Source organism: Lissotriton helveticus, chromosome 5_1, assembly GCF_964261635.1.
Source record: "Lissotriton helveticus chromosome 5_1, aLisHel1.1, whole genome shotgun sequence".
Taxonomy (NCBI): Eukaryota; Metazoa; Chordata; class Amphibia; order Caudata; family Salamandridae; genus Lissotriton; species Lissotriton helveticus.
This window is the reverse complement of record NC_136065.1, coordinates 1,859,267,695-1,859,556,052: the sequence shown is the minus strand read 5'-3', so window position 1 is coordinate 1,859,556,052 and position 288,358 is coordinate 1,859,267,695. Positions and strand designations below refer to the sequence as shown.

Genomic DNA, 288,358 nt, shown 5'->3' with positions numbered 1-288,358 from the left:
CCTTACGTATGATATTCCGAAGGTAGGGATCTGCAGGAAGATCAAGAAGTTCCTTACTTGCACTACACCCTATAGTGTTTATTGCCTTACCTGTCCTTGCGGCCTACGTTATGTAGGCAGCACGGTTCAACCCATGAAAATAAGGATACTAGAACACATGTGAGCTATTGCAAAGGTTGATGAGGCGTACCCTGTGGCACGCCACTTTGATAATGTTCATCACCGTAATAGGGATCTTTTAAGTTATTTTGGCTTGGATCATGTCCCGAATAACCCTAGAGGGGGGACAGATTGACACGACTCCGTAGATTGGTGTCGAGATACATTATCGATCTGCAAACCAAGGTGCCGATGGGACTCAATATGCATGAAGAATTAGCAGTACATCTGGGGGAATGAGTTCTGTCAGCAGGTTTTTTCTAGATACTGTGTATATCTGTGTTTTTTTAGATACTGTGTATATCTGCGTTTAGGTATATTTGTATATTTACTTGGATGTGGAATTATCCTTCCTGACTGATTATTTCATTATTTTGTGATTTTTTATGGATTCTGGGCTTTCCTGATTCCCTGTACTGTCTTCTTCCTTCTAGATTCCGACCCCTTTCCGCCTTCCGTAAAAGATGATAATACGTAGACATTTTGGATGAAATGATTTATGACTTTTCATGGACCGCTTTATAGACTGCCGTTTTTGCCAGGGTTTATAATTTTGCCCATTGAGGGCACCGTTTTAAATGGAAAGTTGAGGAACGAGGTTGATTTTTCCAGTCTGCCCATCCAAGGGCTGTATTGGTTTAATCATTTGCCAGTTATATACTGTTGGAATGATCAATGTATGCGATTTGAATGAAATTGGGCATATTATGATGATTTAAATAACAATAATAACAGTATATGCATTGTTTTTGGGCTCTTTAAGATGGCGTTCATGCTCCTCGACCAACCTGCAAGGGTTATCGTCCTTTGTTTATTTTGATGTACCCTGTTTTAAATGGTGGTCTTTGTGATGCTTCGGTAAACATAGAAGAAGGTTACGACTGAAACGCGTCTGTTTGTTTTTTTATTGCTGTGTTAGTTTCTCAATAAACTGCCACAAACGGCCCCCGTGAGTGCTTTTTTCCTGTGGATGGAAATCTACTTATGGATATTGGAGCGGTAATATATATATATATATATGTATATATGAGTAGTGGCGCACACATCGGCAGATCGAACCGGTAAATTAATCCACAACAAAGCCAAAGTATTGTGTACTCTCAGGAAAACAGGACCCAGGAGTCAAAGTGTTCAAGCAAAGCATTTATTAACATGATGAGTTTCGACTACAAAAGCTGCCTTGGTCATGTGTAATGTGCACACTAAAAGACTGGCTTATAAAACATTACATGGTACGTCAATCAACATGAGAGGTCCAAAGTCAGGTGACGCGGTGTCACCGTAGTTACCATATTTTAGTGGTCAAAAAGTAACAGATTAATGCATAGAATCTTTCAACAGTGAACCCAATGTACAAATGGTAGTGACACCCAGGGTAAGGTTGACAATCTGCATGCATGGGATGCGGTAAACACTCTCATTCACTGACAAAATGTCATGATGCAACATAATGACACAGAATATAAAAAATATACAATATACTTTGTAAATGATTGAATCAAATGAATCAATCCATGCTTTGGTAGGTAGCTGGCAAGTGCCACAAATCCGAACAGAAAAAAACGTTTACGGGGCATGCAGTGTGCGAGTGACAACACTGCATGAAGGCACTGATAACAAACTCAAGTAGATGAAGTATAAAACAGTGCGTCATGGCGTGACCAAGGCTGCTTTTGTAGTCGAAACGCGTCGTGTTAATAAACGCTTTGCTTGAACACTTTGAGTCCTGGATCCTGTTTTCCTGAGATCGCACAATACCATGGCTTTGTTGAGGATATATATATTTTGTGACGCTACAATAAGATCCAGGTTGGGAATTTGTGTTGAATATACGAAAAGAAGTAGAATGAATTAGCTGATAAATCCTGAAAAAATTTAAATCTCTTTAAAGTATTTTTGGCTTAATTAATTTTTGGACACTTTAATACAAACCAAGCTGGCATCTTGTGTATAGAAGAAATGCACTGGTCGATAAAGCTTGATGATATTATTTTGAAGTACAATGAATGAACTTGTAACACCCAAACACGATTTAAATAAAAATTTAGAATGAACATGTTAAAAGACGGCGCCTGTGTTGAATATATTGTTTATGGCGAAGTCTGCTTTCTATGCTAATGAGTTTTGTGACGGAAACACTGTTGGCAAGAAAGTTTAAATGGCATTTAATTTTGTGTGCACTTCGTACACAGTTGGAAGAAGGCGCGAAAGCCGAAACGCGTCCTGTGTTTGTTTAAATTTGATGGACGAATAAATAACTGAGAAAAGTACCCTGCGAGTGCGACCCATTCCTTCCTCTCACCGTGGATTGAAGTTTTGAGGTGGATATATTATGCGGAACCACCGCCGCGTTTCGGGACTGCACCCACCCACGAGTGCTCAGAAGCGACTTCTTTGGTGGAACTTGGAGCTTTAACCCTCGTCGCAGAGCACCGCTACAAATGCAATCATCTGGAGGGATTCCGGAAGAACAACTGGCTGGGTGAGTTGGCGAACGCGCCCGCCGTCTGCAGCGTAATCTGTAAAATTAATACGGCTTTGAAAATTACTGTATCTATATGCATATACTGTAGCTGGAGTGTGGCAGGGGCAAGATCATTATTTACTCTCAGAAGTGCACACGTTATAAGCGAGAAAATGTTTTCGGACGCATCCCGAAACGAGGAAGCAGCAGACGTTTTCAAATGCACACCAATGCAGCGAGTGGACCGGGATCGAGGCAACGGCATACAGAGCTCATTGTGCATGCAATTCAACCAATTAGAGCGACTGATGGAGCGAGAGATCCGCAAGTGGTGGGAAGCCACCTCATTTCAAAACTACCTTGAGGTAAAGCGCATTCCCCACGGGTTGAAAATCTACACAATACCATCGCATGAGAACCCGGACCCGGCTTTGTTAGAGGAATGGTCGGAGTATACGACGGAAGCCTCAGTTGGAATGTTGAAAATACTAATAAAGTTTGCTTGGAGCGATCTTGAAAAATGCTTAAATGAGATTGAGGAAATTGAAGCAATGATTGCACTTAACCAGGATAGCTCGACAAAGGAAGATCTGCGAGAAAAAATGAAAGCACGCCTCATTGCCTAAGAAGAAAAAATCAAATTGCGTAAACATACCAAATTCAATCGAGACGCTAGAGATTACGAACAGTGAAGGAAACTGACCTTCGCCCAGAAGTTTGGTGCCCCGCGACGAGTATTGAGAAGTGCAGCCCCTCAGAACGTGGAAGCAAGAGAAACAACCGAATCCACTGTGAGCACCGATGTGGAACTCTTGGGTGAAGAATTCACAGGCACTGCTGCTCATAGTCTGGCTGCGAAGGGCCGTTTTTTCGAGGAGTTCCAGCTGATGAGGAACTCTCGGCAACAAGGAGGGAGACGAAAATCCCCGGAAGAAAAACACCAGGACATCACAGAAAGAAGCGAAGGGGCGGCCGCTACAAACCAACAGCAAGGAAAAGCGGCCAGACACGCAGCAAGAGAGGATTCAAGAGGTAGAGCCGTCTCATGACCTGACCATCGTCAATCTGACTTGAAAGAGATTGACTAAAGATTAAGAAACAGTACTGAAAAAAGGACTGACTTTTTGTCCCACTAAGAGACTGGAATATACACAAACCCGGATAGAACTTTTCCTCTTTACCAGCAAATTAAAACTAAAGAAATTTTTCAAAATGAGAGGATTGCAACAACAAGGCATTGTAGCAATGACTGCACGCTCTCAAGAAAATCAGCAGACAATGGAAACAACCCCCTTAACGGGGGAGGATTTACAGACATTACAAATCCTTTAGTCAGGAACCCTGCAGTTCACAAGATGTACCCTTAAATATATCAGAAGCAAGGGCTTCGGAATAGAACAAAAATCGGTGCAAACAGAATTTAAGCCTAAGTCAACTTACATTCCGATGACCCCTTACGATACAATCGATGTATTTGAGGATTCAGTTCAGAAAGACTTGTTAGCAATGAGGTTTGCACCACCATCTAATTTATCGATGAACTTAACCAAAGTACAACGACAAGCTTTACAACAGCTAAAGAGTGATCCTGACCTGATATGCAAATCCTCTGATAAGGGAGGAACTTTGTTTTGATGTCCCATGAATTTTACACTAGAGAGGCACTTCGGCAGTTATGTGATACTGAATGTTACCTAAAAATAACGAAGGAGGAATATATCATGAGTATCCATAAGTATCATAAACGTATCCAGAAATGGCGGATAAAAATATGTTTAATTACAATGAGTTTAAATTCCTCACATGTCCATATCCATTAACAGCGACGTTTTACCACCTGCCGAAGATTCATAAAGACGCCACTAGACCACCAGGGCGCCCCATAGCTTCCTCCATTGAATGCTTAACCGAGGCAATGTCTCAATTCGTTGATCACTTCTTGTCAGATTTTGTGTGGATGCTGCCCTCCTTTATATGTGACACTACTCACTTCATCAGGAGCATCATGGACACCCCATGGGAGGAAGATATGGTGATGATAGTGTTAGATGTGACCAGTCTCTACACTGCAATCGAACATACTGAGGGCCTACAAGCCATACGTTATTTTCTGAAGGGGAGGTCATTGCAGCTAACTGAACACAATGAAATGCTAATTGAATTCACCAGTTTCTGTTTGACCAACAATACCTTCCTTTTTGAAAAACAGCATTATTGTCAAATACAGGGTACCGCAATGGGCACCTGCTTCGCCCCCAGCTATGCAAATTTATTCGTGGGCTGGTGGGAGAAGCAGGTGGCCTAGGCGGAAAAATACAGTAAATGGGTCAGATGTATTATATCGTGGCATAGATATATTGACGATTTGTTTATTTTATGGACAGGTCCACAGAGAGATGCTGAAGAGTACATTAGCAAATTGAACAAGAACTCCCTAAATTTACACTTTAGTGGGCAATTGAGTAAAAAAGAAGTTTCTTTTCTAGACCTTAAAGTTTATGTTCGTGATGATAAGATTTGAACATCTTTATTTAGGAAAGAGACAGCTGGTAATTCCATACTAGAAGCCTCAAGTAGCCACCAGAAAAATCTTAAGGATAGTATACCATATGGGGAGCTTCTACGTATGAAGAGAAACTGTACCAACATAGATGACTTTCATGTTGCCGCACACAAAGCGATAGATAGATTTAAAGCACGTGGCTACTGTCAGGATTTACTGCTTAAAACTTTGACTAAGGTTGAGAAAATACGGAGACACTGCCTACTAAAGGACAGGGAGAAGCCTATTATGAGAGAGGATGACAGGTCGATTTATCACTACTTTTTCTAATGAGGCAGGGATTATGAGAAGAATTTTGTGTCATAATTGGCATATTTTGAAGACTGGCCAAGTAATAGGCAGGATACTTCCTGACTATCCACAGATAACATTTAGGCGAAGCAAGTCACTAAAAGATGTACTGGTCAGGAGCCTTTATGAACCAATTCCATTTGTTCCTAGGATCAGTAAAGTCACAGGGTTTTTTCCATGCTCTAAATGCATTGCTTGTAAAAATAGTTCCAGAGTTCTCTCCTATAAAATACCTGGGATGAAGGGTGTTAAATTGATAAACAAGCTTTTAACCTGCAACACCTCGTTTTGTGTGTATTGCCTTGTATGTCCATGTGCTAAACAGTATATACGCAGCACTATACATCCAACAAAACTGAGAATCCTGGAACACGCCAGAGCAATTGAGAATAAGGACTTTTCGTACCCCGTGGCCAGGCACTTTGCCCAACACCACAACAGTGATAGGAACCTTCTCAAATGTTATTGTATAGACCATACCCCTGCCAGTGACCGCGGCGGAAACCACGAATTGAAACTTAGAAGACTTGAGTCTAGGTTTATTATAGACATGCAAACAGTGATCCCAGATGGCTTAAAAACCGAGGAAGAGCTTTCAATTCACTTAGGCTAAAAAAAAGTCTTGAGGTGCGGTGATATTATATTTAACAATACCTGGTTAAACAATGAAATATTTGCATAAGAACACGCTCGCTACTTAATAAGAATCATTATTTTTTTCATTTATTATCAATTATGCTAATAGGCACTCGCAAAAGAGGTCCACTGAAACTTTTTACATTTTTCAATTAATTTTTCTGTTTTGGGGAATGAATTTCGGAAGTGCATTAGAGTAAGCCCATTCAGGGCTCAATTTTGTGATGCTACAATAAGATCCAGGTTGGGAATTTGTGTTGAATAAACGAAAAGAAGTAGAATGAATTAGCTGAAAAATCCTGAAATAATGTAAATCTCTTTAAAGTATAAACCCATTGAGGACTTAATTAATTTTTGGACACTTTAATATAAACCAAGCTGGCATTAGATTTTGTAGTAAGCTGGGGGGTCCAACTACTCCTGTCATCGAATAAGACTCCCAAATAAGTAAATACCTTTACTCTGCTAATGACCTCGGTACCACAGTAAAAAGTCTTAACATTGTTTCTTGAACTCCCCATAGACATTATGTGGGATTTCCCGGTATTGATCAACAAGTCAAGACTATTCATAAAATTACCGAAGGATTCAAGCAGTCTCTGTAGTCCAATTGGGGTTCTTGCCAGTAAAACCGCATCGTCGGCGTAGAGGAGCACCGGAATTGGCATTTCCCCCATGCGCGGAATATCCTGCGTGACTGCCGTCAGGTCCGTCTCCAACGAGTTCACATACAACGTGAACGACATTGGGGCTAAGATGCAGCCTTGGCGCACCCCCCCTACTGGACTTAAAACTTGCTGTGCATTTCCCCTCTGTTGTCAACCTGATAGAAGCATTCAAATCCCTATGCAGTTCTGCCAAAAAATACACCAGCGAACGATCGAGGCCCATCTTAAGCAGCATGGTCCACAGCCTAGATCTATTAACTAGATCAAAGGCTGTGCACAGGTCCATAAAACCCAAGAAGATAGAGCCCCTTTTAGCCCTCGTGTATTTGGCTATAATTAGATTAAGGTTGAGACATTGGTCCTCTGTACTTTTCCCCGCCCTAAAACCATATTGGACATCAGTCAATATGTTATTCTCCGAGGCCCAGGATGTTATTCTGGCCAAGACCACCTTCCCTAGGATTTTAATAGAGGAGTCTAACAGTGAAATAGGCCTATAACATCTCGGGTCTCCCCTCTGCCCTTTTTTGAACACAGGGATTATAATCGATCTGGACCAGGATTTGGGAAACCCTACGGTTGCAGAGGCATTAAAGACTTTAGTCAAAATTTCAGCCCAGTACTCCGGATTGGCCTTGTACATGTCAGAGGGAACCCCATCCGGACCTGGTGCCTTGTGCCCAGCCGTACTCTCAATTGCTTTAACCACTTCGGCTGTCTCAAACCTTACTGGGGCCACAATGGGAACAGGGGCTACCAGGGTTTCCAGCTCCAAATGACTACCATATATCTTCTCAAAATGACTAAACCAGTCTGTTTCAGAGATGTTTAATTCTAAGACTGAGTTTTGGTCTTTAGAGAACAGTGGAGTATTGATAATTGACCAGAACTTGGCGCTGTCTTTTAAGGTAGCTTTGTCCATGAGCTCGACCCAGGCTTCGTGTTTTAACTCCCTTTTTCGCTCCTGTATAACCTTCGCATACTCTCTTCTAAGCTGGGATACCAGGACTTTATTTCTCGGGCGCACATTAAGGGCCTTTTTTAGAATATTATGGGCTTTACTGCATTTATGGTCAAACCATCCCATTGCCGGTCTATTTGTTGCTACTCGACAGTTCAATGTAAGTTCCTGGGACACTTTAGAGCAAATGGCCTCGTACGATGTTATTACTACCTCCCCCTTGGAGAGAGGATTTACACAGGTATTTAGTTCCTGTGCAGCCTTAGATGTTATAGTTAGGAAGAAGTCAGCGGGGACGATTTTACCCCATTTGAGCCTTCTCCCCTGGTCTTTAGCTTTGACCGACACAACCGCCTGAGGCGGGGCAGAAATGTTTAGTAGCGAAAGCCCATCAAGTAACTCCATCACCACAGGGTTATGGTCACTTAAAGGCATCTGTATAGCATTATAAAAAATTACATACTTTAAAAGTCCTAATGATAAAAAGATATAATCAATGATCGTTTGACAGTCCCTACCAGTGTAAGTAGCAACCCGGGTATTGCTATCGAAAAACTCAGCTTCAAACAAATCATTACTGGACAGTAGATTTTCAAGAGCCACCCCCTTCTGGCTGTGTTCAAAATGCTGGTGGGATATACTATCCGGACCATCTAGATCAGTTAGATCACAGTTTAAACAAAGATGTACATTAAAATCACCCATCAAAACTAGATGACAAAAAGTGGTTTTCTTTTCTTTATAAGAAGTTAAAAAATCATTTAGCCATAGTAAATGCTCATCTGTAGAGTCCCCTTGCTTTGAATTATAACAGTTCACTAGGATTATTCCAATGTTATTAACCAAGGTTACCTCCACGATGAGAAAATTATGTGAAACACAGTCAACCTTTACAATTTTACCCCTGACGTTCACCGAGACCAGCAACACAAGTCCACCTCTACTTCTTCCAGCCGTCGAACTCAAAGCAGGGACAAAAAAAGAAGTAAAGCCATCCACCCAAAAATCACAATGCTCATCCCAGGTCTCCTGTAGGGCAACAATATCATATTGTTTAATAACATTAAGCCAGTTGGGGTCTTCTCTCTTAGAACGCAACCCAGCGATGTTCCAGCTTAGCAGCTTGACTTTGTCCCCCAATACACGGTTTACTTTTACGGGGATAGCACTACCCCTCCTAAGTGAAGATACAGGAGCCAAGGGGGTCGGATCACCAGTTGCCTCACTACCCAGACCTGCCCAGGCCTCCCGTCAATCACAGAAATCCAGGCTGGATAAAGCATCAAAACTATTATGAGTTGCAATATTTAGACCGAGATTTAAGCCCCACCTATTATTCAAGTTATTGTCCCTTTCTAGACCAGGGGTTTTAGGGTAAGTAACATTTTCTTGTTCACCATAAAAATTTTTTAGGGTGAGTGGGACAATAGTACCGCTTCTACGTTGGGGCGGGAGTAAGTTTTCAAGGACATTAGGCAAAACTGCCGGGTTTGAGAAAGTCACTGCCACACAGTCCCCTTTAAACTTTTTGGGTCGGTTCCCTATCCACGAGACCCTTTTCGCTGACTTAATCTCTCTCGCCAGTTGCTGTCAACCTCCTGGGGCTAACTTCATGTTACATGTTAACCAATGTAAAGCCTTACTCGACAAGGATGCGGGTGGCTCTGCCAGGCCGCGTTCTAAAAGTGGAACATTAGCCAGCACCAGTACCACCGGCGAGGCTTCAACAATAAATTGAAGAGGGTCTGTTACTTGATTTTGATCAGGGGGAATATTAACTGTTAACAAGGCGTCATCCTTGTCAGCTAACTGATTAACAATATCTATCGGGGCTCGAGCAGGGGGGTTGGTTATTGTCGGTACACCCCCTACACCTCCCACTCCCATTGTATTCTCCCCTGAATGGACTGATCTGTTTGCGACAAGAGTGGTTATATTTTCCACCTCCCCCACGACCTTAGATTGTAAGCCCTCCAGTTTTTTAATCTCGGCATTCAGTTTGTCGATTTTTGCCACCAGAGGTTTAATTATAACTTTAATCTTGCTTTCGAACACCTCTACAATCTTATTGAGCAGTTCCTCGTCCATAGAGTACTTTATATTATCCTCGGCATGGTCAGTATTTTTAGCCTTTGATGTGCCGGGAGTGGTAGCCCTTTTCCTCCTTACCCCGGACCGCAACCCTCCTCGCTTTGGCTGTTTTTTCGCACAGGTTCGTACCGGCCGAGACACCTGATCTGGGGAAGAAAGTTCCTCTTCAGTAACTCGCGTCTGAAACCCATGGTCAGACTCAATGTCACTCTCGGGATCAGTTACGAGAAGTATATCGGGAACAACCACAGAATTTGTTTCAAGATCCTTATTAACAGATTCATAAAAGGAAATAAGTGGAGCATCTGTGCCTATTGCCTGTGGTAAAGTGTCTGCCAAGGAAGGTGGTGAAGATGGTCTTAAGCGTTCGAGATCGGGAGATTGACTCAGACCCAGAGATTCTCTCCTTTAATCATTTATCTTCTTAACTGTTTGTACCAGATAGTTATCAATGGTATTAGAAGTAGCAACAACAGCGACAGCTTTCTTCGGCATCCTGAGATTTTACCCAGTAACCCTTTTTAACCATGTAATTATATCTCACAGGATAAGGCAATACTCAACAAGTAAAAGTCTTACTAGTGGGTGAGGTCTTGACGTCCCAGCGGCAGAGTGACTGGTCCTGTCCGATCGCGTCCAGTCGCGGACTGTCGCAGACTGTCCCGCCCTTGTCCCGGGCTTAGCCCGGGCGCTCCCGCGCGTGACTAGTGGGGCGAGAGGCACTCCTCCCTCTTAAGGGACGCTCCGCTGATGACACGTTGGTCGCGCCACACCCGCCGGGGCAGCTGGGAAATGTAGTCCCTGCGGCGGTGGTGGCTTGCTGCGACTTCGGAGGCCGTTCCCCTCATGGCGGCGTTCAGACTCCTGCGGCGGCAATCACTGGGAGCTTTAATGAGCCGTTCCCCTCACGGCAGCACCCGCGGGCAAAACAGGTAGGTTTGACAAGCGTTCTCAGCGCTCGCTCGGCGCTCCTCCCTCTTAAGGGACGCTCCGCTGATGACACGTTGGTCGCGCCACACCCGCCGGGGCAGCTGGGAAGTGTAGTCCCTGCGGCGGTGGTGGCTTGCTGCGACTTCGGAGGCCGTTCCCCTCACGGCGGCGTTCAGACTCCTGCGGCGGCAATCACTGGGAGCTTTAATGAGCCGTTCCCCTCACGGCAGCACCCGCGGGCAAAACAGGTAGGTTTGACAGCGTTCTCCAGTCACACATGAAAACACTCTCACACCCACTCTGACACCCATAAACAAACTCACACACACTCTGATAGCCATACAGAGACTCTCACTTACCAATACAAACATTCTCACACCCACTCATACTCTCACAACCTATTACACACACACAGACCCTTTCACACTCACTCACATACCCATACAGCTCCTCCCATACCCATTTACACACCCATACAGACTCTCACATCCCCTCACACACCCATACCAACACTCTCATACTGACACACACACAGATACTCTTACAGCCAGACCCATACAGACACACATTCACAGATACCCATAGAGAGATATTCACACCCATTCACATACCCCTACAGATACTCTCACACCTACTTACACACCCAGACAGATACTCTCACCTCCACTCACACACAGATAGACACTTAAATCCACACACATACCCATACAGGTACTCTCACACCCACTAAGACACCCATGCAGGCAATCTCACACATATTATCACACCCATAGAGACCCTCTCACACCCATACACTCGCATGCCCGGTCACAAGCACAGATACTCTCAAACCCACTCATACAGATACTTTCACACTGAGTCACACACTCATACACTCTTATACCCACTCACATACCCATACAGACTCACAAACCCACTCACATGTCCATGCAGACACCCTCACATCCATTCACATAGCCATTCAGACATTCACACCCACTCACATACACATACAGACACTTTCACACCCACTCTCAATTACACCCATACAGACACTCTCACATCCACTATCAATTATACCCATACAGACACAGTCAAACTCACTCACATACCCATACAGACACTTACACCCATTCACACACCCATACAGATCTTCTCACACCCACTCATTCACCTATACACTCTCACACTTACTCACCTATACACCTTTACCCACATGCTTTCTGAGTTCCATACAGACACTCATGATACCCTCTCACACACCCAGAAAGACAATCTCACTCCCATTCACATAGCCATAGAGACAGTCTCACACCCACCCAGGCAGCCATACAGACACTCTGTAAATGTAAATGTGAATGTGTCCAGTATTTGTAAAGCTCAAACAATTAACTAAGGGTGTCAAGGTGCTTGGGGCCGTCGGGAAGATTAAGCGAGCTATTGCCCAGAGTCACATGGTGCTGGGCTGAACTGCCACCGGCACCAGGGATCGAACCATAAGCCCCTAAGTCCCGGAGTCAGCTGCCCTGGCCGCTACGCTACACCTCTTCACTCTGACAGTCAGTCACAGACACTGCAACAACCAGTTACACACCCAGACACTCGCACACTCAATCTGATGCCCATACACACACTCTTACACCCACTGTGACACCCAGACAAACATTCTCACACTCACTCGCACACAGAGACAGACACTCTCACAGCCAGTCACACACAGTCACAGACCCATGCAGCCCCTCACACCCCCCTCACTGATCCATTAGGCCACTCACACACCCACTCACAGACCCTACAACTGCTCATACACTCCTCACTGACTTATACAGCCACTCACACACCCATTTTTAAGGGTTAGAGGTTACAGTTCGGAAATTAAATTAAAAAACCTTAGAAATTCACACAAAAACAAAGGTTACAGGGACGTTCAAGTTAGGAAAAAGAATGGAAACAAAACGTAGAAATTCACTGAAAAAACAAAGTTTACATGGATGTTATAATCAGGCCTAGATTCCAAATGTGCAAAACATAGAACTTCATCAGTTATAGTTACCTGAGCTAACTATAACTTATGCCCCCACAATGCACTGTTTATGACCTCACATATTACATCACTCATGACATAGACAGTGACATCACTCATGACATCACTGATTACATCATCTGCAGAACCGCTCGCCCATCAACTTACACACCCACAAAACCACTCATATACCCACACATACAACCACACACAGACCCATTCACAGATGCATACACGTACACACACAACTACACAGCCATTCACACACCCACTCATACAGGTACTCTCACAACCACTCACTCACCAATACGAATACTCATACAACCAGTCACTCACCCATACAGCCACTCCCACAGCTACACACTCAGCCATAGAGCTACTTCCAAAACCACTTATTCACCTATATAGCCACTCACTCACCCATACCACCACTTACACGCCCATACAAACATTACATTCCCATATCAATACAAGCACTCACAGATCAGATAATTTGCCCATACAGCCATTCAAGCAGACACTCACTTTCCAAAACAGCCACTCACATACCAACTCACTTAAACCCCCAATCAAATAGCTACTCACTCACCCATACAGCTACTTACACACACAGTCATTTACTCATACAGCCATTCAGACACCCACTCACTCACCCACACAGCTACTCACACACTCACTTATACATCCAGGCAGATACTCAGACACACAGTCACTCACATAACATATGTTAGAAGTAGTATCAATTATTAGTAGTACACCTAGTATACTAATTTAACTTTTGTAATAGCTTAGTGTATATGTTTAGAACTCAAACTCTTAGAAAACACTTACACTCACTGAGTGGTCACTGACCATGTAATATGTGAGGATATAAGCAGCGCATTGCGGGCGGAAGGTATAGCTCAGGTAACTATAACTGCTAAATATAAATGGTTTTGTGTGTGTAAAATCTGAACCTAACTATAATGTGTATATATATATATATATATATATATATATATATATATATATATATATATATACTCACACACACACACACACACACATATACTACTTACGGCAGTCGTGGAAAGTTTGAGAAATGAAAAGACCTACATCCAGATAAAGTTGGAAAACACAGAGAAAGAAACAGCTAAAACCCTTGCTTTAACCACAAGGGGTGTGGTTACGAAAAGCCAATTTTTTAAGATCTTAAGGGAAGAGTTATTATTTGGGGGTAAGGGAGGTTCATCAACATGAAAATAAACCTCAGACTAAAGTACTTTGATGAGGAAGACCGATAAAGAATTAATGTTTGTGTCCATGGTATTTAGGGTAGACATCTATTATATTATGTCATTTAGAGCTTCTCTAAATGTGTCGCTGTTATTTTGTGCATGCTTCTTAAAGAGTATCACGTGGTGACAGATATTTGTGATGTAGAAGGAATAATCTTAATATATACTGCTGTGCAATCAAACCATTTTAGCCCTAGCGGGCTTAGGATAAGAATACAGGCTTTATAAGCAAAACATTCTAAACAAGAAAATATGCCAACTCCACATAATTTAATATAGGTATAACTCTAGTATTAATTGCAATGATAAGAATTCATAAACTTGACATTCTCAAAAGTCATTTATTTTAGAAAGCAATCTTGTTGTATTTATAGGGTTTCCATTCAGATATTTACAAAAGGTTATAAAAAACCGTAAATTCATATCAAAAGGAAAAAAGTTTCAAACTTGCTTCATTGATGCAACGATTTTGAGAACATGATATACGCCAAATAGTTGCATTACAGGACACACACATTCTAAGAAATCTTATCCATACTAATATCTGTCTGACTTCATTCACTCAAACTTCCTTCATACTAGACACCATTAAAAACCTAACATTGTGTCCAGCTCGATAGTGACCTAAAATGGAAGGTGCATTGCCCAATAATTTATTCCAAATGGGTTGATTGTCCAGACAACAACAAAAATATGGTTAACACATTTTTATATGAGCACTTTTAACACATTTGTACTTGTCATTATAATCAATAATCATTCATCCTGGTTACAATCCAGTTTGTAGTTACGTCGACCAGAGTTTCAGTGGGACTCCAAAATATGGACCACCTTCTTCAGGGCGCTCAGGCAGAGGGCAATGCTAAGGCAAACACCGTATAGGCAGAGGAGGAGTGGCCTGTCCAAAGGTAAAAAGAATGTCTATAAACATAAAAAATAAACATACAGATTACAAAAAAGGATCACATACGCTAAGAGTAAGTATACCGACAAGGGTCATGGGGATATTTTGTACCAGAAAGGTATATGCAGTAAGGCATGCAAGGGTGAGAGAGAGAAAGCATCCATCAACAATAGAAGGGAAAGGCCCAGTGTTGTTTATGATATAAAAGCAAAAAATACATCTACGGTATACTGTAACCAACATGAATACAGAGCTGAATACATTACTGCTAAATTTTGGAGAGTAATAACCCCCCTAAAATGATTTTCTCCCTTCTCAGAAAGATGCAACACTCTAATGTGAAAACGGATCCCCCTGTCTCCTCCAACGCTCAAGTGCAACAAACTTGCTGATTTCTTTGTGCGCAAGGTGGAGACTATTTATAACAACCTTCCAACTGTCAGTTTCCATTTAGTTAGAGTCAACTCTGATCAAATAGCCATGGTTGAGGACAGGTTTGTCACTCCTGAACTAACGTTGTGCACTTTCCCTCCACTTACGCTCTCTGTGACGGAATCACGCTATCGTAATATTAAATCTGGCTCCCCAGTCGATCCTTTGAGACCAGACCAACTTCGTCTGGTCTATAAGTCAGATCTACCAGCAGTCAGGGAACTGATTAGTTTATCTCTGTCCTCTGCATCATTGCCCGTAACATGGTACATACAAAAGTTATTCCTCTTCTTAAGAAACCATCTCTAGAGCCCTCGGACCCGGGTAATTTTCGTCCGAGCTCCCAACTTCCTTTTTTAGCTAAAGCTACTGAATCCTATGTAAATACTGTCTTGGCTGAATTTGTAGAGCAGAACAAAATCCTTGACCGCTCACAGAACGGCTTTCGCCCCCGCCACAGCACTGAGTCGGCACTGCTGGCTGTGATTGAGGATATCCGTGGAAGCCTAGATGTTGGGAACTCGGCGGGCTTGATTCTGTTGGATTTAAGTGCCGTTTTTGACACTGTTTCCCATGACATCCTTTTAGGTAGGCTGCACAATATCGGGGTTAGGGGGCTGGCCTTGACCTGGTTCCGTTCTTTTTTGGAAAACAGAACTTTTCAAGTTGTTGTACCACCCCACCACTCGCAGGTGCATGCCATTAAGCATGGGGTCCCACAGGGTTCGATATTGAGCCCTGCACTGTTTAACATCTATGTTCAACCCCTAGCAATGATTGCTAAAAGTAGAGGGTTGTCATTGGTATCTTATGCCGATGACACCCAGTTAGTCATTGCCTTTTCAAAAAACTGTAAAAACAACCTTTTTAAATTTAAAGATGATCTGCCAGCAATCTCAGACTGAACGACAGCCAATTGCTTACCACTTAATGCTGCCAAGTTGGAAATTCTTGTGCTGGGGAGAGATGGTGCTCTCTGGTCAGAACAGTGGTGGCCGGATAAACTCAAATGAGCGCCACTGCCTAAAGAGGCGGTTAAGAATCTGGGCTTCTGGATAGATAGGGATCTTTCTTTTGATACCCAATCTAAAGTTCTTGCAGGGGTCTGGTTTGGAGTCCTGAGGGGGTTGAAACCCCTGCTTGGATATTTTGAACCAAAAATTCGCCAAACTATTCTCCAGGCCACAACCTTATCCAGGTTGGACTATGGCAACTCCCTTTATCTGGGCGCCAATAAATCGTGCATTGTACGCCCCCAACGAATACAGAATGCCGCGGCCCGGGCTCTGCTGGCACTGCCCAAGTTCTGCTCGGTATCTAATATTTTACCAAAGCTGCATTGGCAGCCTATAGCCAAAATAATTCAGTTTAAATCCCTGTGTGTAGCCCACAAAATTCTGACACAACAAGGCCCTCTGATCTTAATGGACCTGTTAGTCCAGTACATCCCAAATCGCTCCCTTCGCTCTGCCAACTCGGGATTGGCCTGTACCCCCGTATCCTAAGAGCCAGAGCTGGAGGGCGTTCTTTTAAGGTCCAGGCGGCCCACCTTTGGAATTCCTTCCCGATCTCTATCAGAGGACTCCAGAATCATATGATCTGTCGAAAGGCTTCCAAGACCTGGCTCTTCTCGGTGTAATTGGTCTGTGTTGGTTGGAGCAGTCCTTAGTACCTGTCCTTTGGGAAGCGCTGGGATGCCCCGTTGCTGGGGTAGCTATTCGTTGTATACATCCGTAAATAAAATAAATAAATAAATATGTTTTTGGTCTAGCCTGCAGTCATTGACATTGGAAAGATGAGAAACTGCTTCTGAAATGTCCTTTCTTTAATTAAATAGGTTTCTGCTTTGAGGAATAGTTGTATATTTCTGAGGGGATCTGAAAAAGATGGCTACTCCTTTGCTCCTAACTAAGGGCCTTTCAGAGTGTAGCATGGAGAAGGTTGCTTCTCTGAGAAATAATACATTTTAGTTATGTTGTGAAAGTCACAAATTTCAATATAATAAAGTTGCACTGATCGGCCATTAGCGTGATGACCACTGAGGGAAGGTGTTCCTGGTGGTGTCTAAATTACACCAGTAAGGGCAAGAAAAGTCACGATTTGATAATGTTGAACTTCCCATGAGAGGGTGAAACAGAATATGCGTCACATGCTCAGCCTGAATACATATGTAGAGTGTTACCTACAGTGGTGGCAGTCATTTTAGCTATAGACATGAAAGTTTATTCACTGAATTAACCATTGAAAAATATATTTTGTTATTTAAAAAATGTGTAAGTGAAAGCTAATATGCCATAGGCCCAGCTAACATCTAATTAATGTCGAGAGGTTGGTGGAACCTTGAAGTGAAAATGTAAATCTATGCTCATGTGTGTGGAGAGAAACGTTGCACTAAAGGAATTAGTTTATCATACAGATGACTATTTGGGTAGGCAGTGAGCACAAAAACAGAGGGAAGTGGCATTCATACAGATATTTGTGTATTCCCTATCACTGTAGTGAAGAAAGGTGTCAAAGTTCCTACATGTATATGCCCATGTTGTAAGTATTATGTTGTTGCATACACATTCTACTCAAACCTTTTGAAAATAAACTATATTTCAAATGTACTAAATTGCTGACAGTGTAACCTGAAACATACATGACCTTTAAAGATAATTCTTCATCTTGGTCTTTGACTCTCAGCCCCACTCCTATTTATCGCAGCGGTTTTTAGGGAAAGGGCAAGTACGGTCTGGTAACATATCAGACTTTCATCTCATGACCTATATAATTACACCATTGTGCTCTTTAATGACTCAACAAGGGCAATGATTTGTTGAAGACAAAAGAAATACATAAGGGATCTCACGCCTATCTCACATTACTCCTATGTATGTCAATATGAGGTTGGTTACTCGGAATTGAGTGAAAGACACTAATCCTGACACTAGCTAACAATGGCAGGGTCATGCTCCAGAGGCGCTTACTGTGTCTTATGGCTTAAGCTAACACTACAAGCATGTATTTGTTGCCTGAAGCACAAGTTACTACTTGTGTAACAATATATCTGTAAGAGACATTAGTTAGTGATATATTCCTTATCTTAGAATATCCCCAGGCGTCAGACTGGATCCGGAAAGTTTTGCTTAGCAGTACCTCTGCGCGTCAGTAGGTGGCCTCCTGCGGCTCCACGTCCGACACTGGCGGCGTCAGCGCCGAGATGATGGCACGGAGGGTACTTAGGTGCCACCCATGCGTGCTGACGTCAGTTCTGTACACGACTACCGCGCCTGGAACGCAGAGCCATGCAAGATACTGACCATTGGCGCATAAAACTAGGGCCCTGAAAGGGATGACCTTAACTCTGGTAATCAGTTTGCAGAACGGGGAGGATGGGTGGGGCGGTAAGGAATCTATCACTAACTAATGTCTCTTACAGATATATTGTTACACAAGTAGTACCATGTGCATCTGAAAGAGACACGTTAGTGACAGATTCCTTACCTTATAATAGATACTCCAGCAATACCAACCCCGGTGGTGGGTCTGCAAACAAGATTACACCAGAAAGTCATGGAGCACAGAACGGCTAAAGAGTCTGTCTCTCCGGACCTGACTGTCAAGGCAGTAGTGCTTGGTAAACGTGTGCAGTGAGGCCCACGTAGCTGCTTGACAAATGTCCTGCAAGGGAACGCCGCGTCCCAAGGCAGTGGTGAGTGCTGCAGCACTGGTAGAATGGGCACGCAGCCCCACAGGAGGCTCCTTCTTGGCCAAGGAGTAACATGCTTTGATGCACCCACCGGGAGATGATCCATTAGTGCACGACCTGACCTTTTTTGGGGCCCACGTAGCCAACAAAGAGCTGATTAACCACCCGAACTGGTGGGTACGCTGCAGATAGAACGCGAGCGCACGTTTTGGGTCCAGAGGGTGGAACCTCTCTTCTTCTCTGGAAGGATACGGAGGCGGAAAGAAGGTGGGCAAAGTGATGGACTACCCAATGTGGAAGGGCATGACAACCTTTGGCAAGAAAGAAGGACGGATCCTCAGAACCAACTTGTCCGGATGAATAGAAAGGAAAGGAGGTTCAGAAGAAAGAGCCTGGAGCTCACTCACTCTTCTGGCAGAGGTGATAGCAACCAGGAAAGTAGTCTTCAACGTGAGAAGACACAAAGGACAGTTATGAAGGGGCTTGAAGGGAGCGCACATCAGAAAAGTCCCACTGAGGCATTATAAAGGGCACGGGTGGAAACGTATGCGTAATCTCTTTAAGGGAACGGTTAACAACCAGGGACTTGAAAAGAGAAGGCTGATCTGGAAGACGTAGAAAAGGCAGAGATGGCTAAAAGATAACCTTTAATAGTGCCCAGAGCAGAGCCCTCAGAAAGAGGGGCAGAAAGGAGATCCACAGCCTTTGCTGTGCACCATGCCACAAACCTGTTCCACCTGCAGGCGTGTGCCGTTTTGTTGGAGGGACGCCTGGCTGCCAGAATGACATCACAGACTTCAGGTTGAAGATCGAAAGGTGTCAACTGTCGCCGCTCAATCTCCACGCATGGAGATGGAGGCTGGACAGGTTTGGGTGGAGGACCGTCCCCTGCTGCTGCGACAGAAGATCCTCCCGAAGAGGCAGGTGGATCGGGGGATCGACGCTCATACTGAGTAGCGCGGGATACCATACCCTTCAAGCACAGTCCGGAGCCACAAGAATGACTTGGGACCGGTCGCGCCTGATATTCTTCAACACTCTGGGCAGAGGTGGTATAGGCGGAAAAGCGTACAACAGACCGCAACTCCACTCGCGACGAAAAGTGTCGCTGAGCGAATGCCGCCTTGGAAATTCCAACGCGCAGAACTGATGACATCGCGCATTCTCTTCGGTGGCAAATAGATCTAACCAAGGCTCTCCCCATCGGTGAAAGAGACATTGCACCACCTCCGAGTTCAGACGCCATTCGTGATCCATCAAGCACTGGCGGCTGAGTTTGTCCACCCTGGCGTTCAGTGAACCTGCCACATGTTGAACCACCAAGGTAATGCCTTGATGTTCCAGCCATGCCCAGAGGCGCAGAGCCTCCTGGCATAGGGTCCAAGACCCCACCCGCCCTGTTTGTTGCAATACCACATGGCGGTGGTGTTGTCCATGAACACCTGCACTACACTTCCCCCGGACAAAGGGAAGGAATGCCTTCAGTTCAAGTCGGATCGCCCGCAGCACCAGAAGGTTGATATGGAGCTGGGACACTGCCGGAGACCAGAGGCCTCTGATCTCCGCCTCGCCCAAGTGACCTCCCCATCCCAGGAGGCACGCATCCGTCACCACTGTGTGCTCTGGTTGGGGAAGGGGAGGGATCTGCCACTGACCCAATCGCGATTCGTGAGCCACCTCTGGAACTGTCGTGCAGAGCCCTCCGAGGTCTGAAGATGGTCGGACAGGTTACCCTGATGTTGCGCCCACTGGAACGTCAGGTCCCACTGCAGAGCCCACATATGCCATCTGGCATGTTGCACTAGCAAGATGCAGGAGGCCATCAGGCCCAAGAGCCGAAGGGTATCCTGACCGCAACCCAGGAGAGAGGCTGAGAGATTGGAATCATAGTCTGAATATCCCTGACTCGCTGCTCGGGAGGATAAACCCGAAACAACGTCGAGTCCAGAAAAGCTCAGATGAAAGGGAGCTTCTGGGAGGGACTCAGGTGCGACTTCGGCACGTTGATGGAGAACCCCAGCAAGTGCAGGAGGTCGGCCGTAGTCTGAAGGTGGTTGACGACTACCTGGGGCAAGCCCGCCTTCAACAACCAGTCTAGGGAAAGATAAGGTAGGGAAAGACCGACACCACCGATACCACAGACCTGCGCAGATGAGCTGCGACCACCGCCATCACCTTCGAGAACACCTGAGCTGCACTGGTAAGGCCGAAGGGGAGCAGGGCAAACTTAAAATGCTCCTGGCCCACCATGAACTGTAGGTAACGCCGGTGGGTCGGCAGGACGGGGATGTGAAAATAAGTGTCCTGCAACTCCAACGCTACAATCCAGTCTCCAGGGTCGAGGGCAGCCAAGACCTGAGCCAGAGTCAACATCATGAACTTCTCCTTCCGGAGGAAGAGATTGACGTCCTGGAGGTCCAAGATGGGGCACAGGCCCCCCTTGCCCTTCGTGGGGACCAGAAAGTAGTGGGAATAACAACCACTCCCCACTTCCAGGCCGGGAACGCACCCGATGGCCTTTGTAGTGACTCAATATAACGTGAGTACAGGAAATGGAGAGTAGATGTAGGTTAGAACAAGTATTTAATCCAGAGAGAGAATAGTTACATGCAGTTCCAGTAAAGGTACATCAAGAATGTTCTATGATTCACTGGTTACTGTTGCCCAGTACCCAAACATTCTAATTACATAGACAACATTCCAATTAAAGGAATATGCCATCACTACACATCCTCTTTCTTACAAAAATTAAAAACATAAAAAGAATTAATAAAAAAAACATGAATTACCTTAACAATCTGTAAAGAATTCTTAACATTGTGGATTCAACAATTTACGCACTACATTTTTTTTTAGATTAAAATTCTCTTCTTCCAATGTAAATAGAACCCAACATGTGAGAGCGGAATATGTACTCACTCTCACCCATCCCCCTTTTCCAAAATGTTAAATGAAGTGAAGAGAAATTTTTTTTTTTTTACTAAAATCATCAACAAATAAGTCATAAACATTTGAAATTACACCTCTATGTTTCAAACACAATTAACTTGAACATCACTATCTTCAGACTCAGAAACAGATGAGTCATCATCATCTTGAACATAAGTAACCTTTTTCTTAGAAAACTTCTTATTTTTCCGGTTGCAAACCCTAGAAAAGTGACCCACCAATCCGCACTCTATACATTTTGCATGTTTAGCGGGGCACCTCTCATAAGTAGCGGCATGTGAATAACTTCCACACCTATAACATACCACGTCACTAAATTTCTTTCTTTCACCACTTTCATTGAATTTCTTCCTTTCACTATATTCCCTTTCCCTCCTATCACGCAAATCACTATTTCCTCCCTCTAACTTATCCTTATACCATGCTTTCTTCTCAACTACCTTGGCAACTACTTCCTTCTCTACCTTGTTATCCTGCGATAAAGTGACTTTTGCACATCGGTCAGACAATTCTGCTTTTTTAACTAAAGCCACTATATCTTTAAGACATTTGTCTCCTTCCACCCACAATTTATCCTGTAATACTTTATTCTTAGTATACATCACCACTTGGTCGCGTATAAAGTCATCATGTAACAGCAAATTCACATTTCCTTGCTAACTTTTTTAAGGCCGAAACAAATTCCTCAACTGTTTTGTTTTTTCCTTGCTTCCCGTGAAAAAATGCATGTCTTGTCACTGCAATTGATACCGAGGGAGAAAAATGATCATCCAAATCCATCAAAGCACATTCAAAAACATTAGAGTTACCCTCTACTCTTTTATGAGAGTGCATGTCTTGAAAAATACGTAAACCCTCCGGACCTAGCGAATATAACAACATCCTCTTCTTCCTTTCCGGTGAGAACGTACCGTTTACGTCCTCTAAATTTGCTATATAGTTCAAAAAATATGCTTTCCAATCTAACCAAGAAATCAACGGTTCTCCAGGAATTGCTAGAAATTCTTTGGGGGAATTGATTTGTAAATTTGAAGTCAAACGTACACCTGACGAACCCTCGTCCCCTGTACCTGAATTCCCGGCTTCCAAAGACATCCTCAAATCAAATACTAAACTAACTATTATGTGAAAGCTAAGTTAGTAAATCAAACCAGCAATATAACTACTTCTTGAATGAGATGTCGGTAAATAAACTAAATCCTTTTGAAATTAAAATACCTCATGAAATTAAGACAATAAAATAACTTCAAGGTAAATAAATAGCACTTCAATGACCCCCTAAACCTCATGAAATCTCTGCTGCATGTACATCCCCTCCCTTTCTTATTAGTGCAATTCCTTTTGTTGTAATTGGTGTTCCTTTGTTACTTTGTAAATACTGATAAGTTAATATCAACACATCTCTATGGACATCAACTTTGAACATAACATTACATCAGCAGCACGAGAGAAAATTGCAACCTGAATGCTGTGCGCACCAGCGGCGAGCACCTTCCCGCTTTAATGTCGTGTGTGACAGTGCGAAGTACCTCATCAAGAATTAGCGCTTCTGTCACCACTGAAGAAATTTGCCCAAATAATGCTCGAAATGGGCTCTATTTCGTGAAATACGATCCTCGTGAAATGCTGTTAAGGAAATGCGAAATAGTCTTGATAAGATGGCCACCGCCGTCAAAAATGCTCAATGTTCGACGTGCGTGTTGATGTCACCAGTCACCTGTGAAGACGTTGCCACAGAGCTCCGATACAACCCTTCCAAAGATGGCCACTGCTGTGCGCGATGACGTCCCTTTTTCAAACGTGAAGACGTCTTCTTCCGCAAAGCTTCCGACGATCCAAACAGTAGAAGGAGGTGTTCTAAAGTGGAATCCCGGTGCAGCGTGGCTCGAGGATGATAACGATATCAGTATTTCAAAGGTAAATACCATATACTGAAACGATTTAAATTGAAAACATTTTCAACGCTGGTAAAGTCTAGACACTCACTTGTAACCGGTGTTGCCTCAAGGTAACTCGTGACTTTTCGTGCTTCTGTTACTTGAAGACTGGTTCCTTGAGGAAGTTAAAAATGAAAGCCAGCAGCGTGAAAGTTTCCAAGTAGCGCCAAAACCACATCCAAGTTAGGTTTTTTTTTCCATGTCGCCATCCATGTCGCCAAATATTGTAGTGACTCAATATAACGTGAGTACAAGAAATGGAGAGTAGATGTAGGTTAGAACAAGTATTTAATCCAGAGAGAGAATAGTTACATGCAGTTCCAGTAAAGGTACATCAAGAATGTTCTATGATTCACTGGTTACTGTTGCCCAGTACCCAAACATTCTAATTACATAGACAACATTCCAATTAAAGGAATATGCCATCACTACAGCCTCGTTGGCCAGGAGGGCCGGGACCTCCTGTTGTAGAATAGCCAAATGATCCCCCGACAAGCGGTGGCACCGAGGTGGCATGGCTGGAGGGGAGGACTGAAAGGGAAGGGAGTAACCCTGGGAGATTATCTGCAGCACCCATTTGTCCGATGTAACTTCTCGCCAGTGGTGGAGGTGGTGGCGCACCCTGCCACCACCGGCATGTGATGCCCCCTGAAGCTCGGATTAGGAAGGCTTAGAGGTGGAAGCAGCGGGGGTAGAGGTAGACTGACCCGCAAGCTGGTTCCCAGACCCACCCCTGCGGAAGCCACAGCCGTGGTGAGGCTGGTTCTGCACAGGCTTGCTGGAGGAGCGCGCCTGGGAGCCTCTGCCCTGGGCACGAAAAGAACGAAAGCCAGGAGTGGCAGGGGTCTTTGAAGAAAGGCCCAAGGTCTTGGCTGTGGCCCGTGAGTCCTTAAAGCGCTCCAACGCACTGTCGGCCTTATCGCCAAAGACTCAGAAGCCATCAAAGGGCATGTCCATGAGTGAGCCCTGAACATCAGGTGAGAACCCAGTTGAACACAACCAGGCATGGTGCCGCAAAGCCACAGTCGTGGAAATTGCCCTGCCCAACCAATTAGCGGTGTGCAAACCACACCTGATGGCAAACTTAGCAGCATCCTTCCCTTCAGCAATTGCTTGGAAAAGGACAGCCTGGACCTCCTCAGAACACTGAGTCAAGACCTGAGCCACGGAATCCCACACTGCGTGGGAGTAATGGCCCAACAAACAGGCGGTGTTAACCAACCGCAGCCCCAAGCTGGCCCGAGGAGAACAACCTCTTGCCAAATTGTTCCAGCCTTTTAGAGTCCTTATCCGGCGTAGCCGTGGAAAAGGCACTCTGCGACGTTGAGGCATGAATGACCAGGCTCTCAGGCTTAGGGTGAGTGGTCAGGAAGGCGAGATCACCCGGTGACGCCTGGTGACGTTTTTATCCACCGACGCCCTCGTGGCCGGCCTCAACCAAGTGCCCATAAGGACTTCAGTAAGGGCCTCATTGAAAGGAAGCAGCGGCTACGACGACATAGACGCAGTCTGGAGCACCTCTATGAGGAGGTTGGTTTTGAGGGCCACTGTAGGGAGGTCAAGTTTAAGAGCCTCCACAGCCCGATGCAGCACCATGGTGTAGGAAGCACCTTCCTCCATAGTAGGCTGAGGAGAGACAAACTCCGGGTCAGAAGAAACGTCAAGTTCTCCCGCGTCTTCCAGGTCATCCACCCAATCTTGCATGGAGTCACACTGCCAGGCAAGGAGGGTCCTCGGACTTGTCCCATTCGTCGCCTGCCTCCGGCGTGAGGGGGGCCGGTCACGGCGGCAGAGCCAGCACCAGAGAAGGGACAAACGGCATTGGGAATGGCGCCAAAAACTGCGCCGGCCGGGGCCGGGCCAGAGCCACCTCCCAATTCGGGTCCAAGGCCAGGATAAAATGGTCCGAGAACTGGAGCAGGGGTGGGATAAATGGCATCCAGTGCGGCGCCGGGGGTCGAGGCAAGGGCGGCGCTGGGGCCTGAGCCGGCAGCACTGCACCTCATGTCGCCGGAGCGGGAAGCGCAGGATCCTGTGGCGCCGGAGCCGGTGGCGGAGGCGCCGGACTAGCAGGATCTGGAATAGGTCCGCGGGGCCCAAAGGCGCTCCGGCCAGAGCCCGGAGCCTAAAATGGCAGTCCATGGCAGCAAGAAACTGGCCGCAGGACACCCCGGCTCCGGAGGAGCCACAGAGGCGGAGCCCCTGTCACCGTCATCCGCCTACGGGGAGCGACGGGGGGACGTTGGTGAGCGAACACGCTTCTTCGACTTCATGGCGTCGCTTACAGGAATCCGAGGGCAAAGACTTGGAGCCCGAAGAGCGATGGCTCCGGTCCCGGGAGCGGTCTCGGGAAAGACCCCTAGAACCGGAGCGGCAGTGAGAGAATGCTGGACCTTCATCAACTTCTGCCGCAGCCCCCGCAAGGCCTTCTGGGCCATGGCACTACAGTCTCAGCAGGCCCGGGAGTCGTGGTCGGTCTCCAGGCAGTAGAGGCACACATCGTGGGGTTCCGCCACAGACATTTTACGGCGGCACAACCCGCAAGACTTGAAGCTGGGCATCCCTACGTGCACCAGGAGAAAAAAGTGGGGGAGACAAAAGTCTCAAAGAGTAGTCAAAAAGTGACTAAGGTACGTGCTCAATACAGATCTGCACTTGCTGGCGCGGAACAAGAAAGAACTGACGTCAGTGAACATGGGTGGCTCCTAAGTACCCTCCTTGATGTCATCTCAGCATGGACGATGCCAGTGATGGACGCGGAGCCACAGGACGCCACCTACTGACGCGCAGGGGTACTGTTAATCAAAACTTTCCGAATCCAGTCTAACGCCTGGGAATATTCTAAGGTAAGGAATCTATCACTAACGTGTCTCTTTCAGATGTAGCAGGCATGTCCAGAGATCTGATGATGTCCATCCAACATATTCAAAGTCGCTCCTACTACTGGTAATGGTATTGCAGGTTTTGTCTGGCCTCCAGATGTAATACACCTTTATGGCCGAAAGTCATATTTTTACACCCATAGATGTACTCCTTCATACAGGTCCAAATGTATGACTTTTGGAAATTCATAAACATTCCCAATAGTTTGTCTGGAAAGCTGAGCCTGTTTAAGCTTTCCATGCATACTACTGAGAGTGTTGTATGACATCTGGAATTTTCTCTAATGCAGAGTTACGTATAGGGTATAACTCCATATTGAGGGAAAAGCAGCTGGATGTGAAAATGCACATTTTGTTTTCTTTGCCATTTTTTCCTCCATGTCGAAAACATTTTTTGTTCCAGTGAAGAAACCTCTTGTTCTCATCCCCATGACATTTGGGTGTTTCATTCCTATTGCCTACCTGGGAGGGGAATTAATGCCATCCCTTCACTGGAGTAAAGCTCTGACCATTCCCAGGATGCTAAGGGGGTTGAAGAGGAGTTTGCTCACAAACTCTCAAGGCAAACCACATTTTGAACCTCCCACTCCTCGTCACCTGTATAGGATCATCCTTTCCAACTATGTTCCTGTTTCCTACTTTTCTGAGCAATCTACTAAAATACCAACAAGGATCTTCACCTGATCAGCTGCCAATGTCTGTGCCTTTTCTTGCAACCATCTCACATGTTTATATATGCTATCTGCCGTTGCCTCTTCAACCTATAACCAAGTGTGTCTTCCCTGTTTCATTCCATACTTACTACTTATGCCTACTACCCCTCCAGGACTCTCCAGCCATCTCTGTCCTGGGTTTGTCCTTCAATCTGACTGCAGGGGTAACCCACCTCCTTGCACTCTACCTCCAGGCCTCAGGCCAGGTATTTCTTGGCCTTCCTCTTTTCATCATTTCTTCATGAGCTGGGCGTTGGAAAGTCTGCTGCCAAAGGTCATTGTTGCCGATGATGGTTGACCAGCGGATTTGAGTATTTTCCTCAGACAGGAGTTGATGCAGGTCTGGACTCTTTTGGTGGTGGTTACTGTTGTCCTCCAGGTTTTTGCTCCATACAGATGGACTGGTTTTACATTGGTGTTAAAAAGCTTGATCTTGGTTTGCAGGGTTAAGTCCTTGGAGCTTCAGATCTTCTTCAGCTGAATGAAGGTAGCCCTAGCTTTTCTGATTCTTGCGTTGACGTTGTTGTCTGTGCCGCCCTGCTTATCTAGAACATTGCCCAAGTAGGTGAAGCCTCAAACTCTTCCACTGCATTGCCTGCAGGAGTGACTGTGGGTGTGTTGGCTGTGTTAGCCTTCAGGATCTTGGTTTTTCCACTGTGGATGTTGCAGCCACTTTGTGCTGATGTGGCTGCCACATTGTCAGTCTTCTCTTGCATCTGCAGATTGGTACCGGAGAGTAAAGCCACGTGGTCTGCAAAGACCAGGTCATCGAGGTGCGTCCAGGGTGTCCACTGGATCCCATTTCTCCTACTTCCTGTGGATGTCTTCATGATCCAGTCTATGGCCAGTAGGAAGAGAAAAGCAGGAGCAAACAACCTGGCGGACTTCGGTCCTAACTTAGAAGGCTTCTGAGAGTTTTCCTCCATGGACTATCTTGAAGGTCATTCCCTCATAAAAGTTCCTGATGATTCTTTTTAGTCTTTCTGGCATCTGCAGTGGTGGAAGAGTTTCCAAAGGGGCTCGCTGTCCACACTGTTGAATGTCTTCTCATAGTCAATGAAGTTGCCAGAAAGGGGAGTTCTATTCCAATGCTGATGCGCAATTTTACAATCAGGTCTGCAGGATCTATCTTTGGGGAAGCCAGCTTGCTGATCTCACAACTGAGTGTTGTTTTGTTCCTTCATTCTGTTCAGGATAACTTTATTGGGCACTTTGCCTGGGTTGCTCAGGTCACCTTCCTTGGGGATCTTGATGAGATATCGCTCCTTTCAGTCTGATAGCACCTTTTCCTCTTCCCAGATCCTTCCAAACATGGGGTAGAGCATGTTTACTGATAAACATCTGTAGATATGCATCAGTTTTAATGTCTGCCTTCAGTGTCTCTGCAGGAATGTTGTCAGGTCTTGCTGCCTTCCCATTCTACATATGTTTGATGTCTTGCTGTATTTCTTCCTTGGTTGGTCTGCTGCAATCGATTGGCCAGTCCTTCTCAGCTGGCTGTATGTCTGGTGGAGCCTGAGGGAACAGGCTGGTTCAGCAGTTCTTCAAAATGCTCCACCCATCTTCGTTGCTGGCTCTTGTTACCCATGATTGTCTCCCCAGGTTGTCTTTAACAGGTCTTTATGACTTGCTAGATCTGCCAGAGAGTTTCCATGTTATGTCGTAGAGCTGTTTCAGGTTTCCACGCATTGATGCTTCCTGATCTTCTGTGGCAAGACCATTGGTGAATCTTTGCTAGTCTACTCTTAAGCTTCTCTTTGCTTTCTTCTTGGTTTTGGTTTATTCGCCTTAAGCTTTCGCTTTTTCTACTCTTGTTCAGCTGGTGTTGACAGCAGCTTTCTTTTCCTTTCTCTCTTGGATTTTGTGGATGGTCTGCATGGATATCAACTAATTATGCTGGAGTTTCTTGGGACCCAGTACCTCCTGGCAGGTTAATGTCACTGTTCCTTTGACCTTCTCTCACTGACTTTCTACTGTAGTTCTTGCAGGGCTTGAAACTTGTTACGGAGGGTGACTAAGTATTCACTCCATTTCTATGCACCTCTGAAGAGGATGGTGTCATCTTGTTGATTTGTCAGTTCCATCTATGCTCTCTTCAGCCTGGCCACAACAAGGTGATGGTCTGACTCCACATCCACTCCTCCCATCACTCTCATATCCTGCAGGGACCTCCAGAACTTCTTGGCAATGCAAACATGGTCCATCTGATTCTCTGTTGAATGGTCTGGTGACACCCATGTTGCCTTCTGTGTTCTTTTATGTTTGATTACACTACTGCCTATCACTCAAATGTTCAGGGCACAGAGGTCTGTGAGTTTTTCTACATTCTCATTCATGTCGCCAAGCCATGGTTGCCCATGACTTCTTCGTACCTAGTGTTGTCACTTCCAATCTTGACATTGAGGTCCCCCATCAGAATGGTGATGTCTCTCTCAATGCATTTCTCCATGATGGACTAGAGTCTGCCGTAAAACAGTTCTTTTTTCTCTTCTTTGCTGTTATTTGTAGGTGCATAGCTTTAGCTAACATTCATGTTGATCCTCCTTATCTTTGTACGTAAGGTTGCTATGATGAGGCTGGGACCATCCAATTAGAGCTCTAATTGCTGCTGGTGTTAGCATCACTCTACACACTCCCTGAGTGTGTAGAGTGTTCTCGTCCTCGTGTCCAAAATACAGCAGTATTTTTCCTAGAACCAGTATTTTCTGGTTGAATTGTGTCCATCTGGTCTCTCTGATGCCAAGCTGGGCAAGGTTGTATTTTTACATCTCATGCCACTTAGGCTGTTTTGCCTGTTTTGTACATGGTCCTCAAGTTCCATATTCCGATGGTAATGGTCTAGGTCAAATGCAGGTAGTTGGGCTTTGTGATTGTTGTATTCTTCATTGTATTCTATTTGGTGATGTAATTACATGTTCTTCCTAGCAACTGCATCTTAGCAACTGCTGTTGTGACTACGTGAATCCGGTCGTTGGAGTCACGGAGACTGAGGCAGTGGTGCACCGGATGACAGCTGTTAGGGGTTGCTGCAGTATATACTTAAAACCATTTCAACTAAATTGAATGACTAAAATGGCGACGAGGATAAGATTACATTTGAAAAGAAAAAAAAAAAAAAAAAGTGAATATTTTCTTTTGACAAGGAGAAGTTATTGAGCAGCTGGATGAACACAGAAGACCCTCAACAAGATACTTTGAAGTATTGTCGCACTCAAGGTCTACTGTTTGACGTGTCCCTGTGAAGACAGTCTGAATTTTCCTACTAGTTGAATACAGACGAAGACAAGGGAATCACCTACCAAATGAACTCGAGTGACACATCAGAGGATATTAAAAACTATTAAAGTACTCCCATCAACCAGTGATTTTGTGAGTATATTTGTATTTGGGAGAGTGAACGAGACAAAGGAACTCACTACATGGGAGAGACTTTAGGAGTGCGGCCGTGTTGTTTACACGAAGTTTCATATGCAGGTGCGATTTCAAATTACGCCGGAAATTTGACATTATGAGTATGGAAAAGGCACTTACGTTTTAACGTTTAATTGAAGTGCATCTGCGTGCGGATATTCAAACCATCACAAGTGAGAGCACGCTAGCATTTTTTCACTCCTGCATTGTGTTCGATGTTTTGGAACTGGTGTGTTCGTCGTTACCAGGATCCTGAGTGCGGTGGTTACGTGACCTGCGTCCGATTTGGGGTCACGTCGTGCGTGCCGCCATTTTGAATACAAAAATAAATAAATAAATAAAGCTTGTTGAAGCATTAAATGTTCTTCATATCTGTTGTGGAGAATTCAATAGTGGCGGAACGTCTACGGTGAGCTTTCTATTTTTCCTTGATGAATCATTATGGAAGATCCTACTAAAATCTGCCAGTGAGTTAATTTACGCTGTGATGGACATTTGGAAATTGTTTTTGCTATCCTGCCAACATTTTAACAGTGGTGATAATTTTTTTACTTTCAATTATATTTAATTGTCTTATGGTATTTCATTTTGTGAACTATGTCTAATCAAACCAATAGTCCTACTCCCCGTTCTTACAAGAACCTGTAGCCCCTTGTATGACTTGGGAAGATTGGAAAGAGTCATATATCGCTTATTTGGAAGCAGTTGGTGCAGAAGTTTATGTTACAAGCAGAAAATTTGCGATTTTAAAACACCATCTAGGTGTAGAAGGCAGAAATGTTTTAAAAATCCTTCCAAAACCTTTACCAACAGTAAGGAGCGGTGGGAATAATAATTCTAATTCTGAAGATGAAGATGTGTACGAAGTTGCCATGGTTATGTTAGAAGAGAACTATGGAAAAAAACTTAGCATTGTTGTAGAAAGACATACTTTTTTCCACGGAATCAATTGCATGGTGAAAAAATAGAGCAATATGTTGCAGCGTTAAGATTAGCTACCACGTGTAAATTTAAGGATTTACGAGACGAAATAATTAGAGATCAGTTCATTAACGCCACTAACAACAAAAAAATTCAAGAAAAATTATTAGATTTGATGGATCGAACTTTAGATAAAGCTATTCAAATAGCTAAACGCATTGAATACACTACACAATATGTAAAGGAATTACCTGGTACTGGAACTTCTCAATGTGAATAAAATTCATCTAAAGTTTGTGAAGTAAGCACCAGTGACAAACAAAGTAACAAAGGTTGAAAACAAAGCTGAAAAAAAAAACATTCCTTTACTGTTATAAGGTATGCTACAGATGTGGAAGCAACAGACATTCGTCTGACGCCATTCATTGTCAAGCAGCTAAGAGTAGATGCTATAAATGCAAAAGATTATCATGTTCTAATTTATCCTTTCACCACACCAATACATCATCTTGGAAAACAAGTACATTGGGTATATCTTTAACAACACTTTGCATGACTCTTTGGAAGATTGCTGAAGCAGAAGCAAGACCGAAAGGCATTCGAACAAATTGAAATGCTCCTTCTGGTGTAATAAAAGATGTCAAATGCTTAGATTCAGATTGCAATAAGATCAGATGATACGCACTTGACAAGTCTAAGTTGAAAAAGAACTTACCATTGTCAATGCTTGATAACATCTCATTGATATGAGGCAAGGGATAACGATCTACCCAAATGCATTTGTTTAAATCTCTTAAATCCACACACATGCGGGTATTTCCATTGGGTTTGTGTGCAATACCTATCGGACTTAACCACTCTGACGCTTCTATGGGTTCAATTATGCCTTCTTTACATAATCAGTTTAATTCTTCCTTAAGGGAACCTCTTAATGCCAATGGAACAGTGGCTTCCACCACAAAGCAAATAAAGCCAGAAATGGAAATCCCTGGAAACCGCAATGTATCCTTATTCACACCATTCTTTCATTCTTTCATACCAATATATCATAGAGCCTTAGGTTTAATTCGAAATATATTTGCCAACTAAAGTGTAACGTTTACAGTATTTTTTTATTAAAAAAGATTTTATCTTTTGTACCAGTTTTAAAATTTCAGAAATATTCCTGAAAACATATACATGAACAATACACTATAAAATACAATACATAGCATGACAACAATTTATCCATAACATTTCATTACAAAAAGCCTTTAAGAAAAAACATTTCCAACATAACACAAAATCACAATTAATCCTAGTTACCCCCTTTGTTAAGCAATTCTAATGCTTTTACTAGACCTTGCTGATATCCAATAGCCCTCTATCTTTTGTACAGAGCCTACAGTACCAGACTTTCTGTTTATCTGATGCCTCCTAGGCATCGTTTGGATTCTATTCACAAAACAAGTGCGTCAACGCGTTTCGGTGTTTAGAGCCAATGGATGTGGAAACACCTTCTTCAGGACAGTGATTCTTTTGGGGTCACTTTTCTGAATATATTGGATTCCTTCTTTATATATAGAAAGACAAAATCAGTGTTGAATTGTGGCTTACAGCCATCAAACCACATTGCACCTTATAGAAACATGCAGTACATTATTTTATACTATATTCTGTGCCGCACACATTCATAATTATTTCAGCAATATATACATATTATTAAACTCTACACCATGATGGGAGATCTCTAGTCTACATCTCTTGGGTGTGTAATAACCTGTCTCGTACATTGGCCTTTCATTTAGGCAACACTCTAACCGCAGGTTGTTAATTACGCAGTGTATATTGCCTTAGTCCTAAATACTTTGAGACCAACAGTTTTAAACAACAACGTTTCCTTGCCTATTTAGGCCACCCTTGTCTCTCTGATTCTGTAGCATCATTTCCATGCAAAAAACCTCTTCTTGGTCTATTTATACGGAGAGGATGACATACATCGTAAATAGTTCCGGATCTACAATGTGGAAACATTTCCTTTTCTGTTTAGGCCGTGACACCATCTTTAATTATGTGATATCACTTTTGTATAATACGTATTAGTGATCTTTTTATACTAGATGGAGAGCATTCTTTATAGATACAAGAGAGTAACATAAATTCGTTAAGCACTTGACATATACATTTTCTATCCACATTACATTTTAGTAATTGGCATATCCTCTTATATGGTTCTTTCCACTCATACCATTCATGCCCGCATCCACACATTGTAATACATGAAAGTACTGACCTCTTTGTTTTGAGAGGATATCTTCAGGTAACTAATGTTTTACTTGGCCATACCTAGTCGTGCTGAGCTTGTGTTGGCCCAATAGATAGTTTGAGGTCTTGACTGCGGGATATGTCTAGGAGATAATTTTCCCTCTTTTCTCCCGGTTACTTTAGAACAGGATATGTTCTACAAATACATGCGTGTAATTAGCTTAAAGGTTTGGGCACAAAGAGAGATAAACTTATGTCTCTTCTATTGGCTGATTCCCCTTTCTATTTAGTTTAGTGTTTAGTGTTAACGCGGCGATTGATGCTGCGCTCGTGAGATTGTGCTGCAGCTGATTTTAAATTTCTTTTGAGCTGAATCTAAGCTTATTTTAAAAATTGTCATTATTGCGCTTACCTGCATTTTGTTCATTGTATTTTATTGGGCACTGGGCTTGGGCTTGTTGTACTTTTACCCTTCGCTCTAGACCCCGTTCCGCCCCGGCATTGTGCCGTTTGTGCGGAGGGTCGCAGCACTGAGCAACACTTCCTGCCCTCCTACCCACTTCCGCCCTGCCTCTCCATCGTGCAGGTCAGCGGGTCACTCTACCCTGGGTATATCATGGTCACATGGCGGAAGCGCAGCGGACGAGCGCAGTGGGAGCGCCGACTTCGCGGCGAAGTCGCGCTTAAGTCAAGCCCGTCTGGGCCCGTCCGCGGCCGATCGTGGCCCGCGGCCGTCTAAAAAGCCCATTTTATTACCTATTCTTCCGCCGATCTCCTACTGTTTCGCCACCCATACTCCTTACCAGCCCTTGTTAAACAGGCTGCTTTGAATTGTGGTATCTTCGTTCCCCCAGTTACCCTCAGCCCTGTCACTTCGCTTTCCTGTCCTGTGCCGATATCCCCCCATTTTCACTCGCCAACGCCGGATGTTACACCACTGTCCGTGGTATATCTTAATACCCGGTCATTGGTGAAGCAACAGCTGGAAATTTTCCAACTATTGGACGGTAATTCTGTGGATATTCTTCTCCTGTCAGAGACTTGGCTGACTGAGAACCTGATATCCTTGCCGCCATCCCTGCCGGGTATTATATTCTACAGGCTAATCGATCAGCAGGGCAAGTCGGTGGGGTGGTTGCCGCCATTATTCGTTCTCAGTATGTTTTTACTACTCTAGCCTGTGCAGCAATCCCTAGAACTGAATGTCTCACTGTTAAATTTACGTCCTCTAGGCTCTCTTTTGTTGTTGTTCTTATTTACCGTCCTCCTGCCCCCATGCCCTCCGTCCCTCGTCAGTTTGCTGATTATATTTCGCAGCTGACCATCAACAATGCCAAGGTTATGATTATTGGGGATCTTAACTATTGGCCCTCCGACCACCGAGAAAGTCATCTCTCGGTGGAATTTTCTGATCTTTTATCAGGCCTAAACTATTATCAACATATTACTACTCCTACCCACTGTAAAGGTCACATTCTAGATCAGGTGTGGACAGTCAACTTAGACATTTCTTCCCCCATTGTGTCCCCTTGTTCCTGGTCCGACCACTACTCTATTTCCTTTGTTCTTAATCTGATCACTCCTAATCATCCTCCCCCTTTGACTAACTTCACTGCTCGAAATTGGAAGAAAGCCAATCTGGTGGAACTTCATTCCATTTTGTCCTCTACAACCCCTCCGACCTCGAGCCTGGTGTCTCATCAGGCTTTTCTCCTCGATCAATGGCTATTTTCTGCTTGTAATACCATCGCCCCTTTAAAAAATATAAAAACCAGGCGCCCTCATGACGCCCAGCGTTGGTTTACGGACCAACTGAAGGCAGATAAACTGGCCTTACGCCAGGCAGAGCGCCGCTGGAGGCGTAACTATGACCATCAGCTGAAAATTGAGTTTATGGACCGTTTGAGAACCTATAAAAAATCTATTCTATCGGCCAAAACTATTTACTTCTCTCAAAAAATCATGGAGTCCGCCTCCAAGACAAAGGATATTTTTTCCATTGTGAATGAGCTCTCCTTACCAGACCGAGTCACCCTTCAACCTCAACCCTCCCAACTCCTGTGTGACTCACTCAATGCTTTCTTTTCCGATAAAATTATTAATATTAAGAACAATATTCCTTTGCCTTCATCCCCTCACCCCCCTCCCTTACCCCCTAGAAACCCTTGTTGTTTGGATGCCTTTCCCCCGATCTCCCTTTCAGAGTTCAGTTCACTCCTGCATAAAGTGAGCTCTGGCTCCCCTACTGATTGCTGTCCTTTCCAGGTTCTTAGGGACATCTTTTTGGCCTGTCCCGAACCTCCCCTGGCTTTACTCAACAATTCCTTGGCGACAGGGATGGTTCCGATTCCTTTAAACAGGCAGTGGTGACTCCAATTCTAAAAAAGATCAATGCCGATCCCGCGGTCTTGAGCAATTATAAACCTATTTCCCTTCTCCCTTATCTGGCGAAAATTTTAGAGACTTATGTCACTCGCTGCCTGAGTACCTTCATTGAGACTTCATCTTTCCTGGAGGCCCAACAAGCTGGCTTCCGTCCCCTCCATTCCACCGAGTCAGTCATTGTTGCGGTCATGGACACCCTCAGAAAGGGCGCTGATAACAACATCCCTCAGGCCCTTGTCCTTCTGGATCTGTCGGCGGCTTTCAACACGGTCGATCACGCAATATTGATCGACCGTGTCGGGAACGCCGGTATCCGGGGTACGGCTCTTGAGTGGGTCAAGTCCTTTCTGGATAATCGCTCGCAGGCAGTGCATCTGTCTACCTTCTCGGCTTCCTACTCTTCCCTTGTCCTGCGGTGTCCCTCAGGGCTCCGCTCTATCCCCGTTATTATTTAATTTATATATGCAACCCCTGATTTTTTCCCTTCGTAAGTCCGCTGCTACCATCTTTAACTATGCAGACGATTTACAGTTAATTTTTCCCACTGATACCTCCCTCTCCTCCTGTACCACCTTTCAGTCCACCATGCTTGAGATTTCTGAGTGGATGTCTCATAGCCAACTGAAACTCAATCCTACCAAGACTGAGCTTCTTCTGGTGGGTGGAGCAGCCAATCCATGGAACGACAGCTTTTGGACCCCCTCACTAGGGCTCCCTCCCTGTCCTGTTAAATCTGTGAAGAGTCTTGGCGTGGTCATTTCTAGTGACCTATCCATGGGGCCCCAGATCAGTGCGGTGACGTCATCCTGCTTTTTCCAACTACGCAGGATACGAAAAATCTGTAGATTTCTTACCAGAGACGCACTGATCCTTGTCATCATGGCCCTGGTCACGTCAAGACTTGACTACGCCAATGCTTTGTATGCCGGCATCCCTGCATACCTCCTTCACAAACTGCAACTTGTGCAAAATCAGGCTGCTCGCCTGGTGTATCATCAACCTCGTCATCAACATGTCTCGCCTCTACTGCGGAGCCTCCATTGGCTCCCTGTAGCTAAGCGTTGCATCTTCAAACTGGGCTGTACGATCTTTAAAGCCCTATCCGATCTTGCTCCCATCTTTATTACCTCTAAATTGAAATGCTATGTCCCTCCCAGAAATCTTCGCTCCTCTGGCCACAATCTTAGTCATTCCAAAAACCAAACGGAAGAAACATGGCGGCTCTTGTTTTTCTTTTTGTGCCCCCAAGACCTGGAATGCTTTCCCGCTTGCCATCCGTCACTGTTCTACTTATGGTTGTTTTCGTAAATTATTGAAAACTTATCTTTACCAGTCTGCTTTTGAGTAAAACACACGTCCCAGCCTCCCCGCATTTGTCATGAGCGCCATGAAACCGTACGGTGGCCGAGCGCGGTACAAAACTTTTTACCATACCATTACCATTATATAGTATCTTTTTAACGGGGTCTGAACTCCTCCCCCCGCTTTCCAATGGACATCATAAGGCGGTTCTAACTTTCCCTCAGTCCCTTTCTCCATTAAAGCACTGACCTGCATTACGTGGTGCACCCCGCTCCTCTTCACGTTCTTCCGTTACTGAGAGAATGCTATCTTGTGCTCTCTTTTTATCTTGCATCTTTTTGGTCTTAATTGTCAATTACTTTGATTGTCCAGCTACACACTACAGTCTTACGTTTAAGCTCGATCGTAACTGGCGGCCATCTTGAAATCGAAGGTCTTACATTTAAGTGTACGAAGTGTCCCTATATTATTGCTTTTCAGCTTGTTTCCCTATACCAATTTTACTGATTTTATTATGTTTCATACTTGGGCACCTTTAATCTACATTTCTTTTATCTTTTTTCCCCCCATATATCCACGCGCCCTCGATGTCACGGCGCATGTCTGGCGGCCATTTTGGATCAGATTAACTCATTGGGGGTAGCGGCCATCTTAAAATGGTCTATTCTATAGCTATAGCATTGATCGATTATATGCCCATTTCCTTGTGATTCATTACCTCATTAGTATTTGCGACCCCCTATCCACCTGTATTTAGAAATATAGGACATGAATTTTGGTTATATACCCTGTATTTAACAACTCATAATGCTATTTATACGCCCAATCATTTCGTTCTATTTTATACAGATTTTTTAATTACAATATTCTGTACGTAAACTGTATTTGTATGGATCATATGCCCTAGGAATCTACGGTGTATGAGATGTATTAGAACAGCCCAGATTTTACTTCTACAGATTTTGCCAGTGTTGCCTCCGCGTAGACTGCCGTGTACAGTTTAAAAATTTAGAATAGGGTCTCCCAGTCCTCTCTCGAGTTGAGGCCACATTTAATGGTATTAAATTTGACCATAAAGCATTGTTTTTGCTGTTTTCTTCTTTTGGTGCTAATGCCCATTCTCGTCTGTTCCCTGATCGTTTCTAGGTTCACCCATTTTATTTCTCTTACATCATGATTTTTCTCCCTCCAGTGATTTACCAGTGGGACGATTTCCTTGTTAGTATTTATCGCTGATTTGTGCTTGCATATTCTCAGTCTCAGTTCTCTCCCTGTTTCTCCAATGTAACCCTGTCACAGGAGCACATAATTAAGTATACGACGTTTTTGCTTCTACAATTATTCAGGGTGGTAATGATGAGTAGAGTAAAAAGAGTAAAAAGTTAAAAGTGTTGGAAAAGACAGGGTGCGCTACCCCCACCTATAAAATGTAGTTAACGACTTAGCCATTCTGGGTAAGCACCCCAATGAACTGTTAAAAAGGATGACATGACAAATACTTTGTTAAGCACGCAAAGCGGAACATCAACATCCATGGAGCATGTTTATTTATGGGAAATCGACGAAGAATTGAAATTGTAATGACGAACAAGAAAAATTATTACATTGTGAATATTGTTGGCACTTTATGACGTTATTGGTGCTAATCATTGATACAGTAAAAAAACACCCGTACTAGGCATCCCGATAACGTGATAAGGAGCATTGTGGGATCTGAAGTACCGCAGGTTAATGAAGGAGTCGTTATTCGCCTCAGATGATGACATTGCTAAGGTTGTGAGAGGGTTTATGGGAAATGGGGCGTGCGCGCAGCTTTAGTATAAGGCGGGCCGACAGCAATGGCGTTTCCGCTTTAGATCGAGTGAGAAGGTTGAGAAATGGACAGCAGGTACGAAAAGATGATATATAGTAGATGAAAATGAAGTGAATTATGTAGAATAACGGCGCATGAGGGAATAGTTGGGTAGATAATTGCAGCTTTTCAAAATGAGTTATGCATGTAAACACAGCATGTCTATTTAGGTCTAAGTGCGGGGGTGGTACTTTGAATAGTTTAAAGTCAGAGTGACAGTTTACTAGAACAGAGCTAACAACAATGTCACATTGAAATGTGTTAATTATTTTGAGAGTACAATCAATATTAATGTATGTTTGATGATTCAATTTCAGTTACCCCTGACGAAGGACCGTGTTGGTCTGAAATGCATTGGGTCTGATTAAACTGATTTTTAATGGATTTGGCTTTGATCGTGTTCTTGGGCGAGGTTCGGATGGCCCTACATGAACATAAGAAACCTGGGAAATTGCTATTCTTTGCGTGCAGATGCAAACAATGCTGAACTTAATATGGATTACGAACATTATTTAAATGGACAGAAAAGATGTCATAAGTGCTAAAGGATTGAAACAAGGAGTACACTAGGCTAGAAACGCCACAGAAATAATGCTGTGCCACGGGTTGGGGCCCCAACTACCCCGTTATGAAGTTTTTCAGTTATTCACGTGTTGTAAATGGGCTGAGCACGTCACCAATGTGCACGCGATGTAAAAAATGATGAGTAGAGTAAAAAGAGTAAAAAGTTAAAAGTGTTGGAAAAGACAGGGTGTGCTACCCCCACCTATAAAATGTAGTTAACAAATAGTGAGAAGGCATGTCCACTAAATGTTTGAAGACAACATCTACATCAGTATGGAGTTTGTCCTTCGACCTCAGTAAGTGCAAAGGCTGGTGTAGACTAAAATGGCAACAGAGCAGGCTGAGAAAAAAATGATTTTATGCTCAAGGCACATTGACTACATGACTGGGCAGGACTCACAGTCACCTGATCGGAGTACTGTCCCCTCCCACTCATGCAGGCCTTAAGCAATGAATTCAAAGAAAGGTAGCTGCCTTCTATTTGGTGGCCACCTGCCTTGTGATCATAGGCCAGCCCAGGAGCCAACCACCTAGAAAAGGGGACAGTTTAAGTGTGCTCCTTGCTGTGCATTTTTTAATCTGCTATTTGTGTCTCTTTCGAGGTCTGTGGGTAAAAATTACCAACGAAAATGTTTTTTAACTGTCTACAGCGCTTATAATCTGTTTGAATTTGCAGAATCTGATTTACTTCACATAGCAGTGGTTTTACTGTATTGAGAGAAGGATGTTAAAGTGTGACATAGCATTCAGGTAGTAGCTGTGAGCCACCTGAAGTACAAACTAATAGTTGGAAATGTATTGCGGTATCCAAGGACACAGGGCAGGCCAGAGCGGCTTCTCCCCCTTTTTACACTATCTACAGGCTAAGTGACTGGGCAGGTCCCACTGATACAAATCTCATTTTGAGGGCACCTGATCTCAGGGGATAGGGTTTATCTTGGCCATATGTCACCTGACTATTAGGGCTGGTGCACCTGATTGGTCCTAGTGTTAAGGTCCCAGTGCATAGGTTTTTACTGATCCTAGAGCTTAGGGCTTTTATTGGTTCCATGGATGAAGGCTTTGTTTTTTGTTGGCTCCAGCTATAAGGGATTCTACTGGTCCCAAAGTTTAGAATTCCTATTGGTTTCAGGGCTTATAATTTTCATGAGTCTTACGGTTTAGAGCTTCAGTTTCTCTTGGTAGGGCGGATTAGGGTTCCAATTGGTCCAGGCCCCCTAACTATTAGGGCTTGCATTAATTAAGCAGACCTTTAGGGCATCAGTATGAATGGCATCAGGTTAAGGAAGCTCTCTTTTTGGGCCTATGGCAGAAACCACCCAAACTCCCACCTACAACAGTTAAGCCTGGATAGTACTCTGCTACTCTTGCATCTGAATGGTAGTAACACCATACTCCGTGAACTCTCAGACTCCACACTAGCACCGACAAGACAACACAATTCTTTCAGGGCCTGAAAAAATATCATCACATCACCCTCACCCTGATGAAACCCCAGTAGATCCCCCTTGATGGCCTGCATTGTACTAAAAACTAGCTGCATCATTTACAAAGTCAGCACAACAAGCACCTGGCTTATCTTGCAAACAGGTTCACCATCACTGGTAGTTTTGAGCACAAACTCAGCCAGGACACTACCTAACTAAGAAGTCTAAGAAATTAAAACCAAGGTAGCAGGATTTTCATCTATACTCCTAGGATTTAGAACAACATACCGGTAACCATCAGGTCTGCCCCAAGGCTGCCCTAATTTAGGTAAGAGTTGAAGACACACCTCTTTAAAGCGCACTGTATCATAATGCATAAACAATCCACAAACCAGCAAACTCTCCCCTCTCCTATCAATAGTTGACTTGATGCTTGTGTTTAACTATGTACAGTACTCTGCTGCCTTTTGACTAGGTCTATGCAATACAAAACATACATTAAATCACTCTTTCCCAATCAAATAGCCAGCCACTATATGCCCTAACTAAAATTCATTCTAGATTTCTCCTCACCACAATTTGGAACAAACATGTATCAAATTCACATACTACCTATCATTCTCCCAACTCTCATCCACCCCAGATCCCTATACTCTCATGTTTATTGCCCATCTATTCCTACTAATTACTCTAATCTCAGTGAGCCATTGCATTCACTCTTGCTACACTACTAGAACCCTCCCAATTCTACCCCACCCTACTCCCAGTCCGCTATCCATGGCCACCTTGGTCTCACATAAACTCTTCTCCAACCAGATCATGCTAAATCTATCTCTAAACTATTACTCGCATCCAAAACCTGTTCATCTACGGTCATCCACAGCAGTACAACATTCTTTTCTATATCTCCAACTTCTCCACCACGAACATCCCCTATAATAAATCTGAAATTCAATACTATTTCACTGCTTCATAAGTGCTCACTATTCAAAGTTCTCACTCTTGCATGCTTTCTAAATATCACCAGTAACTCCAACCTCCTTCCTCACCTGACACCTAAATCATTCAGAACACTACAACATTACATGCCCGCCCATCCACATTCTCACAACTTCCTTCATCTAGCAGAACACTTCACTAAACCCACCCCTATCATCAATAGCTGAATTGTAAGCACTTAAACTAAATAATGGCATTCCTCCACCGCCTCTTTATCACACCCTGTCACTTTCACCAAACACAAAAGAAAAACAAATATTACCAGTAACACAAATTTAGCATCTCCTGTACCACCACACAACAGTATTACATTCAGTTTCAACGCAACAGCAACAATTTTTAGAATTTGTTTCTTGACATTGATTCGTGTTGATTTTGTGTTTCTAACTTGCTCTTTCACCCAGTTGGTTTTTCGGGAAGAGACCTACTACTGCTACCATTTTTGCTCCACTCACTTGATGCCATCTTGGGCAGCTAGCAGTCTAGTTCCTTTGGTATAGGCGGGGACCACAAGACTGCATCATACTAATAAGCAGACCCACAGCGTAGATGCATTAGTCCAGTAGAAGTGCCTATCTGTTTTCTCGTTTTACAGAAATATGTATTTGATATTAGAGGAGATTTATAGCCCTGAAGAAAGTGGAGTGATCCACATGGGCAGCAAGACTTTCTGAAACATATAGGTTAATTCACTGATGGATATAGCAACCATTATGTTTCAGTAAAACACCCAGTCACTTATAACTTTTAATTATGTTATGGATACCCCTTTAATAAAAAGAAATCTATGGATTATCCATAGCCAATTTTAACAGGAACCCTGCAAAAACTTCCAGAAAACAAATCTTTATTGACAAAACCCTAAAAATCTCAGATTTGCTTGAGCCCATCCGGGTGGCATTCATCTACCTGGGTGAGAGCACCCCTGATGAAGCATGCCGCCATTCAACAAGTGATGGGTCTCCTCTAATATCAAATAGATATTCCTGTAGGACATCAAAATCCCCATATAGTGGACTGATTGATAATTGGGCTATCATAGTCTGTGTGATATGTTCCACTCTTCTACAAACAGATGCTCTGCACTGCTCGCTAATGATCAAGGATCAGAAGGTGCTTTGCAAGTTTCCATTTTGAGCTTTTGCAGTTGCGTAGGCATTTGTCTATATAACTTAACATATCTCAGACTAGTGTGTTATCTATATAGATAGACATGTGGGCACTAAACATGGGCGTAAGTAACCCACATACAAATACATTAGTGAAATCTGCTATCCCACAGGCATATGTTTCTTTCTACAGTTTAATGTTTCTTTTACACCTTGACATCTTCAGATTGCATGTCATCTGAGAAAGTCTCATCTATATCGCTAAAGCCATGCATTAAAACAGGACATTAACTAGCGACTGCTTTTGCTTCCTTTCTTCCTCCCTTTCAAATGATCCTCTCTTTATCCTCCATCCTTTGCAAGTCTTACTCAGAGTATAGACTACACTAAGCTGGAATTTACCCATACCTCACCTCATAGATCACAACCTCTTTCTTTGGGAGACAATTGATGAGCCCACATAACCCCTACACATTTAATTCACCACAAGAAAAAAGGAGTAATTAATAGAATAGTTTCATTGGTAGCACAAGACTATTCCCAATAATGAGCAGTAAACAATATTAACCAAAAACGAACAACTGCTTGATTAACTGCTAACCATGCGTTCCTGAGACGCGTGCTATCTGCTGTAAAGTGTTTCAATGCCTCATCGTCAATAGTGCTATATAAATGCAATTACAATACAATACCTACCCCCAAAACTGACCTAGAAGTATATAGAACACTACTTAGAAAATAAAACTGTTGGACATTACTACTGTTTAATTTCATTAATGATAGGAGAATGCCCATGGCTTCTTAGGATTCAAACACTAAGTTGCCGTTGGTAATGCTCTTTCTGCTGGATACACCATCCATCCCCAGATTCATACGTTTTTGAATATTCCCTAGGCACCAGCCTGGATTTTTTTTACCGCAATAATCCTGCCCTCCGCTAGGTGGTGTTGCGCTGCCGTGTTCCACCCTAGAAGTGATGGAGCAGAGGGGGCATAGGTGTCTCCTCTGCATGATTACATCACTTTTTTGCTTACCTCTTTCCGCACCCTCAGATTCAGAGCGATTTGAGGTGCCAGCATGCATACATCTAATTTAGGATCTTTTTAGATGGTAGAGAGAGACTAGTCCACAGAAAAGGTAGGTGGAAGGGCAGTGAGGAATATGTGGTAACATAGCATATCCACCAGAAATAGCATTGCCAAAGGTAAGTAGCTTGTTCTTTTAATGGATACTTCGAATTGCAGATGCCTTACCTTTAGAATAGATAGCAAAGCAGTACCACCCCAATGTAGAGAGTCTGTCTGGGCTCAGACCAAAAAGTCTTGACGGACCAAACTGGTAAAATGTCCTTCCAATTACACCTGGATGTCAAAGCAAATGTGCTTTGTGATTGTGGTCCCTGACTCCAACATCGCAGTCTGACAAATGTCCAGACCTGGTACTCGCATGAAAATCCAGCAGTGAACGCCTTGGCCCTAATGGAATGAGCCCTCACTTCTTCTGGTGGCTGCTTCTTCACCAATGTGCAGCTGATCTTAATACAGAGGAATATCCATCCTGACAAACTCCTTTTCTGCACTGCCTTACCTTTATATGCCACAGAAAACATTACAAAAAGATTTTTGTGTATCCAGTGGTCTTTTGTGCAATTAAGGTAAAAGCTCAAGGTTCTTTTGAGGTCCAGCTGATGGAGTCTCTCCTCCTCTTTTAAGGCCTGAGGTGGGGAGAACAATGTTGGGGGGGGTGATAGATTTTACAATGTGGAAAGACATCACTACTTTAGGCTAAAAGGCGTCCTGGTCATGTGTTAGACTTGGCATCTTTGGCGTGGTTTCCCATGACTTTTTGCCTCTACCTTCTGTATTTTTGATGCTGTGCTGGATTTCGTTTTTGCTGGCTTAGATGCTTTGGGCACTTTGCCACTGCTGATCAGTGTCAAAGTGTAAGTGCTCCCTGTGTAAATTGTTATTGTGGTTGATTCTCCCCGATTGGCATATGTGATTTACTGGTCAGTCCCTAGTAGAGTGCACTGAGTGTGCAGAGCGTGTAAATCAAATACTACAAGTGGGCCTGCAGCACTGATTGTGCCACCCACACGAGTAGTCCTGAAACGGCAACTCAGACCTGGCACCGCAGAGTCTGTGCGCAGTTAACTGCCATGTCAACTTGGCAAATGCACCCACTTGCCAGGCCCTAACCTTCCCTTTTCTTACATGGCAATCACCCCTAAGGTAGGCCAAGATACCCTTGTGGGCAGGGTGCGTTGTATGTGAAAGGTAGGACATGCCCTGATGTGTGTGGCATGTCCTGATAGTGAAATACTGCCAATTTCATTTTTAACTGTTGTAAGGCTATCTGTCCTCATAGGAGAGCATGGGAGTTTATTTATTACATCTTATAAATATAACTTACCATTGGGACCAGATGGGAAAATAAAGTATAAACGATGACCTTTTGTTAGGCCCCCCGATCATCTACATGCCACCTCCTTATGCCCCTACTCATTCCGTAGTACAACGCCAAGAACAGCAAGGTACCAACGGAGACGCCACAACCGTTTCCACTCCAGTCAAGCCACTTGCACCAAGTGCCTCATCAACAAACGCATTAGTAGAAATAGGATCAACAGAAACAGTCGCCCAGGGTCCCACGATTAAGTACGCATGAGCTGGCAAACATTGACAAGATAGTCAAAACCCTTGTGGAGAGAAGAGAAACGAAAGAGTATGTGACTGACATATGCAATTCATATGTCGAGAACCACAAACGATTCTTCATTGTGCGCTTCTGTTACTACGCACTTACTGCCTATGAAGAGAAATATCAGGAGGTAAGGCCTGGGAGACTAATGGCTCTTTACAGAAAAGTTAACATTGGAGACGAAAACGACAACGATGTGGCAGAACTCTTTTCGTCCACATTAGAAGTATTCCGCCACCTCATAGAACAGGGGCAGATAGATACAGGCAGGACATCGAAGCTAGTAAAACCCCCACTAGAGAAGCTAGATAACATGATGCCGATAAAGGAAGCCGCCCCGTATTGGGTTCCCCCTAGGGGGCAGGGGACTAATGATGACATAAATCATCAGGACGCTAAAGGGAGGGTGGTCTACAATTGGGTGTATCAGCCATGGGACAGACAGGACATCCTGACGTTCCGTAAATCTCTGCCGAATTTACGAAAGAATCCCACCGCCTTTTACACAGAACTAGGTACCGCGATGGGGTCCACAATAATGACACTTGCTGACATCGACTTGTTCTTCGGGTTATGTTTACCAGCCGATGTGTGGAAGCAGATTAGGAAGGTAGACCACACAGAATTGCTCGGTCATACCTGGGAACAACTCAGCACATTAGACAAACAGCGGAATCCTGGTGAAAAACCGGTTAAAGCTATATTGGACCTTCCTGACAAAATAGTGCAGAAGGTAAAAACACTGGTGCCGGAGAAAAATATCGACTGGTCCATAGTAACTGCGTGCCGCCAAAAACCACAAGAGGATGTCTCAGAGTATTTCTCGAGATTCTAAAGTGTTCTCTGATTACAGCGGATAGGACATGTCCACTGCAACCGCGAGGTTCCGTGAATTCTGAACCTGGACCATAAAGGTCGTGGTTCTGTTACGATATTGGTAACAGCGAACCGTAAACAGTGAGCTCAGCAAGCATGAGTGTTTCCGTCATGCTACACTGATGGATTCACTGTGTATTTGACAATTTCGTTCTGAAACCCTTGGGTTCCATTTTGTGCATGGCAGCCATTTTATGGTTGCCCTCACATAGGCCCATGACTATGGCTGAACAAGTCTCTGGGACACGTGCAACTTAGCTTGAGTTTGTGCTGACTCCTGTTTGACCTGAAATGAACTGACCCTGCTGCCTGAAGCTGACCTTGCCAAACCAGTTCTTGCCCTTTAGCTGATCGAGATAGAGATCAAAGAGCAGGACATTGCTGAGTTTATGATACACGCACACACCTTTCTATCTTGCGTCTCATCTGTTTCTGTTCCTTCTTTATGGCCTATTTACGATGGGGATGTGCCCGTTTTTATTATGGGTCCGATCGACCTATCTGATGAAAAATGTTAAGTGTAACCAATGATTGATTTTGGACTAGACAAACTGAAAAATGGGCTTGTCATCATGATCCTGCTTTTGTCGTGGAAACATGTGAGTGGTCAAACTGTAAAGAAGGAATGTTGGATTTTTTGCATGCTTGCAAAAGCTACGACTGCCCCTTACTTTTGTGCTGAGTCATGTAACCCTAAAACATATAAAAGGCCTCTGTATTCCTCAGACTACCTCATTCAGTTGCTACGGCTTCTGTGTGACGTGGCCTCACTTATAAAATTTAATAAAGATGTCTTTTCATATTGCCAGCTTCTGTGCCAAGTTCTTTTTATAAGTAAGTATTCCCTGAGAATGAAGATTTCAGTTCTTCAAATGGCGCAGCCAACGCGCGGCTCATCAGAGAAGTGGCTTTCTGTGGGAGTGATCTTGTCAGGAGACTGAAATCTACTGAGGAGGACAGAACAGGATTCTACTAAGAAGGTACTCTGTGCACAGGGATTCTGGAGATTCTTTGATTCTGCAGCCCAGTATATTTCTGATCTTCCTGATTTTGATCCTCCACATGATGTCACTCCTGACTGAGAACCTTTTTGGCGTGAGTATCATGTAGGTCATGTAGAACTTGACAGTTAGAATTTGGATAACCTTTTGATTAGTAAAAGTAAGAGTTAAGTATAAGTGGGTCGCTCCCAGTCCTTTGTTCTTTGGTTCTTTGGTTTTGATTGGTTCTTAGTTTTGCGTGGTCCTTAGTTTGGTTCTTAGTTTGTTTGGTCCTTAGTTTTATTTGAAGATTGCAATTTTCAAAAACCGAGGGTCTTGTATATTTACAAGTGTATCGATAGAGATAGCCCCTTGAAGTTTGAAGCTAGATTAGTGAGCTATAAGATGCCTGATCTTAGCAAATTTGGAGCTTTGTGTTGGCCAACTTTGTATACGTTTGGATTAGCCGGCTTCCCCTGAAGGGAATATCTAAATAGGTTTAGATTTAAAAACATATTTCTTCCTTGGTGATTTTGTATCCCCGGGGAATTAAAATATGACATAATAAAAAAAAACAAGGAACCTTTGTTCTGCGCATTTTTATGAACAAAGATATGCAGAAAGATTTTGTTTGGTGTTCTGCTAACCAAAGCTAGTGACTTGAGTGTATTTTCGCTTCTTGGACATACATCAGTCTGTTGGGCTGTTTTTGCAGTTTTTTAAAACACAATTGAGAAGCGTTTCTTGTAAATATGACTTATAACTAATATTCACAAATGCTTCGGTTTAAGTACAGTCTGTGGGCTGTCCTTTATTTTTGTTCGGAGTATTGGTTTGTGGGTTAAATGTGTGTTTAAATGTCTATGTGGGTTTCCTATTAGTGCAATTTCTGTAAGTGAATAGCGTTGGCGCTATTCATGAAATGCATGGCTAAAAGCGCGCCGTATTGTGTGTCCTGAGTGTTTCACCCCTTTCTGTTTATGTCTGAAATGAGCTCAATGTCTGTTCGTGGTTTTTATTGATGTTTTCAGTCTATTAAGCAACATTTTGTAAGCATATTCTTGGGTCTGTTGCTAAATAAAATTGTCCTTTTTAGAAAGAAAAAAATGTCGCAAACATTTTGTCATGTTTCAAGTTAGGCGTCTGTGCTTGGGCTTATAAATTAATGCGTCTAAAAATGATAGGCAAGTGATGCAGCTTGCTCTTATATGTGGAATTATCCAAAATAATTGGGTTTTAAAAAAATATTAATTATGAAAAATAATTATTAAACATAAGTGCTACAAAATTCGTTTTGTACTATTCATGAAGCTTAATGCTCATACTATTACATCCTAGCAATAAAATTTTATTTAAGTTGTGCTATACCGCATGATGAGAACATTAGCATATAGAATTTCACTTAGCGCAGTCGTAAAAAACTCATTTTTCTAAAGATTTACATGGGATATGTCTGATTAAAAATCTCTGTAATTTGAAAAGAACATTCTGAGGATGATTAATATGTAACATAATTATAGGATATTTATTTTTAAGTGCCTCTAATATCAAAGTCGAATTTGGGTAAAATAGACCATTTAAAACAGCATTCTTGCCATTTTTAATAGCTTTAAAGTGCTTTAGGCTTCAGTAAATGCATACGTTTAGGTATAATACAAATTTGCAGGTTGTCCCCATTTGGGTTTACTTTTAAATGACCCAGTGAAATCCAATTAAGGTTGCTGAAATGAGTACCATTGCAACAAGCATTTGTTCTAAAAACTGGTATGTGTGTTATTAGGTTCTGTGAATCATTCACAGTAAATGTAGTAGGCCTTCTGTCTTTGTCAGCCTCACAATGAGCAGAAGCTGTGGGCTAGGAGAACAGGCTGCTCAAGTTGTGCTAAGATGCTATCTTTGGTTTCCCTGTAAACAATGGAAGGAGGCTGTCATGTTGACATTTGTGACCTTTTAAATTAGGACTTGTCTCTGTGAAATGCAGAATGACCTTGCTAAACAGGCCTCTAAAAGGAAGGGTTTCTGGTTTCCCCACAAAATTAAAGAACTTAATTCCAAAGGGAAAAATATGAAAAAGGTTTCTTTGAAAGTCCCAACACATGCTAAATGCTCTGCAGAAATGATACATTTGTATTTCTGCTCTAAAAAAGGATGTCCGCTAGTTGCTTTTATTTTTGACAGGAAATGAGGCATTGCATTAAGTTTTAGACAGAAAATAAGAGGAAGCTCTTTATTCAAATGTTGAAGGCTACATGCCCAAGTGAGAACGAATTGTGGGGCAAGGCTAATATGGAGTGTCAGTGAAAGAATTGTACTTTTGGAAAGTTAAAAGGGCTACATGTTGCAAGGTGACTGACTAGATGGTAACAGTTAAGTAATGGAAATTTATTTTTGTGTCTGTTAATGTGTATTATGTTTTGTCTTCTGATTACAAGTTATAATTGATATTTGTTTGCTATGAAAAATGTCCCTCTTTTGTGTGTTGTGTTTTTTCCTTTCCCGCTTCTGCTCACAGATCATCCATGGATTGCTCTGGGGAATTTTAAGGCTGACAAGACACGTGAGTTTGGTTGGTTGAAATGAGATGTGGTTTTTGCGTAACTCCTTTGGAAAGAAATGGCCATGCGTTTTTCATATTTGTTTATTTGGTTCTATCATGAATTGTTCTTGCTGGTTCTGTGTGTCTGAAAGTTGTATTTGACAGCAGATATCCACTAATTGGTGATCTACTGTCAAAAAGGAGGGTAAAGATTTTAAACCTGACACGGTATTATGTGTCACCGCTCATTTATATATGCTATTGTTTTACAGCGAGTATATCTGATGGCTTGACATGTCCGTTTTGTGCGTTTTTTGCATGTTTTATGTTGCTGCTTATGATACTATTACAAGTTTACCTGTGTTGTGAAGGGATATACATGACGATGTGTATCCTGCAAACAGTTGGGTAGATTTGCTTTGACACTAAATTTCACAGAAAGACAGAACACTTCATCAGTGTATGTCAAATTTGGCTTTAATGGTATTTGAAGAAGAAAAAAAAGATATACAGGAAACAAGGTTTCACCTACAGTCACATTACTGCCCCCTTTCCTGTAAGAAACAGGCAGCCCTAAAATTATGTATCCTGATTGGACGTAGGGATAAATTATAGGTTTGTGACTCTTGTACATGGTGACCTAATTTCTATATTACATTAGTCAGTTTTATTCTGCTTCCTAAGTAGTATATGGCTTTGTACCATAAAGGAAACCAGGTTTCATTTTTCCCTGAAGAAGGAACATTAGCTGAGATTACCGTATATGGTGTAGCGGCCAGCGGTAGAGTTAAATTTGTAAACTATTGTGATTTTTTTTGTGTATCACCCATACTCTTGGTATTGTGTCACATGCCTGACTATCACCCAAGCGCATTGTGCCTAGTTATTGGGGATTTTATCTGTGTCCTAGTCCCATTTCTCTTTTCCGTATTCCTTTCACCAGTCAGCTTTTATTATTATTAGTGTATTGTTCAGGTTCACACTTTCAGATTGCAGTAATGTACCATGGACCCCCATCTTATGTATAATTCCCTTTTGCATAACCAGACTGTTTTCCCTGATAATCTGCATTATGCAATTTTTCTTTTGAGATGTTCTAGATAAGGAATTTAGGAACACCTATATGTAATCATTGAGATAAAATGTGTTTACCCCATTAGACGATGCCACTATGTATGAGGACATCCATTCAGATAGAATTCCCATGTCGCTATCTACCCCTAGATGGTGAAGGATATGCTCTCACACGGAAACCCAATTGAAGAGCCTAGAGGCACTGTTTTGCCTACTGCCTTTGTTTTTGTATTGCCTTTGAGAATGACAGTGTATTTCAACGCAGAATTGTCCCATGGCGTGTGGCCACTGCTTTGAAGATCGCAGGTCACCTGTTTGCAGTCCCCTTGTTATACAATGAACTGTTTAAAGCATCGCACTTGCTTCATCAGAAGGCGTTCAACATCAGAAAAGAAGGAGGAGCTGGTTTTGCCACAGAACCAGAATTTCAGTGCAAAAGAGCACCTGCCATGTGCTGGTTAACCTCTGACAGTGTGCAGTCCCTTGAGCCCCTTGGCCTGAGTTTTGGCCACACACCCCCTTTTTCCTTTGCTTCAACGGAAGTGCAGTGCAGCGGAGGATCCAAGATTGGCAAAAGGCACTCCATTCTGGTGCCCATGAAAGAGCAGCCTGAGCGTCCTCTGACACTGAATGATGAGTGTTGGAATCTGAGAATGGTCCCGGGTCTGCACTAGATGATTTGTGCCCATGATCAATGAAGATCATGCTATCTGTAGTGTCTGCCGCAGAGGAGAGACACTGGTGCACTGCATTGAGACATTGAGACTTTTAAGTGAGCATTGAGTGTTTACCAGGAGGGCACTCCAACGGATACTGAGAAGCACCATTTACATGAAAGGCTTGAATGAAGAGGCCCATGCGGAAGAAAACAACAAAAGAAGATTTGATGGACAATAGAAGCCTGCCAGAGAGGCTTTTTGAACGGACTCTGGGCATAGTTGGTTTCACAAGTGGTTTCCATGCGATTGCATATAATAGGTGTTCGGAGACTAATTTTTGCTGTTTTGCTGGCATTGTTTTAAAGGAGTATTCTGTTTAGTAAAAGCAAAATAAAGTCCATTCTCTGTGGAAAAGTATCCCTTTTCATCTGAGAGCATTAATAAGGATCACCACTGTTTCACCTGAACATATGATAAATTACTGAAATGCATAGGAGCCCTAAAAATGTTAGCATTTACTTTTTGCTTAGGGTTGTGAAAAATTATGATTTCGTTTGTAATAGTGGTCACTACTTTCTCCTGTTGTCTATATGTTCTTAACAACGTGTTTTCTAGTGTTTTTAAACATGACATTGTCTTTTATGGGTGGGATTGTTTTTGCTACCCAATTGACATCTGTACCCACCTCCCAACCTATGTCTCTTCCTACTACTACTTCTTTGCATTCTTCCCATACTTTACCTGAACATTAACTGGTTAGGAGGTCAGAGTTTATTAATAATTCCTTTGTACCGCTTCTGCATCAACACCAGTTAGTAGTGAACATCACTAATTGTTGGGTGTGTGGTCTTATGCCACATACTACAGATAGAGGTATTCCCTATTTTGTCCTGCCATATGCGGCCTTTGTGCTACTACGTGTGTAAGGAGACCTGTCCCGAAGAGAGTTGCTAAGTAATAGGATTATATTGTGCTACTACGTGTGTAAGGAGACCTGTCCCGAAGAGAGTTGCTAAGTAATAGGATTATGCTCCAGCAACATCTTGATGATCTGATGAGTATAGACCTGGATTCAGATTGGCATGAGTTCAGGTTATTGCCTATGTAAGGGCAAAAGGAGGGTCTGAGGTTCCGTGAATTCTGAACCTGGATCATAAAGGTAGTGGTTCTGTTACGATTTTGGTAACAGCGAACCGTAAACAGTGAGCTCAGCAAGCATGAGTGTTTCCGTCATGCTACACTGATGGATTCACTGTGTATTTGACGATTTTGTTCTGAAACCCTTGGGTTCCATTTTGTGCATGGCAGCCATTTTATGGTTGCCCTCACATAGGCCCATGACTATGGCTGAACAAGTCTCTGGGACACGTGCAACTTAGCTTGAGTTTGTGCTGACTCCTGTTTGACCTGAAATGAACTGACCATGCTGCCTGAAGCTGACCTTGCCAAACCAGTTCTTGCCCTTTAGCTGATCAAGATAGAGATCAAAGAGCAGGACATTGCTGAGTTTATGATACACGCACACACCTTTCTATCTTGCGTCTCATCTGTTTCTGTTCCTTCTTTATGGCCTATTTACGATGGGGATGTGCCCGTTTTTATTATGGGTCTGATCGACCTGTCTGATGAAAAATGTTAAGTGTAACCAATGATTGATTTTGGGCTGGACAAACTGAAAAATGGGCTTGTCATCATGATCCTGCTTTTGTCGTGGAAACATGTGAGTGGTCAAACTGTAAAGAAGGAATGTTGGATTTTTTGCATGCTTGCAAAAGCTAGGACTGCCCCTTACTTTTGTGCTGAGTCATGTAACACTAAAACATATAAAAGGCCTCTGTCCTCTGTATTCCTCAGACTACCTCATTCAGTTGCTACGGCTTCTGTGTGACGTGGCCTCACTTATAAAATTTAATAAAGATGTCTTTTCATATTTCCAGCTTCTGTGCCGAGTTCTTTTTTATTAGTAAGTATTCCCTGAGAATGAAGATTTCAGTTCTTCAACCGGACACCACTTATTCGTGCAAAATTACGTCAAAGGACTGCTGCCGGAGGTATCCCAGAAATTACAGATTAGCAAAAGTAGTTGGGCAGCATCTAAACCGGCGGCCATTCTCCAAATGGCCCAGCACTACGAACATCAGAAAAACGAGAATGACAGGGCTACAGAGAGGAAAAAGAAGGACTTGAAGGAAAGAGTAATGATAGCCCAACTCCAAGGGGTGGATACAGGGAGGGAACAATAAAAGGGAGGATACCAACAGAATGTCCCTAGAGTACAGCCGCCTAGAAATGTCTCGTTGACACCATATGTACGCCGCCAGGACTTAGGACAGGATCAATGCACATTTTGCAAGGAATATGGACAATGGAAATCCCAATGTCCGGCCTTATCAGGAGCTGGTTGGGGGGGAGGGGCAAGGGAAATAGCAAGTGAACAGAGAGGAAGAGGACGTGGGAGAGGGTACGCAAGTGAAGCAAGAGAAGAAAGGCCAGGAAGAGTGAATGCATTTGACCGTCCTAGACAGAACCAGTATCAACAGACAGATTACAACAACGCGTATGACTTTGCATAGGACAGCCACGGGCAAGTGAGGGATCCAGTCGAGCTCTATGTTGATCAGCAAGGCCCTTATGTTACCGCAAAGGTCCTTGGCACAGAGTCGCCATTTTTGGTAGACACGGGAGCAACACGTAGTGCACGATACAAACGACTGATTCCAAGGGCACCCTTGTCTGGCTCACATGTGACCTCAATAGGATTTGATGGTACGCCCTCCACCAACCCTTTGTCCAAACTGATTCCTTTCAACCTTGACAGCAATATCGTTGAAACGACATTTCTCCTCTCTTCCAACACCTCAGACGCCATTATGGGTCTTGACCTTCTGAAGCACTTCTATGCGACAATCAGGTGCTTGCCAGACGGAGTGCGCCTCATCTTATGACAACCACCAGCACCATGGAGAGAGCCCCTCCCAGCACATGTATCTCATCTCTGAGACTGACACATCCCTACTGGACACTTTACCATCACACTTCTGGGCTAGAGCTGATTCGGACGTAGGACGAATGATGATTGACCCAGTACACGTGACAATACGACATGACGCAATCCTACCGAAGGTATCAGAGTACAGAATCTCACCAGAGGGTGAGAAGGCACAGACGGACATCATACACTCTTTGATGGAGGCAGGGGTGGTAGAGGAAGTAGTGAGCAACGTTTGTAACAGCCGCATACTACCGATAATAAAGAGACAGGGAGATGGAGATGGAAAAGTCTACCGCTTCATCATTGACCTTCGGGAAGTAAACAAAATTGTAGTACCACAGTACCCAGTAGTTTCCGACATCACTACCATTCTGACATTAATTCCCTCAACTGCTAACACCTTTACCGTAATCGACCTCAAAAATGTATTCTTCTCCATACCTATTCACAAAGACAGCCGCTATCTATTCGGATTTACCCTAAATTCTCGCTCATATAGATTTTGTAAAGGGCCCCAGGGGGGTACACAGAGTACACGAGCATCTATAGCCAAGCGCCTAAAAGACAGTTGGATGCTATGCAATTACCAGACGGTGTGACGCTAATACAATATGTAGATGACATTCTTCTAGCAGCAAACACCACACCATTAGCTGTCACAGCCACCATCAAACTGCTCCATTTTCTTCCCATGAATGGTCACAAGGTCTCCAGAAATAAATTACAATTTTGTAAATCGCAAGTAACCTATCTAGGCCACCTCTTATCCAAAGACGGGAGGAAACTCACACCCGACAGAATACAGACGATCCTAGACACTCCTGTCCCCAGAAGTCAGAAGCAGGTCCGTTCCTTGGTAGGCCTCACCTCCTTTTGCCGACAGTGGCTGCCGAACTTCAGCCTCATCGTCAAACCCCTTCTCGCCCTCCTAGCTAAAAATATCCCCTCACCTCTCCCCTGGACCCCTGAATGTCAAACTGCCTTTAAAGAGCTACGTGATGCACTCTGTTCAGCCCCTGTCCTAGGAACCCCAGATTACTCCAAACCATTCTCCCTCTACACACACGAGGAGGGATGTGCATTGTCTGTCCTGACGCAATCAATTGGTAACAAGCAGCGCCCTTGCGCATATTTCTCTGCCACCCTCGACCCAGTAGCCAGAGCTCTGCCAGCGTGTTTGAGTGCTGTAGCAGCCGCAGCAGTATCAATACAACAAAGCAAAGGCAGAGTGCTCTCCAATCCAATCACTGTGTTAGTACCCCATGCGGTTGACACACTCCTGAACCAGACCGAGACAGGATATGAGTTGACCTTGCTAGCGCCACACATTACCCTGAAACGGTGCACCACCCTCAATCCGGCCACATTATTACCACTACCCGAAAACGATCCTGGTGTGACTCCACTACACGACTGTGTGACACTGACAGACGAACAGACACAAAGAGTAGAGTAGACCTTAGAGACACTGCCATTATAGAACCAGACAGAGAACTGTGGGTGGACGGTTCCTGCATCAAACTCCCTGACGGCACCACCTAAGCCCCATATGCTGTCACCTCAGCCCGAACCATTCTAGAGACAGCCCGCATTACTCAACGCTCTGCCCAGGCAGCGGAACTAATTGCCCTCACACAAGCTTGTATTTTAGCAGCAGGTATGACAGTCAACATATACACTGACAGTCAGTATGCCTTTGGGGTAGTTCACCATTTCGGGATCTTATGGAAGGAGAGAGGGTTCCTGACTTCACATGGTACAACCATCCTACATGGAGACTTAGTCTCCGCATTGACAGAAGCAGTCCTCCTCCCCAAGAAGCTAGCGGTGATAAAATGCCAAGCACATAAGAAAGTGACTGATCTTATTGGACAGGGAAACGCACTAGCTGACGTTACTGCCCGAGCCACGGCAGAAGACAGGACTACGACACGAATGTATGTGACCAGGTCACAAGCCGAACAGTGGACGAATGCTAGAACCACTGTAAGAGACATACAGACGACAGGCACGCAGGACGAACTGACTGAGTGGGAAAGGGTGGGACTGAAGGACGAGGAAGATTGCTGGAGAACTAAAGATGGGAATAAATGGCTGTTGCCCAAAGCCTACTTAATCCCTATATTGACCATGGCACATTTAACCGCGCACATAGGCTCTTGAGGTTCTGTGAACCCATGGGTTCCATTTTGTGGTTGCCCTCACATAGGCCAATGATTGTGGCTGAACTAGTCTTTTAAGGACATGTACACCTTAGCTCGAGTTCGTGCTGACTCCTGTTTGACCTGAGTGAACTGACCCTGTTGCCTGAAGCTGACCTTGTTAAACCAGTTCCTGCCCTTTAGCTGATCAAGATTGAGGATCAAAGCACAGGACATTGTAGAGTTTGGTATGCACACACACACACACACCCCTTATCCTGCTTCTTATCTGTTTTCTATTCCTTTTTTATGGTCCGTTTATGATATGGGTTGTGGTCCTTTTATTAGGGGTTTGTCCGGCTGGTGTAAGAAGGAATGTTAGGCATTTTGCATGCTTGCAAAAGCTAGGACTGCCCCTTACTTGTATGCTGAAATTTGTAACCCTTAGCATATAAAAGGCCTGTTTTCTGCACTCTTCAGACTACCTCATTCAGTTGCTACGGCTTCTGTGTGACGTGGCCTCACTTATTAAATTTAATAAAGATGTCTTTTCATATTGCAGATTCTGTGCCAAGTTCTTCTTTCTGTTAGTAAGTATTCCCAGAGAATGAAGACTACATTTCTTCACTCCTCTCCCATGATTGAACTGATCACCAGAGTGTGGCATAATGCCAAGATAGCCGAATCTGCCAAACGCCTAGTGCAACAATGTATAGTCTGCCTACAACACAACCCGGGGAAGGGGACCATAGTACCACGGGCAGGGTTTGGAGTCACTCACCACCCCTTAGAAGTCCTACAAATGGATTACATCCAACTAGAAAGGTGCCATGGTCTGAAATATGTCCTAGTGGTTGTGTGTGCTTTTAGCAAATGGGTGGAGGCATACCCCACCCGCGACAATACCGCCTTAGCCACTGCAAAGGTATTGCGCAAAGAATTCTTCCCTCGCTATGGCCTTTGTAGAATTTTATGGAGTGATAACGGCCCTCACTTCGTAGCCGAGGTGATACAGAACATCCTGAGAGGGTTGGGGGTAAAACAGAAGTTTCATGCCGTCTTCCACCACCAATCAGCGGGCCTAGTAGAAAGACACAATGCAACCTTGAAGCTAAAACTGGCCAAAATAGTTGCCACAACCGGGTTAAAATGGCCCGACGCCCTCCCATTGGCATTGCTATCAATGCGCTCCACCCCAACCAAGCACAGACTAACTCCTTATGAAGTAGTCTTCGGCAGGCCTATGAGCATTTGGGCAGCTCCAAAACCAACCTCCATTAACTATGTCCCGGATATACTAATGTCCGACTATTTGTATAAACTGACAAACGAGCGAACACTTATCCACCAACAGGTGCAGCAAGCCTTGCAAGATGTATCCAGGGGCCCAGGACATGGGATAAAGCCCGGAGACCATGTCCTCGTGAAGAACTTCCAGAGGACCAAGAGTCTGAAGCAGAGGTGGACGGGCCCCTGGCAAGTCTTGATCACCACCCTAACTGCCCTTTGAGTGGAAGGGAAGCGAAATTGGCTGCATGCCCACCACTGCAAGAAAATCCCTCTGACACTGGCAACCTGCGAAGAGGTGGAGGTGCTCAAGGAAGTTCTATCGAAAGGCCGGCCAGCTCTGAGTTGCTATCGACAAGAAGACACACTGCAACTCACAGAAGTTCCTGACCCCACGGTGCCGTCCAAGAAGGGGTACAACCTGAGATCAACGAAAGGAAGGTGCTCCGACAACCAGGCCACTCACTGAGTCGAAAACCTCAGATCGGTAGCACAGCCAACGCTACCAGGGTAAAACGCTAGACAAAGTCTGTGGTCCTGCCAGTCACTGAGCCCCTTGAAGATGATGGACGATATAGAACACCGGAAGAACAATCGCAAAGCCTCCAAGACCGTCAACTTGCACGGCACAAAGACAATTGCACTTGCGGCAGCATTTCTCACCTGTCTCCTGCTAATGATCACAGTCTGGATCGTTGAAGGGAATGCTCCTGCACACAGAACAATGTTTCCCACCTTGCAACCTACCACCTAGAAAGAACATTATCTGATATCACTGTCGCCTCACCTCCGAGAGCGGCGCAAGGAATTTTGGAACAACTCTTTTCTACAACTGTTGCACCAGCACATTCTTGCCACTAATGCCACCAACTGTTGGGTCTGTGGACTGCTACCACATGCCACTGAACGACTTATCCCATTCATCCCTTCACCCTTTTCTGTTCATGGATCTTGCCTTGCCTGGATGATGCTCCTCCAAGAAAGTTACAGAGACAATGCCACTTCTGGAGAAACAATTGCTCGTTTCTACACTGAGTTCTGGCTGAACAGAACAGGAAGAACAGCAGCTCCTTTCTGTCCTCACTCCACCAATGCGACATTCCCAATAAATGTCCATTCAAAAGAGCAAGTGGACATCCAAGTTTACAACAATCCTGTCAGAACCACCTTTTCCTACCTCAAGAAAAGAACCGCTGCAACGCTGACCGTGGGCCTGTCTGTGATGAATGTTTCGGGCCTTGTGTGCATCAAAGGCCGTGGGACTAAAAATGTGGGACACAGCACGTGAAATATCACAAGGACTCTGAACACTGCCGACCCTCCAGCATTTGTGGCCTCACCCAACATGTATTTTGTCTGCAGAACCAAGGCCTACACTTGGCTCCCCATGGGCTGGGGACGCACGTGCTACATCGCCTTTGTCCTACCACCAGTGCTGAGCATCATCGAGAAAGGCGTTATGAGAGTACTACATGAACAAGAGATACAGGACATGATGGGGATCAAAATAAACTGACACGCTGGCTAGTCATGTTCAAAGGGCGGACTGTGAAACCTGGGCCAATAATCGTGAACATTACCTGCGCCATCTTGCCCAATGGTCCCTTTTTGCGCACACATAGGCCGCAGCCATTTTGTTCGACCGCAACCATTTCGTGTTCTGTTGTTCAGCCGTTTCACCTGCACTTCCACAAGTATCGGTATAGCCTTCTGACCGACTTGGTATGTGTGCTAAGGGTCATAATCTAGCGGACATGCCCACGTTTGAGGTTAGCTTAAGAACGACATTCTATTGCCGCTGCAAACCTCTGCATTCCTTGTTCCTCCCCATCCCTGTGCATGTAACCAAAGATTGTAGATACCAAGAGGTCCCGCACTAACCTGGTTTAGTGTACCCCAAAGAATGCACCTCCCGATGGACAATGGAACTTATTTTCCTATCAACAGGAAAGAACTTTAACCCTGACCAGTCTCACATGTTCCCGACCCTGAGGCAAAGGCCAGCTGCCTGATAAGCATCATATGTCTGACTGTTTATGATTGGGAGGGTACGAACTAACTTGTCCGAAATGTATGGCATCTTGTCCGGGGCGGGGTACCAAGCTTACATGACACCGCTCATAAAGATTGTATTGTCGAAACTGTATAGAAGTAGCCGGTTGAAGAGTTGAAGCTAGAACACCTCCCTGAGAGACATCCCGGTGTCTGCGGTAGACGTGCTCTCCTCTAGAGTAAATAAACCTCGTTCTTGCCTTCCAGTTTCCAGCACCTGCCTCGTTATTTTAATACAATCGCAAAGTGAATTAATGGTGATAAACCAAGCAGCTTCGGGAGTCTCAAAGGGGGCTGCTTTTCATCAATACCATGATTCTGCAGAATCTGTGGCTATACAAGGCTGTGTTCTTACCAAGACAAATCCATTTTGGTCCTCGCAAATCAGGTTGGAAAGTACCTGCTGGATGCGGTTGGTCAAGATCTTACTTGGGATGTTATATAATACATGTTTGATATAGCCATTATTGGGTGGTATATAGACAAGTATTGGGGCTTCCGACCAGGCTGGAATAGTAAAACCAACTAGGCTTTCCTGAGCGTGGCCGTAAGGGTCCCTGTGTCCCCATTGGTTGTGTATAATTACGTTCGTCTGGGAGCGAGGATGTTCGCATATGCCTAATAAAATGTGCCCAAGAAACTGTTCATGAAAGGGGATTTCCTGATAGCTAACCACGTATTGGCTGCTTTCAAGTCTTGTGCTGTGATGGGTACATTGAGGTAGTCGCGGTCCACTGCAGACAGACTCAGAAGCCGTGAGGTCACCAAAAACTCACATAGCATGCGTTGGGGTGTCTGTTGGGGGCTATACAGTGCTCTGAACTGGGCGGCAAAGGTATCGTGAATACAGTGTTGTGTGCAAATAGGGTGTCACAGGGCCCATGGATAGGGACCGCAGGTGAAGAGCATTATAATCTTGCACCTCTTATCCAAATAGGCACAAGATGATGTATGTTAAACTATACAAATTTACATTGGCGCGAACACGGTTATTGTCACTGTTTCTACAACACCTCGTGCTTATGCCCGCAATATCTGAAGCAAGTCTTTGAACTCCACACAATATATACAGCCAACATCCTTCCAATCGCACAAGTTACTACTTGTGTAACGATATATCTGTAAGAAACATTAGTTAGTGATAGATTCCTTACCCTTAGAATATCCCCAGGAGTCAGACTGGATCCGGAAACTTTTGCGTAGCAATACCCCTGCGCGTCGGTTGGCGTCGTCCACGGCTCCGCGTCCGTCGTCGTTAGCGCCGGAGTACTTAGACGCCACCCTCGCGCGCTGACATCAGTTCTGATACGCAGCTTTTCCGCGCCGGATACGCAGAGCCATGATAGAACCAACACTGGTGCCATGAAACTAGGGCCCTGAAAGGGAATGACCTTAATCCTAGATATCGGTTCGCAGAACAGGGAGGATGGGTGGGTCAGTAAGGAATCTATCACTGACTAATGTCTCTTACAGAAGGAGTAGTTTCTGTCCTGTAACTCCAGTTGTGTAGTAGGGGTATCTCTGTTATAGTCATAATCTAGTGAATAGTCCCGCCCATGTGCGTGGACCCCGGAGCAATCAAAAATAACCTCTTACAGTGTCAAAAAATGCAGAAAAGCATAGACACTTAAGAGAGAATTTAAAGACAGATAATGCAGCCTACAAGGCTACACTGTCCAGTACTTCAACTAGAAATTCCACCATAAAATCCAAAAAACAGCAAAAAGCCTGTACAGATTTCCCTTGCTTTAACAGCAAACTCCCTCAGGAATGATAGAGAGAAGAACCTGGACAGACAAGCCCCATAGGCTGCCATTATGTGGCTCAGAACAGGATACTGTGCCTTTAAGAGAATCTTCCAGAACCTTCTCCCAGTATCCCAGAATGCATAGCAGGTCCAACTTACTTTCAGATCTTTTTGAAGGCGTAACACGCCAGACCTGTAGCATTCCATAAAGGAATATGTCTCTCTCCACCGGGGAGGAGGGAGGGCGCTTATGACTATAACAGAGATACCCCTACTACAGAACTGGAGTTACAGGACAGAAACTACTCCTTCTGTAGTAGGGGATCTCTGTGAATAGTCAATCTAGTGAATAGAATGGCAAGCCCATCCCCACACCAAAGCGGCGGTGGAGAAAAGAGAATTAACGCCACTATTGTGCGAACAGATTTCGCAGCGAAGCCTGCCCAACCTGAGCGTCTGCCCTGGCATCAGTGTCCAGGCAGTAATGCTTAGCAAAGGTATGAACCGACTTCCAAGTGGCCGCCTTGCAGATTTCTGCAATCGGAACATTACGAAGCAATGCTGTCATGGCAGCCTTGCCCCTGGTGGAATGAGCCTTAGGCTTACCTCCTAAGGTCTTATTAGCTTTTTGGTAACACAATTGTATGCAGGACACAATCCACCGCGAGATGGACTGTTTAGAGGTAGCAAGACCCGTCCTGACTGATCCATAATTGATGAACAACTGGTCTGACCTACGAATATCCTTGGTCTTATCCAGATAAAATTTCAACACCCTCCTAACATCCAGGGAATGCAAAGACCTTTCCGCTGGAGAGGAAGGATTCTGAAAGAACGTAGGTAAAGTTATAGTCTGGTTGATATGAAAATCAGAAACAACCTTGGGAAGAAACTTAGGGTGAGTACGCATAACAGCCTTAGCAGCATGAAATACAGTATAAGGTTCTTGGCAACATAACGCCTGAATTTCACTCACCCTGCGGGCCGATGTAATGGCCACGAGGAACGCCGCCTTCCAGGACAGGTGCTGCAACGAAGCCTTATGAATAGGTTCAAAAGGCTCCTTCATCAACCTGGACAGCACCACATTCAAGTCCCATGAAGGCAAAGGAAGCCTGACAGGAGGGAACACTTTCTTCAAGCCTTCCAAAAAATCCTTGATCACAGGGATCTGGAAGAAGGAAGTCTGTGAAGGGCATCTCCTGTAGGCAGTCAAAGCAGCCAGATGAACCTTAATGGAATGGACATTAAGGCCAGACTGCGCCAGATATGGAAGGATGACATCTTCCTTGCATGTCGTAGGGTCATAGTTCTTAGACTTGCACCAGATGCAAAACCTCTTCCACTTGTAAGCATAAGAAGTCAGAGTGGAAGGTCGCTTAGCCTCCTTCAGTATGTCCATACAATCCTCTGGGAGATTCAAATGGCCATATTGCACTATTTCAGGAGCCATGCCGCCAAACTCAAAGACGAGAGGTTGGGGTGCACCATCCGCCCCCCCGAACTTCGTGAGAAGGTCCGGCCTGCACGGCAGCTTCAGGTGAGGAAGGAGAGACCGGTGAAGCAGGTCCATGAACCACCACTGTCTGGGACATTCCGGGGCAATTAGAATCATCTTCGCCCTGGATTGGGAGAGCTTTATGAGAACCGCAGGAATCAGGGGAATGGGTGGAAAAGCGTACAGAAAGCCGTTCGAACAGTTGATCCATAACGCGTTCCCCAGCGTCCCCTGCTGGTAGTACCTGGAGGCGAAGTCGCGGCATTTGCTGTTTTCGGCGGTGGCGAACAGATCTACGTCTGGAGTGCCCCACCTTGCGAAGACTTCCCCTAGTACTTCGTCGTTTATGACCCATTCGTGGTTTTCCTGAATCAGTCTGCTCAGCTAGTCTGCCTGAACATTCTGCACACCTGGCAGATGAGTAGCCGTTATCGAGAGTCCTCGAGCCAGAAGCCAATGCCAGATCGCCTGCGCCTCCTGAGACAGAGTGCGTGATCTCGAGCCCCCCTGCTTGTTGAGGTAATACATCGTGGTCGTATTGTCCGTCTGCACAAGCAGAGAGTTGGTCCGGAAGGACGGTTGAAAAGCCTGCAGCGCCAAGTGAACAGCCCTGAGTTCCAAGAAATTGATGTGGTACGTGGACTCCGACGGGGACCACGTCCCTTGAATCTGCAGGTCTCCGGAGTGCGCTCCCCATCCCAGGAGAGAAGCATCCGTCACGATAGTCTGCGTGGGAATGTCCTTGTGGAAGGGAACCCCTCTGAGGAGATTCTCAGCTGAACACCACCACTTCAGAGACTGAAGAGCATGTAGAGACAGTCGTATCTTGTCGTCCCAAGACCCCCTCACCTCTGGTCCCACTGATCTTCCAAGCACTCCTGCAGCGGTCTCATGTGCAGCCGCGCATGCGGTGTCAGGAAGATGCAAGAGGCCATCGATCCCAGCAGAGAAGACACCGTCCTCACTGTCGTGGATGGAGTGGACATGAGAGCCTAAGCCTTCCGAAGGAGTGATAAACGTCGCTCTTCCGAAGGAGACACGCTTGCTGACAGCGTATCGATGGAGGCTCCAAGTACTGGATGCACTGGACCGGAGTGGGGACAGACTTGGACATGTTGATGTGCAACCCCAGCTTGTTCAAGAGAACGCACGTCTTCTGGAAGTGAGCTTGAGCTTCCGAGAAGGAGGAGGCCTTGATCAACCAATCGTCCAGGTACGGGTAGACAAACACCTTGTTCTTCCGCAGGTGTGCCGCTACCACTGCCATGCACTTCGAGAACGTCCGGGGCGCAGACTTCAGCCCGAACGGAAGTACCGTGTACTGATAGGTGCCGACTTGAAATCGCAGGAACTTCCTGTGTTTGTGTGCAATGGGCACATGGAAGTACGCATCCTGTAGGTCTATGGCGCAAAGCCAGTCTCCCCGCTGCAGCAGAGGATAAATCTGATGCAACGACAGCATGCGAAACCTTTCCCTGCGAATCCATTTGTTTGCCTGTCGCAAGTCCAGAATGGGCCTGAACTCGTTCTTGTCCTTCTTGCAGACCAGAAAGAACCGGGAGTACAGACCTCTTCCTCTTTGAGACAGAGGTACATCTTCTATCGCCCTTTTCCTTAGAAGGATGTCGGCCTCCGCCTGGAGCTCGCGCAGTTGATACTGCGAGCCGACCGGAGGAATCGATGGAGGAGGGCTGATGAACCGAAGACTGTATCCATTGCAAACAATATTCAGTACCCACTTGTCCCGAGTAATTTTTCTCCACTCTGCCAGAAAAAATTGAACGCTTCCCTCCACCGGAGCGGGTAACGGACGAAGGGGAAGTAACCGCTCAGGGTCGAGACCCAGCCGGGTCTTGTTCGCAGTAGAGGACTGCTGTCCACCTCTACCCCTCTGACGTTTCTGGAAGGGTCTTCTGTATTGCTGCTGTTGTTGCTGCTGCTGCTGTTGCCCAGAAGACTGTCCCCTTCCTCTACCCTGCGACCCGAACCGTCGTTGGCACTGGCGGTAGGGTTTCTTTTCTTTGGGCTTCTCCAAGCCCACAGCCGTCAGGGTTTCTGCCTCGGCCTTCATCCTGGCCATTTCGTCATCTGCGTGTTTCCCGAAGAGGGTGTCGCCGGAAAAAGGCAGATTTGACACCCGTTGTTGCGCTTCAGGCTTGAGCGAAGTCAGCCGGAGCCAAGCATGGCATCTCTGATTGATACCGTGGCAGTATCCATGCGCGGCCAGCAGGGAGATATCCGCCGCTGCGCTGATGGCCTGGTTCGAAACCAGCATCCCTTCCTGGACGATCTCCATGAAGTCCTCTTTCCTGTCACGCGGGACAAGGTCCGCAAACTGTTCCATGGAATCCCACAGTGCACGGTCGTACCGCCCCAACAACGCGAGTCACTGGAGGCCTTCATCGTCGTGGAAGACGTCCCACACGCCTTCCGTCCAGCTGAGTCAATCCAACGGCTCTCTTTATCCGGAGGCACAGTGGAGGACGGGGAGGTAGCATGAAGTTTCCTAGCCGCCGTCACAATCACCGAATCAGGCACTGGGTCCTTCCGTAAGAAGGCCGGGTCCGACTCTGGAGCCCTGTACTTCTTGACAAGCCTGGAGGGGGCGGCTTTCACCACCGCCGGCGTAAGGAAGAGCTGTTCAGCAGGCTCGACCAGCCCTGGCACCAAAGGCAGTAGGGGGCGAGACAGGTGCTTCGTGTGCAAAGTTTCGAAGATCACAGAAGTCGAGGGCGTAGGGGCCGTCACCTTGATCCCCAACTTCGCCGCCCCTCTCAGAAGAACCTCCTGGAACGTGCCAATGTCATCAATCGGAGATACCCTCGTCTCCGGTGAATCCGACAATGTAGGAGAATACGAGCGGGTCCCAGAGGCCGAACGGGACCTGGACCTATCAATCAATCAATCAATCAAGACATTTATAGAGCGCACTACTCACCCGTAGGGTCTCAAGGCGCTGGGAGGGGGGGGGGGTGCCGACCTATGGCGATGTCTGGATCTCGAGGAGGATCCGTGTCCACTCCTAGATCTGTCTCTTCTCCCTGAGCGCGACCTCGATCTCCTGGGTCTGGGACGCTCCACCGGCTTCCCCGGGTCGGACGTCTTCGGCTTAGGAGGAACCTTCGACTTAGGAGTTTTCTTCGGAGGTGTCGGAAGTCTGGGCATCGACACCGATCTCGGTGGAACCGGAGGAGGAGCACCAGGCACCGGGGCCTGTGGTCCTGACGGAAGAGCAGGTAGAGGGGGCAACGGAGGAGGAGTTGGAGACCTCGGAGGAGGACCTCGAGGCAAAGGAGGAGGAGGCGTAATAGTCTTCTTCGGGGTATACACCTCAGAGTACGCCGTTCCCAGCGACCCATCATCCTGTCTGGACTGAGGGGAGCCCCCCCACAGTCCTCGGCCTGTCCTTACGACCCCCCGACGTCGAAGACCGGTGTCCAGTCGTCAAACGTGGTCCCCTCGACGTCAAGCGGCCCTTCGGCGTCGACCGTTTCACACGCCGCGACGTCGACCGGCTTCTACGCCTAGACGTCGATCCCGACCAGATGGATGATCCTCTAAACCTAGACGACGAGCGCTTACGCCTCGACGGCGACCTCCTCGACGACGACCTCTTCGATCGCCTCGACGTCGACCTCGAGTGTCTCAACGTCGACTTCTTCTGCGCCGGAGACCTCTTCCGCCTCGACGGCGACCCGGTCCGCTTCGACGGCGGCCTCGACGACGAGGATCCCCTCGACGACGATGTCCTCGTCTTCTACGGCGAACGGCGGTGTCGCCTCGACGGCGAGCGCCGACGCCGGGTCCTCCGATGCCTTCCATTCAACGCCGACGGCGAAGAAATCGACACCGGGTTCGACGGCGGCCTGTTTAAGTCCCTCGACGTCGACGGGCGACATTTTCTCGACCCAGAGCCCTGGGGAGACCGGGAACTGGCCGTGGACCTTCCTCTCGACGTCGTGGTCAGAGCAATCGACCCAGACAGAGACCTTGGACGTTTGCTGGACTTCCTGCCCCTGGGGAGCCCCCCAGAGGCCTCAGCATGGGCAGTAGAAGCCCCTCCAGACCCACCTTGAGCCTTCAGTCTTCTTTCTTCAAGGCCCTGAAGCCTGATCTTCCTCCTGTCCTTCAGGGTCCTGCCAGAGAAGCCTCTACAGATCCCACATTCCTCTGGGATGTGGGAAGAGGGAAGGCAGAGGATACACACCTCATGGGGATCTGACTTGGCCTTCTTCCTGGAGCACTCCAGGCATTTGTCAAATAATGCAGGCATTATTGACAACAAAAGGTTGCAGAAAACCAAGAAGAAAGTCACCAGAGTACTTTAAAAGTACACAAAATCGAATGTCAGTGAAAAAACACCACAAAACCCTTGAAAAGGGAGAGCTCAATGCTCCAGGGTCCTGCTTGCAGGAGCCGGAAAAAAGAACTGAAAGTAAGTTGGACCTGCTATGCATTCTGGGATACTGGGAGAAGGTTCTGGAAGATTCTCTTAAAGGCACAGTATCCTGTTCTCAGCCACATAATGGCAGCCTATGGGGCTTGTCTGTCCAGGTTCTTCTCTCTATCATTCCAGAGGGAGTTTGCTGTTAAAGCAAGGGAAATCTGTACAGGCTTTTTGCTGTTTTGTGGTGGAATTTCTAGTTGAAGTACTGGACAGTGTAGCCTTTTAGGCTGCATTATCTGTCTTTAAATTCTCTCTTAAGTGTCTATGCTTTTCTGCATTTTTTGACACTGTAAGAGATTATTTTTGATTGCTCCGGGGTCCACGCACATGGGCGGGACTATTCACTAGATTATGACTATACACAGAGATCCCCTACTACAGAAATATCGTTACACAAGTAGTAACTTGTGCATCTGAAAGAGACACGTTCGTATTAGATTCCTTACCTTAGAATAGATACCCCAGCAATACCAACCCCGGTGGTGGGTCTGCGAACCAATTATCACACCAGAAAGTCCAGGAGGACGGAACGGCCAAAGAAGCCATCCCTCCGGACTGGACTGTCCAGGCAGTAGTGTCTCGCGAACGTGAGCAGCGAGGCCCACGGAGCTGCCTGACAAATGTCTTGCAAAGGGACTCCTCGGCCCAGGGCAGTAGTAGTCGCCATGGCCCGCGTGGAGTGGGGCCTCAGCCCAACAGGAGGTTCCTTTTTAGCCAAGGAGTAACACACCTGGATGCACAATACGATCCACCGAGAGATGGTCCGCTTGTGCACCGCCCGTCCTGTCTTAGCTCCCACGTAACCAACAAAGAGTTGGTCATCCACCCGGAACTGGTGTGTGCGATCCAGATAGTAAGAGAGCGCACGTTTTGGGTCCAGACGGTGGAGCCTCTCTTCCTCTTTCGAGGATGCAGACGCGGAAAGAAGGTGGGAAAGGTAATGGACTGCCCGATGTGGAAGGCTGTGAATACCTTGGGCAGGAAAGAGGGCCTTGTCCGCAACACAACCTTGTCCGGATGGACAGAAAGGAAAGGAGGTTTGGAAGAAAGAGCCTGGAGCTCACTCACTCTCCTGGCAGAGGTGATGGCATCCAAGAAAGCAGTCTTCAGAGTAAGAAGGCGGAGAGGACAGTTATGAAGTGGCTCAAAGGGAGCGCACATCAGATAAGTAAGTACAAGGCTCAAGTCCCACTGAGGCATCACAAAAGGAACAGGAGGGAACATGTGGGTGATGCCCTTCAAAAACATAGGGTACTTGAACAAAGAAGGTTGATCAGGCAGCCTCAGAAAGGCTGAAAGGGCAGAAAGGTAGCCCTTGATAGTGCCCAGAGCAGAGCCCTGCTGCGCCAGAGAAAGAAGGAAGAGGAGAACTTCAGAAAGGGGGGCAGAGAGTGGATCCACAGCCTTTGCTGTGCACCATACCACAAATCTGTTCCACCTGCAGGCGTATACCAACTTTGTAGAGGGACGCCTGGCTGCCAGAATGACATTACAGACTTCAGGAGGCAAGTTAAATGGCCTAAATTGTCGTCGCTCAATCTCCAAGCTTGGAGGTGGAGACTGGACAGGTTCGGGTGGAGGACCGTCCCCTGCTGCTACGACAAAAGGTCCTCCTGAAGAGGCAGACTAATCGGGGGATCGACAGACATGCTGAGTAGCTCTGGATACCAAAATCTTCGTGCCCGGTCCGGAGCCACAAGGATAACCTGGGCCCGGTCGAGCTTGATCTTCTTCAGCACTCTGGGCAGAAGTGGTATAGGCGGAAAGGCGTACAATAGACTGCAACTTCACTCACGACGAAAAGCGTCTCCGAGCGAGTGCCGCCTTGGAAATTCCAACGCGCAGAACTGATGACATTGCGCGGTCTCTTCTGTGGCGAATAGATCTAACCAAGGCTCTCCCCACTGCTGAAATATGCCTTGCGCCACGTCCGAGTTCAGACGCCATTCGTGATCCATCATGCACCGACGACTGAGTTCGTCCGGCCTGGCGTTCAGAGAACCTGCCAGGTGTTGAACCACCATGGTCACGGCCGATGTTCCAGCCACTGCCAGAAGCGCAGAGCCTCCTGGCAGAGGGTCCACGACCCCACCCCGCCCTGTTTGTTGCAGTACCACATGGCGGTGGTGTTGTCCGTGAACACCTGCACTACACTCCCCCGGACAGAGGGGAGGAATGCCTTCAGTGCAAGTCGGATCGCCCGCAGCTCCAGAAGGTTGATGTGGAGCTGGGACTCCGCCGGAGACCAGAGGCCTCTGATCTCCGCCTCTCCCATGTGGCCCCCCAAGCCCTGGAGGGACGCGTCCGTCACAACTACGTGCTCTGGTTGGGATAGGGAGAGGGATCTGCCGCTGACCCAATCGCGGTCCGTGAGCCACCACTGCAACGGTCTTGCAGTGCCCTCCGAGATCAAGACCTGGTCGGACAAGTTGCCCTGATGCTGGGCCCACTGAAACTTCAGGTCCCACTGCAGAGCCCGCATCCACCACCAGGCGTGATGCACCAGAAGGATGCAGGAGGCCATCAGCCCCAGAAGTCGCAGCGTCAACCTCACCAAGACTCGGGATAAAGGCTGAAAGATCGGAATCAAAGGCTGAATATCCCGAACCCGCTGTTCGGGGGGATAAACCCGAAACTGCGCCGAGTCTAAAACCGCTCCGATTAAGAGGAGCTTCTGAGATGGACACAGGTGTGACTTCGGAACATTGATGGAGAACCCCAGCAGGTGCAGGAGGTCGGCCGTAGTCTGGAGGTGGCTAACGACTGTCTGGGGCGAGCCCGCCTTCAACAACCAGTCGTCGCGGTAGGGGAAGACTGAAACCCCTAACCTGCGCAGATGAGCTGCGACCACCTCCATCACTTTCGTGAACACCCGTGGGGCGCTTGTAAGGCCGGAGGGGCGCACAGTAAACTGAAAGTGCTCGTGGCCTACCGTGAACCGCAGGTAACGCCGGTGGGCCGGCAGGACGGGAATGTGGAAATAGGCGTCCTGCAAGTCCAACGCTACCATCCAGTCTCCTGGGTCTAGGGCAGCTAAGACCTGAGCCAAAGTTAGCATCTTTTGTTTCTCCTTCCGGAGGAAGCCGTTGACGTTCCGTAGGTCCAAGATAGGGCGTAGGCCCCCCTTTGCCCTTCTCGGGTACCAGAAAGTAGTGGGAGTAACAACCACACCCTACTTCTGGCCCAGGAACGCGCTCGATGGCCCCCTTAGCCAAGAGGGCCGTAACTTCCTCTTGCAAAAGTTGAAAGTGATCCCCCGACACGCGGTGGTATTGCGGTGGCATGGCTGGAGGGGTCGCCTTTAAGGGAAGGGAGTAGCCCCTTCAGACGATTTGCAGCACCCACATGTCCGACGTGACAGTGCGCCAGTAGAAGAGGTGATGGCGAACTCTGCCTCCCACTGGCGTCACACGGGCCTGAAAGCACGGACTAGGAGGGTTTTGAGGCGGGTGCTGCAGGGGAAGGTGTGGACTGGCCTCGCCGTTGTCCCCAACCGCCACCATGGCGGTTTCTACAGCCGCCACTACGCTGTGTAGTAGCCTGCGGTGCGTGGCTGGCAGCACGTGTGGGAGCGCCCCTTCCTTGGCCACGAAAGGAGCGAAAGACACCCATTTGCTGGCTTGGGGCCGAGAGCCCCAAGGACTTGGCGGTAGTCCTGGAGTCCTTAAAACGCTCAAGCGCATGGTCTGCCTTGTGCCAAAGAGGAGACGGCCATCAAACGGCATGTCCAGAAGGGTGGCCTGGACATCAGCCGAAAAGTTGGCGGTCCTCAACCAGACGTGGTGTCGAACCGCCATCATCGTTGCCATCGCTCTGCCCAGTGAGTCCATGTTATCCAGCCCACACCGGATGGAAAAGCGTGCTGCATCTCGACCCTCGGCAAGGGTTTGGGCGAGTTTAGTCCAGGCCTCCTCCGGACATTGTGGCAGCACGTCCGTGACCGTGTCCCACAGAGTATGGGTGTAGCGGCCCAAGAGGCATGCGGTATTGACTGACCGCAGTCCCAAACTCAGGGACGAGAACACCTTCTTAACGAATTGCTCGTACCGCTTGGATTCCCGATCGGGCGGAGCCGTTGGCAATGCGGTCTGGGAAGTAGAGGCCTGGATGACCAGGCTCTCGGGGGTGGGGTGGGTGGACAAGAAGCAAGGGTCGCCCGGAGCCGGGCGGTAGCGTCAGGCCACGTTCCTATCTACAGGCTGACCTGTAGCGGGCTTGGACTAAGTGCCCAAAAGAACGTCACACAAGGCCTCATTAAACAACAGCAGAGGCTCAGCCGAGCTTGCCTGCGGTTTAAGGACCTCAGTGAGGAGGTTAGTCCTCACGGCCGCGACGGGAGCTCTAGGCCCAATGCCTTGGCTGCCGGTGTCAACACTACACATTAGGCAGCCCCCTCCTCCGTAGCAACGGTTGGAGGGGGGACAAAACCAGTGTCTGGTGAAGTGTCCAGTCCACTGGCATCCCCAAGCTCATATGTCCAGTCCTGTTGAGACTGGCATTCCTGTGCCAGAGCGTCCACAGACCCCTCCCAATCTCCCTCGTCACCCATCACCTGAAATTCAGATTCAACGGATGGGGCCGGTTCATGGAAGTAAAAGTCTCCATACGACGTAGAGAGCGGCGCCCCGGCGCCGGAACCGAATAAAGGGCAGGATCGGGGACGGCGTCGCCGGGGGAGACACCCTAGGGGCGGGTGTCTGTGAGGTCGACCAGCGACGACCCGGACCCGGATCCAGTGAGGGCCTGCGGCGCCGGGACCGAAGTCGCCTGCGGCGCCGGAGCACCCGACCGGATCCAGTCTGACGCCTGGGGATATTCTAAGGTAAGGAATCTATCACTAACATGTCTCTTTCAGATATACACTCACAAAACATGCTCCAGTACCCCAGGCAAACTGGAATGCGTCAAGGACATAACAGGTGTAAGGTATAATATAAATTCTGCAATACAGTAATGTTTTCCCCATAATTAAAGATGGGGAATCATTGCTCCTGAGAAGCTCCACCTCAAGAGTCACAGCACCCCCCCACCAATCAAGAATGGTAAAAACAAATTGCTGTGCACATCAATACATAACTGTGTATATAGTAAATATACAATAATACCCCCTAATGTGCTAGTTTTTTTTAGTATGCAATGGAGGAACAGAACAGGTTCAAGGCCTTAAGTGATATAGAAATAAAACTCAAAAGTGCAACCAAACAGTTAGCACTTTTAGAGCTCAGTGAACCCCATCGTACAAAAGAATGAATTCCATCGTACAAAAGAATGAACAAAAACAATCTGAACCAACATCCATTATTTTTATTCAGATCTCAACAAGGTGGTACCATCAAAATACATACATTGTTAACAACCAACTTGCCAAGAATTATGAGCATAATGGAGTTATAAATTTACAAACGTTATTGAAAAGTTGTATTTCAAGGTCATATGGCTGAAAGGAGCCTCAGGCTAAATCCAGTTCTGAGAACTAAGAAAATTAGTATGAAATTCTATTGAAGGAAAGGAGCCATCATTGGGTAAATGCAATTTAGCATATGTCTTATTCTACTGTGCACCAAGCTCGAGCACAGCAAAAGATGTGGCTAGAATGCATATTCAATAGACTGAAGATATAAAAACATGCTTCAAACCCAATTGTAATTTTTGCACTGTTTGAACATTTACTCTAAAAGCTTACTCCATAACTGCCTTCTATGCATTCCCAGCTTCTTTCATCCAAAGGTTTTGATATGATGATTAGACACTTTTTAGATATCCCTTAGAGCCTGTTCCTGCCGCTAAACATCCATCATGTAGCTAGCAGCAACTGAACAGGGCCATGGATGCTGTGGCCCAACTTTTACATGCTCCTATGGTTCAGACGAGGTAGTGGCCATCACAACCAGAAATACATGGTTCTCTTTGGCAATGAATAGTCAAGATGAATTTCTGAAGACCTTTCCGGCAAAGCATGCCAACAATTTTTTGGTAAAAGTGCTTCAATAGCATGCAGTCAGGACTCCATATACGGATTGTATACAATAAACTAAAACAAAGTTTATTTTTAAGTCCAAAAGTAAAAGTCAACTGAACATACCCCAAAATTAGCTGCAAAGCCATCCTTTAAATGTTTTGACAATGCGTAATACCAAAACCCTTGGACACGAATTAACGAGAAAACCAGTATATACGTACCCATCACAAACGGAGCAATTTTATCCAACAGTTGCTTCCTCGGATTAATAAAGGTCGAAATCACCACTTCTTCTGCAAAATACCACAACCTCCCATTGTTAGAAATTATTTACGTTTATGCAAATCAATTGTTCTTCAATAAGAAGAAACACTGACTGCACTACCAAGGTCTGACTGTCAGATTGCATATTGGTAACACTCTCAGTAGGCATATGAACGCATCGTGATGGCTTGCACGCTTCTAGAGAACAAATATGGCTACATTTAGGCTGTAAACTAGCATGTGAAATTCTATGGCAAAATGTAACTTGGATGCTTCAGTAAAATTTTGCAGTTGTGAACACTACGTTTTTGAAGCAGTGAAGAAATGCACGTTGGAAAGCGTAAAAACTGTACAGAGTAAACTTGTCCATGTTTTAAACATATCAAAACGAATTTAAACAAGTACTATATTAACATGCATTTTAAACAGTTAAACACAATTTTAGACTGTTTCAAACTGAAACAGGTATGTATGCACATTTTTAGAACTGTACATAACTACAGCTGTATTAAGGACAGTAATGGAAAATTACAATTTGGAAGATGTGTAAACCTTTATTGCGCAAGAAGGCCAAGTACACCATTTATAGGTTACGCTGAAAGTTGCTTTTTCAAGTTATGCATTTATTCAACCCTACACTAGAGAAATAAATTGACGACAGAGCTCAACAAAATGGTCTCTGGGATACAGGTTTAAAGTAAATTTTTCAAACAGAGATTGCCTGGTCGAGCAAGCCAATATGGATAAATGATTAAAAGGGTGTAGGGTCTAGCAGATACATTATTGAATTTTATGTCCGCACCCATCCACTGATATGGGGTGAAAAAAAAAAAAAAAAAAAAAACACCGAGCTATTTTCCCTGTACAAATTTTGGCGCCAGGCTCCATAACCTTTAAAATAAATGTAATTATATTAAGCCATGCTAAGCCTATGAAGCAGATCTTCGCCCCCACATACTCCATGTATTTTATTGCAATTTGTAATCTTTATTCTTCGGAGAGATGAACAATTATCTGAATTGGTAGAGAGTAAATGGAGACAGCCATCTGTTGGTCTAAAGGAAAAACAGGCAGCGCATGCACCGCGCAACAGTGCCATTGTATCCAAGCACAACACCACGCTGATAGCAACAATCAACAATGCTAATGTATTTTCTGGCCGACATGAAGCTGCAATTACACATCCAATCAGTAGCCAGAGAAGATCCGCGGAGTGGAGTCACTGCTTTTGAAGAGTGCAAAAGCTTTATTTACACGATACCATGGGCAGACAAACACCAGGGGCATCATAGCGGCTTACCAAAAGTACCAGCATTTGACACTATAGCATGTCAGAGGATAGTCTTGCAAGTAATTCTATTGTTTTGTAAGTTACAACATACATAAAAACAAACTGCAGTGTTACAAATTATACAAAAATAAACACTGCACAAAACATTTATATTTTTGCATATAAATTGATCGATTGTTCTAAAACGCAATTAGAAATTTCTATCAATAGTTGCAACCTTGTTCTCCAAAACTGAAGAAAAAATATATAAGAAAAACACAATATCCTTCGACAGTCAATATAGTTTCAGCAGAACAAATTTGCAACTAATCAGAATGGATTGTCCAATATAGGAAGTACCCAGGGGTCATGTAAATAAGTTCCCCTGGTATGTACTGCATCTGCATTTATATCCTGTGGATATCATGAAAATAAGGGAAAGCTCAGCCCCTTCTAGACTTCGTTGCATATTCGGATAGAATAAGTCTGTGTTCAATATTCAATAATGTGATTCTATTACTATATATAAAAAAAGGGTCATGAAATAAGATCAAAAACACTTTGAGGACAAAAATACACACATCACATAATTTGATAATGTATGCCTGGTATTTACAGCTAAGAGTAGCTTAAGTAATGAGGACACGATCATATAGAAGAAAACTCATTCATGGCATTGATCAAAACAGTTTTGCCCCACAAACACAAAAAAAGGACTTTCTAAAATCATACGGACTGAGGAATGGACGTTAGCCCAATTCTGAATTAAATATACATTTTAAGAGGAAATCCTACAGGAGTTATGTCAAGGCAATATTTTAGGCCTGGCGTGCTACCAAAAACACTTCAAATCCAACTAAATGTTTTTGATTTCAAATGGCTAAACATTGGCAACATCAATTAAAAAACTGACATCTAAAAACACATTATGGCCAGTGACTGGAAAGATGTAGGAAAGTGCCAAAGATTGTTTATGAATGACAAAAAAAAAACGAATCTCTAATATTTTGACGAGCATATAATTCAAATAGAAAAGTGTTTTAATACACAGAATGGGCCAGGATGATGAAGTCACAAAACCAGAAGAATCTTCATTAAATTAAGGCATATAGCGTTATTGCACAGACAAAGGCGAATCGAAGGCAGCACGGTATCAAACCTGCTATTGAGTAGAAGGGAAGACATATCAAGTGCAGCACTTAAGAGTTTAACAAGAGGATACTGGGACAATCAAGATTTACACATAACGAGCAGTGACAAAAAAAAGGACACCTATATCAGATGAGGCTCATTTTAATCCCAATTTAAGACAGAATTGTTCAACGATAAGTAAACTGAAATGGGCTGTGTTCCCTCAAAATACATGCAATCACAGGCAAACCCATAAAGCAATCCTTCTTTACCCTCGCAACAAATGAAGTAAAGGGGCTGAATGGCCTTATTTAGAAAAATAAAATAAAAAATGTATAGCAGAGAATGTCATTACAGACAAAAATTACCTGCATTTACTTGTACGGAATAAAGGGGCTGTCCACCTTCCCTCCTTCATAATCAGTCTATTAAGGATGCAAAACCACGGACCGTCTAAATCAAAGATTACCGTGCTATTGAGGTCCACCGGCTGCTTGAAGTGGAAATAGAACCACAAAACTGCCCGTCTAGTGCATACAGATACTTAAATCACCAACCTAGCTTCTAGTGGGAGATGCTGAGGCCCAGTAATCTATAATCATCAATGAACACAAACTGACATGACAAAGGATATTTATATAGGGATCACAGGTTTCGCAAAGTAAAATAAAAATACACATTCTCACCCTCATTTATATTTGGGACTGATTCATTTGAAAGTACAACTAATTAGGCTTGGTATAGTACTGAAATGAGCTACATCACCATCTGCTGCAATAAATGCTGCTCCAAGCAAAAAACATGAAGTCGATGGAAGCAGCTGTGCAGGTAAGCCAAAAACATGCTTAGATCTGGCAGCTGTCAAGCCCACCATAGGCAAGGAAGAGAGCTGTGATTGCGCTTCCCCATACTAAAGGTTGGATTCCGGATATCTCAAAGTCTTATTGCTCCTTGCTCTTCTCAAGATGGAAGAGGGAGTAGCCATTGGTGCAGTCTGTAGCGGTAGGCTTCAGTCAGTGTGTTAAGGAGATGGGCATGTGGTCTGTTTTGACTGTTAGACAGTGGTATATCTCTCAATCAAGCCACGATCAGATCAATTGACCTACTCAGACTGGTTTTCAATGCGGACCCTCTGCTCTCTGGGCTTACACCAGAGGCCTGCCACCGAAGACTATTCAGGTTGCAAATCGTAAAACAGAAGCCAGCATAACAAGATGAAAGCTCAAAATAGCGACTTAAAACAGTTTGCGAAGCACTCGCACTGCACTACAGAGTCTAAGTACTAGACACAACAGTTTTGCAATTATAGATGGATTTTCTCAAGAAAAGTCAAAACTCTGATTTTAAGAAGCATAACCACAGGTTTCAAATACAAGGAATGCTGGCAGAAAACTTGCAAAGCATTGGCAATATCTGTAATCTGGGATTAAGCATGCAGTTCGCACAGCCATCTAAACCCACTAGGTAGGTGTGTGCCACAATATTGGGCATTAAGAACAGAGTACCGATTGAAGAAATCCATTCCAAAGCTCTTACTTGAGGATCTTTGCAGGTATGCTAAACTCAACAAAGTCCTATTTATTAGAGCAAAGTGATATTTATTGGACAGTGTATACAACTGTATGTCCACAAATAATCCAGGGTCTTGAGGATTACGCATGACTAGGCAATATCAAAAGAAAAGATGCGGCTGTCACCAAGATGCTCTTACTGCACTGTGGGTGTGCAACATAGGTGCCATTCAGATAGTATTCTAATGCAATGACGGTTTATGAGCATATTCCCTTAGTAAACATCTGCCACCTTTTAAGGAGCAGAATTACCGGAAAGTGCCTACAAAATCACTTGCATGTTTCCAATATTTTTTCAGAGCAACCAAGGAGTTCTAGGAATATTGAATTTATTGTTAGCACAACAGTATGCATTAATATGGAGCCAGTGCACCACATTCATTTAGCAGTCAAGGAGATAAACTTCGAGATTACATAATCTTCCACCTCTGTTTTAGCACACGAAGAATAATCCTGTGATGCTTTTTTAAGAGTATCTCAGGTCCTTAGATACACCATGAAGGACATCTTTGAATAGGGAGTGGACCATTCAATTCTTTGACAACTTGAATATAGGACCTACTAGTGATTAATGCGGACCAAAAGCAGTTTCTCTATATTTGGACCTCTCTCATATGAGGTTTGAGAGATTTAAACATACATTTAAATGGTCAAAGGAGGCGGTGGCTGGAACTCACCATCAAAATACATACAATACTCTAGAACACCATAGTAACAGAGGCGAGAAAACAAGATGTGGCATTTAACACCATAGGCTATCTATCCCTGTACACATTACAGAGTTACTTAATGACTAGACTACGTTGCCTGCGGAGAATGTCAAAAAAAGCATTTGGATGGATATACTCTTATTATATGCTTTGATCCAGAGATGAGATGAACTCAATATCTCTGAACATATATTGCAAAATCGAAAAATATGAAAATGATCTAGGTTCAACTTCGTTCTGCACGTAGGTGAATTCACAGGGAATTCTCCAATAGGAAAAGCAATGCTCTTATTTCCACTAACAGCAGTCTCCTGTGGGCCGCTTATTATAAGTGCACAAAGACGGTTTGTCCTATTCGCTGCACTGAAGGACAAGTACATAAATGTCACTTTCACAAACAAAAAATTGTCAATATCCAAAGTAGCAGTATCGTTAAAAGTAGGCGTCCTCAAAGACTCACTGGATATTAAGTTACCAGGAGAAAGGATAGAGACCCAAGATGTACAACGAGTCTTTCGAGCTACAACCAGATCAAAATCAGTAAAAGAAATCAAAATTCAAACAGGCCAAGCAGTAGTTAAATGTCAAGCAGAATATAAAAAAGTACAGTATTAACTAATTAGGGACACCACTGAATAACATCAATGGATTGCAATGTTGTTTACCATATGATAAACTGGTTGAACAAGCTCTGCCCTGCCATATTTGCATGTCAATTTTCTATTCCTCCACTTCCAACAGTTGATTAGATGTACACACACTACTTAAAAATAAGCCAAATATTTAGGGAAAGTTCAATGCAATGTTTCACTGAGGGTATCTGTGATGGAATAGACTCTTCGTAAGGTGTCCACCTTACTCCCAAGGTAAAGACCACAAAGTTTGTCTCTGTGGCAGTTACTAACAGTTGTCATGTGAATAGGAGTCTAAGACCATATTCCTGACGTTATTATGAACATGCACAGTTGACACCTCAGCAGTCGGGTAACAGGAAACTTCAAGGGACCAGATTAACAATCAGACATACATTCAGACAAGTACATAGGAATAAAAAACGGAACAGGAACTTCTTCCGATCAACAAACACAAGTGAGTCCTCCACCCGCCATTTAACAACTGAATGCATTCTCGGGTTTTTCATCAGGACTCATGACAATTAGAAAAATGCCAGTTTTGGTAAAAGAAAGACGACTGGTCAACGGTTTCTGTGGTGAACGTCTTATCTGAGGATCATTTTGGGAATCAAAATGCTAGCAACAAGAGCCTAGGTGGGCTGTCCAATCATGACATAAGTGAAAGGGAGATGCTACTGCACCTTCCATGTACCTGTGATTGGCAAAGCCCAAGACTGAATTTTGACCAACATAATAGCCAAGGAGGAACGCAGACACCTGTTCCCTCAAAGCACTTTGCAGGAGTGCATAAGGCTGTATCTTTACATATACACTCATCACAAAACTTACAGTATGTACCCATGTGTTCACAGTATGAACTGTGTTTATATCTTTTTCACGGTGTCACAACCACACAAACATAACTAAGGAATAGTGCTATTAATAGGGTACAAGATGACTCCATGTAATCAGTAACACAAGGATCCTTTTCAAATTAGTTGAACTATGTCTTAGTCTAATGTATTCTATTGGAAATTAACTGAACGAAAAGTTCCAGAATCTATTCACATGGTGTCCCAGAATTATATGGATTATTGGCTAACCTTTGCTACTAAACACAAACTTTAGAATTTAAAATATGCTTCAGCAGGAACCTTCGATTCCGAGAGAGACCTATGGAGTTCACCTATCTAAAACTATCAAAGTGTTTGCAGAGGCAAGTCCATACATTCCGGTCTAAATCAGCAAGCTGAAGCACTGGAAATCAAGAATACTTTCTACTAAATATCGAGCACATTAAATCTGATTTAGAATTGCACAAGCCTGTATAGTTTTGGGTTGGAGCATTCTAGCACATCATCAATCTGCTTTACGTGAATGATATCAGGTGCCTGAAACTAGCAAATGAAATGACAAGATGATTCTTTCTGAAGGTCTTGAGTAAGCAGTATTATCAAAAAGCATCAACAATACTTGCAACATAACTTCTCACAACAACAAAAACAACGGTTGGTAAATAACTTCTCACAACAACAAAAACAACGGTTGGTAACCATCAACCTACAGACTAGTGTGATATGGAACAAGTGCTCTCTACCACCTTCAAACAATCAAACATTGCAATGCTAAGAAACCAAGTATACAACACCATCGTGCAAGACTAATAAAAAGGCTGTTATAACACAAACATTAACATTTGTCCCTAAGGCTGTAGATCAATCACACAGCATTTGCAGGACCTAGCCACTTGGCAATCAATGTTTGAGAAATGCTGGCTAAATTTGTGTACTCACATCAAGTACATATATGCCTTGCGCTTGTCACCACCTCACCACTCCATTCTTTTTAAGAGTGCAGGAGTCAATGATACAGCACTCCTGCTGTTTGTAGGAGGATACATATTGACATTATGTGTTGAACACTTGTGTTGCAAAAGAAATTTCCGACTTGCACCATCAAGGGTTCCAGTTGATGCCGTAGATGACAAAAAGATCAACAGCAGTAGCAAAAATGCTGATTCAGATGTTTGGAACGGGTCGTAGAAATGATCTTCTCTTCATGGCAAATCACTGTAAATCCCCTATTGTCATTTTTCATTTTTTAGCGTTGATGCCTTCATCGGACACAAAATGTAAAAAGATCGAGAGACAGAGGACACTAGGAAACGTTCAGAAGAATCACTGCTAATTAACTGGGCTGCACAAATAGCCTGCAACCAAAGGCACTATAGAAGTACCACAAGAGAAGTGCAGAGCAGACTACTCAACATGTGTCAAAGTCACCCCACAACTTCCTGCAAATATATTCAAGAATGAGATTTCCTTTACAAATTGTTTACATAAACAGTGACTGTCATTTTATAGATTTACACATAAAGCACTTAGAGTAGAAAACAAAAACAAAGTATGTTGAACCCTTCAACAGGGATTTGTCTTTGCAACCTCAAGAGTGGCTGTTTGTCACCCCAAAGGCTAGTCAAAAAGTAATAACTAGAGTGCAGGTCAGTTGGCTGTGACAATCAAGATTATGAGCTCTAAAACAAATTCAGAGTTACAATTCTTTGGAACAGACTCCAAAATGAAGAAACAAACTAATTTTCTATGGCAATGCCAAGCAGAAGCTGCATTATAGTAACAGCAAACTTCCAAGTACCCTCATCTTTTTTTTTTTAACAAAGAATTACAGAATTTCCCCTTCTCCAAACAACCCTCAATCAGTCTCATGGGAAAAAGCAGTCTTAAACCCATCCCAATATTCACAATAGCAATACGTACTCAAAGGAGAAAAGTAAAAACAAAATTCTCAAACAAGCAAAAACCCTTTTCAAAAGATTTAATTTGACAATTGCATTTGGCAGTCTCCCGCTTTATTGCACCATTCGCTTGGCAGTATCCATCCGAAAAACTGCTTTCCCCACAATTTACTTTTCTCCTTCCGCTACAGCTCATTAGCATGCAGCGAACCGGATACGCTAGTCTGGGACGAAAACACCATTTTGTGCTGCAAATATGTCTGCAGCATGCAGCAGTAGCTGGAAGTCCAGAGATTTGCTCGTCTCAGTTTATGATGGTTGGCATTGCCGACATCTCCCGGTTAACAAGGTGACTGGCTGTTCTCCATGCCAAGTTCTGGCTGGTAACCCAACAGCACCAGTGGAACAGCTGAAGCTCTAGACGCTTTCTTCTGTTTATCTAGTCAGAGGCAGCTATTCCTCAAGTCTATGACAACACCAGGCTCTGTCAGGGCAAAGAAAAGCTCCTCTATTCTTATGATTGCTAACAAAATGTATCCATATATACAAGGATTATGCTGCATACAAGGAACTAATAGTTGTAGCCTTTGCTGTAGTGCTGCGTGGGGAGGCTGCCGGCTTCCTGGATGTATGGCACAGTTTCGTCCAGGTGAGACAACGGCACGGTGTCCTCCTCGCTAATCTGGCGGTCAAACTCAGACTTCAGAGCTGGCCGCTGATTGTCCGGAAAGGCCAGCGAGAAGAGGGCCTCAGGCTCACACACAAACTTGTAAACATAGCGCTCTCCAGCAACCTGTAAAGGAGATCACAAAAAGCAGGCGTGAAAAGTTATTCGCTTAGCTGAGTGTGTTAATCAACAGGCAGTGTATCACACTCCAACAAACCTAACAGTATAGGTGCTGTGCTGTTGCCACAAAGTTATGGAAATTCAGAGAATTTTGCAAAGGAATTTATTGTAGATTTTTTTTTAGCTCAGCTGTGTTTAAGTCAATGATTCTGCTGCTCAACTACCAAGAAAAATACTGATAAAATCCTGCATTTAGACTCTCCAAAAAGAAGGTGGACTATGGAAAACAGAAAATCTTTAAAAAATTATAATTCGTTAGCTGAAAACAGAAACTACAATATTGGAGAAGTTTGACGATTAAGCAGTCACAAATCATTTGAATTGGATGTCATTACAAAACAATCCATGTACTTCGAAAAATCGGAGAAATTATTAAACAAGCAAATTTATTTCTATCCTTCTTCCGATATGTGAAATTTGAGTATCGAGTTAATGCTTGTAAAGTGTTGAGCTTATACACAGTAATCTAAGTAACGGATTTAGAGGAATCCTAGTATGAATGTATGATAAAGGCGGGCTTGGTAGTTTACTAGCTTACTGACTTGTCAAGCAACAGTGTGAAATGCCAGAATGACTAATGAAGTGTGAGGTTCTCTTATCCATATGACTGTACTTTCTGCAGATTGTATAAGCTTTCATTAAAGTTTTTACATTTTACAGCATTTTTATTATTTTAAATGGATTTTCTATGTAACAAACGTGCTTGATTGGGTCAAATAAAAAAAATATCTAAGACAGGCTCGAGAAGACAAAGTTTACGGAGTGGTTTAGTCCATTCAGTATGAATTGCAATCCTACAATGCCACGGTTTTCCCAAACGCACTTTAACTCCTCGGGCCGAAGGATTTTCATCATTTACTGACCCACTTGAATAGGTATTTGATAAAAGTGCTGGTCTGCTTGGTTACCACGACAGGCTGGATAATACCAGACTTAAAATAATTTGAAACAGACAAACAGAATACAAAAGATATACTTTACAATGGACATTGTGAAAAGTGTATGGAAATGTAACTAGTCTATGCAACTTCAACATCAAACGAAGCCTCGGTACCTACTATTTTTATTCCAAGACTGTCCAAGGAGAATAAAAAAAAACACAAAAAAAACCACACGACCGAACAGATGGGTATCAAACTGCCTGCTTGACTCAAACTTCCTCAATCTTGATCAAAATGTAATTACTCTTCGTTTGCAGTCTAATCTGCTTCGCATGTCTATTAATTACAGTTTGAGTTTTATTTGCTGTCCTGTTTGCTGGACCTTGTTTAATGATTCACAAGGTTGATCAGGGTACCAGTTATTGAACAATAATTTTGAAGCCATATGTTCAAACCATAAAGGCAGTTTTGTGACAGTACATGAATCAAACCATACTGTGCATTTGTTCCTTAACACTGAAAGGTTACAGAGCCCAGGTATAAGGCAAGAAGCACATGGCTTGGCCATCCAATGCAGCTTAATGAAGTTAGTCTCCTACGGCAGTAGGTCCGAGAGCCGTAGGTGACGCTATGAATGGAGAGGAAGGGGTGGGGGAGGGCTCAATACCTTCAAATGTTCATTTCATGTGCGGAAAAATACACACAACTGATGGATAGTGCTGGAATGCTTTTTGCAAACAATGGTCCCATTTAAGCGTTACCAATTAAATTCTCCCAAACCATCAGTGTTTCCATAATTAGTGCCAGCTTGAAGATCTTGCCTACAACTGCAGTCTCTAGACATGGAATAGAAAGCCTTTAACATGAGCACTCATTTTTGAACATTCAAATGCTACAGCTTCGTGAAGATGTAGGGGAAACTGCAATCTAAAAAAAATTTAAGTAGCCACCCCCCTCGTTAGCTGCACAAGAGGCCGTCTCTCCCTACTCAAGTGTTCACGGGGAGGAATGACGCACTCTGAACATGTTTCTCATCAGCTACAAGAGTCTTGCACTTAGAACCAGTTACCCGTATGGACTTAAAGTTGTTTACGCACTTAACCAATAACTTCAAATGTTATTTGTACTAGAGGAGGTAATTTGGGGGCACACATGTGCCTGGTGCACCAGGTACATCACTTGTCTCTACCATTTACACAGCACTTAAAAGGAATGAGTAATGCCAGGTTAGATGCAGCACACAGAAGGTCCGGGCATTTAATATGGCACCTCAATCCCCCCTGTGTACCGTATTTTCATTTTTTTTAAAGAATGCTGGAGTAATGCAGAACTTTTAAATAAGTGAATAGGGACACTGAAATATGCACCACTATGCCTCAAGTGGTATTTTTTTTATATAAAGCATTATAAGCAAATGGACTGAGAGCAGCTACACTGTGCTTAGGAGGTCTCCGTGGGTTCACATCTATGTGAAAAGCACTACTACAACATAAAACGAGTACTGGCAGAGCAAACATGTCTAGTGTTGGCTGCCAGCATTTTGGTTCCGTCAAGGCAAGTTTTGTTTTGTAAAACTCTGTAGATGAGGGAGCTGTGGGGACGTCACCAATGTAATTAAACAATGAAACACAGCTTAAAAGCAAAACATTTTGCTTTGGCACTGAAGGGAACTAATTTGTGTGGGAATGTGCTCTAGTGAAAGAGCCGAATGCCGTCACTCAGCGAAGTTAGCCAATGATTGAATTGGGCTGTTTCACTGCCCACTACTGTATGTTGTAGTGGGCGGGACAAATCGTGAATGGCACAGTAGCAGGTTAACGATTGAAGAGTGTTGACTACTCACATATTTTCTATCATTTTAGACAAATCAAAAGGTATTGGCTAACGCAGCCCTAAACAAAAACACAAACTAAAAACAGGCAAATTAAATAACTAGTTGATAACAAAAAAAACTAAAAATAAATAAATTACAATCGGTATGAGACCAGGGGTTTAAAAGACTAACAATGTTAGCCTCCCGGTTACAACCTTTGCTTTTTTAAATAAAATTGGAATAAATTGGAATAAAAAAATATTAAAGTACAAGCATCGATTTTTTTCTAGCTTTTGAATCACTTGGACTTAACCGGAGAGTAACATCCCTCAGATTATGAGCAATTCACAAAACCAAAAAAACTAACGAACAATAATAAATGCTATCGCTTCTAATGTTTTCTCGAAACAGATGGGCCTTGAAATTCGGCTGGCAGTTCCAGTCCAAGGGTACCTTTTGCATAATGCCCTTTTCGTAGTAGTAGCGAAGGGATCGGCTCAGCTTGTCGTAGTTCATTGCAGGCCTGTTTTTCTGCATGCCCCACAGCCTGGCTACCTGCAGCAGAAATAGACAAAGATTAGGTTTACGCGTTCGCACAGGAAGTGCTCATGTTTCTCACACCCAATTACAGACAGCAATACCAGAGGCTGAAATTAGCACACGTTCTGGAGCGCGCCGTGCTGCCCCAGCCTCGCACTAAGCTGGTTAGCACTTGTTTAAGAAGCAGCCTGCGGGGCAGTAGCTTTTAAACTCATATACACACGCATCACCTCAACATGGAAGACCCTGCAAAACAGAATCTTGCCTCGAACTAATGACCTGGATTTTTGGGTACTATATGTAAACTTACAAGCAATCAAGTGTGGAACCTTTTAAAGTATTTTGTAAAACGTAAAACAATAAATGGACCAGGCCTTTCATTTTGGGCATTAACCACAGAAGAAACGTGGATGCACCAACTTCAAGAACATTTGCTGCCGGTAAATCACGTACACATCTAAAAAGCACGAGTTTTAGCACCAAAGACCTTTAACGAGGCGCTGCATTAGCATTTGCAAGGCTTCGGTTATTATTAAAAAAAAAACTAAATACATATTAAATAAATTAAATCATGCACCGAAAAATCTTTGATTACCAGGCAGCTAGTTAGCTAAGGGGTCTGGCGCCACCTAGTGGTGGAGGTGCAACTGCTGTTAGCGGTCTCATAATAACTTATTTTAAAGCTTTCTGCTCCAGACAAGCTAGGCAGGCATGTTTCTTCTTCATAACATTTTCTGAGTGGCCTTTACGCAGCCCCTTGCTCGTAACTGGCTGTCTAAGTAGTCTCTCAGCTGCCAGCTCCAGTGGTATACCTGCCTATTCTAGCATTTGTTCCATACAGGAGCATTTCAGTCTCTGTGTTCTGCCTGGAGTAGAGAAATCATCTGCGATGTCATTGTCATAGAACGCCATGAGTGATGGAGTATGTGAGGTCAAAAGCAGTGCATGGCGGGGGCACAAGTTCTAGTTAAAATTAGATTTTTTTTTTGTTTAAAACGTTAATCTCACTGACATTCACCTAAAAATATAACATTAATTTAAGCTTGGTTTTTACCCAGTGAACTTCTAATTAATTTATTTTTTAAACAACAATGATGTTCATCACACTTAAATATAACGTTAGTTTAACCTTTGTTTTTTTCAGTGTATATATATAGAAATATATAACAATAATAATGGGTATCAGGAATAATGCTGAGCCCTATATTCTCAGTACGCTGGTACTCCACCAAGGGTAGTAAGTACAATATAGAACAAGCATTAGAAATGCAATAGGTCTCGCAGCATTAGAGTTAGTGCTTTTAGAATTGTTAATGGGTTTAGCATGAGGGTGAGGGTGAGTGAGGGTGAGGGTGAGTGAGAGTGTGGGTGAGTGTGAGTGGGGGTGAGTGTGAGTGGGGGTGAGTGTGAGTGGGGGTGAGTGTGGGTGAGTGTGGGTGAGGGTGAGGGATTGAGGGTGAGGGGTTGAGGGTGAGTGAGGGTGAGGGGTTGAGGGTGAGTGAGGGTGAGGGGTTGAGGGTGAATGAGGGTGAGGGAGGGTGAGGGGTTGAGGGGTTGAGGGTGAGTGGGGGTGAGTGAGGGTGAGGGGTTGAAGGTGAGTGAGGGTGAAGGTGAGTGAGGGTGAGTGTGGGTGAGTGTGGGTGAGTGTGGGTGAGTGTGGGTGAGGGATTGAGGGTGAGAGGTTGAGGGTGAGGGGTTGAGGGTGGGTGAGGGGTTGAGGGTGGGTGAGGGTGAGGGTGAGTGAGGGTGAGGGGTTGAGGGTGAGTGAGGGTGAGGGGTTGAGGGTGAGTGAGGGTGAGGGGTTGAGGGTGAGTGAGGGTGAGGGGTTGAGGGTGAGTGAGGGTGAAGGTGAGTGTGGGTGAGTGTGGGTGAGTGTGGGTGAGGGATTGAGGGTGAGGGGTTGAGGGTGAGGGGTTGAGGGTGGGTGAGGGGTTGAGGGTGAGTGAGGGTGAGTGAGGGTGAGGGGTTGAGGGTGAGGGGTTGAGGGTGAGTGGGGGTGAGTGAGGGTGAGGGGTTGAGGGTGAGTGAGGGTGAGGGGTTGAGGGTGAGTGAGGATGAGGGGTTGAGGGTGGGTGAGGGTGAGTGTGAGTGAGTGTGAGTGAGGGTGAGTGAGGGTGAGTGAGGGTGAGTGAGGGTGAGTGAAGGTGGGTGAGGGTGAGGGGTTGAGGGTCTTGAATATTAATATAGATATACCTGTTTGTGTGTATATTTTGCACTACTGCTGTACTTGAAATGAATCGTTTTATGTATTGATCAATTGACAAATGTATTACAAAATCTGCAGAATGTAAGGGGTTGAGGCAACACACTGGGTTATAAGGGGTGACTATTATTTACACTTCGCTGTGTTGAAAGTATATAAATAAGATACTAGGACAAACATTTTATTTTTATGTGTTCATATTTGGTATAATTCAGATTTTTTAAATTCATTCTGGGTAAACTCGAGGCATATTCGAGTATTTGCGTGTTATAAACTTGGATATATTACTTTACTTAGAGCACTGCCATGATGAGTGAGTTTAGAGGTATTCGCGGCGCTAGTCCTTTTTTAGTTTCCGCTCTAAAGTTGGGATTGTGTGCCCCGGTTTAAGTCTAGTTGGTCCGCCCTCTATTTCTAAGCCCTGATATGGCGCGAGAGACAAACGCAAAGTTTAATATTAATGCAATCACCAGTCACCCATCAATAAGACCTGTGGGCCTTTGCCGCAAATAATGAACGTTTACTCATGATGGTGCTCTCTCGCCCTAACAATGCTCAGGGACCAAGGGGCAGATTTACAAGCCCCTTGCGCCACTTTTCCCCATGTTAAAAATGACGCAAGGGGCTTGTAAATAAGCCCCAAGTCTTTGGCTACACTTTGTTAGTGACCAATCGCTGCAGTTCGTCATGCCGATGCTTCCAGGTCAGATGGGCAGCTGCTCGTGCCACCAACACATCTTGCTTGCTATGGGACTGGACAGTAGTGTCGTTCAGTCCTAGTTGCGTAAAGGCAATGGCGAAACAAACCCTATCGCCCTCAGCAACGTAAGACCCTGTGCCAGTAACAGTACTAGATCAGGCTCACGGCCAGCCAGGCTCTAAAAAGACAGTTTATCTTCTTGGGGCAGGAACAAACAAATAGAGGCAGGTTATTCACATATATTTCAGTGTGCGCTGCAAACGACTTTAACAGAACCAAGGAATCCTAACTGTCCGACGCAGTTAGTGAGCGACCATACCAGGGTTTTCGGACACTCCAAAAAGACAAACACTCACCTGGTCGCAGATGAAGTGTTTGTCAATTCACACAATCGCGCAGACGATGAGAAAGCGACCCTGGATACGACCAACTGCCCGCTGCGAACCTCTTCGTGAAAGGTGGCACCAATGCCCGGTCTGAGATTTCACGGGACGGGAGAGGGCAGGAGTTCCATACTCGCAGCACTTCGCTTAGTACGTGCTTGTTAACATACAACTGCGCATGCGTCCCGGCGAGCTTCGATTCCCGCAAGTGAACTGTTGAACGTTCCGGGATGTGACGTCACTGGGCAGGCTGCTGTTGAGTGTCTCCAATGGAAAATCCCGAGCCTCACTGATCAATTGTTCCAAGAGTGTCAATCAGAGGGGCCGGAAGTAAGCACCAGCGGCGATTCTGGGAATCTCCTGTGTTTCTCATCACCTAGAACAATAAGAGGGCGGAGTATTGTGAAAGTTGCTAAAATCGTAGCTCTGACCCAAACACGTGGTGGATCTTACAGAAGATCGAGGAGGCGGAGAGTTGAGGCAGGCAGGCAGGCATGGGAGGAGAGGAGGAGGGGGGAGGAGAGTAGGGGAGGCACGGCCTAGCGGCCGTGCAATCAAGTAGTGAGGGGGCGGAGTTGTGGGAAGGCTGAGAGAGAGAGTAGGCGGCTGGGGGCATGTGCACGCGCATTTAAGCTCAATGCGCATGCGCATTGAGCTTAAATTTATCGTGCACTGCAAGGAATCGCCACGATTCCTTGCAGTGTGGATAAAGAGCGGATAGGTGCCAATACTCTCGCCTTGCTCGATGCGCATGCGCATCGACAGGCGAGACCTAAAAAAATGACTGAAAAGAAATAAGTGTCCGATTGCTGAGTCTCTCATGACAGCTTCTTTTATTGATATACAGAATTGATTCTGAAACAGCCAACACGTTTCTCGCACTCTGCACTTCTGGAGGGTTTATGCGTACACAATCACTCTCGCTTGCATTTTTTCACTGCATGATAATCTCATGGGTTGTTTTCCAGAACTTATTCCTTTGTTGTGTAAGTCACCATCTGTGTAATTGCTTGCTTTGATGTCTTCTGATAAAAAAATGATATGCTGTTTCAGTTCAATGCTCTTGTGTGTTATATTCCATGTGTGAATAAAAGAAGTCGTCATACAAGACTCCGCTGTTATACATATACACACACACTGTTTTGATGTTTAATGAAAATAAAAATTAAACACATTCATCACAGTTATAATGTAGCTGAGTTTAAGCAAAAAAATGGATAAACATTTCGACGCAACACAGGGAAGTATGATCCTCGGATCAAACCTGGTCATATTAAATACCTAAAGTTTGCCCTGGCTTAATGAGGAATTTTATAGCTGATCTTTCTTAATTTATGGTTGAAAAGTTGGAGATCAAGAAAGATCTTCAGGTGCTACAAGACTACACTGTAAACCAAAGGATAGATCTGCTACTCCAGCCTCAAGCAACGACCAGTAACCAGTATAATAGTAGCCCACGAGACAGTGCTTAATTTGAGCCGGTGTTTCCCGATGATCGGCAGACATCTGGATCCCATCTGCTCCTCCGATTTAGATAGAGTAAGCACAACAACAGGTATTTACTAATTCAACCTGCATTACAAATTACCAATACCTGCCGCCCATGCTAATCTTATAGCTTTGTGGGCCTGGAATATCCTGAATTAGCACACCTGTTGGAGTGTGATAGTTGCTGGTTTAGATCAGTCACTGGTAGAGCTAGGGGGGGGCAATGGGTGGTGTAGGCCGCAATGGCCTCCTGATGAGGGTGCTGGCACTTACATTCCCCCCCCCACAAATTAAGCACTGCAATCATTCTGAGCAACATAAATCATAGGATCCCAAAATGGAACAATGATTCCTATTCTGACGAATCTTGTCAGGGAGGGCTTCACCTGAGTCAGCAGACATCTGGGTCCCATCTGCTCCTCGGGCTGAGGTTTAGTTAGAACAGCACTAAACAGCCATAAATCGCAGCCTGACATTAATGGAGGCTCCCGGCACATTACCGAGCCATTATCAGCGTTTATTGCCCTGTTTGGAACATTATACCATTAGAAACTACATCCTTGGTAATTGCACTTTAAATCAATCCGCCTCCTTGTTAGCTCGGGCAGCGCGCTTCAAAATATTAAGCAAAAGCGATCCCTAAAATTCGCGGTTTCATTTCTCCTAGGGAGAAAAGAGGTCAAAAAAGGGCGATGCCCTCGCAATCTGCCCGCTCATTCTAAAGGTTTGATGGTTTATAGAACACTAGAGTGCCAAGAGCAGAGGACTGCAGGGGGAGGTGCCAAAGCTGAGAGAGGCTGAGAGCAGGTGGAACCACAAACCAGGAGGAGGAGCCATGCGGAGCTCCTATGACGTCTAACGCAAGCCCACAATGCCCTGGTGCACGGTGCCCATCACTGGATTTTTTGCTGCTGCTGGGAATTGTTATGTTGAAAGTATAGCAAGGGACAAAGACACATATTTGAAGCAAATGTCATAACACACACACCCAAACCCCATGCATTGTACCCACACGTCCTCCACTGCAGCACATGCTGCGCCTGGCCCAGTTGATATCTGCAATTTCACAACATTAAATAACAAAGCTAGACCGTGCTGCTGTGCTACACCTACATGTCCAGTTGCCCTGTAGCCCCAGATGCACATTCACTCCAAGTCGTGCAATGCACCCATGAGCTGATGACCTGATTCACCAGAAATATACACACCACCAGCCCTCGCCTGGCCTCCCTTCACCCGCTCCAGGCCAGCACGAGGGCTCACACTGAGCATGCATTAGGGTCAGCTCGGGTTTCCAGCTCTAACGTGAAATAAAAGCCTCCTTCGCTGTGGTGCACTCTCCCTGCAAGGATGCTTAATGACACAGCTCCTAATCTCCCTGGTGGATGCAATTGTATTCAGCAAGAAAATGGAACAGGAATGGATTGAGTTACAGCCTCTTTATGATCAAGCTATTATAACTGTGAAAAGTCACAAGAGCAATCAATCACCTCAACAGAAAGCAAACCAAGCCAATACTTACTTCAAACCGGTTATGGGGAAAACTCCCCTATAAACCGAAAAGCGCACTCGACAACGTCGCCCTTGGTTAGTTTCTTAACGGGCCACTAGCAGAAGGCTCCCTTGCATGCTGATGACGGCCCCAGCCGTCATGAATTACAGTGCTCGTGTGCTGACGGCTGGGGGCCGTCATGAACCTGCCCACTCATTAAAAGCGCCACCGCGCCCAAGGGGTGAAACAATACAGAGACCGGGAGTGATCGCGGTCCAGCATACACACACACTCCCAACTACAACTAAGCTCAAACAGTGTGTGCTGGTCCTAACCAAAAAAACAGTGGTTGAGAGGTCAGAAAGTGCGTTTCATTTTCCATAGCAAGAGCCCTCACCTACCTAGAAAGGGTGGCATGCTTCAACATAGGGCTAGCCCCTTATTGGACCGATGCTGCAATGCCCAACAAGCCCGTATGCAGGGGATCTTTTTCTCAATTTGCTGTAAAAAAATTGACTGGACTTGGTGCAATTAAGTATCTCATTGCTAGCTGAATGTGTAGTTTGGTTTAAGTGAAGTTAAAATTAACTAAGGTTTCCTTCCGCAGGTAATTTTATTCTAAAGCTCCCTGCTAAAGGTTAAAAAGTTTTTAAAAACCTAACAAAAAACCCAGGAATATACTAGTAAGTAATATTCCTCAATATTCATATGAACGGTCGACATGATTCTTGCCCAATTTAGTCTACAGAACTGTGGCAATTCATCAGGACCAAATTAAACTAATCTACATATAGTAGGTCCCTAATAAAGTCTAATAAATTGCACCCACACAAATGAAAACCCAAATATGTGTTCTCTCGTTTATATAGTTATAACTCTTTCACTGTTGATGGATGGTTACACACACTAAAAATGAGCCAATCCCCACTGGAATCAGGTCCCTTGGGACTCGTGGGATTCTTGGCCACTTTAATATATGCTATCCACCGTTCGTGGGCATGTCTAACATCCTACCCAGCCTCCGCAGTCTTTCCCCAAATCAACTTTCACGTACCTGAAGCTATACATGTATAGAGAGAGAGATTTAGTATAGAAAATCTAGACCTACTTACCTGTTGATACATTATTTTAAATATTTTGAACATGGTATTCTGTGCCATCAATATTCTGATGTAAATATTCAGGGTGCATATCCTCCCTATCTTAAAAATGAAAGGTTTTTTTTCTATAAATTAAGAGGTATCCAACGTTACACCAGGCATAGCATATAACATACCCATTACGCTGTCAGGTTTAATACCCACAACACATTCTCTAGCTACTGAAAAGCCCCCCAAAGGTTTGGAAAACAGCACATGCTCAACAAGAAGAAAAAAAACAACAATACTAATGCATTTGACCCAAGATATCACCAAATTCCTGCAGGTGGACAACTGGTGATGAAAGCTTCCTCGCCTCCACCAAAAATAAACTACTGTTGTGGGTGATTACAGCCAAAGCCTCAGAGGATGTGCAGCGGTTATGAGCATGCATTAACAAGCACCTCTATAAATTCCCAACAGCTACACCTGTCTCGAGGATTTTCCTCCCCACCACAACAAATACACATTGTGCACAAAAGGAAAAGAGCTTGACTACAGTGCCAGTAAACATTTAGTTTAAACAAATTAGTAAGAAAAAAATAAAAGTAGGCTACCAAAAAGAGAGAATTGAGTTTGTCAGTTTCAGCCCAATTTATAAAAGTTGGGGGAGAAAGTTATGTTTTTGCAACTGTTGCACTACTTTTGTAATTAGGGCCAATCCAGAAACTCTCAAACAACCGGAAGCCTACCCCACAAATCTATTTGCAATTGTAATAATTTACCAATCCAGATTCTTCGAGTTATGACTGGAAATAAATTCTTGTAAATTGATTTTTTTGCACACTTATAATGAATGCGATAGTGCAGATCTGAGAAAGGGGCCCTTTGCGACTCTGGTCAAGCTTTGCCACCGTAGCACAATACATCTACACCAAAAAAATAAAGATTCAACCACTCACAGAGGTACAGAAAATAAACTGCACAGGGAAGAGCAGAATCAGGTTTCAATACTGAATAGCAGGATTTTCATTTATGTGTAATCCAAGCCATGTCAATTGATCAGCAAAAAACACAATTGTGACTTATTACCTTTAATTTTGCTAATAAGCATGGTAAACAGCCAATTATCAAAATTGTTGTGGTATTTATTTCTAAGGTTCAGAGGGAATTTAATGGAATTCTTGCCCGTACTGCCAACCAAGGAACGTAAAAGATGATAGGTTGCCATTAGCTCTAGGTATGGCCACTGACTGCTAGCACAGCTGCATTCGTGTTTTTTAATGGGTGGTGGTATGGTCAATACTGGAAGGCCAACATTTAAATCACTGCAGCAGTGAACCTACAAAATACGTTATCCTCTATATATGAGTGACGAGGACTGTAGTAAAGGCAAGAGACTAATGTAGGAGATAATTCTACTTTTAAACCACTTAGGAAACCAGAGGTTTATAGAACAGATTTAAAACAGCATGCAAATAAATATTCCAGTTTTTCCATCTTCATTCTGGATTAGTGGAGTATTTGTCAACTGGTTAGGCCAAGAAAAAGGTTTGTTTTGTTTAGTGGGATTTATACAATCATTCGCACCAAAGAGAGAAACTTCTAAAACTGCTTTCAATTCTGTACCCCAAGTAATCAGACCAGATGAGAACCAAATCAAGTCGAGAGTCCATGAACGCCGTGTATTTGCCAATAGTTTCACTGACAAGGATCCAGGTTAATTTTACTCAACGAGGTAGCTTATAAAAGACATGCCGTCAAAGGAACAGCCCAAGAGAAATGTTCAGGGCCCTATGGGTCTTTATACATTGCATCATTTTTAGGCTTTTTGGGAGAGGTTTATTGCCTGTGGTAATTACATATTTATTACTACCACACAAGGAAACTCTGATATTATCCAACAATCTTACCTGACCTATAATGCTCTATACAAAGGGCACAATAGATCGGTCATAGCAGCTCCTTCCGAAAGACAGATCAGAACCAAGCAAGAGCCTTAAGGCAACTAGCACCCAGAAAACTGGGTAGAACTGTAAACAAAACTGCAGTCCGGCAGACTAGTGGCATGGGGAAATGTTCCGAACTGCTTCACCCAAAAAAAGAATAACGTTTATAAAGTCATGCCAACTTTTTAATTTGTACAAATGTTCTTTAATGGACTGTGCTGGTCTGTGGACACCAGTCCAGTGCATTCCAGAATGCTTATTAACTACTTGGATGCACTTCCTCCATCAAATGAATTCTCAAATTCAATAATTGATTCAAACTTCACGCAAAGCGTGAACAGACATTTTTACGTTTAAGAAAGTTGGAATGTGGGAAAAGCAGACACTGCTTAACTACAGCCAAAGGAAACAATGAAACACCGTGATTAAGGTCCAGAAGCACACCTTATGTGTGTCAGTTCACCATTTTTACATTTATGTTAAAAAGTTTGCCATCTTATGCATTCATTCTTTTATTGCAGGATTCCTCACCAAGACAACAACCGTATTCACTATTGCTACCAGAAAACTTGGAGCAGCAAGAAAGAAAAGTTTGACCACCCAACAGGAAGCACCACGGCCTTTGAGAGAAAGCAGCATCTCCTATCTATATACTAGCACAACGTGATGATCACTTATCCATCAAGTACTACAGAGCTGGGTGATGACAAAGAGAATTAATTTAGACACAAAATGTGCATAGCACATGCTCTGATTAATATCTTGTAAAGACCGTAACAAGAAGAGTAATGTCCTAAAATCTATATTTTAGAAAAAACTGCACAGCCATGCACTGTCATCGACCTATCACTACGATAAGCACATCAATTTACTAATCTATATTCTCCATCGTATTTGCTTGTGCCACGCTGTACTCATGGAAACCGATTTACCAGCAGAACAAATGTCACATTATTCGATCATAGAAGTAAAACATTTTTTAGAAGGTGCACTTTTACACAAAATGAAATTATCTATACAGGTGTACTATAAAGCTATAGCACTGATTCTCACCTCTTCTGGCTCGATCAGCTTGAACTCCATACCGCGACCTGTCCATGCTATGAAGTTTGAGTTGGTTGGGTCGTCCAGTAGCGCCACCAGAAACTGCCAGAGCTGGAGAGACCCACGTCGCTGGTAGGGTGGGCCCTCGCGGTATGCCCCCACTTCCTGCTTGATATCCCCCGCTGCAAAAAAATAAAAGAGTTACTAAACTGCTTTATGGCATCAAATTGTTTTTTCCCCAATGTTTATACTATTTTCTGATTAAGCAGTATCTCTCTTGTTCACATTAAGCCAACAAGTACAAAAAAAATTGGTTTATGATTTAGGAACCATATTGTATGTTAACAAACAAAACAACGTGAAGGTAGCGGGGGACCTCTTCCGAGATGGGAAAGCTTGCACTCTGGAGCAGGGGACAAGTACGTTGGATAAGGTCTCACTTCTGGCTAGCTTCCAATTCCATAGGGTGCGGAGAGCCCTGAGGGCACAGCTCGGGGAAGGTTTGGAAGAACCGTGAGAGATTCTGGAATTGTCTTATGTTATCAAAAGCACGACGCCCAGGAAAATGATAACAGCTATCTACAGGATAGCGATGTCACATAGAACACATAGGTATACGGCTGCTAGACTTCCATGGCAACGTGACTTAGATGTCCAACTGGATGATGACAGGTGGGCTTATTGCTGTACTGCGATACAGAAGGTTTCGCTGCACGGTAGACACAGGTTGGTCCACTTTAAATATCTTAATAGGATATACTATAACCCTGAATGATTATGTAGGTATGGCTTGCGAGAAGAGGCGAAATGTGAAAGGTGCAGAGTGCCGATTGCGGACTTCCTCCAGTTGGCGTGGTTGTATCCGGGAGTCTATTCCTTTTGGGAAAGTGTATTTGCGGAACTGAGCAGGGTGGTAGAGGTCGAACTTACACCAGATCCGTTGCTGGCTTTATTGGGATATTCGAAAGACCTGCCTAGAGCAATGCGCAGACTAGTGGATATAGGGCTACTTATAGCCAAATGACGTGTAGCTATGTGTTGGATGAGAGGGCCGGTCCTAACGCTACGACAGTGGACACAGGATATGATGTACTGTTCCACGCAGTCGGAACATTATAGTGAACTGCTGCCTCCCAGGAGTAGACCAAAGAATTTCTGGGGATTATATGTTCCTTATGTGCCGACTGCTGCAAGGGCGGCTGACGAGACGCAAGAGGAGGACTGTGATCAGGTAGCCCAGAGTGTGAGTGAGCCGGCTGGCATTGGTTGAAGCCTTGGGGGACTGCACATACTACTTCAAAATAAGGAAGGGGCACTGCCAGGGTTGACCGCGTAGTCAGTGTGCTGCTGAGGTGCTAGTAAGGGCAGAACGTATGGAATCAAGCCCATTAGCAATCAGATGTGCATAGAGAAAGTCTGGGTGCTATATGCTGGAGGAGTCGGGTGTTATTGTCCGAAATACTGCCTATTATTGTGTCATGGGGGAAGTACGCCGCCTGCCCTTTCAGGGTTGTTGGCTAAATGGCTGTGTACCATATCCAAGTGAGTGGGCTAGAAGTATGTGCTGGAGAAGGATTACATTGTAATGCTGTACTGTGTGGCTATTACTGATTACAATAAAATGTTTTTAAAAAAACACAACAAAAAACCACACAAAAACACATAAGAACATAAAGAGCAATTGTAATAGACCACGTGCACAACTACTATGGTGCATTTCACCCAAAAAAGACTATGGTGTAGGAATACAAATGCAGTGCAAATTTGATTTGAAGCTAATGTCAAACATCAGTGGTTCATTTGTCTTTCTCAACACATTGTACACAGGGTGCACCACAGAAGTGCACCGAACCAATATCACTGCAAGCTAATAAGGGATGGCAAAATGCCTCAATCGACTACATTCTTACACAACTTAGCAGCCAGGGAGCTACTGTGTTTAAAAACAAAACAATGTTTGTCTCTAAAGCAGTCTTTTCGATGTATCGAAACAAATGTCACTACCAATTTTTCAAGCCACAATTTTAAACTAGGTCTGTGAATCCCCGTTGTGTTCAAAATCATATTGTGGGGCGAGGAGACAAATCCCAGAGCAGTTTGTAAACTCACTTTTAACCTGTTCGCTGTGGCCGTCAGCCAACGTCCGTCGCGAGCACTACCTCCCTAGTGCTGCGCACGTCTTTTGGCCGACGTGGCCCCACTCGCGCAAGAAATCACCCGCACGGCAGCGGAATTTACGCCGTGGTTAACGGGTTAAAATTGCTTGGGAACCCAAGATTTAAGGGTGACCTGTTCTCCTTGTAACTCCATTTTTCTTGCTTTCTATTTGCTTTAGGATGTTCAGCTCAAGTTAGCCCCTTCGCTTACCCAAACCCTATTTACTGTATTGGACCCCGAATGCTATATTTCTGTAAACAGGCTTTTAAATGTTCTTATTTTGTCACACTTCTGTGCATTCAAAGACAGAGGTCAAATGTCGAGCTCTCACTTCGAGGGAGCTTGGTGTTCACTTCTCTTTCTCCGACTTCAAAATGAGAGGATGTATGTGACAATCACGCTGGCTCTGGGGAGTGCTTGAAGAAAGCTTTACAAGGTTATTTTTTTCCTGGCACACAACAAAATGTTATTGTCTGTAATTGAACTGTGCAGATATTTCAGAATTAGAAAAGTCCAAAAGAAGCATTTGTTTTGGAAACCAATATCTTAACAAGATCAAAATAAATGAATACACTAGGTGATGACATTTCCATACATTATCGTTTCTGGGCTGTATGCTTTTGCAAGTGAAACTGTAGGTCTGTGCAAATGTAATAGTGATTTTAATTGAAGATGTGTTGTCTGTAATTGAAGTGTGCTACCACACCATGAATATTCCACTCTACTCTGTACCACTCAACTTTGCACAACGCCAGCCCCGAAGTAACAGCCAGCCCCTGAAGGATGGAAGGCCCATGGACGAGTGAGGGGCCTGAGGGGTCTCCGGAGAAGGCGGAGAAGCCTGCGGGGCAACCAACTGCGAGGTGTGGAAGAGCGAGTCCTGGGGCTGCGGACACAGAGACGGCGTAGAACCCGCCCTGGAAGTGCCCGGTAAAAAGGCAACAACGCGGCGTCCAGTCTTCAGTGAAAAGGAGACGACAATCCTCCAGACAGGAAGGAATCTCCTGAGAAGAGTCGACTATACGTCGTCGGGACGGCACCGGAGAAACCGCAATGTGGGCACCAGTGCGTCGCCAATCGGCGCCGCAGTGTTCACCATGGCTGCCGAGTCGGGCTCCAGCACTACGTGCCTAATAGGAGAAATGGGCGGAGTAGGCGCCGAAGCGGCCCATGAACGGCATCAAAAAGGTGCCGGCTCGACCTCCGATGAGGCAGCCACCTGCGCAGAGGACCGAGAGGGACCCGGGTAGTCGTCCCGGATCCCGGACTCCACCCGTGTGCCGCCAGGGCCGGGGAGGAAAGCCGTTGGTGTCGCCTTGGCCTCCATTAAGACAGCCGCCTGCCCAGAGGACCGAGGGGGACTTGGGGACAAGCTGCGAGTCCCGGCGACCTCCTGCGACACCACAGTGATCCCGCGAGCTTTTGCGGCGAAGCAGGGGTGACATGGGTCGAAGAGGGGAACCCTGTAGGGCCACACCCTTACGACACCACCCCTCCAAAATCTGAAGACGAACTAGTCGGCGCCAAGGGCGAATCCACCAGCGACGTCTCAGGAAGAGGAGGGAGGCCCAAAGAAGCCTGTAGAGCCATACCGTAGGCCTTCATTTGGGCTCTTGTTACCAAGGCCTGGAAACGGCGGGTAGGGGGGGCGAGGGTGCATGTCCCGAGAGGAACCCGCGCTCTCTGCAGAACAAAGACAGGGCCTCGGTGACAAGCTGCAGTACTAACCGGCGAGCGACGCCGGTGGGGTGAAAGACGATGCCGGAATCGGGGACTCCTGGACCCCTCCGAAGTACGGGACGGACGCTGTGACGAGACAGTACGGGACGGACGCTGTGACGAGACAGTTCTGGACAAACGGGCCGAAAGCAATTTCATCAGGCGCTCCCGCCGGGACTTCGGCTTGAGATACTGACAAGCGTCGCAGTCTGTAGAACCATGGTGCTCGCCCAGACACCACATACAAATAGGGTGGGGGTCCGTCGCCGCCATCTGACTCATTCAATAAGTACACGCCTTGAAACCCGAAGGCATTGCACACTGTTCCCAACGCAAAAGCGATTAGAGGCCTGAAAACAGGTCATGGGAACACACTCCGGATCCGCGTTGCACGCGGAAAAGAAGGATAACTGATGTCAGCGCGCTGGGGTGGCACTTGTGACCTCGCTGACGTCACGTTCGCGGATGATGTCAGGGCGGGGTCGCATGGCATCGCCCCCGGCGCGCAGGGATACTGTGGCAAAACTTTTTCCGGATCCAGTCTCACACCTGGGTATAATTCTACGTTAAGGAATCTGCGGCTAGTAGTCTATCAGATTCCTATGCCGCCGCACTCTACATCACTATGCTCAGCAACACTACGCCACTCTACTCCATTGTGACCCATTCTATGCCACTGCACAGGTCTCTTCACCACTGCACTCTAAGCTGCATTACTGTATCACTCCATGCTATGCCATTTCACCCCAGTGCACTATACGGCTATATGCTGTTTTGTGCACCACTCCATACCACTGCATTCTATGCACTCTACTGTACACCACTGTACTCTACGCCAATTAACTCTGTACTCTACAACACTGTATTGTACACTGCTGAATTCTATGCCCTAGCATAAATTGCCTTAAAAAAGTAATGCTGCTTGGATAGCTTTTTAATTTGCATTTACATAAACCTAGTAACTTTTGGAGCAATCAACCCCCACTCCTTGCCCCTCTTCTAAGCTGGGCATAACCCAATATAAAACCGACCTTTAGGTTTCGCCTCCACAGAGCTTGTGCTGTGCCTGTGAAATCTATTGTATTGGATATATCTTAAAAGGGCCTTATATCCCGCCATCACTTCATATTTGTCCGTGGACTTCTCACTTTAGTGTTTCTTTGTTTCTATTGGTTGAGCAGTGTATTTCCTTTACCAATGCTTGCTTTTTTGGTGTGCTTCTCTTATAAGTTTCTCGAAGGGCCTGATTAATCATTCTCATCCGCCTCTCATCATCTTTGATTGCTGGAACTACTTTCGCCAATGCATCTGAATAATTATTTTTTGTGGCAGCATGCCTGCAAAAGTTTCTCATACATTTTAATTTTTCAATGTAAAACGTACCTTTTCCTGCCAGCACACTGATCTTTCCGCCCGGGACTCCGTTTTTTTTTTTTGTTTTTAACAATGAATTTAGCAATGCTTGGCAAAAACGATTGCATTTAGCAATGCCCATTTTACTAGTTACAATTTTAAGGTGACATTAGAAACAGAAGTCCCCATGATAATGAATGCATTTATAGAACGCTGTTAATATCCGACAGAATTGAAAGATGGCCGGAAATCAGACTAGTCAGGTGTTTAACTTTTCGGAAAGCAAAGAGAACCTGATTCCAGGCACAGATGAATGGGCGTAGAATTCTAGTACTTAGGAGTAAGACAGGAAACGTTTCGGCCTTCTAGATAGGCCCAAAAACGAGGGACACTGCGGATACTTCGGTAGAGCTCAGAGTCCATTTGGCGGACACATAGACTGATTCTAGAAAGTGGGGCCAGCGTTATTAAGTGCTCAATGAAATACACAGATTTTAAGATCAAACAATATCCACAGGAAGCCATTGAGTTCTGAGGTGGTGCGAGATACAGCAGCGAGGGATAGTGCTAGAAGAGCTCACCAGACGATTCCGAACCAAGTTAATTTATGGAGACTTTAGGGTGGCTTAGGTAGAGAGAATCACCATAATCAATTTGAGATTAGATAATCGCTTAGACTATAGATTTGGAGTAATCAGATGGGAGCAGCCGGACAATTCTGCACAACATTTGCAGATAACAGAAGCATTGTTTCCTTCACGAAGGAAAGGGATATGTCAAAAGTGACCCCAGAGACTTTAGGAGTCAGAGGGGGCGAGGGCAGAGCCCAAATCTGAGGGTCACTAATTGGCAGTACATATAAAGGAGTAGGCAAAAAACATCTGATTCTTCAGTATTTAGCTTAAGTGGATTGGTCTTCAACTAGACTGCAACAGCAGAGCAACTAGGAAAAAGCTGTCAGACGACGGAAGACTGATCATAGAAGACAATTTGTGTGTTCTTTGCACAAAACACCAGGGAAACCCCAAAAAGATATGTTCAGCCATAAGGGTGAAACAGATTATCTATTATGGTCTAACTATAAACCAAACCCTCTAAAGTTCTTTATTAGAGCAGGAAATTCGGTTATGGCTTAAATATCCATTTCGGTAAAAAAAAAAGAAAAAAATGCAGCACCTTATTAGGTCAGATAATCTGGGTATGATTAAGTACAATTTCGCATTACTGATCACTGGCAAAGCGCATTACAATGTGTGATGGTCTCAAATGAAGTAACACAAAGTGACTGCCAGCTCAAAAAATTATTCCTAAAACCATTACATACCTCTTTTGCTTTTATGCAGAACTTATGCCGCGAGAGCAATAAAGTATACCTTAGGATAGCAAATACATGAAAAAACGTAAAGAGAATCAATTATCATCACAAAAAGGTAAACCATCTTCCACTGTATTTACTCACATGAACGAGCCTCAAACTGGCAAAAGTGTGTGCCTGGTGACTGCCTTTGAAGCATGACAATCATGCAATAAATGGGTGCATGTATAAGGCACGCTAATTTCAAAACACATGATCCAAGGCCATAAAGGTTTTAAATCTACATACACGAGTTTCGGTTGTTAAAATTCCATTTTCCAAAAACAAGACATGTTTATCCCCTTTTAGCAGGTGTTGGAAGCATTAATCCCTCCATCTGCATTAGACATCATTTAACAAGTTCAAATTTGGCTCAATCTTGAAAAATAGACACAGCTGAAGGCGCAAAAACAAGATTTCTAGTTTTAATAAACCATTCACTGCGAAGTTCCTAAAAGGGTGGTGGCCAACTACAGAGAAACACAGGACTCATTCATTTAAAGGATATGCATGAAGATTTCTTGGAATCAGGGGTGGGAAACTAAAGTAAAAAAACACAAAAATGTTTCACCTCCGTTGTCCCAGAAGGGAATAAATAAATTCCACCCACCCCACTACATAATCCTCAGAGCAGCTTTAGTTTCACCTTTAGCGTGAAAGGTATTTTGAAGTTTCTGCTTTTCAACAACGGCCTTGCCCAATAAGCAATATTTTCTGCTAATGCAATGACTTCTACAGCATCCAAGCATCTACTTTCTTCAACTCTAGCCAGGACAATTCCATCTGAGTCGAGGTCAGCTCTACAATTCCCTCTGCAAATCATTTTTGAATAGAGAACTCACTAACGATACAGGTCAAAAGCTATTCATTAGAAGGGCTGAATGTAATAAAATTCATCATCACAGTTGTACATCGAATTCCGCCCAGGAAATAGTTTCCAAACTTTACCCAAAGGCACACAAGCAACCACAAACAGCCTGATAGCTTCACCACCAGACACCATTCTTCCAGTCGTGTATTCATCACTTTACAACTCATCTTCAAGTGCACAAGTTTAACTGCTGTAACCAAACACAAGAACTCATAGAAGTGATCCGACCGAAAACTACAACTCCCAGAATGCGCAAACGTGTTACATGCAAGCCCATGGAAGGACGTTTTGTGTCCAGCCAACACAAACTGCCGGCGTCCCAAATGTACTATTGCTTAGGAAAATATCAGGCCTTAGGGAGATCTTTTTAAACCTAAAAAAATTCTAGATTCTAAGATTTTGTAAACTAATTTAACCTAAAAAAAGAAATACAAAAATAAAAGTAACTAGGTGACACAAGAGAATACAAAAGTTATCTTTCTATACAATATTGTATATTAAAGTTTGCTAAACCCGAAAAACTTGGAGCTTTGGCCAGGAGGGTTTTTATTACCAGGCAAAATGGAGACGGAGGGCTGCAGACTGAAAAGACATCTTAAATGCTTCAAATTGTTGAAGGAGCCCAGGTGATAATCTTTGGATAGGTCCATTTGCGTTTTTAGGGCATAGCAATGGTCCCGAGTTAACGTGCCCTCTATCCACATTTAAAAAAAAAAAATGTTAATGTAAAGTATATTTCAGATGATACAGAGCTGGCTATAAGCCGACACTTTGCACTAATCCAAGAATGTCTATTTACGTTTTTTTCTTGTAGTTTATAATTACAGCGTAATGGGATCACTACCACATCTAGTATGTCAGCTCAAAGAATGTACGCACGCCACCATGATCATCAGCCATTAAAAAGGTTTCTGTGAGCTCTTGGTGGCCAGACCGTTTTGATACTGAACTACCAAACATCAAAATATTCATCTTTTCTAGTGCACAGGACTGTCAAAAACCTAAGGTGTAAGATAGAACACACAAAAATGAAATTATAGATCAAGTTACATGCCAGTATAACGGACACTATTAAAATATATCCATTTTAGAGTAGGTTACCTAAACTTCAAAATGCACCACAATGGAGTAATTTTCTATAAGTCCTAAATGGATTAGAAACGAGAAAATTCATGTAGTCTTCATATGTGGCTAAAACCACCACTTCAGTGCTGCGGTCAGCCTCCTGCCTGTCCTGCTAAAAATAGAAGTGTATTTCCTTATAATGCAATAATGTCATGTGGCATTGGCCTGTCTGTGAAAGACACGATGTGGAAGCAACGCCAGAGGTCGCCCAAAATAGACTGAAACCCGAGAAGGGATTAAGCCAACTCTTCCTCCACATGACCTCCCCGCCACTCACCCTTTCAGCGTTCAGATCACTTCTTCCCCATGTGCATTAAAAGTGACATATGCCCAGCACAGTGGAACAAGGTAACTGGACACCAGGACATTGCTAATACATTTGGAAGTGTTAACAGTCTTTGACAAGGAGCCATGACATGGCCCCCTCGCCAACAAGGTGGAATGCTGAGAAGCCAAAAAGGAAAGAGGAAGCTAAGTGTTAAGGTACTCAGCTGAATTTAGGCCATTGTGGCATCATGTTTGCAGCCCTGGAGGCTGACTTAACCAATGCATTGTGGGAACTATAGTACTGGAGAGCCACTGAACAGTCTGGACTGAGGTATGCGGCCACAGTGGTTTACCAGTGCACAACAAAAGACTGAAAATATGGCGCTTCTCATGTAGCATCACATATTGATCTTATAAATGGTGCAAAAGTGGTTCCTAGATCTGCTCTCCAAAGAAGTGGGGGTAGACTCTCCGAACTGTCAGATAACTGAACATAAAAACGTTACAAAAAGACAGAACTGATTGGGAAAGTCTGTTGTAAAGGGAAGCAGGCTGAAATAGAATTATTAACAATAATAAATTCTGAAGAAAAGTGCAACATTAATACTCTCACATGCCCAGATATCGAAACCAGAAGTTTTTTACTCTGCAATGCATCAACAGTATACATTAAACTCTCTCCCCAATGCCATCATGCACACATGGCATAAATGCGTTGAAGTTTGCAAAGAGTTGCCATCTCAACAGCATGTCATATACCCTGTAACAAACCTACATACCAAAGCATTTAGAACAGCTCATCTTGAACACACCACACGACCATCACTATGAAATCCATAAAATTGGCTATTAATGCTATTATTTCTGTAAATGGAGCCAAAATACATAGTGAGGGGTTGAAAAAACGTTATACTGTCACAGGTCCGGCACTAACCTTCAAATTTCTCCGGAACGACACAAGCATCATCTGAAAAAGCAGCCCTCATCTGTTTCTCGTAAGCATAGCCTGTTTCGAAAAAAGACAAGTACATGCTATTCGAGTATTTGTAAAAGAAACGCCTTGTAAACAAATGTTGAACTGTGTGCTTCAACGTCCGGTGGAAATTGCAATACTATCACCTGCATTCAGAGGTAGGGAAAAGCAAGAAATGCTTCTTTGCCCTAAATTATTGTGTTCTTCAAAAGTGACCTTGAACCCCCAGTGTATGTTGTAAAATTGATTAGCAGACAGATCATGGCTTCATTCATTAAACTTGGCATAGGTGCATTATAAATGTCGATGCAGCAACCGAATGAGCTTTTGACTTTGGGATGCAGGATTGCCTGGATTCTGGATGGACTAAAAGTACAGAGAGTTACATGTAGAGGTCAGGAATGTGTTGAAGGCACAGTATTAGTCTCTGGGACTTGGCTTTAAACCCAGTCCTATGTCTTACACCCTAAACCACGCCCGTCCAGCTTCCACTTTCTTGGGGGAAGCACAACAAGTTTGCATCTGCAGCACTCAATAGAGCATGGAGAGGACACTTGCTTGATCCTTGTGACCAAATTACAGCCCATGCTCTTTACAACTTAAGTCCACTGCTGAAGACTGCTTGATCTTCCTAGTCACCTCTGCTATGCAGTCATTAAAATTAGACTTCTATTCTTGGCCTTCCGTTGCCTTCACTCCCGTCGACCGTGTTACCTGTTACTATTTCCTTTCTTTCCACTGCATGTTGCCTGCAATGATCCCAACGTGTTGCATCCTTGTTCCTTGGATCCTTCTGTCCTACTTGGTGTATTAACAATGGGTGGTCCTGAGGAGTTTTGGGGTGTGGTTGGTAATATTGCATCAAGTATCTCTCTGTTTTATGGGTGATGTGTTGCACTCTGTCCAATGTTGAGTTATGACCTTTGATATAATGTAGTTTTGCATAGAGTAAAGAGATTTGGTCTAGAGGGACACTGTGTGCAGTGATGCAGTACATTTAGTGCTGTGGTGTAGAGAAATGCTATGTAGTGGCATCTGAAGTGATATGATACTGTGCAATAGCATTTAGTGCTGTATAGCACGACTGAGTTTGATTGGGGGTGCTATTGTTTGGTATCATATACTGAGTGAGACAAGTTGCCATGCAGTGGGATGAGAAGTGGAGTTTCTGCTTCAGGTGAGGCTTACCACACATGATTTCACGTGTATAAAGGGGTCCTTCCCAATTCTTGAAAGCCCACGGGAGCATATGGATTAAGCCATCACGTATCCCAGCACATTGAGTCGGCAGTGAAAAAAAGCTCTGCCATCGACAAATATAACATTATCCAAACAGCATCATAATTGTGTGCACCCACTCTGCAACAAAAGACTAATCTTTTCTTTAAAGGAATCACAGGCAGAAAAAAGTGTTCATTACCTTATTTAGCAAAATAAAAAAGCATTTTTTTATTGAAGGTTTTTCTGTTAATAACAGTTCATTTGACAAGCAGGATATATCCCGGCGACTAATTAAATGAATACATTTGTAATTCAATTTACTAATTTTTCATAGGTGGCAAGTCCCTCCAGCCAAGCATTTACCACTAAAACGGCGTGCCAGATTCTTTATTTACTAATGGTGCATAATAAACAACGAGGAAGCACCTACCATCTGCAGCTGCATGGTTTGGATAGCCCTCCACGTTCATGTACATCGAGGCACACCCAGGCACATCTACAAAAGCAAAAAATTGACAATTGTCAAGAAATGCTAATACCAGAGGAGAACACTCAACCTTGAATTTATCACCAGCAAGGAAACACGTTGAAGGTATCAGCCCTGGTGTGACACTCACCTGTGTGCGTACATGGACACTGTGTAGGCTGAAGGCACTCGAACAGATGAGAAACATATCTGCTTGTACCAATAGCTTTCCCATAGCTTTTTGAAATGAAAGCAAACCACCTACTAAACGTACCTGATTGTGCTCTAGCCTAAATAAAGTGCTGAATACCCAACCTTGAGAATTAATACAAACATCGGAGCTACAAAAATGTTCAAGGTGACCACCTAAATCCTAAACTGCTCACCTCCGGCATTACTGAAAGGAGATTTATTGTCTCTGCTTACCTGCTTCAATGTCTGTGTCCACTCCATTTAGGGAGGCAATAAATTGGCAACTGCTATTAAAGCTCACGGTTTAGCTTCATAAATTAGTATATCCCGTTTGCCCTCAACCTGCGTGATCACAGGTCTGATTCAGACGCTGTCAATTTGAAGCACATTTCCATCAAATACATGTCAACATTTTAGGAACATGGATCATCGACCCTACATAAACCCTTTTGGGTGTAGTGCAAAAGGGCATAGGTACTTTATGGTCCCTTGAGAGAAGTATTTTTATGCATGCATCGCTTGCTACTGCTGTGGTGCTTCTACCAATGATGCAACCTGCACTGGAGGATATCACTGTTGTGGCCTTGCTAGAGTGATTCTCACCAACAACAAGTGAAAGAAGAGTAGCTAGAGCCTGGTACTAAGAACTAGGAGGTCCTATAGAGATTCTACAAGGAGTATAGCTTTCTGCTGTAGCAGCACGTTTGAGCAGAGGCATCGCATCTAATTTGATGCCTGCAAAACAAAGAACTTTCAGTACTAGGAAACACATCTATCTTATGCAACATGCATGACCAATGGCTGAACAACCTATAAACGCTAGTAAGCTTGCTCACAAATAACCGAAAAGTTCAAACCATCACATCTGGCCCTGCCCAAGTCTTCGTTGCTTCAGATACCCTATCACTCGGTTGTACATCTCGAAATGGCCCAGAATTCTGCACTGCGGTTTAATTTCTCTGCTAACAATACTCACTTTATCTGCTACACTGCACATCCGCTGCATTTTTTTTATTGTGTGTATGGGTGCATGGAAATGGTGCAGCTCAGTATGTATTTCCACTGAGTTCTCAGGCCACAGACCATGAGTTAGCTTTGGCCTACATGCACTGAAATGGCACCACCCAGTCAGGATCATTTGCCACCCATGGGACTTCTAGACAATAAGAGGCCACTCCACCACCACTCTGACCCAAATTTCACAAAGCTTCTTACTACTAATCTCTACACGTACTACCCCACCCCTGCAATAATACATACATAAATTTTTATTAACACTGTCGCTCATTGAGGGAGCTCCCAATGCGATCTTCATATCGCGCTTTCGTATGCAAAAAAGACAAATCAACCAGAGACTAGTGCATAGTAGGATCCATGGCAGGCATTGCTTGTGCTCTCACATTTGATACGAATAGGGGTTACTCCCAATTTCAGGGATTTAGGAAAGACCAGACACAATATCAGTAGTTCAAATCACTGACCCATGATCAATGAACGCAGAAATGTACAAGCATGTACGACGGTACACAATTTGTTACAAACTAAATCCTACATCCAGCGCTTAATACGAAACACATTTTAGGTTTCAACCTCACTCAGATTTGCAGAATGAGATTGCTGAATACTTATAAAAAATATAAAAACACACAAAGTCTTTACAGTACGGTTACACGGTTTTATTATTGGACAGCTTACCAACAGAGGTTGTGTATGGCATATCCGTGGAAGCCTGCATGACAACAGCAGATCCATTACATTTGTGAATTATTGTTTGTAGGACAGCTAATGGTCAGAGGTGTTCAGGACCATTGGATGCGTGTACCATTACAAAACTAAAGGAGTCAAATGAACGGTCAGAGAAGGGTACCTAGTAAAGCAAAGTTTATTACTCTTGGTATGCTGAAAATTCACTGATGAGCGGGGAAAGAAGAGGGCCCACTGGCACAACCTCAAAGTTAGGAACTACAAATTAAGAATATGTGAGACGTAGGGGACACAGTTTGCATCTGTTGTGGTCTCCAGTAGCCCCATTCAAGCACACAGCACAGTCTAGAAGCGTACAGGAAACCGCTCCAATCTCACTGCATGCATTAAGGAGCTTAAATACATTAGTTACAACTTGATGAATATTCCAGATGCCCTATAAGTGAATTTAGCACATCATCCTCTCCAAAAACCTGATTAAAACCCTGAATGCAATTCTCAATATGGATTGGTGCCACTTCCGGCAAGTAATAGCAGGCAATTTACGAAAAAGGAGCATTGCTTTGCACTAAAATGCCTGCTGAATAAAAGAGTTCGGTTAGTTTGGTAGGGTAGACACACAGTAAACAGTTGTCTTTGATTCCCTCTGACAGACCCGAGATCATGGGCAAATCATTCCAGCTTGCAATGTCTGCTAACTTACACACAAAAATCAGGAACACTTATAAACACATAAAAACACCAGTACTAAGCAGCTTGGGACTTTAGAACAAGTTACTTACCTTCGGTAACGATATATCTGTAAGAAACAGTAGTTAGTATTAGATTCCTTACCTTAGAATATCCCCAGGCGTCAGTCTGGATCCGGAAACTTTTGCGTAGCAGTACCCCTGCGCGTCGGTAGGCGTCGTCTGCAGGCGTCCCCTGCGGCTCCGCGTCAGTCGTCGGCGTCGTGCGCCGTGATGACGTCGCTGGAGTATATAGACGCCGCCTCCGCGCGCTGACGTCAGTTCTTTGCACACAGCTTTTCCGCGCCGGAACACGCAGAGCCATGTAAGAACAAACACTGGTGCCATGCGAAACTAGGGCCCTGAAGGGGATGACCTTAACCCTATGTATCAGTTCGCAGAACGGGGAGGATGGGTGGGGCGGTAAGGAATCTAATACAAACTACTGTTTCTTACAGATATATCGTTACCAAAGGTAAGTAACTTGTTCATCTGAAAGAAACAGGTTAGTATTATATTCCTTACCTTAGATACCCCAGCAATACCAACCCCGGTGGTGGGTCTGCGAACCAATACAGCTTACACCAGAAAGTCCTGGAGGACAGAACGGCCAAAGAAGCCATCCCTCCGGACTTGACTGTCCAGGCAGCAGTGCCTTGGAAACGTGTGCAGCGAGGCCCACGTAGCCGCCTGACAAATGTCCTGCAAGGGGACTCCCCGGCCCAGGGCAGTAGTAGCCGCCGTGGCCCGAGTGGAATGGGCCCTCAGCCCAACAGGAGGCTCCTTCCGAGCCAAAGAGTAGCACGCTTTGATGCACAGGACGACCCACCGAGATGGTCCGTTTATGCACCGCCCGTCCCTTCTTCGCACCCACGTAGCAAACAAACAGTTGGTCATGCACCCGGAACTGGCGAGTGCGATCCATATAAAATGAAAGCGCACGTTTTGGGTCCAGACGATGGAGCCGCTCTTCATCCTTTGAAGGACGCGGAGGCGGGAAGAAGGAGGGTAAGGTGATGGACTGCCCGATGTGAAAAGCAGAGACTACTTTGGGCAGGAAAGAAGGTCTAGTTCTCAGAACCACCTTGTCTGGATGAATGGACATGAAAGGAGGTTTGACAGAAAGAGCCTGGAGCTCACTCACTCTCCTGGCAGAGGTGATGGCAACCAGGAAGGCCGTCTTTAAAGTCAGGAGACGGAGAGGACAGGAATGAAGTGGCTCAAAGGGAGCACACATCAAGAAGGTCAGAACCAGGTTCAAGTCCCACTGAGGCATCACAAACGGAACAGGTGGATACATGTGCGTAATGCCTTTCAAGAATCTCGTTACAATAGGGGACTTGAACAAAGAAGGTTGATCAGGCAGCCTTAGAAAGGCCGAAAGGGCAGAAAGGTAGCCCTTGATAGTGCCCACAGCAGAGCCCTGCTGGGCAAGAGAGAGAAGAAAGAGGAGAACCTCGGAGAGAGGGGCAGAAAGAGGGTTCACAGCCTTTGCTGTGCACCATGCCACAAATCTGTTCCACCGGCAGGCGTATACCGACTTAGTGGAGGGACGCCTGGCTGCCAGAATCACATCACAAACTTCAGGAGGCAAGTCAAATGGCCTCAACTGTCGCCGCTCAATCTCTACGCATGGAGGTGGAGACTGGACAGGTTCGGGTAGAGGACCGTCCCCTGCTGCTGCGACAGAAGGTCCTCCAGAAGGGGCAGGCGGATCGAGGGACCGACTGACATGCTGAGTAGCTCAGGATACCAGTACCTTCGAGCCCAGTCCGGAGCCACAAGGATAACTTAGGCCCGATCGCGCCTGATCTTCTTCAGCACTCTGGGCAGAAGTGGTATAGGCGGAAAGGCGTACAATAGACCGCAACTCCACGCGCGCCGAAAGGCGTCGCCGTGCGAGTGCCGTCTTGGAAACTCCAACGTGCAGAACTGATGACATTGCGCGTTCTCTTCTGTGGCGAATAGATCTAACCAAGGCTCTCCCCATTGCAGAAAGAGGCCTTTCGCCACGTCCGAGTTCAGACGCCATTCGTGATCCACCGAGCACCGACGGCTGAGTTCGTCCGCCCTGGCGTTCAGAGAACCTGCCAGGTGTTGAACCGTCAGAGTCACGCTCTGACGTTCCAGCCATTGCCAGAGACACAGAGCCTCCTGGCAAAGGGTCCACGACCCCACTCCGCCCTGCTTGTTGCAGTACCACATGGCGGTGGTGTTGTCCGTGAACACCTGCACTACACTCCCGTTGACAAAGGGGAGGAATGCCTTCAGTGCTAGACGGATCGCCCGCAGCTCCAACAGGTTTATATGGAGCCGGGACTCCGCCGGAGACCAGATGCCTCTGATCTCCGCCTCTCCCAAGTGGCCTCCCCAGCCCTGGAGGGACGCGTCCGTCACAACCACGTGCTCCGGTTAAGGAAGGGAGAGGGATCTGCCTCTGACCCAATCGCGGTCCGTAAGCCACCACTGCAGTTGTCTCGCAGTGCCCTCCGAGATCAAGACATGGTCGGACAAGTTGCCCTGATGCTGGGCCCACTGAAACTTCAGGTCCCACTGCAGAGCCCGCATCCGCCACCGGGCGTGATGCACCAGAAGGATGCAGGAAGCCATCAGCCCCAGCAGCCGCAGCGTCAACCTGACCTAAACCCGGGATAACGGCTGAAAGATGGGAATCAAAGCCTGTATATCCCGGACTCGCCGTTCCGGAGGATAAACCCGAAACTGCGCCGAGTCGAGAACCGCTCCGATGAAAAGGAGCTTTTGAGAGGGACACAGGTGTGATTTCGGCACATTGATGGAAAAGCCCAGCTCGTGCAGGAGGTCTGCCGTCATCTGAAGGTGGTGGACGACTGTCTGGGGCGAGCCCGCCTTCAACAACCAGTCGTCCAGGTAGGGGAAGACTGAACCCCCCAACCGGCGCAGATGGGCTGCGACCACCGCCATCACCTTTGTGAACACCCGTGGGGCGCTGGTAAGGCCGAATGGGAGCACGATAAACTGAAAGTGCTCGTGGCCTACCGTGAACCGCAGGTAACGCCGGTGGGCCGGCAGGACGGGGATGTGAAAATACGCATCCTGCAAGTCCAACGCTACCATCCAGTCTAGCGGGTCTAGAGCAGCCAAGACCTGAGCCAAAGTCAACATCTTGAACTTCTCCTTCCGGAGGAAGCCGTTGACGTTCCGTAGATCCAAGATAGGACGTAGGCCCCCTTTGTCCTTCTTGGGTACCAGAAAGTAGTGGGAATAGCAACCACGCCCTACTTCTGGCCCAGGAACGCGCTCGACGGCCCCCTTGGCCAAGAGGGCCGTAACTTCCCCCTGCAGAAGTGTCAAGTGGCCCCCGACACACGGTGGTTCTGCGGTGGCATGGCTGGAGGAGTGGTCTCGAAGGGGAGGGAGTAGCCCCTTCGGACGAGCTGCAGCACCCACCTGTCCGATGTGATTGCGCGCCAGCGGGAGTGGTGATGGCGAACCCTGCCACCCACTGGCGTCACATGGGCCTGAAAGCTCGGACTAGGAGGATTTGGAGGCCGATGCTGCGGGGGGAGGTGTGGTCTGACCTCGCCGTTGTCCCCGACCGCCTCCACGGCGGATTCCACGGCCGCCACCGCGTTGAGAAATGTGTTGCGGCGCGTGGCTGGCAGCACGTGTGGGACCGCCCCTTCCTTGGCCACGAAAGGAGCGAAACGAACCCGTTTGCTGGCGCTGGGTCGAGAGACCCAAGGACTTGGCCGTGACCCTGGAGTCCTTGAAGCGCTCCAACGCGTGGTCCGCTTTGTCGCCAAACAGGCGACTGCCATCGACCGGCATGTCCATCAAGGCATTCTGGACATCTGCCGAAAAGTTGGCGGACCTCAGCCAGGCGTGGCGACGAATCGCCACCGTCGTGGACATCGCTCTGCCCAGCGAGTCGGTCGTATCAAGACCACACCCGATGGAGTATTTTGCTGCGTCTCGGCCTTCAATCATAGCCTTGCCGAGCTTTGCCCGTACCTCCTGCGGGCATTCTGGCAGCAGGTCCGCGACCGTATCCCACAGAGAGTGGGAGTAGCGGCCCAAGAGGCACGCGGTGTTGCAAGACCGCAGTTCCAAACTCAGGGACGAGAAGACCTTTTTTCCATACTGGTCGTACCTCATGGATTCCCGGTCGGGCGGGGCCGACGGGAATGCAGTCTGGGAAGTCGAGGCCTGGATCACCAGACTCTCAGGGGTGGGATGGGTGGACAGGAACTTGGGGTCATCCTTACACGGACGGTGGCGTCTGGCCACGTTCCTATCAACAGGCGAACCTGAAGCGGGCCTGGACCACGTGCCCAAAAGAACGTCAGACAAGGCTTCGCTGAACGGCAGCAGTGGCGCCTGTGGGCATGACTGCGGTTTGAAGACCTCAGTGAGGATGTTAGGCCTCACGGCCGCGACGGGGAGCTCAAGGTGTAAGGCCTTGGCAGCCCTCATCAGCACCACTGAATAAGCAGCCCCCTCCTCCGAAGCCACGGTAGGAGGCGAGACAAAACCAGGGTTAGGAGAGTCGTCCAGACCACTGGCGTCACCCAAATCACCTGTCCAGTCCACATTGTACTGACACTCGCGTGACAGAGGGTCCTCAGACCCCTCCCAACCCTCTCCGTAATCTACATATTCATCATATTCGGAATCAACAATGTAGACCGGCTCCCCGGGGTCCACAGGCCCCATCGGCGTCGGGCGACGCCGGTCCGACTCCGGAGTCGGAGAGGGTATGGGGGCGGCGCCGCCCGGTGCCGGAGCACCAGCGCCGCGCGGGGGCGGCGTCGGGGGCAACCCCGATGGAATCGGCGCCGGAGAGGCCGGTAGACCAGCCGGCGTCGACCCTGAGGGTCCCTGCGGCGCCGGGGTCGGAGCCGTCGCCGGAGCACCCGACGGCGTCGAGGCAGGAGCACCCGAACCGCTAGGGCCCCCGGACGGAAGCACAGGGCCCGAAGGCGCCGTAGGCCCCGTCGGAGGAGACAGTGCCCTCATGGCCATGAGGAACTCCTCTATCTCCCCGGGCGTCGCGCCTTGCCCAGGGACCGTAGGGTATGGAGCAGGCCGCGCCGGCGACTCACGCGGAGCCGCGGGGGTGGGGCCACCCGAACCCCCGGCCGCATCACGCGAGCGTCGGGGGTACGATGACGACGCCCCGACTTCTTGTGTTTCGAACCAGAGGAATGGTGACGACTTCCGGAGCGCTCGTGGCGGCTCCGCGACCGCTCCCTCGACCTCCGGCCGGACCGGGACCGCTCTCGACGCGGTGCCGACACCCGCAGCTCGAGAAGCTTGCGGGACCGCTCCCGCCTAGCTTTACTCGTCAGGGCCCGGCAGTCGACACAGTCGTCCACGGCGTGGTCGGGGCCCAGGCACCGGAGGCAGAGTCGGTGATGATCAGTGACCGACATCGTGCGGTCACAGTCGTCACAGTTCTTAAAGCCGGGCATCCTACCGGCACCATAAGAAGAATCAAGGATTCACAAAAAAACTTTGGTCAAAAGACCCGAGTACTGCACTTCTCGGATCTGCGATAACTGGCGCGGAAAAAAGAAGAACTGATAGCGCGCGGAGGCGGCGTCTATATACTCCAGCGACGTCATCACGGCGCACGACGCCGACGACGGACGCGGAGCCGCAGGGGACGCCTGCAGACGACGCCTACCGACGCGCAGGGGTACTGCTACGCAAAAGTTTCCGGATCCCGACTGACGCCTGGGGATATTCTAAGGTAAGGAATCTAATACTAACCTGTTTCTTTCAGATTAGGCCACCAGGAATAAAACAGCACATACACATACCATCTGTATGGTGATTCTGGGCTACATGAATGTCACAATTTTGGACTGTATCTTGGGCTACTAGAAGGGTACCCAAGTGCTAAGGGTTTACAAGATAACAGTTTAGTGCATAGGCCGTGAAAGTCTAAAGTGGGGAGAGGAGTTGGCCTAACGGCTAGGGCGCTCGACCTCGGACCTGGGGATCTGGGTTCGAGTCTCGGTAACGGCGCCAAAACCTCCTGTGATTCTGGGCAAATCACTTAATCTCCCCTTGCCTACAATGAAAGTGTGTCCTCATGTAACGTAACTGGAAAAATATGTAAAGCGCTCTGATACCTGATTCGGTTCGGGTCTAGTTCGCGCTATATAAAACTCTGCAAAAAAAAAAAGTCACGCCCACAGAGATAGTGCCAATTCAAGATTTTCTTATCTTTTCTCCTGCCAATTCTATCCTCAGAATGAGCAGCTAACAACACTGACCCAAAAACACACCTTCAGATTGATCCAATGCACAGTGGCTCCTGTTAAAACCCCATGTTCCACCCGAGTGTACATGCAGTCATTTTTAAAGGAAAGGCTAAAAAATGGTAGCGTACTCCAACACTCCCTTTCCACCCTGAGACTCAAGCAACCTGGCCAACTCCTGTCCACACTCCCTCTTAGGCCAGATGCACAAGGAAATGATTGTCCAAAACAGATCGAGGAAGGCCAATGCCTTGCTAGATTTTCTGTATAACCACAAACTAAGTCAATGAGTTCCATTAAGATTCTGTATGTGTATTTATCATATGCGGATGTTGTTAATACGGATGTTGTTAATACCTACCAAAGACCTCTGACCCAGCTTGCAGGCAGGTCGCCCCCACGCCGCTGCTCGCCACCTGCTTGCTGCCCCGTGTTCTGAGCCTGTTTTCTCGCCTTTTCCCCCTACCCGTGCACTAGCTCCCCCCCCCCTCCGCTCCAGTCTCAGGCCCTTCCCGCTGCTGCTTCCCTGCGGCCCCGCCCCCCTACACACCCATTGGCCTCCCCGCTCCCGCCTCTCAGCTGCTCCTCCCTCCCAAAGCCTCCTTATGAAGGTCGAGAAGTGGACGCGCGCAGTGTGCGAAATGCTGGCTCGCCAAAGGCAAGCCAGTCTGCGCCCAGCGCCAGAATCCCTGGACCCCGCGTACGCCACAACACCAGAATCCACTACGACGCCAGCACCCTTTGCGCCATCAACACAGGCCGAAACCACACCTGCTGCCAAGCCGCCCCGAAACGGACCCACGAACCCTTCTCCTGCCACACCTGCAGCTTCACCTGCGACAGAACCACCAAACCTCCAAAGACTGGACCTAACCACCTCCGCTGCATACTCAACACCCGGTCCGCACGCAAACACGCCATCGAGCTCTGGGATCTGCTCGACACCTCCTCCCCAGACGTGGCCTTCCTGACCGAGACAAGGTGGAACATCTCCTCGGCGCCCGACATCGCCATAGCCATCCCGGACTGCTACAAGATCACCCGCAGGGACCGCGCCAACGGAATCAGAGGAGGAATAGCCATTGTCCACAAGTCCACCCTCAAGGTCGCCCTCCATGCGGACGACACTCACAACACCGCCGAACACCTACACTTCCGGATCCACACAGACCCCAACACCACCCTCATCTACAGACCCCCCAGACCCTGGGCTCAGTTCAGCGACTCCATCGCCGACCTCGCTAGCACCCACGCACTCGCCTCCATGGACTACATCCTCCTCAGGGACCTTAACTTCCACCTCGAGAACAACAACGATGCCATCCTGATCGACAACCTCGGCCTCAGACAACTCGTCACCGCACCCACCCACGCAGTCGGCCACACGCTTGACCCAGTCTTCTCCACAGGCTCTCACGTCACCTTCGACCACACCACTGAACTCCACTGGACCGACCACCGCTGCATCCATTTCACCTTCAAGAAACCAACCACACACCACCACACCAAACCGCTGCCTCGCCGCTGCTGGAGCAAAGTCACCGAAGACCAGCTTTCACCTCCCTCACCAAGAACCCGCCCACCGACCCCACCAGCCCAGACACCGCAGCCCGCAACCTCAGACAGTGGATCAACGACTGCGCCAACACCCTCGCCTTGCTCAAGAAACCCTCCAACAGCCACGCCAACAAGAGAGCCACCTGGTTCACCAACGAGCTCCAGGCCTCCAAAAGAGCATGCTGGAAATTGGAGAAGAAATGGCTCCACGAACGGACAGCGGACAACCACGCAGCCCACAAGGACGCCACGCGCAGACACCAGACTGCTTGGATAACAACACACACGACAGCAAAGAGCTCTTCAACATCGTCAAGGAACTCTCCAACCCCAGCACCAACGCCATCTCGCCCTCACAAGAACTGTGCGACTCTCTAGCCTTCTTCTTCCATCGCAAGACCGCTGACATCCACGACAGCTTCAACACCACGACCGTACAGACTACGCCAGACTCCACCTCCCCTGGGAACACCACCAGCGCCAACCGCCTGACCTCCTGGTCCAATGTCAACGACGACGAGACACGCAAGATCATGAACTTCATCCACTCAGGATCTCCGTCTGAACCATGCCCTCACCACGTATTCAACAAAGCAGATGCTGCCATCGCACCCCAACTACGGAAGGTCATCAATATCTCCTTCAAAACAGCGACATTCCCGGAAAGCTGGAAGCACGCCAAAATCAACCCCCTCCTCAAGAAGCCCAAAGTGGACCCCAAGGCCATCAAGAACTTCCCGTCCATCTCCGTGCTCCAGTTTCCGGCAAAGGTCATCGAAAAAATCAACTTGCAACTGGCCCAGCACCTGGAAGACAACAACATCCTGGACTAGTCCCAGTCCGTATTCAGACGAAACCACAGAACCGAGACAGCCCCTCATCGCCACCACAGATGCCAACCAGACAACGGCGAAACATCAGCCCTCATCCTCCTGGACCTGTCAGCCGCCTTCGACACGGTCTGCCATCGATCTCTAAAGACACGCTTCCTAGAAGCCGGAATCCAAGAGAAGGCCCTTGACTGGACCACGTCCTTCCTCTCCAGAGGAAGGAATAGTTTTCTTACCTGTCGGTGTAGTTTTGCAGCTTGAAGATCTTTCTGGATTCACTATGCTGTGCATTATTCCACGGTCTTGTGGTTGGGTCCGGATTCGTAGTCTTTTCTTTTTTTTTTTTTTTCGTAGCCCAGGTGGGCGTCGGCGTCACACCTCCTTGGGTGCATTTCCGGTGACGTTGGCATGCTTCCTGCGGAAGCTCCCACTCTTGGGCGCCATCTTCGGGTTCTTTTTTTCCGCGGTCGGGTCTGGATCGTTCCCGTTTGGGCTCCAGACATTTTTGGAGAAAGAAGAAGGAAAATACAGAAATTGGAAAGAAAAATCATCTGAAGACTCCAGGAGACTTCATCGACCAAGAACCAGCAAAGGAGAAGGAGAATTCATCGAGATCTTCGACGAACGCCGACGAACACGCAACCAGGGAGGCCCTGAGCGCTCGATGATGGACAACACGCCGATGATGGACAACAGAAGAACCCAGAGCATCCACCTCCCACCCTTCCGATCCGAAGCCACCGACATCTGCGGCGACCTAGTTCTTTTAAACCTTGAGCGTGTAGCCCTTCAGTAATATGCCAATGCTTTCAAAGCCGGTGATCAAGAACACACTGCTGTGGCATCTACGCAACTCTTTATCTCCCAGGAAGAAGTGAAAACGAATAGTTTTCTTACCTGTCGGTGTAGTTTTGCAGCTTGAAGATCTTTCTGGATTCACTATGCTGTGCATTATTCCGCGGTCTTGTGGTTGGGTCCGGATTCGTAGTCTTTTCTTTGTTTTTTTTTTTTTTTCTTAGCCCAGGTGGGCGTCGGCGTCACACCCCCTTGGGTGTATTTCCGGTGACGTGGGCATGCTTCCTGCGGAAGCTCCCACTCTTGGGCGCCATCTTCGGGTTCTTTTTTTCCGTGTTTCTTTCGTTTCCGAAGTAATGGCAATGTTCTATTTAGTTGGTATTTACCGCTTTGTACTTTTAAAGTCCTTTCTTTAGTTAACCACCTCTTCTCTCTCCAGCCTCATCTTTCTGGCGGAGGTGGGTGGGTTCGCTAGTGAATCCAGAAAGATCTTCAAGCTGCAAAACTACACCGACAGGTAAGAAAACTATTCGTTTTGCAGCATGAATCTTTCTGGATTCACTATGCTGTGCATAGATTTTGTAGCGGTTTCTCATCTCTGTGGCGGCTGGGTGGAAGATGAGCGTTGGGTGTTGAATATGTGCTGTAGCACCTTCTGTCCAACTTGAGCTTCCTTGTTCATTTGTATGTCCACACAGTAGTGCTTCGTGAACGTGTGCACCGAAGCCCATGTTGCCGCCAGGCATATGTCCTCTATGGGTGTGTTAGCCAGGAAGGCTATTGTAGCGCCCTTCTTCCTGGTGGAGTGGGCACGTGTCCCCTCTGACAGTTCTTGTCCTGCACGCTTGTGGCAGAGTTGAATTGTCTGTGCGATCCATCGTGCAATGGTCTTTTTGGTTACTGCTTTCCCCATGAAGCTGTTTGCGAATGACACAAAAAACTGTTTTGTTTTCCTGTGCCCCTTTGTCCTTTCAATGTAGTGCATGACTGCCCTTCTGGCGTCCAGGGTGTGCAGAGCTCGCTCTGCGCTAGTTGTTGGTTTTTGGAAAAAACTCGGTATCTGTATAGACTGGTTCATGTGAAATTTGGATACCACCTTCGGCATGAAGTGTGGGTCAGTCCTCATCACAACTCTATCATTGTGTATTTGTTTGTAGGGTTCTTGTAGCGTCAGCGCTTGAAGCTCGCTTACTCTGCGTAAGGATGTTATTGCAACCAGGAAGGCTGTTTTCATAGTTAGCATCTTTAGGGAGGCCTTGTGAAGTGGTTCAAAGGGCTCTTTCATGAGTTCCGTTAGGACTGTGTTCAAGTTCCATGCAGGTGGCGGCACCCGCTTGGGTGGTGCGATCCTTTTCGCTCCTTCTAGGAATCTCTTCACCACCTGTGATGTGAAGAAGCTCCTGCACGTTTCTCCCCTTGTGTAGGCGACTATCGCTGCCAAGTGAACTCTTAAAGAGGATGAGCTAAGGTTCTTCTCCAGCAAGTGCGTCAAGTACCTTAGCACTGTGGAGTCCCTCTTCATTTTATTGTGGAGTCTTTCCTGTCTGCACCATATTGTGAATCTTTTCCATTTCGCAACGTAGCACTTTCGAGTGCTGGGCCTTCGTGCCTCCCGAAGTACCCTCAGGGTGCTTTCTGGTAGTCTCAAATGTGCGAACTCTATGTCCTCAGGAGCCACGCTACTAGGCTCATGCTCTCTGGCTCTGGATGTAGTACCTCTCCGTTCTGCATGGAGAGGTCTTTCCTCCTGCTGAATCTGTGGGGTGCACACTGTGTCATCTCCATGATCTGCGAGTACCATGTCTGCCTCGCCCACTGCGGTGCGACCAGTATCAGTGTCATGTTGCTCGCTCTGCACTTGCTCAGCACTCTGTGCATCAGTGATATCGGGGAAAGCCGTAAGCAAATGTCCTTGACCAATCTATCCATAGGGCATTCCCCAGTGACCCCTCCTCGGGCTGCCTGGATGCGAAGTTTTGGCATTTTGCATTCTGGCGTGTGGCAAACAGGTCCACCGATGGTGTCCCCCAACTGTCGAACAGGTACCTTGTCTCCTGAGCATTGAGCTCCCACTCGTGGGATGCCGATGTCTGCCTGCTGAGCCAATCGACTTGTATGTTGTCCTTCCCTGGTAGGTGTATGGCTAGCAGGTCTATCTTGAGAGGGATGGCCCATCTCCATATCTCCTGCGCCAGCGTTGAAAGCGGTGCTGACTGTGTGCCCCCCTGCTTGTTGATGTAGAACATCGCAGTGGTGTTGTCTGTTTGTATCAATACCTTGAATTTGTACAGTCTTGTTTGAAAGGCTTTCATTGCAAGGAAGATTGTCTTCAGTTCTAGGTAATTGATGTGCTTTGCCGCATCTGTTGTCGTCCACAGTCCCCTCACCTTGAGCTCCTCCATGTGAGCGCCCCATCCCTTCAGGGATGCGTCTGTGGTGATGGTCACTGTTGGCGTTGGGGGCGTTAGAGGCTTTCCCTTTGTTATGTTCTCCATGGTCCACCATGCCATCTCCTTCTGCACTGCGTGCGTTACAACCACTAGATCCTCCCAACCGCCTGTAGCTTGTGACCATTGCTCCTGTAGCCATTCTTGAATGGGTCTCATGTGGAGTCGTACATTTGGTACCAGGTGGATGCATGATGCCATCATGCCCATGATCTTGCTCGCAGTCCTCACTGTCCGAGCTTGTCCCTTCCGGTAGAGGCGAGTTTCCTTCACCAGCGCCTTCGCCCTCTTCTCGCTGGGGAACACCTTGCCCTGTAAGGTGTTGATCTGTGCTCCCAGGAAGATCTTGACCTGTTCCGGCTCCATTGATGATTTCTTCCAATGGATGGAGAACCCCAGGCTTATGAGCGTGCTCGTCACTGTATGTGCGTGCTGCTTGCATTTCTGGTATGAGTTTGCTTTCACCAGCCAGTCGTCCAGGTAAGGGTATACGTGTATTCCTTGCCTTCGTAGGTGCGCTGCGACTGCTGCGAGGCACTTTGTGAAAACTCTTGGTGCTGATTTTAGCCCGAAGGCCAGTGTCGTGAACTGGTAGTGGCTTTCTCCAATGGTGAACCTGAGCATGTGTTTGTGCTTTCTGTTCATTGGGATGTGCAGGTAGGCGTCTTTGAGGTCTATTGTGACCATGAAGTCCCCGGTCTGCAATTGTGGGAGCACCTCTTGCAGGGAGGTCATTTTGAATTTTTGCGTTCTTATGAATTTGTTCAGGAACCGTAAGTCCAGAATGGGTCTCATTGTCTCGTCTACCTTTGGTACCAGGAAGTACGTTGAGTATATTCCTGTGTTTCTTTCCTTGAAGGGTACCCGTTCTATGGCCTGCTTCCGCAGGAGTTCCTTTGCCTCCTCCTGAAGACACTGCAGCTGCTTGCTTGTGTTTTTCTTTTTGGTTTTCTGCTTGTTGGCCTCCCCTCCAACTCTATGCAGTATCCGAATTGGATAATGTTGAGGATCCATTTGTCTGATGTGATTTCTCTCCACTCTCGGAGGTAAAATCTTAATCTTCCTCCCACTGGTGTCATGTGGTCGTAGGTGTCTAGTTTGTCTTGACCCATCTGTACGTGCTGCCCCCTGGGATCTTTTTTGTTGGCGGGCACACGGAGTTTTTTTGAAGTCACTTAGAGGCGGGCTGCTGCCCCCCTCTTCTATTTTGTCCCCGTCCATTTCTCCCTCGAAAGGACTGGCTTCTTTGTTTGTACTGCTTCTGCTGACCATGCTGAGCCTGCGAGTCTGCCTGGTGCGTTTGCTGGAAAGCCTGGTGTGATGTACCTGGCTGGTTTCCGCCTCTCCCGCCGGGCCTCCGTGACGGGGTGCCCCTCTTGTTCCCTCTGAACTGCAATGCTCCCATGGATCTTACTGTTTCGTTATCTTTTTTCAGTTGACTGAGCGTTTCATCAACTGTTGTTCCGAAAAGCGTGTTGCCGTTGAACGGTGTGTTCAGGATGCTGTGTTGCACCTCCGGTTTGAAACCTGAGATCCTGAGCCAGGCGTGCCTCCTTTCCGTGACACCCATCATCATGAGCCTGCTGGCTGTGTCTGCCCCATCCAGGGCCGTCTTAAGGCAAGAATTTGCCGCGTTTTTTCCCTCTTCAACCAGCTTTTCGGCCTTCTGCCTGGCATCCTGGGGCAGGTCCTTCACCAACTGCCCCAGCCCCTCTATGATCTGGTACATGTGCCGGTTTATCAGGGCGTTGGAATTAGCCATGCGCCAGTGGGTCGCGGCATTCCGTTCGATCCTTCTGCCCACCAGATCCATCCTTTTGCTCTCCTTATCCGGTGGCAGGCCCGAGGTAGTGGGTACGTTAGCCCTCCTCCTTGCTGTGGCCGTGATAATGGAGTCTGCGGAGACCGTGCCCTGAATGTAGGCCGGGTCCTTTGTGGAATGTTTGTACTTCTTCTCAGTTCTGGGAGTTACTGCCTTGCATGTTGCGGGCTCCCTGAATGCTTCCTTCGCCTGAGCCCAGACGCTTTCGAGCATTGGAAGGAATTGGCTCCTCGTTTGTGTTGGGAGCAATGTTTCTAGAAGGAAGTCTGCTTTCTGCTTCTCTTCGTCGAGCTTGAGCTTGAAAGCTGCTGCGGCAGATTGTATCACCGAGTTGTAGGCCCCGATGTCGTCCGGCGGCGAGGGCCTCGAGGGGTAAGTGTCGACCACCTCCTCCGGGCTGTCGGTGTCGACATCTATGTAATCTACCTCCTGTAGGTCAGAGGGTGCCGACTCTGTGTCCGTCCTGCTTTCCTCTTCCTCCCCATAGTTGTAACTATCGTAGGGATTCTCGTACTCCTCCTGGTCGATGATCACCTCGACGTCCTGGTCTTGTTTTTCGGCGACTTCGGCGATCTCATCTTCCTCCTCGACCGCCTCCACCACCGGTGGCTTGGTCTTGTGAGGGCTTTCATCTTTGCGTCGAAATCTTTCTTCCGCTGCATGATGTTCTCCATTTCTGCCTCGAGGCGCGTTCTCTTTTTCTCCATCTCGGCCGCGTGTTCCGCGTCGGATGGGTCGGCCGTTCTTTTCGGCGGATGGCTCGTCGCCGTGCCTTTCGGTGTCGAAGTTTGACGTCGACACAGATTTTGGGTCTCTGGTCGTCGTCGTCAGTTTTGGGTCTTTCTCCCTCGGCGTCGATCGATCCTTTTCGGGGACGATTTTCGACGTTTTCTGCTGATCAGCAGCTCTCGGCGCCGGGGACTCCTTCTCGGAGGATCCGCTGGGCCTGGGAGTAGTCGCGGACGCCGCCTTTTTTGGCGTCGGCGCTTTCGGGGTCTTGCCCTCGATTTTTCTAGACTCAGAGTCTCTCGGGTTCTTGGGGGCCGAAGAGTCTCCTACCTTGTCAGAAGTCTTCGTGTAATCGGTCTCTACGACCGTGTAGCTGTCGTCTTCGGCGGCAGCGTTGTCTTCTTCCTCGGAGGACATCCCCAGCTCGTAGAGTGACAGAGTCGGGGCCTTCCCCTGCAGGGTGGCGTGTGCTACCCTCTGCCTCTCTCTCACACGAAGGGTCTTCGGGGCGAAGGCGGAACAGGCGTTGCAGTCTCCGCTTTCGTGGTTCACCGGTAGGCCAAGGTTGCATACCGGGTGCTGGTCCTTCTGCGCGTACTTGTGGTGGCAGTTACGGCAGAACTTGAACGGCGTGTTGTCCATCATCGAGCGTCCAGGGCCTCTCTGGTCGCGTGTTCGTAGAGGATCTCGATGAAAAACGCCTTCTCCTTGCTGACTTTTCGTCGATGAAGTCCCCTGGAGTCTTCAGATGACTTCTCGTCTTTTCTGTATTTTCTTTCTTCTTTCTCCAAAAATGTCTGGAGCCCAAACGGGAACGATCCAGACCCGACCGCGGAAAAAAAGAATCTGAAGATGGCGTCCAAGAGTGGGAGCTTCCGCAGGAAGCATGCCGACGTCACCGGAAATACACCCAAGGGGGTGTGATGCCGACGCCCACCTGGGCTAAGAAAAAAAAAAAAAAAAAAAAAGAAAAGACTACGAATCCGGACCCAACCACAAGACCGCGGAATAATGCACAGCATAGTGAATCCAGAAAGATTCACGCTGCAAAACTATTCTTTACCTAAAGAATAACAAGGACACCTCAATACCAGCTCACCCATAATTCTCGCTTTTGTATTAATTAAGAAAGCTGTTCACTGTGTGAAATGTAACCCAATATCTGGAGTGATGCACAGCGCTCCACTGTCCTTCCAAGGCTTGTTTCGTGTTTACAATGGGGAGTTCCCAGGTACAATTCTGATAGTTACGTGAGCTGAACCTTCTGCTAAAAGGTCATGCACAGAGCCACTATAGCCGAAGTGGCATTTTCCGTACTGGACAAGAGCTAGTGAGCCCAGATGCACTATATGTAGCAATTTTTATGTTCTGGATTCCTCCTAAGTACTCACCAGGCGATGCTAGGCGTGGGACCGTAGCCACGTTAGCACCCATTAAAGCTCTGGCACCTAGCTCAAAGTACTGAAAGGCTATGGCTGTGTCATAGGTCGAGATTGCTTCTGCAAGCAAGTTTGATATGAATTAGTTTCCACTGTGGACAGAAAAACTGCCCAATATTCATGACTAATCAAAGCACATATTATGCAGTGTCAACCTTCTGACAGGTGGCTAATTTGATAATCCATAACTGCTTTAGGGTGGTCTCACATATTTGGCAACATTCTATGACCAAAAAGAGGTCGGGTTTTTTAATTTCCAAAACCACTCACCAGCATATGAAGGTCAATGGAATTAGCTTTACACTTTTCAATCGTTAATTACATCACAGGAAATTACATAAGCTTTGGCACATGGATGAGAGGAAGGGAGCATAAGACTTCGGAGCCAGTTGGCATCATGATAAGCCATCTTTCTCATTTCACCTCCACATCTATTCTTTTTCTCCTCTTTATTACTTTCTCTTCTTCTCTTGAGCCATCTCTCTCTCCTATGCCCTCTTTTCTTTTCTTTCCCTCGCCCCACTTTGTCTCTTTAGCTCTTTCCTATCTGCTTCTTTCTCTTTTACCACAGTTCAGTGGACCTTTCCCTCTGCTTCTGGCGTGGAGGCCGCTCTGATCTTTTACCTCTCACCTCTGCTTTATTTTTCTCTCACCTCAAGCCGCTTTCTCAATTTCTTTCTCTCTACCAAGATCCTTCTATGCACGTCTTCTCTTCCTTTTCACTTCCACTGCTCTGGTCTCCTACTTACTTTTCACGGATTTGCCTCAGCCCTGCAAGCACTACCTTTTGCTCTAAGGCGTGGGGCATTCCTTCTTTATTCTTTCTTTTCCTCCACTGGATGTATCCAAACCATGCCCCCTCTTCCCTTCCCTTCTATGTCCAATCTCTGCCCTACGCTCCTAGACTCACTCATTTCTTCCCTCTTTAGAGTTCCTCCGGTCCTGCCATCTGCTGTTAGAGGGGTCATGCCGTCACTCCTACCACTTCCCTCCACACCTTTAACCAACCCTTTCTTTAAAAATATGAAGAAAGGGAAAGACTTGACTCTAGATAAAGCTGGATCACACCACAGTGGTTTCTCTGCAGCAAAGAGCAGCAAGGACCATCCAATGCCCTGGGCACAGCATCATGCAAGGCGATAGAATTCAGGTACTTCCTGCAGCGGCTGACATAACATAAGAGTGGCAGTGGTTAACTGAGGCTGCCACCCTAAATCCACAATACTCACTTCACCTATGTTCGAAAAACAATTTACTGATATGAGATGCAGGCCTGCAGCTGAATGAGATACAGCAGACTGGACAAAACTAAGACTGACTCAGCTTAGCAGAACCTCCGCTGTGCGAACTTATTGATGAGTTGAGGGCACACGAGAGAGGGTAGTCACGGAAGATGGTGTAAATCCACAAAGAGTGTTAACAGCAACCCTTAAAAAATCCACAGCACTGACATTTGAAAGCAGTAGACAGTTGAAACTGCTAAAAAGTGAGAGCCTACCACTTAAAGCAGTAGGGAGGGAAGCCTGTCTTCAGAGAACGGTTGCTTTGCACGATTGCAGGAAAAAACCTGCAAGTAATGTTGGAAGGTAATCCAATTGACAAGTCCTATGTGGTTAGTCGAGTGTCATATGAAAGGGTAAGGGATATGCTCCAAGCATGTGATGACAAAACCTGACATAGTAGCTGCAAGCACAATGATTACAGAAATATGTATTATATTAAACACACATTCATAATTGCACACCTCAGCTGGCACTAATGAGCAGTCTAGTTATGCTAGAGCTGTCGGAACAACAAACTGATCAAGAAAGGGAGCACCTTATTTAATGATATGCCCCGGGCCTAGTATGCTATGGTGTGCCACCTGGGGATTTTCTGATTTTACTACAGTTGGTGCCAATTGTCAAACCCCACCTATCATTTCTGGCCTATTGAGACATCCGTACCCCCTCTCCCCCTTCACTACCAAACATTTCTTCGGTCTAAAGGTAAGAATACCTTGCAATTAAAACAGATTTTTTTCAAGTTAACTGGGTAAGAGACGCTGGAAAGAGGCACCAGTGGACAAAGTGCACTGCTGAGTAGTAAGGAAATGCTGCTGTGCAGGGGAAAGGGGAACAGCCAGCCGCGGCCCGTGGAGGGTGTTTCGGTGGGGCAGAGAGGCGGGGTGGGGCGTGCTAAAAACCGGAGTATGGATAATTGAAGGCAAGTAAACAATTTAATTAATAAAATGAATTTCGTAGCGCACCCTGCATCATATTTTGCGATGCAGGACACGCTGCGAAAGCCGTAGCAACGTGGGCAGGGCCACATGTGCCATTCCCCCCCACAAGCCGAAACAATGTTGGCTTAATCATGCATATGCCTTAACCACCCATATGTATGGTTAAGCCAATGCATGGTCTAGATGTCCGGATGGGAGGGGAGAGAAACAGGAAGCTTCGGGACAGAAAGCTTGATGCATTTTTCTTGGGGGGCGGTGGGGTCTGATTTTAGGGCTGAAGCCGGGGCTGGGGTAGTTTTTAGGGTTGGAATGTGCTACGGTTCCCAGAGTTTAGGGCTCAGGGCCCGTTTCAGTTTCGTGCGTATAGGCGTAGGCGATATTTTTCTGTGATTTGGTGCATTTGAGTTGTTTTGGCTGAATTTTTATTGTGTTTGAATGGGCGGAGGTGGGGTTTTTTGGGAGTAAAAGTCGTACCCTTTCCCGTGAATTGATCGGGATAGGGGTTGGTATGGTAGCCAGGGACAAGTGGGATTTGTGCACCTCCAAGTTTGAAAAGGATCAGTGAAGTGGAACTGGTAGAAAAACAGTTGTTTCTGAGGTGCCGGTGTCTAATGTTATCCAATAGGCCTGTTTTAGAGGTTCTGGAGAAATGCTTTTGAGGTGGTTCCAGTTGCTCCAGGTAAAAGGGGATTCTCACTGATGGCTAGATGGGTCTAATGTATGTATGATTTTTTAGGATTTTCCATGTATATTTTTTCAGCAACCCTGCTTTTATAACGAAAATCATTGGAAACGCATGCATGGTTAAGACGCATTCATGGTTGTGACCGCATTTGTGGCTGCGACAGCATTGTAGGCGCATGCGTAGTTCAGCTATGTGTGCCTCTGTCATACAAGGATGCAGTGGGGGTAATGGAAGTTGGCCTGAGTGTGAATTCTGGAAATGTATGAGTGAGTTAACAGCTTTAGAAACAGTAGTTCTTTTACAGTTAGTGGAACATGACCTCGCCAGAACAGAAATTTTAACATGACATCAGTGCTTTCATGGCAGCGGATTGGTTTTACAACTCAAAATACGTCAAGTGGAAAACTGAATAAATCTTGGGAGTTATACTAAATGAAATTCTTGCATATAGTCACAATATTTAACCTCCGTTCCTCTTCCCTTAGTGATATGTAGAAGTCAATTAATTCTTAGCCCTACTTCGTGAGGGAAATGCATTTGTATTTTTGGATAACTATGAATCTAGGTGGATCCTGGAGGATTGTTTCTGCAGTTAATTTGTCTGGAAGTTTTAGAGAATTATTCACATCGTCTTTCAACCACTTCAGAGAGCTGAAGAGTTCAGCAGAATATGCATGGTGAAGGTCAGGCAAGATTAGAGTCCTAACAGAGTCAGACCGTGCAATTGATATTATGGTGCTCCTACGTGTTTCATGGTCTTCAGTTGTAAATCCGCCTGAAAGGTTAGCTTTTAGTTGTATTTTAAAGCTGGGAGATCGACTTGGAATCCGAGCATTCTATGGTGAGGACACTGGGCCATGCTTACATGTTTGAGCCTCTTGAAAATAAGCTGGTTAATCAGGTTTATGGTTATCAAGAGCAGGCTGGTGGCTACAAATACGTCGATTTTAGCAAATACTTTGGCCCTTAGTTTTTGTGTGTAGTTCAAGATGTAAGACTTTAAAATTTGATGCACAAGTAGACAGAGGCCAGAAGGGCATCTAAAGGTCGGTTTCTTGTGATCTTGTTTGTATAAGTTACCCCGCCTTGTGTGTAGTGTATTATTTAATCAGGAATGCTTATCACCAGGTTTGGTGATTGAGTACATTAAAAAATCTAGACAGGAAGACCAACAAGACACTAAGAATTACAAGGGAACGTTAACAAGGAGTCTGTCCTTCAAAATCAAGTATTGGTGACTCAAGTATTGGTGACACAAGCATGCAGATCATCTCATACTACCTTGAGCATTGCTAAGGAACGAGCACCCAGCATTGCACAAAGATCCACACTTTTTAGCTCACAGTTGTGGTGCCAAAAATACCTTATTTTTATTATTTAAGTGCACCTGTGGCTTTTTCACTTATGCGAATTTATAGCACTATTGTGGACCCTTCCGCCTTGGGCATATAAACATTTATTTACCTGTATAGATTATGCATTTTGAATAACAGCTTGTGAATATCAGACCGCCTTTGGATTTTCGGGAATAGAGGTTGCTATTGCTTTAATACACAATAACATAACAACACTGGTTACAGAGGTGTAAGAAAACAACCAGTACAAAAAAAAACGCTTTAGGGGACAAAGTATTTTGCCAACCGAATTCACTTCCTCTGTATGTTGCAGCAATTGCGTGCAACGAAAGAAAAAACAAGACGGTAGTATGGAACGTTCCCGGGCCATTTCTATATCTGCTTCGAAACAGAACATCCATAAAAACAATGTTACGCTCAGCCACCAAAGGGCGTGTTTTTTTTTTTTTATAAAGAAACACATAATTTGCCTTCAAAGCGGGTTTCCCTTCGAAGGAGGCAGGGAGTGATTATAACCTCCAAATTGTTGTTTTTCATTTTTCTCCGTGCATGCCTGCAGGCAAGCAGCCGACCTGTAAAAAAAAAAAAGTCAAAGCAGCTCATATTGCAGTGGGCTGGGTTTTTCCTCTTCTCAGGATGAGGTCAGCTGCCTATGAAAAGAGGGCTCGGTGAAAGACTACACCACAGCCGGCCCAACTGGGACTTATAGTCTTTCCAATGTCCTCCATTTTGTGAATGAAATTCCTCCGAGCTCATTCAAAGAAAAAAAAAAAAGCTCCCTGCGCAGATTCGCAGGGCGGAAAGCTCCATGCAAGGGCATGAAATGTAATCTCGGTCCCTGCCAGAGAAGGCAGCCCTGGTTACACTGCCTGAAGGTCACCAACCCAGTGAAGAAGTCAGATAAGCTTGGTGAACTTCCAAGGCAGGCGAGTCCAATACTGTGCGCGCGGGGCACGCGAGAGTTCACGAGCCCACAGAGAAGGGGGCGGCGTTAGCTGTTTATAGCGCAGGCGGAAATGCAACGAGGTACAGTCAAGTTTATCGTGATCTGCGCACAAGCTGTAGATGCTGACTGTTCTCACTTTAAATTAAAAATAAAAGGCTAATAAAATGTCATCAGGCACAGGTCAACTACGGGATACATTATAGAATATTTCCATGGTGCATTAAAAAAACAACACGTTTTGCCTCATTGTATATTAATTATATATTTTATTATTATATAAACTGAAGCAATTCGTGCTTTGCCCGGGAGTGAATATAATTTGCTAAATTCCTGTTACACAAGCAGAAAAAACAGGAAACAAATGCACGCACACACACACACACACAAACAGCATATTAACTGCTTAACCCCTTCCATGCTCATGACGGAACGGTTCCGTCATGAGCTACGGTTGAGCTGTGCTCATGACGGAACCGTTCCGTCACGACCACACGCGTTTTTATTACGGCCCAGCACCGGAGGGGGAATCGCGGTCGCGCTGAAATGGTTAAGTCTTATTTTAAAAGATAGCCGTGACCTGATTTCCTGCACTTACACCGATGCATAACACACTAGGTTGGGTCAAAACAGTCTTGGACTTTTTCATCGTTATAGGTGTGGAATTAAAAAACAAAGCATGCAATGGTGGGGTCAAAGAAAAAAAACAGGGTTAGGCAAAAGTATCGAAAAACACCACTTTTTGAAGGCCTGAATATGAGGCATTGCAGCAAAAGTACCTTCTTACTTTAAAAATGGAAAAAAAAACTCAATATTTAGGGGAAACAACGCATTCAATATGGAGGTTGGTACCCATTTTCTCTAAATGAGGCAAGGCAGATAAAAAAAAGGAGCTAACAAATTATTCATACAGACTATTAGACACAATTGAAACCATAATCCTAATATCCTAATGCAACTACAAACAGGACAATAAACAAATGGAAAAACTTGCTATAAAATGCTGATCACATAACAGGAACTTCGGTTTTAGCAGTGGTCATCATAAAAGAAGCACATTCTATCGTTAGAACATCCTCTCAAGTTATGGCATACTTCAATCGAGAACAATGGAGCGAGGCCTAACAATATAGGTTTAGAGGAAACAGATATTTTTTGATAGCGTGCACCCTCAGGCCACAACCAAATTACCTACAAAAAACGTTACCCTAGTGAGACCCTCATGTATCAGGTGTTTGTGTCCATTTGTCGTAATTACGCGGTATTAGTAGCCCGATTTTCTCCTTATGCAGTTGACCTGGAGGGCAGAACCTGGCTCATGCACCTACAAACATGTTCTTCCAAGTGAGAGTAGCAGGATGCTCTCACTTAGGCCAAACTCTCCAGTTCTCTTGAAAGGTGGTTCTAAAACTCTTCAGCCAAGCATATGAAGGTACAACAGTCTCAGCTTTGTCACCGGTGACCTGCAATGCAGAACTGTACCATGTGTACACATAGGATCTCCTTGCCCTGTGCTAGGCAGATTTCAGTATGGCTGGACATGTTTTCATAAATTCTCAAATGTTTAGCAAGCACTACAGGCAAAGCTTTTAAGTGCTAGTAGACTAACCATTCGTTAGGGAGTAAGCAAGTAAGCAAAAAAACAAAACGTATTTCTGATTAAGGCAATTGAAGTAGGTAATAATATTTTAGTTCACAGGTTCCTGTGCTCCTGACATTTTCAGGCAACCACAATAGTGGCCGTCAACAATTGTGGCATATTACTGCAGATGGAATCAATATGGACACAGCAACACATCACCTCAAGGACTCCCATGCCTCCATTCTAAACTGGTTATCAGCATATTCAAAATGGAGTCCCCTTAAAGCAGAGTTCGGCCTTAATACCAGCAACAAACGTAAATACAAGAATAGCTCGTGGCATGCCTGGTTTATCGGTATCAGAAAGTAGGGCTGGCTCACACCTCACGCTTCAGAACTTCACAGGCTGCCCCTGCCATCCCCTCCTGACGGCATCACCTTCAAGATGCATTGCAGGGTCTCAAGGGCCATCTTTGGTAGTGGAAGAAAGGAAAATAAAACCTAAGCAGGATAACTTGGTTCTGCAAAATCCACTACAAGTGATAGATGGCATTGATCAAAATACCCTGACCACCACAAAGCTACTACGAGGTATAATACAAAGGCTTAAAACAGAAGGAGCGGCAGGTCCGAATGGCCTACCCAACGCATTTTTTAAGAATGACCCAGATTATTGGTCGAACAACTAAACTCCGCTCTTCAACCATATTTTTACACACAGCGATGTCCCCGATTCATGGAAAGGGACCATAATCTATCCTATATTTAAACAAGCCGATCGTCGTAATCGAGGGAATTTTAGGCTCATATCTCTAATCGATGTTGAGGCAAAGCTCTACGCCTCTTGCCTCCTTGTTCAGTTGCAAGAGTGGACGGATGACAACAACATAATTCCAAATGTTCGAACAGGTTTTAGACAAGGAATGGGTACAATAACAAACTTGGCAATTCTAACTGAAAAGGCACAAAAAAAGGGGAATGCAACTGTATGCATGTTTTATTGATATAAAATCTGCCTTCTATCGAGTGAACAGAAGGAGACCCTGGAAAAAGCTAAAGGCATGGGGACTACCGAATCAATTATTAAATGCAATAATTGCCCCACATGGTGACACCTGGGCGAGAGTAAAATTGGGCGAAGGATGCAGTACGACAGCAAGCATCGACATGCAGCAAGGATTAAAACAAGGCTGCGTGTTAGCACCAAGCCTATTTAATTTGTTCCTCTCAGATCTTAGTAAATACATGGAAGCAGCTGATTGCCACCCGCCGATAATGGCCAATAAGCAGATCGCAGTTTTACAGTATGCGGATGATATTATATTGTTCAGCCAAACTCCTATCGGCCTACAAAGAGCGATAAATAATTTAGTAACCTATCTGGACCAGGAAAATCTGGAACTTAAAGGAAAAACAAAGGTTGTCCGTCTGGTGGATCAACACAAAATTAAGTTCAAATGGACAGTAAAAGGGACGAAGGTTGAAGAGCAAGGGTCATATAAATACCTCGGTATTACAATAGGGCAGGGTACAATCCACAAGGAGCACAAACTTGTCACTATAGCAAAAGCTTAATCATTAATCTTTGTACCGACAACTAAAAACTAAATTGGACTGCCCAAATTATAACCTGTACAACATGTACTCCTGCTGTGTAAAGCGCTCTGATATCTGCAAAGATCTTGTCCGCGCTATATAAAACTTTCAAAATAAAAAAAATAAAAATAACCACCTTTTAAAAGTGATGTCAGCACAAAGTATGCCTACTCTGTCATATGGCTTAGTCACTTGGTGTGGCAAGGAGGCGGAGTTACTCAATGATCTCCAGACAAGGATCTATAAAGCAGTTTTTAATTTGCCAAAGTCAGCCTCTCCATCCCAAGTCCGACTTGAATTCGGCCTCCAAAATCAAAAATTTCGGAGCATGAGCAATAAATTAATGAAACCGCAAGCATACCCAACATCTCACTTTAGCTGGCATTGCACGATTCGAAATACCTACAGCAATCCTGGAAACAACCCAGACAAGTACCTCAGTGTCGCCTGAGTGGCTATCAAAAGGAATCCCTAATCCATCTTTTTTGCGTTTGTCCAGCAATTACAGCTTGGAGGCGATACTACTTAAGAGCTATTTTTAACGAACTTAAAATCCGCACGTGTAGGCAAGCCGTTATACGCTGGATGGACGGTTCCTCTATAATCCTGGCCTGCAGAGGAGTAAAATACCTGGCAGAAGTAAAAAAAATATTACTCCAAGCTGATCAGGAGAAGATCAGAGAGGTCTGACCAACAGGACACTGTTTTAATTGGAATAAGTTGTGCAATAAACGGACTGAAAATTAGATTTACTTAGAATTTGATTGGTTAGGTGACATAGATGTTGGACTAAATTTTAACTATTGTATTTTTAGTATTTTATGCGTTGGTAGAGTCCCCACACTGTAATCAACAGGATATATAGTATTTAATGTAGTCTGGTTTTAACCTTGGATGCAAAGATATTTAATTGTTTTGGATATTTGTAACGATTTTAACTAATCATACAATAAACTTGAAACTGAAACAAACACTGAGAAGGTGTCTATAGCCAACAGTGCAAGCTACTTGGAAGATAAGATGAAGATCTACAACGGCCAATGTAAAAAAGCAGTTTTGACATCACAAAACCGGAGACCAAAAACAGGAAAGACGAAAAGGCTTTAGACAAGTGTTCTCTTCCTACACTTGCGGGGCTGTGGGGCCATTCCAAAGCTGATCCACCCAGCACCTGACCTTCTTTTTCAGGAAACAACTGATGAATCCTCTCTAAAGAAGAAAGCATCCAAGAGTAACCGCATCTGAACTAAACTCCTTCACAGATGCTCTAAGAAGGTTGGCTATGCCGTACCAAGTATGTGCTTGAGTTTATTTAAGGACTGAGCGCCTGCATATTGGGAGGCAAGTAGCCTGTTCTTCTCGATGTACCTAGAACCGCGCTTTATACTTGGTTGAGGTTTTTATAGCGAGACCCTGCCCACAAGGTGTAAGCCTTTCACAAAATAATAAGACTACATACTACTAATAACACTACATATTTGTAACACCCAGGTGTTACAAATAACAGTTGAACCAATAATCTTTTCAACAAGGATTGGAGCCAAGATAATTAGTGAGGTTGATCGTGGCCAAACAAAAATGATTGGGGGGTGGGGGGGGGGGGGGGGGGGGGGAGAAAGAGGGGCTGGAGGGGATTAGGACCAATAATCAGCTGCGGGGTGTGCAGGTATCAGCGGTGGGCCGTGCAGGGGGAGGGGGATATTTCAAGGGATGAATCAGAGGGAAAATTAATTATTTGTTTCCCCTTGGCATCGTCCCTCGAAGTCCCCCCCCTTACCCGGCAGCCCCACCGATGTTACCTGCATGGACCGCGGCTGTAAATACTGTTCCAAGATGGTAAATTAAGGTTCATTTGGCCTTTTAGCAGTTCAAATCTTAAACATTTAAGTGTGGTTTAAAAAGAAATAAGTTCAGTATTTTTGGGACACCGCCTAAGTCTTACTAAATGTGCAGGGCCTCTCAGGTACCGAGTACCTGGATTTCATAATTTGAAAGAAAGGGTGCCAGCATTTCCCAGTAGCAGAGTCCCTGGGACAGCAGGTACCAGCAACTGTATATTTCCATTCCAAGCAATCCCATAATCACAGATGGACACGATGCAACACTCTGGAAGGAGGGCGTTACTTGGTGAGCTGTTCTTTGCTAGGTGGAATTGCCTTGTTCATGGAAAATCATATAAAAAGAAAAGTGGTTACTTTTTCGGATGTGAAACCACAGCTGACCGTTTCGTTTACATACAATGACTAACACTTGTTTCCAAGCTTCCCAATTCAACATCTGCCGTAACAGGCCGTTGAAGCTCAGTCTGCAGTCTCATACACAGGACACGTTCAAGACATTGAAAACTGAAAATGAAAATACATTTTTAAAAAAACAACCCAAACTACAGATCTGTCTACCCTAAATCCACTGTGCCAATTCTCCGGAAAAAACACACAGAGGGCAAATACTGAAAGAGTAGAAAATAATCTTCAGGGTGTGGGCACCACATTTCTAAGTAACAATGCGCTTTATAAATATTATAGGGGGAAAAAAGAAATGGTGGTCGAAAGATGGCAGACCCCACCCACGGAAGGAAAAATAGATGTCATGAGCCCGGTTACCATCACAAGATGAAATCCGAATACATTTGAATTTTGAAAAAAGGCATAGGAAGTGCTTCTTTATCCAAAGCAGAATAAAATGTAAGTGTGATTTGTATTAAACTAATTATACAGTTATATGTAGGCCACTGGACTTCTCGCGCCTACCATGCCCCGTTCAATGCATGTCTTTCAGGCTCTTGCTGTCACATAATGTTCTGTACGGTCCATGGGTCATTATGACTGGATGCCTCACAAAAAAGAAAGCTAGTGAGACGAACCCTTACCGCTTATTAAAACTTCACAGGAAAAGTAGCATTCGACAAGCAAATGTTGTTATATTCCAGTGATGAAAAACACTGAAAGCCATTATACCTAAATGCTTCAGTAGCAAAGCGCGTGTTTATGTCCACGTCATCAGCAGTAATTAGGAGCTATGCTCCTCGGCCAGCAGGATATCAGCCAGGGAACACTGGAGTGCCTCAGAGGATGGCAGTCACTCACACAACATGTAACTGACTCTGTCCCAGCCCACCAGGCACGTGACCAGCTCTGCCCAAGCCCTACTGGCCCCGCTGCTTCACCAGCCGACCAGTCCTTCCAAGGCGTAGCTCATTTAGTCGAAAGTTCCAAGAAGGCAGTCTAACAAATCTATTTTTCTACCCACTCTGTCCGATATGGCGCACGGAATAACAGTCAGAAGGTAACCTTTAATGTGCACTCGTGTCCAATGCACACATGCAACCAGCATCCAAAAAAACTCGAAATATTATGGGCCGCCCCTAGAGTTTCACAATATCTGCAGGCACGGATGAAGACGGGTATGTTAAAAATAGATTTCTTACGACTTCATCTCAGACCCCATTACTAGTCCGAGCAGTCAATACCTTAACATGCACAATAACTTGCATTACTGAGCATTAGCCTCCATTAGCCCTCAAGGCCTCTGGTGTCTGAGCAGCAGTGTCTGCAAACCTGAGTGTGCTGGGAGCCAGTGAAGGCGAAGCATGAACTGTGGGATAATGCACCCTCCATTGTATATAATCCATACACTTAAGCCACCAGGGAGTTCAAGACAATTAAAAAAGCACAAATTACTATGTCATGTGCATTTCTACTACCACTTGCAGATAGCGATAAAAGTCAGGAGAGAGCAGGTTGTCGTTGCTTGTGCCAAGTCATCACAGGTATATTTTTTCTGTTCCTAAATCAGGCAGGGTTAAATGTCTTGAACCAGTGTCTTGTGCCATTAACGAACCAGGTCAAAGATCTTCGAAATCTGGGCAAGAAGTTTGAGAAAATGGGGGACAACTGGAACCGGAAAAAGACTTCCTTAGGACAGCGTGGAGATGAAATGGCAGTGGCAACAATAAAACTCTAATTTGGCAGGACAAAAGCATGCCTGCTAACTAAAGCTTAGAAGTAGTAGTGTGTAAAGGTGGCCCTTTCGCCGCACAAGTTTCAGATCTATTGCTAAAACATTAAAAAAAACACACAAAGGCGTGAAGTTCCAAACAAGTAACTTTAACAAGTTTTAGTATATAGATTCCCTCATGAGCAAAATGTGAGGTATGCACTTGCAAGCGAGTTACTGGTCCCAACTAACAGTCACGAGAAAATATTATGTGCATAATACCAATCTTTTTTTTTTTAAGCGGGAAACTGCAAACTAATGCTATGACAATAATTAGTGACTCTGCTAGAGTAATAACAATTTCGCACACCGCCATGCAGAAGTTGAAATCGCAAGTATGATCTAAAATAGCAATTATCTGAAATTCTGCAGGTGAAAGAAGAAAAAAAAAAAAAGATGTAGGAGATGGTAGTGAATATACGTAAGCAGGACACTCATGAGGCAGGTGAAGATGAAATAATTACAAGAAAGAACTGAGAATCATACCAGAGTCGTATGCATAGTCTGTCTGCTCCTGTTTGATCACCACATTGGCCGGGTATCGATGGGCACCACGACCTAGCTGGTTTGCCTGGTCATACATCGGATCATGGTACTCCCGTTTAAAGCCTTGCTGGGAATAAGGCAGGCATGGCTCGGACATCTGTCGCTGGTAAGTGATGGGAGCCTCCCGGCTCATACTCTGAGATGAAGGGAAGGAATGACACATCTCCACAGGCTGCTGGTATCTGGAGCTGAACGGGCACAAAGAACAGGTGAGTGAATCAGAAAATGTTTAATACTGGGCTGTGTGTGTGTAGAACAAGCCTGAAATTCGTCATGGGTGAGGAGAGCTGGATGCTACTTAAAAAGTTAAACTCAACACTCAAGAGCACAAGTACTTGGGTACTTAAGTATGTCACCTTACATTATGGTAAAAAAAAAAAAAAAAAACTGGTGCTCAGCTAGCAAACACATTTCATGCTGCAAGTGTCAGGCAATAAACACAACAATTAACTAATCTAACACATGTAGGGACATTCAATGCACGTCTAGGAGGTAAACTAAACCAAAGATAAAAATGTCCCAATTCAAAATCCAACACCTGATCCCACTTAAATGCAATGACTGGACTGAAACAACCAGATGAAGAATTCAGTTCGTACTATAATCTGCCCCTCCAGCCTAAGATTTGTATGCATCTTCCAAAATAGTTCAAAGATAAATGTCTCCCCACCAACTTACTTAAAATAAACACAAAAATAGAGCACTGGAATTTGCATGGCATTGTCAATGACTACATCAATTAAAGAACTCTACTGTGCTTTGTTACATGTTCATTCAGACGCCACACAAAGCCTTAATGCCAATCCGGCAAAGTCCCTTAAAAGAGCTATCTAGCCCACAGTTTGATAAGCTAGTCTTCTGCTGCGCCAGCATAGCTCTTCGGCTCCCACAAACAAATCCTCCCCTGGTTCCCACATTTGCTTTTTAACTATGCCCCACTCGTACTTCAACTATTTTACAGTATTAATTATAATATTGGCTGTATGCAGCAAGAAAGATTTATTAACACATCCCCATGCTATGACGTGCACGGACATCTTCTATAGGTCCCATCTCCTTCTACTTTGGTTCCTCACCTGTGTTCCATGAGATATCCCCTAGAGGGAATGGGTTGAGAGGATGACTGAGGACTCATGAAGTTTCTGTCTTGTCTGGAGAAGTGTTGAAGAGGAGACATCTGGGCCCCTTGGTTTGGCGACTTAAGTCCAACTTGTCTTGATTGATCATAGGCACTGAAAAAGGCGCAAGGCAAACCAGTTAAGGTGTCTAACATGCATAGTGTTTGAAAATATCCAAAGTAGCAGGTGCTAAAAATGTACAACCATTTATGTCTTTTTTTTAAGGTTAAACAGGGTATAGGCTGCAAGCCAGGTGACTGAAAGGTAAAGAATGTGTTCTTTGTGTGGCCTGAAAACTCCAATTAAGTTTTCAGATTTTTAAACAAAGCACTGGAAATTCTTGAGTCTCAATACCAAAGTTTGGTCCACATTTTGCCACTCTTCATAATGTTAGTTTCTTGGGAGTGATGTAATCTGAAGGTTTATTGGTGTTCCTTTGAAGCTTTGTGTAAGAGATGTACATTTCGGCAGCTATGAAGGCCTTTCACAGACAGCAGATCATTGGGACTTCCAGTGTAAAGTCACAATCAGGATTAGAACCCAGGTCCTTGGGTTTCTAAATCAGCAACCTAGAATCTAGAGCGCATCTCCTCCCAGAGGAGGAGTGGCAGATTTACACCAGCCCTTGCCTAGTTTTACAAAGGATTGGCATCCATACTGGAGAATATCTGACATGGTTGGGTTTGGATAATCATAACATTTCTCAACTATATTTTGCTATACTGCATTTTCTACAAGGAAAAAAATCTTTTACTCTGAGCAAACTGGTTTCCTTCCAAGCCCTGGGGATCTTCCATGCACTTTCCCTACACTTCTTGCTCCATCAACTCCTTGTTTGTTTAGCGATTCGCCTGAAGTGTATAAAAGGATTGGAATGGCATGGCAAACAGGCAAAAGGTAAATAGGTAAAAAGGCAACGTGTTGTTGTAATCAGATCCATTTCAGCTGTTGACATGGTTTCTTCCCTAAAAAACTTTGAACCAAAAGATTTGTCTTTTCTTAGGAATGAGAACAGTGTATCCATTTGATGGCACATGTGAAATGTAAGTACATAAACAGACCTCCCAGAGAAACTACATTTCTTAATTAAGTGATTGCACAACCTAATGTGTTTACAAGAGAATGGGAAATCCAGTGAAACCTGAGTTTCGCTAAAGAATCCATCCCCAGACTCCACCATGAAACAAGAAAGGAACCCGGGAACAGATTGTAGGAAGGTAGATCCCTGACTATGGTTGCCCCCAACTTTTTGCCTGGTGTTTTGCTGGTTTTCTGACTTAGTTGACCTGGGACCCTGCTATTCAGGACCCCAGGCCTACTGCTCTCTCTGTAAAATGGATTCCATGTACCTTAGGTACATATCTAATTGGATACTGAGTCACCTTATCAGTCCCTGTACAGTGTACCTTAGGTACCCAGGGCATAGGTGTACCCAGGGCCTACCAGGGGCTGCAGCATGTATTATGCCACCCCTGGCTGGCCATCCAAATCTGACACAACTGGCTGCACGACAGCTGGGGCAAGGTGGTGTAATCACCCTTTGCTTTAGATATAGCATACCTATATCTAACCCTAAAATGGGCACACAGATCTCCCATCAGTCACTCCTATGGCAGGCCTTGACAATCCTGAAGGCAGAGTGCTTGGAATCGTGTGAGATAGTGCTCTGGCATGAGCTGAGCCTGTCTGCGGCTTTCGGGATCCATCCCTTAGCCGTTTCCATGATATCGCATACCATATACTCTTAAGTGCATTATAATCCTCGCGGTTATATGCCAACTCTGGTATCGCTTTATCAAAACATGTCGAGTAAGGTGTCATACGAATTGGAATACTAACCCCTCGCCAATTCTGGCGACGGGGTTAGCATTCCACCCTTCTAGAGGGACACAACATGTATGTAACCTGTAACCCCGGTTAGAGTCAGACAGAGCCTTAGCTCCACAAAATGGATGCTGCCACCGAGACACAAGTCTGCCCTCCTGCTGCTGGGAGTCCTCCCAGCCCAGGAGGCAAGGACAAAGGGTTTCCTGCCAGGGGCGGTGCCAGCACCGTCCCAGACAGGATTTTGTGTATCCTAGGTAGGCAGGGCTTTAGAGGAAGGTGACTGCAAGTGGCACCCCGGTGCTCACTGTGCATAGGCCGGCTGGAACCAGTTCCAGGGGCACTCCAGCCCCTGGCCTGGGGAAAGCCCGCCAAAGGAGAGGGGTGTAACCACCCCCCTCCTAGTCCCACCCATAGGGCAGGACTTAGTCGCGTGCCAGCCCCTTTTTGCAGGATAAAGGTAGGAACTGGCCCCCTTCCAAATCAGATCATCTTTGAATCCTGAAACTACTTTCCACGAAAGGAACTCAAGACTTCTTCCCAAGATTCTCCCTTGTGACTAAGGAGTAGTCACCCTGCAGCAGCAGGCACCAACCAAGCATCGCGGTTTGTTGCCAGTCTCTCCTTCGGATCAAGACTGCTCCAGCACGACGAGAACCGGCTTCCCTGGCACCTCTGACCTCAACCTACATCATCAGCCCAGCTGTGATCCGTGGGTGTGACAAGACATCGAGGGACCGGCCATCTTCAGAACTGCACGACGCTTGTCCAGCACGACTCCCGAGTGACCCTCGACTGAGTGCTTTGGGGTAAGAGAAGCCCCGACCCTGAGCAGCTCCAGCACCGAAGTTCAGCCCCCCTGCATCCACGAGATTTGCGTGGGGCCCTTCTGCTTTTTGCTGCCAACCGCGTTGTCCAGGTCGCTTGCCCGTTGGCTAGTGACCCCTTCACGACGCTCCACGACGACAACTACTGCTGGTCTGGTTGCTCCAGACTAGCCCTTGCTCCCCTCCAACAGAGGAGCACCCTGGACCCTCCTGGTCCACTCAAGACGCCATTTTAGGTCCACCGCGTGGGCCTTGCATTTGCCAAGACTTGTTGCCCAATCCTGGGTCCAGCGACGTCGACAGCAAGAACCTTCGTGGGACAGCTCGCACCTCCATCCTGGTCGCCGACAACGCCTCCTGGTCCGAGAGACTGCAGAGCCCAGCAGCGCCCACTCACCTGGCTGAGGTGACTTCGTCCGGTGCCATCCTGGTGCCCACTCAAATCACTGGCTAGTGATTCAGAACTTGGTCCCCTCTGCTTACAGGTTTCTTCTCCCCTGATCCAGGCTTGGATCACTCCGAACTTTCTTCACTGGCCGCCTGCCAGCAACTCTTTCTTCAGGCTCCTGGTTCTTCAACGTGGGTTTCCGACGCAACTTCAACCCTATGCAGCCGCAGCCCCTGGGCTAGGTAAACCAAGTACTCCGGTGCTTCAGCATAGTCCAACACCCTAAGTGTTCGGATCCACCCCCGTTTTCGACCCACCTAGTCGGGTTCGCCCGAGAACAGTAACTTTGTGACTACTAGCCTCCATAGACTTTTTCCCGCCTTACGCGTGAGAGTTCCCACTCTGCACACGACGTCCACAGGCCTCCTGCAACTAATCTAAGTGTTTAGAATTGTAGGCCAAGCGATTCCAAAGTCTATGAGAATAGTTACTTACCTGCTAGTAGTTCGCATTCCACTTTTGTAATATATGGTTTTTCGTGCCCCTAGGGCATTTGTGTAAATTGTGCGACTTAAAGTATTTTCTTAAGAGTTTTGTTATGTGCTTAGCTCCCTGACTCAAAGAGTTCAGGGTAGTCTTGTTATAAATAAATATCTGTTTATTTTCATAACAACTTGTGTGGTGTCCTTTCACTTGGTGTTCAAGGGGTAATGTGATGGTAAAACAGCTGGCTTAACACGCCCTCTAGAGTCTTAGCCTTAGACTGCTCGTATCCATGCTACTAGGATAGCTGGTCTATAAGGTTGACTTACAACCAATCATCAATAAGGGTTGTTTGGACTGATACAAAGTGCTCACTAGAATAGTGAACATTATATATCAGGCCAACTTCTCACACAGATACTTGCCTTCATTCTCAAATCTGCTTAGAAAAAAAACATTGGATTAACCAAAGCCTTCCCTTCCCACACATCCCATCACATGGAAAATTAGAAAGTCCAAGCTGGACCGTGCACATTTTAGAGGAGGCGCTTACGCACTACTAAAGCATGATGGGAGCAAGCCTACCTGGCGTAAAGGCACTGCTCTCCATTGCGGAACGGGAACGTCTGCTTCTGGCTGCAGGACAGCGCTGGGTCTGAACAAGTGCTCTGCTGCTCCTTTTTAATTTTAACAGGAGGACTGTGGAAGGCTACTGCAAAGTGACAGAGGAAAGGGACATAGTGTGAGAAATGTGGTCAAGTGTACATCTGTAACATCAGCACCTGGTTTCACAAGAAGATTATAACATGTGTTCAACATAAAATACCCAAAAAAATGCAGCTCTGACCATCATTACAGTATGTATTCTAGACAGACCTGGAGCAATAGAGAGAGTTCAGGATAGCACCAGTGTGGGTCAGCACATAAGCTTTGCAGTATATGTTTTGCAACCGAGCGAGTCCTAGACCTATGCTATTCCTCTCGCTTGGGAAGGAACATTGTTCAATTTACCCTCACGAAGGGGCCAAAGATGTTTGAGCAAGTGAAGAATTGAAGTGTTTCTGCAAGAAAATACCACATTAGCCTATACCAGCAGTTTACCCAATAGTATTTTTTATATGCTCTTACTTCCCATAATGCAAAGTGGTGTTGGCGATGACGAACAGCCACATCATGTAGCAAACCAGCAGTGTTTAATAGGTGTAAAAAACAAAAAACAAAGTAAATGGAAGCGCCCATGGCTTTACTTAGAAACCTATTGCCAGCACTGCCGAATGTCGGGGACGTAGAATACATAGTCTGTCTAGTCTCGAATCCACCTACTACCTCCCCTTCCAACACAAGACCTGGACAACAGGTGCCAGGATCCACCCCCTGCAACCACCGGCACACATTAGACAGCTATACTATATCAATAGAGAATGAAAGGGTGATGGGGTAGACTGGAATTCTAACCAATTCATTTCCATTGCTGTATCAAAGATTCCAACTAATAATTCATAAATATCTTTGGATAGCTTCTAAAATAGGCAAAGTATAATTTATAATACTCAAACTAATTAAGTCTGATAAGTTCCTAAGTAGCAGGCGTACCAGGGAAGCTAGGAATAGAGGGAACCCCAGGTCAACACCAGTCAGATCGGATTTAGGAAATTCCTTAGACAGCAAATACGAAAACAACTCAAAGTTTACAACAACAAATAAAATAAAAGCATTCAGGCAAAATTGCGAGGCCATTTGGTTTGTGTAGGTCCGCTTTTTGCACAGCTGCAAAAACTACCGCTAACCTGTCATTTATAAAAAGCAGATACTCATTAAGCACTTCCTGGCACTAAATCACTAATCGTGAGCCGGGTGAGGCGCTGCCGCATAGGGCCGTGCAGCAACATGCCTCATGGTTACGTTGTATCCCGAAGGAGAAAAGGCAGCCGCCCCCTCCTTTTCACCTCAAACAGCAACGCAACTTCAACCGGTTCAAACCAAAAATAAATACAACTATTTATACCACAACCAGTTCAAACAACCATGCTGATCCGAGTGGGTGCGATTAGACTCTCTCCCTGCGAGAAGCGGCGCGTCAACCTTATGAAAGTTCAGCAGTGCTCTGCAGAGCACTATATTGAACGGTGACATTGCACAACTGGAATAGATTATGTAGTCGATTTAAGAAATTCATAATTTTTACAAAAGATGTACTAATTTTAGCTTTCTGTAACATTCACACCTAAACTGCAGTATGTGCTAATGTGATTCTGTAGGTTTACAGCCACTGGATAAATAAATTCAGCAGTGTTTTCCAAATGATTATGGATTTACTGCATATTTTATAATCTGCTGCATAATTTGCTAACTTAAAAATGTTTTAGCTCAAATGGAGCAAAGATTCTATTGTCATAAGTGGCTACGATGGTGATTGGGCAGAAGCAGCCACTGAGCGTATGCATTTTGGCAAGACGCGGGCCTTGTGGAGCACCAGTGGGGCGGCTTGGCACTCCATTCCATGCACGCCCCTCGGTCTGGAGGGCCTTGGTCTCCACCAGCCTGATATCTTTGCTTTCTCCACCAGTAATCAGTGGTCTCTGCAGTCACGTGGCCCCTTAACCAGTGACTTTAAAAGTACCTACATTTGAAACGATTGCTCCTTGGGGCCTGTTGCTTTCATGAAGGAGGTGAGCGGGAAGTACAGGGAGGGCCACTATTTCGTTCATATGCTTAGTTTAGTACCCAGAACTTGTAACAGATGTTCAGTCATCAGCCGTTGAAAGTAGGATTTGATGCCTCAGATGGCCGGCACTTTGCTATACACACCTTAAGTCATGAAAAGTAAATTAAATGCCCTCTTAACCGCCACCCAAATATCCTCGCAATTGCCAAAATTTCTTGGTTTCTTTTTTATTTCTCCAACACTTCTTAGAAGAGCAAGAGGAATAAGGTGGGGCAAAAAGCATGCCGTAATCAAGGCAGTTAGCAGCAGAGGAAAATGTATCAAAACACTTTAGGGATAGCCACGAGGACGTAACTAAAGGCAGGAAAGGGGAGATAAGCCCACAGAGGGGTGCAATAATATACAAATGCAACACAGCTGGGTTGGAGAGAGCAAGCATAGTTGGAGCGAAAATTAAGGGCGCTCAGGACAATCCTGAAGGTGCTCTCATGCGCGAGAGAAGCTTCAGGATTGGCTGCAAGGCATTCTGGAAGTCTGTGGCACCTGGAGATGAGGAGCAGAAGAGCGCGACATGGCTGCATGTACAGTTTTTTTAAATTACGATTTTTTATTCCACCCCCACGATCCCTGTGCTCCCTCGCCCCTATAGGCTGCTCGTCCAGCACACCAGCCGCTACTATGAGTGCCATAGGTTGTGTGGCGATGGCCAATCAGGGAGAAAAGATGGCTTTCAAATTGGTTTTGGAAAAAAAGTCTTGAAGTCTTTTTTGTGGTGACATATTGAGGCTGTACTTGGCAATCTGGATCCGACAACTAGTTGTGGTGGAAAGAAAGAAAAAGTGGAAAGAGAGCTTTGGAGGCGAAAATGAGGGCTAAAATAGCTGGTAAAAAAGTGCACGCTAGATTCACATGAATATCAGAGAGCCTTACTTTATAACATGAACAAACGCATTATCGCGTGCCTCGGCATGCATATTGCTGCACACAGTACACAGTTTATATTGCACAAGACATCCGACTGTCAGATTATTCAGGACCAAATGGGAAGTTGTGCTGGCCTTAAGCATGTACAAGGGGAGAATGGCTTGAGCAAACTGGCTGAGTGGTCACATACTACTCTACAGGGAACAGACTAAGCACTGGGAATGTTAACTCTTACAATACAATGGGGGAAGCTTTGCAGTTCTGAGGTAGTGGACCCTCAAAAGTATCCACCCCCTGCCTTTAGGCAAACGTTCAATTTTTCCATATGTCTACAAAAAAAGCACCTTTACTCACATTTTCTATATATCATCTAGAGCAAATTTCCTCCAGCAATATTGGAAAACATCGATTTTGCCCCACACCTCATCTGATCGCAAGGATGGAACTTTTAAGTAGTGCTGTGAATCATGTGGGGCTACAGAAAACAAATTACAAAACAATACAGTGCAGTCTGCATAGTGCCACCTTCTCAACATCTGCCTTCTGAATCTGGAATATTATCCTTCCTTAAAGACTGCCTAAAAAAGGAACCAGAAATGCGTCCTTGCGCAGAGCAACCTCCATCTTAATGAACAAGTCACCCTGATCCCCATCACATCAGCACAGACTAATATGTACTATCGATGTCACTCTTCCACATGTCGCAGACCTTCAGGTCAGATTCACACCACTACTTTCAATCCACGTTAAATATCAAAACTTATGGTCTTTTTCCACCATGGTCATTCTTTTTGTACAGCACTTGTTAGCTTTGAGGTCTCCAAAATAATTGGGACAACGATTCTGTCTTCCAGTGAGTGATAAAGAAAGCTGGTCTGAGGCAAGAAGGAATAGCAGAAGAATCACCGGGCCTCCAAAATCGCTCTAAAAATATTAGTAGCTGATGCTAAGAACATTTAGCAAAAATGATACGTAACAGACTACAAGTAAGGAGACATCACTTCTAGAATAGAAATTACATTTGTGCACATTTGTTGGGTCATGGGCTACTATTGATGTAATGCCGCAGCAGCAATTCTGTTTAGAAAAAAAATGTATGTCTGCTCCTGACTGCAGGAAAAATGTGACTAAGCCGTACAAACATTTCACGCAGAGGTAAGACCTTTTCTGTACAAAGATGGCATGATCAGTGACAGGTGTGATTTTGCTGGCGGAGCAATTTTCCAATCTTTGCACTTTGTAACAGAGAATTCTCTTACAAGCCCTCACTTCCACATAAAGGATGTACAAGCAGCACACAACAAACACTACTTTCCTACAGAACCACTCTGAGCAGCAAACCGAGAGTTAAAGCATGCTACAGCATGAACGCCCCCAGGGAGTCTCCTGTAGCAGGTCTGGATCAATTCCACTTTGAAAGGGAGGAAGAGAAGGTACTTGGGTGAAAACACTATCACATCCGCCCCAGCACTCTCACTGAGCAGCCTGCCTGATGGAGGCTCTCTGCTCGACACCAGTTTAGCAGTGAAGAGGCCTAGTCATTATGCAAGCTGGCAAACAGGCATTAGTGTTGTGCAGGGTAGCGGCACACCTGCATCAAAAGGACTGCAGGGGAGTTACGCACCTGTAAATATCAAGCAGTGGGTGCGTAATGCCGCTATTTGGAGAGCCTTATGGAGAAGGGAACTTCACAGGCTACCTCGGAGTCAACTGGTATGAAGCTCAAGACTATATACGACTGACCAGGGAGAATCAGAGTAGCGTTTGTTAGCGTTCTTCAGATGCAGTCTTAAAGCCAATGGGGTTGCAAGGAGGGTGTAAAACTACCCATACACTGAAAATCTTACTTATTGTGGCAAAAGCAACGTGATCTATTCATTTGCAAACATCCATTCAATTCAAGATTAAAGTGTTTTTAGTGCCAAGGTGTAGTTCCAGAACTAGATCTGGGCCCGATATTTAGAATAAACAGCATAAAATAAACGTACACACTCTGGATCCAAGTCTTTTATATAGGTAGAGGCTATCGTGAAAATGATGTGCTCTGAGCCATACTTGGTGTAGGACACTGCAGTTTCAAAGGGATATTGTAAACTCCAAACACGCTGGAGAGTAGTATTCAGAAATTTCACAGGTTCAAAGATGGAGCCCAAACCATCATTCATATCCGCCCAAAACCTACAAAAAATAGCCTACAGTTGAAAGCACAGAGATCAGAATAGGAAATGCAACAAAATCTAATTATCTTCAAAGAAAAGCAGGCTAATGGCCATCACGCTAGAGCGGAACTGTGCCCACCACTCGTGTGTGCGAGCATCACCACGGACGTTGTCACTGATTTGGTGCCGTGAAGTAAATGTTGGCACTCATAGGACAACAGACTTGCCCTTGTCATATTTCGAGTACAATTCATAACACAATTTGGTGTATGGCCCTTCCTGCCATGGAAGGGTGTAACTAATGCACAACTAGAAAGAACAAATTCCCCATCATTTGTGCAATAAAATACAGAGTTGGCAAGTCTGAGCCTTCAAGGATTTAGATGGACCTTGGTTATTCAGGCTGCACAGATCTCAGCTGTGTGGTCTGCTGATCAACCCACTTAGCTGCCCAAAGTCCTAGGATGAAGCACGCTGGCAGGGTCATTCAGGCAAGAGACCGAAAATGGCTCCCAACAGTTTGAAGTGGAGGATTCCAGGCAGGGAAAAAATGCCCTTTTGATGAGCCGGGTTCCGCCTCTGCACTTTCAAGTCGGCAAGTGAAGCAAGGGCTTGTATGGGAGCCTAGCCTTACGTAAGCACAGACGTCACACGCACGTCTGCTGGCTGAGCGTCCGATCCCTCTGAGCCCAATCGCGGGCCTCAGTGATGCACGTAAACTTGAACATACGCTGATGCAACCGTGGTGCAAGCGCTGCTTGCATGGGCCTTAATTAAGAGCCACTGCTTACAGACAAGCGTCCAATTACACAGCGTGGGTGAGCTGATGACAGCGGTCGTAAAAGGCAGAGTAGAGCATGACGGGTTCCTAAAAACAAAGAGCAGGGTACAGCACAGCCCACAAAGAAAGATGGAAATCTTCCCAACAGTATGCTCCCTCTGAAGGCCGGTAGGGATGGTGTGTTGTCAGTGCAGGACGGACGGGGGATGGAATTTGTGAATGCCCAACCATTCAAGCCTATTATATGCATGTCTGAAATTTCCAGATGTTTTCTACAGTCCCGTCTGGTTCCATAAATAGTGTTTAGACCGTTATGGCACAATATGATAACTTGCGTTACAGCGTGAAAGGCAAGCAGAGGTAGGTGTTACATGGGCATCGAACTGAGTGGTACGCACCATGTGTGCACGTAGATGGAAAACAAACAGGGTTGCTAACTGGTCGGTTTTTTACAGGTATAGCAAGAAGATATTGACCTAACGCTAGGTATTTGTTTCCACTTATTAGTATATAGTTTAAACAGTAACTATAAGTAGAAAGCATTTTGAATATATGTTCTATAGCTTCCTTAATGATCTTTGACTGAAAATGAAAGTAAACAAAGGCAACGAGTCCGTGTTAAAATAACTACAGGTGCACAACATTATTTTCAAATATCGTCCCGGCCTTTACAGATTCTTAAAAACGTGAACAAACGGCCAGCATTTCTTCTCTGGGAAAGGTGGCAACCCTAGCCGCAAATTGTGCAGGCCTGGAGTGCTCAAAGTATAGACTAACCTTCAGCCCTCCAACATCCAAAAGCTTGAAAGACTGTTACAGACTCTGGCGCATCAGACTCCGAAAGTGCTGAACTTGTTATAGGAAGGGAGGGGGGGCGATGGGGGCTGAGGGGTTGGCACCAATGCTTAATCCCCCAGTCCCCACAAATAAAATAAAAATAAATAAAAAAACAAAGCGCCGACAGCAGGTACCAAGAAGTGCACGTCTGAACAGCACGAAACAAACAGTTGTCATCTTTTTTTATTAGGGAGTGCATAATTAACATTTTGTAGGAAAAGGTAAACCTCACCAACTTTGCACAACCCTACATTTCATAAGTGACGAATACAAAAAGACTCATGGGTGTCACGATCTCGAAAGCTGTGAGGCGGAGGAATTTACAAGATTTAGACTTTGCGCTCTTCATCTGCCCACAGATATCTGAGGAAGGGGCATTATTCCACAATCACCTTCACTGGCAATACTAGAGATTTAGGTTAACACAGTGGCATTGGACGCAGCTTCATTAATTCACAACCTTGACTGAAACTCCTCGAAAAATCTGGCTTTTTTTTGTCCCTCAAGTAAATAAATTTGACACCTCTAGACTAGAAAGATATGGACAGAGCTAATGCAGGGATATACAAGTTCCATTGTGGAGCTTTTGGTCCATTAAAATCATGACCAGATGCTTGGACATGATGTTATTAGGCATTAAATTATTTCAAAAGAGAAACAATGCAGTTCTTGGGCAAATTACTTTATCCTCTGCTGCCCCAGTGGCTCCCATCTGCAAACTTTGGAAACATTTAAAAACTGACAAAATTAAACAATTAAGTGACCATTTTACATTAACTAACGAAGGAAGCAGGTTTATGTATCCATAAAACTATTTAGTCTTCTGAGTACTGCATGAGAAGTTGTGAATACAACACTGAGTGTTCACCTTTACCTTCATGCTGAACCATTTGACACAAGCAAACGTGGAAGCATTACCGTGTCAACACTTCTTACCAGGAGTGTTGACTTAAGAGGATTCCGTAAGAGGAGTTCTACAGCACAACTCATCGTCTGTTTGCAGAGCAGCTAGGAAACCTGATCCACAGGTTTGAAGGCCAAGAACACCTAGCCAAACATTAGCAGGCCCATTGTTTTTCATTGATCGTTCCAATCGGATGTGTCATCCAGAAGGCACAAGACCTTACAAATGCAAGCAAAAAATAGTCAGTCAAGGGACTGCAAGACTTAAAAAGTCAATGCAGGTTCTAAGGCCACGTGCATCTTTAAACCGGTGTATATACCCTGATTTTAAACCAAGTCCAGAGAGAAAGGACATATGCTAGTGTGGCCTCCAAAAAGATCACAACAATTGTGAATGTCAAAAAGACCAACGGCTGTCACTCACAGATACTGGACCTGAATGATCACAAACCGTGCTAGTTTTAGTTTCTTCTATACACTATGACCATGTGTAGTTTAGATACGGTCAACGTAGATCCTTAACTTCACAGCTACTCTTTAGTCAGGCTGAACAGAGTGGTTGGTCGTCACTGGACAACCCCCTACAGACCTCTAGGAAATAGCGTACAATGGTAGTAGCTGGTTTTAGCAACATCAGTTAAAATACAAAGCACACACCACTGGGAAAGAGAAGGTAACTTTGGAGATAACTTTAGTGGAACGTGTCACAGCCTGGTCTGGTCGTTTTCCTGCAGAAAACAAGGTGAGAATATTTTTCTAATGCACCTCTTACTTCTATGAGCTAAACTTATTTAAGTGGATTATTATTCATTCCAACATCGCCCAGCTGCAAAACAGAAGCAGACAATACATCCATTCAGGGGTAATGCAGTTTGAGCCTCGAACAGCAGAGTCACAAAATAAATTGCCTTTAGTAGGGCTTGTTTGCTGAAACAGAGGAGACACAGTTGGTCTAAAAAGTGGTCACTCAAGAACTGCGTGGTCAGCTCAGCTGTCACAGAGGAGATTAATTCAATATCTGATCCCTGTAGCGCAGAACAATTTGCCATGTAGGAGTAGGTTTTCTCTTCTTTTATTTAGTCACAAATTCATTCAGTAGTTTTTCCATCACTGCATTTGTACATGAGTAGCAGGTTTCCAAGAATACTCTGAGATCACAGGAAACAAGACAATGGCGTTTACTAAAGACTGTGGTGATTTGTTTAATAATTTTATTCCCTCAGTCAAAGGACAGCCTGATTCACGTTTAGGATTACTGGTGGTCACAGGAGAAAACAGAAAAGGTGTGTGTTTGTGGAAGGTCTGATTTCTACGCCTCACTTTTGAGTGTGGGGTACAGGAAAAAAGAAGACTCTGGGTGTAGCTTCGAAATCACTGGAGTACAGACCATCGATACAATATTGCCATCCGCTCTAGTTACTAGATTACGGGTGGCCTCTAGGTTGGGTTTTCATGTTTGGATAGTCTCATGGTCATTTGTTGAATGCCATTTTCTCTGTTATTTGGGGTCATACGAAGCAAAAGGAAAGCTATGAAAGATAGACATGGAACGGGTTTACATACCCCAAATATATGGAGTGGTGATGGGATTTGAACATTCAAACCTTGGCAACTAAAGAAAAGCCCCAAAAAAATGCAAAGCGGTCATTTATAACCTCCCCTGAGGCCTACTTTCAGACTCTGCCCGACCTTAAATCACAAATGAGTGGCAGCTGGGGTGTCCTTAGGGGCAGCTCCTTGCAAAGCACAACAGAAAATAGGAACTAACACTTCCCCTCCGCTGAGACGGCCCTGCACCGGGCATGACATTTCTGCATCTGTCCAAACATTGTGGACCAGTGAAAATCATAGGGGGAGGGGCTCTGGTGCGGCCTACCGAAAAGCCAAAGTGGCTCGGAGTATTTATTGTGCGAATTCCGCTCTTTCAAAGGATTATACATACTATTTCGTGAGCCCCCGCCAAGGAGAGAGCCTTAAACACGAGCTTTATAAATGTGCTGCTAAAATGCCGAGTACTGCTCCAAAACCCACAAACCGCTGGATGTGTGGGGTCCGTAAACGAGCCCTGAGCAAGGAGGCCGGCGCCTGCGCACCTCCAGGGTGAAAATACGAGCAAAATCCCGTCCCGCCAACCACCCCCACCCAGCACGCGGAAGTGTCCACGTCGAGCAGAGCCGCCCTCTAACACTTTAACGCCATTCTTTTCCGACACAGCCAAAATATTGTGCTGGAGAGTGGAAATCCCCCCTTCCTGCGGGCTGCGCCTGGGTATCGGCTTACAGCTGCGCCATTCATGAATGAAAACAAGGCCCGAGCGGTCCCCAGCAGCCCCGGGTCACGGAGAGGAAGGAAGTGGTCATGTGACCCGCCAATGGCCGGCCAGCGCCAAAAACAGAAAGTCAAAGTCACGGACGGGGATAGGGATGGTCGTGCGCGAGCGTCTTAAGGAAGCAGTGGGCAAGGCGGCCTTTGGTCGGGTTTAAACAAACAAACCGCTAGCAGCCCAGGTTTAAGTGGGCAGAAAGACAGGGTGAAAGCGGAGAAACAGCATTGAATAAAGGAAATAGGGGAGAAAACATCGAAAAGATGAAGAGAGCAAATAGCATCAGAGGAGGGACGGAAGAAAAGACATAAGCACGAGAGCATCACCAGAGAAACTACAACAAGAGGTTGAGAATACAAGAGAATCATAACTTGGGATAGCACATAAAGAAGGAAATGAGAACAAGAGAATGAAAGAACCCAGGAGCCACTAGTAGAGTAAGTGCACCAGAGGAATTAGAGTAACTAAAGAGAATGCCCCATCAGGTAAAGGAGGAACAATGAGCGGGACAGAGAAAATATATTTTAAAGAGTAAAAATATTCAGATACAGAAAAAGAGATGGTTTCAATTGGACGCCTTGCAGTACTTCTATAATGGCTTAATTCTCAGCATTCACACACACGCGGTCAACAACTGGCTTATCAGAAGGATTTTTTTCAATGTCACTTTCTCAAAAATACACCATGCAGTTAGATTCATTAAATAGAACTAAATTTCCAAAGCGTGTCAGGAACCAGATTGTCTCTACTTCCATAACTTTGTTAGTCCTAACAAAACAATGAAAAACACGTTGTTCTTAGTAACGGGCCTACTTGCTTGAGGTAAGAAACTTAACAGTAAAAAAAGAAACTTCTTGCACACAGAAAAAACTTTAAAAAGGAATATGCATATTTAGCTGGACTGCACTTTTTGTATATAGATTCAATTTTTCACATTTTGTGAACACTATGAAAGGAATTACTAACTAAAACATTGAAATTAAGTCTGCATCAAGGCCAGATAGTAGTTTTGATTTTCGGGTGTTTGCAAACCTTTTCTGGTATTAGAAGGATTTACTTTAATTTCTACCCAGTCACATGTTTACAACACACAAAAAAACATAAAACATTCTCTCCTCAACTTCAGAAAAGATGCTCTTCCACTTCTGGCCACCAGTTTGGAATTCTTTGCTTCTGAACATTACCTTCTACACGATCATGCGTGGTTCAAGAAGATAATGTTGCTATTGTTGGTCAAGCACAATATTTGGCCCTCAGCTTGGCTAGCAGGATGGAAAGAGGAAAATGGCTCCTGGAGGAATGGTTATCACTAGGACTTTTTGGAACAAAAAACAAACCATAGAAAAACATAGCTTGTGTGTTAAAAGCCTTCATATATGTTTCTCTATCGCTTCATGCAGACACATTGTATTGCCTTAACCTGTAAAAGGGACTTGTAATATACTACATTCCCTATACGTCCTTAGTGCTCGGTGGTCCATTTGGATGGAGCCCACATTGTAGGACACACCCATTCTCCAAAAATTGAGATGGACATATATCGTTGGGTAGGATATTGTTGGGGAAAAAAGTTTACGTTCTAAACACAGTAAAAGACAGTGTGGATTACATTTCAGTTGAACCTTCGAGTTGACCTGTGTTTTTCAGGTTAAAAGGACCAATTAAGAGCTGGACAAGAGGCATCCACAGTAACGAATAGTTTTCTTACCTGTCGGTGTAGTTTTGCAGCTTGAAGATCTTTCTGGATTCACTATGCTGTGCATTATTCCGCGGTCTTGTGGTTGGGTCCGGATTCGTAGTCTTTTCTTTGTTTTTTTTTTTTTTTTCTCTTTGCCCAGGTGGGCGTCGGCGTCACACCCCCTTTGGGTGTATTTCCGGTGACGTCGGCATGCTTCCTGCGGAAGCTCCCACTCTTGGGCGCCATCTTCGGGTTCTTTTTTTCCGTGTTTCTTTCGTTTCCGAAGTAATGGCAATGTTCTTCTTAGTTTGTATTTACCGCTTTGTATTTTCAAAGTCTATTCTTTAGTTAACCACCTCTTCTCTCTCCAGCCTCATCTTTCTGGCGGAGGTGGGTGGGTTCGCTAGTGAATCCAGAAAGATCTTCAAGCTGCAAAACTACACCGACAGGTAAGAAAACTATTCGTTTTGCAGCGTGAATCTTTCTGGATTCACTATGCTGTGCATAGATTTTGTAGCGGTTTCTCATCTCTGTGGCGGCTGGGTGGAAGATGAGCGTTGGGTGTTGAATATGTGCTGTAGCACCTTCTGTCCCACTTGAGCTTCCTTGTTCATTTGTATGTCCACACAGTAGTGCTTCGTGAACGTGTGCACCGAAGCCCATGTTGCCGCCAGGCATATGTCCTCTATGGGTGTGTTAGCCAGGAAGGCTATTGTAGCGCCCTTCTTCCTGGTGGAGTGGGCACGTGTCCCCTCAGCCAGTTCCTGTCCTGCCCGTTTGTGGCAGAGTTGGATTGTTTGTGCGATCCATCGTGCAATGGTCCTTTTGGTTACTGCTTTGCCCATGAAGCTGTTTGCGAAGGACACAAAAAACTGTTTCGTTTTCCTGTGCCCCTTTGTCCTTTCAATGTAGTGCATGACTGCCCTTCTGGCGTCCAGGGTGTGCAGAGCTCTCTCTGCGCTGGTTGTGGGTTTTTGGAAAAAACTCGGTATCTGTATAGACTGGTTCATGTGAAAATTGGATACCACCTTCGGCATGAAGTGTGGGTCAGTCCTCATCACAACTCTATCGTTGTGTATTTGTATGTATGGTTCTTGTAGCGTCAGCGCTTGAAGCTCGCTTACTCTGCGTAAGGACGTTATCGCAACCAGGAAGGCTGTTTTCATAGTTAGCATCTTTAGGGAGGCCTTGTGAAGTGGTTCAAAGGGCTCTTTCATGAGTTCCGTTAGGACTGTGTTCAAGTTCCATGCAGGTGGCGGCACCCGCTTGGGTGGTGCGATCCTTTTCGCTCCTTCTAGGAATCTCTTCACCACCTGTGATGTGAAGAAGCTCCTGCACGTTTCTCCCCTTGTGTAGGCTACTATCGCTGCCAAGTGAACTCTTAACGAGGATGAGCTAAGGTTCTTCTCCAGTAAGTGCGTCAGGTACCTTAGCACTGTGGAGTCCCTCTTCATCTTATTGTGGAGTCTTTCCTGTCTGCACCATATTGTGAATCTTTTCCATTTCGCAACGTAGCACTTTCGAGTGCTGGGCCTTCGTGCCTCCCGAAGTACCCTCAGGGTGCTTTCTGGTAGTCTCAAATGTGCGAACTCTATGTCCTCAGGAGCCACGCTACTAGGCTCATGCTCTCTGGCTCTGGATGCAGTACCTCTCCGTTCTGCATGGACAGTAGATCTTTCCTCCTGCTGAATCTGTGGGGTGCACACTGTGTCATCTCCATGATCTGCGAGTACCAGGTCTGCCTCGCCCACTGCGGTGCGACCAGTATCAGTGTCATGTTGCTCGCTCTGCACTTGCTCAGTACTCTGTGCATCAGTGGTATCGGGGGAAAGGCGTAGGCAAATGTCCTTGACCAATCTATCCATAGGGCATTCCCCAGTGTCCCCTCCTCGGGCTGCCTGGATGCGAAGTTTTGGCATTTTGCATTCTGGCGTGTGGCAAACAGGTCCACCGATGGTGTCCCCCACCTGTCGAACAGGTATCTTGTCTCCTGAGCATTGAGCTCCCACTCGTGGGATGCCGATGTCTGCCTGCTGAGCCAATCGGCTTGTATGTTGTCCTTCCCTGGTAGGTGTATGGCTAGCAGGTCTATCTTGAGAGGGATGGCCCATCTCCATATCTCCTGCGCCAGCGTTGAAAGCGGTGTGGACTGTGTGCCCCCCTGCTTGTTGATGTAGAACATCGCAGTGGTGTTGTCTGTTTGTATCAATACCCTGTGCTTGTACAGTCTTGTTTGAAAGGCCTTCAGTGCAAGGAAGATTGTCTTCAATTCTAAGTAATTGATGTGCTTTGTGGCATCCGTCGGTGTCCACAGTCCCCTCACCTTGAGCTCCTCCATGTGAGCGCCCCATCCCTTCAGGGATGCGTCTGTGGTGATGGTCACTGTTGGCGTTGGGGGCGTTAGAGGCTTTCCCCTTGCTATGTTCTCCATGGTCCACCATGTCATCTCCTTCTGCACTGCGTGCGTTACAACCACTAGATCCTCCCAACTGCCTGTAGCTTGTGACCATTGCTCCTGTAGCCATTCTTGAATGGGTCTCATGTGGAGTCGTACATTCGGTACCAGGTGGATGCATGATGCCATCATCCCCATGATCTTGCTCGCCGTCCTCACTGTCCGAGCTTGTCCCTTCCGGTAGAGGCGAGTTTCCTTCACCAGCGCCCTCGCCCTCTTCTCGCTGGGGAACACCTTGCCCTGTAAGGTGTTGATCTGTGCTCCCAGGAAGATCTTCACTTGTTCCGGCTCCATTGATGATTTCTTCCAATGGATGGAGAACCCCAGGTTTATGAGCGTGCTGGTCACTGTATGTGCGTGCAGCTTGCATTTCTGGTATGAGTTTGCTTTCACCAGCCAGTCGTCCAGGTAAGGGTATACATGTATTCCCTGCCTTCTTAGGTGCGCTGCGACTGCTGCGAGGCACTTTGTGAAAACTCTTGGTGCCGATTTTAGACCGAAGGCCAGTGTCGTGAACTGGTAGTGGCTTTCTCCGACGGTGAACCTGAGCATGTGCTTGTGCTTCCTGTTCATTGGGATGTGCAGGTATGCGTCTTTGAGGTCTATAGTGACCATGAAGTCCCCGGTCTGCAACTGTGGGAGCACCTCTTGCAGGGAGGTCATTTTGAATTTTTGCGTTCTTATGAATTTGTTCACGAACCGTAAATCGAGAATGGGCCTCATTGTCTCGTCTACTTTTGGTACCAGGAAGTATGTTGAGTATACTCCTGTGTTTCTTTCCTTGAAGGGTACCCTTTCTATGGCCTGCTTCTGCAGGAGTTCTTTTGCTTCTTCCTGAAGGCACTGCAGCTGCTTGCTTGCTAGCGGCTTTCTTCTTGGTTTTCTGTTTGTTGGCCTCGCCTCCAACTCTATGCAGTATCCGAATTGGATAATGTTGAGGATCCATTTGTCTGATGTGATTCCTCTCCACTCCTGGAGGTGGAATCTTAATCTTCCTCCCACTGGTGTCCTGTGGTCGTAGGTGTCTAGTTTGTCTTGACCCATCTGTACGTGCTGCCCCCTGGGATCTTTTTTGTGGGTGGGCACACGGATTTTTTTGAAGTCACTTGGAGGTGGGCTGCTGGCCCCCTCTTCTATTTTGTCCCCGTCCATTTCTCCCTCGAAAGGACTGGCCTCTTTGTTGGTACTGCCAGGGCTGTTTCTGATGGCCCTGCTGACCCTGCGAGTCTGCCTGGTGCGTTTGCTGGAAAGCCTGGTGTGATGTACCTGGCTGGTTTCCGCCTCTTCCGCCGGGCCTCCGTGACGGGGTGCCCCTCTTGTTCCCTCTGAACTGCAATGCTCCCATGGATCTTGCTGTTTCGTTATCCTTCTTAAGTTGGCTGAGTTGCTCATCAACTGTTTGTCCGAAAAGCGTACTGCCGTTGAATGGTGTGTTCAGGATGCTGTGTTGCACCTCCGGTTTGAAACCGGATATCCTGAGCCAGGCGTGTCTCCTTTCCGTGACGCCCATCATCATGAGCCTGCTGGCGGTGTCTGCCCCATCCAGGGCCGTCTTAAGGCAAGAATTTGCAGCATTCTTCCCCTCTTCAATTAGCTTTTCGGCTTTCTGCTTGGCATCCTGGGGCAAGTCCTTCACCAACTGCCCCAGTCCCTCCATGATTTGGTACATGTGTCTGTTTACCAGGGCGTTGGAATTAGCCATGCGCCAGTGGGTCGCGGCATTCCGTTCGATCCTTCTGCCCACCAGATCCATCCTTTTGCTCTCTTTATCCGGTGGCGGGCCCGAGGTAGTGGGTACGTTAGCCCTCCTCCTTGCTGTGGCCGTGATAATGGAGTCTGCGGAGACCGTGCCCTGAATGTAGGCCGGGTCCTTTGCGGCATGCTTGTACTTCTTCTCAGTTCTGGGAGTTACTGCCTTGCATGTTGCGGGCTCCCTGAAAGCTTCCTTCCCCTGAGCCAAGACGCTCTCGAGCATCGGGAGGAACTGGCTCCTCGTTTGTGTTGGGAGCAATGTTTCCAGAAGGAAGTCTGCTTTCTGCTTCTCTTCGTCGAGCTTGAGCTTGAAAGCTGCTGCGGCAGATTGTATCACCGCGTTGTAGGCCCCGATGTCGTCCGGCGGCGAGGGCCTCGAGGGGTAGGTGTCGACCACCTCCTCCGGGCTGTCGGTGTCGACATCGATGTAATCTACCTCCTGAAGGTCATAGGGCGCCGACTCTGTGTCTGTCCTGTCCTCATCTTCCTCCCCATAGCTGTAGCTCTCGTGGGGATTCTCGTACTCCTCCTGGTCGTCGAACACCTCGACGTCCTGGTCTTGCTCGGTGACTTCGGCGACCTCTTCTTCTTCCTCCTCGACCGCCTCCAGCACTGGTGGCTTGGTCTTGTGAGGGATCGTGAAGGCCTTCATCCTTGCGTCGAAATCTTTTTTCCGCTGCATGAAGTTCTCCATTTCTGCCTCGAGGCGCCTTCTTTTCTTTTCCATCTCGGCCGCGTGTTCCGCGTCGGATGGTTCCGCCGCTCTCTTCGACGGATGGCTCGTCGCCGTGCCTCTCGGAGTCGAAGTTTTCGACGTCGAACCGGATATCGGGTCTCTGGTCGTCGTCGACAGTTTCGGGTCTTTCTCCCTCGTCGATCGATCCTTTTCGGGGACGATTTTCGACGTCTTCTGCTGATCAGCAGCTCTCGGCGCCGGGGACTCCTTCTCTGAGGATCCGCTGGGCCTGGGAGTAGTCGCGGACGCCGCCTTTTTTGGCGTCGGCGCTTTCGGGGTCTTGCCCTCGATTTTTCGAGACTCAGAGTCTCTCGGGTTCTTGGGGGCCGAAGAGTCTCCTACCTTGTCAGAAGTCTTCGTGTAATCGGTCTCTACGACCGTGTAGCTGTCGTCTTCGGCGGCAGCGTTGTCTTCTTCCTCGGAGGACATCCCCAGCTCGTAGAGCGACGGGGTCGGGGCCTTCCCCTGCAGGGCGGCGTGTGCTACCCTCTGCCTCTCTCTCACACGAAGGGTCTTCGGGGTGAAGGCGGAACAGGCGTTGCAGTCTCCGCTTTCGTGGTCCACCGGTAGGCAAAGGTTGCATACCGGGTGCTGGTCCTTCTGCGCGTACTTGTGGTGGCAGTTACGGCAGAACTTGAACGGCGTGTTGTCCATCCTCGAGCGTCCAGGGCCTCTCTGGTCGCGTGTTCGTCGACGGTCGTCGAAGATCTGGATGGAAAACGCCTTATCTTTGCTTGTCTTTCGTCGGTGAAGTCCCCTGGAGTCTTCAGATGACTTCTCCTCGTCTTTTCTGTATTTTCTTTCTTCTTTCTCCAAAAATGTCTGGAGCCCAAACGGGAACGATCCAGACCCGACCGCGGAAAAAAAGAATCTGAAGATGGCGCCCAAGAGTGGGAGCTTCCGCAGGAAGCATGCCGACGTCACCGGAAATACACCCAAAGGGGGTGTGACGCCGACGCCCACCTGGGCAAAGAGAAAAAAAAAAAAAAAACAAAGAAAAGACTACGAATCCGGACCCAACCACAAGACCGCGGAATAATGCACAGCATAGTGAATCCAGAAAGATTCACGCTGCAAAACTGAAAACTATCAGAGTGCCTATCCATCCATAGGACCAGAAAACAATGGCAACAACAAAAAGGCATGCGCTGTTACAATACACGCAGAAGTCATACAGACTGCATCCAGATTTCCTGAAATCTGTAAACCAATTCGCCAGAGGATATCGTCTTGAGATTTAAGCTATGTAGAAAAAGAAAAACTACAAAGTCAAATTGGAGCCAATTGACCTCCCAAGCATATACCCACCCACCACTATGGCCAACAACCCATGCATGCACCCTATGCTACACAGGGTAGGCCTAACACCTGCAAAATACTCGACAATCAGCAGTTTAGTGGGAGAATCAACTAACACAGAGTGGCTCTCAAAACATTTCGTTCAACACAAAAATCTAAGTTTACCTCATTCCAAATTATGCTTGGGTACCCCAAATCAGAGATCCAAAATGGCATGCCAAAATGAAACCATGTACAAAGTGAGAGTTAAACTGAGGTCTTGTAGAACAGAAATTCTAAGCTGCAACGGATGAAATTCAAGACGTGTCTCACACACTACATCAATATTACTGCATGTGGGATAGTAAGTGAGACAAGGGGGTTTACGTTGTAGACCACCAAACATGTACGCCTCACATCTCCATCCACCTACCTAGAAATATACAGAACTAAACCTCGGCCTACATTTAAATGCCTACATCTCACAAACCTACTGGAACCCTGCATCTGTCCTCACACGCGCAGGGAGGCAAAGGGGCCTGCCAGCCCCTCAAGTCCCCCTTCTTAAAATTTATCTGTCTGATCTTGACTGCTCAAGCAGTGTACATCAGTCTTATACACTGCATCATGATTAATGTATTGTCAGTCTAAAATTTACCCAGCTTAGCAAAATTAATGAAGCAAGCTGCATTATTCTTTGTACATGCACTGCCAGCAACCAGCAATTTCTTTTGTGAGTGAACCAGTATTAGCAGTTGAAATTTTTGGCATGACATACCGTAATAATACAAAACAAACTCAAAACCAGCACTAACATCAAATTTCAAAACTCTAGGTGAGCTAGGTTTAGCCATTACCAGTTGCAGAATAGGTTTATTTTTAATTCAATAAGTGCCATCACTATAATGCTTTAACTGTTCACGTTGCAATCTAATGACCAATGTGCTTAAAGCACTGCAAATCTATTTCACGTGCACAATGGAAAATGAACGAAACCTTCAGATCAATGAGCGAACATTGTAGAACAAGCAAAGCAGACGGAGGGGTTCACATCAGAAAACAAAGCTAGATTTTGTCTACACTGGTCTAATTCAATGCTAAAGGGATTTTATTCTATTTTAGCCCACTATGTTCACATGTCCTGGAGTGCATTCCACATAGGCTGGTCACAGAAAATTGCTCATAGGGTGCCCTGAAGGGGGCCTGTACATGCAGTGTGAGGCACCATCACTTCTTTTCAAGGGCATGTGCATTTACGTCGTATCCACAGTCACAGAGCATGCAATAGCTGTGTGATCACCTACATCTGTGTGCCAAAACATAAAATAAACTTAAGTGACATTCCATAAGACCAGCCTAGACAAGAGGACCACAGCAGCGAGGCTCCACTGTAGACCTTACGCCATGCCGTCTGGGCTGAGGAGGGGCAGGCTCACCGGTTAGCAGATGGTCCTTGAGAAAACCAAAGATCTACTTAGTCTACAGGTCAGCCTCTGCGGACATCCATCTCAAAATGGAGCACTGCGCCAACACCAGGGACTAACCAATGCCTTTTGGAAGGTATTTCAAAGAGTTTATATTGCTGTTTATTTTTGGTCATGGCTTGTTAATTTTGCTAGAAATCCGAAATTAAATCTTGAGGATGGTCTTGCACGGAGGTGGTGTCACGGCACAGTACAGTACAGGACTTACCTCCTGCGAAGGACAGGAAGCGTGGTGCTAGCTGTGCACCTCCATTAGGTCACGAGAACATATCAAAGGCAGAGGCCTGCTGCGTATGCGTTCAGAAGTAAGCACTTGTTTTTGAAGGAGCACCTGCTTCAGTTCTGCGAGGAGCCACATGTAGTGGGGAGAGGAATCCTGAAGAGATGTGGACAAGGGTGGCAGGGCACTAGGTTTGTTTGGTTGGGTGGTGGTGGTGGTGGGGAGGGGGGCATGCTTAGCAGTCTTAACATTATGCAAGGCTCCACACGGTGTACGTCACCTGCTGAATTGCTGTTTCTTGGGGGAGGGGATGAGAGAGAGGAGGCAGGCAAGGGTAGGGAGAGGTACAGCAAATGTGTTAACATTCGCCTTCCGCAACTAGGTTGACGATGCCCCCGATCTGGCGCTCCCAGCATCTCTGTGGAAAACCTCTGCGAATGGCAAGTCATCCATAATTCTATATAGATTACTCTGGAACACTAGCGTATGCCCAAACAATCTGCCACAACCACACTGGAGCATTCTAAGATATTTGTTGTATAAATAGTTGCATGCACAAAAAACATGTATGCCAATAAAAAGATCAGAGATTGAATTTTCTTGGCTCAAGCAAAGGCATGGGGGTGCAACGAAGAAATTATGGTCACGCCCACTGTCTGCCATCAACCACCATAACAGTAAAGTTAATGACTGGACAAGAAACTAAAAGCTAAGCAACTGGATTTCAAGCACATTCCAAATCCTTTTTTCGCCTCTCAGGCTAATGAGGGATCATAATGGCTTCCAATTGAGTAGTGAAGGCAGTGGGGGTCAGTTCAGCAGCCATTAGATGCCCCCCAGGGAATTCAGATTAAACCACAGAAGACTCTCAGACAAATGGATTCTGTACTTTTCTTTCTCATTCTCAAAGATGTTTAACACAGAACGTCTGGGATGCTGCAGTGCTTTGGAGTGGTTTGTATTATGTATACCACTTGGCATGTGTACAAAAGAGATATTGCCACGCAAGTCAGAGTAAGAAATACTGCAATCAACTGAAATGCCCATTTTTTTCCAATTAGAACTATGGGTGTTCTTCATCAGTACAACTCTCCAGATCAGGATATGACTGGAGTTCCTGCAAGAAGTCATGATACAGGGTTCCTATATGCAGAGCGGGTACTCAGACATGTAGCTTCATCTCTGGCCTGTGGTAGATAGTGCCATAAACGACCTCCAAGTGACTGTAGGCCCAATACAGAAAGCTGGTTGGACGCAGAAGCTTCACAGGTCCCATTCATCGTTCCCGGTTCATTTGAGAACCATTCCGGTGCAATGTCAGCGAACTATAAGCTTTTTACACTTACTGGAGGAAAAAGAAGCTATTCTGTTACCTTTGTTTCAGACCTTGCATTCAGCCACCACTTGCCTACAGGGACACTGGATGTGTTTGCTGGAGTAGAAAGCATCACAAGTGCATGTTCTTTCATACAAGTGCAAAAAAGAACAATTGATGACAGATTGCTGAAGAATGTCATGCATTAACCCCAATACAGAGATCTTAGCTTACATCCATCATTTTTTTTTGTTGCTCCCCATGCCTTTCCAATTTAGACCCAGCCATATGCAAATCAGTCCTGACCCTGCGCCCGATGGGAACAGTACAGCCCGAACTGCCAGGCCAGGTCCTCCCTGGACAGAAAACAAGCATCCTAGGACTAGTTTCAGGATATCAACCCTCATTAGCCAGGCTAGCGTGTTTCCAGTGGCTGGACTGTTCCCATGGGGAGCAGGGTAAAAAATGTTTTGCAGATGGCTGGGTTTAAACTGGAATGGAATGGGGAGCAAAAGAACGATGGATTTAGGCCCAAATCTCTGTACTTGGGTAAATGTTTGACATTGTTCAACATTCTGTCCATCAATTGTTCTTTTTGCATTTTTCACCCCGAGTGGGACGGGTATTCCCAGACATGGGTCCTGTGCACCCCATGCCACTGTAGACAAGCTAGCCTGGCTGATGAGGTGTGAATCTCCGCAACAAGACTTCTCATTGCAGAGATTCTTCTGCGAGTTTATAGACTCCCCACGACTGCGGGCCCTCCGTCACAGTGTGGAGGCCTTTTGTGAATCAGGTTCACAGAATACAAAATCAGATCTATGGGCGTTAACGGAAGATAAAGACTAACCTAGCTGTTTGCCCAATTGATGCAATGAGCGACAGCAGACTACGTCAGACGTTTCCCACTCACTATGATAAGGGAACATTGTTTAAATCAATTTAGAACCACCCAAGTATCATCTAGTAGGGAACATATAGATGATACAACCACATACAGCGATTATTATTGTAGCTACTAAAGGGAGTAATCAAAAATGGGTCCACAGAGGTAAAAAAAATAAAGCTTATGTTAAGCTGCATCTTTTGCAGTGTTGGATCAGAAGTAAAATCTACGATTTGTACCAGCCGAGTTGAAAGAAAGGATCCAGAGCGAGCAGCAGAGGAGGAGGAGGAGGAGGAGGAAGCAACCTGGTTTAGGCTATAGTGTTGTAGGGTTGACAATAAGCTTGCCCACTGAGTTCGGAAGCCAGGTGCTTTAAATGCTTATGGGAGTGTCATGTTCACAGGGCTGGTCTCATCTGGTAGGGGCAGCGGCAAATATGACAGTTAATTCCGACCAACATGAAATTATGAGTGGCCTCAGGCACTGTACTAAGCTTATTTTTATGACCAATGTTCTTCAATCGCAAGGAGTGAATGCATAAGATCATAAAAGACGGTCTGGTGTACATGTGGTGCCTTCTCATAGATAGCCGACTTAAAAAGTAAATTTCTCTCACCTGGACCAAAGTCCTAATTTGTTCACTAGTAGCAAAATTATTTTCCAGTAGATCGTAGAATCCAGAACCCATACATTGGAATTTATATCTGCATCTTCAGCATCAATGAGACAAGTAAAATAAATTCATGTACTGCGTCACTGCAGGCAAAGAGTGTTGTACATGTCGAAATATCGCATTAGGGTTACATTACAAACAAGCATACCAGTGAACAATACATTTTTATCTTTAGTAACAGCATCCGTGTCTTCAGGACACAAGAACTTTCTCCTGATCGGGCTACACATGTTGGCACATGTTTCCGCCCAAGGTTCATATTCAAAATTTTTATCCATCATACAAATACTTTGCTATCGTTTGTTGAGATGTTTCCCAATTTACAACACCCTACGGGAGAATGCAGGGAGATAAAAGGGGTTCTTAGAAACACATTGAATTCATAGATTGTGATGGGTTTCTTGTGAATGAGGAGTTGGACGTAAGAGTTTGTGGCATGTTCATCTGCTTGAGAGAGGGAGGAGAGTTGCAGACTACATTTCCAGGAAAAAAAACGCTTAATAATTAATGAATGTTACGCGAGCGGTGTAATGAGTAAACAAAGTGCCCATTAAGAATGGCGCTACAGCAAAATGCATCCCATCATTTTCCACTGTACAAAATGAGGTGGCTGGTCCAAAGTACTGAATTTAAAAGATGCTTCCAAGCCTTCTATTCATGCACTCGGTCTTGTTTCTTGTTCAGGTCTTCTTATGCTATTGAACTGTGCACATACAGCCATAGGGCGAGTGCTAAAATAGGTGGTAGCCAATCCAATTCTAAAATGGCACCCAAACACAGACCCCCCCCCCCCCGTTAACAGTCACGGAGCACACATTTACATTATTGGCATTTGTTCAGTGCACAGTCTGCCTTTAGTATATCCTTGAAGGGCGGGTGGCCGGCCATCTTGAAATGTGCAATCTATGGCGGGACAAGAACTTCTAAGAAACAAAAGGTTCCATTTTTAGTGGATATAAGTGTTCGTAAGGCCAAACGTTGTGGATTAATGGCTCACCCATTGGTGGCACATCAATAAAAATTCAATACACACCAGTCTATTAAATGTAAAAACTGGGGGCAATGAAGTTACAACGTTGTTGAACTTCTGTTACTAAATGAATGGTGTTCTGCCTGTAGCATTTGAAATATATTCTAGAGGTTAATTAACTTCACCTTTCATCCCCTTACCATTAAGAGTGGTAAAGTAATGTTTCAGTCATGGAGAGGTTTCGGCTTCATGCTCATTTAAAACGTACGTGCATTTGCGTTCACTTTGCCACGGGACCCTGAACACAAATCACGTTTCTGAAACATTCCCTCCTCCTACATCTTCCCCCATACCCAAAAATAATAGAGCAAAATCCAGCTTTGAGAAGGACTGTTTATGCATGTAAAGTGCATATGGCCGTTATTACATAACTATGTAATAATGATGGTTTATGAAAGGAACAGACACCATTTTTTGCTCCGTGGTGCATAAAAGCAGTTCACACATCTCATCACTAGGAGGTGGAGTGCATTTTCAAATCTCCTTCCCCTCACAATAACACTTCACTCCTTGTGGTCCCCTTCATAGCTCCATTCCTTTATCTTCCCCTCTACCCGTCAACATTGAAACGATTCTTCTCTCGGCGATAACCAAGCAATTGCACCTACATTTTTAGACATTCACCAATATCCGGCGATGCATGAACAAGATCACATGGCTATTAAATCTATTCATTTTTATCATCAAGCCATGCAAATCTGGATGAAACAATTAGTTGCACCTTCTGCATGGCAAATCTCATTCAGTGGGATTTCTCTACATGCGTTTAATATCCATTTTACTGCCCCTCTTGTCTTGCACAGAAGTTCGTGTTCACTCATCTCAAATTTTCTCGAAGAAATTGTCTAAAATTACTTTCCTGTTACAGCACATCCACACCTCCCAGATGTCAGTTATTTAGCACGGTGGTGATGATAAATTGGTTTATTTTGAACCAATCAGTAATCACAAATGAGTCAATTTACAGCATAGACAATATTGAATAGAGTAGTTAATTACTTCCTTGAGCAATGCTTACAGTGCAGTCGATCAAATCCTCTGTAGCTTGAGTCAGGTGCATGCATTGAACAGACACATTTTTGTTTCATGGTTGCGATTACTAAACCCAGGTGATTCCTAAAACAAATTGGCCATAAACTGTTCCCTACCATTCTGAAGCATTAAAGGCTTACGTTAAGGCTTGCACACAATCCAGAGATCTACTGTACAAGGGGATGATGGTCACATTGCCCCCAGCTCACAACCAGTTCGCAGATGTTGTTGGTTGGGCGAGTATAGATTGGTAGGATCCTTCGCATGGGTGGCAAGTTTTGCAACCATACTTCCTGCACTGGACAAAATATTAAGATATCCAGTAGAACCGGCACTCAAGTAGACATAACAAAACATTTGGAAGAAACCCACTGTGGGTTCTTGCTTTGCGTCTTCTTATCAGAGTTTTATGTAGTCTGGACAAAGAAGATTCAGTAACTTATGACCTTGAAATACTTGTTAGCTGGGCTCATTAAGACACGGTCTCACATGCATGTGCATCACCTGATAAACTACACCAAGACATTTTTGGATGCTGTGGCAGAGGCACTTCTCGAATGCATTCAGTTCCCAGTCTAAACACAGACATCTTAAATCTTCCAGGCTTCAGTTCTCATGCCAATCTGGTCAAAAACGACCCCTAGATTTTTGGTTACACTACACAGTCTTTTCTTGCTGAAATCACATTTCATATTCCTCCAATTTAATCTTCTATCGGTAGAAATGTTAATACCCTGCCTTACATTGAGATTATAGGAGCCACAGAGTTCCCTTGTGCCTTTAACTACATCACTCACATACTGAATGTGATCGATCGATGCGTGCACTTTTTCAAGGATGAGAGCGATTCGGAATAACCCCTACGAGCTACGACCACAGTCATGACGGAAAAGTAATTCAGTGCAGTCCTCGTCCTAATGGACTGTGTTGTGAAGCATGCATTCACACGAAGAGCTTGCCTGATACTTCGATTCAACTTTTTTTCAAGTGTCACAGTAGTTGGGGTAGCCACATCTCACATCATAATGCTGGATATCTTAAGCTTCTTGGGGAAATCTTTTTGATCAATTCCTGATCTGGCACAACTACTCTCAGCTGCATGATCTCAGGGCTGAGAGGAGATTCTGCACTCCCCTGGCAGGACTTCACATTAAAGAGTCAAATTGGGTGCGTGTCTCCAATTGTATATTTTGTGGTCAACCATCCAAAGACTACCTACTCTCCTGGTGGCTTTCCATTAGCAGAGCAACAAGACCACATATGCCCCTCTACTCACAGTACTGGGTGTAGTGTCTTGCCAGTGAGCGATAACGGGGCTCTTTTGGTTCCCGATGGACTCCGTATAAGTATGATGCAAGTGATCGGGTATAGGGAATAAAGTCCATGTTCAGAACGCTGTGTTTGCAGTTAAATGCTGAGGAGTAAAGATGCGTAATACTAAGCTGTGTGTGTGGCGTAGTCATTTACGAGTACCCAGGCTGAGGGGAACGCTATAACTGATGACGAGATAACCCGAAGATTGATAATGCTCTGCCAGAGAGTTTCCTGTGTTCCAGCAACCTCCTCATGCATGCCTCATGTGCCTCAGTCGAAGTGAAGCTCGGCGTTTGGCCTATCTGGAGTCAAAGCATTATTCCAGCCAGTGTTCAGCATTAGACTATAATGAAAGCCTCACTGAGAAATGTACTCATCATTGGCCACAAATCTGCTTCTAAGGCAGTGTAAGAGGTAGTGCGCCACTACACAATGCTGAGCTATAAATTGCATGAAAAGGTAACGCTAAGGTTGAAATAAGCAGGTACAGCGAAATGCTGGAAGCAGCAACAGGTAAGGGAGAGAAAGCGCTAGAAGTAAAAATAGCCAAATACAGAAAATAACTAGAAGCAGTGAAAACCAGGTTAAGAAATTGTGGTACTTACCCAGAAGTTGAGTAAAGACATTCATCATACTCCACTGTAGACACCGTCACTCAAGTAGATTACCCAGGGTTGTGAATACGGAGCTGTTGGTCCCTGAAGCAGACACCACCGAAGGTGCGAGGTGTGTTCCGCACAACTGGAAAGTCCTTCAAGAGTTGAAAATCTCTGATGGCCACATGAAAAGAAGCTTCACCCATTCGGATTGGCCATGATGACCCTGACCCAAGCATGTTTCAAGGACTTGAGGATGTTATGAAATGGTGCAAGTCCAGGTGAGCAGTATAGACTCTTAACGCCAGTTAGTTCCCTAATAGATTACACAACGCCGCCCTCCTGAATCTACCACCTCCATTCAACACTATTAAAAGCAGAAAATTGGTAACAGATTCAAACATTTGAGGTTTTCATCGATGCACTGGAAAAAACAGATAACAAAAAAAGACTGTCAAATATTTCAAAAATCTTGCCCGTGTAGGAGTAAAAGAGGTAATCAAGAAATTACGGCAAACTGACAAGTCATATACTGGCAAATCCAAGATGCATTAAATCTTAAATTCAATCCGATGCCGAATGTCAATTACAAAAGATATATTTTCAGTCAGGAACGACAGAAAGCTGGTGAAACAATCGACAAATTTGTTGAGACTTGGTACGCTCAAACACTGCAAGTTCAAGCAATTCAATGATGAATAAGCTATGTCTCAGAGTTATCGACGAATGTCTATCAGATTCATTCAGATGATGAAGGCAGAGAGCAACCCTTAATCTGGAGCGAGTTCTCATGGGTGCCAGAGCTGAGGAAAGTGTTGATCGACAAGCTGCGGACAGGAAGACCGAAGTTGCGCAGAATCCGTTAGTCATGGTCATGAAAACTGAGCAGAAACACAATGCTGAGGGGCACAAAATGATGTCTTCCGAAAAGGAATCTGGGCTTTAGAATTGGACTTTCATTTTAAAATGTCACACCACCAGAAAAATATGCAGAGGCTGTGGGAAGGAGTACCATTTTGTAATGGTTGGCAAGGCGAGGGAAAAGCTAAGTGCGTAAGAACAAGAAAACAAAATGGATGCCTGAATGTTCCAGAAGAGCCCCTATGCATGACCACAAGGACAAGCAGCAACATCTGCGGAGGCAAATCGGCATTAAACAAAGTCAATCGTCATCTAAATCTTGGTCCAAGATATCTTCAGTTTCACTGGTAAGTGACAGTGAGAAAGACGGATGTGCGAGGTCGATGTTTACCTCAGAAAAACGTGCGCAAGTTGGACTGGCTACAAGCAGAGAAGAATAAACATCAAAGAAAAGTCAACGAGTAAAATCACAAAAGCCATTCACAAGTCCCAAAATTACCCTAAAAGTAAACAGTTGCTCCATACCTTTTAATATGGAGAGTGGTGAGTTGATAAAGGTTATGCCTGAGGAGAAATACAATGAACTGTCTCCATTGCCCCATCACACACCATCAAAGACTAAAGTGTGAACATGGGCTACATCGACGTCATTAAAGAGTTAGGGTCTATTTGTAGCAACCATGACACACAAAAGGACAGAAGTACAAGCACCCATTCATGTACTTCAAGGTACTAAGCCAAGTGCCCGTTTACTCAGTTTCAATACTGCTGCTGATATGGGACTGATATCTGTGAACTACAACATGAATGCTCATCATGAAATAGTAAGTCAGTCCCAAAGTTGTTTCATGGATTGGAAAAACTTATGACCATGAAACTGCAACTGCGTATCAATGAGGACGTTCATCCTCTTGCTCAAAGGCATGGACACATTTCATTTCATTTACAAGAAGTTGTTGAGAAAGAGCTAGAGTCATTACTAAAGCATGATATCAGTGAGCGATGTATTGGTCCAACTCCGTGGGTTTCACCCATAGTGGTAGTGCACAAAAAGGGCAGTGACGGAGCTGTACTCAACTGTGTTGATAGGAGTCAAGCCAACAAGGCAATTGAAATAACAACATCCTGGTCCACACATTGCTGACATGATCACATAGCTAAATAAATGGTGCCATGGTCTTCTCTTGCCTTGATCTGAATGAAGGGTATCATCAATTGGATCGCGAAGAAAAATGTAGGCACATTACCACCTTCTCTACCAATATTGGTTTGTTCATATATAAACGCTTAAGTTTCGGTGCGTCATCAGCTGCCGAACTTTTTCAAAATGTCATTCAACATATACAGCGTGTCAAGAAAGCCTTCAATTATAGTGATGACATATTAGCTCTCGGAGATACACAAAAGGAACATGATTATGTGCTTACACTAGTGTGTTATTTGTAAACTAATGCAGGTTTAACTTTTAATGCTGAGAAATGTGAGTTCTACAAAACAAACTCAAAATCTTTGGCCATATATTTTCGGATGGGTGCATGACACCGGATCCAGCTAAAGTATAAGCTTTGTCAGCCACCAACCCCCCACAAGATGTTACCATGTTACGTTCATTCTTTGGCATGGTCAGTTACTGTCCCAGATACATAAGTGATTTTGCCACAGTAAGTGCTCCCTTAAGAGACTTAACAAAAAGGAATGCTTCATTTTACTGGTCACATGAATGTGAACAAAGTTTTCATAAAAACAAGCATGCAATTATGAATGCCACAGAAATGGCCTACTTTGATCTAAAGCTCCATAACGAGATTGTTGTTGACGCAAGTCCGGTTGGGCGTGATCCTTTCCAAACACGGTTGATACCCTAATGCTCAAAAGCATATTGTGGCATATGCAAGCAAAAGTTTGTCACAAACTGACGCGCCTTTTCGCAACCAGAGAAAGAAAGCTTAGCAGTGGTGTGGGCTCATGAACATTTCAACGTAAAAGACTGTCCAGCATGCTACATTGGAGAAGCTTGATCTGAAGTCTGCTCTCCATGCTGATCTTCGAGCTTACCGGTCTACTCCTCATACAACGATAGGTGAAAATCCTTTTTCCCTGCTGTACAGTAGAGCCATGAGGACCAAGTTACCACAATAGAAGATATACAACAGATGGTGAACTTCGTCAAACTGACTTCTGCCGTAAGCAAAAGATGAAAGTATACGCTAACAAGCATCGATGAGCCAAAAACATTACTTTCACCAAAGGTGATCAAGTACTAGTGCGACAACAGAGAAAACGCCAATCTGATGCGCCCTTTGATGCTAAATCTTTCACAGCTATGCCTAGTAAAGGACACATGGTGAATAGTCACCTTCCTGGAAAGTTCATTAGGCGAGATTCTTCGCACGTCAGTCACCAGTACCTGATGTCAGAGATGAGACGGGTTGGATTGAGACTGAAGAGTGCCTCTTGACTTTATCTGTCTCTACATCACCAGTGCAGGTCATGGATGCTTCTCTTCTCTCTTCCCAGCTTCAGAAAAGGCGATCTGAGCATTTGGTCATATATTTAGGACCACTAATATAACCAATGGAAGAAGGATTTCAAGTAAACAAAAAACAAATTCCTATACGGGAGCAGCAGCATCAAATGATCAATGTCCACTAGGCATCAATTGACAGGGTTCAACTTAAAAAAATTTTAAAAAAAAAAAAAATACGTGCCTGTCTGCGATGGTCACCAAGGAAGAATGCACGCCACAGAAATGTATCCACATCATTTCTAGTGCATTGCACGCCGTCAAAGGACCTGCAACGGTAAAATGTCTGATGGCATGGCAGTGGGCAGATCAAGTACTTTAAAAGGACACCTAATGGGGCCAGATACAAAACCCTTTCTTGTAACAGAACCACCTCACTCCTATTACTGAAGCAATTACAAGTAATACCTCTCCTCGTCTCTCCCATAAACGGGAGAAAAAACGTATGTGCAGCAGCAAACCTTAAAAGTACCTCTTAAGGAAATGATTGAGCTCAGTTAAACTATATGGTTAATGAGTCTTAAAAGCATGGTGCATACAGTCTGAGGTTCCCTAATGCACATAATGCAGCTCATATCTTTTACTCGAGTTATAAAAACTCTACGCACATAGTATTGGTCACCACACTGCATGCAGCAATGCAGGCGTGTTTTTTTAACTGAGGTTCACTGTGCAATTGGAGGGAATATAAAGTTTGGTGCTTTTGCTCTCCCTCACCACATTACCATCACCCAACACAAAAACCTGCCATTTTCTCCTACCCTGTGACCACTTTCAGGCTCTTTTTTGAGGGCTACATTTATGAAGTGTTCTTCTCCAGGTGGATACCTTCCAATTTCTCAGTTTAGATATCACTGGCAATGGTGCCCTTAGAGAACTCATTGGCCTAAAAGGACAACATTCTGCCAGTCAGTGCTACCAGCGATCTCCACTTTTGCATCAATTCGAGCCTAGTGGAGGAATCAGTAACTCAACCTGGAGACCCAGACCGCACGCATGCTTTCCACTGCAGGGTGACAGGAGCCCCATATGGGTATCCAGCATATTTCCAGCTCAGTGCCTCTCAGACTACTGCACAGACTCTAATTCAGTAGTATTACCCATTTAGAAGGTTTTAAGAAGCTCCTCTTCCCATTACCTTTTATGTAGGCCATTCTAAGCTACCCTGTTCCTGAGGCTTCTCACCAGAGACCATCTCCTTTAGCAACTGCAAAACCTTTCATAATGTAGGTATGGTCTCATGAAAATTGCCTATGCCTTCTACGGACTCACTTTTCTTTTTCTAACTCTGATCACCCTTGCTCTATTATTGTTTCATATCGCTGCCGGAAAAAATTCGACCTGTTTTTCACTTTCAGACTTTTTATTTGCTAATAATCATCACTTATCAGGGTAACCTTTAAAGAGCTGTATACATTACGGTTTCTCAGATTGCTGCAAGTTTTCTTTTTTGTTTTCCCTTTTTTGGTGGCGTCTCCACGTTTGATTAACCACTTCGGCACTCATGACGAGCTCAGCTCGTCATGAGTTACGCTGCTCGCACGCGGATGAGGAGCTGAGATAGTCATGTAACGTGGCTTTTTTTTTTTTTTTAAAACGCAGCGCGCAGCGGGAAAACCGCTAGCGCGCATGCGGTTAATATCTCTTTCTCTTTTCCGGCTTCTGATCTCGCCTCTATTTCCACGACCATGACAAATTAGGGTGTTACACATACGGGAGCCTCTACCCTACCCTCTTTACTTTTTTTGAGTTTGTATTTAAAGATATGTATCCTGTTTGGACAGGTTAATTCCTCTTCAAGATTTAGCTTCCCTACTTATGTTCATATAGTAACCAATTGCAACTTCAGATTTTAGCCTACGTGGCATGTATTATTTGGCTGTACCATATGCCTGATGTGCCAGAGTTATTTTGTGGAGGAATTTGACAATAAATAAGCTTGGCTCTAACACCTCTTGAACGTGACTTACTGGACTAAAATCACAAAGAACATACAACTTCTACGGAGTGCTTTGACATCTTTTGTATTCCTGTTCTTTTGTTTTGTTGACACACTAGTTGATTTTTTATCACAATCTAGCACTTGAGTGTATCACCTCTAATGAGAGCACTGACGTTTATTTTGCACCAATATTCACTGTGCCACTGTGTGTCTTGAAATTGTTTTTCGAAAACTCCTTTAAATACATTTTATTAGCCATTTTGTTCTCTGCATCTAACGTATTGGCACTAGGGACCAGTGTTTTTTTGTTATACTGGCTGGCGATGAGGAGGCCAAAAGTTTGCCAAGCAACCTAAAAGTGCTAGAACGACAAAAGCACAGTTCATGCCACACTAAGCCGGACACAGTGAAGGGCTCCTCTCCCAACCAGCGATGCCTCAGTCCTCCAGAAGTCCAGGTACTTACCAAAACAGAAGTGTCACCCCACTCCATTTTATAATCCCCCTCACCCCAGCTCACCCTTAGCTGCCAGCCCACAGAGACCCTCAATCCAGCCTGCCATGTACAAGCACAAAAGATTCAAACACATAAAATCTGGTGTTGCATTTCAAATACAAGTATACTTTCCTTGCTGAAAACTGCCACAGTGAAAACACCTTACACTTGTATCTGCTTTTATGTTTTCAAAGGAGAAATTACACCTCTACTAATTGCAATGCATGGAAAAATAGCAGGCTGCATCCAAGCCTGAGATTCTATGCAAAGTAAAACAATTATTAAGAAACAAAATAAATATTTCTCCATTCTGGGAGGAAAAAGCTTCAAAGCGGTGGCAAATAATTTTTATACTTATTTACAGCCTAACGTCCACATACCAGAAGTATTTCTCACCACATGTGGCTAAACACTTATGTGAAGCTTTTAGCTTACATTAATAGCTTCCAAATACGAGGTGCAGCCTATGAAAACAAGGCAAGTTAAACTGGGGCAAAAAGGAGGAGACTTTACTCTTGCATCAGACGGAGGCAACAATTTAATGTAAAGCAAAAAGAAAAAAACATTAACATTTTAGGTACACTTAGTTTAAGGATTGGTAGCAACAATAAGTTTGCCATCAACTAGATCAAGTAAAGATGAAAGCAGATTGGCACCAGATCTCCAGTATTTCCTAGTGTGGAAATACGTGTGGAAAAGATATCAATCAAGGTGTGCTAGTAAAATTTAGCAATATAATCCCACAAAGCATACTAAATACAACACAACCCTGGTACTATTAAAGACAAATGCTAAAAAGCAGAATCATTATGTTGACATGGTACTTACAGTTTTCTGAATGAAAATCTGGCACAAACTGTTCATCGCTGTCAGGAACTTGAGCTGCAAAAGGAGGAAAATAAAGTTGAATTGAATGTGGGCTCTGACGTCATTAAGGAGAGTATAACTAAAATCTTGATGGGTCCTCAGCATGCAAGTGAGGTAGGCTTGTGGTTGTACATGCACATGAGGCACTGTGACAAAAAGATGGCAGTATTTTTCCAGATTTGATTCTTCCTTATACAAGGCACTCTAATCCTTTCAAGAGCAGAGACTACAAGTCCAGAATGCAATATTTAACATGAATGACTACGACTATCGGCATTATGTCCAAGACAAATGCCATCTGGTTGATAAAGCTAAAACACAATGGGACCAAGAACGCCACTAGGCAAGAAGAAATAAGAAATGGTCTTGCCTCTGTTGTGGCGACCTAATGATGTCTCATGCTCACACATCGCACAATACCCCTACCGACAAATAGTTCTGGCACCACACCAGTCTCAAGAGCAGTAAGCTAATCATTCTCAAATGCATTTTTCCCCTCGCCAGGGGTTTAAAGTGATACATAACACAGCTAAAGTGCATTATGCTAACCCAGTCCAATAAACAGAACTTCATTCCACGCGTCTGGCTTGGTTTGCAATTGCCTTACCATAAGAGATGAAACATTCACAAGATTAACGAAGCAAAACGTTGATGTCTCACTGAAATTTGTGCGAAAAATATAATTTAAAGACTCGACATTTTTGGCAAATTTATTTAGCAAATCTTAGCTCCGATTATGTGAAGACATGCAAGTATCAAACAGAATTTTAGAGTAAATAAAGCTGGTTACGGTAGTGAAAACAATGTGTACAAGCACATGAAGAAAGCACTACAACCTGTATTTTGCACTGTAATAGATACCTATACTACCTAATTAAATCACATGTATTCATGCTCATAAATGCACATAATTAAAAAACAGATACTGCGAATTAGAGTACATGGGTAAAAATAAACATGCTTAAGTACGAGACTATAAACCAGTAATGACATAGCATACTGTGGTAAATACTAATGGCACACTTTGCAGTAAATCTCCTTAAAATCTACTCTATCCAACAAGGAAAAAATATAAACATGGCCAACAAACACGCAACCCAAAGAACCAGAAAATATACAAGTGGGTGAAAAGAGTAAAATACAGTGAATGCAGGTGAGGAATCCCAGATTAAATTGTACAGGGTTGCACCTGTGGGGCAACCACAAATCAGCGTGACGCAAGCGAACCAATCGACCAAGAAACAATAAAAAATGAGTAAAGTCACGATGACGTCTGCATCAGAATGGGCAGTTTATTCAAGGGAGAAAGGTGAAATCAGGACAGACTATTAGCTAGCTGCAGGTCTAGATCGAATTGGGGACACAGACCATGAAGCGCACAATGTTCAGACAAAGCCATGCTTCAACTTAACGCCAGAACGAGTTTCCTTTTAGCATGGGCCTTCATAGAGAAAATACAAGCAGTCTTGAGATAACTTTCTGCCATTAAAAAAAGGTACCACCACAAAAACTTACTAAAAAAGTCTGACCCGCAGTTAGGACTAATTTAATAAAAAAAAGTTTGTGCCTTCTAAAGGTCAATCACATGTTATTTTTTTACTATCAAAGAGAACCAATGTTATCAATCTAAAAATAATGTAGAAAGGCGCCTTCCTCTTTTCCAGGCCAGCATTTCTCAGAAAAGTTTTAGTAGGGGAGGGGGGAGTCACAAAGGCAGCTGCCAGGAATGTTGAGCAAATCTGATTTTGTTCTAGGATGAGGGTGATGGTGGTGGACCTAGGGAGGTGGGTAAAGAGCACTCTTATGAACAAAAAAAACCCCAAAAAACTAAAACGACAAATATATTACCTTGTGGCGGTCGCCACTGGGTAGTTACAGTTGGGATCGTGTTCCCGTAGGAAACACACTTTTTGAGGTTGTTAATAACTTTGGTTTAGTCTGAGAATCTCGACGAACTTTCCAAAAATGAGTGAGATACTTGGCATGCACAACATGAATCACCGTTTTTTTTTTTTTACAATTTGTGAAGATTCGTCAAACGACGCCAAAGATAAAAGCAAGTCAAAAAAATGCTTTTGTTATGGAAAAATGGTCCTTACTAGATCAACACACTGATGACCGTTAGTGTATATATATATATATATATATATATTTAATTCTAGCTCTGCGCTATTAACTGACGAAAAAAAGCTGCATTGACGTTAACACACACATGCTGTGTCATTCCAGGGTGGGGAAAGTAATGGATGCGGGGAAACATGGATAATGTGGAGTGGTGGAGGCATAAGGACGAGAGCAAGTGGGAAAAGCAACGGATGAGGGAGGAAAATTGAGTACACATGGATGGGTATTTGGGTAGAGAAAAGCACACAAGGGAGAGAGCAAATAAAAACCACATGAACTCAGTTCTGAAAAGTAAAAGTAGTTCCCTGAATGAGAGTGGTGGAAGGATATCTACCAGCCATCCACTCAAAAAGTTGGTAAAGAGCCTATACTCCAAGGTAGGGATAAAAACACAAGAAGACGAAGGCAAGCCACAGAATGAAAAGTAAGCAAATGAGAGTGAGAAATCCAACCAATGGACTTCTATGAGCCCACTGTAACTTCTTGGCATGGCTAAGAGCCACAGTAAAAGCCTGTATAAAGTTGTGATCTAAAGGCAGGGCCATTGTAAACAGGACTATAAATCAACGACTGACAGGTACCAAAGATAGTCTACAATGACACGCTTCACCCAGTTACGAGGTCAACTATTGGCTTGCTTTTAAATTAAGTGATCCCAATGAGCCAATGGCAAACATTGAATAAGGCAAGTCAAATAAAAAAATAAAGAAAAAACATCCACTCCAAATTGTACCCACCCCCTTGCAGACTGGTCTGTGGTTTACGTGATTAGCCATAGATGGGCATGATCCCTTCCTTCTCTTTTCAACCACTGTACTGAAAAATCTAGAAGTGAAAATAGACCAATCACTCTCTATGCCTTTTCATGTTATTGCCATCTGTGCTCATGTTCTGCCACAATGAGGATTCTAAAAAAAGATTTTCCTTGGCTCCTGGATTCCTCTAGGACAACCCTTGTCCAGGCTCTTATAACCAGTCGCCTGGACTAAGGAACGCTGGGTGGTCTTTAAACTCTGCTTTCTCACACATAAGGCTCTTTACAGGGCCCGCCCAGCCTACTTGTCCTCACAACCACATATCTGGACCTCTAGATTAGGGATCAGATCTTCTGTTACACGGTCCCTTTCCACTGGAGCAAACTCCCGCTTTATCTTCGTACCTGAACAGATTTCACAAACTTTAAAATGATGCTAAAAACCTGGTTGTTCTAGACTGCCCTTTTCTGCTGTGATCAGCACAGCTCCAAGATACTCCGCGGGGAGTGAGTATTGCACTATGCTAAGACCTTAAATATAATATAAACTGAAGAGGCCACCCGGGAGACAAATTATCACCAGAGATCTACAAATATCTAACACTAACAGCTATTATAACAAGAAGGATACATTGTATAGAGGCCAACATGAAATGCAACTGAGGGTGTTGGACTAGAAAGTAAGTTTGGGTCATTTACATATGCAAGACATTTGGACATGCAGCAAGGAGGTGGGAGATGCATGACCACACGATGGTCTGCAACTTAAGTGTATGATTGATTGCATGCAGAGTCTAGTGAAGAACAAACAATTATAACCACAGTGGAAAGCAGAAGATATGGGGGCGACCATATAGTGGTCACAGGACACTGAACTACTACTTGAATCAATTAGACATTTGTAGAAGGGTTTTGTGCCAGCTTCCTGGTACTCAGCAGACAAAAATTGAGGGACTTGTTTCCACACAGTTCATGAAATTGTCTAAGAAAAAAACATGCAGTAACAAAAGTTTAACAGATTTGTACACAGATGCGGCTTCGGTTTCAAGGCAGTCCTAGGCAAGCAGTAGTGCAGGAAGAATTGGCAGGTGGCTTGATATGAAACTGGTCGGACCAAGAAGATTGCCTTTTAGGAGCTGTTAGTGTCAGTGCCTATTTGGTCTGAAGTTTTCAGGGTCAGCAGTGTAATTTTATGGGTTGATAATTACCTCCCCAATGGACATGTTAACAGGCAAAGAGCCTCGAGCATAAAGTTACTGGAGGTTGTTGAAACATCTGGTGCTCTTCTTAAATTGAAGCTGAACATACCGGGATTCTTTATATTATTATTTTCTTTTTTTTGCAGAGTTTTATATAGCGCGAACTAGACCCGAACTGAATCAGGTATCAGAGCGCTTTACATAGCACCAGTTACGTTACATGAGGACACGCATTCATTTTAGGCACGGGGAGATTAAGTGATTTGCCCAGAATCACAGGAGGTTTTTGGCGTCATTACCGAGACTCGAACCCAGATCCCCAGGTCCGAGGTCGAGCGCCCTAGCCGTTAGGCCAACCCCTCTCCCACAGATTCCTCATCATGACCAGGGTACAGGATTTTCGTAAGCAGAGCAGATGAAGGAATTCCCAGAAGATCTTTGGAAGACTGGTGCCTGCCCAGTCAGACTTAGTTGCTGCGCACTGTAAAGTGCATAGGCACTGCCTACGATGGAGCATTCCAGAATCCTAGTTCCTCTTTTTACAGGAACAGCAGAAGGTTGATCCTCTCTCATGGAAGTTGATGTGCCGTTTCTCAAGCACTGCAAGATCAAGGGAGGACTGCCTTATTCCAGGGTGCAACTGACAGCCATAGGGCTCTTTGCAATATTATGAGGGGCACGCAATAAGGAAAGCCCCAGCAGCTTGGGACGGGTTAGCTACCCGGAATAAGGATTCCCTTAGAACCAACTGACACAAAAAAACAAAACTTTCTGCAACCTTGCTCACAATATGCAGCTCACCTGCTTGTGTAGTAGCCTTTTTAAGGGCCTTTTTCACTGGGAAATTAGAAGGGAGATCTAAGCAAGATCATGCGTAGGGCTGACTAGGCATGATGATCAAATGTCCCACAACAGGCTAGTCATTAAACTAGAGAGGTCAAAAACTGATCAGTTAGGGAAAGGTGCCCTCAGTGGGCAGCAAGCTGCCCGGAAAATCTAATGTGCAGACTGTTACACATGATAGTCCACTTAGCTGTGTGCTCAGAAAGAATGAGGGGATCTGTAAACTAATGATTCAGTCAAGCCCTTAGATAGCAAAATTGTGTACTTGTCCAGGTAACTTAATACACATTCTCCATAAATTAATGAGAGGTGCGATGGTGTTCCATCAGGACGGGGTGAATTTGTCTGACACAGGAATGGAATTACTACATTTAGGCCTTTGCAATTTCCCAGTTGGGTGGTAGGGGAGGCAAAGGACCTGTGTGTTCTGGTTGATCTTGTAACAGAAGAGAAACCCACAGCAACACATAATTGAGGCCGTTCTACTCTCCACCATTGCCTTTACCTTTTAGGGTAGCACTGAGGGTGACAGGCTGCAATCCTCATGCTGCAAGGACATTTACACCTGGTTGGGCGGCACAGACGCAGAGTTCACAAAGCAGTGCAAGACATAGGGCTGTAGCTCCTGGTCTCACCACCTGGTGCACCCCCCATCCCCTTGTGACCTGGTTGTAGGAGGAGCAGACCATGGCAGGTATCATCCAGTCCAGAGGTCAGGGACTGTCTCACAGGGACCCAAGTGGTTTCACCTCTGGGGTCGCGTTAGATTTTAGGAATGTAAGGCCCAAGTACTCAGGAATTCATCGGGGAACCAAAGAATGTGAATGGATATTAGCTGGCCTTTTTTCTAGGTAGGTTTCACTTGTAAAATAGATTTGCACAGTGTGGTGATACCTTATCAATGTTTGTAAAGTTTGAATTATTGCTACTTATCAAATGTTAAACTTGTCTTTCTTACTGTTAGGTTTATGATGTGATGCGGAATAAACATGACCTGTGGGTAAACATAAGCAATGCAGTCTAATGATGGATTCAATTGAGGTGGAGCAGGCTCCAGACTCGGAGCAGTGACTCTACATGCCTCTAGATTGAATACTGGAGTAGCACACCTCTCTCAAATGGTAATGCCATTAAATAACCCTTTCCGGTATACAATATGTGATTGCAGTGCATTCTGGAGATCTAATGAGAGTGAACAACATTAGCAAATCCAAAAGGTCTGTTGTTGGTCACCTGTCCCAGGGGAAGCCTGTTGGGCCTAGGCTAATCTAGTACCCAAACAAAAAAAACAAAAAAAAAAAATCAAAATATAGATATAAAAACACATTGGATAAAAACAAAAACATTGTTCTGGACTCAAAGTACACACTACCATGGTAGTTTTGAAGGGAGCTACATTGTATGTGGCTGTGCCCCTTGTGAAAAGGCAGAAGGCTGTCACTCACTGAGAAGTTGGCCAATGGCTGAAGTGGGATGACCATTTGCCAAGTGCTTCACTTGGTGGAAGAAAAATGTGAATGGCTATAACAGATCAATGGATGAAAAGGCCTGGCTGTTTGTCCCTTTATGTATACTATACATATAATTTTAGGAAAACTAAAATCTCTTGGATAATGGCAGACCTAAAAAGGGCACCATTAAGAGACGTCCCCCCTCACTATGCAAATTTGTCTTTCTGTATTTAGAAGGAGCAAGAAATGCAAATAAAGTAAAGGGGGGGGACGGACTTCTGAACAAGAAAGGGATGTGTTTATTACAGAACGAAGAATTAGAAAAGGATTATAGAATTGTACAATTGCATATTTAGTGTAGTTTGAAGACTACCATTATTAAGGCTGGACTTTTTTTTTCAATTCCTGAGCGTCTCATCACCAAAGCGGTTCCATATAACATGTGACACTTTGTGCCTGTCCAAGCTTTTTAGCCTATTTTGTGTGATCGGGCTTCCTGGTCCAAACTCCTAATAAAAATGAACACTCCAAGACCCCTCCACAAAAAATGCTGGCTGTAAAGAAGCCTTTGACTGGATTCAGGTTTTGGACCCAGAGGCTACCTGGCAATTACACAGTGTGAAGTAGAGAAGTGAACCAAGGCAAGCTGAGTCCGTTATTACAATTAATATTAACCATTTCGCTTTTACTATTATTGCAATGCAATGTATCTGTACCAATGTATTTTATAGTATTGAATTAGTTCAATACTAAGGGAATTAAAAAAAAAATGAAATAAAATCTGCTTTGCGCCCGAACAGAACATGATATGATTGCCAACTACAAAAAACACCTTTGACAGTTCTCTCTACCACACAGAAATTGGTGCCAACCTGCCCACTTTTCACCAAGCTGCAACTGTTAAGCTTTCGAAAGTACATTGTAACTGCTAGGTAAATACTTCTGGCAATATTACAATTAGAGAAAGCTACAAAACTTGGAAATATACGTGTCCAATTCATAGATTACATTTAAAAACAACTAAAATTAGAGCCTCAAAAGTGTATCCAAAGTTTCTGATGTACATTTTTCCCCCTAAAATGTATGTAGAGACCCTTCCTCTGCTCACTGAACTTAAGACACATGAAGGTCGATATGACGGCTTCAGCTTTTTAAAGAAGCACTGGCAAAGTCAACAGTTTCGCCCTATGAGAGTTATTGGCTTTGGCAATGATTTTTTAGACATGCAGCACAGCTGCAGTCTTGGGTGACACCCAACAAATGGAGGGAAGCTAATTAAACCTGCAGCCATTCACATAAATATTGAACTTCCACTTTTTTAAGTCTAGGTTTTGACAGAGAAGCTGTCAAACAGGCCTACTGCATATAATGTACACAGAGTGGGCTCTGGGTCTGTCCTTTTCAAGAATAGGCATTCTACAACTGGCCTCTAGCAGCCAATTTTGCCAATCATGACTTGGCTGAGCCCAGTAGAGTACCGTATTTTCTGGCGTATAAGACGACTGGGCGTATAAGACGACCCCCTACTTTTCCTTTTAAAATATAGAGTTTGGGCTATATTCACTTGCTTATTAAATGACACCGGCGTATAAGACGACCCCCAACTTTTGAAAAGATGTTCAAGAGTTAAAAAGTCGTCTTATACGCCAGAAAATACGGTATTCATCTCTCACCTAATACCAATAGCTGTATCCTTCCACTTCCACTCTAGTCCTGGTGGTAAATTGCACTACTTTACAACTATATCCCTCAGTTCACTCCTGCTGGCTCCCGCTAAAATGATATAACAGGTGTGCTAAAAGCATGAAGAACCCTAGACCTGTTGGCTTTACAAATGTTGGTTTGCTTTGTAGATCATATACTGCCAAAAATAGAAGTACTGTGGCAAATATTACTGAATTTGTAAATATTGAAGTAAAATAAAGGTTATGCTTCACTCAGAGGAGCATGCACGCACTGCAATGTGCAATAGCAAAGAAGCTAATCGGTCTCAACCTATTGTCAATGCTAAGCAGCACGGTGGGAAAGGGGCAAGAGCACAATGAAGTGGCAGATGTTCGTTTACACCTACAGAATAATGTGGGTGTTATTTTCTTTAAGTGATCTAAGATGGTGCATGCCACTTAGGCCGGGAAACAGAAATAAATTAAATTAGGTGCACAAAAGTGCTATTATAATGGAGCGCAAGCACCAAATGGCAGCTGCCGAGTGCTCTGAAAAAAAAAAAGACTGAATGTTAAAAATGTAAATGGACACCTGCAAGCAGTGCGAAGCAAATGAGTCAGGAAGATTAAATAAAAATTAATCTTGGTGGGGGAGCACGAAAGAAATAGAACATGAGGGGGGAAAGCAATACAGGGCATGGCTATTAGCACATGAGAGAGCTATAAAGCGCATGCACTCTGATGGCGTGATAAAAAAAAAATGTATGACGTAGGTCACTAATGTGCGTAGTTGAATGATGCAGGTAATTGAAAGGAATGGAAAAAAGACTATGCTCCAGGAGAGAGGCCAACACATGAAGTGGAAGGAAAGCCACTGAATAAGTAGCAAGCAAATGAGCGCTACAACTAAGCCAACCAATAAAAACCAAGGGCTGGTGCTAAGTCCACTATAAGTTCTTGGTATAGCCCACAAAGGACTTTTGCAGCCAGGCAGTGAAAATCTACAAAGACATTATAATTAATTGGATCTGTGAATATCTACTTTCGGGGTGGTAGGAGAAATCAACAATTGCAAATGCCACAACACTGCGGAGTTAAAGCCGATGAGAAATGGAAATATTTCACTTCCATGTCCAAAACAAACATCAGTACACTATAATTCAGGCCACTAAAAGAAGGTAAAGTTAAATAAAGTATGCCTACAGGGTTCACTGGTATATCAATAATGCAGTGGCTCGGCTCTTTTTTTAACAGACCGTACTTTGGTCTTTTCTGCAGCAGCCAGCTCCAATTCTTATTTGTCCCCTTATGGAGTTCCCCAAGGCTCTGTGCTTTGCTAATTAATGTCTATGTCTGTCCTCTGGCAGATGTTGCTGAAGAAGCTGGGTTGTCCCTTTTTCCTACGCCGATGACACTCGGATCATCTTTTCCCTTTCCTCATCAAGAGGGCCTAAACCCTCTGCTCTTCAGTCAAGTCTGAGTAAAATCGTGACTTGGATGCAAAATAACTTGCTCAAATTAAATGGGACAAGACTGAAGTCATGATTTTAGGGGAAAAACATGACTTCTGAGGACCTCAACACTGGCACTCTGAAATGGGTGCCTTACCCTTGCCAGTACATCAGGTTTACAATTTTGGCTTCATCAGTGACGAATATCTTTCAATGAAACAACAAGTCACCAAGGTTGCCACAACCGGTTTTACTATTTTAAAGTGACTGAAGAAAATGTTATGGATGATTCCCCGCTCTGCTCAGAGAACTGAAGTTCATGCCCTAGTTACGTCTAGGCTGGACTACAGAAATGTTCTTTAATGGGCTCCAACAAAGCTACAATCCAAAGACTTCAGGTGGTGCACAATGCAGCTGCCAGACTGCTGTGTCATATGCCTAAGACTGCCTCAGCCTCTGGTTCCTTTGCGACCTTCATTGGCTGATGGTGGAGAACAACGTCAAATTCAAAGCATTGTGCTATATTCTGAAAATGAAAACTGGAGTGGCCCCGAAATTTTTTAAAAATCTAGTTCAAAGCTACCAACCATCGTGCCCTTGGCGCTCCTGCCCTGCAGACTAGGTTTACTATCCCTAGAATCAAACTCACTCGAATCTCAGTCTTTTTCCTACTTAGGAACTACCCTATGGAATTCTCTACCCATCTCTCTACACGAGGAAACAGAGTATAGCAGATTTCGCATAAGTTTGAAGACTTGGCTGTTCAATCATTAATATATTTTTTGTCATTTCTCTTTCCTACTGGGTTGGCACCGGAAAAACCTTTTGGAGTAGCTGTGCGCCCTACAAATTCAGTTTAATAATAAAGAAAGCATCACCCATCAAAGCCAAATAAACACAACCTATCTACTTTTTCACTGGCTACCCATATTCCTCCCGCACCTTCTAACCACCCACTTCCCATACAGAACATGTGCACTTATATTGGTCAACAATAAAAACAATTCAATACTCTTCTCGGTTGTAATACAATGCTAGGCACCATTCCAAGTCATTATGTCCTAAGAATATGAACTAGATGTACTCTGTCAGCTTAGTCATCATAGCCAGTTCCAATATATATCCATTAACGAAGAACGCTTGCAAAATATCTGCATTGCTAAACCAGACCGAAACATTTACCGTCAACACGGCTTATACCATTATCTTGTCAAACAATTTTTTTATTGGGATGCTATACAGTGCTCTTCTAGTGGAATGGCTTACCAAGATGAAGTTATGTGGATAAGCCATAGTGCCAAACCTCACAATGCTGAAGTGGGGAGATTGGCAGTAGTTCATGCCCCTGGAGAGTGGCACAGACCATCATTTGGCAACAGAAAAAGAAATCCACCGTGCATTTGTTGCACCGTAGTTGCTGGCAGCTCAGGGCAGTAACAAGCCCAATGTTCAGAGGTGCCAGAATAGGACTGGTTTCATGTGTAATGCTGCAGGATATGAACTAAAAACAATACTAGGAGATGGCAGGAAAATGTGTTTTTTTTCTCTATGGAGTCCAGGCTAATGTGCTTCAAAACACTAATTGCACCTGGCGAATTACCAGGCGAGTCCTAAAAACTACTGCCATCCACTGACCAATATCTAACCCTACATTCTCTTATTTATTTTGTCTGTGGCTTTAACTGTTGGTCACTTAGAACACTCAACCAATAATTAGTTATTCCTCATTGCTTTTTTTTTTTAAATCATAACCATTGGATTGGCAGATTGTGTGCATGTACACATATAGGTAAGTTTATTATGTAAACGTAAGGATGGTTTCAAATTCCTCATCACTAACATGTTATCTTTCCCGTAAATATTTGTCTGTATACGGAACATTGTATTTAGATAGTTAAAGCACTGAAACAATGTTTCACCATTGCTCCTTGTTTATTTAGCATCCTGAGCATGAAAAGGTACACAAAACCATAATCCAATTGCAAGCATGTCCCATTGTTTGCTGCAGATTGCAGCCCCAAAAACCTAATGTCTACAAACTAAATGTGTCAGCACTACAAAACAAGTCGCTTTCACAAATACTCAACCTTCTGCACAAATATTTTGCCATTGTCGACAACCACATAATATAGTCCAGCACTTAACATTTTTCTGAAAAATGTCTTCTTTTGGAAAAACATGCAAATGCTATCCAAATTTTTTTTTAACAATATTAAAGCTAAACAATGGCTAGCTTGTATACTAACTCTAAGTAAATCACTTGGCCTGCAGTAATGAGGATTTGTCAATATACAACCCCAGAATGGCATTATAGTTCTAGAATACAGTTAGTCATTAGGCATCCTCTATAATGACATCATAAAACACTACTAAAATATGCTGGATTATGTTGGGACGTTTCCAAAGTATACCTTAGTCACACACATAGCTAATCTGTGATACCACACAAGTACCACCCTGAGAACTTGAATCCAACACAAGGACAAGTTTTAGAATTGCCTGCTTGAACATATTCTGCTTTGTCACTGCTCAGGAGATCTATAAGCAGCTCTTGCCCAGCTCTGATCAGAGTAGTCTACATCTTATCCTACCGGATGGACATCTGAAAGGAGCTACATTCTGATACTAGTTGCAATCAGAGTCAAACGCAATATTTTAATAATTGTCTTCATTGAAGATTATGGGTAGCTTAAATATGTGTTTGCTCATCTTCCAAAGACAAAAATGTTTAAAATAGGTACACACAGTAACTTTCCATTGTGCGTGCCATGATGCTGTCCCAGTACCAAGCATGTCCATGGGTGCATTTCTCTAGAGGGATACTATGTAGCCACCCCCAACAATCCCCAACTCAGTGATTTAGTCTAGGCCTCGGTGGTGAACTTCGCTCCGTTCACGGAGTTTTCTGCACTTCGCGGACTGCAGAAAACTCTGCTTCGCAATTTGCATCGGAGTTTTTTCCCAGCTCGCGAACGGTAAGTTCGCGAGCGTGAGCTGTCGCTCGGGTAAATTTCTACCTGAGCGGCAGGAATACCAGCACAAACTGCAGTTCGCACTGCACTCTGCCACTCGCGGAACTTGGCAGAGTTTTTTTGTAACTTAGTGTAGTTTTGCATAGCAAAACTCAACGAACTACCCCCAGGCCTGATTTTGCCAGATGCGTCCCTAACGATCAGTTTGGAGTTATCTCAGAGGAAGAGCAGTATTGAGGATTTTTGAGCTACAACTGAGGTGGGGAGTAGGAAGAGTTGGAGGTATGAGAAAGGGTGTAAGAGCAGATACATAAACTTGAAAGATCAAGAGAAGCCAGAAAAGAGTCAAACTCTCTTGGATTCTGTACTGAAATATGGGTTTCTAAGGAACATCCTACAGGATTCCAGAGGACAGTACTTCAGCGTAGACGTAGATCATACAAAGAAGAGACAACGCAAAGAGTATTCTGAAATATTCCGATTTTTTTCCACTCACTTTTAACATACAAAAGGACTGAAGACAAAAAATGTGAACTCATGAAAATTATTAAAGCGGAAGCGTACACAAGATTCAAATTGCGGCTTCTGTCTCCATACCAGATACTTTATACACTAGCCAACACCTCGTTGGAACAATTTTTAGAGTGGGGGTGCTGCCATTAACATTACATACCTGAAGTCAAGGGACTGTGAAAAATCCAAACATAAAACAAAAACACAAGTGTAGCAAAATTGCCGTTCAGCAGGAGAGAGGTGTGGGTGCAACACCAACTGATCCGATCCACCAAGAAGTCAGCATTCAAGGATCGACTCGACAACAACGCCCAAAACAGCAAGGAACAATTCAACATCGTCAAAGAATTCACCAACCCCACCACAGCCTCAAACGACATTACTCCCTCCCAAGAACTCTGCGACTCCTTATCCTCTTTCTTCTATAACAAAATCGCCGACATACATAACAGCTTTAGGAACATTTCCAAAGAACAGTCCACTCCACCCACCTCTGAACGCAAACCGCCCCCTAACATCCTTAACGCCTGGAACCCAATCACCACTGAAGACACCATCCGCCTAATGAACTCCATCCACTCAGGCTCGCCAACCGACCCCTGCCCCCACCACATCTTCAACAACGCAGATTCCATCATCGCACCCCATCTCCGTGATGTCATCAACTGCTCCTTCAACGCCGCTACCTTCCCAGAAAGCTGGAAACACGCCGAACTCAGCGCCCTCTTGAAGAAACCCACAGCGGACCCCTCTGAACTCAACTACCGCCCCATCTCCCTCCTCCCATTCCCTGCCAAAGTCATCGAGAAAGCCGTCAATCGACAGCTCGCCGCCTTCCTTGAATCCAACAACTCCCTCGACACCTCACAGTCCGGCTTGCGAGCCAAACACAGCACCGAATCCGCCCTTATTGCAGCGACAGACGACATCCGAACACTACTGGACAACAGAGAAACAGTTGCCCTCATCCTACTTGACCTCTCCGCCGCCTTCGACACGGCCTGTCATAGCACCCTCATACAACGCCTCAGCAACATCGGCATACAAGGAAAAGCCTTAGATTGGATCATCTCGTTCCTCGCTGGGAAAACCCAGAGAGTCCGCCTTCCCCCATTCAAATCAGAGGCCACCGAAGTCATCTGCGGAGTACCACAAGGATCACTCAGTCCCACCCTCTTCAACGTTTACATGAGTCCCCTCGCATCCATCGCGCGACAACACAACCTCAACATCATCTCCTACGCTGACGACACCCAAATGATCCTTTCCCTTACCAAAGACCCCAACACCGCCAAAACCAATCTTCATGAAGGCATGAAAGAAGTAGCCGAATGGATGAAAAACAGCCGCCTAAAACTTAACTCAGACAAAACGGAAGTCCTCATCCTAGGATCATCCCCCTCTGCCTGGGACAACTCATGGTGGCCATCGGCCCTGGGCACGGCACCCATACCCACAGACCACGCACGTAACCTGGGCTTCATCCTAGACTCCTCCCTCTCGATGACCAAACAAGTCAACGCCGTCTCATCCTCTTGCTTTACCGTACTTTGTATGCTCAAAAAATTCTTTCGTTGGATCCCCACCGAAACAAGAAAGACTGTCACCCACGCTCTTGTCACTAGCCGACTGGACTATGGAAACACCCTCTACGCCGGAACCACGTCCAAATTACAGAAAAAACTCCAACGCATCCAAAACGCATCGGCCAGAGTCATATTGGACATCCCGCGCCAACCTCACATTACCGCTCACCTGAAAGACCTCCACTGGCTTCCCGTCAACAAGAGAATAACGTTCCGTCTCCTCACCCACGCACACAAGGCCCTCTACAAACTAGGACCCGAATGCCTCAACACACGACTGTCCTTCTACACACCGACCCGCCAACTAAGATCCTCCAATCAAGCCCTCGCTGCAGTCCCACGCATCCAAAGATCCACCATTGGAGGAAGATCCTTCTCCTACTTGGCGGCCAAGACCTGGAATTCTCTCCCCACTCACCTCCGCCTTACCCAGAACCACATTTCCTTCAGGAAGGAACTTAAAACCTGGCTAGTCGATAAATAATTCACCCCCTTCCCCAAGCGCCTTGAGACCCTCTGGGTGAGTAGTGCGCTATACAAATTACTGAACTTGAACTATGTAGCTGTTGGGGCATTTTGTAGCGCAGGTGGGGTAGCACAGTGTGATTTACAGCACATTTTCTATGGAAATGGCCAATAAGTTTGCATAGAAATGTGGTTTTACTGGTAAAACTGCATGCACAAAAACGATAATGGGTGGAAATTGGGTTTCAGTAAATATTTATCATCTGCACATCACCAAAGTTTTTTATCCTTTTAAAATTCCTGGTTTTCTTCACTCTTCAGAATTACAAAATATTGCCTAATTTGTGCTTCCCTAACTGCTGATATATTTAAAATGTGTATAGTTAATATTTAAATGTTGCTGTGCGTAAGATTAGAGAAAAACTGAGATGCTACAACCTTTCCTTTACTCCAGTAGGATGGTCACCTAGGTCACTTTGACAAAACTCTCTCACTTTGCAGTTCAAGGAATTATAACACTTCAGTCTCAGAATAAGCAGTAACTTATCACAAAACTTAGCCCGATATTTGATCTTTGAACGCAGATGAGACGAGATAAACAGAATATCTAAAGGCATCTTTATCGCTTGTTAACCTTCTGAACTCCAGCATTATACCTGGGGTTCTGCAACACCCCTGCTTTCAGCGCCCATGAATGGCAATAACAGCAGTAAACGATATACCAAAGCTACATCCAATGACGTAACGAAGGAAGCGTGGGAGAGGAGAGGCAGCCATCTTGAAGAGGCAAAGTCTAGAGAAGCAAAGAGAGGGAAACCTGCCACAACCACCATGCGAGATAAAACTGGGGGTGCTGGGAGTTTCAGTTAGCAAAAAATAAGTGGCTATCGTGCAGGTAAGGACCATGCTATATGCTTTCATAAAGAAAATGGGGGAAGCGTGCAATATGCAGATGTAGCTATCCCCTTTTGATGTGCGCTCCTTAATTCACCCAGGCTTGCTCTCACAACCTGCAAACATTGGGGCATTTAATCAGACAAACGTATTCCCCCATGCCCCCCCTCCCCCCGGAAATTTCGGGGCCTTCCTGTGGCTCACGGCCCTGCATTACTCCCCTGCTAAAGTTTTCCTCAAAACCCAGGGCCACTGCGCATAGTGCTCTCGTGATAGCTCCGCCCCTGGTGAGCACTGGAAATCCCAACCTAAGCAAACACTTCACCAAACATTTACAGAGCAGAAAAAAAAAAACAAGCCAATAGCAGTTTGCGGGGGCGGCGGAGGCTTCACCAGACAGGAAGCAGCCCTTGCAGACAGCCGATTGATGGCAGGGGTGTAACCAGAGGGAGACTTGAGCATGAATGAGCTGAAGGTGAGGGGGGCGGGGGAGGGGAGGCAGCCTTTAAAAAGCATGAATGGAAGGGCAGACGGAGCGCAGCCAGGGGGCGGGGAGAGATGAAAAGGTGCGAGAGCCGCCGAATCTGCAAGTGCAAATATGCAGACAGGCCTGGAATGCCACCTAGGTGCGAGAGGTCGATAACAAACCAGCGCACGGGCAGGTGGAAGTCAGGCGGGCCGGTCCGATTAAGAAGTTAAAAAAAAAAAGTAAATTCGGTAGAAGTTATCACAGAGAGCGCGCTCAGACCTGCTTGCAGTGGCGTAGTCATGGTGTTATGTAAGAAAGAAAGCGCCCCTATCCCTTCTCCCCCACGTGTCGTTTGAACTGTAAAATACAGTAATATCGGGGTTCTGGTGGCAGTGCACCACCTGCTGTAATCGAAGCTACGCCTCTACTGCAGAGGTGAAAAGAGCACTGCCCGGGTAAGGGGGTACACAATGGGTTGAAGTATTCCGTAAACACGACGATGCCAAAAGTTCCACAAGACACTGGATGTCTTGGCGGAGTGTCGCACTGCACTCTGACTATACAATATGCGCGTTGCGCCTGCTAGTTAGTCGATTTCTCTCGCGCACCCACAGCTATACATACATACATACATACATACATGCATAAGGGTCTGATTTACAGCGTTTTGTTCTACTACAGTCCTTTTAAAGACACAAAAGGAACGGAATGTGCAGAGGGAAGCCCCGAAACCAAATTCATGAAACCGGATAGACTTTTTCAATCTTTCAAGTGTACTGTGAATGAGGAAATTCCACCAGTATATTGAGGTTCCCTCAGTGCAAACTTGGGGGTTTGTGAGCATTCGTTGTAAATGGCGGGTTTCTCTGCAGAAGTGGCCGAATGTTGGCAAACTTAGATTCGATGGAGATCCACCATAGGTTTGCTATAAGGGCACAATTAGGCAAGTCGGATGACTAGATCAATGTACCCCCCCCCCCCAAAAAAAAAAACACCACACAATTACCAGACCTGCGACCTTCCTCAGCCCAACATCCGAGCCTGATTTACTCTGTTTACATTTTCTGAAAAGCATTGGAAAGAAGCTCTGAAACCGTTGTACAATAGCTTGCATGGATGTATTCTGTGCAACTGCAGGACGTGCACGGCTGCCCAGCCTTCCTCATTTACATTTCCAAGTTATCACAGTAGACGGTGCCTAGAGTATGTGCACTAGGACCCAGTTCTGAGCTCCCTGACCTAGGGGCATTGTGGTAAGAACCACAGCTGCAGGGGGGCGGGGGGGGGGGGGGAGACTGGGTTTCCTGGAAGTGCATATGTGACATGCAGTTAACTGTACCCTTCAATACTTGCCTTCATCAAGAGGCCAGAGAGCACGCTGCTTCCCCACAGTAAAGGCCAGTGAATACCACAAGACCAAAAACAAAAAAAAACTCATTATCCAGTCAACTGCATTTCCTTTTGCTCTTCAGTGTTTTGAAAACGTATTAAGATTTTAGTTCATGATGTGACTGAATGATTAATGAGCCCTTTTGCAGCATCGTGTTTGACAATAAAATGTATCTTGGAGCAAAATCTGAAGCCACTACGGGTTTCACCCAGAAAAAAGATTATCCTGGTAATCAGAAAGGGGTTACGAGAGTTTTATAAGTGGGGAAAAGGGGGCTTTAAAAACATGAACTGTATTGAAGGGGAACTCCCCCCCCCCCCCCACCCCCACCAACACACTCTGACAGGATCTGAAGCATAGGTTCCTCACGAGGACCAGAGAACACATCCTGGTGATCTGAAATGTGTAAGTGAGGAAAGGAGTGTTCAAGGAATACTATGCCTGGTACCAGCAAGTCCAGCAGTACACTACCAGCAAAGCCTTGATACCAGGCCACTGATCTGAAAGCTCACCTGGTGCTCAACTGGAAACAAATGGTTGGGTGATGAAACGACCATGCCATGGTTAGTACTCCGCTCTACTACCAAACTGTTCCTCCGTAAACATCATAGGTACATTTTTTTTCCTTCTACCGACGTCAGCTTTTCAGGGTCAATAAATTGAGCAAACAACAAATATATAGACCAGGCATCACAGCACCCTCTTTCTATACTGGTGTGCCCAACCTAGTATCCTCAAATAAAAAAAACTATCAAGTTTGACAGGCCCGAATTGGAAGTTCATTAAAGCGTTCTTTATTGAAAATCCAAAATAATTCTCCTAACCATTGAAAGGAGTAAGAAGATTTTTGAGGGTTCCTACTGATCTGCGACCTGCAACCAGCTATGATAAGTTAACAACCATAAAGGATGCACGACTGTAAGTAGTGTGAAGGACTCAAGAAACCACGACAGCTCTTGTCCAATTTACTCGGTTTTACTCAAAAGAGCCTTTTAAATAAAATGGAAGAAGGGTAAATCGCCCCCGTTATATGGCACATTTCATGGTAGGGCCTACTAATCGGCCCAGGTGAGCAGGTTTTGTTAGGAGCGAGCTCAAATGGAGCTTTTTATTTGGGTGGTCTGGTAGGGCCCCTCTTACACTACGACCCCATGCTTTCTACTAAGGCCTACTAAGCTATCCTAGATGTCAGAAGAAACACTAGGTTGAAAACGCAGATCTTGCCAAAGTGTTTTGTGGCAGGCATAGGAGTCCTTTACCGTAAGTCAACCTGGTGTGACAAGTGACAATAAAATGCACTGGCTTTTGGAAAACTATATTTCTAACGTTGTTTTGAGGCAAAAAGCATCAATTTTGTCTCCGTTTAGGTTGTTTGCACATTCTGTAATGAACAGGCAATGCACTGTATCCCGTGGCGTAGCAAGGAGGTGGTGGTCCGCCCCAAGCGGCACAAGTTTTGGAGGCGGTGGCCTCCCTCCTGCTCTTACCTGTGGCCCTCCCCGACCCCGATGGGAGGCACAACAGCTCGCTACGCCACTGATTTTATCCTGCTGGAGTCAGCTATCCCAGTATATCTTGCCTTGCACAAGTAGCTAATTTCTTTCAGCATCACTCTGGCAATAGCCAACAATGGTTATAGGCAAGAACATGGCTCTTCCAACAGGTGCATTTCTTATAAAAACCATTCACTTGGGAACCATAAACACGCTAATGACAGTTGTGAGCTGGAGGTAGGCGGCAATACGAGACATCAATAGATCGAGATAAAGTCTGTACTTGAGAAGTACACTTCCTGACAGGTCTGTGCAAATATTTAGCAAGGGAAATGCCGAGATATCAATCTGCTTTAACAAAACCTGATTAAATCTTTGTCTTAAAAGGAGAAGCCCAGTAGACAACCCTTTTACAGCAACGCTGGTGCTGTATATACAGTATTATTCTGACCGATGTAACAATGATAGCAAAGCCAATAGTTAGAAATGTTGTATAGTGATTTTCTGAAGCTTCTCAAAAACATTTACTAGAGGTATAGCATGTGGGCCTGTTCAAGAAGATAGTAGGCATGCAGAAAAGTATGTAGGGAGGAAGAGTTAGAGCTAGGATGAGTCAAGGGCAGTATACAATGCAATGGTAGAGGTGGTATTGACGTGAATCATTTTGTGCAAGCTCACACATTTTGGGGCATAAAAAGAAACTACCAGATAACCATGATGAAGAGGTTGCTTATTACACAGCATTTGCGCCATCTTTTTTTTTTTTCATGTCATCCTCCGATTGCAGAGTCATCTTTTTATAGACTCCTTGAGATATGGGTTGCTTTAGTGCATCCAGGATCTTGCCTGGCTTTAAACCATAATACACCCTACAAGATCAACCATACTATTAGTGTTCAGAATTAAAGAGGGCTTTGCCTGCCTGGATGATAAACACCCTCATCTAGCTCTTCAAAATAACGCAGCAAAGCAAAGATTTTTATACACAGGGCAAAGCCTCCCTCTGTCAAACAAGTGGATTTTCAACCAAATGGTTTGCTGCAAACATCCAAGTGTCACCTGGAGGCTGCAAATTCTATGCAGTAAAGGGTCAACCCCATCCATCAGTCAGAGGTCGAACAAAAAAACAAATACAATGTAAACTGCTGGACAAATCTTTCATTAAAAGTGCAAAAGCGCAACAAATCCCTTTTGCCTTTCTAAAACCAACTAAACCGTAACAGGCATTCACAGTTGTCATTTTATACATACCATTTTCTCTTACATTGTTCTATTGCGCTTTCCCATTAAAAAAAATATTCTTTAATTCATATAACAGACACATTTGCAACTTTATATTGTTATACTCATAACTTCTCATTAAATACATCCTACTGGCAGTTGCCAGTAGGTAGTTAGTTAGGATGTAGTTTCCATAGACAATGAATATATATTTTTTTGCTAATAACTTTGTCGGAGTTTGCCAAATCCTCCCAAAATTTTCAAAACTATTGTACAACTCGCTCCACCAGCTGCGGTCTGGAAAGCTTTGTGGTGATTTGTCAAGCGAGTGCCTAGAAATATGAGGGGACCAAAACACATTATCCCTGTGCAATTTTCCATATGGATTTTTAACACAACTACAGCTGAACGGAATTATACAAAATTTGGCAAAAAGCTAGATTTTTGCTTCAAAACGAGTACTTTTTGTAACTTGGTCAAAATCCATGCAACAGTTTTGAAGTTATTCAAAATATATATATATATATATATATATATATATATATATATATATATATATATATCCCAGCAGCCGGAAGCAGCATAGGGGTCCCACTACTGGGAGCAGACATTTTATTGGTTTCCGTGCCCACTGTGAAGTGGGCAGGGAAACAGATGAAAGAATTGCTCCCGCACACAGGAAGCATCATTTTTTTCTGCTACCTGCAAGCAGGAGCACTGCTGGCTCCCACTCGAGGAAGTGAGCCAGCTTGGGCCGCGGGGGCATTGGGCTCCCCCAACAAACAGGCAGTGGGTGCCCTGGCTGGGCACCAGGGCACCCACCATTGACTGGCCAGGCCCAGAAGTTGGGATCCCCAGGACTCAATTCAGCTGGGCAGGGAAGGGGGGAGAACGCTGCGTAACCCCCTCCCCCTTTTAATGATTGGTTGGAACCTCTAGGATGGAGCCCTCAGGACCGAAATCAGCTTGAGGGGGGCAATGCTGTCCCTCCTCCCCATATTAAGAATTGTCTAGGCCCCAAGAGATGGGGTTTCTGCGGCAAATTGGCATGGGGAGGGAAGCCGCATGCTCTCCTTCCCCATATTTTTGAATTGGGGTCCCAGGGGGCGGAAGGGGGGGGGTTGTATGCCCACCTCCCCATTTACTATAAGGATGGCCTTCAGGGGATGGAATCCCTGGGGCCATAATCAGCCCTGGGGGGTGGGGTGCCCCTTCCAGGGATGCCTGCATGATGGGGGTTGAGGCCCTGGAGCGAATCCCACACCAAGCCCAGCCAAAGGGCATTTGCGGCAAGGGATTGGGTGCCGGTGGGGCTTGCCGCTGACCCCCGCTGTGCAGGCGGTGCATGTTGCGAGATTGGGTGCCCTACGGGGGCGGGGGGCATGGTAAACGCTTCAGCAGCGCGCAGCGGGGTTGGATTAAAGTAAGGTAACTAAATATTACTTCACATTTTTAAAACAACAAAAAAAAATTAGAAATTCACTGGAAAAAAAAACCCAAAAGGTTACAAGGACATTTTAGTTCGGTTCAAATTTTACATGCACAAAACCAAAGTATGTCAGCAGTTACAGTTATACTGATCTCAAAACCTATAACTCATGCCCGAAGGTAACTTTAACTCACACCCTCGCCATGCACTGCTAATTACCCCACATATTACTTCACTAATGACATCTCTTATGAAATAATTAATAATATCACTGCAGCTTTTGCAGTAAATTTATTGATGAGAAAAAAGTGCATGGTGGAGGCGCAAGTTATAGGTACCTTGGGGCACGAATTATAGTTGTTTTTTTTTATAGATAAAAATAGAACTGTAACTACTGAATTTCTATACAACCTGCCTGTAACCTTTGTTTTTTTCCATATATATCACCAAATTACAAATAGGAAATTCACAGCGCACTCAACGGTTTCCACATGCTTCAATTTACCTAAGTCAGACGCATTACGTATTTTTCAATGCCTATTGTGCATGTCATTAATATTGTCCCCATTTTAAACATCCCTATTAGTTTTCCATTGGACAGGCAAAATGCGGTAAGCGATGACGGACTAAAATAATATCACTTTCCTTTAATTTCTGTGTCCGCCATGTCAGCATTGTTAATTTTAGTAATCTCTAAGTGAGTGTGGCTGCATGCTTGTGAAAGTCCATTGTCATAATGACTGTCACTCAATAGAAACAAGCATGCAGATCACTTTGTATACCATAGTGAATCCCACTCACCACATAGGGGCTAAATTGAAGACCGTTACTCATCCTGCAGTACTCCAATCCCCACAGGGGTCTATAGCCACAGATGCCCGCTTCGTAACCAAAATCCTCAAAATATAAATATATATACATATATATATATATACATATATACATACATATATACATACATATATATATATATATATATATATATATATATACATATACACATATATATATATATATATATATATATATATATACACATACACACACACATATATATATATATATATATACACACATACATATATATATATATATATATATATATATATATATATATATATATATATATATATATATATATATATACACATATACACATATATATATATATATATATATATATATTAACGCTCAATCCCTCCCCGGTCCCGGGTAGGAATAAGGACTGCACACACGGGATTAGTTTTCCAAACGGCAACTTTTACTTGCACAGACGCGTTTCGGAAGCTGTGCTTCCTTCTTCAATGTGGTTACAACGTCCCGCGCTTGTAGGCGCCATTTTATTACCCAAGAGTACACAGATGGAATTCAGGGTCACAAAGAGAGGACTATCGTGCAGGCGCCATGTTTCTAGTACCAGAGAAAAATTACAAAAAGGACTAGTGCGTTATGCACGAATAAAACCCAAATAGCAGGTCTACAATAGAACATGCAAATTTAGAAAACGAAGAGAATAATCATTCTCGAATTACGCCGTGAATCGGCAATTGTCCTCCCATTGTTTGAATAATGGGCCAGAAACAAGAAACAAGAAATCTTGCCGTGGATCGGCTTTTGGCAACCTTATCCGGTTGCCAGATATTAAAGTCTCCGTACCCATTATGCAAAGATGTCCCCCTCAAAGGTACTCATTAGTTCATCATAGGGATAATACTGTACATTATCTTCAATGTTACCCAAAAAGTTTTTTTCTTCTTATAAAATCCTCAAATCTACGTACATTTAAGCCTTATGTCCAATTCATGGAAAGAAAACATGAACATAATTATTCATTATACATTTCTACAGTGTTCAAGAAACAAAAACCAATTGGCTGATTTACATAAATTCATGCAGATTAACTGCCCAGATGCACCGCCAGTTCCTCCCCACAATTTAATCCATCCGGATTTTTGGTTTGACTGTCTATTATGTGCCGTGACTCCAATCTTCGTAGTTTTTGTAATTTATCACCTCCCCTGATGTTATCGGGTATGGCATCCATACAAAAATACTGTAGGAGATTCCGGTCACCATTGTGTTTAATGGAGAAATGTCTGGCGACTGGATATGAGAAGTCCCTATTGGATATGGCCCTCATATGTTCCAGAATACGCAACTTAACTGGATTGATGGTGCTCCCTATGTACTTCAGCCCACAGGGGCATTTCAAACAGTAAACCGCAAAAGGTGTGCTACATGTTAGAAACTTATTAATCTTCTTTTGCCTATGCTTTGTGATGTCATACGAATAAACCCTTTTACTATTGGCACATGCCTTGCACCGTCCACAAGGAAAGAATCCTTTGGCATCTTTCAACTGTCCAGTCTTGGGTGGAATCGGTGACAGATGGCTATGTACCAATGTGTCTCTCAAAGAGCGCGCCCTTTTAAAGGTAATGAGTGGATTCTCAGGTATGTCCCCTCCTATAATGTTATCTAATCTTAGGATATGCCAGTGTTTTTTCAGAATCATTCTGAGTTGATGACTATCCTGCGAATAGGGAGTGATCATCCTGAATTTCTCTTTATCGCTCGTGGGTTTATGTTTTTTACAAAACAAGGTATTCCTTGGAGGTATCCTAACCCTGTCCAGGGTATTCTTAAGAAGTGTTTTGTTGTACCCCCTTGCCTCAAATCTCTCAATGCTCTCCTCAGCGGCTAACTCGAAATCCTCATTTGTAGAGCAGTTGCGTTTTAACCGCAAAAGCTCACCATAAGGTATTGACTGAATGAGTTTGCGGGGATGATTACTAGACGCATGAAGCGTACTGTTTCCCGCTGTCGGCTTCCTATATAGGGAAGTCATAACTTTGTTGTTTTTTATTTCAATTTTCAGATCAAGATATATCGCTGCACAGGTGCTGACCTGGCCTGTGAAAATCAAGTTATGGGTGTTATCATTCAGTATTCCGATATACTGCTGTGCTGACTCCACTGAGCCGTTCCATACAATACACAAATCGTCTATATAACGATACCATGTGACGATGTTTTGGGACCATTCTGCATTTTTTGATGACCACGCCTCCTGCTCCTCCCACCAGCCCACGAATAAATTCGCGTAGCTGGGGGCGAAGCAGGAACCCATGGCCGTACCCGAGAGCTGTCTGAATAAAGCATCCTGAAACAAAAAAATGTTATTGTTTAAACAAAATGCAATTAGCTCCATCAGCATATCATTATGTAGGGCATATTTTAAAGGTCTTTTTCCCAAGAAGTAGGCAATCGCCCTCAGTCCTTGTACATGTTCGATGCTCGTATAGAGACTTGTGATGTCAAGCGTTATTATGCAATAACTCAAATGCCAGTCAATGGATTCAATCTTCTCAATAAAGTCTGTGGTGTCACGAATGTATGATTTCAAGTTCAACACTATTTCAAAGAGAAAGTGATCCAAGAATTTTGAAAGATTTTCCGTAAGGCTGCCCATGGATGAAATAATTGGGCGGCCCGGTGGCTTCTCCATCCTCTTATGTACTTTGGGTAAGTAATAAAAGGTAGGTGTGATTGGATGTAATGTTTTTAAAAAGAGATATTCGTCAGTTTCCAACATTTGTTTGTCGCGCCATTTCTTTAGCAGATCATATAGCTCATCGACACTGGATTGATATCTTTGTCTGGTGGTTGGTTCATAGCAGGTTTTATCTGACAGTTGGCGCATGGCTTCTTCCACATAATCCTTACGATTCAGTATTACAACGTTCCCACCCTTATCTGAGGGTTTGAGGATAATGGTGGTATCCGCAGCCAGAGTTTTCAATGCCGCGTGTTGTTCTACACTTAGATTTCTATGCCTGCCATTACTGTTGTTTTTCATGCGCAGTTGCCTTAAATCCTTGATCACTAACTCCGAGAATGTGTCAATTGTATCCGTTTGTGTTGGCGGTACGAATTTAGATTTTAATTTCAGTCCACTGTTCGGAGCCTCTTGTTCCACGTCTACAACCCTTAGTCTTTGTGATAGAGTTTCCATTGGAACTGGTGTTGTCATTGCTGCCCCCTCATGTCTTAGCTCTTCCAAAAGTTCCAAAGATGTTAAGTCATTGACTTTCAGGAGGTCTGTGTCTTTGAAGCGTGATCGGATTAACCTAGCCTCCTCCGAGGTAGGTTTGGTTTTAAAGTATTTGTGTAGACGAAGTCTTCGAACAAACTGAAACAGGTCGATTCTAGTTTGGGTATACTCTAAGCCGTTGTCCGGGCAGAAAGTTAATCCTAATTTGAGGACAGATTCTTCCTCGAGCGAGAGATGTCTTGTAGATAGGTTGATGATGGTAAGGTGATCAGGGATTTCGGCTGACCCTACCATTTCGCTCCTCTTCTGCCCCTTGTCTTGCGGGCTGGGGCCTCCGCTGTTGCCACTTTGCCCCTTCCTCTTCCTCTTCCGACCGCCCCTCCTTGGTTTCCTGCGTCTTCCGGGGGCTTGTTCTTCCCCCCGCGTAACCAATTCATTCTGATTACTTGAATTCCTGTTGAAAAGGGTTATCACTGGTCTTCTTAGGGTTTTCTCTTGTGTCCTCATCAGATTGTTCATCCCCAGTTACTTCTGACTCAGAAGTTTCTACCTGTACTGGTGCAGCAGCGCCAGCCACCTTATTTTTACTGATCAAATCTTTCCGTGTTTGGTCATATTTTTTCGAGAACGTCAGGACTCGCCCCATGGCATAGTCCCTTTCGTCCCTCTCAAATTTTTCTTGCTTTCTGGTACGTATTTTAACCTCATATTTCTCCAAGCGTTTTTTCATCTGAGCCCTTAGTTGGTCCTGTTGTTCTTTATCTTCATTTGTAGCTAGTTCGGTCTCCATCATTTCAATTTCCTTGAGGACCTTGTCCCTGTCGCTCCAAGCAAATTGGACCAAAATCTCTAGCATACCCTCACAGGATTTAGCAATGTGAGCAGCCCATGTGTCCAATAGCAGAGGATCCGGATTCTCATAGGCTGGAATTGTAAATATCCGCAGTCCTCTTGGTACTCTGTTGACCTCTATGTACCCTTGGAGTGATGTGCCTTCCCACCACTTCCGCAGCTCACGTTCGTACAATTTTTCTAATTTCCCATATTGTATGGCTAAGGGACTCGAAACAGCAGCAGGTTTCTTTACCGCTGGAGCGGTGACATCAGGATTTTGGTTCTTAAACATCCCCGTCGCCAAGTCACGACGTTGTGAAATATTAAACATGACTTCGTTTTAAGCTTGGCGGACACCCGCTTACGAGTTGTCCTTAAAAGTTGCTGTAAACAGGAATATTTTTTCTATTCCCTCGTCCAAACCGACCACATTATATATATATATATATATATCCAACCTACTGGCGATAGCCAGTAGGTATATATAGTTAGAATTTTCAGAAATCCCATAGGAAAAAAATCCTATGTCGAATAACTTTGGCGTTTGTGGACGGAATTGGCTGAAATTTTCAGGAAAATTGCACGTTTTGTTTCTGAGCAGCCCCTGGAAATTTGGGGGGATTTCGTCAAGGGGGGGCCGAGAAAAAAGGGGGGTCCCAAAACGCGTTTTTCCCATTCATTTTTCCATAGGGCGGTTGGACTCACTTTTAGCTCGAACGGCTGAATGGATTTACACGAAACTTGGCAAAATTGTAGATATGGTTTGCCCGACGTGCCTTTGCTATGTCTCAATATATGTGCTCCAGTGGATTTTGAGAAATTAACGTTTTAAAAAATATATATCTCTGTGACAGCGCTCCGGTTAGCGCCCCGGTCCGCGTACCGGACGCGTAACGGAACTTCGCGAAGCGAAGCAGATTGGCTCTCCGGTGTCTGTCAACATTCTAAACAGTCCGGAGCGGCCGCCATCTTGTCTCTCGGTAGGATCGAGAGACAAGATGTGGTGAAAAACGAAGGGGGAAATGAAGGAAAGGGGGCAGGGTAGACCCCTCCTGACCCCCTAGGATTGATGAGGGGGATATTAAAGTGCCCCGCGGGGCAAAAAAAAAAAAAAAAATGTTTGCGATTTTTCGCGGTAGAGGCGCTTCCCGGTACGCGCACCGGGCAGCTAACCGGCAGCGTAATGGGAGTCCGCCATCTTGTGTTTTTGGAGCGTCCGGTTCGCGTACCGGGTGGCGTCCCGGTAAGCGTAACAAGGGAAAAAACCAAGAGAAACAGTAAAAAAAAATTTAAGGGGATAGATTTCCACCAAACTTGGCAAAATTGTAGGGACTGTTTGTTTGATGTGCCTTTGCAAGGCCTCAAGATATGTGCACGTGTGGATTTTGTCTAATTAAGGTTAAAAAAAAGATATATATCTGTAAGCGTGCTCCGGCGCGCTTACGTTACGGGTTTTGTTTGCGCTGCAGAGCCGACACGTCACGGTTATGCGACGTGTCATGAGGAGTCTCACGTGGCTACGTGATACGTCACGTAATAAAGAATATATTTTACAGCTATAGATATTAGCTTTTCAAAAACCAATGAAATTCACTGAAAAAAACCATAGGTTAGAGACCATATATAGTTAGCTGGACATTTTATTGATATAAAACCAATGAAATTCCAAATATAGTTAGTTGCACTAACTATATATTTCGCGCATCCGCAATCCAATGCTGATGATGTCACATATTACATCATTCATGACATGGTCAGTGACATCACTGATGACATCTCAAATGACATCACTGATGACATCTCATTTAACATCAATGATCACACCACTGATATACTTCATGTGATAATACAATGCACCTCCTTACACTCTAATATAACCTCTGTTACACCTAGTGTAAAATACAGAGTATCATTTTTGAAACCATTGACACACGAATACCATTTACTACATACGCACTCACTGATTCCTACGTCTACACACACATTCACTCATTCACCCATACAATCACTCGTACATACAGTCACTCATCATTACAACACTATCATATGCACTCATACACCTATGCAGACACTCACACACTGCCACTCATCCATGGAGTTACTCACACACCTAGTCAGTCCTGTAAAGAATCAATCACACTTTCATTTCTTCATCTAGACAGTTAAACACAGTTAAACACAGAACAGCTTACATTTTCACAGATATACTAACACATACTTACTCACTTATACAATCAAATCCTTCATCCATACTCTTATACATCCACTCATTCTTCAATATGTAAAACATATTTAAACTTTAAAAAAACACAGAGACACTGGATGATGTCATCAGTGATGTCATCAGTGATGTCACTGACCATGTCATGAATGATGTAATATGTGACATCATCAGCATTGGATTGCGGATGCGCGAAATATATAGTTAGTGCAACTAACTATATATGGAATTTCATTGGTTTTATATCAATAAAATGTCCAGCTAACTATATATGGTCTCTAACCTATGGTTTTTTCAGTGAAAATATATATATATATATATATATATATATATATATATATATATATATATATATATATACACACATACACACACATATACATATATATACACACACACACACACATATATATATATACACAGTAGCGGTCGGTGGTGGGAGTAGCTGCCTGACGGTGACGTGGAGAGGGGGAAGGGTGGGGGGTAGTAAGGGATTACGGAGGATTACCGGTAAATAAACAAATAAAACAAATTTTGTTGCGTGCAATAAAACACATTTTGTTGCGTGCACTGCATCACATTTGGGGATGCAGAGCAAGCAACAAAATTTGTTTTATTTATTTATATGTTTACTTACCTGTAATCCTCCGTAATCCATAGATTACTACTCCCTCTGCCCCCCTCTCCCCACGTCACCGCCCGGCAGCTACTCCCACCACCGACCGCTACTGCATATACACATACACCGCGAAGAAACAGAAAAGAACTTCAGTAATCCAGTAACAAACATACTTTTATAGGTACGTCTTCAGCAGCTATATACAGCTTCCATATAATCTGGTTCCAGCCTCGAGTTCACTTACAAGTACAGATCTACTCTGTGCAGCGTTCAGAGAACACGAACTGGAAATAAATCTGCTTTATGGAGAACCAACCGAACAGGTCCTCCGAAAAGCATGCTCATGTTAAACAGGCACAGGAGCATCAGAAAAGAAGAAAGGTGAGGGTTCAGCGATGAGCAAAGAGACCCGCGATTCTATCTTTGCATAATCTGGAGACTTTCTGCTATTGGGTATGAAGAATGCAAAGCAGGTACTTCGGGAGGCCCATTAATACCCAAATCGGAATTTGTTTAGTCACCAACATTGTCTCGGGTGACAGATGCTCGCTTGAGTAAACAGGAAGAACAAGCATAGGATTGCAAAAATAAATACACTGGGAAACAAAATAGACACTTGAGTCTGAATGATAATTTACATCAGCTTGATAATATATGGGGGCCCTTCTGGGGTGCGTGGTGATTCTTACTCTTTATTGTACTTTAGTGCCGATGGGTTTAATTAAGTCTGTTATATATTATTTGCATTTCATTTTCTCGATCTTGTAATAATTGATTTAAAATGTGATTCATCAACTTATTGTTGCACGTTACTTGTATTGTTTTTCCTTATGCTGTTTTACTTTCTTTTTTAGTGTGTTATTCATGCTTCTATTTCATATTGTATTTTTGGCATTTTATATTTTTGTGCAGATAAGTGATTATTGATCATCGTTTGCTTACTATTGTTAACCGCATCAATGCGGCGGCTTTTCCCGCTGTACGCGGCAATTTTAAAATTACCGCGTTACAGGACGACCTCAGCTCGTCATGAACGCACGGCAGGTTACGCTCATGACGAGCTGAGCTAGTCATCAGCCTGGATGGGGTTAAAAAATGTAATATAGAATTAAAATACACCCAAGAATTAAATTATATATATATATATATATATATATATAAATAATGCAATAAATAAACGCTCGTTTTCAGGGGCAGACAAGACGCCTTTATCCATCTAATCAGGCCTCTGTACAATGCCAACCAACGCTGGCAGGGCATCAGCAGGTGCCCTATGACTAGAAAATAGGTTTAATCGATGGCTTAGTCATAACTTGTGAGTGACTTGCTAAATAAACTAGCCCTGCACCAATGGTCGCTTAGTGAGCTAATGCATCCACTGCGGGGATCGCCGTTTGGCACCCCCGCTTGTCACAGGCTCAAAACAGGGCAGGTCAACCTCAGGTTTTATCCTTCAAAGTCAAGAATATGAGAGTCATTGAGTAACTGTAAAATTCTGTTATGTAGCGCCAAGAAACCTCGTGGGCACTTAAATACACATGTACAGTAGTACTGAGCGCTAGTAACACCATGATACGGTGAGGCCATGGGGAGGTGGAATCACTTTCCATGGTCGCAGAAGGACGCTTCCAATATACATGTGAATGGCTACATCTTATCCACCCGACATCAGTTGGTAGTAACTTGGTATGCACATGATCCGAGATCACACACCTGATTTTTTTTGGCCCTATCATAGAGCTACTGGAATTATGCTATTCTGCAGCCACAGACTTTTTCTAATGATTATAGTTTTGCCACATAGTCCACCATCTGCTGCATAACCTGCAGAGTTTAAGGGAAAAAAACTGTTTCTAGCACAAAAGGATCAAAAGTTACTGAAAACGTGGCAACGTGTCCGCGCACAGTGTAAGGCACTTCGCAAAAGGTTAACTGGTCATATTTCAGATGCTTATTTTTCGATTTGGTTGTCAAACTGGTGCTTAAGACTTGAATTAGTTGTCCAGACAGCATTATCATGAGTAAACAAAATAAATAAGTAATACCATAAAAATGTGCCGTCTTAAACAGCATAATCTGCCTTTTACTGCTGCATAATTTAGTCAACCCTGTCACATAATTTGTTGCTATCCTGCCGTAGAATTCTAGTGGTCATCCCTATAAACAGACTAAGCTGAACCGAAGGTCAACCAGGAAGCCGAACATTGGACTTGCACCACTCGTGGGTCTCCCACATACTCATGTAAATTAGTTTTCACAACACTTAAATCTCGAAATTCATAGTCTCTACCAAGGACTGGATTGGATAAAAATCTGCCAATTTACTCAAAGCCATGAACGGTGCACCCCTCTAACACCGCTTCGTTCATCGTACTGCTATGCTCTGCATCCTATAACCCAATCTTAGTGGTCATCACACGCGACATGGAAACACTACCCACATAGGATCAAAAGAAAGACAGTACACTTCCAACTGCACAGTGTAGTGCACTTCCCATGTAGGCAGATGCTTCGGCACCCCACATAGGGGTAGTAAGCGCTATATAAATGTTGCAATAGAATCCGAGGCGGAACATTCAAATCCAACAGACAAAATATATATGTTTATGTTACCATTGAGGACTCCCTCAAACAAGCATTTGCAATGCAATAGGTCTCGCAATTGTGAGAGTTTGAGCTATTGGCATTGTAAATGGCAATGCCTTTTATTTACGTTTTAAAAACCAACACATAAATAAAAGGCAGTGCCATTTACAATGCCAATGGCTCAAACTCTAACAACTGCGAGACCTATTGCATTGCAAATGCTTGTCTTAAAGTCCTAAGTTTAGCCATGTTTATGTATTAATTGCCTGATAATAAACACAGCATAACATACGTGTTAACCAATTAGAATCGGCGTGGTAAAGTTACTATGCAGACACGTCTTCTAAATGTATTCTTTCATAATGTATGGAAAATGCAGGTCAAACAGTCCAAGCGCCGAAGGGACACGTCGTGTATATACTCACTCATAATGGTATGAAACTGCAGCTAAATAGTAAATGAACATACGAAGTCTAAACTATGGGGCATGTTAATTATATATCACCCAAGATATTTGGAAGGAAGAGAAAGTACGAGACTTCTCGGTTAAAGAAATAGCCCTTCTAAGGTACAAGTGTGATAACAGAAACGAGTGAGTTAAAGTTAATATAATGCATTGCTATGTCACTGGGCAAATTGCATCTAAAAAGCTAACCGGGCTGTAAGCAACCGTGGGAAATACACGTGCCTGCTAGTAGACGATGTGCACGGCGTCCAGCTGAAAGGAAACAGGCGCCATGTAGTGCTTAATTCGAAGCAGCGGACGAGGCATAGCCTATAGGGCATTCACAAGCCGATGGTCCTGTTTATGACCTGCTGAGCGCCGTGCTTCAAGAGACTGTTGGGGGTCGGGGGAGCGAGCGAGTGGGAGGGAACGAGCATATGGGGATGGGGTGTGAGGCCGTAAATAACAAATATTATGAGGGTCTAGCTTTAACTCAAATGTTGGCTGGTTGAAAAAGCAAAAACGCTGGGTTTTGTATAAATACAGGCTTTGTGCAGAGCAGTATAAATTCTGTGCAGCCGGTATTTAAAAGGCAACTTTTGGCTTGCAAATGTTGTATATTAAACCTGACCTGGTTTTGCACGGGATCTGTAATATAGTAAATTAGCATGTTGAACTGCATTGCGCAGCTAAGCGTCCCGTTCAACACCTGTTATAAACCAGTTTGACACTTCCTCTACACCCACATCTTCCTCGTCTTCGTCGTTCTCGTCCTCTTCTTCCTCCTCATTTTCGTCTGGAGGGGTAGGGGTTGTGATCCTCGTTACCCTAGGGCGGCTTGTGATTGTAGAGGCGGCTGTTGGACGGGGCCAGTTTTGAACTACAGAGAAGAGCGAAACTGAAATCTGGTGCGGGGCGGGACTTCCGTCTTCAGAAGCCCGCGCACGCGCACACGGAGTGCCTGGCCAGAGGAGTGGTGACGCGGGGCTCTCATGTCCGAGGGAGAGCCCCACGGAGGCTGCAGTCCGGCGATGCGGTGAGTGAGGTTAGTTGGGGGGTCTCTCTGTGTGCGTGTGTGTGTGGGCGGGAGCGGCGGCGGCGGGGGGGCTGGGGACGTGTGGTGTGTGTCTGTATGTGTGCGCTCGTGTGTGTGTGGGCGGGGGCGGCGGCGGGGGGGGGTCTGGGGACGTGTGGTGTGTGTCTGTATGTGTGCGCTCGTGTGTGTGTGGGCGGGGGCGGCGGCGGGGGGGGTCTGGGGACGTGTGGTGTGTGTCTGTATGTGTGCGCTCGTGTGTGTGTCTCTGTGTGCGTGCGTGATTCATGGTGACTGAAGAGCCTGCTGGAATCGGAGCGCGCGACCTGATCCGATTCTGGCAGGCTGCATGCGTGCGCGTGCCAGTCTGTTGTCCCAAACCTCGTTAGTCCTTGAAAGCCAGAATGATTACAATAGGACTCCACTGCGACAATCGCTTTCGCGATTGCGTCGCAGTGCGAGCCCTAAAAAGGGATTCAAAAGTGGCTGTGTTAACAAAGTTTGATGTAGTTCTAATCAATTACCACACAAAAAAAAATAGTTGTTAAATGTTGTCTCTCGCCAATCAATTCCAGATGCTACTGCAGAAGACAGTTGGATGCCAAAGGTACAAACCGGACGTCCTCCACAGTGACAAACTGGGCGCTCGCCAAGGAGGAAACCGATTTGGACACCAAGGGTACAAAGGAGGTGGGCGCTAAAGTGTTACAGCAGGGTTCCCCAAAGTCTGTCCTGGAGTGCTGGATCCATGCCAGAATTTTAGCATATCCACATTTAGATGAATGTAGTCATCTTAAATATCTGGAATGCATCCAGCCCTCCAGGAATAGATTCTGGTGAACCCAGGGTTCGAGTCAAGTTACACAGCGAACGGACAGTAACTTGCACCAGAACAGCACTTGCATTCAACAGCAAAAATACACACAATTTAATTATTCAACACAGTTCTGGAGTTTTCTTCGCACGCAATATAGAGTAAGAGTGTAGCTGCAGCCAACTAATTCCAATAAAAGCATACAGGCCTCCTGCAACGTTCTTATATAAATATAAAAAAAGCCTTAAAAAAGCAGAAAACCATGCGCAAATTAGCACCATCAGGAATGAAAAGAAAATATTACACAGAGGTAACGTTTATCGAGTTTCAAACTGGTCATTTTAAACTTAACTTCATCGCAGATTTTAGAGGCAAAGAGCTCCTTGTAGAGCGGCTGGCACTACAGAAATAATTGTAGGACAATGGTGGAATTCACGTCTACAGACAATGGAATAGGATTTATTTAATGTTCTCTATTCCATTGTCTACCGACTTCCCCCCACCCACTGGAATTACGGAGCAGGGGATTGCCAAATTACAGAGCACGTTTTGACATATTATGCAGCAAGAAAGAGACAAATTATGCAACCTAATGCATACATTTTGTGATAGCATGACTTTGTAATTTTTACATTTTTATTACATTGGGCAAATGTTTTATCTCATTAATACCACTTTAACATCTGAATACAATAAGCAACCGAAAAATGACAAGCCAACCATTACATATGCCTTCCATAGTGCAGCAGCACGGGCTGCCCCTATTTCAGTAACATTTGATCTGTTTAAACTTGAAACTTTTTTTTGTCAAAACCTACAGATTATGCAGGAGATAATGCAATGTATAACAAATGCAGTAACCCGCTACCTATGCAGAAAACAATGCAGCTGCAGAATTGCATACCTCCAGTGGCCCCGCTTATAACTACTGGCAAGATAGACAGAGCACCTCAGCTTGACATGATGCTCAAGGCAAAAAAAGTACTGCCCTAAAGTCTCTCATAAACTTGCAGCGTTGCCCTCACAGCGATATATATCGGCCTGCTGACTTCTTTGGTACCTAGTGGCAATAGCTTATCACCCCCGGTCGTAAATGCGACCAAACAGTTTCTACTGTAACCCCAAAAAGATTACTTGTATCAATTTAGAAGCTCTTCACTCCAATACCTGCTCATACCTACCACAAAAGAACAATCAGTGCTAGCCAAAGCAAGGTATTCCATCCCCTAGGAGCTCCTGACGTCCACCACAGGCATCCACAGCCATATAAAGGAATACTATAGGGGAATGGGAGACTGGTCACAGATACTCCCAGTCTCTCGCCATCAGGTTTCAGTTTCCACTCTGCCCCATTGGTGCCCTCGATTGATTATGCTCAAAAAACGCCCCAAAGATATGGAGCTCTTGCTGGCTAACTCAGACCTGTGCCACCACGGACATTACTCCAAGGATTCACACACATTTTAAATGTTCTCATATCCTCCTAGTTGGACTTGGCTACATTTCTCTCAGAAGTCCTCCAGGCTACAAGAGGGTGTCTGGGGAATCCACGGGAACTGCTTTCTGCCCTGGCAAGGACCCAATTGTCTCTTTTCTTCTGCGACTGTAATACGGCGAGGGTGCAGAGGCAAAAGGTTTCCCCATTTCCAAGGGGCCACACCTCCATACACATGTGAGCTCCTGTAGTTGTTGCGCCAGAACAAGGTATGCACCAACGCAGACCTCTTTGTAGAAGGGGGCTCAGAAGCATTTGCAGCCCCCTCCTGGACACCAAACGGCGTCATTGGTTCAAGAAGCGGACACACGCACCCTTTGCAGTCTCAGGGTACCACTGTATCACGGCCCCAGATGTTCAGTACAGAAGAGAATGAATATAGCTGAACATTACGCCACATTTATTTTAAGAGCACAATCCGGACATTAAACTTGGCACGCCTTAAAACATGCTTAAAATTCCTGATTGCAAAAAAATGATAAGCCACAGAGTGGTGCGTGTATTTGCAAAGTACAGGTTCTACATTTATTTTTAGTTTACTGTAACATCTGCTGCATTTGGAGGGAATCAAGACACACGGGCTATAGTGCATCGGTAAGAGGGCGATGCTGTCACAGTGTATTATGAGGAATAACGTGGCCACTTCGTATGTAAACAGGATATTGCAAGGGTCATCAGACGTCCATTGCCTTATGGGGAGGCAAAGTTAGAAGGGTACGGAGAAGCTCGTTCCAAGGACCAATCGCTCTCCATCAGATGCCCGTCTGCCCTCTGCACCACGCGCGCCCTTACCCAGCAGCAGACGTGGCCCGCGCGGATGCTAAGCACACTAAAGCAGGCAGGAGCCTGCCGTCGGAGTAGGATTCCCGCCGAGGGAGCTGCAGGTCCGAGCAGGCCCACCTCGCTCTCTGGAGCCGAGCCCCAGAAGGGGAGACCGGCTCCCCAGGAGGGGCGGCCAGCGCTCCTGAAAGGCACACCGGATGTCTACTTCCGAGGCAAAGAAACTGAAACAGGAGGATACTCCAGCAACAGTAGCAATCAAAGGTTTCCTGCTCCCTCTGGCAAACACGGAGCCAATACAACACAACTACGCCATTTTGAGTCAGAGAAAGTACCAAATAAGCGGGGTTCAAAGCGCTGGGCTGGAACATGGCCACCTGTCTGCATTGTGCTGGGGGCACTAGTGCACAAGTTTACCAATGGCTCCGTGTCACCAGTGACACCATTGTCCACACCAAGTTTTACTTCTGTGCAGTGTAGTGACCTAGCAATGGAGCTCAATTGGGGAAATTCAGATGAACCAGGACTTCAACTCCCAGAATGCATTTTGGTATTACAGTAGAAGACGACTAACCCTGCTGACATGGATTCCTCTGGTAAACCTTCAGTCAAGAAGCTTTAATGAAGAATAAAAAACAGGGTGGGGGCGAGGAAGGGTCTTACTCGGCTTGGAGGCCATAAAGAATAATGTCACGGCTCAAGAAACAAGCCTCTCTGTAATTCCTTGTATTGCCTACGAGGTCCAGAGCCAAGTCATTCTTGCAGAATAACTAGCCAGGATGTAAATTAATTTAGGACATATAGCTCCAGTGACAACGGTGGACTCCTGATTACCACAAAGAGTTTACGTGTCCTCCAGTCTACTGCACCTTACACCGTACTATAGATGTCATGTTCCTCCAGGCATACATTTACAGTGCTAGTTAACGGTGGACTCCTAAGAATGCAGTTATGTTCTGATGTCACTCCAACTTCCTCATGCCTATTTTCATAATGCAACTCACTCTCCAAGTAAATTTACAGAACAAACCCCTACTTCTCACCCCTCCTACAGTATTCTCTCCACCACTCACTCAGCCTAGCACGGTGCTTACTTTGTAAAAACAGGAAGTGTCAGTGCAAAGGGTTTTTCCTCAGAACCCCACAGCTCGTGCTGACCAAGACCAGGATTGACAAATACTAAGGCTGCATAATCTCAATTCCATCGCACGCTTCCTTCATGCACTACCTGCCCCTTTATTTCACGCATGTGGGTTCTTTTATGCATGCTTTCTCTCCTACTGTTTTTCAGTCTCTATTCGTCCTCATTTTATCCTCGTTTGTTTTTCTCTTTCTAGCTGTGGGTCAAAGCCGGATGATGAAAATTAAGTGCCAGTCCCAAAAAGAAGTACTAATGAGCCCCATCTGCTACCACCAGGTGAAATTGGGCACTGCTGAGTACCAAAAAAAGTCTGATCTCTAGGCTGGGGGATGAAAACAAGCACTGTCAAATTCAATAGGCCTGTCTTGGATTTTGAGTTCTGAATAAACCATTAAATAGAGTCGCCTGCAGTGAAAAAAGGCGACTCTAGAAATAATTAATGTGCGATGAGTCAGTGTACTTTCTGGATATAAAATAGTTTCATGTACTGCAATGCAAGTACTCCGCATAAGACAAGAGAGAATTACTCCCCTGGAAGGAGCCAAAACCCACTTTATACCCACCTGTTAGCAAAGTTATTTGCTTTTACTGCATAAATTACAAGTACAACATGGACTGAAGTGTCATAAATGTACAGTAAACAATGGCAACCACAAACAGGTATAAATAAACACACAAGTACTTTGAAAGGCACAAAGATGATTCTTTCTGGGTTATATACAGTAGGTCTAAAACCTACAAAACACCAGCAAAATAATGACTATCAAACTTCTATGTATGTGCTGGTGTAGGTACATCAGAGAGCTGTACACGTTCAGAGATGCTGTTTTGTTGAGCGAGAAGACTAAATGGCAGAGGATGTGAAAGTGCTAGTATCTTGGAGTTCTGTTTCATACGTCACAACCAATGAAATCTTGGACCAAGTGTCCATTCTTTCTCCTACAGATCTGGCAATGCATTCTTGGAGTCTAAATACCACTTCATGGGAGGATGTGTAGCTGCTGGACCATGCACCCCATCAAACCTTGAGAAAACCTCTCAAATCTTACAGAGTCTAAAGAACTCCGGAAGAACTTGCCCCAAGCCACTCATCCCATCACGCAAATGGTGGAGAACGCTACAACATTTTTGATGTGCAATGTTTTGGTTGGCAGTTAAAATACTTTGAAACCAATACACAACTGTTGTTCACACATTAAACAACCATAAGCTTACCGATTTATCAAATGTCAAATACCTGCAAAATCTAATTTGAAACCCCCAAAACTATAAAAAATATATATGAAAAAACGCATTCCTACTAAGAGTAAAGGGTATTTCTCTGTAATCGAAGTTTAGCTCAAACACCCCACCCACTACACAAATGGCTAAAAAGAAGCCATACATAGTTATCTGAAATTTGCTTGGCAATTCTAGCACATGCTACTTGTAGGTAGCATAGGCGCATAGGCTGCAGAGCAAAGGCACCCAAAACCAGAGACACAGGCTGATGGCAAGAACACTGCGGTCTAGCCTGGGCAAGGACACAGCACTCTAGCCAGGTCACTGATGACACTCAAAAGAACAGAACATGCAACTACACCTCTTATCTTAAGGGCAGCACAGATCTGCCCTAGGACAACCATGGTGCTAAGCATGCAGATAGAGCAGAGGAAGAACAGTCACTGCATTTCTAGGCTAAAAAGGCGCAATGCATTTTTGAAATACACCCAACAGGAAGGATCTTACAATGAAAAAAATGCACACCACACCTTTCGATATATAGCCATCTTGGGCTCTCCCTAGCCAGATTCACCTCTTGACCCATTTTAAAGTTGCAACCAACGCTGAAGATGCAGACTTCATGTGACCAACGTGCCTGGTTATCTTTTGGTAACTTTACCGTTTACAGCTACAGGTGTCGAGGAGCTGAAAAGGTTGGGTATTACTTCAGGGTGGAGTCGCCTCATCAGGATCTACCTCCATACTAGTCAGCTTTGACTAGACTGGCAGATTTTACCGTATCACCACATCGGAAACGTCCAGTCTAGCCTCAATTTTATGATCACAATCTTTGAAGCTCCGCAATCAAAGGACACCAGCGATTTCCTGCTTGCCAATATGTACTCATTATGGGCATTTACTGACCGAAGTAAAAAATAAAAAAGTATATTCATATTCTTACAGAACCATCTGGCAGGGCCTGCAGGGATGGTGTAATAAACACACACTGAAGAGGTTACATCGAAACTCAAACTTCTGTTTGCGATGTTGATGGATACATTTGAGATTGCCAATATGCTCTGCTCTCAAAAAAAGAATTCAATCTGCTATAAAGCAAATTATTTGCAGGTAAGAAAGAGGTAAGCAACAATCTTTTTTTAACATGAGGTGTAGGGTCGCCCTAAGCAACACAAATTAATAAATAAAAGGAGGGGGGGGGTTGCTGGGTTGGATTTAAACGTGCGATTCTTACAGTGGCTGTATAACCCTGCGTAGGTTGCCTAACCAACAGGTGACCTAACCAACTATTTTGCAAATTGAGGAAATTCCGTTATGTTATGCGACGCTGGTCAGCATTTCTAGGCCAAAGTTAACAAGTTAGAATTTTCAAACGTAAACAAATTTACAGAATGACGTCGAAAACCAAGCATTTGCACGCAGGCACGCGACAAAACAAGCGGACAACAGTCAACATACAGAACATTTCCAGAAGTATCCGGGAGATGTTTAACTCGGGTCATGGCTTACTCAAAACTCAGGCCTTCACGTGCTTCGGCTTTATCAGCGATTGCTGGTTCAGAGCATCCCCACACAGGCAGTTCTTGTATTCCATCGACAGTGACGAAAACAAACGTCTACCAGCCCTTGCCATGATCTAGACGCTCCACAGATGCTTGTACCTTGTCCTTTATGTAAAGCCTTGGTGGGGGGGGGGGGGGGGGGGGGCTTCAACTGGACCCCCTCCCCCCAAAAGAAAAACACAAAAGAACTATGCCCCCCTGAGAAAAATTCCCATGATATATATTTTTTCACACACACAACACATTTCAACTATACAATTAAAAGCGTCGTCATGGAACTACTACCAAAACTGCAAAGTATAAAGAACACATATAGAACCGGCCCTTTGCAGTCTTGCACTGAAAGGGGGTGGGGTGAGAAAGGGGGGCGTTTACAGGTGGAAAACATGACGCCAGCCAAACAACATTAAACTCAAACCGTGTAATTGCAAAACACACCACTGCAAGGTGTACAAAGTCTCCTGAAAGCCAGGCCGGAAACATGTCCACGCGCCAGCCCCGTCATCTGCTCCGTGCCCCCTGCCAGCGCGCGCCGATCTGGCACAAAGGTGCGCCTGTGAGCTCGCGGCAATAGAGCCGCCTCTGTCAGCTGCGACGCAACGAGGCATCGTCCTCAGAGCTACTATTCAAGAAGGGTTGCATTATCACACACTGCTCCTAAAAAAAAACTAATACTGGGCAAAGCCCAACACTGAAACAGCTCTGGGGAGGGTGACACTGCGACGCTGGCCACAGGAAAGTCCGCTTTTGTGTTTCTTCAGCAGCAGCAGCCTGCGATTGCACATTGAACCAATCTAGAACAAAAGCTGACCACTGCATTCACAAGAATCCGGTAACAAGTGACAAAACGCCTAGAAGAGGAGAGGTTAAATCACGGAGAGGCTAAATCACGGAGAGGCCATCGTGCAACAGGAAGATTTGCGAAACACGACTACGCTTCTCAAAGTTAGGAGGATGAAACGCTAAAGCAGCCCTGGCTGGGGTGTGCACTTGCTTACGCCTGCGACTAGCAAACTGCACACAGTTCTCCTGGCGTCACTCAACACGCAGAACTATTTTCTGAACTATGGTCTGGGTGGAGTAAGGTATGTGAGGAGTAGCACACTGCCGGTTGTCCCACCTCTCAGGTGTTTACTGGAAGCAAGGTGCAAGAAGAAAAAAGTGAAGGGTGCAGAAAAAGTGTGGCTGGAATAAGACAGCAAGGGATTCTATGACAGTATGGATGTGTAGTAAATTATACAAGTAGCCTTGTTAGGCAAAAATCTAAGTATTTTGTACCAAATCACCTGAAACTGCCCATCTATTTTGTCTTATCTAAAGACTGGACTTGTAGCGTAAACAGGTGGTGTCATTAACCACCCCATTGGTTACTATGATACCTTTCAAACTCAGTGGAAAGTAGGAATGGTTGAGTATTCAGCGAGGCTTTAAAGCTATGGCCTCCAGGCCCCAAGAAGTTCCCAAGCCCCATCCAGTGACCACTACATTCTACACACCCACCCGCCAGCTCTGTTCCGCCAGCCTCGGCCTCGCTACCGTCCCACGTATTCGCAGAACAACCGCCGGAAGATCCTTCTCCTATCTGGCGGTCAAGACATGGAACTCCCTCCTCACCCACCTACGGCGGACCCAGGACCAGCTCTCCTTCAGAAAACAACTCAAGACCTGGCTGTTCGAGCAGTAGCTCCTCCCCCTCCCCCCAGCGCCTTGAGACCCTAGCGGGTGAGTAGCGCGCTATACAAATTCGCCGACTGATTGATTGACTGCATTATTGGCCATAGTGTCAATCCGGCGCAAAGCCGAACCAGATTTCCATTCTCCGCTCAATGTCTCTGCCCAGTCTCTGGTCTTAAGCACACACTGTCCGACACCAATAACATGCCCAGTACGGCACCCAATATGCTTGCCATCTTGTGTCAACACGCTAGGGCGATTCATGATTTGCTAGAATTTATGCAGTGATGACCTTTGAACTGTACAATCATAATATTACCAAAAATATTGCTATTTTCAAATGAAAAGTGTGCATGCATTATACCACAGCTCAACATCATTAATCTGGTAGAATAAGAACACTTTACTTAGTCAACTCATTGTCCAATCAAAACTGGTCACCAAGGATCACCCTTGCAAGGATGCAGAGACTGCCGAGTGCTGAAACTGCACGGCGCGCCGACAGTTCGCCAGACGGGTAGATATCCCAGACGGTGCACAACAGGTTTTACTGGCTAGTCTTGCTATTGTCGACACATATGACCGAGGTGAAGCACAGGGGGAGACTGGGTATGCATCTGGGTGTTGCTTATATGGGGTGGGGAAAAGAAGCCATAGAAAGACCTTTGAGGTGGGGGCGGGGGTGGCTGTGGGAGCCTGGTCTTATGGCAGGGTGAGCTCAACAACTTAAACTACTGCAAACCTGCAACCACAGATTCTCTACATGGATGCCTCAAGGCAACAATCCTTTTACAAAAGAGTACCTCTGAGTGACTCAGTGGGATCGGTATTTCAGTCCGAGGTTGATATTTATGTTCATGAGCGGGCATTGTACCTAGTCATCCATTTACCGACAACAAGGTACGACATGGCTGCAATTAGACCCAGAACAGACCTCTGCATCCAGTGACTAATGCACCATTGAAGGACTGGGTACTTCAGCCTAAGGGCATAGGATAGCCGCACAGCCTTCAGTGGGAAGGTGAACCTGCGACACAGAACGCAAGAGATTCCAATACTATGATGATCAACATCACCGTAAGGAGCATATGCCAAGCTTGCATATCATCCAAGGGATACAATTACTTAAACTAACAAAAACCACTACTCTACCACAAAAAACAAGCAGGTTTAAATACCCACTCCCACACAGTGGGCTCCGCCTCCAGCAAGGTTCAAGATAAAGACTGTTTAAATGTTGCGCATGTTGGTGCACAGAAACAGAGTTGCATACACAATATATCGGAACTAAGTTTTTAGATTAGTCACAAATGTTCAGCTTAGTGGCAGATCTCACAATTTTTCTTCTGAATATACCGACAACAAAGTCCTTTAGCTCTTTCACTGAAAGGGGAAGCACAGGTCCAAGAAGGTCTCAGTGTCTGAATATGGGTTTAAAGTTAAAAGGTGTACAGGCAGGAGAATTGAATAGTATACCAAACCAGGTCCACAGAAGAGGGAGCAGAGAAAAAAAGGATGACAGCCACATTATGACAAGAGAATTAATTACCCAACAATGGCGACTAAAATCGGTTACTTAGACAATCTAGTAAACCCCACCTCAGAAATCGCAATGATTAGTATCCAGGAAGTCCGAAATTACACCCTCATGCTGGAAAGCACATGATCCAGGTGACACTAAGAGGCAGGAGCTTGATAGGCACCTTCCTGCACAAAACGGACAAGGAGCTTTTCAGACACTAGTGACCAGAAAGGCAACTAGTATAAAACAAACCCCAACAAAACAAAAGAATGGACACAAGATATCCCATGATTACTCATGTCACATAAGTGTGTTAGTATTTAAAAAAGTTTCTCATTTTCTACCAATAAAAAAGTAAGAAATGAAGGAAAGGAAGGGACAGGTCATGCAAACACCCCAACTGCAAATCTGCAAAATGCTCTCTGCCTGTGCAGTAACAAGTTCAACCATTTTGCAGCCTCATCCTGCGATTAGACTCCTGTACTGGAAGTTCAAACCCATGACTAGTTAGGGGCTGTTCTTAGTCAACCCACTCAAACACCAACACCAGATGAAAACAATGTTAATGAGAGAAACGACCAACATTCAGGAAAGTGACATCACTATTCAGTGGTGGACCAGACCTTACTAGAATATATGCAATACAAACCAAGCAAACTGTGTTTCTCACCCCCATAGACTCTGTTCCTTAAAACCAACCAACTTCATCTCTATAAAAGAGACAACACGAACGCAGCTCAGGCACCACCAGTGCTTGTGCGGAAGCCAAGAGGGGTGCGGAAGGAGATGTTTAGTTATTTCTGATGGGTTTCATTTTAAATGCGGACTGCCATGTCTTCCTCGATTAGAGGAAGAAAACAATCGCACCAGAGGCTATGACTGCCCATCACACCACAGATCCCCATGGACACCAACAGAGCAGACATTGTCAATCTGATTGCGTATATGTAGAAGTCCGCAAATGAAGGACAAAGTTGGGCTATCCTTTAGACGGCAAACTATCAGCAAGTCATCTAATCTCAGTGATGCATGTTTACATTTATATGGAAGGGAAAGGGGAACATCGTAATGAAAGAGGAAAAACAAAGTAGAGTGATACCACCCTGAACCTCCAAAAGCTCAGAAATAAAAAAAGAAAGCAAATTAATCCCAGCAACTGCATCTGTCAACCCCAAGTAAACAACTGTATGCATTGCGGAACTACAGGAACACGGTCTGACATTGCACTAAAGAACAAGATTAAAAGGTTGGCACCAGCATCTGCTCAATAATTAACCCCTTCGACATGCATCAACAGAACTCTGCTTTCCCATGGTTGCATCACTGCTTAATCGGTCCTTTAATGACACTTCGTATTTGCGCCTTTCAGTTGCTCAGATATGCTGGGTCTGCACATCTACGCAAAGACAACGTAGGCGCTAAATAAAGTCTGATAGAAACATAAAACATATGTTTTATTCTTTCCCCAGTCATACAATCACCAACCTGTTGGTGCTCTCCATCCGAATAAGGGAAGGCTCATCCCGAACTAAAACATACAAGGCACTAGCAACCAACCTTCAACAGATGATCCGACCTCAAGCTTTAGAATGTACTACAAATTGAAGGGATTTTCCTACATCAAGTTTTCATCTTCCTCACTAAATTTAATGAGAATGATCTGTGGCTGTCGTCAACTCAGCGACATCACTAAAGCAGTAATCAATTGATCGCAGACTTACCATAGTAGGGGGTCTGATGTCTCTGTACAGCGGCATTACTGAAGAACCCCATCTTTAACCCTTCATTTTAGGCGTTGCGTGGTCCAAGGACGTAATAGCTATGACCCCAACAAAGCTTAAACCAGAAAAAGGAGCTCCCAGAGTTTACGAGTATTGCGATGCAGTCTACTTGAGTAATACAAAGAAGAAAGTGAATCCCTCTGTCCCTGGCCAGAAGCACAGGGAAGTGTATGGGATACACCAAATATGGAGTGCACAACTCGGCTACGGACAATGATTCCGAGCTAGAGGGAGATCACAGAAAAACCAAAATTGGCAACAACCTCCCTTGAGAACATTTAATCAAACCACTGACAAGTGCCAGACCTAAGCAACAGACAAGCAATAAGAGACAAAACAGCAGAACATAGCAAAGCATTCTGTGCATTCGATACACTGGGTTGCCCCTTTCACAATGGCACCTTCCAGAATTTAAAAAAAAAAGGTATTTAAAAGTGGACAGTGATGGGGCGGAGTTTTAGACTAGGCTGTGTGACACGTGACATTAGAATACAGTGTCACATTGTTGGACCGCTTCAGCGGAAGTGTAAGACTGGAAGAAGAGACACCCGGTGACAGACAGAAATACGCCTATCCTATCGAATGTTCGACTGAAGCAGGCTTCGCCCTGATGGTCTACTCTGCTGACTTATTAATCTTCACCCTTCACTAACCCAAGCACAACATTAGAGTTGTTTAGTAAAGACTGTCCAACACAGCATATCCCATGTCTATACCGTGTACATTTTCTGACCCAACAACATCTTAACACCGTCAAGTAAAAACCAACTCCGGAGTCTCTCGCTCATTGCCATGCTACACTATCAATCCTGCGAGCATCAAGCTCAACTGCCTCGAAAAACACACATGACCTTTAAAACACCAGCTTTACGAAGGCACCTTCCTATATTTAGTCAATAGTAATAAAGGTTATAATGTTCACTAGGCAACCTTATACCCAACAATACAAACACACTGAAGAACAACTATACAGCTGACAGTATGGCTTTATATGGAACAGGTCAAGAGTACCTCAGCGGCACCTGTGCGATGAGCCAGGGGCACACTTAGGCGATAGTGCAAGAGAGAAATAAGCAAAGTAGTGTTCAATAAAACAGAGAACTATCCATGACAAGTACTGTATAAAATCCAACATTAGAAAGTTATTAAGTATTTCTTGGAGACGCTTATTTACTCCATAACACACTGGCTCATCGGTAGTATGTAGACCATCAAACCACTTATACCAGATAAGGTGGTTGCGATTAGACAGATGCCCACGAACACAGAATGGGTTCAATATTAACATAACATACATACGGGTATTTGTAAAGCGCATGTTCACCCAAGAGTATCTTGGCGTTGAATAAAACAGGTACATTGTTACCCAACTCAATGCTACTCGATATTAGAAACCACAAAGATTCCAAAATAAGAAAATATATACATTTTTTTTGTAAAAAGTTTAACATAAGTTCACAAATTCTCAGCAAAATATTTTAGTCAACCCCAAGATCCCTAATAGGAGGAAAGGAGGGGTAAAATAAATAGTAAGTCCATTGTAAACGTATAAATCAAAAGGATGCTTATTTGTGATTCAGTCTGCATAAGGTGTTAAAAACACACATCTACGAGGCAAGACTCGGAATAGCATATACTATGTGCTCATTAAATATACACAGAAAAAGCACCTATCGGCTTTACACATAGCACATGACAGTACCACAATATTCCAATTCATAACACTCGGAACATACCAACAACCCAGTCCATTTAGAAGTAAAGCAACAGTATAATTACAGACAAATTAAAGCATGGCTTAAAATTAAATGAGATGGGGAGGGACCCACACACACACACAGGTTTCTCACAAGAATCAAGCAAGCCAAATTCAGAAACTCATAGTTGGGATCGGAGCGGGTGTGTTTTTGGTGGTGTGATTAGCTTTGACTCCAATAAAAAGGCAATATTGGAAAAAACATACATCAGAAAACCCACCATTTCAGGCACAAGCCAGGCGTTTTAGCACCAAGATTTCAAGCAGGGCGAATGCGGAGCTAAACAAACTGAAAGACAACACAACACAATGCATACAGCAGTATTTCTCAGAGAACCATGCTCAGACTTTTAAATGTCAAACATCAGCACGGCTAGAGATTGCAGTGAAACAAAAAGCAGCTTTGGTTCGTGTTGCTATTGCTAGAATCTGTTTCCATTGCTGGCCTCAGCAAGGTTTAATTTACTTTTGAAATTCAAGGCTGTGGCATAAAGCCAACCACAAGCAAAACACATAATTTAAAGTGGACACACTCCATCAATCTGCCTTTCGCTCCCAAAATATGTATCAGAATAGTTGACAATGCCGAAAGAGCATCACAGTTTTTGGTTACCAACAGCAATAAGTAACAAATTAACACCAAGCTACCGCAGTGGTCGGTGAAGGAAAAAAAATACAGCAAGGAAAGTGGGCAACCAGCCAAGCTCCATTCACAAGCAAATACACAGCACAATAGTGCGATTCATAATCTGCGACTTGCACGAGCCCAAGGGTTGGCGAGCATGAAAAATATATCCAGTGGTTGGAATCTGGTAAAATAAATAGAGGGCGGGCAGCCCCGGCAGAGCACAGGCGCAAAGTAAACCCACACGTGGATACAAACGAGAAAAGAAATCTGTCTTCCTTACCTTCAGTCAACCAAGTCTCCTGGAACTGGCTTAAATCATGAAAGAGATCTGTGGAAAAGAGAAAGGTACGCTCAATATACAGTCGACAGTCAGGCCACATTGTGCTTTGATATAACAAAACAAACAACAAATCACCTGCAGTTAAAGTCAGATGTGAAATTACTGGCATCATACAGAAAGATGCATATGATGTTTGAGTGACAGTGTCAATAACAAAATCAACTCTAGAGAAATTAACAAAAGTATTTCTGTCAAAATTGAATAAGCAAAAACCATTGTTCTAGAATCACAGTAACACCAACACACAGCAACATAGCCTCTCTCGTGGAAGAGTTTTGAGATGGTTAAAATGATTTTAATCATTCAAGTTCTGCTCAATAATCTGATAATATAAGCCAATGACACCATGGCACTTTGATTCTTATATTGCACTTAAACAAAACACCATCACGTGATTCTAGGTACTCTAACCGTACCAAAAGAATACCGACGATTTGAGAAAGCGAGACAACTGCTTGTTTCTAGGTGTATTTGTGAATTCCAAAAGCTACACTGTGCTTCTGAGCCAAACTCAAACAATGAACAAGGCTTGAGTCAGTGAAAATAAACTGAAGAGGAGATGAGGGAAGCAGGGTCTAGGGGGAAATGCAAAATTAGGGTCGTGGAATCTAACTGAAACTTGCAAAAAAATGCAAGTCATATTGCAAGCCATGCACAACTTAGGTACATTTTTGTGCAATTAACAGATTTGCATATGTATGTATCCCTTAAACTTGACTCAAAGATGAAAACTCCAATTACAAATGGAAACTGCAAGCAGCTGTGTGTATTTTAATTCTGATGGAAAAAATAGGCACTAGCGTTACTTATTTCCCACTGGAAACTGACTGTTTTCGATGTTTGCAGTGGAAAGTTTAAAGGAAAGACATCGTATAAACGCCTGATAAAATTCATGGAGGAGATAGCCAAGAGGATCAACACAGCAGAAAAAAAGTTAATTTACAAAAAGAGGAGTTTTATTCCGGGAGTGGGGGTTCCCTAAAAGGAGGGTCAGCTGGGATGAAGCATGCTGCGTGTTACCTTCCGATTCCTGCGGAGGCAGCTCTGTGTCCATGTACTTCCTTTTGGTTGCCATCAGAGGTCTGTCGTGGTTCCCATTTCCGTCGTTTTTCTATTGGTAAAAAAAGTCAAAATATAAAACATGAAAAAAAGACTCAAAAGTAATCCTATGAATTAAGTAATCACATGGTCTGCAAATAAATGGTGTAAGCTTTTTACATTGAAAATGTGGAGGAAAGACTCCCGGTCGTCTCTGTCGATAGCATTATCTTTAGAAAGTAATAAAACACCTAACTAGATATGATGAAAGTGAGGACTAAGACACATGGATGCAGAGTAAAGAGGATACTCACGTTTGGGAAGGTGTACGGCACTTGCTGGTCCAGGTATCCTTTCATCCTACGCTCCATTCGTTAACTGTTTGTGGTCATGAAGAGAGCACTTCCTCCTCCCCACGGGGTCTGTAGAAAAGAGCAGAGGAGGGAGAGAGGCTTGAATGGAGAGAGGGGAACCTGCATAGATAATGAGCCCCATTCACAAAAATGCACGGAGAGGGGGAGGGGAGTTGCTCGCAGCCTCTGCTGAGAAGGAGCTGAGTGCAATTAGCTGCATCCATCACAGAGAAGAGGAGGGGGCTTGGGGGATGGGAGGGGGGAAATGGGATGTGCCAATTTGCCAGCACATACAAAAACATCCGCTTGCTGCCAAAGGCAAGAGACACTTTTCCAGACAGGGGGAGGGGGGATAAGCATGGGGGAGGGGAGTTATAACTTATCAAACAAACCCCACTTAAAAAATGTATAATACGCCATTGTGAGCGAGCGGAGATAAATACATGCCAGGTGGTGGGTGCCCAAGTGTCACTAAAGCTAGGGAAATGTGTGTGGGGCTGGTCCGACGTGGCGCTCTGAGAGACGGACCAGGAAGTTACATAGCGCCTTCGATTAGATCTGGCAGCTGTTTAATTGGCCAACAACAACAAAAAAAATCGAATTGGATCGTAAAGCAATCGCTAAACCCTTTCATGTTATTTTTGCACACAGTAAAGTGAAAGAAACGGGGCGCGTTAATTTACCCCTCTCCACGAGAAATTGTCCACCCAAGTCCTTTTTTTTTTTGGTAGGTTGGGGGCACATTGTATACGCTTTCTTCATGCCCTTGGCGTGCGCCAAACGCGACGTCACCCCTGATTTTGTCTGCTGAATGCCCTTATTTCATAGAATTGCCCCGACCCCGTGTACCCCACCACGTCCTCGAAAACTGCAGTGGGCCCCCGCTGGTGTTCAATTGGCCCCCAACGTGCACAAAACTTGGATCACTCGCTTCCATTTCCTTCGTAAAACGTCCTTCTAAAGTTTATAAGCGCCACCACCTTATGTGTATTCTAAGCTACTTTTCAAGCTTCTCGACTATTTTCTTTACATTACGAATTGCATGCTCCAGTCATGCTAAAGTGACCCCGATTCTTGGATACCCCATTTTGCATGACCTCCGAGGTTTCTCGCACCCCCTCCACGCCTCCAATTTCAAATGCACCATCTCCTGGGAACGTCGCAGCTGTGCTTAATTTGCAATGCACTGCGCTCCTTTCCCAGTAACTGAGCCACGCGCGCGCCCCTCGAGCTCTCTCCCGCTGCTGCCCTGGGCCTGTGTGAGCCCAGCACAGTCGCACCAACTTCCAGTGCAGCTAAGGAAGGGGCACCAGGCGCGGGTCGGACGGGGCAGGCCTCGTAGAAGCAACATTAACCATGCGGGGTACCCTCTTGCGCCCCAATGTCTGTAGCGTACGCGAAGCTCCCGCTCCGGCCCCCACCTCACCTGGGTCCCTCTGCAGGCTGGAAGAGCTCTCGGCGGCCGGACTTGTTTTTCTCGCTCCTTCAGCCACTTCTTGGCCCGGGAGAGCTGAGCCTGCCGGGATTGGTCTGTTTGTTTCTCTTTCCCCCCTCTGCCCCCCGCCCTTTGTCTGAACAGACTTTGTGAATGGAAACCCCTGTGCAGGAGGCCTGAGCCAATGGGAGCGTAGGGCTTTCCTGGGCGGGCTGCGTCGCAGCCAATCACCGCGTGAACCCGCCAGCTCCATTCACAGCTTCCCCCTCTCATTCATAAAAAAAACACTTGGTAGAGTTCATTCATGAGGTTCTGTGAAAGAGAGCCTGGGGCAGGGGAAGCAGGGCCCTGCCAAGCACAAAAGAACAACACCGCAGCCACATGCGCGTTAACACTGTACTGTCTGTCCCGGCTGCAGGCTTCTAACGCCATTGGTGAAACAGACCATGTTTAATCCGAGCTAAACGCACAGTACTCTCGTCTCTCTTATAGCAACGCAACTACAACTTTTTAGCTTCGTTCTACCGCCACGATTTCCACAAGCCCATGCGTGCCATGTGCGAGAGGCTTTGCAGGGCCTGTTTACTTTGGTTTCTGGTATTTGTAGTTTTACTTTCCTCTTTGTAACTGGACGAGGGACGAGTACCAGAGGCCAAGTATTAAAGGCCGAACTAGTTCAGTTAATCAGACGAGTTGAATTCTTCATCGCCAGGATACCCTCGCAGGTGTAGTACGCTTTACAAATACACCTAATATAACATAGTTGGCAGACATCCTGGGATGTGTAAGTTTTTGGTGTCCTACTAAGGTTGTCTGCTCAGATCCTGCTCCTTACAGTAAGTTGGCAGGACGACATTTCAAACAATGTCGTAAATAAAAAATAAAAAGTAATACTTTCTAATAAACACCCCGTCACCCCATCCAAAGTTCAGTCTGCCCTGGTGGTATCATCTTACCAGGGTGGGACGAGGTGGCAAATAATGAGTGGTGATGCCCGAAACCGGTCCCAGAATGCTTGTTTCCGGTCCAGGGAGCACCTGGCTGGCAGTTCGAGCTGACTGTTCTCATGTGGAGCAGGGTCAAGAGTGATTTGCATATGGCTGGGTACAAACTGGGGTGGTGTGGTGAGCAAAAGAATGATGGATTAAACCCAGATAATTGTAAATGGGAGTGAATGTTTGCATTGTTCAGTATTCCATCCATCAATTGTTCTTTTTGCAAATGATGAAGCATGTCACATTACGTAAGTGAGCCTACCTCCTCCAATTTTTGGAATTGCCCTCATTCTGGGATTTAGTATTTTAGTAGGTAGCTACAAAGACATTAGGGAGTTCTTCTGCTTAAGACGAAATAGGTTTAGCGCATACCTAGAATATAACTCCTTTTTCTTGGTGTTGTAATATGACTAAGGGCAGGTGTGAGCCCATTAAGGCCCTTTTTCTCTCCTTTTAAGTGATAAAAAACAATGTCCTAGACCACCTTCCCTCCACATTATTCCATTTGCCGCTATGACCGTGAAATCAGACAAAGTGGTAGTTTAGCAGTAATTTATTGGAGCACCTTTAGCTACAAATTACTTCCAACTATTGAGAGAAAATAAAGTCTAATGATCAATTATTTCTGATAAAATCCTTTACACCAGATGATTTCAAGCTGACCCTCCAAGCCCAGTAGACCTGGTCTCACTTTGACACAGTCTGAGTCAGAGTTACTTGGAACTATAACTAAGGTCCAACCTTCCAATCACCTCTTTGACATGTTGCCTGGCTCACTGAGCAAGGAAATGTCCAAGACGTTGCTAGCATAGTGGACCTGTCTAGTGAACTCCTAACTGAAGCAAGGTGTTTCCCCCGACAGTCTGAAAACTGACCAGGTCTTTCGCATCCTGAAACAGCCGAATGACGACACCAAAGACCTGAAAAACGTTTGCCCAATTTCTACACTTCCCTTCATAGGGACGGTATTGGAAAACTGGGTAGCATTACAGGTATCACTCTACACAGTGTCCAGAAACCTCCTTAATGTTTTCCTATCGGTCCTGAAGCAGGGCTGTAGCACAGGGATGGCCCTTCTACAAGCAGTGAATTACTTTCTTTACCTCCTTGAGTCAGAAAACTCCTGTCTACTTGTTCTCCTGGATCTTTCGGCAGCCTTCAATGCAATCAGCCACCATGCTCTGATTATAATCTTGAAGGTATGGATGGGAAGTGCTGGGACAGTCTTAACACCTTGAATGCTACAGTAATTCCCGCTCGTTGCTGAAGTCTTCAGATTTCCATTGTTCATGACGAGCTCAGCTCGTCATAAGCACACGACCAGTGTACTGCATGACAAGCTGAGCTTGTCATGAGCATGGAAGGGGTTAAAGGGGTTTGACGCACATTTGTCTGACCATAGTGAAAATAGGTAGTTCTGTGTAGGGAAACCAACCTAAGACAAGAGTTCCACATGGTTCTCTCCTCAACCTTGTTTAATCTATATCTTGTACTTCTTGGCTAGATTTTGAGGAAATCTGGAATTGTTCATCATCAGTATGCAGATGATACACTGATTTACCTGAAGATTTAATCCCCTTAAGACATCTGTCTTCTCTCCTCCACCCTCGACAATGTTAAAAAATGGATGACCATGTGGGCATCAGCAGAAATCTTTTCAGGGGGGAGAGGGGCGTAATTTTAATATCAACCATCCTCTGGCTTTTTTGACAATGTCAAAGGGCAGAGACAGTCATAAAAGGACAAGTGAAAAATCCAGGAGAACAAGCACCCTCCCTTTTCCCCACCCCCTTAAGGACACCCATAAATTAACATCCACCACTTAAAACTCTTGACTGCAACAAGGCGTTGGACCTCCCACCAGCCCTTCGTGCAACCTCTTGTCTGTTCACATTCAAAAGGGAACTAAAAATTCTACTATTATGAAGGACACTTTGGTTAAAGTGGGGATCATTGCTCTCATCTCCTATGTTGGCTCGACCTTTCTTTGCTGTTACTAAATATTTGTTCTCTCTGCTCACTTGGTTTCTTGCTGCGGATTTACTATGAAGGTTAGATGACTACTTTTTATCCTGTAATGCCCTAGCTGATATGAAATGCTTGTTTCTTGTGGTATTAAGTTGTGTTTATTATGTTTGTCAACCAGAAGAACTTACTTCCTGCTCTCTTGCAAAGTTCTCTAGTGGCTTTGGGCCAAGTCAGTGCAATATAAAAACACAAATAAAAACATAAATAAGACCTGTAGGTAAATATCATAATTTTGCTACAAAACCTGTAACAATAAGAAGCAAGCTCATGTTCACAACTGCTACATGTCTATAGTTTTCAAGTTTCCCTTTTCTGTGTGAGTAGCTCAACAGATGTAGACCACTCCTTCATAGCTAATCACTTTCCCAGGTCCATGTGTGAATAACTGTTTCAGACCAGGTTTTTATTTTCACTCTGGAAATGGTAGTCCTGTATGTAATGGGATAACAAGAATACTAGTCCCAGAATTAAAATAGAAAAACCTTGGCTGGAGCATTTAGTTATACATGGATGGCCCTACACAACTTGGTAGGGTTGCTTCTTTGCAATCTGACAGGACTACACCTATTTACTCCATTACACAGACAAACATAAGAGGACAGAAATGCAACTCAATCAGACTAAAAGCTACCAAAGAAATACATACAAAACAGCTATTACTCTGGAGGAAAAGTAGGGGACCTGATCAGTAAAGACATCTGCGAAGAATGTATTTACTAACTAACTGCCCGTTATGCCGGTTGGCAGGTAGGGTGGCAATGAATGACCTCCACTTTTGTCTGTTCTGCACACATTTCTGTACGTTGTCCCAGCTGTGTTTAGGATCTTAATTTCAGCTTCCACAGTTTGTCTCCAGGTGTTTATTGACCTGCTTCCCTTTCGTTTGCCATCTGGGGTCCAGTAGAAGCTGTTTTGGTGATGGAGTCTTGTTCACTTCTGATGGTGTTGCCTATCCATCTGCATCTTTTGCTCATAATGATGATGTCCATGCTCTCTTGCTAACATATGGTGAGCAGTTCGAGGCTGGAGATGGTTTGCGGCCAGAAAATGTGCAAGATTATTTTCAGGCTACTGGGGTGGAAGGTTGAGAATTTGGTGATGTCACTTTTCATCATCCACCAGCGTTCTGGTCCATGCAGGAGTTTGTACAGAAGGCAGCTCTGGTAAATCCTCAGCTTGGAGTTGGTGCTTGTAGGAAGATGACCTCCACACATTGTTCAGCATCCTGATGGCATTCCTGGCCTTGTTCAGTCTGCTCTTGCTGGTCGATGGCAGGTGTGTCAATTTTCAAGAGGAACTCTGAGCCCTTGACGAGCGATTAGGACATTTCGCAGTGGGGGTCTAATAGTGAATCTGGTCCATACAGAGCCTACCCTGGCAAATCATGTTGTCTCCTATTTCTCTTAAAAGGCTTGTTTATTCAGTTTTCCTAGCTGATGCAACTTTATGGATCAATCTCCATGCATCCCCCTGAGATGCAGCAGTTAGTATTTTCCACAGCAAGTGGCAACAAGTGGCTATGTAGAGGAACAAACAGGCTGTTAATGGATCTACAGAGCAACTCACACATAGTGAAGGGTACCAAAGCCACCGGGACTAGGGAGAAAGCAGTCTAGTGAGGGGGCCAAACAGGCAAGCAGTGTATTCACTGCTTCACTAAAGCACATGCCACCCTTCAGATTATGACGTTTTCATAGGCAGGTGGCTTGGTGGTCCCTTGGCGATACCTCTTTTAAAGCAGCAGTGTCATTGAAAAAGGCACTGCAATAGGAATGCACTTCAAGGTTCCTGCGTGGCATGGACTCGAAAGTCCATGCCGTGCAGGAACCTATGTGCATGCACACAGGGGTGCACATTTTATGCCCCCTGTGTGCATCCACATATGTTTGAGGCACAGGGGGCCCAGTAGGGCCACTTTGTTTCCTCTCCACCAGGGATTTCATGGCTGTGAAACTGCCATGAAAAGCCTGGCTGAGAGGAAACTTATAATATTCTTGGCAGGACTGTGGCGGTTCCATCAAGCATATTGCAGCCTCTGACCGATGCTACTACGCCAAGAAACAGTAGTACTCTGGCAGAGCTGGCGGCTCAAGGGCAGTCCAACTACCTGAGTCATAATCGGGCAGTCAGACCACCGGTGTGGCGGTGACTGGATCCGCCACGCCACGCCATGCCACCACGAGTCTGGTGGTCCTTGGACCGCCAGACTCGTAATTAGGCCCTTAGAATGGCAGCCAGCCAAACCATTGAAAGGCCCTTGTGCTAAGACACAAACACATATTATTGGCCATTGGGTCAGCAACATGGACCTACATATCCACTCTCAATCCAGAAAAGTGACAAGGAGATTGAACATGTTGTAGGCTCCACTACATCAATCACACTATGGGGTTTATTAGGATGGCGGGCAGACTTTCTTCCGCCCGCCTCCCTAGCGGTGCTGGGACCGGCCGCCAGACATGCAGCGGTCCTGCACCACTGATTAGGATGCGACTGCCACCCTGCCGGTAGCATTCCACAATCTTGACATTGCAGCGGGTTCTGCTGTAAGCAGCACCCACCGCAATGCCAAAATGGCATGTTGTGCATTGCCATGCGCAACGTGGCAGGCACCGTGCGTTGCCTGCCACCTTGTGCATGGCAATGTAGGGGGGTACCATAGGTACCCCCCAAGTGCAGCCCTTCACCCCCCCACCCGGGGCCTGCAACGGGCCCCTCAACGCTATTCCCCACCAGCCTTGAAATGCCATTGAAAACACATATCCTAATATGGATGGCGGTGCCTGCTAGGCACCGCCACCATATTAAGGCCCCTGTCAACCTGGCCAGCAATTGGAACGATTGCCGACCGACAGAAAAGCAACAGATGCACTTTGCGTCCGCCGTGATACCTCCGCCATTATAATATTGCGGGGGGTAAATCGGGTTGGGATGGCGGGCGAATCGCCATGCCGGGTCGGCGGTGGCAATCCGCCGGCCATCCCAATCACCCCCTATGTGTGTGTGAACAATGGGTCCGGAAAGAAGATGGCCATCAGCAGCTAGAGCTGGAGCCAGAGCGGAGTCACCTTAAAGTATGCCAGCAGGAGCCAGAGCGAAAGTGTGAGCAGAGTGTATGATCATGCAGGAGCTGAGGAGAGCAGGGACTGGATCCAGAGCTGAGATCCACTTTCAAGCCTCACTCATTTGCGCATGTGCACATTTATATGTGTGTCTGTCTGCATGTGTGCTTGTATATGTTGCTTCCCATCATTCCGAGTTTATCCATGGCACAGCTGTGTCCTTTCCTGGCATAATAGTGGTTGTGTCAAGATAATTGTCATCCATGATATATTTTGAGCATTCTTGGTCTGGTTGGCATACTGTCGCAATTCAATGACGTATTGTGAGCATGACTGATCTCATTGTTTTCAGCCCTGACATAATGGTGGCCACTACTGGTATAAAATTGGCTATGGTCGACATTTTGTAAGCATCAAGTTATTGTGATGCCTTGATTATAATGTCGTACAACATAAACAGAAAGGTACCACCATAAGCCATGAATACTAGTATTACTTTTGGCAAACACAAGAAAAATTATGCTTTATACTTTTTCACTGATTTAAAATGATTTTTAGTGCTAGTATTCACGCCTTACTGGGGTAATTTTCTGTTTATATTGCACACAATGATCCTTCCATTCAAGCCTAAAATGATCAAATCTTGTTTTTTAAATATGAATATAATGTCAGGTATTCTTGGCATATTTAGGCATCGCTGGTGTTATGATCAGCATCCATGGCATTTGATTGTAAAGGCAAAAGATTTGCAACATATTTTGTCCCTATGAGGCATTTGGACTACTTGATAAAAAAGAAAAGCTAATGTTTGGGGACCACATACTTATTAAAAATGAAAACTGGTATTTAGGAGGCAAAAGAAATTTGGAAACCTGAGTTTGTTTGCCCAAAATGAAAGATATATTTGATAGAAAAAAATATTTTCCGAAACTGATATGCTGATAAAGACAAAATGGTTGAATTTCCAAACATTTAAATATGATCGCTAAATTATATGAGTGTATGTGCTTCAGGTGTTATTTAAAATGTCGTGTGAAGGAATTGCACTTAGATAAGGTTTTTCCTGACATTTCTGCTGCTAAAATGTTTGGGTGGTTACTAGCATATTGTTAACAGATGTGTTCAAAATTGTACAGTGATAACATTTGCTAGTTGCTCAAGATGATCTTTCTTGAGCAGAAGTATCTCTCAGCATTGGGAAGGTTGGAGACTCCTGGAGCACGCATTACCCAGCTGAGTTAGTACATCCATACACACCTGGTCCACTGATTGTCACTCATCATTTCACAACTTCTCACAGATGTAAGCCAACAGGTCTTAGTTTCAATCCATAGGGAGAGGGGTGGTGCAGAATTTATCCACTGCTTCCACAGCCAGCTCCAAGTGCAGCCATAGTTTCAGTACTAGGGAGAGAGTTGGACTGGGGAATGGAGTCATTTGAAAGCCGCCGGGGGAAAAGCAATGAGCGAGTGGATAAAGCTGGATAAGACACTTGGGGCCAGAGTTCTCTCAGTGATCGTTCATCTTCGGTGAAAGACATGTCAAACCTATCAAGGATGCCCAAAAGATAGGCATAGGTATGCTGCTCCCTACTTTGTGAAGGGAGTACATGATACATGAGCATAAAGTGCTTCCTCGTCCTAGCCAACTAGTCGGATTAGCTGCATATAATACTTGAGTGGAAAGAGCTTCCCCATTCCCAGGCAACCAGCCAGGATATGAAAGATATGATAATATCTGATAAGGATTCACTGCCAATCCTCTCAAGCACCGACTTCAATTGTGTTTCCATTGGTCTCTCATCTTCTATGGACCTCCGTTAGGAACCCTTTTTTGACCCAGACCAAATGTGACTACATAAGCCTAGGGTGTAGTACATTATTCATAATTTGGAACAATTTACTCATTATTGGCTCACCCACCATTGATAAATGGTCCCAGATCCACACTTTAAAGTGAATGCCCAAGACACCCTATCAAATGTAAGTCTTTATATTTCTGCTGCACATGACACGGAAAGTCCTGCACCTTATGATGAGCCTGATATCACTGAACAAAGAGATCCTCTATGAATATATCAAAATAGGGGGAATTAAATTTTTCAGCATTAATGATGCCAAGGATTGAATGATGCATCTAAGCTTATAAGATGTCTATTACTCAAATCTGTGGTAAGGCTTTCTTCAAAGACAGCGAAACACAGGCTGCACGCAGGTAAACCACATTGGTCTAAAGTACCCATTCGTCATTCAGTTTCTGAAGCAAGGACATTACAAAAGCATGTACTATGCGTTCACAACACAACTGAGTGTGTGGCAGATCAATCACCATCTGGCCTCAAAATGGAACATGTCTTGTGGAGCAGCAAAAACAGGACTAAAATACCACAAATGAGAAATAACACACGTGGTATTCCACCAAAAACACAAAAAAACATGAAATTTATAAAGTATGGTATCACTCCAAAAATAATCTGAAACATGCTAAAAAAGACAGACCCAACCTCTTTAAAAAAGTGTGCAACACTGGCAGTGTTAGAAGCCTTAAAAATGCTTTGCACAAGTTCACCAAAATGACAAGGCAAGTTAGTGCACAGGGACGATGGATTTCGGAGGAAGACCTTACTACTTGTAGTTCAAAGGTTTCATGGGCAGATGTAAGTGCAACGTCCTTCTGAAACATAAGGCTTTTAATCTGCTCAGTTAGTCACAGCTAGCCTTCAAGGTTGGAATGGAAGGCCATAAGCTAACCGCTGTAGCTGTGTGCGTTGGAAAAAATAGCACTAAATTGCAACATGTGACTATCTGAGGGACAAAAACCACATATGGGACACCTGCTGGCACCCCTCAGCAAGTCTGATCATTCAACATTAAATACCTTCTAATAGAAAATAATATAATGACTGGATGAATCAAAGAAGCTGACACTTCCTTCAAGTAACACCAGATTAGCCATTGAAGCATTACATGCACAGTGCAGTGTCAGCTGTTTACAAATAAATGAGTGGTCGAGCAAGGATTCACATTCATTTCCGCTGAGGAATACTTTCTGTTCCTCACTAACACATTTGTAATCGAAGTTCAATGACAAAACTGTCACCTAAAAAATCATATCTACTTATTGGAAAATGTTTAATGCAAGATGTAAAATGAAATGCTGAAATTGGTAATGAGATCACCCGGTGTATTAATCATATTGCTGACGGTGTCTCGACTACTGTGAAAGGTAGCTGTTCTAAATTCGTGAGGTTTAACATTGCATATGTAGCATCTTTCTTGGCTATGACCTGTTGCCCACGTGCTAAATTAAAAGTAAAAAATTCTGTTGTGTTCAAATAGCGTCATGGCACGTGATGAGATTTTAAGACTCGTAATGTCCAGCTCAACTGCATAATCAACCTTATCTAACTCTGCCCATGATATAACAAAGACATGTCATTTTGTATAATGTCAATTGTAGATGATATAATGTTATTTTAAACTGTAAATATGAATTGGTAATGTATTCATGCCATTATCAACAACTGCAAGTGCTTTCTTTAAATTAGCTCGACCAATTTGCCTTAAACGAGCAGCAGCTTCCATTTGTGATAGTTTCCAAACTTCCTTATAGGCAGCATAAGTGAATCATTTAGAACGCACACAACTAAAACTCAAAAAGATATCTTGCAAACCAATGTCATTTGAAAGGAGAGAAAGATGTTCTTATACTGCAGACAAAGTGTAATGTTGCAACCATTGCTGTCATAACGTTTCTACGGAATAGGTAGTAATCGTCCCTGAATGCTGGGACTGGATGTAACAAGAGTCCGGTCTGCTAGTCTTAAAACCCTGCGTAGGAGGCACGATTCAAGATGGCCACCCCGTAGAACAGCTCCATGGCACCGAGGAACAGTCGGAGTTGATGGGCTTTTTTCTAACCCTGGGCGTAGTTTGCGAAGTAGCGCTACGTGAAGCTACGCGAAGTGCACTTCGCACTACGCGAACTTCACGTAGCACTACGCGAGCTGCGTAGTAGCATGTTCGTACTGTGCAAGATGCGTTTTCAATGATTGCACAGTGCGGACAAGCATCCGGCACTGTGCAAGCATTGAAAACGGCATCTTGCACAGTGCGAGCTGTAGTTTTCTGCTGCTCGAGTAGATTATTACGCAAGCGGCAGCTTTCTCAACGCGAACAGGTAGTTTCTCATTGAGAGCGGTCGCGAGCATGCGCAACCACTCACAATGAGAAACCTGACCTCCTCGCGTTGAGAATCTCGCCGGGATGCCATTTTGCTTGCTCGCGGTCGCGAACATGATGTTCAGGACCGCGAACAAGCAAAAAATGACCGCTGCATTACGCTACGCTGCACTACGCATGTTCGCACTGTGCTACGTGCAGCTCGCGTAGTGCGAAGTTGCGAAAACTTCGCAAACTCCGCGAGCGTAGCGTAGTGCTTCGCCCAGGGTTACTTTTTTCCACAAACGGTGCGGGATCCTAAGCATGGAATTCGTCGTCGGTAGTGGTGTGGAGCACTGGGGCAAGTTTTTCAGACCTTTAAACGGTCTATTTGAATACTTTTTTTGCTCTTTTCTTCTGCCTCATTGATGCCTTGCACTGTGGCCACCATTTTGGGCGCTTGTTTCTCACACTCTCCACAGTAGACAGTGCAGCGGTAATGTCCCTGTGTTCGGTCTTTTTTGCCCATTTGGGCTCTTTTCAGCACTATTAATGCTTTGATACAATGTAAATATATAGTTATCAACGAATGACTCTTCTCCTCATTACGTGTCTTCATTTTCTCCCCACATGATATTCAGACTACGTTTGCTAACATTTTCAGTCAGGTCCTCTTCTGGAATGTTAGTGCAACTTCCAGCTTTATTGTAGTTTTGGTGGAGTTTGTTTTTTGTGCCTTGAGAGAGGATTATCTTGGGTTTCGCGGATATTCTTTGTCCCGAACATGGATCCCATGCACGCAAACTGGCTTCATGGGGCTGCTGGTCCTTATCCTGGTGGTCGCAAAGACTCGCCCGGCAATACCAACAAAAGAGTCAAAAAAGATCCGCCCTCCCCAACAAAATCACCCCTTCCTTTGACTTGGGAGGACATCTGTAGTATCCTCAGGTCATGTTAATATGTTCCCTTTCATTCTGTACCTAGCTGCTCAGCCAGTCTGAGTGTTTCGTATAGAATGTTAGTGTGATTGACATGAGTGGAATGCTTGGGTACCTGGTGTGTGAGTGTGGCAGTTGGAAGATGGGCTGAGCAGCTAGGAGGCTGCTCCTGGAGGGCTCTGTGTCTACTCTACTTATGGGCTTGCTCTAACTTCTACTTGTGGACTTAATAAACTACATAAAATCATCTCGGCTACGTCACCTGAACACGTGGGGCCAGCCCTCTACAACATCATGGATGAATTGCGCAACATTCATCCTTTTATGATGGAAACCACTGCAACACTTCAAAGAATTGAGGCCAAATGGTCTAGATTGTACTCAAGGCTTTCGGATGTAGAACAAAAAATTAGTGACACACAAGATGTTGTTGCCACAGTGGATATCCTTTCTCAAGAGGTAGCGCAAATGAAGGAAACTAATGAAGATTTAGAAGATCGAAACAGGCACAACAACCTATGGGTTTATGGAATTCCCGAAGGCTCGTACATAATCTCCTTTTTGAAGACTCCTGTTACTCAGATATTCGGTCTGCCGAAATCTTCTGATCTCAATATTCAAAGGGAACACAGGATCGGCCCCCAGAGTGCATCATCCTCAAACAAACCAATGGGAATAATTGCATATTTCTTATTATATTCCGATCTCATGGCGATCCTAAATACAACTAAGCAACAAAAACAGATGCTTTGGTCCGGCCAAAAAAACTTCTTCAGTCAAGCTGTTTCTAAGCCTACTGCTAATCGCTGAAAAGAGTTTTTTGACCCCAGACCATCACTGAGATCCACGAATGCCCGCTATGGCCTTATTCATCCATGTTTCTTCAAAGCAACCTACAAGGATAGAACTTTCACTTTTGAGGATCGTGCAGAGCTTAGGAAATGTATTCATGTTCATAAAGGAGAAGCTATGGAACTGAGCAAAACGTAATAGTTTTCTGATATGTTCTCACTCTTGTTCCACTGGTTTCTCCTCCGTAACTTTTTCCGTGCTGGTGTTCTTCCCCATGTTGTTCATCTGTTTTGTTGTGCATGTTTCACTCCGTTGCGTTGTCTACCCCAGTGTTTGGTAAGTTCCATTCCATTTTGTTGCTTACGTTAACGTTTCTAGATTACACTTTTTTGATTCTTTTGTGTTGCCAGTAAACTTGTTCTTTCTTGGTGTCCTTCTTCTCCGGGGTGGCCTCTGTCCTTTTCACCCCCCTTCAGTATTAATGTTCTTTTTGTTTGGGTATACTATGACTAAAGTCTTTTGGCTTTTTGTCATCTCCTCTCTGGTTACCTTGCAAGGGAGACCGTGTTCTCCTTTTTCTTCTCCTTCTTATCAGCTTCACCCCTTTTCTTTTCTTCCACTTTTTTCCTTCCTCTATTTCATACATTTAATTGCAGCTTCTCTTTGTCTCTATGTTTTTGTGTTTTTTTTTACTATTTTCTACATTGTATGTTTAATTGGGTACATCTGGCTATTTGTTCTACTTTCCTTCCTATTTTTCAATTCATGTCTTTCCTCTTTTTTGCCAGCCTTTATCTGTTTTTCTCCTTTCTGGATTCATTTCCTTTCTAGACTTACACCGCTTAATGACACTCTACCTTTTGCAACTTACCTCTTCTACGTGCAAGTATCATGTATTTTTATGCTTAATTTTGAATACGTTTTTCCGATGAATGGACTACGAATAATTTCATGGAATAGTAAGGGAATCCACAATCCAGTTAAAAAAAAGTGTATTATCTCATCTTGCTAAATTGAAATGTCATGTAGCGTTATTGCAAGAAACGCACCTTAAAGTACAAGATTTGTCTTTTTTACATAAATTTTCGGTTGGAGATGTTTTTTGTTCCCCAGCAGTTAATAACAAAAATGGTGTAATAGTTTTATTTCATAAGTCTCTAAATGTTCTTTTGCAAACGGAAGTTAAAGACGGCAGATGGCTTTTATTGAGCGCTAAAGTTAACAATACTCAATTCTCTATTTGTAATGTATATGGCCCTAATGGTATTGATTTAGTATTTTGGAATGATTTCTTGACTCTCCTTTCATCTCATGCATCAGAAAACTTGATTTTGGGAGGTGATTGCTATCAACTTATGGATTGTTTTTTTAGATCGAAAATCCCAAACCAAATTAATCCTCAATAAAATGCAAAAGACTTTCCACAAGGCTATTTCATCTAGAAGGTTGTTGGATGCATGTAGAATCTCCCATCCCGATGTCTTGGAATACTCCTTCTTCTCCCCTGTTCATAGTTCTCATTCCCGAATAGATTATATATTTCTCCCCTAGTCAACTCTTCAATTTATGACAAATGCGAAGATTTGCTCCATTCTCGTTTCTGCCCACTCGCCAATCTTTTTAGATATGGATTATCCCACTCCTGCACCTACCTCATGCCGATGGCCTTTTAACAATGCCCTTCTGCTGGACACTCAATTTGTTGAACAATTGACACAGTTTATGCAGAAGTTTTTCAATAATAATCTTTTGACTGTTTCACAATTGCATTTCGTTTGGGACGCCTTCAAAGCCACTGCTAGAGGATTTATTAGAGACTTTGTTTCCCGGAAAAAGAAGAAAACACTTACAGACGCAACATTAATTCTAAAACAAATCAAGACCTTAGAGCTCGAATACTTTACCACAAACTGTTTTGATACTTTGTCCAATCTCATTAAAGCTAAAATGTACTATAATAAACAATTCTGGGATAATGCCTGCAACAATCTCCTTAAATTCAATGCTAAAATGTATGGTGGCCGGAATAAAGCTGGCTAATCCCTAGCTAATTATCTTAAAATTAAAAAACAAAAATCCAAGAATTAAAATGTTACTTCCGATCATCAATTTTTATCTCTCCATGCTCTCAATTACTCTCCCACTCTCTTTCTTTAATATTATTAACTGCTCCTTGACCAAATTCTTATGAAATAATTGTAAGATTAGGATTTTACTTATTTGACTTCAGCATGGTGGGGTTAATTTACCTAACCGTAGATGCTATCATTCTGCATTCACCCTGAAACAAGTTTGGGCTTTTTTTCATCCAACTCCTCACATATACCTTGAACAGCCTGGAGCTCATTACAACAATCCCACTCTCTTTGTCTGCCACCTCTCGGTTATCTTAGCCCCCCAAACGTTTCTTATCAACCACTTTCACGCACTCTTCTGCAGTCGTAACTTCTTTGCTTAAAACTAATTTCTCCCACTTGGATATTTTTGCACACACTCCTGTTTAGTATAACAAACATTTAAAGATTAAAAACAGAGCTCTATTTTGGAAAGAATTGATTGAAAAAGGCATTATCACATTTGAGCACTTGATGATTGACAGGTCTCCTATGGACTTCACAGAGATCCAGGAGAAGTATGGCATATCTCTTTTACATGCTCATCACCACCCTCACTTCCAATCATCTATAATTCAGCTCCCGACTCCTTACCCTCATACAATCAGACATCCACTCTAACGCTAGAATTCTCTACTCAGTTCAAGGCACCGGATATATATAAGATATTATCTCACCCCTTTGATCCTAAAACCAAATCCAGTATAGAACTTCTTTGGGAAAAAGATTTGGCACATGAATTTTCGTTTTAGTCTTGGAGTTTCATTTGGGCAAACATTCACACCTCCTCACGTTCAGCAAGCACAACGCAGACTCTATATTATTTTTATAATAGGCTATTTCTCACCCCTACAGATGTCCATTAATTCAACTAGTTAGTTGCTACGAAATGCTGGTCTTGCCCTCATGAAAATAGTGATTTACTTCATATGTTCTTTCTCTGCCCTCTGGTTAAGAGTTTTTGGTTATTTATTTGGAAGAAATTGAATGAAATGTTATCAACCAATGTTTCTTTTGATACTGTACACGTTTTTTTGGGAGGCACCTCTCCTGTTTGGGGTACTCAGAGAAGCGTGGGTAAATTTTTTGACTTCTTCAAAGTCATTACCTTTCAGATCATTACTACCAACTGGAAGAATACTAGTAAAATCTCGTACCAAGCTTGGTGAAACCTGTTATGTCATCATCACAGACTAGATCGTGCACATGCCACCTCTATGCCCCTATTGATTAAAAAAGATTTACTTTGGTTACCACTCACCACATTCCTTTCCAAGATGGCTGTTTGACCTAGGTTGTATGTATATTGTCATGTACCTTCTTAATAATATTATGTTCAATTAAGTCGTATTACTATTTCTACATTACTGTTTAGCTGCCTCGTACTATCTCCCCTTTTTCTCCCTCCTTCCCCTCCCTCCCCCTACCCCTCTTTTAAAATACTAAATTGCATTCGTCTTAGTACAGATTTTAGAAGGTTCAATGTGGTATTGACTATATAATTCCCAATATGGTTTTCACCCACTTACGGTTCAAGTTATTTCTCGTTTTCACGTATTTTATTTCAATTGGATATTGGTACTGCTTGAACTTTGTATAATTTATACAGAAGTTTTACTTTGTATATTATTTCAATAAAGCACTCTAAACGTAAAAAACTCTGTGTAGTGTTCAAAAAAGGAGCATGACAACCATTTGTGTCTACTGGCCATAATATTCACCCATCAGGACCTGAAAGTGTTGAGTTGTTTGTACAATTTCACACCACTCTATTGAGCTGTTCCTTGGTGTAATTTACCAAATTTTGCCAATTATCAAATAGGGGCAATTGAGGGGATGTTCAGCAAATTAATTTCTTTAATTTTGGCTAGACCTAAGCTAGTACTCTGCTGTATTGTTTTATTTAAGCAAATCATTTGTTTTAGAATCATGCAGGCTATAAATAAGGTGTCTACCCCTGCCAAAATGTTTTTCCCCAGCCTGATTTTAAATCAGTTGTGTCATTCCCATAGTCATAGCCTTTTAGGGCCAGTTGGGAAATGAATGAATCCGAATAAATCAAACTTTTTTCTGTTAACATATTTTACTTTGCCTGTACTGGTGCAAGTTTAAAATAAAAGGAAACAGGAGCTAAAGGATTAGGCCCCAAAAAATGATTCAAATGTGCCCATGTATGTTTTGGAGCTACCCACTGGGGTAGTTGGGCAATGCTCCCATTATGTAAAATTAAAAATCGTGCGTGGAACACCAGCCCTGTGTAGACAATGATGTGCATAGTGATGATAGCAAAACATTTCTCCATAATTGTTATTCAGACAAAATATTGTAAAAAATAGAGGAGCAGAAATATTGAGTTTCAAATATTGTGATGCTGAAATATTGTGTCCAAAAATATTGTTGACAAGAATATCGATTTTAAGGTAAGGCACATTGATGTTAAAAATATTTATATTTTTCATATCTGTGTTAAAAATATCTATGTTGTTAATATCGATGACAAAAATATTGTTGCTAAAAATATTGAATTTTAATACTGTTTTTTAGTATATATATTTTAATTGTATATGTTATAAATTGTTTGTATAATTATTGGTAATGTTTTTTATGATAGTTTATAAATGTTTACTTGTTTTAAATAACATTTATGAGTAGAAGGAGTGTACAACTGTTTGCATAAGGGATGAAATCAGAACAAAATCAATGAATGTCCCCTTCCCATGGCCCTTAAAAGTGGGCACCACAAATCTAGTGTAGGGTCCATCAGAGCCATGGTAGGTGTCATATCTAAATCATTTCCAAAAAACTTTGCAGAGTTGATCTCCCATACACCGCTGCAACCTTCACCTTGTTTCATCTGCTTAATTTGTTTTGCGCATCTATGCTGGACATATTTGCTGAACGTTGGCCCACGTTTACACCGTTGCTACCTCACCTGTTTTACATTTGCCTAATTTGTTTGCTCATATTTGCTTGATATATTTTGTTTAGCTTTCATTCCTTTATTTCTGTACAGTTGCCCTCCTTATACTGTTGCCACCCCTCCTTGTTTACTGTTGCCACCCCTCCTTGTTTACATTTGATCAATTTGTTTTTGTTCAACTTTGTTTTATATCTTGTTTAGCTTTTTATCTGTTTTTATCCCATTTGTGTGTAAAGCGCTCTGATATCCGCAAGGATCTTGTTCGCGCTCTATAAAACTTTCAAAATAAATAAATAAATACATATTTGCATTTTAGGGGTTGTGAGGTTTATTGGGTACAGGGTGAAAAGTAATTTAATTATAATTAATAAAAAGTTATTAATTCATATTCATTATTTAATGTATAATTAATTACGTCAATTGTGTAATTAATGTTTTTAATTGCATTACGTTTTAAGTGTGGGGTTGTAGGGGTATAGGATGGAAAGTAATTTAATTATAATTAATAATTAAGAATTATTTACTCAATTGATAGTTATGTTAGTTGTGTAATTCTTTTTTTAATGGCATTACGTTTTAGGTGCGGGTTGTGGGGTTTGTAGGGATATAGGGTGGGAAGTAACTTATTTCAAATAAAAAATGAATATTATTTATTTAAATAATAATTCTGTTAATTGTGTAACAATCATTTAAAATTGCTTTACGTTTTTGGTGTGGGTTGTGGAGTTTGTAGGGGTATAGGGTGTGAAGTAATTTAATTATAATTCATAACTAATTAATATTAATTATTTAATTGACACTTATGTTAATTGTGTAATTTGTTTGTTTTAATTGCATTACGTTTTAGGTGCAGGTTGTGGGGTTTGTAGTAGTATAGTGTGGGAAATAATTTAGTATAATGATTTAACAATAACCTTGTAATGATTATTATTAATTATTTAATTGATCATTAATGATGTAAAGTGTATAATTACATTAATTATTAATATTTTGTATGTGGGTTATAGTTTCTGTAGGGGTAAAGGGTGTGAAGGAAATTAAGTATAATAATTAATAATTCATACAAATTATTATCGAATTGATCATTAATTACATAAATTGTGTTATTAAGAAAGTTATATATGAGGTGTGTGTTTTTGTATTTTTAGGGGTAAAGGGTGGGAAGTTAACAAATATAAATACTTTATTTTAGTTAATTGTTATTAATTGCTTAATTGATAATTATATAAATGACATAATTAATATTTTTCTTACATATAAATTAGGTGCGTGTTGTTGGGTTTGTAGGATTAAGGGTTAGAAGTTAATTACACATGAATATTTTATTATTACTTAATTAGGATTATTTGTTCAACTGATAATTAATTATTTAAAATTAGTAATTATGATAACTGTAAGATACATTTTAAGTGTGTGTTGTTTACTTTGTAGAAGTATACAATAGGACATTATTTCAGTAATAAAAAATGTAAATTTAGTTATGTATTGTTAAAAAAATGTGCTATTTATTATGTAATGTGTTAATTGTGTTATGTTTTTTAATTGTAAATAAAATTATATTTGTTGGTTGTTATAATTGTGATAATATAGTGTAGTATTTTAATTATATTACTATTATTTTTTAATTTAAAATATTTATTACACATTGTTATACATATGTAAATATTTATTACAAAACATTATTTATATATTTTATATTTAAATATTTATATTTGTTGATATTTAAGGTAGTTATTAAAACATTTTATTTGTTTGAAGTGAACTTATCTCTTTCTAGTGTTGCCCAGACTGTGGTGGAAATAGTACATTTCACCCCTCCGCTATCCAACACTTTCTCTACTGTTGCACATGCTAGAGTGGGATAGGTAAATTTTACCCTCCAGAGTCCATCCCTTTCCCTACTGTTGGACAGAGTGCAGTGAGAATAGTAAATTCTACTCCTCCGCAAACCAGCACTTTCCCTAGTGTTGCATCAACTGGAGTGGGAATAGTAAATTGTTACCCCTCCTGAGTCCAACACTTTACCTACTGTTGCAATGACTGGAGTGGGAAAAGTAAATGTTAACCCACTGAATCCAACACTTTCCCTACTGTTGTAGCAAGTGGAGTGGAAATAGTAATTTGTACCCCTCCTGAGTCCAACATTTTCCCTACTGTTGCACCGAGTGGAGTGGGAATAGTTAGTTCTACCCATTCACAATCCAACACTTGCCCTACTGTTGCATAGACTGGAGTGGGAATCGTAACTTTTACCCCTCCAACATTTTCCCTGCTTTTGTAGTTATTGGAGTAGGAATACTAATTTGTACCCCCCCTGAGTCCAACACTTACCCTACTGTGTCATGAATCCGGTTCCTCCCCGTTACCTTAAATGCTGACACCCACACATAGCTGTGAGACTACAGCATGAATGCGGGCAAGCGTTGTGCATATCCATGCCGCGCAGGAGCCGACATCACAGGGTTACGCGGGGACCCAGGGAGGCGGGTTGCACTTCCGGATCAGCTGGTATTTAAATCCGGGTTATGCAACCTCACATTGCTTCGTCTCGCTTCTGGATCCTTGTCGTCCTGGTAGCTGCCATTGTGTCTCTGAACAGACGGACTTCCTGCTGTTTTGTAAGTACTGATCATAGATGGTCAGTTATTGTAGATGCGTAGGAGCATAAAAACATAAGCTATTGCTTGTCAGCGCTGGAGCGCTGAAACTGTGTACTTGTTGGATTGCGCAGCTGTGCAGTCTGGTATTCTAGCCAAAAGCGTCTAGGCACTACCTATTGCCTCGTTGGGAAGCAATAGTTTGTCAGTTTGTGGAAGCGCAGGAGCGCTGAGGATTTTTTGTATATTAATTGTGCAGGAGCGCTGGATGTTTATTTACCTATCTAACCACGCAGGAGCGCTGGATGTTTATTTGCATTTCTAACCGCGCAGGAGCACTGGATGTTTATTTGCATTTCTTGACCATGCAGGAGTGCTGGGAATTAAGGTTTGTGTGTAACCGCGCAGGAATGCTAATTGATGGTTGCAGGATACGACGCAGGAGCGCTTATAGTTCATTATTGAATACTGCGCAGGTGCGCCAACTATTGTTTGTTTATACCGTGCAGGAGCGCTGAAGGCCTTTTTCAATTTTCTCCTATTATTTTGGTTTTATTTTACGAAAACTGTGCTTTGTCTACGTTTATCATTTATTGGATTCAAGTATAAAATGGAATGAGTACAGAAAAGCAGTTCAGTGACCTAAACTTAATGTACAAGGACATGCTGAAGAACATCTCCATTGCTGAAGGTTAATATTATTTCCCCTGCTTGTTTTTTTCTCTACCTTTTATGTTTGTCTGATGAAGTGTGTGTGTTCCTGGGTAATCAGTTAGATTAGATAATACATTCTCTCTTCTCTCTCACCCTATTTACAGTACTCATCATACAGAGTACAGTGGTTTCTATCCCTCTCCTGAGTAAATAAGAAGCACCTTTATGCTACATTTCCCCGCGCTCCAGCCTCCTTCTTGCCTGGGTAAACTTGTGTCACAAGTCAGAGTTGTGGGAGCTGTGGAGTGGGTGCAAGGTCTCACTGCAAGCTTATGGTAAGGATATGGAGGTTTGACACTGTTGCACAGACTGGAGTGGGCATAGTACATTTTATCCCTCCTGAGTGCAATGATTTCCCTACTGTTGCAGAAATTGGTGTGGGATTAGTATATGTATTATTCGTGTAAATGTATAGTTTTGCTTACATTGTTATAATTATGTTTTGGTGTGTTTAATATAATCTTATTTTTCTTTATTAATATTTGTAATATGTAATATATTTTTAGTAACATGTAATTTTGTATTTTGTTTATTTTATGTGTAATTAAATTGGTATATATTTTAGACTTGGGGGTCATTAGGATGTTGGGCGAACTTAGTCCGCCCGCCATCCCTTTGGGGGAAGGGGCTGCCCGCCATAAGGGCGGGGGTCCCGTAGGGGGTATTACGATGCGCCCGCCACAGTGGCGGGCGCATCATGCATGTTTAATATTGCGGCGGGCGGTGTTTACACCAGCACCCGCCGCAATGTTAGAAATGCTTGTAATGCATTTGCATACACAAAGCGGCAGGCATCGCGTGGTGCCTGCCGCATTGTGTATGCAAATGCAGGGGGGTACCGTAGGTACCCCCCATGTGCACCCCCACCTCGCCTTCACCATGGGGGCCTGCATGCTTTTCCGTGGCAGCATTGCCGCCATGGAAAGGCTTCTGACAAAGCCTATCCTGATATGGCTGGCGGTTACTGATAGACACCGCCACCATATAAACCATTTTTCACCCCGGTGGCAAGGCGATTGGGTTGGAAAAGTGGCAGACGGTCTTTCCGTCCACCGCGGACCCACTAGTAATGTTAATATGGCGGGGGGTCATTGCAGCAAGGATGGCGGGCGGATCACCCCGCCAGGTCGGCGGTGGCTACCGCCAGCCTGGCGGGGGCGATCCGCCCGCCATCCTAATTGGGCCCTATGTTCCCAGTTTATTTGTTACACATATATATTTGTTATTTTTGAAACTTTACAAAAATAGTAAATTGTAACATAAGTTATAAATAAGACTTTAATTTAAAACAATGACATGTTTAAAAATATAGCCATAACATGAGTTTAAATAAAAAAGTAAGTTAAAACCATATATTTAATGTAAAATTATTAAAATATATTTAATTTACACCATATTACTGTTCAATGATCATATATTTAATGTCTACCATGTTTAAGTATGATTATATTAAAATACAACATTTTTGTTATCGATATTAGTGTATAATATTATTTTTGTTTTTTACATTATAAGTGTAGGAAAACTGTATTTTTGTGATCAATATTTATGACACAATATTTATGTCCTACAATATTTGTGGTTTTGATATTCTGTCAGAGAACCCCATAATTAGCAGAGTTACGATACAAATCTTCACTTTTAAATACTGTGTAATATTTAAGCTCTAAGAGCATTGACACTACTGTTTTTACAGCCCAATCATCAGATCCATGTCAGGGGTAATCACATCACCCATAGCAACCTTAAAGAAGTGAGGAATCTGCAGTGTCTCTGTAGGACAAAAAATGTCATAGGGGACCTTATCCCAAACAATTCCATCAAGTACTGAAAAAGCCGAAATGTTCATGAGGGACAGGTCACTTCACTTTGTGTGAAGATGAATGAGGTTTCCTCGACTACCAGTTCTGCAGTAGAGCGTTCTCGAAGATAGTGTCCATTTATTAGCAAGAAAAAAACAGTTACAAATCCAACCCATAGAAGGAGAAAAAACATTGAGATGGCAATCTAAAAGTAAAGCTATGGAGGGATCAGATAAGAGTGTTTCACCCAAAGAAGAAATTCACATACACCGTGTCCGAAAAGTCAGAAGAAAAGGCATCAATATAGACAAAGTAACCAGAAGCAGACTGCTGAAAAACAGGAGTCGTAGTTGGCATAAGAGAACTGGAAGACACCTCCAAAAGTGGCTCATCATGAGCAACTCTGTTGTTAGAAGTAGCAGAAGCAAGCTGTATGCTCACACCATATGTATGGCTTGTATTTGTAGCGGTAGCAGTAATAGGAATTAATAATAGTTCATTCTCCACCCTCCTCACCGGGGTGAACAACGGTGGTAGTGCTTTAAAGCTGTAGAGGAAATTCCTGTAGTGTAGTGAGAGGGGTCAGGGAACCACCCAGGAGTCCAGAGTGGCCTACTGTATAGAACTGGCCGCATGATGTTATTTTGCTTGATCAATGGAGACAAGTAGTTTGTCTTTACAACCAGCATGCGGTGGCAAAATCAAAGCTCTTGTACCATGAATGCTGAGGACTGGCACTGGTGCACAGTATGATGGGCCAAACTCCTTCTTGTACTCCGGAGTGGGGTACTTTTATGGCATCACACGATATCTGCCTGATGCAGGAAACTTGGGCATTGGAGCAGAGTCCCAGTCCAGGATATGCAACCTTTGATATTCTGGCAACTACTAGGGGTAGAGGTCGCCCATCGGGTGGTTTATTGATCTGAGTAGGTATGCATTTGGGCGTCCAGGCAGCCCAACTGCCAGCAAATTCAATAGACGTCCAATGTTTGTTATTAACACCCCAAAATATGCCCCAACTAGCCATAATAAATACCTATTCAAGGCCAGTAAGGTGTGGGCAGGAATCAAATACAATTAAAGTATTAGACTACTTTATCAAGGCACTTGACCCCTTAATCGCTATAATCCTTGGTGGCGATTTCAACTGCCAATTCGAGCCTCTGGCCAGCCTTGAGCTGGGTGAGGATGATTACGAAGACTCGTTCTGGCATATTCCTGACCCTAAGATCCCCCCTGTTAGGGCTTGGACCCCGTTGGTCCTGCAGATTAAATCTTTCTCTCTTGGAACGTCTCTGCGGGCGTGCAATGGGAGGCTGGATCCTGACCGACCGGGGTCAGCCACATTCAATAGGGCTGAACAAACTTCCATCATTGATTATATAATTATGGAAGTAAAACACTGGGACAGTTTGATGGACTTTAGGGTCATACCAGGGCAAGATAGCGACCATAATGCCCTTGTTCTATCACTTAAGCCAGGGAGCTTTGGGCAGACTAACCCTGATGCCAAATCCAATACTGAGCTCTTGCCCCTCATGGTAGCCAACAATAGGCGCAGGGTCAAATGGCCCCATTTTCAGGACTCCCCGAGCAGGCTTGCAGAAATATATGAGATCGCTCTACCTTGGATTATCGAAATGGGCAATTCGGCTCCCAGCAGGCAAGCCGTAGAAATCCATAGGCAGTTGGCTCTCGCACTGGGGAACGTGTTTTGCCCAGTAAGTGGGAACAAATGATCTGGGGCTAAGCCTCACCCCTGGTATGATGAGACCTGCAGGAAAGTAAAAAGGGATCTTCTTTCGGCAATTAAGCCTCGAGATACTGTAGGTACAAGACTATATAGACAGGTTTACAAAAAGGCGATTACTAGAGGGAAGAGAGACTTGGAGGAAACGAGGTGGGAAGACTTTAGACTTGCGCTCCTTTCTAAGGATGCCAAGTCATTTTGGGACATCGTTAGCTTAGGAGTAAGAGGGGGAGGGGAGGTCGTTCTCTCAAATATTGCGCCCTCAGTTTGGGAGGCGCATTTTGGTGCTCTGTACACAGATATGGAGTGTGGCGATGCCCCCCCAGGCCCCATACCGGCCCATGAGTACAGAATGACTGTGGCAGTGACATTGCTTCAGGAAGGAACTGTGGCCCTACCGCTACCCCCCGTCCCAGATCCCCACCACGAGTATCGACTGGTGGGGGACTCGGGCGTGGGGTCGCGGGTGGTTTACCTGGAAGTTCCGGGGACCCACCGCCCTGTAATAACTGAGACTATCACCCTGAAGGAGTTAGAATCTGCCATAGCGAGGCTAACCCCCAACAAAGCTCCAGGCCTAGACAAAGTGCCTGGGGACTTGTTCCGATCCCAACCGAAAGTATGGGCGCCATACCTGGTTATCCTGTTCAATGGGGTCCTCAGGGGGTCCGATTTACCGGACACCTGGTTGGGAGCTGAGATCGTCCCCATTTACAAAAAGGGTTGTCCGTTAACCCCATCAAACTATAGGCCTATTAGCCTTATAGATACAACACAAATATTGATGGGCAGAACTATATTGGACAGGGTCCAGGTATGGATGGAGGAACATCAAACTTTGACCACTCTCCAGGCTGGATTTAGATCAGGCATTTCAACCCTTGATCAAATTTTTCGGCTGCAGGTCCTTTTTTGGAAAACAGCAAGAGTGGAGGGTGGCAGACTCTACCTTGTTTTTGTGGACCTGCGAGCTGCCTTTGATCTAGTCCCCAGGGAAAAGCTATGGAAAGTACTGGCAGACTTGGGCCTCCCACCTTATCTATTGAACATCTTAACTAGATTGCATGTTGGCAACTATGCTCAGGTGAGGTGTGGGAGACATGGGGATCTTTCAGCCCGCTTTCCAGTATTTAGGGGTGTGCGCCAGGGGTGCGTCTTGGCTCCCACACTGTTTAGACTTTTCATCAACGGATGCCTTAAATGGTGTAAAAGACAATGACGCTCCCTGATTGGCATCTGGTCGGGTGCCCGCTCTGATGTTTGCAGATGACACTTTGTTGTTATCCAAAACATCATCAGGCATCCAGCGTGTTCTGGATGGGTTTGTAACATTCTGTGCCTCGCGGGGATTGGAGATTAATTTGGATAAAACTAAATGTATGATCTTCAATCCGCTCGAACCCTGTCCTGAACACTATTCCACTGGAACAGGTTAAGACCTTTGTCTACCTTGGCATCACTTTGACTGAAGATTTCAGTTGGGGCCACCAAATTGCTAAATCTACCCTCAGACTATCACAAATAGTAGGGGGTATCAGTAAGCTCCACAGAACGTCCGTATTTAAACCGGTGGCTCCTGTCCTTGAAATCTATGGACTTCAGGCTAGGTCAGCAGCCATGTATGGCGCTGAACTCTGGGGACATAAGAATACATTTAGGGCCAGATGTAGGTAAATCTCATTTACCGATTCTTAAATACCGAATTTTACCGATTCGGTATTCATGAATCGGTAAATGAGATGTAGGAAAAAATGTGGTATTTATTACCGAATCGGTAAAATTCGGAATCGGACTTTCGGAATTTACCGATTCGGTATTTACCGAATCGGTATTTACCGAATCGGTATTTCCCACTCATTCCTATGGGCCAAAAGGCCCATAGGAATGAATGGGAAATACCGATTCGGTAAATACCGAATCGGTAAATACCGAATCGGTAAATTCTGAATCGGAAAGCAAGCAAAAGTGAAACTTAAGAAAACAGCCAATCAGGTGCTACCACCCTCCCCCTCCCTACCAGGAAGTGGCTACACAGGCAGCTGCAACTAATTAGAAGCTTCTAGAGAGGCAGTTGGAGCAGAGCGATTGGGAGCAGCAGCAGAAAGAGTTTGTGCAGTTTAAAACCTGTACAATGGCAACCAGCAAAGACACAGAGCAGACAGAGAGGAAGAGAAAGCTGAAATTCAGCAGCATGGAGCTACAGGTCCTTGTGGAGGAGGTGGTGAAGGTGCACCACAAACTGTTTGGCAGGCAGTCCCTCACTGTGGCTGAATCTGCCAAAAGGAAGAATTGGCTAGATATACTCGACAAAGTGAATGCTCTGGGAGTGACCACCATAGTCACAGAGGATTTGAAAAAGAGGTTCTATGACCTGAGGAGCCTCACAAAAAACAATTGGCAGACCACCACAAGCAGGCATCGCAAACTGGTGGAGGAAAGAACACAGCACCCCCCCCCCTCACTGACCTGGAGGAGATGGTGGCCTCAACCTTAGAGCCAGAAAGCGTCTGCGGACTGGGAGAAGTGGACAGCTCAGCCAAAGCTGCAAGTAGAAAAGGTAAGATGCATGCACAGCAATCCCCCTCACACCCTCATCCTTCCCTCACCCCTTGAAGCTAAGTGACCCCAGTCCCGGTGTGCCAGCACCAAACAGTAGCAATGCATCATGGTACATGTAGTCAGTTAATGAAAGACCATGTCATACAGCACAGCAACCACCAAGTCAGGCAAATGATTGCAGACATAATAAAGGGCAGGCAACATGTACATTGTGCAATTTGAAAAGATTTAATTGTAGTGGCTGTGAGACATTTGCGCTTAGCTGATATACGCTCAAATGTCCACAGGTCACACATCCAGAAGGCAGTCACAGGAGACTGAAGGCACGGCACCCGAGAGGGATGAAAGTCAGGAGCCAGGTCCCAGTGCATCACAGGACACAGGTGTACCGAGTAGCCAGCCACCTTCCCAAGACCCTGAAATCACTCAAGATTTGCAGGCAACCCCACAACGTTCACAGTCCCCTCTGTTTATGTCTTCACCAGATATGCCAGCATCACTGGATGTTGAAACACCTGCAGCGCAACCAAGCAGGAGGCATGTCGTTCCCCCACTGATAGAAAAGGAGACAGCTGCCGGTTAAATGGAGGGGGAAGACACACACACCTTGGCTGGACATGATATCTCTGCCACACTGCAGTCCAGCGCAGAGGTTGTCCGTAGTAGCACAAGACGCCGCAGAGTCCAAAGGAAGGAGTGTAGGTACACGTGGGGAGGGGTCCAGTGTGTTCCAAGGCCTGGAGGGGAGCATGGTAAAGATCCAGAGGATGCAGGGAAAGGCCATCATGTCCTGTCAACGCCAAATGCGCAACCTGAATAGCAATATGGAAGAAATTGGAAAGGGCATCAGGGAACTGGTGGAAGTGAACAAGAACATGGCTACAGGGATACATGAAATGACACAATCGGTGCAGCTACTGTGCACCAAACTGGACACAGAAATAGCATCAAGGCGCAGGGAGAAGCAGCGTGCACAGCAACACAAGAAAGCAATTCACCGCCTGGCCACAGCCATTTCCCTGCTATGCAGGCGAAGCATAAACAGTCAGGAGGTGTTGACGCAAAACAGCAATGAGGTGACAAGGGGCATAGCCGGAATGACCGGTGCTCTTGAGGTGCTAATAAATGCTCAAACAGCACAAACTGCTGCTATTGATGTGCCAGAGAGTGAAGGGAACACAAGTAGGAGCAGCAAGGCAAGCCCCCTTGTTGTAGAGACAAGGGGTAGGAGCAGGCGACAAGGTGAGGCTACAGGCCAAACGCCCAGCAAACACAGTGAGCCACATACATCTGGCAGTGCTAAGCGTGGACGCAAATGAACAGTTAATATTATGGGGTAGTGACCCTGGACATACACTTTTGAAAGTTCAAAGTTTGTGTTGCACATTTGTGCCTTGGATACCTGTGTAGTGACAACATTAAACTACGTTGGGTGCATACTCCACCTGTCTGTGTCTCTTTACTTACTTAAAAAAAGTTGCGTGTGATCTCTTCCCGTCTGTGTCTGCCATCTGTTGGTGTTGCATGTCCAGCTGTGTGTGGCTCAGGCAGTGCTTGGTCATCATCATAGTCCTCAAAATCTGATAATTCCACTTCAGTGCCCTTCTTAACTGCAAGGTTGTGCAACATTGCACAGGCTGCAATCATTTTGCAGCAGATCACTGGTGTGTACTGGCGTGCCCCTCCACTCTTGTGCAGGCACCGAAACCTGCTCTTCCACAGTCCAAAGGTTCGCTCCACAATGTTTTGGGTCGATTTGTGTGCCCTGTTGTACCTCCTCTGGCTGGTTGTTGAAGGGTTGAGGTAGGGGGTGAGGATGAAGGACCGAAGGGCATATGCACTGTCTCCTATTTGTAAGAATAGAAATACATTACCCACATGCACATATCCACATATAGCTGTAATATGTATCAAGGGAGATTCACACAGTGTATTACCTAGCAAGTAGCCTTCGCCAAATTCTCCCGCTGTCAGCCGTGAGTAGATGGCACTGTTATGAATGATGTAGGAGTCATGGGTACTCCCAGGAAACTTGGCAACTATGTCCGTGATGATAAATTTGGAATCACAGATTACCTCTACATTTATGGTGTGTGTGGATTTCCTGTTTCTATAAATGTACTCTGTGGCAGCAGGTGGGCATATTGGGATGTGGGTACCATCAATGCAGCCAATGACATTTGGAAAATGCGCCATCTGATAAAAGTCAGTCTTGGTCCTGACCAGTTCAGCGTGCGTTGCAGGGAAGCTGATGTATAAATGCATTCTCTGCAACATGGCGTCCACAAATTTTCTGAAAAAGCGTGACAGGCTGCTCTGGGTCACCCCACCTACCGCAGCAACCACACTCTGGTAACTCCCAGATGCAAGCAGGTGTAGGCTGCACAGCACCTGCACGTGGGGTGGAATAGCGTGTGCCCTTGGGGTAGTGTGCTCCAACAGTGGTTGAAGGTCCCTGATGAGGTCCAAGATGGTGTCTGGGTCCAACCTGTACCTCTGGAGTATCTCTGCCTCTGTGAGCATGAACAAGGTGATCCTCTGTCTGTAGACCTGCTCCTGTCTCTGCCATTCCCTCTCTCCTTCCTCCTGTAGCCATAGCCATCTCGCAATGACATAGAATGCCGCCATTGTGAAAAAAGTATTGCATTTTGGGTCCTTTTTTATAGGCTGCACATGGTTACCACCTGATTTCAATCCATGGTATATACAGACTCTTAAATACCGAATTTCAAGCAAATTCGGTATTTTAGAGCTTACCTACATCTCAATATTCAATGTTACCACTTCTTATTAACCGAATCGGTATATTTACTGATTCGGTAAATTTACCGATTCGCAAATCGTTGCGATTCGGTAAAATTACCGATTTGGTAAATTTTCCGATTCGGAATGTTTACCGATTCGGTAACTTTACCGATTCGGTAAATTTACCGATTCGGACGATTTTTTGACCCCTACATCCCAAATGCTCAATACCGGTCGGAAACGGCCGAAAATCGGTATTTTCGTCCGTTTCCGACCGGTATTGGGCTACCTACATCTGGCCCCAAGCCTCTTGAGAGTCGAGCAGTCCTTTATGAGGAATTTGATGGGCCTGCCACAAAGTACACCGCTTACCCCTTTGAGGTTGGATTTGTGACTAGAGTCCATAGCAGAACTGGTAGCCGCCCGGCCATTGCTCTATTGGAGGAGGTTCTGGTCAGCACCAGAATTGGTATCCTATAGAGCTGAATTTGCGGAGGTCTGGGGGCATATAAAAGACAAAAACATTCCTTGGCTGTCTCATATCAAGGCCCTTACCAGGTATATAGGACTGCCCCAACTATGGGAGACCCCAGAGCTCAGCTGTCCGAGTATACCTAGGGCACAGTTGTTAACCCTAGTGTGGGAGAAAAACTTAATTGCACTACATCAATCAACAATCCAGGGTAGGTTGTCTGTGGAGTTCCTCCTAGTAAAATCTGAACCTCGACAGGAGGAATTCCTAGATGTAGTCCAACCCCCTCTTGCAAGGAAATTATATACTCAATTGAGGCATGGTTGCCTACCAATAAGGGCATTTACTTCAAAATGGGCTAAAACAGATAACGAAACTTGCCCAGCATGTAATTACATCCGAGAAGATGTTGCACATGTCATGTTTTTTTGTCTAGCATATGTTACAATAAGAAAATGCTGGCTAATCCCGCTATGCAGAAACCTGGGCTTTAGGCAATATATGCAGGCGTGTAGAGTCTTAATGTACGACACATCACCACCTATTGTCTTTGCTGTTTCCCGCTTCTCACATGGTATGTGGCGCCGTAGGAAAAGCTTTGTTTAGAGTTATTGTAAATCTATCTGGTTTAATCCTTTCTCTTTTAAAAAAAACCCAAACTGTTTTACCAAGACTGTCAACCGATAACTATTTGTATAATTAACTTTTTATCTTCACTGCGAATCGTGTACATTTATTGTTTTATCTACTGTGCCATGTATGTATTTTATCTGCACTTTTATGGTATTCGACCGAAATTAAGTTATCATGACTGACCTTCTTTACTGCAATCTTCTCTCAAACCAGATCCCCAACTTTTGGAATCCAGACAGAAGGTGCTGGTTGCTCCTTCACTCCATCAGTGGCAGCTATTTTAGTAACATCATTAGACGGTTCGTCTTGAAAGTTTTGTAATTCGTATAAGATAGCAAAACATTCATTTAGGTCAAAAGGTGTTACCACAGCCACTGCCTGTCAAGATCTGAAGCATGTATCTGGATGCCAAACAGGACCTGTGTGGAGTTTGGCCACCCAAAGACTTCTAGGCAGATTATTTATTACTCTCGGGACTCATACAAGTGATGGATGTAATTACGACCTGAACCTAATAATCTAGCTGTTAAGGATTGCTTAAAGTCATTGTTTTTCTTCTCCAATATCAATTATTTTCTCAGGATGATAGGATGAGGAGTAGTTCACAGCCACACCTAGGATTCCCTTAGTATCCCTGTAAGCTATAATATCAAAAGCAGGACCCTTGTCTGAATGGAATGCAGCTGCCTCATATGTCCTGGTGAAGACTTGCAAATCTTTAAGAACAGGGCAAGTGTCAGCCGATCATTGAGACCACACCGATAGGAATCTGGAGCAAGAATCTACAACAAGTAGAATTAATTTAAACGTACCTTCCGAATTCAGGGGCCCGCAATGATCTACCTACTCGCATTGGAGCGGTTTGTTTTAAATTAGTTGGGGTGTCTGCAGTGGGCGAGCAACAGTGGAGCTTTTATTTTATTAGTAGATGTCACAACTCAGGATATATTACTTTGTCAGTTTGTATAGAACATGCCACCAATAGCATTTTGCAATAAGGAAATTGTGGCCACCCCACCAGCATGGGCAGACGCTACACCAGAGCTTTCCAAAGTGGGTGCCGCGACACCGTACTGTCTCGCCTCCACTCTGTGGGTGTGTCGCGTGACAATGTCCCCCCCCCTCGTGTGTGGCAGCCCGGGCTCAGACAGCTCCCGGGCACACACACAGCCTCATCCGAGCACTTCACAGGTCATTAAAAGACCGTGTGCATGTTAAAGAGGCTTTGTTGATATTTCACCCCTTCTAAGAGCCCCTGCAGCGCCACTCTACCTACTGCTTAATGTTTAAGCCCCCGCCCCGAAATTTTTTCTTAGCGCCTGCCCCCCCAGCCCCTCCCCCCTCTGAAATGTGCCTCTAGTTGCGCCTCTGCGCTGGGGGGTGCCTGCTGCTGGTATTATGCTCTGTAGCGCCTCCCTCCACCCTGGGCCCAGCAAGGCACCAGTCTCGCCTGATAAAGAGACTGGTGATAAAGAGATAAAGAGAGAGGAGGGATAGAGAGGGGGGATAGTGACTGAAGGATGGAGACGGAGAAAGAGAGAGGAGAGAGATACTGAAGGAGGGAGAGAGAGGGAGAGAGGGAGAGGAGGGAGAGGAGACAGAGGGAGAGGAGGGAGAGGAAGAGGAGTGAGAGGGAGACGGAGTGGGAGAGGAGGGAGAGGGATAGGAGCGAGAGAGGGAGAGGAGGAGGGGGAGGGAGAGGGGGAGAGGAGGGAGATAGAGGGAGAGGAAGGAGAGGAGGGAGAGGAAGAGGAGTGAGAGGGAGAGAGGGTGGAGAGGGGAGAGGAGGGAGAGGAGGGAGAGGGAGAGGAGGGAGAGGGAGAGGAGGGAGAGGGAGAGGAGGGAGAGAGGGAGAGGAGGGAGAGAAAGAGGAGTGAGAGGGAGACGGAGAGGTAGGGAGAGGAGGGAGAAGGAGAGGGGGAGAGGGAGAGGGGGGGAGAGGGAGAGGAGGGAGAGAGAGGGAGAGGAGAGAGAGGAAGAGGAGGGAGTGAGAGGAGCGAGAGAGGGAGAGGAGACAGAGGGAGAGGAGGGAGAGGAGTGAGAGGGAGAGGAAGAGGAGGGAGAGAGGGAGAGAGAAGGAGAGGAGGCAGAGGGAGAGGAGGGAGAGGAAGAGGAGTGTGAGGGAGAGGAAGAGGAGGGAGAATGGGAGAGAATGGAGAGGAGGGAGAGAGGAAGAGGAGGGAGAGATGGAGAGAGAGGGAGAGGAAAAGGAGGGAGAGGAGGGAGAGAGAGGGAGAGAGAGGGAGAGGAGACAGAGGGAGAGGAGGGAGGGGAAGAGGAGTGAGAGGGAGAGGGAGAGGAGGGAGAGGAGGGAGACGAGGGAGAGGGAGAGGAGGGAGAGGAGGGAGACGGAGAGGAGGGAGAGAGAGGGAGAGGAAGGAGAGGAGGGAGAGGAGTGAGAGGGAGACAGAGAGGAGAGAGAAGGAGTGGAGGGAGAGGAGGGAGAGGAAGGGAGAGAGGGAGGGAGAGGAGGGTGAGAGGGAGAGGAGGGAGAGGGAGAGGGAGAGGAGGGAGAGGGAGAGGAGGGAGACGGAGAGGAGTGAGACGGAGATGAGTGAGACAGAGAGGAGTGAGACGGAGAGGAGGGAGAGAGAGGAAGAGGAGGGCGAGAGGAAGAGAGCGAAAGGAGGGATTGAGAGGGAGAGGAGGGAGAGGGAAAGGAGACAGAGGGAGAAGAGGGAGAGGAAGAGGAGTGAGAGGGAGACGGAGACAGAGAGGAGGGAGAGAGAGGTAGAGGAGGGAGAGGGAGACAGAGGGAGAGGAGGCAGAGGGAGAGGAGGGAGAGGGAGAGGAGACAGAGGGAGAGGAGACAGAGGGAGAGGAGACAGAGGTAGAGGAGACAGAGGTAGAGGAGACAGAGGGAGAGGAGACAGAGGGAGAGGAGAGAGAGGAGGGAGAGAAGGGAGAGGAAGAGGAGGGAGAGAGGGAGAGGAGAGAGAGGAGAGAGAGAGGGAGAAGAGAGAGAGATGGGAGAGGGAGAGATGGGAGAGGGAGAGGTGGGAGAGAGATCGATAGCAAGGCACGGTGAAGTAAGGATGATGTGCCTTTTGGCGCGCTGCGCTGAGAAAAGCGGTCTAACCTGAGTTTAATGCGCAGAGACCGGCTGATAAGTTGCATGATTGGTCCTGAACGGATTTTTGTATAACTCATATTCAGCAAGGCATCAGGTGGACTTTGTGCATGGTTGGAAGGGTTGGCAGTGCGTGCACCCCCCTTTTTGTGCTGTAAATCAATGGGGCAAGTGTCAATGTGTGCATGGTTATATTCTTGTTTCAGGCACACACCTAACCTTGCTTACACCCAGTTTTGCTAGTCACTGTCTTTGTTAGAACCTTCCTGCTTTCTCAAATTTGCTTGAAACTGCACCATTGGCCCACTATTTTTTCAAAATTTTCTTGCAGGAGTATCCCCCAGAACCCCCTGTAGGAGGTTCGGCTCGCTCGCTGCGCTCGCTCGCATTACCGTGTCACAAGATTAAGATTGTCAAAAAGGTGTGTCACCGACGTGGAAAGTTTGGAAAGCTGTGCGCTACACCCTCATGAGCAGCTATGATTAATGCTAGCTTGTGATCTTTGGTTGGGAAGCACACAATTACCCTCCCCAGGGATGATAGCAAAAGGCATATTTTGGGTACTTAAGTGACAGGAATATTTTGATCAAAATATTTTAAGTAAAGGGGTGCTGTTGCAGGAAGCACTGATGGCAGCCATGATATCTTCATCCAACCTCGTGTGAGAATGAGTAATCGCTACTGTAGCAGTCTTGACTGCAGAGTTTGCAGCTTCATCTTTCTATGAATTCCCTACAACGCGTATTCCAACATGGTGGTGAGTCAATGTGTGTATCACATGAGCCCATGGCAAACTGTCTTTAAGTTCTGCCGCCTTTCCTCAAGCAGTCTGTACTTGATAGTATTACACTTTGAGTCTCTGAATCCATTCAGGCACCAATAATGTAATTTTTCATTAACATAGTGGACACAGTAATATGAATCACACACTATGAGTGTGGGGAATTCAGGATCCATATTCCCTAGTGCAGGAATTGAGGTTTTTAGTTCAGTGAGCTGGGCAGTACAATCCCCTAGGGTTTGTGTGTATGTTTATTGAGGATGAAATTTTCCATCCAATATGACACCATGTACCGTGACACATGCCAACTATTCAGAAGAGGATCCGTTTGCATGGGAGGAAATACTTCAAGATAACAACAATGGAAGATCCACAAAAACTTCTCAAAAGCTTCTGGCGTTTTTAGAGCAACTGGGATTTCGGGCATTAAACAGCAGATTTTCAGGTGATCGCCCACAAACAGCAACATTTCACAAAGCAGTAGCTAAGTCCACAATCGACTGCACATTTTGGTCGTGCTGCATATTCTTAAAAGTAAAGGACTATTGCATTGGAAGTTCAGATTATAGCGATCATCTGCCTCAGGAAATCACGGTAGAAGAGCCATCAATATGCAAATTGCTCCCAGCAAATACACTCTCCCCGGAATTTACCAATAATGAGAAAAGAGTGAAATGTAGAACAAACAATCCAGAAGGCCTCTTTTCCCTTGCAAAACAACTCCTTGAAGAAGCGCAAGTAGCTTAGCCCGACAGAATAGGAAGCTGGGAGGCATTTACAAAAACTCTACGGAACAGCTACAGAGACATAAAAGGACGCACTTGAAACAGGAGAACAGTTAACCCTCAAAATCAACGCATATGCCACAATTCGTGGAATAATGCCGAATTAAAAAAGCTAAAAGTGCTGATAAATCACACACTAAGGAGGCTGAAGAAAGACCCCATGGCATCACAAGATTTGAGGCAGCTAAAAGCCACCCGCAAAAAACTAACTTGGAGAATCAAATAAGAAGCTCTTTGGGCCAGACTCCTACAAGACATCAAAAACAACAAAAGCGTGTAATTCTGGCAGAAGATCAACGCTCTATCTAACCCGCGGGGCCAGGGCATCAATTCACACGTTACAGAAGAGACATGGAGAACCTACCTCTAATCACATTTTAATAAAGAGCTGACTATACAAACCTGCTCAACTAACCTCTCGCCTACCTGGGAAACTTAAACACCCCAGACAAACCTCAATGCAATATCGGGACAAGATTTTATAATCACAAATATACAAATCTGTAAAAGAATCCTTAAAGGCAGGTGTGAGGGAGCTCTTGGCCCAAACGGGATCCCGCCCACACTATTTAAACAAGATCCAAAATTCTGGGCTTCAGTTCTAAAACCCGATCCTCGAATCAATTTTGCAAACATCAATAGTACCATCATCATGGAGGGGCTTGATTATTTCACCCATCTACAAAAAAGGCAAGAGGAGTGATCCGCAGAGCTATCGGCTGGTAGCTCTTCTGGACAATGAAGCCAAATATTATGCAGATGTACTTCTCCAAGTATTAACGACATAGACCAAAGAAATCACCGCAATACTTTACAACCAAACCGTTGTTTGCAAGATCATGGGCACTGCTACCAATATTTGAGCCCTTTCACTAACGATAGATGCTGCACTGTAATAAAACAGCCCCTGTACCTGTGCTTCATCAATTATAGCTTGGCGTTTGACCATATAAACAGAAATATATTGTGGCAAAAATTTAAAAAGACTAAGAATTCCATCACTGCTACTAAAACAACAAATGGGTGCAAGTAAAGCTGGGGGCAGTAGACCCTTTAACAAAAAAGATAAACACAACTTTAGGATTAAAACAAGGCTGTGTGCTTGCTCCAACAAAAGGAGGCCGTCAGTTATCCAACCTTCTATATGCAGACGACCTGGTGCTAATCAGTCAGACACCTATAGGTCTACAACGCTTGCTTGACATCACATCTCAATACTCAGAGACCAATAGTCTAAGCATTAATCAAGTCATGTGTGTGAACTTCCGGAAGACAAAACTGAAACACAACTGGTTCCTGACAGAATCCAAATTGGAAATCGTACAAGACTATAAATACCTGGGGGTTATCATTGATAATAAAGGCAACTACAAAGCGCAATGCGAGGCAACAAACAAAAGAGGGGATTAATGACAGCAGTGGCATTAAGAAACCTGAAAAATAAGACCGCTGGACCAAGCTTTCTCCCTCTGACCAGAGTGATACAGGCTAAACTAATTCAATCAATCACCTATGGAAGCGAAGCTATGAGAGGGAGAGATGCTGAAATACTGAACGGCACCATTGCAAGAGCCTTGAGAATGATCTACGGGTTGCCAGGATATATATCTCCGGTACAATGAGGCTCGAATATGGGATGCAAAGACAAGAGCTGGCCCGTAAAGGAGCTTTCATTAAAACCTGGTACAAAATCAAAAAAGGCCAGTCTGAAACGATAAACTCCTATTTGTAGAAGGAACTAGAAGCCTCAGAGACCTGCCCAGCTAGACATTTCTTAGACACTGCTTTGGACCAGCTGGGGTTATGGCAACTTTGGGGATCATCAGGGTCCCTGGGAAGCTTAACATAGTAAATAACACTGTCAAAAATGAATCTATCAAAGAAGACAAAGCCGTCTTGTCAGAAAGCACACACGGCTGGCTCACTGTACAGTCCTACAGCAAAGTGACCCCCCAAGCATATCTCCAATCTAACTTCTCTAAACCCACAAAAGAAAAGTTCCTGAGATTTCGGTTAGGCATATTGCCATCTGCATATCACTTGCCTCCGTGGTTATGCCCTCCGAAGCCGGCAATTTGTCACCTCTGTGGGAAGGAGAGGAGGACATATCATAACCATATGCAGTGCAATTAATGCCGGAGCGCCGGTCACTACTTAGACCATTCTTCAACAAGAAACAAATACAGTCTTTTAGGTAAGCGGTGCTAGCAAGTTTCTCTGGTGAAGATATTCAACTAAGCTGCTGCCTGGTAAAATTCTTAACTGCTGCTGATCTCAGACTAAAAAAGATACAACCAGGTTATCTGAGGAGTGGCATTGGAGCTGGGTTGGATCCGGCCCGCTGACACTCTAAGCAAAAGTCTCAGACAGCGCCTTTATTACACTAAGTACTAAGCACTCTTGCACATCCAAGCCTTGAAGAAAAACATTACCAGGCTAATCTCATCCAATTTGTACTAAGCCACAAAAGTTGTTGCTGCACTACGCACTTTAACCTGCACTCATTCATCTCCCTCACTGTGCTGCTAAGACTCTGACCAACTAACTGTACAATAAATATATTACTTACTTACTTACTGTCTTCAGCTGCTGAGCTCTCTTGCATGATAGAACTGTTGTTGTTATGTGTTTTGGATTAGGTCTTTTATAGTGTGAACTCAGCTAGCAGGGAGAAGTTTGAACTTTATGCCTAGTGGGGGCAGTGTACCCCTCTTCAAATGGGGTCCAAGAGCCTATGGGAAGAGTTCAAAGTACCTTATCAGTGGAGGATGATATGCGCCTGGAATAGAGCGCAGGACATAGTCAAGCCCCTGCGCCTGTACTCCGAGGAGCTTCTTAGCACACACAGGAGTTCGTGCCAATGCCAGTACTGTGTTACACTAACATTTGACCCCCCAAAAATTAAAATATTGTTTTTGCACTGGTAACTCAATGCAAATGTTACTGTTGCCTGGGATCTCTTTCTGGCTGTCTATCTATATGTGCCAATGGGTGTTTGCCTCTCTCAGCCCTGCGCGGTCCCCCATGCCAGCCCACTCTTTAAAAAAAAAGTCTTGAGGGGAGAACCCCCCCTCCCAACCCTCCTTAGGTTGTTCAGGCTCACTCGCTCGCTGCAGTGCACTCCCACACACATTTTAAACCCCTCCACTTTCAAATGTCACCAGCTGCCACTGCCCAAGGGCCACTGCTGAGTGAACTAAAAAAAGATAAAAGAAAACAAGATACAAACCAAATTAGGCGATCGAAATGGTTCTCCGCAGACTGCCAAAATAAAAAAAGAGAGATAAGGAAAGTTACAAGAAGTATTAGGAAAAAGTATAACTGGGAAAGACAAAGCTATCTTAATAAATTGAAAAGAGAGTTTAAAAAGATGATCACAGATGCAAAAAAGGTCGTATAAAGACAAATGCTGGGAAAACCTGCTAGAATCGATTGAATCAAAAAATATAAGACAGTTCTGGAAATTGGTAAAAGCAGCAGACGATCACCCCGCAGGAGCAATGAACTTTGTCGTTGACAAGGCTGCTTGGGAGATGTACCTGAGGGAATTGTATGGCCCCCCGAGGAGAATTAGTAGCCGTAGAGCCCCAGCCTTGGCAAGACCTAATGGATGATCTAAAATCAGACTTCACAGAACAGAATGTAGACAATACAATAATGACATTGAAATTAACACGAGCAGCAGGACCAGATAATCTCCCAGCAATAATACTAAAGTCAAAGACAAAGTGGTGGGCAAGATTCTTTTCCCAATTTTTCCAGGTAATATTAGCTGAAGGGAAAATCCCAATGAATTGGAAGGGGGCAGTAATAAGGCCAATCCATAAAAAAGGTAGTATGAATGAACCACAAAATTACAGGCTGATTAATCTGCTAGACATAGGAGAAAAAGTCTTTTCAAAATAATTTTGAATAGGCTAAGTGATTGGGTAGAGGAGTTCTCAATTGTACCCGCTGAACAGGTGGGCTTTAAAGAAGGGCACTCCACGGTAGATCACTGCTTTGCTTTGTGAGCAATAGCACATAAGTCAACAGAACAAAACGGTAAGCTGTGCTGTTGTTTTGTCGATTTTCGAGTAGCGTTCGACTCAGTAGACTGGAACTGCCTTTGGGAAACTCTTGCAAATAAAAATATTCCGGAAGACCTGCTGGCTATAATAAAAGAGTTACATCGAGGAAACTGGGCACAAGTAATCAAAGACACAGAAGGGTCACTGACACCAAAAATACCAATTGAAAGTGGCCTTAGACAGGGCTGCGTATTGGCCCCTCTGTTATTCTCCATATCTCTATCAGATCTACCAGCTTCCCTTGAGGACGAAAGAAGTGCAAGCCCAAGAATGGATGGTTAAAAAGTATCCTATCTACTGTACGCAGATGACTTGGTAATTTTAGACCAGACTGAACTGGGCCTCCAAAGAAAGCTACATTATTTTAGACAATATTGTGAAAGGTAATTTTTAACTGTAAATCTGGAAAAGACAAAAATTACATGGCGAGGGCGGTCAGACGCTCTTCCGACCCCCATCGTAATCAGCCCCTAAGTGTTACATTGTCCCTGAATATTACCCTAATGGTCCGTATTATATCATCCTCAATTTGTATGTTTAGTTTATAAAGTTTGTGGGTAGAAAAACCTAGGCCATCTGCAGAATAAGTGACCAGTAAGTCTAGGACCAGTGGAGAAAGAAATTATCAAAAACTAATGTGTAGGGGAGGAGCCAAGATGGCGATCGGAACGGTCGCATAACCGCCTCGCTCCGTGATCTCTTCCTCCCCGCCACCTATCCTGTATTTCATCCTGTTCGGGGTGTTCCGAATTTGGTCACTGAGGAAGAGCCGTCACTTACCATCCTTTTCCGGGGCTCTGGCGTGCAGTGATTCCGGCGTTCTGCCCTGGTCACTTTGTTGGCCTTCCCGGCCCTGACGCCGGGGCCTCGAGTGCTGTGCCTACCCGGAGATGATCGGAGTGCCGGCGGTCCGGAACCGGTGGAGAGACCCGATGGTGGGAGCCTGAGAGCCGCGGGCCGGTACCCCCGGGGCAGACCCGCCCCCGCTGGTGGGCTACCCCGCATGTCCGTTCGCCTACCGGCCCGAAGAAGAGAAGCCGCGCTGTCTGGCACCCCTCAAGTGAAAGTCCCACTCCTGTTGTTATTCCCGCCCGGGATCCGGTGCTGGGCTCCCCCCGAGTGCTGTGGGGAGCACGCCCGTTCTTCTGGTGACTCTCCTTTCTCCGCCGAGCGCCATCCGCCGCGGTTTGGCGGTGAGCCCTGGGGCCACCGGTGCTCCTGATGGACTTGGAAGAACCTGCAGCGATGGCGGAGGGTGCTGTGCTTAAGATGGCGGATGGCCCCTCGGGGTGTCTTTCTCCTGGAGACAGGGAGGTTACCGCATTTGCTTTCTCCGGCCCTCGTTTGGTTTGGGCGGCCCCTACTCGAAGTGCTATCTGGTTTGCCCTGTCTGCTCTGCGGATCGACCTGCCCTTGAAATGTCGAGCCTTGGAGTTGCGGATAGCTGCCATGGTGGCTCCGCCATTTTGTGACGAAGTGTCGTCTCCCCGAATTGTACTGCCTGAAACTTCGCCGGCGGCTGTGCTGGGATCTCCGGCTGGGTGCTCGATTCTATGGGATCTAGCGGACCCGGTGCCGATGCTGCAGTGCTTTCTACATCCTGTTTTCTTTGCTTCGTGCTGGACGGCCCAGATACTGTGCTTGACCACGTGGATCTTTGAGGAACTTTTGCATTCTGACTGTTGCCGAGTTCTCCTGGTTGCTTCTAGTTTGCCGGGACGTTGTTTTGCGGAGATCCCACCGGCTTTTCCTGACTGGTATGGACCCACTGTGTTCTGCTGTTTTTTGGCTGTGGCGGGGTTGGGAGGCTCGACTCTTCATAAAAGTGGACAGGGGTGATCGTGCCCGGATGCCTGTGGGACCCTTTTTACATGGCATCTCCGGGCCTCGTTATTCTGGAGGGTTCCTGTTTGCATCCTGGTGTAGGCTTTTCTTGACTCTCCTTTTCGACCTCGATTAGTGCATTATTGTTGCGGGGGGGTAGTGTTTTATGTCTCGGTCGCTGGCTCCTCTCCTCTCTCTTTCTTCCTTTTCCTCTCCTTCCTTTTCTTATTCCCCTCTCTTTCTTCGTTATAATTCCCTTTCTCTTTTTCTATATTTCGGGTGACTCTGGGCGACAGGCACGCTGTTTAGTGGGGTAGGCCGTAGCCATTACAGTGATGTAGGGTGGGGGGGGTGTTTGTTATTTTAGTTTGTTTTATTCTATGGTCCCTTTTTTGCCTTTTCCGGGGGGTGGGCTATGTCCCTTGGTGTTTACTCCTCTGTTTCGCTAGCGTCTGCACTTTCTCCTTTTTCGGGGCGGGTGGGCTGTACGTGTGGCGTCCACTTTATTTGTTTGCTGGTATTCTTCCTCTATTCTGCACCTGGTACGGGCGTGTGAGGTCTTTGGGCTTTGCCCTACTGTGGTCGTCTGCTTGCGTGGGGGGCTATTTCCCTCCCGCCCCCCCCCCTTCTTTTCTGTATATGTTGCATGACGCGCTGGTAGATATGGTTGCTGCCTCCTTTATATAATGTAAAATGAAACCTCTTTTCTCCTGGCGCTGGCGATGTAACGACTTTATTTGCATCCATCCTGTATTCACTCTATCGTATACATTGCTTTGTTATTTTGATTCTCCTGACTTTGCGGCCGGCCCCTGTGGTTGTAGGCCAGCGCTTGTACTTATACGTGTCTCTCAATAAAGGTTTTAAAAAAAAAAAAAATAATAATGTGTATATTAAAAAATATATATTTAATTGCACATAGATAAAAATCATATAGAGACTCAAGCACATAAGTCAAACTATATGAGACAGTGAAATAGTGACGTAAAATAATGATAAAAAGGGAAAAAGCAACATCAATAAATTAAAAACAGATACATCATAATAACATTATAAATCACATAGAATTGCAGATAATTATACATTAAAAAATGACATTTTCAAATATTACAAATTTATAAGGACTCGACGCGCGTTTCGGCAGAGAAAAAAACGCCTTCCTCAGGAGTCATAGGTGAAACTCTGAAAGAACATTATAGGAAGAGTATTATACATCACAATACATTTATTGTTTCTTATAATTAAATACATACTCCTAACAGCATAACAAATTGTATCTATTATACAATTTGGAATTCGAAAACATTTATTCCACTAATTAGGCCTAGATATGAGGTTTGGTCACTTAATGTCATATGATAGACAGGTAAGTATACAATATCAATGCGGTACTTAGCTAGACAGGGAATAGATGATCAACCAGTCATGTAGGGTTTATTACTTAGGTGGATCATGATTAGATGTCATTCATACACTTAAAGGTATTTCTCAGGAGATCTCTCGGTATAGGAAATGCTAAACAGAGACGTATTGCGATCTTACTTAAGAACATCATAATATGCATCAGTCAACTTACATTTACAGTGTTGTCTTTCATTCCATTGGTTTAAAGGAATCGATGATAACTTCCTTTTTTTAATTTTAAAAAATAAAACCAAAAATAATACACGGGCCACTTGATAAAGGCTAATACCTAGTTGAAAACAAAATATGTGATAATTATCAACATGTTTGGCAGTGGATAAAGACACTTTGAACACAATGGACTATCTAATGTATTACTAGCTGCAGTCAAAATTGTCTATAGTAGAGAGGATATAAGGTTTTGTAGAGCTGGGAAGCATAACGCTGGGGGTGATATAATTATAGGGTCTTTGAACTGCTTATTACTGCTAATTGTTGGACCTTTTACAGACAGTTCTTCGCATGCATGTCGGAACATGTTAAGTGGAGTGGCCGGATTTACTCATGGGAGAAACAGTATTAATTGTACTAGTCTCCGCTGCCTGTCACTCTTGCTAGGGGGAGCATTCGAAAAGGACGAAAAAACTAATCACGGCAAGAACTGTCGATAAATACATGATTTGGAATCTAACATCAATAATTCTCCATCTCCAGTAAGTAGACTAATCATATTAAATCCAAACGGAGTTTACCTAATATTTTCGCAGCGTGAATATTGGGGCCCACAATGTGTCGGGATATTTCACCTCGTGCGAGTGTCCAAATATATGTACGTAATAATTACTGCAGGGGAAAATAAAAGGGATATATACAGATTTCAGGTCACTTATAGTGCTTAGTAAATCGTGTTAGAAACATTCACTGTCATAGACAAGAAGTATACCTTGAAGCATATAGCTGAAAATTCTTCAATCACAGTTCAAATTATTTCATTGGTGTAAAAACGAGTCGGGTTGCCGGAGGTATTGAAAAGGCTGAAATAATCAAGAGACATCAAGTGTTCAGAGGCATGGTAACTAAAGGTTCTGTGTATGCCAGCACACAGAGAATACATGACACGGCGGGGGATATTATAAACAAGAAATACCACATACTGAATGCAAGCTACGAGTGGATCTACGGACTTCTCTCTACAAGTCAATGATATGGCGGCCGGAGCTACAAAAGCATATTAGTGCGTAATTACCTTCAAAGAGGCAACTATATGCCGACAGCAAGGTGGTGCTGTTCCACTGATAAAAATAGTTTGAAAGTGATGACCGGACTTAAAATGGAGCTGTTCCCAATATTCGATAGTAGCTGAAAGTAATGAGAAAGTGGACAAAAATTCAGCGGATGCCCACATATAACATAAAAATGTGATTGTTAACGACTACGGAGGGAATTTTCTTACCTGTGTATGTCACAACGTCTCATGGAATGCAGGATGGTGCAGTTCCAAGGGCTACAGAGTAGCGATTCGGCCTCGCCGGTCAAAAGGAGTAACGCGCCATATTGATGACAGCCCTTTTAAAGCTGATAGATCGCGCGAAAAAATAACTTCCGGTGGATTCGTTTAGAGAAAGTAAAGACGGGCTATCGTGACGGATCCCTAATCTGGAGAAACACCATTCCAAGATGGCGCTAGAAACGATGGATAACGGCGCACAATATGTATTATACTTAACAAGAAAAACCCCACCAAATAGGGGTAGGTGTGTTACATAAAAGGAGGACATTGTAAGCAGTGCATAATATGTCACTCATTAATATATCGATCTATGAGAGAGAGTACGTATATAAGAAGCCAGAATTATATAGCTATTAAATACCAAGAATATTGCTATTCAGATTGGACGTAAGGAGTCATGATCTTTTTGTGTTGGGTACAGCCAGGTACAGTAGTACTTGACACATAGACATTAGTACAGTGTCTCTGAAAACGTATCCATTCGTAAATAAATATCGGTTCAGAAAATTAATACAGAACGCATAACCTGGAACTCTGAATCCACAGGTAGACAGGGTTAAATAATAGCATTTTCCCATGGGATCTCGGCATTTAATCCTTTTTTAAAAGTTCCCAAAGAAAAACTCCAAAAGACTTCTCTTTTCTTTCTAACTTTTTCACCGCCTTTGCTATCTGGAAGTCTAATTTTTTCCAGAATGCACCATTTAAAATCCTCTGGGCCATGTTGGTTTTCCATGAAGTGTTTGACCAGAGGTGCCAAAATCTTGTTGGTGCGGATGGCTGAACGGTGTTCTGTGAGTCTGGTCTGTATAGGTCTGGAGGTCTCGCCAACATACCCGAGTTGGCAGGGGCAAAGGATCAGATATACACAGTTAGCTGTTTTACAGTTCCACATATCGGTGGCTTTGAAGTGGCAACCATTGTGTTCAAAGGACTCTCCTGATATGATATTATTACATGATTTACAGGTAGAGCATCTGACAGTTCCTTTCACTGGGAAGTTGTTATCGATTGACCTTTGTACAAATTCTGAGCCAACATCTTTAGAGGTAAAACGAGAATGCACAATAAGATCTTTAAGATTTTTATTCCTTTTATGTGCAAATATCGGTTTTTCCAGTTTGCAGTTAGTTGGATTGGAATTTAGAATGTGCCAGTTGGAGTTCACAATGTGGCGGACAGTTTTATCTAAAGTAGAGTGTTTGGTAATGCAGACCAATTTTTTGTTCTCTAAGGGTGGCTTTGATTGAAGTAGTGAGTCTCGGTCATAGTATCTCGCTCGCTTGTATGAGTCTCTGACCAGTCTATGTGGGTAGCCTCTACTAAGAAATTTTTGGCGCATAATATTCGCTTGAAAAAGTCTGCTAAATTAGAACAGTTCCTTCTGACTCGAAGGAACTGAGAAAAAGGAATACTTTCTCTTTGGCATCGGGGATGAAAGCTCTTGAAGTGTAAGAGGGTATTCCTCGCAGTAGGCTTGACAAAAAGATCTACAGCTAATTTGTTGTCCTGATTTTTGATAATTATATCCAAAAATTCAACTTGGTTATTATTGGACTGGGCTGTGAATTTAAGGTTTTCATCCACCAGATTGATCCACTCTAGAAACTCGCAAAGCGAGTCTTCCCCATTGGTCCAGATAAAGAAGATGTCATCGATATATCTGGACCAATGGGAAATGGATTCAAAGAAAGGGGCTATTTCGTTGTGGATAGCTTTAGTTTCAAAGGCTGCCATGTATATATTGGCAATCGATGGGGCAACTGAGGCCCCCATACTCACGCCCTTGATTTGGCGATATAGCGCATTTCCAAATTCTACAATGTTCCGGTCATCACTTTCAAACTATTTTTATCAGTGGAACAGCACCACCTTGCTGTCGGCATATAGTTGCCTCTTTGAAGGTAATTACGCACTAATATGCTTTTGTAGCTCCGGCCGCCATATCATTGACTTGTAGAGAGAAGTCCGTAGATCCACTCGTAGCTTGCATTCAGTATGTGGTATTTCTTGTTTATAATATCCCCCGCCGTGTCATGTATTCTCTGTGTGCTGGCATACGCAGAACCTTTAGTTACCATGCCTCTGAACACTCGATGTCTCTTGATTATTTCAGCCTTTTCAATACCTCCGGCAACCCGACTAGTTTTTACACCAATGAAATAATTTGAACTGTGATTGAAGAATTTTCAGCTATATGCTTCAAGGTATACTTCTTGTCTATGACAGTGAATGTTTCTAACACGATTTACTAAGCACTATAAGTGACCTGAAATCTGTATATATCCCTTTTATTTTCCCCTGCAGTAATTATTACGTACATATATTTGGACACTCGCACGAGGTGAAATATCCCGACACATTGTGGGCCCCAATATTCACGCTGAGAAAATATTAGGTAAACTCCGTTTGGATTTAATATGATTAGTCTACTTACTGGAGATGGAGAATTATTGATGTTAGATTCCAAATCATGTATTTATCGACAGTTCTTGCCGTGATTAGTTTTTTCGTCCTTTTCGAATGCTCCCCCTAGCAAGAGTGACAGGCAGCGGAGACTAGTACAATTAATACTGTTTCTCCCATGAGTAAATCCGGCCACTCCACTTAACATGTTCCGACATGCATGCGAAGAACTGTCTGTAAAAGGTCCAACAATTAGCAGTAATAAGCAGTTCAAAGACCCTATAATTATATCACCCCCAGCGTTATGCTTCCCAGCTCTACAAATCCTTATATCCTCTCTACTATAGACAATTTTGACTGCAGCTAGTAATACATTAGATAGTCCATTGTGTTCAAAGTGTCTTTATCCACTGCCAAACATGTTGATAATTATCACATATTTTGTTTTCAACTAGGTATTAGCCTTTATCAAGTGGCCCCGTGTATTATTTTTGGTTTTATTTTTTAAAATTAAAAAAGGAAGTTATCATCGATTCCTTTAAACCAATGGAATGAAAGACAACACTGTAAATGTAAGTTGACTGATGCATATTATGATGTTCTTAAGTAAGATCGCAATACGTCTCTGTTTAGCATTTCCTATACCGAGAGATCTCCTGAGAAATACCTTTAAGTGTATGAATGACATCTAATCATGATCTACCTAAGTAATAAACCCTACATGACTGGTTGATCATCTATTCCCTGTCTAGCTAAGTACTGCATTGATATTGTATACTTACCTGTCTATCATATGACATTAAGTGACCAAACCTCATATCTAGGCCTTATTAGTGGAATAAATGTTTTCGAATTCCAAATTGTATAATAGATACAATTTGTTATGCTGTTAGGAGTATGTATTTAATTATAAGAAACAATAAATGTATTGTGATGTATAATACTCTTCCTATAATGTTCTTTCAGAGTTTCACCTATGACTCCTGAGGAAGGCGTTTTTTTCTCTGCCGAAACGCGCGTCGAGTCCTTATAAATTTGTAATATTTGAAAATGTCATTTTTTAATGTATAATTATCTGCAATTCTATGTGATTTATAATGTTATTATGATGTATCTGTTTTTAATTTATTGATGTTGCTTTTTCCCTTTTTATCATTATTTTACGTCACTATTTCACTGTCTCATATAGTTTGACTTATGTGCTTGAGTCTCTATATGATTTTTATCTATGTGCAATTAAATATATATTTTTTAATATACACATTAGTTTTTGATAATTTCTTTCTCCACTGGTCCTAGACTTACTGGTCACTTATTCTGCAGATGGCCTAGGTTTTTCTACCCACATTGGTTATTACCCTGCCCTAGGAATCTGTGTATTACCGATACCCAGGGGGTCCTTGTTTTCTCTCAATAGTTTATAAAGTTTGTCAGGAGGGCTGATGCGTTGGTCTGGGGTTTCAACTTCCATGAAGTCGTCAGTTTCTTTCAAATCCAGAAACTCTTGAAGATTCTGGCGAACTGTAGAAACCACTGTTGCGCTGACTTGCAGAGTCACTACCCACGTCTTATTCTGAAGGAGAGTTCTCAGTATGTGTGGCATATGTAGCTGAAATTCCACAATTGGGTATATTGTTGTGGAAATGTATCTTCCTTTTTTATGCTCATGTCAAACAAGGGTTTTGAGACCTTTTTTGGTTTCAGATGCTCTTCTTGTCTAAGTTCTGATTGCCCCTCTCTCTGAGCACCTGTCTGATGAGTCATGAAAGGAATGACAAGTATGTGTATCAGTGTCCTGCTATCCATCAGGCTGTTTTAATGTATAACAGTTGCGCAAATTGTAATGTCTATCTGAGGTCTCCGGATGTGGAGAATTACAGAGTGATTTTATTTTGTCTATATTTTTTGGTTTGTTCCAGGGTTTTAGAAAACACTTGGGCTTGTTTGGCATTGTCCTTAACAGAACTACCCTTAAGCTGTGGCTTATTTGGTCTGGCCCCCAAATTATCTTCACCTATAGATGTATAGGTATCAGCAATAATTTTTGATAATTCGCGTCCTGGTGCAACCGTAACCTGCGAAAGGCATTGGTGTATCGCCAGTGCTGCTGATTCTCCTTTATTATTGCTTAATATAATTGAGGATACTGTAGCAAAGTTGCCAATTAATTTCATCCCAAATCCATCCATTTTAAATCTGTTTTAGCACTTCCGCATGGGTTATGGAATGTAATGCAGCACAAACTGCACCCCAAGAAGCACAGTCGTTCATGGTGGGAGCTATTCCAAGTGGCAAGCACATTGTGAGAATTCTATGTTCATCCTGGGAGGTTCTGTATGGGAAAACACTGCTTCAATCTGATTTGTTTTTTGTGCAATCCAGAACGTAATTTCCTCCTCTCTAGTGGGAACCTTTCCCATAATAGCATTAATAGTTACAGGACTAATCGCAGGCACAACTGGCTGGACAGCTTGAACAGCCCTCACTGGGGCAGTTGTTAAACTGCGTTAAACGTCTATATACTATATAATTAAGGCTCCCTGTTTTCCGTATTTACTGATTTTTACAGATGAATACAGACAGAAAGCAATGTGTTTTCTGTCTGCATTTATTTTAAAAAGTGGAAAAATACAGAAAATTGTGCTTCTTTTTAGTGATTCTCTGTGTTTCTTTCATGAATTATAGGCCAGCAGCTGAGCAGATGAACAGCATGGGAAATTAAAAAATAGGATGAAGTTTCTTTAAATGACTGAATATGTCAACATACATTTATGGTATAATGCTAGTATTTAGAGGTGGATGTATTGTTATGTAATATTTGGCATAAAAGTATGAGTGCATGTCTATCAGTTAAATAGCTATGAAAATGTACAGTTTTACAACTTCATTTATACTCAAAACACAAAATAAATATGAATGAATACAGATAAAATGGCCAAAAAAGAAATATAGATAAATACAGACGGAAATAGTCAGAAAATAAATACCATAACACTGGGAGCCCTATATATAATCTAACTAGACCAGTATACAGAATGCATAGATCACCCGCATTAAGAGGTGCTAAATTTAGATATATTGTGTAGTGACGGCCATGTAGCTGGGTCATTACTGAGGGGACCCAGCCTAATATGATTTAATGTATGTAGTAGGGCACCTTGGAAACAATTTTGATGCTCCTGATATATTATTGGTATTTCTAAGTTGTTATAAGGTCTGCTTCAGCCTAGAAATACAGTTTCATCACAATAATGAAATGTTTTTACAATAGCATTTATTGCTGGAAAAGTGATCCATGAGTTGTAAACTTCAGTCTATAAGTATCTTGAGCTTCAACCACAAAGGTAACATCCCCACCCCTCATTTTGTAACCCATGTAATGCTAAGTGTGCAGTAACAGCAAGTCTGCAATTAGCAGGAATATTAATTTGGGTTGCCGTTGTAAAGAAAGGGATTCAGAGAGGGTATCTTTTTAAAGGTGGATTTGTCCCTAATGCCACAGACACTGCCATTTAAGGTGAATAGGGTATCTTGGGTACACACAAGAACTAATCTGGGGACCCGTTAAATAAGTACCTGACCTACCAATGTTGGTGGTGCCTTGTTATACGGTTCCCGCCAGTGAAGGTAGGATTCCATAATAGGACCTCAGAATCCAGGGTCTAAGTCTATCCACACAGTCAGAGGCTGTTGGCAACTTCCTAGCTAGCTCACAGTACCTCACCCAAACCCCTAACCTTCCTGGGGTGGCAGGTGATTTTGGCAACATGGAACGTGACACTCTGATCCTCAAGGGAATAGTGGAAACAGATCTTACTCCTTTTGTCGTTTACTTATGCATGCCCATAGTAAACACAAGGAAAGATACGAATAAAGTTTTCAATGCATTTATTGGAACAATCATAATCTTGCACAGAAAGAATGAGCTGCGATTATAAGGCAAATAAAAAAAGCAACAAATACTTCATTATGAACATATATATATTTCTACCTATCACTTCCCCTACTCTGAGTGTACCCACGCCCAATTTCTTAGGTTAGCCTGTGCCCCATACCTGGAATATTTTTTGGGTAAAGTATCTTTATTGGCATTTTGTAATCAAACATGACATTATTCAGTAGGCATTAAGTAGAATAGCAACATTTGAACATGACATTTCGATTTCGTCCCGTTTGGGTACTTAGTTTATAATACAAGGCATTGTTGCATCATATTTGTATGTTTGTGGGTGGCAAGCAGTGTGGAGGGTTAGGAGATCACTTGTTAATCAGCTGCGCCCACCCATCCATCTCGATAGGACTCTGCTTTATTATATTCCACTGTTCCTCGTATCGTATATACGCCATGCATGCCATATTTGTTACCCCCTGGTGCCTATTGACAGCGAATGCTGTGGTGCTCCCCGGCAACCCCTTGTATCAGACATGCCGTAGATACCACTAGTTAAAGAAAATTAAGGAAAGGAAAACAGCCTCAAGCAGTGCATGCGGGTGCCCGTATTTCTGACACTGTTTGTATTAGGGGTGGATAGGGTAATATACTATATTTGAGACAGGTCAGGTACAACCTTTACAGGTCTTGACGGGCCCATGTATTCCATACTCTGGCATGTGTGTCATTGAGGGGGAGGCGGGAGAAGTAGTCAGGAAACGACTCTTGAGGTGTCCCTGTCACGTCAGCTACCCTGTATGGTCCTTTTGTCACTTCAGTGTCCTCTGAGTCTCATTCCGTGGATGGCCCACTTTCATCATCCTCACTGTTCGGTGGTCCCAGGCAAACAGTGTGTCAAGCAATCAATCAGCGATTGGTCGCTGATGCAGGGCCCTCAGCTCCTCCCTACTCAGTGCTCTACCCTCTGCAGCAGCCCACCTAGATACCTCTTCAGTCCATGTGCCAACCTGTGGTACCATGGCTGACTTCCATGTGATCACGATTCGACTCTTAGCCAGTGCCAAGGACAAGTCAATAAATCTATTCCCCAGCTTACGCCTAGGTTTTCTAGGACATAGGCCCAGTAGGCAAACTTCTACCGAGTGGTCAAGAATACAGCTTAGCATATCATTAATCTTAGCTACTGCTAGCCAGAAGCTTCGTAGCAATGCACAGCTCCAAGTCATGTGGAGGAAGTCTGCATCTAGTTGACCACACCTCTGGCAGCCTCTTGGATCTCCTCCAAAGGCAGCCTGAAGGCGGTGGGGAGTCATGTACGTCATGTGCACGTAGTTGAATTGCAAGTATTTTAGACGGTTGTTACAGGAGATTTTCCTGAGAGATTCTAGTATTCTACCCCATTCTGTATCAGGAAGTGCCCTATCCAGGATTCTCACCTATCTGCCCCTCAATTTCAGCAACAGAGTCAGAAATGCCCCAAGGAGTGATGCACAGAACCATTTTATTTGATGCCCTGCTGTACCCAGAGTAAGAAGTGAAGGGAGAACCATATGCGTGGCTGGCTCATCTCTTCCAGCTCCCCACAGTAGCCCAAATGTCCATACCAGCACCTCGTATATGAGGAACTGGCCTGGTGGGAGTCCACACCCATCTATCAGTTCGGCAAAGGGAAGTAAGCATTTGTCTTGCCAGCAGTCTCCCGTTGACCTCAATCCCAGCTTCTGTCCAAGGTGCTAGTTGCTCTGCCCCCAGAATCGCCTGCGGCTCTCAGTAAGGCAACCCCACCAGCTGTAGCGCCGGGGAGTATCTCGGAGCATCCTGGAGCCTTGCCATGCACCGTTTCCAACACTGGAAGGCCATTGACTGTAACGTTGAGGTGTATGGAACCCTCGTGGCCTGGTTTAGCAGCTTTGCCAGCAATAGGCGCGGATGCTGCCCTGGTTCTGTCAGATAAGTCCAGTCCTGGTTCACCCCCTCCGGCCATAGGCCCACCCATTGCTGCTGTGTGGCCAGCTGGTAGAATTCAAAGTCCTGCCTCTCTTATTGGGCACTGCAGAGTCCGCATGATACTCTGCATCTTCCGTCCGCCCAAATGAGGTCTTGAACCAATGCGTCCAACGGCAGAAACCAACCCGCAGGCATCAACACCGGCAAATTAGCAAAGAAGTACAGTAGGTGGCCATCAATGGAAGCCCCAATGAGCTCCAAAGGGTAACACTAGAGCGAAGCGAGCAGAGGGCCCCCGCACAGATTGCCCTCCATCACGTCCTCCAATGAGTGAAACATCCAGATACCTAAATATTTAAAAGTATTGGGGGTCCAGTAATGTTCCGCAGGGAGCTCCTGTGGTCTAGGGGAGGGTCCAGCCACCAGGAACAAGTGTGTCTTGCGTCGGTTAACCTGGAGGCCCAAGAAAGACCCAAAATCTTCCAACAGCCCGAAGGCGGTTCCCGCCCCCCTCAAGGCGTCTGCCAAATAAATCAACAAATCATCTCCATACAAAGAGATCACATATGTTCTGCCACTCAGCGTCAATCCCAGGCCCTCCCCACCCGGCAAAAGAGCTTGCCCAGTGGTTCCACCGCCAGTGCCAGCGCAAACAAAAGTGGGGATAGAGGACGTCCCTGGCGAGTACTGCGTGATGTTGTCTATTGTGGAGAAATAGTCCTGCCCGTCTTAACTTTCACTGTGTAGAGAGTATATAACAATTGGACCCACTTCAACGAGCCCACCCCAACCCCATTTTCCGCATGACCTCGAGTAAGTATTGCCAACTCACCATATAAAATGCCTTCTCCAGGTCAACTGAGAGGAGGGCAGCCTGTGAAAAAGTCTGGGCAACTGAGTGACACAGCACTGACCATAATCTGCGTAAGTTGTACGATGTATTACAGGAGGGGATGAACCTGTTCTCGTTGGGATGGACCAGGTAATTAATATGTGGGAGTTGTCTAATTGCTAGTATCTTACTTAATAACTTAAAGTCGGTGTTAAGCATGGATAGGGACCTAAAATCTTTCACCCCAGCATCATGGCCCGTAGTGTTAGGGAGTGGGATCACCAATGCTGACTGCGTAGAGGTCGGCAGGCATCCCAATTGGAGAGCCTCGTTATACATAGTCACCAGGTGGGGGGCCAGTCCAGCATCATACTTTGCATAGACCCAGCCGGCAGGCTGGCAGAGCCCGGCGTCTTACCCCCTGCCAGCAGAGCAATGGCGCGCCTGACTTCTGGTAAAGTAACGGGGCCACCAAACTCCTCAGCAGATCTAGTGGGGCCAGGATGGCACTGAGCTTCACCTGTGAAGCACCCTGTGGGGCGGTGTATAATCGTTCATATTATCTCTGAAAAAGACTATTGATCTTGTCCGGGATATATTTAATCGTGCCTGCATCTTTCTTAATATGAGTTATTGGGAACCCCGGGACTCAGACCTAATGAGCCACGCCAGCAGGCGACCAGGCCTTCCCGTCCTCATTCTGCACTCTATACATATATGCCGTATAGTCATGGGATCGAAGCCATTCCAGAACCTCATCATGTTGTTTCCGTGTGGTCAGCAACTACGCCTGTGCCTGTACCCCCGGACCATGCATATTATCCAGTGTACGCAGTTCTCCCTCCAAATCCAAAAGCTCCCTGTGTAGCTCTCTCTGTATTCCGATTGTCTGCCACATGCTGTGCCCCTCATCACCACCTTAAATGCTTCCCATTCCGCAGAGGGGGGGACAAAGAGGCAATTTGAACTTCGTTGGGGGCATAACAGCAGCCTAGTGTAATCTCCTGACCTAGTAGTCACCCTGCGAGCAACACATTTCTTCTCTCTTTGTTAATTAGTGTGCGTGTTGCTTTGAAGGGTACCCCTGGACGGATCCACATCAACTACCCCTGGGTGTACGCTGAATACGTAGTGTCAAATATCTGCCCTTTTCATCTTCTTCTTAGTTTCCCCACCTTGCCCTGGGCGAGATGTGTCACCTCCAGGAGCTCTATCTGTATACCCCGGCGTTTCAGGTAGCTATATATCTTGTGGCGTTTGGACATGGATCCCATCCCCCTATTGTTCCATGTGAGTAACTTCATTTCCTGGTGTGTGACCGCCATCCAATATAATTCCAAACTCCTTCCCCTCTGAAGTTTCCCACCCATTCCAGACCATTACAAATCGGAAGTGAGGCATCCCCGCATGCAGGAGGAACATAACAAATGAAACATAAAAAGCCCCAACTTACAACAACTCCCCAACCCCAGAGCATCCAGGCAACAGCCATCTGCCCAAACTGCAAATGTATTGTATTGCAAAACATTGAAGGCCCAAACCAGCCACAGTGAGAGCCTTTAGGCAGAGTACTATGATGAGGACAGCAAGATTATAAAGAACATTGTGACGCATAGCAGTGCCCCGAGCACTGGCCCAGGATAGTGACCAGCCCAGGCTGGCCATCTCTTATTATAAAATATATTCTGCGGTGTGCGGGGTTACCACCAGGAGTTCCAGACTGTTCCTGTCAGAAGTGTCCAATTCTGAGCCTTCAGTTCCCTTCATGGATCTCGATCCCGCCTCTGATGGGGAACCATTGTTCCGGGCAATTTCAGCAACCGTCAGAAGTGCCGCGGCTCTCTCCCGCTCCGTCTCCAAGGAGTTTGGTTTCTTTGCCCCTAGGCGATCAGATCGTCGCTGGGAACACTTCCTGGGCCCGCTGCCGCTTGACACCCGCCGAGGCTTCGGCGCCTGTCCATGCATCTCAGTTCGGTAAGCCTCTATCCAATCCCAGGCCGTTTTGGGATCCTCACAGAAGTGGGTCTTACCGTCGACGACAATGTGGAGCCTGACTGGGTACATAAGAGAATACTGGATGCCCTCATCTCTGAGTGCTTTCTTGACCTCCATGTATGAGACACGCTTCCGCTGGACCTCCAGGGTGTAGTCAGGGAACATTGAGACTTTAGCATTGTTTACCACAAAGGGGCCATCTGTGCGGGCTTTCTGCAGGAGGATGTCTCTATCCCTATCAGGCAGTAGTCTGGCTACCACCTGTCGCGGAGGGTGGTCCGGCACCAGAGGGCAGCCCGGCACCCGAATCACACTTTCCAAGGTAAAGAACAACATCACTGTTCCCGGGGCCACCACTTCCTTAAGCCACCGCCGCCATTTTACCATTCATGATCCCTACCTGCAGGCCATGGATCCGAAGTTGTTTCAACGTCTGCGTCTTTCTCCGTCCTTTGCTCGGCGTTCTAGGTTCTGGATCCTGCCGGTTAGTTCCACTACCTGCTGCGAAAGGGTCTTGTGTGCAGGCGATAGTACTTCAAGCCCCGATTCCACCACCTTCACCCGTTTGTTAAGGTTTTGATGCTCCGTGCGGAGGAGTCCGAGGGCCACCGACACTATGCTGTTGTCCTGGTGGAGCATGGCCATTGTGTCTGAGATAGCCTCCAGGATCCTAGACAATTTCTGCTGGATAGGGTCTAATTTTGATTGGGGCTCAGGGCTACCCTGTGTTTGTTCCTGCTGGTCCTCCTCTTGTTCTGGGGCATTCCCAGTGTGTTTCCCTAGTGGTTTACCCATTGCAGCAGCTACAGCAGAGCACTGCTTGCCCGTGGCCACCATTATTTACAACAAGGGGTGGTGATGGACAGAGTCTCTGAATTAAGCAGAGTACTCTCACCCAGTCAAGAGATCAGGGCTAGATCCAACACCGTTTTTTAGCTCATTGCACCATCCCAGTTTCAGAACCTGGCTGTATGCAAATTAGTCTGTCCCTGGCCCAGTGCATCATCCCTTGCTCATTGCACCATCAGGATTCAAGCAAGCCGGGCCGAAGACGGCTGTAATGCCAGAAACCGGTCCCCGGAAGCTTGTTTCCTTCCCAGTGTAAGAATTGGCTTTTGTAGTTTGGTTTGCCCTGTTCCCATCATGCACTGGGACAGGAACAGACTAATTTGCATACAGCCAGGTTCTGAAACTGGGATGGTGCAATGAGCTAAAAAACGGTGTTGGATCTAGCCCTGATCTCTTGACTGGGTGAGAGTATTCTGCTTAATTCAGAGACTCTGTCCCTCACCACCCCTTGTTGTAAATAATTTTGTCCACCCTAAGCGTGGAAGGGTATACTCAGACATGAGTCCCTTGCTCATTGCACCATCAGGATTCAAGCAAGCCGGGCCGAACACGGCTGTAATGCCAGAAACCGGTCCCCGGAAGCTTGTTTCCTTCCCAGTGTAAGAATTGGCTTTTGTAGTTTGGTTTGCCCTGTTCCCATCATGCACTGGGACAGGAACAGACTAATTTGCATACAGCCAGGTTCTGAAACTGGGATGGTGCAATGAGCTAAAAAACGGTGTTGGATCTAGCCCTGATCTCTTGACTGGGTGAGAGTATTCTGCTTAATTCAGAGACTCTGTCCCTCACCACCCCTTGTTGTAAATAATTTTGTCCACCCTAAGCGTGGAAGGGTATACTCAGACATGAGTCCCTTGCTCATTGCACCATCAGGATTCAAGCAAGCCGGGCTGAAGACGGCTGTAATGCCAGAAACCGGTCCCCGGAAGCTTGTTTCCTTCCCAGTGCAAGAATTGGCTTTTGTAGTTTGGTTTGCCCTGTTCCCATCATGCACTGGGACAGGAACAGACTAATTTGCATACAGCCAGGTTCTGAAACTGGGATGGTGCAATGAGCTAAAAAACGGTGTTGGATCTAGCCCTGATCTCTTGACTGGGTGAGAGTATTCTGCTTAATTCAGAGACTCTGTCCCTCACCACCCCTTGTTGTAAATAATTTTGTCCACCCTAAGCGTGGAAGGGTATACTCAGACATGAGTCCCTTGCTCATTGCACCATCAGGATTCAAGCAAGCCGGGCCGAAGACGGCTGTAATGCCAGAAACCGGTCCCCGGAAGCTTGTTTCCTTCCCAGTGTAAGAATTGGCTTTTGTAGTTTGGTTTGCCCTGTTCCCATCATGCACTGGGACAGGAACAGACTAATTTGCATACAGCCAGGTTCTGAAACTGGGATGGTGCAATGAGCTAAAAAACGGTGTTGGATCTAGCCCTGATCTCTTGACTGGGTGAGAGTATTCTGCTTAATTCAGAGACTCTGTCCCTCACCACCCCTTGTTGTAAATAGTGGCCACCAGCCAGTGCTCCTCGTGGGCACCCCCACCAGTTCCATGGGGGTTGCTCCCCCAGTCCACCAGGCCCACTCTGACTTTCACCAAGTCACCCATACTCCAGCGGTCAATGAGGGGAGTCCAACACGCCCGCCTATTCAGTCCCGGTCACTCCAATCTCCATGTGCCCCTTCCAAGGAGGAAGGGGGGAATCACCTAGCCCGTTAAAGTCAAGAGGGAGTGTTCATGCCCCAAGTGTAGTAGGAGTAGTTGATCTCAAGCTGAACACTGTAAACCTTATTGGCGCCACTTCAATTCCCTGCTACTCAGGACACAATTAGACAAGTCCCATAACATATGCTTATGTCTGCTGGTTAGGTCCCTCGCCTCCTCTTCAGTGTAAGTCTCCGACTTGCTTCAGGGCCAGCAAACACACCATGGGCATCACACCTCTGCCCCATCCGCGCCTCAGGGCCCACTTCCAATGTGTGGTTTCTCCACCCCTCCACTGAGCTCCAACTCAGGCCTCACGATCCAGGGGCACTCTTGTTTACACTCCCAGCAGTTCCGGGGGAGACTCACCAGTTGGGGGCTAGAATTGCTCTCTCCTTCGAGGCTTCAGGCTTCAGCAGCCCTAGGGCCCATGCACCGATCGTGGAGCAGGGGCCTTCCCCCTCCTCATGTGCCAGTGTCGACTAAGGGCTATCCCGTGTGGTCCCCCACGCAGAGCGCTGGCAGTGCCTTGGGTGGGGGGCTGTCTTTTATGAGGCAGGCACTCCCTTGGGGGCCACACACCCAAGTTGCTTGGCCGCTCTCCCGCGCCTTACCAGGCCGTTTATGCAGGCTCAGTATTGCCTCTTTCCCCTCGAGGTCACAGAGGGTGGCAGTCAAGCCAGCGCACCACAACCCCAGTGGGGGGCAACAGGATCGCCAAGGCCACACTCACCACTCCATGCTCTCCATGTTGCCCCTCTACTGCTTGGGCCCAGTCGGCGCGCTGCACCTCGTGGCGGCTTCACCTCCGTGTTGTGAGAGGACCTCTCTTCATCAATATTCGGGCCTCGCCGATCTTCAAGCTCCTCCAGCTCCTACAACCGGCTGCACAGTTCAGGGGCAGCAGCAGGAGCCCACCATCTGGACACAGCCTCTGTCTTGTTTCCGAGCCCCGTGGCACTGCAGCTTCTTTATTAGGCAGCCCTTGGTAGTATTGGCCCCTCCCAACACTAGAGTCCGAGGCC

The 288,358-nt window shown here is 44.8% G+C and overlaps 1 protein-coding gene across 1 annotated transcript; it reads right to left on the bottom strand.

Annotated features, from left to right (window-relative positions):
- Positions 1 to 83,089: 83,089 nt before the first annotated feature.
- On the bottom strand, positions 83,090 to 230,111 carry ETV4 (ETS variant transcription factor 4). The gene is made up of 13 exons (XM_078645296.1): positions 229,978 to 230,111; positions 228,513 to 228,620; positions 228,181 to 228,271; positions 227,101 to 227,148; positions 178,698 to 178,751; positions 145,592 to 145,718; positions 141,443 to 141,598; positions 140,307 to 140,554; positions 108,914 to 108,979; positions 107,224 to 107,295; positions 97,453 to 97,625; positions 87,019 to 87,120; positions 83,090 to 83,817 (listed from the first exon to the last, which is right to left on the bottom strand). Exons 2-13 carry the CDS (start codon positions 228,567 to 228,569, stop codon positions 83,596 to 83,598), a joined length of 1,416 nt encoding a protein of 471 aa, XP_078501422.1. The 5' UTR covers positions 228,570 to 228,620; positions 229,978 to 230,111; the 3' UTR covers positions 83,090 to 83,595.
- Positions 230,112 to 288,358: the final 58,247 nt, after the last annotated feature.

Bases quoted from the DNA above. Each gene is read 5' to 3' on its own strand.
- ETV4 (XM_078645296.1), bottom strand. From the start codon at position 228,569: ATGGAGCGTAGGATGAAAGGATACCTGGACCAGCAAGTGCCGTACACC. The intron at 145,719-178,697 runs GTAAGTACCATG...GTCACTTTGCAG, and splicing joins AGATTTTCATTCAGAAAACT to TAGCCTTCCACAGTCCTCCT. The intron at 87,121-97,452 runs GTGAGAATCAGT...TTTCTGCTGCAG, and splicing joins AGCTGATCGAGCCAGAAGAG to GTAGCCAGGCTGTGGGGCAT.